At 53.8% G+C, this 251,369-nt stretch overlaps 6 protein-coding genes across 8 annotated transcripts; 2 read left to right on the top strand and 4 right to left on the bottom strand.

The window, feature by feature from the left end:
• Nucleotides 1-10,523: 10,523 nt before the first annotated feature.
• On the bottom strand, nt 10,524-25,417 carry TP53INP2 (tumor protein p53 inducible nuclear protein 2). The gene is made up of 4 exons (XM_080354644.1): nt 25,323-25,417; nt 16,099-16,437; nt 12,396-12,705; nt 10,524-10,981 (listed from the first exon to the last, which is right to left on the bottom strand). The coding sequence occupies exons 2-4, from the start codon at nt 16,220-16,222 to the stop codon at nt 10,729-10,731; spliced, it is 687 nt and encodes a 228-aa protein (XP_080210770.1). The 5' UTR covers nt 16,223-16,437; nt 25,323-25,417; the 3' UTR covers nt 10,524-10,728.
• Nucleotides 25,418-57,535: 32,118 nt separating this feature from the next.
• On the top strand, nt 57,536-77,398 carry PIGU (phosphatidylinositol glycan anchor biosynthesis class U; the record flags this gene model as incomplete). Of its 3 annotated transcripts, none has more annotated exons than XM_080354434.1 (12): nt 57,536-57,665; nt 59,420-59,484; nt 61,534-61,593; nt 62,498-62,560; nt 64,062-64,171; nt 65,785-65,885; nt 67,807-67,904; nt 70,604-70,758; nt 71,221-71,364; nt 72,119-72,243; nt 73,650-73,792; nt 75,852-77,398. In XM_080354434.1, 12 exons carry the CDS (start codon nt 57,536-57,538, stop codon nt 75,963-75,965), a joined length of 1,308 nt encoding a protein of 435 aa, XP_080210560.1. In that variant the 3' UTR covers nt 75,966-77,398. The 3 variants fall into 3 exon arrangements, with proteins under 3 accessions (XP_080210560.1, XP_080210561.1, XP_080210562.1); XM_080354435.1 differs by lacking the exon at nt 75,852-77,398 and adding an exon at nt 72,474-72,570 and having other exon boundaries at nt 73,650-73,678; XM_080354436.1 differs by lacking the exon at nt 57,536-57,665 and adding an exon at nt 57,808-58,041.
• A 2,101-nt stretch (nt 77,399-79,499) lies between these two features.
• TLDC2 (TBC/LysM-associated domain containing 2) lies at nt 79,500-82,439 on the top strand (the record flags this gene model as incomplete). The annotated part of the gene is made up of 6 exons (XM_080354666.1): nt 79,500-79,532; nt 80,198-80,356; nt 80,814-80,966; nt 81,142-81,237; nt 81,853-81,926; nt 82,304-82,439. 6 exons carry the CDS (start codon nt 79,500-79,502, stop codon nt 82,437-82,439), a joined length of 651 nt encoding a protein of 216 aa, XP_080210792.1.
• A 7,334-nt stretch (nt 82,440-89,773) lies between these two features.
• Nucleotides 89,774-114,689, bottom strand: SAMHD1 (SAM and HD domain containing deoxynucleoside triphosphate triphosphohydrolase 1; the record flags this gene model as incomplete). The annotated part of the gene is made up of 16 exons (XM_080354861.1): nt 89,774-89,893; nt 91,476-91,613; nt 91,962-92,066; nt 93,172-93,261; nt 95,750-95,889; nt 98,470-98,585; nt 99,905-99,996; nt 100,690-100,798; nt 100,904-101,004; nt 103,103-103,258; nt 103,912-103,982; nt 105,341-105,456; nt 107,058-107,218; nt 108,253-108,325; nt 114,369-114,435; nt 114,518-114,689. The coding sequence occupies 16 exons, from the start codon at nt 114,687-114,689 to the stop codon at nt 89,774-89,776; spliced, it is 1,827 nt and encodes a 608-aa protein (XP_080210987.1).
• A 6,928-nt stretch (nt 114,690-121,617) lies between these two features.
• RBL1 (RB transcriptional corepressor like 1) lies at nt 121,618-149,236 on the bottom strand (the record flags this gene model as incomplete). Its single annotated transcript, XM_080354746.1, has 21 exons — nt 149,108-149,236; nt 147,981-148,181; nt 146,531-146,595; nt 146,310-146,438; nt 146,034-146,194; nt 145,280-145,329; nt 143,467-143,653; nt 141,396-141,562; nt 137,330-137,442; nt 136,664-136,767; nt 135,438-135,575; nt 133,661-133,825; nt 133,331-133,466; nt 131,010-131,276; nt 129,921-130,081; nt 126,722-126,898; nt 125,211-125,282; nt 124,954-125,038; nt 122,650-122,816; nt 122,062-122,226; nt 121,618-121,788 (listed from the first exon to the last, which is right to left on the bottom strand). The coding sequence occupies exons 1-21, from the start codon at nt 149,158-149,160 to the stop codon at nt 121,618-121,620; spliced, it is 2,934 nt and encodes a 977-aa protein (XP_080210872.1). The 5' UTR covers nt 149,161-149,236.
• Nucleotides 149,237-156,760: 7,524 nt separating this feature from the next.
• On the bottom strand, nt 156,761-240,651 carry CHD6 (chromodomain helicase DNA binding protein 6; the record flags this gene model as incomplete). The annotated part of the gene is given in 39 exon segments (XM_080354745.1): nt 156,761-157,648; nt 159,569-159,673; nt 160,701-160,820; nt 162,554-162,745; nt 163,428-163,874; nt 164,531-164,737; nt 165,023-165,171; nt 166,009-167,565; nt 168,667-168,875; nt 170,870-171,089; nt 171,743-171,800; nt 172,467-172,527; nt 172,798-172,927; nt 173,566-173,669; nt 174,594-174,683; nt 175,369-175,528; nt 178,723-178,922; nt 179,276-179,478; nt 180,686-180,796; nt 182,003-182,182; nt 182,563-182,727; nt 183,226-183,421; nt 183,930-184,140; nt 184,628-184,883; nt 185,659-185,802; nt 187,415-187,591; nt 188,020-188,263; nt 188,842-188,963; nt 189,235-189,384; nt 189,611-189,697; nt 191,091-191,208; nt 191,535-191,593; nt 192,065-192,130; nt 193,602-193,751; nt 194,281-194,419; nt 198,148-198,647; nt 210,199-210,254; nt 240,537-240,588; nt 240,592-240,651. Coding segments are annotated over 39 exon segments (8,343 nt in total).
• Between the last annotated feature and the right edge of the window lie 10,718 nt (nt 240,652-251,369).

Raw genomic sequence — 251,369 nt, 5'->3', positions numbered from 1 at the left:
CTCTGGGGGACGCGGTGGCTGTGGCGAGTTTCTCTGATAACGGCGCTGCTGTCAGACGGGACGGGCTGGGTGTGCTGGATCACTGAACCCCAGGATGTCAGGGGTTGAAGGGCCCTGGAAAGCTCATCCAGTGCAATCCCCCCATGGAGCAGGAACACCCAGATGAGGTTACACAGGAAGGTGTCCAGGCGGGTTGGAATGTCTGCACAGAAGGAGACTCCACAACCCCCCTGGGCAGCCTGGGCCAGGCTCTGACACCCTCACCAGGAACAAGTTTCTTCTCATCTTTCAGTGGAACCTCCTGTGTTCCAGTTTGCACCCATTGCCCCTTGTCCTGTCCCTGGCTGTCACCAGAAGAGCCTGGCTCCATCCTCCTGACACTCCCCCTTTCCATACTGATCCCATGAATGAGTCCCCCCTCAGTGTCCTCTTGTCCAGCTCCAGAGCCCCAGCTCCCTCAGCCTTTCCTCACACGGGAGATGCTCCACTCCCTTAATCATCTTTGTTGCCCTGCGCTGGACTCCCTCCAGCAGTTCCCTGTCCTGCTGGAACTGAGGGGCCACAGCTGGACACAAGATTCCAGGTGTGGTCTCCCCAGGGCAGAGCAGAGGGGCAGGAGAACCTCTCTGACCTACTGACCACCCCCTTCTAACCCACCCCAGGGACCATTGGCTTCCTGGCCACAAGGGCCCAGTGCTGCCCAGCAAAGGGGTCATATCTGCTCCGGGAGACTTGCACAGGGAGAAACGGAGGAGCCAGGAGCTTCTGTTTGCTCGCTGCTTTGTGCACAAATAGACACTTTCACCTTTTTTTTTTGTTTCTTATGGCTTATTTTTAAAATGTATTTACATCTGTAGCAAAAGGCTGGTTGAACTGTCACCTTTTATAATGCCAGGAATGACCTATTTGCATGAGGTGACAAACCCTGAGCGAGGCGGACGTGTGGTCCTCCCTGCCGGGTTTGGGTGCTCGGTGCGGGTGTTGGATGGGGACCACTGCCCCCCGTTCTCCAAACACCTGCCCTCTGGCTGCTCATACTCCCCATACATCGGGGGGTAGTATATGAAGGTGGTTTCCACAAAAACTATCTACTCCTTTAGGATTATAGATCCATACATACACATTGATACATGCTTATGTGTATGTCTGTATGTGCTCCCACACATAAGTACAGTCACTAGGAAGCAGTCTCCGAAGTGACCCGTTTTACTGCTTCCATTCTCCATGTTGCATTTCTTAACCCTCGTTTTGTCCAGCTCACAAACACGGTTTCATTCCACCTGTCTGTTTGTGCTCAGGACAGGGCAGGATCGTCCCACGCCGGGCAGAGGCTGCGGTGGGGCAGGAGCAGCCCCATGGCGGGGCTGTGTCCATGTCCTGCCCGCTCAGCGCCCCAGGGCCCAGGCCGGACCCCACATCCGCCCTGCCCAGCGGACTCGCTGCTGCTGTCCTGGTCAGGCCAGCTGGGAAGTTTTGGAGAATAAGGAGCTGGATGAAGTCCACAAAACTAGAAGGTTGTCTTCACGCGTGAGGGCTGCGTACCAAGAAACTCAAGGACGAGAGAGAGTGCACTCGGGTTTGCCAAAAACACACTATGGGAAGCAGATGAGCTTGAGACTCAGTGTCTACAGGGACCTGGACCTTGGGAAAGGACAGATGCAAGATCCTACATCTGGGCAGAAGCCCCGGGGGGGAGTGGAGGACACAGGCACTGGTGCCCAACTGGTGCACTGGGCAGCGGCCGGCTGGGGAGTGCGGCAGTCAGAGCAAGCTAAGCCTGGCTTAAGGCAGTGAGGAGGGCGGCTGTGCCAGGCTGTGCCAGCGGGAGTGCAGCCAGTGGGTGAGGGTAGAGATTGTTCCCCTTCTTTTGGCACTTGTGAGACCACATCTGGAATATTATCCCCTGGTTTCCACACCACCACACACACATGGGAGATGTTGATGAGGTACAGGAGACACAGCAAAGGGCCACCAAGATGGCCAGGGACTGGGAACACCTGGCCAAAGGGGAGAGGTTGAGGGAGATGGGCTTCATCACCCTTTCAGGTACTGGAGGAGATGGAGCTGGGCTCTGCGGAGGTGGGTGCTGGGATGGGGGAACAGCCCCAGAATAAGTGGGAAGAGGAGGCTCCCCCAGGGGCAGCCGGACACCGCACCGGGGCGTGGAAGGGTCTCTCTCTTTGGAGATTTTCAAGAACTGGCTGTACAACACGGTCAGAACTCGGTGTGTACCCTGCGGCGAGCAGGAGCTTGGACCGAAGATCTCCTGAGGTCCCTCCCAGCCCCAGTCACCCTGTGCTTTGTCTCCTGCTGCGACTTCAGTTTTCCCATGAGCTTTATCTAAGCTCACTCTCGCCTATTTTTCCCTCCCCGATATCTAACCTGACGGCTCCTTGGCGTGCTTCTCCCAGCAGCTGCGGCATCACGGCAGCAACGCGGCACCCCCTTGGCTCCGCTCTGACCTGGGCCAGCCCCATCCCGCCCTGCCCAGAGCAGGTTGCTCATGGCTGTGTGCACTCATCATCTCCAAGGATGGAGACTCCTCATCCTCACTGGGCAGCCTGCTCCTGTGGTCAACCACCCTCCCAGCAAAAAGGCATTTTCTTATGTTTAAGTACAATTTCCTTTCTTTTTCAGCTCGGTTTGTGCCTCTCCTCCTGCCCCGGGCTGAGAACAGTCCGGCTGTGTCCTGCGCTCCCCCCCAGGCGTGTGCACCCATGGACAGGATCCCCGGAGCATCCCACTCGCTGCCTCTCCTCGTGTCAGATGCTCTGAGCCCCGAGTTGCCCCGAGGCAGCTGTGGCCTCAGCCAGGTGGACGGTAGGAACGTACCAGGCTGTTGTGTGCTCGGAGAAACAGCTGCTGCTGTGGACTTGGGCTGATGCAAACGCCCCTTTCTCAGGGCAATCGGCATCTGCTTTGGCCCTTGATCAGCTACTGAGTTTCAGGGTTTGGTAATGGGGAGAGAAAAAAAATCCCCTCAAAGGACCCAGCCAGCCCCATCCCCTCTCCTGTGCGCCCTTGTCTTCAAGGGCGACTTTTCCCTATTGACTTGACTCTGTTACTTAGCATTGACTTGTAAAAGCTTATTTAAAAAACCAAAGCTTTTTGCAACCCGGTTTACTCACAGACTTAAAGGAATACACATAAAATAGCATTTAAATAGTTTTTTTTTTTATTTCTTGTGTTCTTTCTTTATATTAGATTTTTTTTTCAGTCAAAAGACAGCTTTACAACCTAACGACCAAAGCCAGGTTACACACGCACAGGCACACTACGAACATACTCCAGGCAGTCGTGTCCTTCAGCCTGTTGACATGCGGCAAATGTTTCAACAGTGTCCTACAAGAAGCAGACGCCCTTCCTTTACTGACCTTGCTCACACCGATTTAACACGTAACACACAAAAAGGACGTTTTTTGTCAGCTTTGAGTTTCAGACGAGGTGTCGGCCCTACAGCACAGGTGACGGAGGAAAACAGGGGGCTTTTCTTTCCTCTTCTCAAAAGCGCGGTGCGGAGGGGTGACCGAGTGGCTGCGTGGGCAGCGGGGCCGTGGCGCCCGGGGCCTCCCCAGCGCCCCGGCTGCTCTGCCGGGCGGACGGTGACGTCCGCTGGTGCATCTTAGGGCAGGCTTAAGGCAACCTCTTCCAACCAACAGCACCTCCTTGGCCTTTCTCTTGCAAGAAAACAGCAGCTATGAACACGCCGTCCTGGAGAAGTGCTGGTGCTCGTGCTGCTGCTGCTGCTGGCGCTCCACACACTGAGGAACTGGGGTTTAGGCTGAGCTTCTCGAAGCTCCTTGGGAGACTGAGCGTCTGAAATGCTAAATGCTTTTTAACTAAAATGTTTAAAAATGCCTTTTAGGGCATTGTTTCTGTGAGGCTTCTCTGAAAATCCCAGTGTCTGCTTTTCAAACAACATAGAAACACAGACATACTGAAAACTGAGTCCCCAGTCGTCTCTTGCATAGGACTTTTAACTGTAGTTCACCATTTATTCAAGTTCTGCAGTTGTGTTAAGAAAAGAAGACAAACCATGAGAAAGGGTGAAAGGCACATGTACAGTCAGCCCCAATAGAGATGGACAAAGTGTGTGCATGAGTTTTAGAAGCAGAATACCTGGGGTTGATACATACAAATAAAATATTGCAGTGCTCAGAGGCTCTGTACAGATATATTTATGATACAGGAGAAAACATTACTATTAAATGTTACGGCTTGTGCTGTTCCCTCATCCCTGGGTTTCCCAAAGCATAACTGTGTCAATACAAAGCTGAGGATAAGGGGTCGGTGAGTCTGGGCAGAGCTGCTCCCTGACATGGATGCGCGAGGTGAACGTGGACAAGTGCTGGAACTTTGGGCTCCCTGTGCACACCCTTTCTAGGCTGCACTTATAATTCACTGTGCGGGTTTCCCCACCATCTGCAAGGAGCACACTCCTCCTCCTCGCACGCGGAGGGGAAGGCAGAGAGGTTGGGTGCTTGCTGTAGCACAGCCAAGGCTCCGCGCGGGCTCTCGCGCTCCCGCACGCGGTGCCGTCTCTAACCGAGCTTTGGGCTCGCACTGGGACAGCGACACCTCAGCCAGCCCAGGAGGCGTCAGCTCAGAGACACCTGTGCCACCCCTCTGGGAAAGAGAATTTAAGAAAGGACTACACGCTGGAGCCATCTTTGTTATTAAATGTGGCCGCTTGTCTTTGTCAAAGGAAGAGTTGAGGGGTTAGGTAGTGACGCAGATCTCTTTTAAGAAGCAAAAGGAAGGGCCATTTGCTGAAGCATGGCTGATGATGATGATGACGATGACACAGAACAGGGGGTGGTGGCGAGAGCTCTGCCTGGGGCTCCCTCCATGGGCACCCGTTGGAGGAGGCAGCGTCTCTGTGTCCAGTGGGCCTGGGGACACCTCTCGCCACAACAGGGACCTGCCCAGCAGGCAGAGCCTCCCGCACCCCCGCACCCAGCTCCTGCGGCCACGTTCACGTGACCCGCGACAGCCGCTCTGGCCGTGGCGGTGGGACAAGGACCGATCCCTTGAGGACACCAGGAAATTATTCACCACTTTGACATCGTATTGAGCAGAGCTGAGAGAAGCAGGTGGAGATGGAAAACTCTGCCCTGAAGAAGGCAAGCCCTGAGGTGATCGGCCCCATTTAAGGCCCTTTAATGTCCCCAGCTGGTGTGACGGTGGGAGTCCCGTGGGATGGAAGGGCTGTAGCGTGGGGTGTCCACCCCCGGGCTGTGGCCGCTGCGAGCAGCGGTGCCGGGGGCATCATCAGACAAGTCCTGTGCCGGGGAAGGACCTGGGGGATCTCAGAGGACCTGGGGGATACTGGGTGTCCCTCCCGCCTGCAGCAGCTGTTTCTGAGTGCAGACTCCAAGGCAGGTGCAGTGAACCGGGGGCACATCCGAGCCACCTGTGGAAATGGTGGCTGTTGACAATCCCCGGTGGCTACAGAGTCACCGTGGACACACGTGGCCTCTTGTTCTAAACCCGGACGCGCAGGGAAGACTCAGTGACGGGAGGAGGGAGCTGGTGCTGCTGTCTGCCAGGCAGCGACAGGCAGAGGCTGAGAACCATTTCTCTTGAGTTGTCCTACCACTTCTTACTGGCTGTTTTCTAATTATTATATGGCTTAATCTTTGGGGACTTGCTTGTTTTTCAATAAATTCACCTGAAAAAATAATTTCTACTTTACGCGGGGCACTGGAACTGAGCGCTTGCAAAGCTGTGTGATTCGAGTCTAAAACCTCACTGGAGTATTTTTTAATCTTTTGGGTTTTTTTTCATTTTGACCGGTATGACAAAACATCCAGTGGGATGTTTGTTATCTCTGCAGTGAGGCTGGATGGAAGAGGGAAACAGTATCAGTTAGATGTAAATGTGAAATTATCTAAGAAGGAAGATTGGCGCAGCGGTGATCTTTGGGGTGAGCCGTGTGTTCATGTTATCCATGATGAAAAAGAAACGCTGTCTCCCATGGAAAGAATCATTTTCCTTCCAGATCAAGGTTTACAGCAAAGCTGTTTGGAAAGCACATTTGTGAGCGCAAGTTTCAGAGCATCAGGTGACAAGGACATTCCCCCATCTCCCCTGGCAGGTCCCGCCAGCCTGGCAGTGCAGGCAAGAGCTGAAATTTGGCCACAGGACTTCGCTGTGGCTGACGAGTCGTCCTGCGTGTGCTGCGGCCACCGACCTGCCCCGGCGCCGTGCGGCGAGGAGCCCACGGGAGCTGCCGGGGGTACGTGTGTTTAGCTGTGATCTGGTGCTCGTCACAGGAGGTGACACTTGTGACGGCTGGGCCGCCTCGCCACTCGCTTTGGGGTTCACCCACCACGCTGGTGTGAGCCGAGCTGCCCTGCCCGAACCGAAGGAGGCAGCTGAGATGCACATCTCTGGTGCTCTGCGTAGAGAAGGTGCCCTGTGCCATGGGTCGTGAGCGCTGGAAAGGCCCAGCCCCAGTGTCCCCACATCCCCGTCTCTGCCCGTCCCCTCTGCCGCACCAGCGGGGGCTGCAAAGCTGCTGTGGGGCCAGGGCCAGCTGGTCCATCCCCCCCGGCCGGCACGGCTGCGGCACCGCCCGGCAAAGCTGGTGCTACTGAACCAGGATGTGCCCAGCTCTCTCCACCATGGAACTTTTCCTGCCTGTCACCTGCATCAGCATTTCTCCACGTTATTGCTCGTACAGCTCCCCCCGTCTCGGCGGCTCCTGACCCCTGGGATGTGGTGGGTGCCAGAGCATTTGCGGCACAATCACAGCTCCGCTCCACTTCCCAAATCCCCGGGGGCTCATTGCGTAAAATCCATACCTGGCTGTTCACAATGCAGCCCCAGGAGGGGCCGCCGCATCCTAGCAGCAGTAAAGTGAATTTCTGGGATGTGGGCAAACAAAGAGGGGCTGCTGCTCAGGGACGGCATCACCACAAGTGGCCGCAGCTCCTTTTCACAGAATCACAGAATGTCAGGGATTGGAAGAGACCTCAAAAGATGATCCAGTCCAATCCCCCCGCCAGAGCTGTGAGGGTGCCGTGTCAGAGCAGCAAACACGGAACCTGCAGCTCTCCCAGCGCGCAGCCGCCTGCGCAGCCTCTCACCGACACGCGGCCAAAGGCTCGGGCCACGTCCTGCAGCATCACAGACAGGAACAAACGCCACAGCCAAACGGAGAAGCCCGGAAAAAACCCACATTTTTAAAGATCCCAGCATATCTGTTTGTCCCTGAGTCCGTGCTGTAGTTTCCCCTTACGCAATTAAAGAAAAGCAAGCAAGCCTCCTCCTGGCCACTCACGCAGGACAGCAGCCCGAGGGCCCCCCGGCCAGCAGCGCCGTGTTTGCTTCACCTTCCCGTCGGGAGCTTCACACAGCTGGTCACAAATTGAAAATACTAGACGCAAGCAAAAAAACAACAAACCCCTAAAAAACTAAAACCCGCACCCCAAAACAGCCTACCGAACACCCACACCGTGTCGTGGAATATCTACACATGCACATGTGTGCACACACAGGAAAAGTTCTCAGTTTTTAAGCACCTTTCGTTTGTTTTAAGATTCGAGGAGACTTGCAACCTCAGTGTAAAGGCGTTTTCTTGCTCTGGCAACACTGGGCAGGAGATTTGGTATCAGGCCGGGTCTTGTGCTCGCCATCGGCAGGAGAGGAGCATTGCAGGGCTTCTGCAAAGCGCAGTCTGAACGCGCCTTTGCCGCAGCGTAAGAAGTGTTGGTCGAACTGGTAGATCACAGTCACTTTGCAGGGGGTTAACAGGTGGTTATTAGATGTTAATACAGGAGCAAGTGTGTAAAAAACAGAGGCGGGGATCGCAGGAGCCCATCTATGCTGCGATAAGTGGGCTCCATTGACCTGTGGGATGCTAGGACTCTGGATTAACCTCTTCATGAAAACATTATTAATAATTTATTAATCCTTTATAAACATACTCTTGATATAGTGTGATAACAGTTCTGCTTCATGCCCGTGGTGGCTGTCTCAGACTGGCACGGAAAGGAGAAAGGAAAACCATTTGCATTAGCTTCTGAAAACCAGGACGGAATAACAGGATCAGCCGTTTGAAACGGTGCTGGGAGCCGGCGATCAGTGACCATGGCTGCGGAAGCGCAGAAGGAGAATTTGCAATGGAGAGCGGGTTGGGAGGCAGGACGTTTCTTGGCTTGTCCGCTTCTTGACGTGTATTTGGGCTAGAGAGAAAACGCTTCCTCTAATGCTGTTGCCTGGTGGCCACAGAGCACGTCACCCAGCAACATGGGAACAGTGGGACGGGGGAGGCGTCGCACGTCCATTGCGCACCCGGGAGCTCGGGCTCAGCCCCGCTCGTCCTCACAAGTCCCTGTGCCAGCATCCCTGCAGACGCCACGCTCCCAGCTCGTACCGGGCATCTCTTCGGCGTAAAAAAAGGCATTTAATGGGAAGCCCAGGAAGCCAAAGGATGTAAACCTTCCCCTCGAGCCAAGGACCTGGCAGTCTCTTCACTGAGAGGACACCAGAGATGAATCAGGGTGATGTGCAGCGTGGCCGTCGGTTCAGCAGCGAGGGACGGTGACCACGGTGAGGCCCAAGGAGCAGCGGGGGATGCCAAGGGCTGGGGGTGACACTGGGTTCCTCAACCCACTCTTTCTCAGCGGATAAATCACTGCTGTGAAAAATCTGCTCCAGCGCCACTGTGCTGAGCAGGAAGGCTGAAAAAGCAGCTGAGCAAACCAATGTGGTGGGTGCAGAATAGGGCCCAGCACAGCAGCCGGAACAACAACCGGCACAACAACCGGCACAGCAGCCGGCACAGCAGCCGGCACCACGCTCGCCCCGGTGGCACCGGCTGCTGCAGCTGGAGGGGCAGGAGGCACCACATCACTGATGTGATGAGGGCACTGGGTCTCAGGGGGACCTGAAACACAAAACTGGCCTGGAGGAGTTGAAAGGGAAAGGCTGAAATATTTGAAATGGGCTTTTCATTCTTTCTGTACTTTTGGGAATGTTGTGTCATCAGAGCAAAAGGTAAATGCTGCAGGTGAGCATCACCAGCCGGCTCCTCCCAGGCAGAGCTGGGACCTTGTGCTCGTAAGAGGGTTCATTTTGGTTTTAATCTCATTTAAACAACAATAAGTATCAGCTGTCTGCGGTTGAGCTTACCGCAATTCCTCCGACCCAGGTCCCAGGCTGATATGAAGGGATGTAACGTGGTGAACATAAGAAACTTCTATGAAATCAGCATTTTTTGGGAGGGTGTGTGTGGGATCATTGTCTCAGAGGGTGGGAATCCAGGCTGAGCGCACAACTCAATGGTCAGAACTTGCCCAGGGCACAGGGTGCAAAGCCAGTCCCTGAAGGGAAAGAGCTGGAGGGGGAACCAGCAAATTCCTGCTGGGTTTGGAGCCATCTCAGCTGGTGCTAGAGGCAGTGAAAAGTCTGGACCGTGTCCTTCGGAAGGCAGAACGAGTCTGTCATGGGGAAGAGAAGGGTTTGCATTAAACATCAGTGTTGCCAACAACAGAATTTGGCCCTTCATGGGAAATGACACAATTTTTAGTGGAGGAAGAAGGCGTTCCCATTGCAGCGACCCTCTCATCCGGCCCTGCTGGGCCTGCCCCATCCTGTCCCTTCGCAGCCACTCCCAGCTCCATCTTTGCATTTACTTCAGCCTCTCCCCCAGCCTCCTCTTCATCATCCTTTCACCACCAGCTTCAACGTGCTTTTGCCACCTCGGGGAAGCTGCACAGGTCCCTTCCTCTGCTCCCCCAGGGGTTAATGCCAGGCACCCAATGCTCCTTGGCTTCGACGGTGCCTCTTCCAAATAAATGGACATATATATACGCACACATACATATGTATATATACATGTATATAGGTGCGGCTCGTGGGCAGACAAGTGGCTCCAGGGGGAGGGGGCAGCCAGCAGCTGGTGGGACCAGCAGCCGCAGTGACGTGATGGCGATGGTGACAGTGACGTGATGGCGATGGTGACGGTGCTGCTGGCCCGGGCTGGGCAGCCCCTCCAGGGGCTCTGGCGAGGTGCTGGGACGGTGCTTTGTTTCCTGAGATTGCTTTTAAGGTTGTCTTTAAAAAAAACACCAAGAGGCGCCACGAGCCGCCGGGCTGACCGTGCCACAAGGGCTTCCACCAGCTTTTCCCCACAACAAGCCCTTTTGGGACCAGCAGTTGGGTTTTTGTCTTATCAGGGTAAAAATGTAACTAAGAAATCAAGAAAGGAGGGGGATATTTGCTGGCTTTGGGGGGAGGAAGCATTATTTAGTGTCATTGATGAGATTTTTTCCTAAAATCTCAAATCTTCTTGCTTTGTTGCTCTTTTCGCTTGACTCGGTGTCTCTGCCTGTGACATCCCAGTCTGGCCACAGCAGGAGTCCTGACGCCATGAAGAAAGGCACTGATGTCCCGGGCTTGTCAGGACAAACAGGCTTCGCCGTGGATTTCGGAAACAGGTGGAGGGGGTGGCGCAGCCCCCCATGCCAGCGGTTCCGGGGGCTGCAGGCCCGGCGGCGTCGGGGGCGAGGGGAGTGGCGAGGGTCGGGGGAGGAAGATGAGGAGCAGGGCCCAGCGCGCAGGTGTGGGGATGTGGAGTGAAACTGCAGCCGGCGTCAGCGGTGGTTGCGGGGGCCGGTGCCCCCGGGGTGGCTGGTGTTGGGGCGGGGGGTGAAGTCTCCCTCGCCGGGGTGGCGGGGGAGCGGTGGCGCCGGGGCAGCGGTGGCGCGGGTCCCGGCGAGGTCAGTAGCTGCAGTGGCGCTGGCAGGGCTGGTGGATGAAGGTGCCGGCGTGCGGCCTGTCCCGGCGCAGCGGGCGCTGGCGGGCCCGGTTCTGCCGCTGCAGGGCCTTCTGGCTGAGCCAGGGCCTCTCCGCCCGCTGCCGGGCCCGCTGCACCCGCCGCGCCTGCCCCACTTTCTCCAGGATGGCAGCCTGCACCGCCAGGGACCCGCTGCGGTGCGGGACGTGCTGCTCCAGCCGCGGCTCCGGCTCCTCCCTGCGGAGAAAGGGGCGTCAGTGGCTGCCGGCACCCAGCCCTGACCCTCCCCGGCAAGAAGGGGACCAGGGTCCCCACCCTGCACCGTGACGCCGTGTCCCCAGGATGGACGCGGTCCCCTCCTGCCCCAGCAGCCTGCCGACGGTGGGGAGGCTCCAGCACAGGCGGCTCCAAGGCAGCAGGATAAATTCAGACACCACTAGGAATGTGGTTGTCCCCATGGTACCCAGGTCCCTTGAGCCCAGTGGAGGGAAGCCAAGCCCTGACCCATTTCCATCCTGTTTGTGACCCATCTGGTCCCCTGGCCCGGTTCTGGCTCCCTTTGGTCCCTTTCAGCACCCTTCAGTGCTGAGGTTCCTCTGAAGCTCTTGAGATCAAGCTGTGTCCCTCAGGAAGACTTCACTAAGACAGAAGCCCTGGAGGAAAGGCGTCCGCCAGCCTGGGTGGATGTTCACCCCAAATTCTTGTGCTATGGGTGAATCAACACGTGGCATGGGGGATGCGCTTCCTCCTCCCTCGCCCTGGTGAGGGGCTCCCGTGGGCTGTGCTGGAGGGCTGGGACTTGGGGGGCAGCAGGGACCCCAGGGCATGGCAGGGACTGGGGCTCCCCATGAGCATGGTCAATGATGTCCTATTGCCACGGGGCACCCATGGGGAGGGGGCAGAGCTCCCCAGGGGCTGCAGCGAGCCTCTGGGCCCAGGGAAGGAGGGTGGGGGCCTCCAGCCCACACCTCCTGGGGGAGGAGAGGACGGTGGGGCCATTTCTCTTTAACCTTTCTCACCACACTAAGCTGGACTTTGGGGCAGGAAGAAACACCTGCATCCATGGCCAGGGTGTCCTGGTCGCCTGCAGCTGTGGGACACCCATGTGCTGGGCCAGTACGGAGCCAGGAGGGGATCAGGGGCTGCAGCACCTCCTGCCTGGGGGAGCTGGGGGGAAACCACTGTGTCTAAAGGCCACCTCGTCCCATTGCGTTTGCTCTGCTTGGGCCATAACTGTGCAAGACCCCGTGTTTAAGCCCAGCCTGGCAAACCCTCCTGGCCTGGTGGTGGGGTGACAGGTGACACTGCTTGGGGTAGGGAAGGGGACACAGCCCACCCCCACTGCAGCCCAGTGGCAAGATCATGGTCCTGCGCCCATGGCTTTCAACATGGTTTTGAGATCACCTTAGCAGAATATTTTGGGACAGAGAGGCTGCCAGCTGGAGCACCTGCCAGGTGTGCAGGGTGCTCTCTGAGGTGGGACATGGGACCATGAGGTCCCGCACAGCCCTACTCCATCCACGGGCAGCATGAGTGAAGGTCCATTGGGCGTACACAGTGATTTAGGACACCAGGACTGACCATACACCCCAGTTCTACAGCGGGCACAGGGGCCAGCAGCCCCTGGTGAGCACCCCCCGGCCACACTCACCCGGCAGCATCATCGTCGGTGCCCTCCCCTTCCACCTCGAGAGTGCTGGTGACGTAGACGGACATGCTGGGGTGCTCAATGAGCAGGTCCTCCATGGGGCTGCTCCCCATGCCGTCGGGGCCGGGCCCCTCTGCAGTAAAACAGGGGGGTGGGGTGACAAACCAACTCTCGTCCATCAAGCAGGGACCGGCCGGAGCCGGGGAAGCGGTCGGGGGCGGTGGGGGACCAGGGGGTGCTGGGCGGGATCGTGCCAAGCGCCCGGTACCGCCAGCGCCTGCTCGCCGGGCTGCGCCAGGGCGGGCACGGCTGCCTGGGGTGGCGGGGGTGCAGAGCCATGCGGGGCACAGCAGGGACACACACATACCATGTACAGTAGGGAGGGAGGGGGGAGAGAAAGGGGCATCGTTAGTGCAAGAGACACCCCACCACCATCACCACCGCTAGAGACGGGCACGGCGTCGCCTCACGGGGAGGGAGACGCCAGCAGTGCCCCCACCGCGCCCCAACCAGTGCCCGCTGCACCAGAGCGGCTGCTGGCGCTGCAGGGTCCCGCTTTGCTAAGCCAGCAAGCAATGGAAATATTTCTGGTCAGGTAGTTTAACCAAAAGGTGGGAGAAACCACAGCAATTGTTTTTCCTTCTCAAAAAGGAAGGAAGAAATTCAGCTGGCAAAAAATGCTGCTTTTGCCTGTTGTTACGGCACCTGAGCCGTGCCAACCCCCTCCAGAGGAACGCCGGCCCACCTGTGCTTGCAAACACCACCCAGCAATTCGCAAACATTGAAATCAAGCACACATACAGGAAAAAAACAATTCACACCTTTTTTTTCCTGGAAGAAACGGGGGGGGGGGGGGGGAATAAAGTCTTCGGCAAAGGTTTTCACCACACCTTCAGCTTCAGTCCATTAGAGGCCGAGTTTTGGGTGGCTGATCCAGGAGCTGCACCCCACATCCCTCCAACACCCCAGCCTTCCTCGCCTTCCCGGCCTCACCTCCACCCGGCAAAAGCACTTGGGCTGGTGCTTTTCTGGGCTGCCTGTGCTCAGAATTACTGGTTGTGTTATGGGAAGGGAGCCTGCACCTGTGGGGCTCAGTGGAGTACCCAGACCCATTCCCGCTCTCACCACAGGGATTCAAAGGAACTGGTCTTGCAGGAGAATGTGGTGCAGTATCTATACAGCCATGTGTGACCCTGCGGTTGGGTGAGGGTGCAGGGGAAATCAGAGGTGAATGTGTTCTTGCGGTGGAGAAACAGAGTACACGAAACATGAGGCCGGTGTTTGCAACCCAGCGTGTCCCCAGCTCCTCACGCAGACCATGTCCCAGCCCGGGGCAGGCCACAATTAGCCTTGTGAACAGGAGAGCGTCTTTCTTCAGGTCAGTGGATATCAAGCTATTAATAGTTGTTGACATGCCAGGCTGGAGATTATTTGCCAGCCTGGAGAGCCCAGCCGAGCGCTCCGGTGCAGCAGCACTCCCGCTAGAGCGGGGCTGCGGCGTGGGGAGCAGCGCAGCTGAGCCCGGCCCCAGCCGTCCATGGCTACCTGTCCCACCCTTTGCCAAGGTGGGTTTTAACATCACAAGGAATATTTTGCAGTCTCCAAATTCCAGGGTGATTTGCAGCTGTATCACTAAGCACCGGGAGATTCTCTTTGCTCCCTCCCTGGGTGCTGAGCAGAGCCAGGCTGGGTGGTGGGCAAGAGAGGCATCTGAAACGCTCCTGGGAGAGATGGTTAATTTGGGTGCATTTTGCAACATGTGGGTCAAAGACCTGACTGAGAGGGAACGAATTCAGAGGCTTGTTCGGCTGCCCTGCTGTCGAAAGGAGCCAGGCTGTGAGATGGGAAAGGATGGACGCTGGAGCCAGTGGGTTTAGTTTTTAAAGTGCTTTGCATAACTCCAGCCTCACAAATGGGGCTGACATAAATCAGTCCCTCTCTGGTCAGGGAATGCTATGGGGAAAGGCAGCGGCAGGGCCAGTGGGGGTTAGCAGTGGGGCGGCAGGTCCCAGGCAGACGCGCTGCTGAAAGCCAGCTCTGCACTGAGAGCTGGGCCACGGGGTTGGAAAAAAATAGAGCCTTTGGTACCAAAGTCCTGCCCGGGTCCCTGTGGAGATGGCTGCAGTCTCGGATACAGGGGATGAGGGCCCAGGCCAGCGTTTCTCTGTCTGGGGGAACTCCTGGCTCCTTCTGGCACGCTTTGGGCATGCTGCAGCGCTGCCAGCTGGCCCTGACACGTGGCAGCTGTGTGCCCATTGCTCCAGGGACCTCCCTGCAACCAGCACCCTCCCATGTCACTGCTGTGACCCCTCTGGGACAGGGACCAGCGAGCCCAGGGGACAGGGAATCCTCCATGGCCGCCTGTGCCCACACCACCCACCCACCTCCAGCAGGTTCCCTTAGTGCTCCCACCGGGCTCAGGGCTGTCCCTGTTCCCCACCCACGTTCTGGTCCCCTCTCCAGCTCACTGCATGGGGCAAAAACCCTAATGAACAATTCACATCATGAAAACAAGCTCTGCTTTCTGCTCAGTGCATGGAGGACAGGCAGGGAGCATCTGCTTGAAGAACAAATACCTGCAAGAGGGAGGACAAAACCCTCCTGCTAAACCTGCAGGATGCATTTGTGATCCCCTGGGCTGCGGCGCCACAACTAACCAGAGGCTGCAAAAGCAGAGCATGGCCACCGAGCAGCTCCTGCGCAGGCAGGCTTGTTTGTCTAAGTTCACTGCTTGATTTGCAAGCAAAAGGTCATAAAATTATCATTGCAATTGGTTGAGTCATCAACCCTACAATAGCAACGCCAAGGTCTTAATGGAGCTGGAGAAGCTCTCGGCACACAAGGAATTTGACCCCCCTGGCTGGTGTCAAACAGGGCTCTGGATGGTTGTCGCTGTCCCCGGGAATGGGAACCCTGGAGGGATCTCTAGGTACAGGGACCTTGCACCAAACATCCCTTGTCTGCGTGCTATTGGCATGAGCACCGTGAGCACTGGGAATGACTTGGGAAGATAAGCCCTTTGGAACTGATTGTCCCCGATGGACTCAAATGACCCAAACGTGTCCAGATTGCTGGCGGCATGTCCCCAGCTGGGACAAGCAGGCACTGCCGCTGTGGGCCCTCGTGTGGGGAACACCCCAGCCCCCCACCAGCGCCCAGGACCAGGTTTCCCCAGGGGAACAGGCTCCCCGTTTGCTTTCTGTAAGGGCATCACGAGGAGTGGCCGAGCCCAGCTCCTCTGGGAAAGTGCTACCCACGGCACAGCTCGGCCGAGCCCACGGCACTGCCGCGGCTCGCAGGCAGACAGCCCACACAGACCGTGTCCCCCACCAAGCCCCCAGCACCAGCATCACCCCAAACCCTGGCTGAGGTCCCCAGGCTGGTGCTGTGCCAGAAGGCACCTGGGGGCTCCCATGCAGCCCCAGCTGGGGACACCGCTCCTGCTGCTGCTCCCGTGCTGGCAGAACATCGGGAACCACCGTGGGAAGAGGAGAGGGAAAGAGAAGGAGCAGGTCGGGACTGCTGTGGTGACCACAGCGCTGGGCATCAGGGGCAGGGCAGGGGAACCAGGGGAGGAGGGATGAAGGGCAGAGCTGATCACACATGGTGGAAGCTCATATGCTGTCACCTCTAGGGGTTTGCCCAGCTCCAAAGAGACAAGGTACAGCAGAGGCTGTAGGAAAGCAATCTCCCCTCCTTTTCTCACCTGCAAGATCAATTATGAGCCAGCCATCCTCCTCCTCCTCCTCCTCAACCAAGGGTTTGGGCTCCTCCAGGCCCTCCGGCGTGTTACTGTCACTGAAGAAGAGGCTGGTGAGGCGCTGAAACATGGTGGGAAGCAGTCCAGGGGATAGATGGTGAGTTAGAGCTACTGCTGAGTACTGGCTTCCAGGCACAGAGATGGGAGCGACAGGCAGGGAGGGCAAAAAACAGCACTCGAGGTCTCAGTGCTGGCAGAGATTCTTCGCTGCTAGCAAAATCGTAGCTGAGTTAAACAGCGTGTAGTGCAATTCTGAGGTTCTTCACTTGGCTTCAGTGCAAAGGCCTGTAAAAGGGAAAGAAAAAGGAATATTCCATTTGGACTGGTAGGCAGCGTGGCCCTCCTGCATCCCAAGGGCTCCAACAGGCCGGAGGGGAGAGTGGAAAGGTGGCTCCAGCACTGGTTTGTGCCATGGATTGTCCCAGCTCTACCCTCTCACGGGCAGTGTGCACACTGAGGCAGCAGCGAAGGGCTGGGTGCCTGCACCGTGTCCCCTTCCCCAGCGGTGGGTGTCCCGGGGGACCCATCCGCGGAGCTGGCAGGGCAGAGCCAAACACAGCCCCAAAGCCAGGCTGGGACCTGCCTCCCCTGGCACGGAACAGGCACCGAGCATGGCTGGTGGCAGAAACTTTGCTGGAAGAAGAGGGCAAATAGTAAGATGCTGCTGTCCTCTCTGAGAACCAATGGCACGAGCTGTCCCCAAAACCCACAGCCACACCAGTGTGGCCGCCCTCCCCTCCTCAAACTGCATCCCAAGAAGTCCTGACCAGCGTTTTGCTCCAGCTGCACCTGTGCCGATACCTGCTTGAGGCTGGTTTAGTTCTGAAAGTCGTCACTGCCGCGCTGTGTGTGTATCTGCAGGGATGCTCTCCAAATGCAGCTGTCACCCACCAGCCCCCAAAAGATGACACTGTCACATGTGTCATCACTGCTCCTTTACAAGGACCTTACAAGGAGCCACCAACCAAAGCACTTGGCTACGGGTGGTATCTCGGCCCCGAGCGCACAGGCAGCAGCGCAGGACCAGCGGGTCGCTCCCCTGCAGTGGGACAGCGTGGGGACGGCGCCATCCCAGCCCTGGGCGAGACTGCTCCATCTACGCTCATCACTGGTTTACTCCTGGGGAAACACATTCCCTGCAGCTCAGGGAGATTATGGGACTCATTAATTTTATTAATGACTGCAAAGCTCTCAGAGAAGCACAGACAGACAGCAGCCACAAGGTGCAGAGTGACATTCATGCAGGGAAAATGCTTTTTGGTCCAGAGACATCAAAGGGCATTAAAATACCACCCAGAGCTAGATGTGGAGCGAGAGGACAGCCGTGTTATGCCTTGCTTGGCACATTGCTGTGGGTGCATTTAGAGGGCAAACCCCCCATCCATGGCTCTGGCCAAGGTGACATAGAGCCTGCAAGAGGTTCTGGACGCTAGTGAAACCCCATCTGTTGTGGGTAACACAGACTGGGAAGGGTGGAGGGAGGCAGATGTGTCTGAGCTCTGGTCCATACACGTGCCAGTTCTCCAACGGCTCAAGTTCCAGCCCAGACCACCGCCCTGTTGAAGTGGCCTCTCCAGGCTCAGCGTTGCTGGGACGGCTGCCCAGCGCTTGCTTTGGATCTAGGGCTCAGGCACATTGGTGTTTACTCGCTGTGGGACTGTTGTGCCTTTTGCCTTCTCCTGGGTGCCTCAGGAGGTACAACATCTGCTCCACAAAGCAGAAAATGAAAAACCGATGGGGCCTTTCCCCACGAGTGGGATCCCCTGGGCTTCAGGGGCTCCTCTTGCACCTCTGCCCCGGGATGCAGAAGGGAGTGCCAGAGCATGAAGCAGCCTCACGACACCCGGCTCCCCCTCGCTGGCATGGCCGGGGCAGCAGCGTGACACCACCTGTCCCCTTGAGCAGGTCTCCAGTTCCAGGTGACTCCAGTTGCGTCAGAGGTGCAGAACAGACCAGGCGGCTGCAGCCATACCTGGCTCCAGACCCCAGTGCCCAGGGGTCCGTCCCCCTCGGTGCCGCTCCCGCTGGGATGGCAGCCGCCCCAATGTGCTTCATCCCTTCCACCTGCACCCAGATCCACCCAGCCGCAGACAAGCCAGCCGGGTCCTGGCTGGGACAGCATGTTCAAAAGGGACTTGGCTGGGACTCATGGAGCCTCTCACCACGGTGAATCAGAGTTTGGTGAGGATTCCCCACTCCATGTCCGAAGAGGGTTCTGGCCTCCCCTGGAAGCACTGAGTGAAGTGTTTTGGGGCACTGAGACACAACAGAGTTGTGTCCTCTGAGCGCAGCGAGAGCTGCAGGTTCAGCCAACACAGCCCTTACCTCCCAGCCCCCCATCAACGCCACAACTGCAGCAAAGCCACGGCATTTCCGTTATCCTCCAGTGCGCTCACAATTAAGTTGGCCAGACACCTCCCTTTCCTGGAGCATTAAAGTGTAATAATATGTTAGGCAAATAACATGAAGAGGGGCTGATATCCAGCTGGGTGATGAATGGAAATCAGCCCATTGCACTCTCTCATGTGCTCTGTTCTTTGCACAGTGGAGATTTCCCACCCGCAGGACCCACGTGCGCACCCGCTCGCCATGGGCCGGGCTGGCGAGGGGCAGCCATGGCAGCCCTGGAGGCTGCGGTGCACAGACCCATCTTCATTACATGCCTGTTCTCCCTGCCTGCAACCTGAAATCTGGCAGCTGCCTGCAGCGCTTGCCTATTTATTAAATATCTTTTAATATTACATTAATATTATTATTAATTAAATATATAATTGTGGCAGAAACCCCACTGCTCCCAGGTACCTGCTAGTGATGCCTCAGGCCTTCCCGCTGTTTGCTCCTCCCCAGGTCCCCATGCAGGAGGGAGAGGGGCAGGAGCACCCAGCAGCCCAGGGAGGCTCCGGTCCCCCGAGGCCACCATGGCCCTGGCCTGGAGCATGGCCAGCAGCGGGCTCACGCGCTTCCTGAGCTGGGGCAGCTCTGCCCGCAGCATTCCAGGCCAGCAGAAGTGCTGGGCCGAGGCTGACCCCAGCGTCACTGTGCAGCTTCTCAGGGTGACGCAGCAGGGCTGGAGGGGGCTGGGGACAGCAGCACCCCTGTGCTGCACCCTGAGCCTGCCGGGCTGGAGAGGACCCTGGAAATGCCCTTGGTCTGCCTTGGCCAGTGGCCTATGTGCAAATTTCAGTCTTTCCCCCTGACGTGCATGTCACACAACAGCAGAGAGCTGGGGACAAGAGCTGGCACACAGGGGAGGGGGGTCCAGTGGCCCCAGCCCAGCCACAAAGGGAAGGTCACCCAGAAGAGCACCCAAGCAGCCACCACAGGCCAAGGCCTGAGCCAGGCAGAGATGTTCCCTTTTTTCTCAGCACAGGTGGCCCAGAACGAGCTCACCGCTGGCCCGCGGCTGGCTCGGCACACACGGCCCTGCCAAAGCTCCTTGCCCGATGGCCCGGCATGCTCCCCTCGGCTCCGTGGGCTTGGCTTGGAGAGCCCTCAGCAAGGAGTTCATCCTCAAGTGTGTTTAAAGCCAAATGATAAATTACACAGTCAAAACAGTGAGCACAAAACCTCTTATTTTGTTGAAACTTGACAGCAGCTTTGCTGGACAGGAGCAATGCCAGTCTCACTCTCCACCAGTGCACTGATGGGAAAGCCAGGAGCTGAAGTGTCTGGACACCACAGGGGCCCACCCTAACCGGAAGATAATTTTCCTTTCCTGAAGACACAAGACGCAGCAGTTATTATTATTTTCAGTTGCCCTCTCTCCCAAACTTCATTTTCCTTACCTCTCTAATTAAAGGCCCTGGGATAGCCACAGTCCCACCACACACAGCCAGCCCTGTGTTAACAGGCTGCCAGGGGCCATCCTGCTCCAGAGCAAACCCCCAGCACAGTGGGATGGCTGGGGCAAGGGGCTGGCAGGCAGTGCCATAGCTCCAGGAGCAGCAGGAACGAGTTAAAAGCTCCCCCAAGAGCAAAAGATGAGATGGATCACTTTAAAGGCTCATTCCCCAAAGGATTTAGATAAGGCACCAGCTGTCCCCCTGTGTGTGCAGGGAGCATGGGGTGGCCTGAGCCAGTGCTGGGGTCTGTGGTGCACGGGTGGGCTATGCGGGGAGGGCAGAGCTCGCAGGAGCAGCGCCGTGGGTGAAGCAAACCTGCCTTGCTCCATGAGCTCCCACTGCCTGGAGGCACCACAATCCCAAACAAGAACCTGGGGAGGTTGGTTAACTGGTAAAATCTGCAAGAGCAACCATGGGTTGGTGGCAGTGTGGATGGTGGTGGCAAACACAGGTGCTGCACCATGCTGTGATCCTCAGGAGGGGCTGCCCTGGCTGCCTGTCCTGAGCAGGGCAGGAGCTGGGCAGAGGGACAGACAGCGTGACCAGATGGGCTTTGTGGGAAGAGCAAAGGCTTCCTGAGAGCCAGAGCTGGATCTTGGCAAGCAGGAACCAAAATGAGCCTCACCCTTGCTTTATTCTCCCTGCTCTGAAATCTTCAGCACCGCTGTGTTAAAGAAGCAGGATCAGGCTCTTTTATCACCGAGATGCACCCTCGGCACGTTTGCAGATGACACCCCCCGAGTGGTGCAGTTGACGTGCCAGAGGGACGGGATCCAGCAAGAGACCTTGTCAGGCTGGAGCGGTGGGCACATGGGAACCCCTGCAGTGCTGGTCCAGCTCTGGGTCCTCAGCACAGGACACACATGGAGCTGCTGGAGATGGACCAGAGGAGCCACAGGAATGATCCGAGGCTGGAACAGCTCTGCTGGGGACAGGCTGGGAGAGCTGGGCTGTTCAGCTGGAGAAGAGAAGCTCCGGGGAGACCTTAGTGCGGCCTTTCAGTGCTTAAAGGGACTTATAAAAAAGACAGAGAGAGACTTTTTGCCAAGGCCTGTGGTGACTAGACCAAGGGCAATGGTTTTAAACTGAAAGAGGGTAGGGTTAGGCTGGACATAAGGAAGAAATATTTTATGATAAAGGTGCTGAGACAGTGGCCCAAGTTACTCAGAGGAGCTGTGGATATCCTATCACTGGAAGTGTTTAAAGCCAGGTGGGATGGGGCTTTGAGCAACCTGATCTGGATGAAGATGTCCCTGCCCATAAGGGTTGGATTAGATGGGCTTTGAAGGTCACTTCCAACCCAAGCTGTTCTGTGAGTCTACAATCTCTCATCTGCCCCAGAAGGCAGCAGCTCCTGGCCAATGTGATCAGTGCATCATCCTTGAGTCACTCCAAATCCTCCCCACAAGCCACCAGGAACATCAGCTCCTCAGTGTCACCACCACAGAGAGTTGGGGGTGACTCTCTTGGCCCTTCACATAGCAAGAGGCTCCTTGGCCAGCTGCTACCAACCACCTCCAGATGGCCACATGCCACCTCAGTCCCTGCAGTTGCCACCAAGCCCTTTCCCACCTGGGACAGCCCACAGCCATCAGCAGATCAAGCTCCAGAGTTTCTCCAGGTTTTTGGAAAGCCAGCACTTTCCCTGAAGCAAACATTTGCCCCATTTACACCATGGAAACCGGAGCTGGCAACCTCAGGGGAGCTGCAGTGCAGGAGGGACCTGGAGTTGTCCCTGCAAAGGGATTTAATTCACTGCTGCCCAAGCAGTGCCCTGTCACCAGGCAGAGATGGTGCCCACAGAAGCAGTTTGGACCAGGTGGTGGCTTCTGTGTCCCTCCAGTGGCCAGGGCTGCTCAGAGCTCTGGTACCTTCTTTGAGGCCACCTGTACCTGGCATGGCCAGTGCTGGGGCACAGTGGCCCATGTGCCACATCCTTGGGGCTGAGCTGCCCCCACAGCCACACACCCACCCACACTGCTGTGACTGTCCCCTGTCCACTGCCAGAGCCGGTGTCACCACTGCAGGAAAGCTGCCACCCTTCCCAGGCTTCCACACACCCCCTCGCTCAGCATGTCAACCCCAGGCCACTGCCAGCACGAGGGGACAGCCCACGGGTGACACTCACCTGGGGACAGATGAATTTCTTAACCACTGAAGTTTATCAGAGTCCTTCCGGAAAGCCTTTTAAAACTAGCCCGAGGGTATTAAATATTAAAAGTTAAAGTAGGAGTAAGGAAACCATAATGTATAGAGTTGTTTTTTTCCTCCTTTAGAAACCTTGACACAATAATTAGTTTTCTGAGTCACTGTCACTGCAAATAACCCCGGAAGCCAAGAATAGGCAACAGGATGGGCAGCAAAGCCCTGGGGTGCGCCAGGAGCTCGCCAGGGCAGGAGCCGCAGCTTCGCAGGACCGGCAGCTCCCAAAGTCACAGGCTGCAAGAACAAGCAACTCCGCTTGGAAGTGGCAATAGGCTCCTCGAAACTTTCCATAAATACTCGGCGGCAGGAGGGATGCTGCTGACAAGCGGCAGAAGCGGTCCTTCCTCGGCAGAGCTAATAATACCCCACGCAGTCATCGCAGCAGGCATTGGAGGTATAAATCAGGTGCCTTCCTCCAGCCCACTTGGGACATGTTATTTTCAACTCATTTTACCTAAATTAGACAAGTGTTTCACAGGCTGCTCTCACCTCGCTGTATGTACCAAAATCCTAAACCTGGCATGGAAACACAAAGTGAAGGAGAAGGGGCTCTGGGAGTTGGGCAGGGGGCTGCACATCACAACAAAAGACCAGTGAAGCATCCCTGCACTGTCCTCTGTCCCTCCCCATCAAGAACGGGACCAGAGCTGGCAGGGGCCAAGACGGTTTGGCAGGGCTGGATTAATGCATTTGGTCACTTGGCAACTGCTCCTGCTGCTCCCTCCACTTCACCAGCTGCCTCATTTATGGGGTTCCCCTGGGGAGCACTGGCAGAGCTAGACCCTGAGGCTGCTGCTGGCACAGACTCCAGCAAACCAGAGGCTGATCCACAGCCAGAGCCTCTTCCACTGCAGATCAGGGAAGGGGTGGGGGGCGAAGGCAGAGAGTAGTTAGAAAAATTCTCCAAAACACTCTTAAAGAGATTCTTATTGACGGCAGCTGAAGCCAGCACCTGGACGTGCTTTCTCAGCCAGCCCAGGAGCTCAGCATGGACAATGTCCCCATGTGCTCCTCCAGATCCCATCTGAAGGAGGGGTTCTTGGGCTCGCAGAAAGGGGGTGTTTTTCCTGGAGCTGTTCTCCTCACCCGCACCGTCTCCCTTGCGTGAACTGCTGCAGGAAAGGTCCTTGTCCCAAGGACAAACCCGACCTGCTGCTATTTGATGGCATTGTACACAGCCCTGGAAAAATCTGTCGGTGGCTGGCGGGGTCTGAGCAAGCAAGACGCTTTTAGATTTGCCATGAGCCATCCTATGAAATTTCAGAAGATTCCTCTCTGGGGTGCAGTAGGTGAAGCGTCCCTGGGAGCGCACGTGTCAGGAGAGGAGCAGCCCCAACACCACACCCTCCATAAGTCGCAGGAGGCTGAATACTAGAACCGGCAAGTTGGCCTTTGATAGCGCAGGAGCCCCGAGCCCCCCAGCTCCGTCCCGCACCTGCCCAGGGCCACACGTGCGCTGGGCGAGACCTGCCTGTGCAGGGCCCGCTGTGCAATTAGCACTAAACAGCTCTTAGATAAGAGTTCACATCTCAAGTTTTTCCAGTCCTGCTACGAGCCGGTGATATCAGTTTATTCTCAAGGGGGAACACTTCCTTTATGTTTTTCCTTTTCAGTTCAGCCAGATAAGCACCAATTTGACACAACGGGTTCCTGACGGTGACAATGAGCTACAGCAGAAAACTATAAAAACTATACAATATAAAAACTATAACATACAAAAAGAGAGGAAAGATTTATTTTAAAGAAAAAAAAAATGTTCCTGGCACTTTTTAGACTAAGGCCAGTGGGAGAGAAGGTACAGTGCAGTCCTGTACCGGAGCCCAGCACCTGTTTCTGGGATGGTTTCCTACCCCAGCAAATTATCGACAGCGCTCGGCACCCGCCCAGCTCAGCCCTGGCTGGTGCTCTTGCTCAGGCTCCCTAAGCAGGGCTGTAGCTCTCCTGCATACAAGAGATATAAACGTATAGATATAGTATTAAAAAATTACAAATGCCCCTTTGAACATGTTTCTACAGTCACTCTCCAGAGAGTCCAAGTTTTCCAGCAGCTCAGCCCCTCAGATGGGAGCAGGTTTAGTGCCCAGGTTCAGCCAAGCTGCTGAGGCCCCTTGTTGACCTTTTAGCACTTAATGATATTTTTGAGCTGTTCCAAAGTAGGTGCATTTTAGAGCAGTAATTAGACAAGTAGCCACTACACATGACACCCAACATAACCAGGGCATGGTGGTGCTGCCAGCGTCCTTCACCCAATACGGCTCCTTCCCAGGCACCACAGTTAATAAAAATATGTAAGCACACACCCAAATCTCATTAAAATCACTTGGATTTACACAATAAATCAATATCTACAGACGGAGGCATTCAAAAGCACCAAGTATTTGCTGGAAAGCAGGTAGTTAAATAGAAAATACAGATGTAGCTGTTTCAATATTACATCTATTTCTATATTATATATTTATATTCTCTTTCCAAAAAGCCCCGTTTTTCACCCAAAACAGCCCCTCATGAAAACTGAGAGACATGTCCACGTTTGCGATATACCTGGGGAAAAACGCAGCAGAGACGGGCGGGCGCTGCCGGCCGCAGAGCTGCGGGACACGGGGACACCGCGAGGGGACCGGGACACGGGGGGGATGGGGACACCGCGGGGGGACCGGGACACAGGGTGGGCGAGATGGGGACACCGGGGGAAGGGGGACGGGGACACAAGGCCGGGGGGGTGGGGGACACGCCCAGGCGGCACCGCTGCCGCGACCCCCCCGCAGTAGCGGAAGCCCCCGGCAGGCCGGGGGGGCCGCGCTCCGCCGGGTCACCGCAGGACAACGCGCCCGGAACGCGGGGCAGGGGGGACAGCCGTATGACGTCTCAATGTCATATGCAAATGAGGCATACGTCACTACCGCGGAGCCAATAGGAGCGGAGACCAACCTCGAATCTTAATCCGCTGATGAAGAAACAAACAACAGGCGCGGGGGGGCCCCTCTGCCCCCCCCCCCCTCTGCCGACCCCCCCCACCGACCTCCCCCCCGCCCCGCAGGGGGCACCGGGAGCCCGCGCAGCCCCAGCCATCCCGCCGCCCCGGCCGCCCCGCAGCGCACAGCCCCGGTCACTGCCCACACTGACCTTGCCCGCAGGGGAGCGGCGGCGGAGGAGCGGCGGGAGCGCTGAGGTAGTGCCGGTGCGGGGCCGATCGCGCGGTTCTGCCGAGCGCCCGCCGCTCCCCCGCACAAATCGGGACCTTCCGACAGCTGATCGTGGCGTCACAAAGCGGCCCGCCCGCCGGCGGCCACAGCGGCCAATAGGAGGCGGCGCCGGGAAGGCGGGGACCGAGGGGTCGGGCACCGCCCACGTGAGCGCGGGGTCCCGAGTCGGGGAGTCCGGGTCCGGGAGGGCTCAGCGCGGGGGGCTCGGCCCCGCTCAGCCCCGAGCCGGGCGGCGGCACCGGGCACGGGAGCGGCTCCGCGCAGGGCGTCCCGCTCCGTGTGGGGCCGGTCCTGAGGGGACACGGTCGCCCGAAGCCGGGTCAGCCCGGGCCCCTTCCTTGCCCTGCGGGACGCGGCAGAAGCCCCGCGGGGAAGGGCGGGGCTGCAGCGAAGGGAGAGCGGCGGGCGGCTGGGAAAGCCGGGGCTGTGCTGGGGGAAAGGCGAGCTCCGGAGCCGGGACGCAGCGGAAATGGGGAGGAAATGCATGAAAAATAAAAGAAGAGCTGGAGGAACAAAGCTGCGGCCGGGCCCGGGGAAGCGGGGGGCGGGGAGGGAGCGGGCGAGAAGATGCGCTGGTCCCGCCGGCTGGAGGAACCGGCCGCGCCGCGGGTGGGGACGGGCAGGGGCTGAGGCTGACGGGGGAGCGGCCGCGGCCCCGCCGGACACCCGCTGCCTCCTCCCTGTGGCGCTGCCCAGGCCTCTTTCAAAGAGAAACCGTAATGGGACACGGATGAGGAGGCTGGAGGTGAGTGCGCATCTGAAAGCCCCGGCCGTGGCGCCCGGACACCCCCCTTCCAAACCAACGGGTGTGGGAGGGGGGGCTGGTACCTGCGGGCTGGTACCGGGAACATCCCATGGGCGCTACAGCCTCCAGGATGCTCAACAGCACCGGGTTCACCTTCGTCCTCAGCATGGGCTGACCATGGGACCAAAGTTTGGTTTGACATCGTGCCAAGCTTGTCACACGGCAGGAAATTGTCCCTATAAAGATAGAACACTTATTAAAACTGTCATTAATAGAGCAGTTTGTGTGTCTGTGTCATGCATGGTACAGTTAGGACTCATTTGGTACCACAGGTGAGAATTCCCCATCACAAATTCACAAGGGGCAAAATTTAATTGAGTCTTATTCAACCTACAGTCACAAATTAAAGAACATTTAGTCTTCTGTAATTGAAGGATCTTGCAGGAGGGCATAAACTACCTCAGGATGAGAGCCGCCACCTGGCAGAGCTCTCACCCTGTGTTGCCGGGCAGGGAGCAGAAGCCCATTAACATTGAAACATTTCTAAGCAAAAAATGCACTTGTTTGGGATGTCCCATGAAGGGCATTGCCATCTGGCAATAGCGGTTTCAGCTGATGCCACGAACAGCTGGAGCTGCTCAGCACCGCAGGTCAGAGCAGTGCAGGCGTCTGCAGGAGACACAGAAATTACAGCATAATGCAAGCTTGACCCTCAGTCTGGTCCCTGCTTGAAGACAACGGTTCATGCAGCCAGTGGGGTTCCATTTTGCTGCTTTTATTAGTACTTGTTTCACACAGAGTGATTACAACATGGCTCTTATTTGCTGCAGCAGGAGTGCAGAGCTTAACCTTTAATCCTGCTGCCATATAGGAGTAGATATAAATAAATGCATCAAAACAACTCTTGCTAGGGTTAAACTCCTCCCAAGGTAAATTGTCCCATTTGCACTGGCATGTCCCCTAAAGGGCTGATTTTATGCAATGACTCTCCCCATTGAGATGGGAGCTGCTTCAGTCTCTGCTGCACCATTCCCTGGTCTTTTACTGCAAGAAAAGGGAGGCAGCCCCCTTCTCACGGTGGTTGTTAGCCACAGTGATTTATTGCTGGGGAGAAGCTGTTGCAAATGCGATAAAGCAGAGGTGTGAGCTGCACACCAGCCTGGGGCAGTCGGCAGAGGCTGCTGGGCCTGGCCCTGGGTGCTGCGGTCCGTGGGCTCAAGCGCTGGTGGCAGCGGGAAATGGTGTCTTTAATCTTGCCAGCGCAGGGAACAGCATTCAGGAAGCCGCGGTCACCCAGCCCTCGCATGCATCCCAGCCTGCAGTGACAGAGCTGCCACCCTGCACTGGAGACTGTGTCATTCTGCTGACTGGCTGTGCTGCAGGGCTGGCAGCGAGAGCCTGCGGGTGTTGGAGTGGCTTTGCCTTTGGTCCCCGGGCTAAGCAGTGTCTGCTGATACTGAATATGGGAAAGAAAAACAGAGTTACTTCAGTAACTTCTCTGTGGCATGCTAGCGTGAGCTTCAGGGACACCCACCCCAGCCAAGGGGATGACCTGAGCCGGGCTCCAGGCCATGGGGTCACTGGGCAATGTCACGCTGCGGTGAGTCAGCCTGCAAGGCCCGAGCTGGCTGTGCCTGGAGAGGAGAGCAGGCAGCTGCCTGCACATCACCTGCCTGCAGGTAATGGAGAGTGAGCTGTAGCCTTGGCATGTCACCATGTCAGTCTGCGCCAGCAGGCGTCCGGGGCTCTGCTGCACAGATTCAGCCCTCTGAGTATTTGGGTGACTGTTGGAAATGGGACAGTGATCACATTGGCTTCTGCTTCACCCAAGAAGTTTTGGGAAGCAGCACTGAGAGCTCCTGGCAAAGTGCAGGGCTGGCATGGAATGCACGTGATTTGTTTCACCTAACAAATGGCATGCAAATCGGTCAGGGCTCTCATCATTTACCTGTCCTTGACTAAAAAAACACTGAGGTGTCCTGGGAGCTGCCATCAATAACCCACATCTCTGTCATCCCCGTGTCTGCCAGGCTTCAGCTCCTCAGGCTGCTGTTTCCATGCTGCCTGTCCCTTGGGATGGGTTTGCCTGGGAGCTCCTGCCTGAAGTTGGTTTTCTGTGTCCTAGATCAAGAAAAGGCAACATACACTGGTTTACATCATTTAAAAGCCTCCTTGCTCTCTTTGTGAGCAGCTCTGTCTCCTTGAGCAGTGGCACCGGGGACAGGAGGTGTTGGTGTCTGTTGGTGTCTCTTCTCCTCTTCTCCTCTTCTCCTCTTCTCCTCTTCTCCTCTTCTCCTCTTCTCCTCTTCTCCTCTTCTCCTCTTCTCCTCTTCTCCTCTCCACTGGCATCACAAGGACACTGCCAGGGAAATCCAGCCATGCTAGGCAGGGGTCCACAGGCGAAGGGTCCGGTTCAGTTCCTTCAGGGGCCAGGACTGTGTGGACACGTTGTGGCTCAGGTGGTCATTAAACTGGAGTTGTTATGACCATTGGTCACTTGCTGCCTGGTGGCCAGGACCCCACTGCTCCCAGCATGGGGCTCTGCGGCCTCATCCTGTCCTTGCTCCACTGCTGGCATCGGCTCCCAGCATAAACCAACCCTAAACCCTAACCCTAACCTTAACCCTAACCCACCCAGTGGGTGCAGAGACCTCTGCACACCCATCCAGCCTGTGCTGGAGAAGAGCTGTGAGGCTTCTTGGGCTCTGTGAGGAGCTGAGCATTCAGGGAACCCGTGATTAATTCAAGGCTGGGGGCAGATTCTCCCTTGGGGACACTGCATATGTCTATGGGACAGGGACAGCAAAGTGTTCTGCAGTGGGCAGCAGCTGCGCTGTGCTGCTGGAGCTGGATGAGAGACGCCAGCCTGAGTGAGGTGTGGAGGGGATTGAAGCTGATCATGCCTGTGGGGCAACCACAGCCCTCCAGCCCCAAGAAACCTCCTTGTGCCACCAATAGATGCCCACAGCCTGCGTGGCACCCAAAGGTGCAGGGCAGAGGTGGGGACCAGGCTTCCAGCCGTCCCCAGCTGCTCTGCCCACACAGCAGGCAGTGGGCAGGCTTCACACCGCACCTCCATCCCGAGGAACTGCCCATCGCGGGGGGACGGTCCATCACATGAAGAGCTGCAGCCGCAGGCCTGGGATTTGCTGGAGGCTCTGAGTGTGCCTCTCCAGCAGTGAAGGAGCTTGGAGGAGTTTACCTGGAGCAAGTAACTGTGAGAGCACTCTGAGAATGACCACTGCCAGGAGGTGACCTCACCTGAAAGAAATCTGGGTGTTACATTTACACTTCTCTGACAAAAAGACTTGTTTCCCAAAGATGAACGTGGTACAGATGTTTTGCTTTCGTTACGAAAAATGGATTTGCTTCTATGTTTAGAATTTGGGTCACCAGCAGCTTTCTGCCAGGAGACACCAAAACATCTTTTGAAACCAGGGATGCAAACTGGCTTTTGGCCAGGCAGCAGTGTCCCGTTGGGAAGGCTGCCCAGGGAGGCAGATACTTTGGGGGAGTCATCAGGGAGAAGTTGGCCACCTTCCACCTGCCAGGGGGGGTTGTCCCTCCCAGCTGGGGACACTGCAGAGAGCCCATTGCCACAAGCAGCCCTGCATGTCCCCAGCCCAGGAGCTCTCTGACTCAGTGCACCCTTTGACTGACACGTTCTTGTTTTCTACACGCTTCTCGCTTGGCTTTGGGACAGAAGGAAATAGCAGCTGGTGAGATGAGCCCAGTAATCTGACCCAGGGCGATTTTGGGGTGTGTGTCTCAGTGTGGACTAACCTTCCTGGCCTGGGTGCAGGCAGCCAGGGTCACTGCCCATGTGGCAAGTGGCTGGTGTGGGACTGGGCACAGCACAGCCCCGTCACCCCCTGCCACTGCAACTGCCACCTCCCCATCACCCCCTGCCACTGCCACCTCCTTGTCACCCCCTGCCACTGCCACCTGCCCATCACCCCCTGCCACTGCCACCTCCTTGTCACCCCCTGCCACTGCCACCTCCCCATCACCTCCTGCCACTGTCACCTCCTTGTCACCCCCTGCCACTGCCACCTGCCCATCACCCCCTGCCACTGCCACCTCCTTGTGACCCCCTGCCACTGCCACCTCCCTATCACCCCCTGCCACTGCCACTTCCCTGTCACCCCCTGGCAGAGGGAGCAGGCAGCTGTCATAGGCAAGGAGAGCAGGGGAGGGTCTGCCTGTTCCCTGCCTGCACTGTGGACAAAGGGAAGGGGAACCCAGCTGCTGCCCCATTAACAGCCACTGACCATGGGTCACATCACCCTTAGTGGTGTGTCGGTGATGGGTCCCCTCAGATGTGGCTGATACACAGCCTGCCCACCCTGCCGCCCCCGCCCCTCCGCTGCCGGGGATGGCTGGTCCTGTCTCCCCGTTATCAGTTCATCCTTGGCATCCCCGGGGCTCCCCTTCCCTGCCCTGGCTCTATGTGTGGTTTCCAGCAGCAGCAGTCACCCCTCAGGCCCCCGGCCTCACCCCTATAAGGGCTTGTACTGCAAACTGTAGGGGTGCTGTGTCCTCCATAGGAGTGGACTGGTCTCCAGAGGGTTGTTCTCCATAGGGGAGGGGTGTTCTCCAAAGAGGGGAGTGTGTGCTCCACAGTGTGAGTGTGCACCCGGGCTGGTGCCCCAGAGGGCACATCATGGTGCGGAGGTGAGGAATGGACCCTGGCTCAGGGCTTGCTCTGCGTATGGCCCTGCTGATTGCAACCAGTCTGGACAAGGACCCTGGAGGCCCTTGGGTACCTCAGGACTGTAGGGTCCCCCCAGACCTCTGACACCTCTTGAGTGGCTTCAGCAATGACATAGGCTTGTAGCTTTTATAAATCAGGGCAGCCTTTGCTCTTTCACCTGCTCCAGGGTTGGAAGTGACCCCCTCCAGACAGGTGTCATGATGTGGCCAGTGCTCTGCCCAGTGACACTGTACCGGAGGGTGCTCCAGGGTTGCCCTCAAGTCCTCGAGCTCAGCCATTTGTTCCTAAAGGAGGATGAGTATTTGAAGCAGAATCTAGGGCCTCTGTAAGGTCAGGGTTAAATCCTGCCTAAGCTGACCCTAGGCCAGTGGAAGTTCAAGCCTCAGTCGCTGGAGATGCTGCAGCCCATTGGGTCAGATGCCAGAATGCCGCTGGCACCGATGAGAGAGAACCAAGCAACTGAACCAAGCAACCTGCAAGCTGTCAGCTCTCACACGAGAGGCTTTCTGGCTCTTTTGACTCCTGCCACATATTTGTCTTGTGCAAGATGAGGTCCTGGCTGTCAGTCCTGCTGGAGAATGGTGCTGAGCCCCAGGGACCCATCCAGGCAGGGGAGCCTCAGCCCTCCTGTGGCAAGGGTGAAAAATGATGCTGGGCTGCAGCTGGATAAAAGAACAACCCCTTGATCATCCAGCCAGGCTGCCGTGCTGGTGTGGATTTGTGTATCGCTCGCCTGCCGGAGCTGGAGCCCGGGAGCACACACGCCTCCGCGTGGAGCCCAGCTGGGCCGAGGCACAGTGGTGGTGATCATGGTGAACGTGGCACGGCAGCCGCACCCTCACAGGCCTACAGCCTATGGTGGGCACGGCAGCATGCTGGCCTTCACCCTGGATCAGCTTCGTCTGCTCACCGTCCCATTTATTTGTATTCATTTATTTTAAACCTCTCCTTAGAACAAGAGGCAGGAACTTTCGACACTCAGATTCAAGCCAGGACAATTATAAGCAAATAAATGAAACCTGGGTCTTCTATTTCAGGGGACAGGAAGATTAGAGTGGAGAAAATCCCTCTTCCGTGGATGCCCAGCCTTGCTTGCCTAGCCAAGGCTTTTTGGAGCGTGGCCAGGATGGTAGCTCCCAGACGGACCAGTTCTCCTGCATTTCGTTGGTGCCATCCAGACATGTCCCTTCCCTTTGGTCCCTGTACCTCACAAAACAGAGTGACACCACACCTTCCCTAGTAGCTGGTGTTCACAGGGGACATTGTTACTGGCTACCACCATGGTGACACGGTGACATGGTGAACATGGTCTGATACCGGCATGGAGGCAGAACTGCTCCCTTGGGCTTTCCTCCAGATGCCCGTGCTCCCATCCAAAGTCCATGGTCAAAGCCTCATCCCGAGCATCCTCAACCCAGAAGGTCCAAGTAAAGTGAGGGGCAGTGAACCCATCAGCCCCTCCAGAGGAGCTTTCTGTCCTGCAGTTTGTTTTTGTTCGGATGTTGAGAGAAAGGGCTCCCCAGAGCACCCCAGGAAGGGGCCAGGGATCTTGTTCCAGCAGCAGCCGGCAGGAGCAGCTTTGGGATCCACGCTGCACTCAGCCACCCTGGCCAGGGCACCAGCACCAACTCTGCTCTACTTTATCTTTCCTCATTAGTTAGTTTTCCGCAATCTAAGGAGTTCGTGCTGGAGTCAGTTCCCTGGGACAAGGATGGGTTTGTCACTCATCGTGACCCTCAGCCTTAAATAACAGTCTTGGAGGATCTGCTCCAGGCAGTGTTGGCTGTGTTGATGGCTGTCCTTGCAGTGAGTCACCTCGGCTCTTTTTATGGAGCCTTCAGATTATGACGTACCAGCCAGGGAACAGGGCAGCCCCCACCACGGTGTCTCAGCCCCAAGACTCTTTGTCCCCGGGGGGTTAGGGGGCAGTCGGGGGGACCAGCTGCAGCTGCCCCAGGTGAGAAGGGACCTCACTGCAGCTGGAGCCCTGAGCCCTGGCCTGGCTCTTTCTGGGGGACAGGGACTGGCTGCCTGCAGCGTTTCCCTAGTGCTGCCCACGAACTGGTCCATGATGCCCATTTGGCTCAGTTTCTCCCTTGCTGTCGGGATCCTGTTGGGCAGCTCTTTATCTCCTTCTTGAAGCAAGATTGTAAAGCCAAGTGTGAAAAATGGAGAGAAGGGACCCAGGGAGCTGATGGAGAGCCTGAGGCAAGTTCACCAATGTACACACGGCACCTCTCCAAAGGAGGGACTTTCCTCCTTGTCAGGCTCCTGTGGCTGCAGTAAAGGCTACGGTAGCACTGAGCAAAGTCTTTGGAACCTTTTGACACAGGTACCAAGAGATGCAGTGTGACACCAGGCCAAGAGATGTCTCCCGTCTGCTGCTCAGAGAGAAATGCGGTGGCCCCAAGGAGCACCGATGGTGCTGCAGGGGTCCGGCACCATGGCTACCACTCCTAATTTGCACAACGGTGGCTCCCAGACCGCAGGGACACGGGGGCTGTGCAGCACATGCAGGGCAGGCAGACTCTGCAGCCTCCTCCCTGCAGCAGCACCAGAGCACAGCCCGGGTGTCACCCTGCAGTGAAACCCCAGAGAGCTCCTCATAAGGGAGGGCAGCTATAAATGTCCTGCCCTGTGCAGACTTCGCTATATGGAGGGAAGGGAACACTAAAGTCTTCTCTTAATCCACAGTCTGGTTTTGTGCTGAGATGACAGGAACAGATCCCCTGTTATCATACCTGGGGTGCCTCTCCCGAGTATCAGTGTCTGTGCAGGCACCCGTGTGCGCACAGCCCTGCACGCCCCATGCCCGTACATGCCCCTGCCCCGTCCTCCCCACCACCCACCCCCATGACCTGAAAAAATATAACACTGCCAAGGTTAAAATTAGCTTTAGGCTATTTTCAGGCAGGCCAGCAACACTGCTTAGCGGCAACACCAGCGGCATGGCCCCAGCCCAGAGACGGAGCACAGCTCCCACACAGGAGGCGTGCAACATTTGGGACCATGGCTCCAGACACCCAGCCATGGGACAGGCATCTGGAGAGAGGGGCTGTGAATGTCCATGCTCCATCTCCTGTGCTCCTGGGGATGTTCAGTGTCTCTGGTTACTCCCTTGGGCTGAGTTACAGCCACGTGCACAGGACTGGGGGAGGCAGCACCACGGTGCACAGCCACACCAGAGTCATCAGGGAGAAACTTCCCACCCCACTGATGTGCATCTGGTGCCCGATGCGAGATGAGCTGACAGGCATCGGGCTGCGGTGCCCAGAGGTCCCAGATGGACTGGGACAAGTGAAGGACGTTCAGGGCCAGCAGAATGGCTGATTCCTGCTCTCACCCTAGTCGTGGTTCTGGCTCTTCTCCTCCTGCACCTCTCCCATGGTCAGGCTGTGCCCAAGCACCAAACCACCAGCCATGCTGCCTGAGCACATGGTCAGGTTGTGCCCAAGCACCTGGGCTGGCCAGGAGTGAGCCCCCCATAGGGTTGGGCTGCAGAAGCAGCAGACTCCTCAAAGCCTGAGGACAAGCCACGTCCACTTGCCTGCAGTCATGTATGGGCAGCGCTAATGGCCACGTTTGCTCCAGGTGTTGCCAAGCATCTAGTCCTGCTGGCAGAGCACTCTCCAGCATCCCAGCACGGGGGCCAGAACGGGAGTTCTGCCACGGCTGGGTGCTGGGTGAGCTGGGCTGTGCCAGCGCTGGTTGGGTGCTGCAGGCTGGGACCAGGTCCCCCCAAGCAGGCGAGATACAGCAGCAATGCCCACCCATGGCCCGGGCTGACCCTGGGTGTGTGCAGCTGGTCTCACCACACACAGGCTGGAGTGCATATAAACACCGCAGAGCTCGGTGACAGAGGACTGGAAACTCCAAGGACTCTGTGGCATTTCAAAAGTCCTCTTCAGACGACTGACGCATGGCAGAGTCTCACTGTGTGTACCTTGGCTCCTCACTGAAGGGCCGTGCCACCCACCCCGGGAGCTGGGAGAGGAGGTCAGATCACAGTGTCATTGGAGATGGGACTCCAGATCTGAGGAGAGGAGAGGAAAGGACAAGGGGAAAGTTTTTCCTTTGCTCTTTGGGCACTATCCCAAGACCTCTGGCACTCACGAGGAGTTTTAAAATACATACAAACCTCGTGCCTCTGGGTCGCACTGTCTGCTCCTGGTTGCAGATCAAGCACAGAGCATGGTAGGAGACACAGCAATACGTGTCTCTGAAGCGTTCGTCCGTGCTGGATGAGGCATGGTGGTGGGACTGGTCTGGTTTGCCTTGCAGGAGCACTGCGCTGGCTGTGCCCAACCCCACATCAGTGTGGTGGCTCCGTGCCCCATGACCTCAGGAGCAGTAGCTGCTTCGGGAAACCTTAGAGACCTAACGGGGAGAGCACAGCAAACCCTTGAGGGGGTGAAGCTCCCGCAGCACTCGGGTTGATGCGCTGCTCTGGCTCATCACAGGCACGGGCAAGGGGCTGCTGGGGACACAAGAGCCAGGCAGCCTGCTCCTCGGACAGTGACCTGCCCAAGCACAGCGCTTTGCATGGAGTTGACCTTAAAAAGAGCAAAACACAGGCTGCTTGGAAAGTTTCTGCTCTCAGGTGTTTCTGTTGGGTGCTGGCAGGTGCCCTGGTCCTGCTGGCCAAGCTGTCCCACTGAGCCCGGCCACAGCAGCCTCAGGAGGACTGAAACCACCCTCGGGCCCCTCTGCTCTCTCCGGGATGCACACGGAGACGAAAACTTCAAAACCCACTCAAGGCAGATGATGCTCCCAGCACCCTCTCCACCTTTCTCACACATTAAGCCCAGCTTTCTGCTCCTCTGAAGGCCTTGTTGGGAGGAAGGAGAGATGGCAAATGGCCTTTCACGGTTTCTAGTATTCCATCAAAATGCCCTAAAAAAATAATTTTCTCGCCTTTTTTTGAATATTAATAAAGAAGACAAAATGTCCATTTGCTTGCCTTCTCCTCAAATCCCTTCCAAACATGTGGGTATCTGAGGATCCCGAAAACTGCAAGGATTTGAACCTGTGATACAGCCAAGCACAAGAGCAAAAAGGGGCCCTAAGTCAGCACATGGCCTAAAAATAGAATGAGAGGGTTATCTGGAAAACCCTCTAAATATAGGCAAAAAAGTTTCAGCCCTCAGTGGCAGCACTGGCCAGCCTGGCACACAGCTCATGGTCACTTGCAGACCTTTTGAAAGGTCCGTGTCTGTCCTGGCTGATGTGCTCAGCGTGTAGTCATGTCATACCTTGGCTGGATACAACCACACATTGCTCAGCCGCGGCTCTAAGGGCTCTCAGAAAGTGGGTGACCAAGATTATCATCCCTGCAGACGAGAGGCAGAGAATGTGGGGTCTGTACATCCCCGCTCACGGGGAACACATGCCCTGTGTGAGATATTCCACAGCGGATCTGCATAGGCTTTCTGAGGGCAGAGGTGTCGGGGATCCTGCTGGGAGCGACATCAGCTGGGCGCTGTTGCTGCCACCGCCGTGTGACAGCAGCTTGCACACAAATCATCTCCCCTGGACCCCAGTTTGCCCAAATCAACCCAAACTTCAGAAATGGCTTTGCTGTTGGTTTATCCCAGAGGGTAAGGTGTAGGCAGGGGCTCCTGTCATTGGGGGCTGGTCATTCTGCTCTGTTTGCAGCACAGAGTGGGAAACCTTCCAGTTTTCTGGCACTTTGCAGCAGTGTAAAGGCCTCACCCTGCCCCTCGCCCTGCATGGCGTGAACCAGCGACCTACTGCAGGAGCTTTCAGGGCGGGAGGGTCCCCGCAGCCCTGAGCCCGGCAGTGTCCGTCAGTCCGAGCAGTCACTGCTGCCTGTGGCACTTTGTGGTTGAGCCGCTCCCAGCGGGTCTTCACTTGCCCAGGCTGAGGCTTTAACACCAGGTCTGGGAGATGCTTTTCCCTCCTGCAGCCTGCCAGAGCCCACTGACATTCCGCCTGACAAATACACCGCTTCTCAGTGAGGGTGGCAGAGCCTGGCCCAGGCTGCCCAGGGAGGTTGTGGAGTCTCCTTCTGTGCAGACATTCCAACCCGCCTGGACACCTTCCTGTGTAACCTCATCTGGGTGTTCCTGCTCCGGCGGGGGGATTGCACTGGATGAGCTTTCCAGGTCCCTTCTAATCCCTGACATTCTGGGATTCTGTGATTCCCCATCCCCTGGTGCACTGAGGTGCAGGGGTGACCGAGCCATGTGGGCACACAGGCTGCCAGAGGGGACGAGCACAGCTGGGGGAAGCAGAGGGGACGGGTGGTAGGCGGGAGGGGAGGAAGGGAATCTCGCCCATGCAGGTGATTCCCAGATACCAGAGCACTGCTCCCCTGCGAGAAGATCTCCAGAGCTCTGGGCGGGCACCAAAGATCCAGCAGCTCTGTGTGTTTCTGAGATTCAGTGATTTTTGGTCACCAGCTTCTGGGATTACAAGAAACCTCCCCTGAGCATGAGGAGTGAGACAAAGGCAAGAAGGAAGTTCATAAAATGTGTCTGATAGGGCCAAGACTTGCTATCTTTTTGAAATGAGATAGGAGACTCTCCTTGAAAAAGGTCCAAGACTGTTGAAGTCCTTATGGCTCATCAACCGCAGCCTGAGCAAGCTGTCGCAGCCCGCTGTCTTCTCCCATCAGTGCCAGCGGCACATCCAGGCTGCCAAGAACCAGTCACACCTGCAGCTGCTTTGGGAACAAAGTCCCGCCTGGAGCACGAGGCTGGCTCCATCAGCTGATGCTTGCAGATGCACCTTATTCATGGATTTTTAGGTAAACACATACTTTGCCAGGCACGTCTGATGTAGCCAACTCCACGCAGGGGCAGGGAAAGGGGTGCTGCTCCCCACGTGTTGCCCTCAGGAGCTCAGGTGCTTCCCCAGCATTTCTGTTCCCAACTCCTACCTGCCCTTCCCGAGCTCCAGCCACAGCAGCCTGGTTTCGGTCACTGAGGAAGCTGGTTTTGCAACAGCAAAAACACAAACACACCTCCAAGATCTGTGACCAGACCTTCCCCAATGCCCCAGACCTTCTTAATCACTTCTTTCACAAAAACCGCCGTGGCGTGGTGCAGATAAGCCCTCACAAACAGTGTCAGGCGTTCCCATCCACACCTGTCCCTCACGGGACCGTGACACCCCATCATTACAGCTGAGACCAGGAAGGCGCTGGAGGGGCGAGGTCAGCGTGGGGAATCGCCCGTGGGTGTGCGGGGCGGGGTGCTGGCTGGTGGCTGAGGAGAACCCACCACAGGAGGAGGAACAGGACGGGGAACTGCTGCAGCCACACCAGCCGGTGTCCCTGGGGGCTCGTGACCCTGTGAGCCTCCCTCTTTGCTCTCCCGGGAGCGGGGCTGCTGCTGCTGGAAGTGCTGCTGGAGATGGACCAAGGAGAAAGGGCACTTTTCGCGATTCAGGGGCAGAGTGGCAGTGCCTCAGTGCCCACCCTGCCTGCCAGCTGGCACCTGGGCAGGCATGGGACCAGAACCCAGAGCTCTGCCTCCCATTCCTTGAGCCACCTGCTTCTCAAAGGTGTGGGGCTCAATTCTGCCTTACTGAGGGCTCTGTGAGCCTCATCCAGCAAAGCACACACACAGGCTGGTGTGCGGAGCCCGCTGGGTGGGAGCCGGGCAGCACTGGGAATAACTTCCCGTGACAGCGCTTCCCTCCTGCTCTGCCACCCGGGCAGCAGCACCAGTGCAGGGTGGTGCCCGTGGGCCCAGGGCAGGTTAACCTCAGGCAAACACTCCCCTGAGCGAGCAGAGACACCTGTGAGGTTGTTAGGGGCTGAGCCACAACAAGGGAGACCAAAGCATGGGTCCAGTGGGAGAAATCACCCTCATATCCTTCACCCCAGCTCCTGTCTCTGAATCAACAACCCCAAGTCCCTCCAGCAGTCCCTCCAGCTCTGCAGCATCCCTTCCCTTCCCTTCCCTTCCCTTCCCTTCCCTTCCCTTCCCTTCCCTTCCCTTCCCTTCCCTTCCCTTCCCTTCCCTTCCCTTCCCTTCCCTTCTCTTCCCTTCCCTTCCCAGGAGAGCCATAGACAGGAATTTTATTTCATAAGCTCTTTCCCTGGTCTCATCCGAATGACAGCAATGACACCAGTGCAGCAGCAGAAAGAGCATGTTTAGGGGTGCTACCGCTTTTCTGGCTACAAACCTCTTCACCTCTAAACCATCGCATACTTAGGTGCTCCTTCAGAACTGCTCCTCCTGCAAACCCCATTTTGCCCCAGTTGGATAATTAAAACCCTTTCACTTCCTGCTCTGCAGCTGAGGGCTGCCGGCGAGGTGATGCAAGAGCCGGCTGCGATTGCAGCCCGGGCAGGCACAGGCTCCAGCGCCAGCTCCACTCTCCTGCCCCGGGACGCGGGGTGTTGTGCAAGGGGGGATTTACCAAACTGGTGTGAAGTTAAGCTGGAGATGGAGACACCTGCCAGGCCCGGCCTCCCCTCTGGTCGGGGGAGGAAGTGGAAAAGCAACTGAGAGGACAGAAACCATGCTTTTGGTTGTGATGAAGTGTTTTAGATGTGGCTGGTTCATCATCCCAAACTCTACAGTTGAGATGGAGCCAGAATACTGTGATTCCACCATTGGGGCTGGCATCAGCGTGGCTGGTTCAAGAGGTTCCCATTACAGAGGAGCACTCATGGATGTGCTCCTCTTCCGAAGGTGGTGGGACTCCACCTGCCTATGGAGCTCCAACCTATAACCAGGAAGCTAAAGGTGGGGATTTCATCACCTTCTCTTTCCATCAGTGATCTGAAGAAAAAAAGCTGGAGGGGAATGAAGACAAACTATTTGACTGACACCCCAAGGAAGGCGATGCAGCCCTGGCCCTGCTTCCCTGCGGTCCAGCGGCAGCGGACATGAGTGAGCAGGTCAGCACCTAAGTCCAGATCCCCTCCGCACCCCCCACTATGAGCACAGCCGGGTGACACTGGCACTGCACGGCTGGGCTGTGCCAGGGACAGTGAGGACCATGTCCAGCCAGCCTTCCGCTGTCTCCTGCCACCCTGAGAGCAGGCAGCTGGGTCAAAACATCAGCGATCACCCTGGGGACAAAACCTGGGGAGAGCCAGTCTAAGCAATCCTTCTGGGCGAGTAGAACTGGGGGTGGCGAGAGCCAGAGAGACAGGTTTGGGGGAGAGACGGCACCTCCTCAGAGCTTCCTCCAAGCACCACGTGCAGCCTGGGCCGGTCCCTCTGCAGCCACATCACCTGGACCTGTGTTCCCACTGTGGCCATCAAACCCACTGGTGCCCTGCAGCTGCCCGGGGGGAGCAGCAAAGCAAGAGGTGCAGTGAGTGGGGAGCAGAGCAGGGTCTGTCCTGTCCTGTCCTGCTGTTTGCAGCAAGTGGGTAGAGTCCATCAGTGTGCAAGCGGGAGGATACACAGGTGCCAGGCTGGGGGGGCAGTGCCCAATTTGCACTCGCCCTCCCTTGGCCCCCTCAAACCATCATGGTTACTATGGCAGACGCACCTGTGGTCTCTGGAGCACGGTGCGGTGTGCCCGGCACACAGGCAGCGGAGCCGCCGGGTGGCACTGACACGGTCTGGAATGAGCCCCCACGCAGGCAGAGCTGCGAGCCCAGCCACGCAGGGCCTGGTGCTCTGCTCCACCCTACACTTGGGGCCCTGTGACAGTTGTGCTCAACCCTCCCGGCAGACAAACCAACAGCGGTTTGGTACCGGCTCCAGAGCACGTTTCCTCCATGCAGTGAGTAACAGCCACCCTTGCCATTGAGCACTGTTAAGTCACACTTGAAGTGATCTAAACACGGCTCTGCAGCAAGCAGGACCCTAAATCACTCTTCCGTGATACCTCCCCATGAGGACAGGAACAGCCATCACACGTAGGGGTGGACAGTGGGTCCACCCCAGAGGGACAGGGTGCATCCCGGTGCTCTCATCCTTCACCAAACAGGCCACCGGGTGGGGAGTCTGGTTGGGACAGGGCTGGGACATGGCAGCATCTGGTGATGAGGACACTTTTTTCCAAATGTTGTCCAGAAACTCCCCGTTGCTTCCCCAGAGCTCACAACTCAGGGAAGGGGAGTCCCCAGTGCGGTCAGAGACCCCCATCACTCCCTTCACCCCGTGCGCAATGGCAGGGCCCTGTCCTTAGGGGCACCACCCTCCTCTGAAGAGGCAGCAGCAAACCCTTCTGCCTTGCTGAGCACCTTGCCCTGCGCCCCCCGCCCGGCCGTGCGGTGGGAGAGCACGGGGCTGTGGTCAGCAGCTCAGCCAACGCGTGATGGGCACGAGGGAACGGACCTGGGGCGGCCAGCAGCCGAGTCACACACCACAGGACAGGCTGGGTGTGGACTTCAAAGAGCCAGAGCCCACAGGACTAAACAGACGAGAGGTGACTCTTCTCAGAGAGCCGGTCACAAGGCTGAGCACCCAGCAGCCATGCTGAGCATCCAGAGCATTGACAGAGTCATGGCCAGGCAAGTTACGCACCACATTGGCTTCATGCATGACTGTGAATGGCCCCAGGTCCAGCCCTGGGGAGGCAGGAGGAGCAGAGGTCACCGGTGAGTCACCCGCAGGCCTGAGCACCACGTTTCTCCGCACCTGCCGTGGGCTCCCCTCCAGCCCTGCTCCCCAAAGCATCGCCCAGTGCCTCCTGCAGTGCCATCACACCTTGACTGCTCAACTTCTGTCCCCCTCCCTGGGAATGCCTGTCTTTTCATCCTGACACCCCCAGTTTGTGACAGAGGCTCCATCCCCACCATGCTGGTGCCACAGCGAGACCAGGAGCGCTGAGGTTGGAGTGGCCCAACCCAGGCAGGATCCCCTCTGCCCTGCAAGGAGCCGCCCTGAGCCCTCCACAGCACCAGGAGCTGGGAGTCTCCTGCTCAGAGACCCCCTCACCCAGGCTGCTGCCCCCATCCCAGCTGGCACACGCAGCCGTGGCAGGGCTGCCACCTCCTGCCCCTGCTCAGCCAGCCGTACGGGCTATGCTGGGCACAACAGTCCCAAGGTGGTTCCCTGAGCTGCTTTGTTTGTGGTCACCAACCCGCACCAGGGCCAGAGGAGGGCAGAGATCTTTAATTTTAACCCTAAAAGCCTGAGAGCATCTGGATGAGGCCTTGGCATGAGGCGGGAATGTCCTGTGCTGCATCTGCTGCTGGGGAAGAAAACATGAGCAGGTGGCTCTGGCACTGCCCACAGGGTCTGGTGGGGTTTGTCATGCGAGATGGACGTTTGCCACCCTGCAGGTTGTGTGGTCACCCGGGCAGCCCAGGAGCACTGCACAGACCATGGTCCCAACGTTCCCAGGATCTCCCATCACCTGGAGGAGCTGGAGCCATGGGGGGCTCTGACATGTCAGGGTGGTGCGGGCAGAGGGAGGGACCGTCCCAGCCATACCTTCACCTTTACAATATTCAGCATATTTTCAAGCCAGGGTCAGCCCTTTCTCCATGTAGGAGAAGGAGGCAGCGTGGGCTAGGGAAATGTCTCCAGTGAAGGACCATTCATGTGGGAACGTGGTTTTGAGGAGACCCCTTTGCTCCTCATCCCGAGGAGAGAGAAACAGGGCAGAGGGTAGGGGCAGCTGCGGGCAGCACCGCTTCCGTGCAGGTTCACAGCAGGACGGCCATGCCTGGGGGGGCCTTCAAGAGCCAGGGCAGCTCAGGGGTCTTCGTGTCCATCTGGTGCCCCAGCTGACAGTCCCAGTAAGATGCTGGACATCCTGCACCCACCTGGGGTCACAGCAGTGTCCCCACTGCGGGTCAGGCTGCTGCACCCCCACCACGGGGCAGTGCGCAGCCCCTGCTCAACTCCCTGCAAACTCCAGCTTTAGCAGCAAGAGGAACAAATTAACTCAAATGTAAAGCAAACATTCAGTTTGCACCTGGCAGAGGCAAAGCGGCTCATGTAAGAAGGTGTCACTGCAGGGGTGTGAGTTCCAGCCCCAGCCAGGGTGGGGATGAGCCTGTCCCCGTCCCCTCCGCAGCACCCTGGGCAGCACAGGGCATCCCACAGCACCCCACTGCTGTGCTTGAGGTCACAAGAGCAAACCTCTATTTTAACCCAGCTTTTGTCCCCCAAACCCAGCAGTCACAAAAAGCAGAAAGTGGAGTACTAACCAGACTCGGACTCCCAAATCCCTCACACCTGATTTTCTATAGCAGGCTTTTCACAGTAATAGGTATGCAAATACAAACCAATTAGTGGTTTATAAGGTCTGACCTTAAGTGTTTGCTAGTAGGATACAGGTGTACTTGGGCTTCAGAACTAATATATAGAATGAATATATAGCATTAATAGCTTCAATATATGGGAGAGATGTAAAGTCCATCTTAGCCTACAAAATAAGATGCGTTAAGTGTTGTGACAAGCATGTAACCAGTGGAAATTTCAGCAAATCCAAGTGAAAGCAGGAGCGGTGGGGCTTGTAGAGAGACTTTGTGAAAGTGGAAAAACACACACTTTGGGCACTCTGAGTCTTCCTCAAGTCTCAAAAACAGAGGCATGCATCTTTAAAGCTAAACAGATCTGTAAATCAAAAGGTTTAATGCTGAAAACCAGCTGTTGGATGGGTAGGCAGAGATGTAACTTTGTGAGAGCTCTCTGACGTCTTTCCTTGATCTGGTTTCTACTACAGCAGAGCAACATCTGCCAGGATGGAAAACTGCCATGGATTTGGGTTTCCTATAAACCTCGCCTGATGTGAGGAGGTAGGTGGAAACAGCAAGTTTTTTTCTGGGCAAATGCCGGGGTTTCCCCAGGGTAACGTCAGCAGCTTTCCTGTGGCTGCTCAGGCGAACTCGACCACAAAGAAGGCGCTGGAGCAGACGGTCGCTACTTGACGGTGTCTGTCCTCACCGCCCACCAGCTGCTGGACCGAAACTGAGGTTCTGTGACCCCATTAGGGTTTTGGCAGCTGTGCCAAGGGCAGCCTGCCCTGCGGCCACCACGGCACACAGAGCTGCGCAGGGTCGGACCGCGGAGCTGGGCAGCCGCCGGGATGGGGCTGTGCCGGCTGCCTGGCCCTGGGCGCACAGCAGAGCTCTTCCTCTGTCTCACAGTGGGTACGTTCACGGTCCGTACCAGCGTGGCTCTGGGCACGTCCTCCCGCTTCACACCAGGAGGGAAAGCTGTGCTGCAAGGAGCCACCATGGTACCGAGGGGATGGGACCATGTAGGGATGACATGTACTGTCCCTGTGGTCCCCACAGTTTTCTTTCTATCTCCCACTCAGGCTCCCCTGCAAAGCACGGGCTGAGTGCTGGGTGCACCGAGAGCTGCTGGCAGGTCTCAGGGCTTTCATTTTCCAGTAACAGGCATGACTCAGTCACCCCGGTTTGGCTTGGTGGCCTTTCTTCTTCTACAACAATCTTCCACTCATCTCTCCAGTCTCCATAAAATGACACTCGTTTTTAATTACCAGGTCCCAAGCAAAGGGAACCAGGGATTAAGACAGTGGAGCTGGGCACAGGGTGTGACTACTCACTCCCAGCTGATTTGGGGCGAGTGGTTCCACCTCTCTCTGGTTTGCTATTTGGGAAAGAAAAACAGACCCTTCCTCTTGCCTGTTTCAAAAGGTAGTGTGTTAGTGCATTCCCTAACAGTGCTAAAAATTATTGTATTCATAAGGTAACAAAAACTGCGCAAAATTCTGGCTCAGACCCTGTAGTGCCCACTGAGGGGGAATGATGTCAGCAAGACATTTGGATTCACTGCAGTTGCAAGATTTGGCTAGGAAGGGCATGTCATTCCCCACCAGCTCCTTACAGAGAAAATCATAGAATCACAGAATGGTTTGGAGTGGAAAGGACCTTAGAGATCACCTTGTCTGACCCTCCTGTCATGGGCAGGGACACCTTCCACCAGACCAGGTTCCTCAAAGGCCCATCCAACCTGACCTTGAACATATCCAGGGATGGGGCATCCACAGCTTCTCCGGACAACCTGTTCCAGTCCCCCACAACCCTCGAGGCACCAAAATCCTTTTTGCAACAAGAGAAGTCCCTTCCCTGCAGGTGGATGTTACAGCCCTCGCCCCACTCCGCAGAGCAGGTGAGAGCAGCACAGAGGCATGTGGGGCTGTCCCGTCATGGCCGTGCCTGTCCCACCTCCAGCTCACAGCCCAGCAGCACAAGTGCCGTGCCACACACGTCCTCATATCCCTCCAACAGCTCAACCCATGGACATGGAAATACAACTGCAGAGTAAGCCGTGCTTTAGTTTTCCTTTAATCTGTTTTATACATTGTCTCTTCATTCCTCATGCTGGACTATCAGCAAGTTTGCTGGGAGGAGTGGCTGACACTGGAAGCTGTGCTGCCATCAGAGACCTGGACAGGCTGGAGAGCTGGGCAGGGAGAAATTTAATGAAATAGAACAAGGAAAAGTCTTGAATCTGGGCAGGAACAACCCCAAGTTCCAGTGTAAGTTGGGGAATGATCCATTAGAGAACAGTGTAGGGGAAAGGGACCTCGGGATCCTGGGGACAGCAGGGTGACCATGAGCCAGCACTGGGCCCTTGTGGCCAGGAAGCCAATGGTACCTGGGGTGGGTTAGAAGGGGGTGGTCAGTAGGTCACAGAGGTTCTCCTGCCCCTCTGCTCTGCCCTGGGGAGACCACACCTGGAATCTTGTGTCCAGCTGTGGCCCCTCAGTTCCAGCAGGACAGGGAACTGCTGCAGAGAGTCCAGCGCAGCCACCAAGATGCTGCAGGGAGTGGAGCATCTCCCGTGTGAGGAAAGGCTGAGGGAGCTGGGGCTCTGGAGCTGGACAAGAGGAGACTGAGGGGGGACTCATTCATGGGGATCAATATGGAAAGGGGCAGTGTCAGGAGGATGGAGCCAGGCTCTTCTGGTGACAACCAGTGACAGGACAAGGGGCGATGGGTGCAAACTGGAACACAGGAGGTTCCACTTAAATTTGAGAAGAAACTTGTTCCTGGTAAGGGTGGCAGAGCCTGGCCCAGGCTGCCCAGGGGGGTTGTGGAGTCTCCTTCTGTGCAGACATTCCAACCCGCCTGGACACCTTCCTGTGTAACCTCATCTGGGTGTTCCTGCTCCATGGGGGAATTGCACTGGATGAGCTTTCCAGGGCCCTTCCAATCTCTAACATGCTGGGATTCTGGGATTCTGTGACTTAAGCCCTGTGAGTGCAGCTGAAGCCCCAGGTAGCAATGTGACACTTTCCAGCAATCAGCCCTTAAATTGCCTTTCTGAGGGGAACTCCCAGGAACAAACAGTGTTTCTTCAAGACAAATGAATATCCACAGAATCAATGGAGCAGGAAGAGGAGAACTTTGAGGTGTCATCCAGAGTCACCAAATGATGGCAGAGACAATCCTGCGCTTCCCAGGGCTGGTGTTGGCTTTGCCTCATTGGTTTGGACCAGGATCGAGCTGCCCAAAAGTCTGGCAGATGTTTCGTGGAGGGGGCTGCAACTCCCCTGACTTTAAATCTTTTATGCTGTCACTTAGCCTGTTCCCTCCTGTCCCCTGTGAGAATCAGCTGGAAAAATACTGATCCAGACTCTTACCCGTTTCAGCTTAGCGCTGGCTTTCCAGGTGAGGGCTGCTCCCTGCAGCCAGGACAGCACCACCATCTTCTGCTACACAGCCGGGACAGCCAGAAAACTTGATACAGGATGAATTTGCAATTCCATGACTTCAAGCCAAGAAATTGGTTCCCTGTAACTAAAACTGTGCAGAAGAAAATGAATTGTGTATTCCTGCCACATTTATTTCCAAGGAATACAGAATCTAAATTCATACTTCAGTGGTTTAAAACAATGTTGAGCTTCTACAATGCAAAAAGATTGCAAGATTTGGCACAGGAGTGCCCGCAGGCTCTGCCAGCCTTGTTTCATGGCCCTGCAGCCACCCCACTGTCTGCAATAGGCTGCATAATAGGTGCAGCACTATATAACACCACATGAATTTCTTTCCACATTTCTGGTGAAAGAAAAAGGGAAAAACAGGACAAACCCTCAGACACCTCCTCTGCAGTGCCCTGGGGCTGGATGGGCTGTGAGAGGCAGACGCTGGGACAGGTCCTGATGCTCCAGGATTGTCCAGCAGCTGGGACAGGCAGCTCGGGTGCTCTGCAGGAGCAATACACTCCTGCATGAAGCCCTCCTGAGGCTGACGCCTCAGTGGCTGGGGGGCACAGGTTGGGATTTTTACCCCTCACAGAATCCCAGAATCCCAGCATGTTAGAGATTGGAAGGGCCCTGGAAAGCTCACCCAGTGCAATCCCCCCATGGAGCAGGAACACCCAGATGAGGTTACACAGGAAGGTGTCCAGGCGGGTTGGAATGTCTGCACAGAAGGAGACTCCACAACCCCCCTGGGCAGCCTGGGCCAGGCTCTGCCACCCTTACCAGGAACAAGTTTCTTCTCAAATTTAAGTGGAACCTCTTGTGTTCCAGTTTGCACCCATTGCCCCTTGTCCTGTCACTGGTTGTCACTGAGAAGAGCCTGGCTCCATCCTCCTGACACTGCCCCTTTCCATATTGATCCCCATGAATGAGTCCCCCCTCAGTGTCCTCTTGTCCAGCTCCAGAGCCCCAGCTCCCTCAGCCTTTCCTCACATGGGAGATGCTCCACTCTCTTCAGCATCTTGGTGGCTGCGCTGGACTCTCTCCAGCAGTTCCCTGTCCTGCTGGAACTGAGGGGCCACAACTGGACACAAGATTCCAGGTGTGGTCTCCCCAGGGCAGAGCAGAGGGGCAGGAGAACCTCTGTGACCTACTGACCACCCCCTTCTAACCCACCCCAGATACCATTGGCTTCCTGGCCACAAGGGCCCAGTGCTGGCTCATGGTCACCCTGCTGTCCCCAGGACCCCCAGGTCCCTTTCCCCTACACTGCTCTCTAATGGATCATTCCCCAACTTACACTGGAACCTGGGCTTGTTTCTGCCCAGATTTAAGACTCTACACTTTTCCTTGTTATATTTCATTAAATTTTTCCCTGCCCTCCTCTGGAGACTCTGGTGTGCAAGCGGGTCCCTGAGCCTGGAGAAAGTTTAGTGCTGACCAGTGCAGGGGTGGTGAAGGGGATGCAGGGTGCGGATGGAGTAGATGAAGTAGAAATGGGTTCTCAGTGCCTGGGCTGGAGCAAGGCCGCTCACAGGGCTTCTCTGCAACAGCTTTTTGCCTGAAAACACACACTTGCCTTGAAAATAAATAAATCTAATGGAATGGCTGAGGAAAACACACTCCACACCAGCAGTCCATGCAGCACACAAAGGCACAGTACAGTTCAGCAGCTGCCAGCCAAAAATCAGCTCCTGTGTAACCACGCAAGGAGAGGGAGCATCCATCACACAAAACAACTGCTCATTCACACCAGCCAAAAAGGCTGAAGTAAAAGGAACAAGCCACACCTGTCAAAACAACAGTGTGGGCCACCACCGTAGCTGCCTGTTGGCAAGAATTGTGCGAGGGCAGGAGAGGGGTGTGAGTGACGCCCAGGGACGGCACCGTCTGAGCAGCAGCATCTCCTGCACCCGCGGTCTTGCTCCCGGAGGCGGTGAGTGAGCGGCGGTCCCTGGGTGGCTGGGAGGAGCCCACTCGAGGAAGTGGGTGCTTTGATTTTCTCGGCTTTCCTTGCCCTGCTCTCACCAGCGGCTGCTCCTCGGCTGGGACGGTGCTGAGCTGGGTAATGTGCCCCTCGCTGTTCCTTGCAAAGGTGGGTGAGGCAGGTCCAAGCTGAACTCACAGATCTGTGTTCCTCCAAGACAGTGTTGTCCCAGTGGCCTCTCACAACACGGACAACAAAGGAGAGTATGATACACAGACCTGCTTTTCATAACCCACTTTGCCTTTCCAGTCTCTCCTTTGTCCAGCTGTTACACACCTGCCTGGTTTTCTTTTGCTGGAAGAGGAAGAAGGAAGCAGGGCTGCCAGCTGTGAATGTTCAGCCTGTGTCCTCAGGATCCTGGATCTGACCCAGCATTTGGGTATAATGGACTTGAAAGCCAATATTCTACTTCATCAGAATAAACCCCATGTGTTTGTTATAAATGAGTGAATCTAGAAGATCCACAAGTATATTCAGTTGTAAATATTGCATAAAATACTGCAGCTCTGTAAATTTGCTGCCACATTAAAATTGCTATTAGACTCTTTCATCACAGAGATATGCAGAGTCGAAGTGCTGAATCCACTTAGCAGAGCAGAGACACAGAGATTGCTCTCAGCAAGGAGAGGAGAGGGAATCGATAGCAACATGTTAATTACTGTTTCATTAGCCAGCTTAATCTGCTACCAGGATGCAACCGATGTTGTGTCCAAATGTGTGATCTCATTGTCCAGTAAAGCATTAACAGCTTCAGAGATTATCCAAACACAACAATTACAGCAGGAACCTAAAAAAATGTTAAAGTGATAATTAATCAAGAAATTTGTGAAGCCCAGAGAGCTCTGGAAAGGTCACTTGTTAACCAAGATCGGCTCAGTCCCTGTGGTGCCATGAGAGGGAGGGAGCGCTGGTGATGGGAAGGGGCAGGATGGCACTGCCCCCCCGGCTTTGCTGAAGCAGCCTCATTGCTGTCACCACAGTCACCACAGCAGTCACACTCCTTTCCTTCCTTTTAAAATCTCTTTTCTTCCCTCCTTTTTTTTTCTTTAACTACAATAAGATGTAGTGTATCTTCAGGAAACTCAGCTCCCCAGTCCTCTCTAAACAGGCAATTCTGGCCAGAATTTGTCTTAAATCTTGAAGGAAAGGGTTTGAGCTGTCCTTGGCTAGATTCTTGCTGCATTTGGGGCTCCTGACAACACGTGGTGGTTGCGTTTGGACTAACCCCTCTGCACTGAGTGCTTCAGTTGCTCTCAGCTCCGGGTTGTTATTATTGCAATGACATAAGCAACCCTTGTTCCAAATACAGCTTTGTCGAGACTGGATTATTAAATCTAAGTTGCTTTCATTTCTGGCTGCAGTCTGAGAACCTGGGAGAATTGGGAGCCCGAGCGTCTTCAGTCTGGTTTCTGTCAACAGTGAGTCTTTGAAGGAGTAATCAGTGAAGGTGGTTGTGTGGTTCTGATCTGTTGTGCAGTGAGTAGATGACTTGGACTTACATCAGTAACAGGTGGGCAGCTGGAGGTGGAAAAGCTTCGTACCATCTTCACTGACTTCTTAATCAGTGCCTCCATGCAAAGGAGAGGAGAGAGAAATAATTCCATTCTGCAGATGGGTTTCTCACTGCTAACCACAGTCCTCCAGCCTGGACAGTGTGAATGTCCTGGTACTGTGGTGTCTTGGCCCACTGAAATTCCCTGCTAGAGAAATATCCATTTTTTCCCTGGCCTGCAAGGTTCAGCGGGGAATGCTCCATGTCCCCATTGCTGGTTTAGCAGCCCTGCTCTCCCTCGTTACCTTCACCTAGACTTCAAGATTGAGGCAGAGGTTAAATGACAGATTTGAGAGGTGCTGTGTAAAACGGGCCCCTGCACAGCAAGATCCTTGCTAGCTAGGGAGACAAGAGAGGCAAGGTTTGCGGGCTCAGCACTTTAACTCTGGTTGTTTAAAATAATATCTTTAATTCCTGGGATTTCTGTGCATATGTAATTGTTTGAATGCCTTTGATTCGTGGTAACACAACTTCTGGAGCAGCAGTTGTACAGACTGTATCTAGACCAGTGCAGTCCAGGGCATCACCTATGGCTCAAGGCTTTGGGTGGCTCTGCACAAAACAGAGGATGTGATGCTGTTCTGGACCCGCAGCCTGGGGGCAGAGACCCAGCTGCTCCGGACCCCAGCACATTGCTTCCTGTAACGGCTCACACGCTGTCCCCCACCTCTGTGACAGTGAAGTACGTGGCTCTGGGGCAGCTTTCCCTGCAAACACCTCCCCAGGAAGGCAGAGCTCCAGCACTCCTGGCCAGAGCTGCCAGCCCCACTGGTTCACATTGCAGACAACCCATTTCAGTGAACAGCCACATTTTACACACTTGTGTTCTCTTTCCCAACACTTGATGATTTCCTTCTGGCTGGACTGTTCCCAAAGCTGCAAAGAGACAGAACAACTATAATTAATTCATGCAAGCCTTGCTGACAGCAGCAAACATCCTACCTGTACTCCACGTTGCAGTGGGGATGTTTGGGAGTTTACTGCAGCTGGAAAAGGTGAATGAGGTACCACAGCACAGGTCTGGCAGGGGAAAAGACACTGGTCCTGCAACGAGCAATGCATCCCGCAAATGATCGAGAGAGAAGAGAAAAGAAACACAGAGGAGGATGGAGGTCAAGGGCTGGCTTGCAAAGAGTCTTGGTAGCACACAGATCAATCCCTTTCCACCTCTTTCTCATCTGATTGTGTGGAGGATCCCAGGCAGAGGTAAACAAGTTGGGTTAGATCTACCTGGGAGAAGCTGACAAGCTCCCAGGTGCACAGCATGTTCTCCAAGTCCCCTCACCTGCCTGTTCCATTTCCTCAAGTCAAGTGAACAAGACAAAAGAACATCTCGTTTTACCAATTGCTTTTCCATCCATCACACTCTGTTGGCTTCAAATCTTTCACTGAGTTCCTCACAAATGGAGAAAACCGTGTTGATTTTGTAAATCTGTGTCGTCAGCATGGCCATGCACACATCCCATATCTTCCCTCCTCTCCTCTTTTCTGCTTCTCCTTTTCTCCAGCCCCCCTGGGGGATGCGTTTACCCAACAGTGGGGTCTCTGCACAAGGCCTGTGGCCTTGGTAAGCGCAGGAGGTGTAACAGGTTGTACCGCAGGTTGGTACAGGCTGTACATCACCCTCAGCTGCTCGGTCAGGGGTGTCACAGACCATCCTGAAACCCTCCGAATGAGCAACACTGTGGAACAGTAAAGCACTGCTGAAACGCTGGTACAGAAGTACTCTGAACCATCCAAACAGCAACCTACAAACTCGTCACACCTGAAGTGCTTCTCGTCGTATTAATAAAGACCTAAAACACCCACTGGTCTGCAAGACCATGTGAATCTCTGGTACTCCCTCAGATTTGCCAAGAAAGGTGCAAAGCAGGTGCGTCTGTCAGGCAGCTGCTGGGATGAGAAGTGAAACCAACAAGCAAACCCAAAAACCTTCACAAATGTGATATGAACGACCATCACTGCAGCCTAGGCTGGGATTTTAACCAGGGACCGTCCCAGCAGGCGGGTGGAGGGTCCAGCGTGACATTCCTGTCGGCAGCTGATCACACCCAGTCCTGAGTAGGCTGAGTGGAATGACAGCAACAGCACCAGTCGATGAGACAGCCCGTGGTTTAAGATGCTGCTGTCAAGGTGAGTGGCTTGTTATGCTCTGTTTAGACAAAGCCCAAAAGCCGAACAATGCTGTTTGTCAGACCCTTTGGGTTCATCTTGCCTAACGTCAGCTGCCCAGAGTTTCGGTGTTCAGTTCACCTGATCAGCTCGGCCCTTCCCCACCCAGGAGAGAGGGCTGGAGGCAGTTTTCAGCTCCCTGGACAAGCCCAGCTCTCCCTTGTGTAGATGATGAGCTTCCACTAGACAATTAGTTGGCTTAAATTAGCTGGCAGGAACTACATCTTTCCTCTTTGGGTATTTTTATGGAAAATGTTCAATGTGGCACAAGAAATATAATCTTTCCGGGGGCTGAGAAAAGCTGATGTTCTTTCTTACAAAGAGATCTGTCTTTCACACAGAGGAAGCTCCTGGCATATGAAGCCACTCAGAGAAATGTGAAGTGCAATTCATTCACCCCTCTCTCTGCAGCCGAAGAAGAAGAGCTGATCGCTCACACTCCATTTCTGACACAGCCGGCTGCAAATCTCCATGAAGGACCAAAGGGCTCATACTGTCTTCTACCAATCAGCAGCAGAAAGACTGGAAGATACCAACAGTGCTGCTATTCCAGCCTGCGAGGAAAATCTGCTGTTTCCCAAGCTAGTAAATTAAAGGCAAGCACCTTTCTCCCAGTGATCTACAAAAACAGCAATATGCTTCAGTTTAACAGCAGATTTTACCCAAGAATCCAAAGAAAAAATCATGAGAACTCGTGCACAAATTAAATGCATAGGAATTGAGAGGTGGTTGTCTTTTTTAATTGGCAAAGCCAAAGGCTGACAGATGTTTCAGCCCATAAACTCCAACAGGAGACAACTTGGAAAAGAAGAAGCAAAACCAACTGAAGTGTTTTGTCAATAAAGGGCCCTGGTATGTAAGACAGAATATCTAAAAATGGACTTCACAGGAAAACTAAAACCACCGAGGAACAGCAAAGACTACACTGCAACTATTGCTGTGCAAGGTCTGTGGCAGGAAAGGCAGGAGAACACGGTGTAGCACTGAAGTGGTTGACTGTGAGGAAATAAAACATGACAGCTTGGCCAAAATAAATGGTGGGTAAAAATCATCCCTCTGGGACATGGGGATGTGGTGGAACAGATCCCACAGGAAGACGAAGCATCTCCAAACTATGGACACCATTGCACAGAGTCCTGATGAGGTCTCAGGTAGAACAAAACATATAGTTGTGGTCTCCCAAGTGCAAAAAGATGGAATTAGATTGGAAGAGCCTCCAGGAAGGGCTGTAGGGTGCCTTAGGAATCAGAACACCTATTTTATATAGTGAAGCTAGAAAAGGAGTGGATTGTTTACCAAGAAAAATGTCACCATTGCACAATTCCAACAGGACACACAAAAAGTGCCCAAACCAGCATCTGTTTCCAGGAGAAAGATGAATCATCCTTGAATTGCCTCAGTCTTAAACACTGTTTTATGAAAGTTCTGTGATGCAACATCACCAGGTTGAATTCATCACCTAAACTATCAGCGTGGGTGCCCCATGTAGGCAAAGCAATTGATAGAGTGAAGAAGCTTCCAACAGCAGCTCTTATTTGCCTTTTTGAGTCCATCTAGACCTGCACTTTTTGTTAGGCAGCAAAAGCTGGAGGATTCGGGGCGGGCAGTGAGAGTAAGTCCTGTTCAGAGTGGCATTTGCCACTACCTGTGTGGGAAAACGACTCCACCGCCCCATCACAGTACTGCGGGTGGTACCACAGCAGGAGACAAATTTCAGATGGTTTAAGCGCTCACACCAAGCCCTCTGTGCATGTCAGTACCAGCTCGCTTGCATAGCAAGGAATTTCAGGAAGAAAGGATAGCGCATAAAACCCCCAACACTGCAAAAACTACCATCAGTTTGGGGTAAACACCAGGACACAGGGGATCAGGTTTATACCTCTGTTGAAAAAAACCCAAGCTAGCCCCTATTTCTCAGAGTTTTAAGGTTTGTCTCCTGTCGAGGGTTAGATTGTGGGGTGACAATAAAACCCTGGCAGATGTATTGTTAACCCCCTCTTCCCCCCCCCTCCTTCCCCTTTTGCCCCTCCCTCTCCCCCCTTCCCACTAAGGAGAGGCGATTGGGAGGAAAAAGAAGAACAGAGAGAAGAGAGTTGGAAAAAATTAAAGATGTTTTACTAATGCTACTAATAAGAATAGAGAAAATAATACAAAATATACAAAACCAATCTTGAAAGTCTCAGCAACTGCAGAGCCAGCACCCAAAGTCCTGGATTAGACTCCACAGCCAACCAGAGCTGGATTCTGTCTGTCACTGGCCTCAGTTCGCAGGGACGACTAGCAAGGTCCTCTCCTAATGTCGGCCATAAGAAGAAGGAAAAAGGGACGAGATCCTCGTGATCTCCCATTTTATATGAAGTATTCACGTGAATGGAATGTTATACACAGTTGGTCAGTTGTTTCTCATCGCCCCTCTCGCGAGATCTCCATCCATGCTTATCAATAAGTTTGCATTCCATTGCTAGGTTTTATCAAAACATGTGTCTGGTTCCCCAGGAAAATGCAGTTAATATGAAGGCTTTAGCTGACAAGCAAAATTCACTGAAAGAGAAACTTGTTTTTAACAAAACCAGGACATCTCCTTACAGCTCTTTGCCTCAAATCGCAGCACCCATCTCTGGTAATCCCTGAGCTCTCTATTGCTCCTGCCGCCGCTCGCTGCCTCCTCGCTGCACAGCACTGCCTGGTGCACAGCTCATGCTGCTGAGCAGTCTCAGACGTTTGCTGTTGCAAACCCGCACCAGTTTGGTCTCTTCAACCTCTTCCTGATATTCAGAAGCTTGTAGGAACCCTGAGGTTTTTACAGGTCTGCTCCTCTGTCTCATGTGGCTGAACATGGGTTCAAAAGCTCCAGCCACACAGTGCGTGTGCTTATCGCCACTCCTTACAGACCCAGGTGTGACCCCCAGTTAGTGTCGGTCTGCAGACAGATACCAAGGTTCCAGCACTTACCCCCCTCATATTTGCCTTATATATTTGATACTTTGAGGGGGATGAACATGTGAACTCAGCTTATGAACCTGACTTCATTGCTAGCCCAAGCATCTCCTACTGGAGGAACATTTGAGCAAACCTAAGCCCCAGACGTAATTGCTGCATCGTTCATGAATTATTCTTTTGACCTTTCTTTTCAGTCGGCTTTTGCACTCCAGTTAAAGTGTAGTGGCATGATTTCACATCTGATTCCTGGTGCTCTGGGAGGTTATCTGAATTTCCCCAGGGCTTCTGCTTCCCTTTGCTGCATTGATGATGCTGGAAAGTATATGGCCCAGATCAGACTAGGAAAATCAGCATGTCAGAGCAGTGCAGCTTTAACCACACAACCGTACCCCAACTGTGCAGCAAAGCAGCACTCTCGGGCAACTGCTGTCAATTAGCTTGGATGAGAACTGTCAGTTGGAGAGCAATCAGTGCTGGGAAAAGAGCATTTCTGATCAGCAAACTCAAGAGAGCATAGTTAACAACCGCGAAGAAGAATTTCTGCCTTCTTATTTACAGATGTCTGCACAAATAATTTAACTTGAACAAACCCACTCTGATTAACCTGAGGATGTGCCAAGCCCAGTCAGATCTGTGGCCAAGTCCCACAGCCAGCGAGTGCCCACGCTAACCGGTGCCCTCAGGCCAGCGCCCTGACAGCGAAAGAGCTGCCACATGATGGACAGAACACTGAAGATCCTGTTATTGCCTCAGGACCAGGTTTGTTGTCCTGTGGATAAGAACACATCTGAGGAAACCCCTGCAAAGGCAGCAGCTGAACGGATGTGCTGCCTCACCCTGGCAAGGGAGCAAGCACAGCAGGAAATGCTCCTTGGACCATCTGAAGCTTGTTCTGTAGCGTGAAGGCATTAGCGCTGTTCTAAGTAGCTATGGACTTGGTCCAGAAAGTGCATATGATTTACCAGCTAAATCCACGAGTCCCTCCAGTCCCAGGGAGGGTATGTGCTGCGTCCTATGGGCCTTCAGGGACCATGTCACAGAGACATTCAGCCTCTCTCCGTTCCTGCATGTGGATGCAAGCCTATACCATGGCTCTAAAGTTGCATAAGTCCAATGTACATTACCCATCTCTTTTAAATGGTAGCCCCAGCACTGTCAGCAAATCCCATCAGCTTCTTACATGAAAATAAGTGTTGCCTTCACATATCATGATATGACATGTGGGTTTTCATTCTGTTCATCAATTTTTTAAGAGACTACCGGGTCTTCCTTCCATTTATCTCCACTCCGAAGGAAGTGTTGCGAAGGCCACTTTTGTGAGAGTTTGAGTGAATGGGCTGTGGATGGAGAAACAGTTATTGGAAAAGCATCAGGAAAGCGTGTGCTGGGAAGGTATTGTGTGAAGGTCTCCCGAGAACTCACAAGCTCTGGCGTCTGGTGGTCCTGTTGAAACCACATAGGCTGACAATCTCAGTTCGCCAAGAACCTGCTGAAAGTGTCCACGGCCACCAGCACTCCCTGCCATCAACAGTTGTGTAACTGACCATGGCCACAAGGGTGGTGGCAGCTCCGTGCAGGAAAAGACTATGGGGGTATATACACCTGAGGAAATAAAGATGTGTCTTTATTTACCAAGAGGTAAATAGGTCTTTATTTACCCTCGCCGGTGAGCAGCCAGCCGAGCAGGAGCGAACGGAACGCGTGAGCAGCACGCAGCTCGCAGAGCTGGGACCCAGGGCACCCCGCCGGCTGGAGCAGGGGCGCAGAGGAGCCCGCTGAACGGCAGTGCCACGGGCGGCGTCCTGCACCGGGGAGCCCGTTCGGCAGCGCTGACCGAGGCCGCTGCGAGGCGGCGGCTGCTCCGCGCCGGCTCCGAGCGGCCGAGGCAGCGGCCCTGCGGGGCACAGCGCGGCTGCGTGGGCAGCAGAGCCGCCGCGGGCCCGCGAGGAGCCGGGGCCAGACCGGAGCCAGACCGAAGCCAGATCGCACAGACCGCACAGCGGCGGGGGCTCAGCGCCGGTGTGCGGGGCGGGGAGCCCTGACCGGCCCCATGGGGCGGCCCGGCCCGGCCCGCCCGGCGCTGGGACAGGCAGCACCGGCCGGCGAAGGGCAGCAAAGCTGACTGGAAAGGGGCGGGCGGCGGGGAGAAAGCGGGACACCCGCCCCGGGCCGCCCCGCAGCGCCGGCAGGACGCCCGGACACCGCCCCCGCCGGGCCCGCACTCCGGCCCGGCCGCTCCTGCCCCCGCCTGGCGGGCCGGGGGATGCAGCCCCACGCCTTCGCGCTCCGGCTAAGTTCGCCCCACGGCGCTCGCCGTAGCTCTCGGGCGGTGTCGGGAGGCGGCGGCGCGGGGTCTCCTGGGATATGTAGTCCGCCCGGCGCGGCCGGTCCATTGGCGCCGCGTTCTCCGGCGCCGCCCGCGAACTACAGGCGGCGGCGGCCGGTGTCTGCCCGTGAGGATGGCGGCTCCCTTGGTGCTGGTGGTCCTGGTGGCCGTGACGGTCCGGGCCGCGCTCTACCGCTCCAGCTTCGCCGCTTTCATCTCCGAGCGGGTGGAGGTGGCGTCCCCGTTAAACGCCTGGAAGCGAGGTGAGGCCCCGCTCCCCGCCGCGGCTGAATGGGCCGGGCCCGCGGGGTGGCGGTGACGGGGCCGGCGGCCGCCCGGGGCTGGGGACGCCCAGGGGCCGGGAGCGGGGGTGCCGGCGGGCCCGGGCCTGTCCCCGGCCCGGCTCCAGGCTGGGGCCCGGCCCCGCGGGGAGAGGCCCGGGCTTCGGTCCCGGGCTGGGGTCGGGCCGCTTCTCTCCCGGCCCCCACCGAACGCTGCATGAGGCAGCTGGTGGCAGTTGTCCCCGAGGAAAGAGCGAGTGCCCGGCGGCTGCAGGAGGACGGAGGGAACACGGGACCGCGGTGTAGGCACTGAGCGCAGCCGGCTTGGTTGTGCTTGTACAAGCGGATTGTGTCACAGGTGTGTGTAAAACGCAAAAACGACAAAATCTGGCACCGAATATGGAGCTTGAGGAGCTCCGCCGAGTCGCTGTCGTTACGCTTGAGCTGCACAACCGCTGCTTCGTGGGGTGAGCACACCGGCACGGTGCCCAGGTCCCGCAGAGCTTGTCACTGTTTTGCTTTCCTTGTTCAGTTTGTGGCCTCACATGTTGTTACCAACAAGATTCAGACTCTATTCAGAAGGCTGAGGTACAGTTTAAATAAGGCTTTTTGGTCTCATTCACGGCTATAGCATCTGATCCCATTAGGAACCTTTATTTTAACGGCAGCCCTTTAGGCAAATAATATCCAGTTATTATGCAGGTTAAATTATTTTCAATTTTGGGGTGGAAAACGGTGGCACAAAGTAAGAGAGGTTGAAAGCATGAAAGTGTTTGATGACCTCAGGCCTTTCCTCCACAGTGTGTAGCACTTTGTGCTGCACAGTATCTAAGTACAGCTTCCAAAAAATCCCTTGCAGCAATGGATCCTTTCTGAGTCTTACCTTGGAGCGTCAAGGCAGGAGTGAGTAAGGAGCACAGTTAGGATCACCTTGAAAAGTCTGGGCTGTTGTCATGTGGGGGCTTGGTCACAAAGACAGAATCTGCTTCTGCAGCACTTACCGCTGAACGGAGAACCTCTCGTTGCTCCCTGCAGTCTCCTCCCTCTGAACAAATGGGCCTGTTTCCCGTAGCTTCTTTCACTGCATATGCTGCTCCATCCCCAGGGAGTCCTTGTGCTCAGTAAGGTGGAATCCTATGGAAAAGCATGTGCATGCGTTGCAGTGCAAGGCGTAATTACATGATTGCAAAGGATCCGAATTAAGGCAGCAAAATATCAGGAATTTTCAACAACAGATAAAGCTTTTACCTTTGCCTGGTAATATGTGTTAATTTCTGCTCTTTTATTTTGCTTTTGTTTGTTTCCGGTCTCTCTGCATCTGTTTTAGTCAAAATAGTTCAAATTGTATATTATGTCATGATTTGTTCTCTTAGAATTAAGTATTTCTCCAGCATAGATGCCATGTATCACGTAATAGGTGACTTAAAATAGTAAATACCATACATGCGGTTTATATCTAGTTAAGAGCAAAACATTTCAGCTATAACATTTTTAGCTGAAACAAATAAATAGATTACAACTGATAATTTACTTACTAAAGACATTTGTGTGGCAGAAGTAACAATCAGTTCTAGCTGGTTGTTGGCTTTGTGAAATTTTGTGTCACCCATTCAGATAGTGGTTCAGTGTGAGGTTCTCATGAGCACCAGGTGCTTTAAAAACTGCAGTTGTACCATCATGAGATTTTTCTCTCCCTACGGTACTGGATTCTAATGCAGGTGTTCTGTTTGTTCCAGTGGTTGAAGGATTAGCTCTGCTGGATTTGGGGATCTCGCCATATTCTGGAGCTGTTTTCCATGAGGTCAGTATGCATGTTTCATTTTAAACATGATATTCAAATGGCACATGTCTTAGTCTTGCTGCTCACAGACTGGCAAAGGCTGGGGACCTGTCTTGTCCCAGCACTTCAGAGAACTTAGAGTTGTGTAGGTGTCTGTGCAATAGTTGTATACGTAGTGACACAATGAGAGAAGGCATTTTGTCATGGGATAACCCATTGCTGTGCAGATGATGAGCATCGTAATATTTTTTTCTGCACAAGGAGAGTCTGAAATAGGGGAGATCTGTAATAAGCACAAGACTCTGCTCAATGCAGATATTTCTGTCAGCAGAGGCCAGAGTTGGGAGAGATGGTGTCAGTGTGAGTCTGAACACAGTTTACTGGATAGCAGTGTCTTGACTTTCTGCATTTGCAGAAATACTGGCCTTAGCACAAGCATGCAATGCATTTATTCCTTGCAAACACCTTGTTCCTCCAGACGCTTAAGCACCTGGTGGGGTTTTTGTGCCCTGGAGAGGTCTGAGTGATCTGAAGGCACACTCGTACGTAGTGTCACCTGGAGATGAGGCAGATATCTTGTATACTTTGAAAACTTGTTTCTCTTCAATAAAATCTTCTTTAAATGCATTTTTCTCCCAGACTGTAATATTTTGCAATACTTATTTATACCATTGCATTATTTTTAAAGTATTTCAAAATAAATACATTTTCTGACAGTGAAGCCTGAAATTAGACCATTGTGGTGGTTTAACCCAGGTGGCAATCGAACCACCACAGCCACTTGCTCACTCCCCCGACAAGGAGGGGAGAGAATTGGAAGGGAGAAACCCGTGGATTGAGATTAAAACTGTTTAATAAAATAACAAAATAATACTAATGTACTGCTACTAATAATTATATATAGAAAAATTAAATATAAAATAAGTAATAGTCAATGCAATTTCCCATTAACTCCATCCATGCCAAGCAGCCGGTCCTATGAAGAGACACCCTGGTCCTGAACAGCTGATCCCAGGGAGAGAGAGAAAGGGTCAAAGGGTCAGAAAGACTCAGAGGCCACTGCAAAACAGCAGAATGGCAAAAGGCCGAACTAAAGAAACTCCCGAATTCCACCAGAACAGAGCAGAACGGGAACAGGTCAGGAAAACCCAGCTCTCATTAAATCTGAAGGCTGACACTAATGGTGTGGAATATTCTCGTTGCTCAGTGTGGGTGTCAGTCGAGGTCTGTCCCACCCCTGTCCCCCTTCCCAGCTGCCTCACACCCGTGGGCAGAGCTCAGTGTCCTTGGCTCCCAGACAACAACTAAGATAACAGTGAGCTCTGACATGGTTCCAGCTCAAAACTGCTGCAAAGGTACTTGGAGAAAAGTATTAATTGTGTCGCAGGGTGCTGTCTTATTCTGAAACTGAATCCAAACGATGACTGTGCTGTCTACGAAAGAGTTTCTAACTGCATGAAGAAAACTAGCTCTATTTCAGTTAAACCAGCACAACCATGTAAATATAGTACTTCCAGAATAAGCTTTTCTGCCAAGGAATTATTCAGAAACATGTTCTTCCTTTTACCATAGAAGGGAAAAGCTGTGGGATTAGGAGGACGACAGGACTGTAGTCCTACTGCTTTGTGGTTTTAACATGCTTTATTCTTTTTGCTTTATAAAAGACTCATCTAAACAGGCTAAACAATGCAACCAGCTATGTAGGAAATAGTTTCAAAAGTACCTGCAAACAACCTGAAAAAATAGATTCCATAGAAAAAAATATTTTCTAAAGCTGTTCTTTAAATGCTTTCTATTGTAACTCCACCACTATACTAGTGGAATTGAAAAGTTGGAATGGAATATAACTTTCAAAGTTGATGGTGGCTTTTATAAAAGGTAACAGAACTTTTCAAGGAAGAAGACCGGTAAGTGTGCTTTGTTTAGTCACTTTACTCTGAAGAAACAGCCTTGTAGAAGAGGCAAAAGAAAATTGCCGTTCGCAGCCCTCATAGTACTATTTCTCTTCAAATCGCCAGTTGTTTTATCTGGACAGTGTTTGACATGGGTTTCCCTTCTGCTCTCTTTTAGACCCCCCTGATAATATATCTCTTCCACTTCGTGATTGAATATGCTGAATTGGTGTTCATGGTGAGTGCTCCTGGAAAGCTCCTCTTCAAAGGTCCTGTTTTGTGAAATGCTGAATACGACTTTCCTTTTACTCCTGCAAGAATCAAAGACGTTTGGCCTCCCTGTAGTTCAGATTCCTGCTGAGCTCACAGTTCCATTAGAAAGGCAGCTTTGTCTGTACAAACCCACGCTCGGGCTCTTCCCTTGTACATATTCCTTCTTTTTTGTGAGTTCTTGGTTAGATAAGTATCCCTGCAGAGGGACAGGAAGTTGGCATTTGGTTTCCAATTTCAAGGTTACCTTTTGCGGGTCAGAATGTTTTGTCCCCTCAGCCTAATCCCGACATTGCGGTGGTTCTCATTAAAACCCGCTGCCAAACCCCAGTTCTGCAGAGGGAGCACAAACGAGTTAGTCCTCCAAATGTCCCTTGTTGTAAACGGTTCTCTGAGTCCTGCATAATTCAGGAGGACAGAAATCACCCAGCTGGCTGCACGTGGCAGCTGCTGAGGCCTCTCCTGGTCTCTGCAGAGCCAGCAGGGCTGGGGGCCCAGGTGACGGTGCTGCCTGTGTGCTGGGGACAGCTGGGCACTGTCACGCTGGGTTGGTGGGCAGATGGGTTTAGCCAGCTGGGTGCTGCCCCATGTTGCCTGTGCTCTGATTAGGTCACTGATTCTATTACCTTCACGTACTTCTTTCCCCATAATTCCCATTCTCTTGTAAATGTTAATATCTTTGGTACGGCTCATGACTTCAAGATTAAGCGGTGGCGTGTGAGCGCAGTGAACAAATCAGCAATCTAGTGGTTTTAAAGCTTGTTTTCTCTTCTTGTGAGCAGAGTCGGATCAAAGTCCATATTCAACATTGCAATACCTTTTTCTCCGTTTGTTTATTTTGTTTACAGTCTGTCTATGCCTTTCTTTTTTAGATAACTGATGTGCTGACTGCTATTGCCCTTTACTTGGCCATTCAGGACTTCAACAAAGTTGTGGTAAGTGTTGCTGATCCTCTTCTCCCAGCAACTGTAAATACATCTTGTACCAAAGAAAACACATGCCAGAGCATACAGTATCAACCTGTCCATGTTTCAGTAAATCTGGCCATTTCTGGATGAACAATAAACATGAGGACTGAATGTGGTAAACATAAAGGTTTGTTGTGGCAGTATTATGGTATGAAACACAGTGTCCGTAGCTGCCACACTGCACTGGAATGATGGTTACAGCAGTGTAGATTCTTTAATCCAAAGGGAGAATAAAGAATTTGAGAAGTTTGTGAGAATGTAGTAGCCAATGAAATGCAGACGAGTGTGGGGTCATGGTTCCCAAGGTGAGATGTGAGATTTTAGAATGTGTACTGAAAACCCATCTTCAGCTGTTGTGACAGTTTGCAGCATGTGGAATTTAATTACTGGACTATGGTTTTGGCAAGACTGTTGGCAAGACTTCTGCGCTACTTTTTCTCACCTCTGCTACAACTTCCGTAGCTGGAGCCTGAAATGTTTTACCCTGAACATGGTTTGTGTTTGCACATAGCCTGAGTTAATACACAGACTGGAAATGGATAAAAGAAGGAATAAACCTTCCAAGGATGCTGAGGTGACATAAATCATCCTACTGAGCCAGGTGAAAGTTTGACACCAAATATTACTTGTTCCCTTCAAATTTTAAATACACGTATTTCGAGGTGAGTGATTCCTGCCAGCTCTCCCTCATAGGCAGTGCTGAGAGCATTTAACGTAAGCAACGCTGCGCTCTCTGCAACCCCAGAGGGGCAACAAGTCAGTATCGACATGAGCAGGGAGGCTGCGTTTTCTACAGCATCTGTGTGGTCTCCCATCCAGCTACATACTGGCTCCGTGTGCTCTGACTTCGAGGCTGAAGAAAGGACTCATTATAGAACTGCGGATGTGTAAAAATCCTGTGTGTCAGTTACTGTGCTCATTGAGCATTTATTGCCACCATCTCTCTCCTTCTGTCTCACCATGACATAGTTCAGTAGGTTCATAATTCAGATTTCTCTTCTGTCTCCATACAGACCATTATAGAGCAAGATAGATTAAAGAGAGTGGTCCTGGGTCCCTAAAGGAGATTTGCTTCTCTGACTTGGTTTCTTAGGGGCTTGTATGTTGAACAGTGAATTTAGAAAGTCAACTTTCCATTGGAGATCCAGACAAGCTGTAGGAAGGTTGAAAGTATTAAACTCTAGCGTGGTGAATTCATTGCCAGCTGTGTCAAGCGTTAGACACAGATAATTAAGGAAGCTCAAATGAGTAGAGATTATCTGCTTTCTCATGACTTCTACTTCAGTTGTTAAGTATTTGGGAAAAGAGAGGGATTTTTTTTGTTGTGTTTGTACAACACCACACAAAACATGAGTTCTGGCTCACACCTGGGGCTTGGTTATAGTGTTCCACAGTCATGGAAGGCCTGAGTGATAAGAAATAATGGTTTTCCTCATCTGACAATCTTTGGTCACTTTCTCTTGTTCAGTTCAAAAAGCAAAAGCTCCTAATAGAACTGGATAAATATGCACCAGACGTGGCTGAGCTCATCCGGACGCCCATGGAGATGCACTACATCCCCCTCAAGGTAGCACTAGTGTAAGTATTGCTGCTTGGCGCTGCTTTGGTTCCCCAGCTCCCGTTGGGTTTTATTTCTCAGATTTGGGGCTTTAATAGTTGTTGGGCTTTTTTCCCCCAGAAATTCTGAATTTCCTGCTATACGACTCCCCCCCCAGCTCTGAACACTCAGTTTGAGGGTGAAAGGCAGATGCTTTTCCAAATGTTTGTTGCCAACAGGTAAATTCACTCAGGCCCTTTAAGACAGACTCAACGGTGTAACGTCACTAATTTGGTAGCAAGAATGTTGTGTCTGCACAGATCACCTTCCCATTAATTTGCCTGCATGCTAATGTCATCAAGGCTGATTTTATGCCTCCCAAATGTCTCAGGTGTCTTTAGAAAAGTTGGGAGAATCTTTGAGCAGTCGAACCAATTGTTTGCTGAATATCACAACTTAAATATCCCAGAATTGCTCGTAATGATTCAAAGATATTTTCAGATTGTCATCCTAATAATGTCCTGTCTTGGTTTTCCTCTGCGTACTAAACATTTTTTAATTTATTTCAGAAAGCTTCAAATAAAATAAGTAATATGGAAGCAAGGTACTTAATGTCAAATAAATTTTTAATTGGGATTTTGACATGAATAAATTATTATCTGAATTATTCTGCATCAGACAGAGTTTTCCGTTAGATAGGTTGTTATTTTTTCTTATTTTTGTATGTATTTTGTAGAATGATAAATTCTGCAGGGCAAGAGAGTCTGAATTGCAGGTTGTTTGTATCCACCACCGCTGCAGCAGCAGAGCTGGCGGTAGGTTGTCTCTCAGGGGCTCTCCCTCTGGAAACACAGCAAAAAGCCAGATTGGGACCCGGAGAAGTAGGAAAATGTTTACGTAAAGAGATAATTAGGAAATCATCAGTCCTGTCTGCTCACTCTGGTGATTGATTTAGTTACTAGCAAGGCTGATGGGTACGTTCTCTTGGTTAATCCTCCCAGACATTTTTTCTGTGCTTTTGGGGTTATTGTAATTCATATTTCCAAAAGAAGCTGGTGTCTTTACTAACACTTTACTAACACAACCTTACTAACTAAAGGTTTTCTTAGCTGGCAGGTTTTGTGCCCAGGTTGTGGCGTGGGCAGCACAAGTGGTTGCTCTGCCATAGGAGTGTGCAGGTGCGGTTGGGTTGGGGGAAACTCTGCCAGTGTCTCATGATTTGTTTCCATCTTGGTATCTTCTTATTTTTATTACTTTCTCAGAGTCAGTAAGTGTGAGTAGCAGAAAGACTTGACTTTGGATCCAGTATTCCTAGGTCTGACTGAATAAACACACAATGGTTCTGCAAAGCAAGGAACATTTTTCATAGTCATTTTCTAGGGTAGATCATGGATTTTAGGCATCTTCCCAACCATCTCCTTTTCTTCAGTGTGCTCCCTGTGGCCACTCTGTCCAAGGCCACAATTCAGGGATCTGTTCTTTGCCCCATACTAAGGGATCTGTTCAGCTGAATTAGTTTGATGAGAGGATCCCATCAAATGTCAATAAACAAAAAGAAATGGCAAATTGCATCAGCTTTTCCTTTGAATATCTCTTTGATTAGGTGGCGTCTCCTTTGAGTGGCGTGACTAACTCGAGCTTTGCTCTTTTTCAGGTATCTGCTAAACCCCTACACCGTGATGTCTTGTGTGGCAAAGTCCACCTGTGCCATCAACAACACTGTCCTTGCGTTCTTCATTTTAGCTACAATAAAAGGTAACGCAATGGAGAAAAAAAGGTTCATTATGTCTTTCTATAAAGATTAGAAAATTAGCAGAATTTCAATCAAGGTGGATGCTTGTGACACACATCTCAGGGAAACACATCAGAAACGAGGACTGCAGCAAGGTCCGAGTTCTACCTGAAATCACAGGAGAGCAAGTCAAAACTTGCTTTAATCTCAGTATACCTGGGAGTTTAATCTCTGAAAACTGACTCCTTTCCCTGCATGACTTTGAATAGTTTTCTGTTTATGAAGAAATGCGTGTCTGTGTGTAGGAGGACGTAATGCTCCTGCTGCTCTTTCTTTTGTACGTGAATATGCACTTAAAGTGTTGTATACAATTTATTTTCCAAGTGTGTCTTTGAACTTGTATTCAAAAGCAGGCAGTTGCCTGCAGCTATTATTTACCTTTCACTCATGGTTGTACCCTTGGTTTGAAATTAGTTAATTGAGCTTTGGGGAAGCCAAAACAGCAACCAAAAACCCACACCAGCACAGTTGGATAGATGATGACAGAACAGCTGTTTGGTTCACTTTGCACAATGCCAGCTCTCTGTCTCTTTTCTGCCTCCCCAGTGCTCAAGTCTCCTTGCATACGTGATTTGCACAGGTCACAGAAGTTTCAGCAGTTCTGTGCTGGATCAGAGGAAGGGTCTGTCTGATCTTGTCTCTGGCCGTGCCCAGACCAAGACACTGCAAAGAAAGCTGGTATAGATTGGTTTTGTTAGTGTTTCCAAAAGCAAGTTTTCCTCCAATTATCGACTAATTGAGGCAAGAGAGGTTTTGATTTAAAAGCATTTGCAAAAGCAAATGAGTGGGGTCTTTTTAGTTAAACTGTGTTCACTGATAGATGAATAGTTCAGTCACAAAGCTGTAGTGGCTGGCCCGTGTGTTTTCTCCCTGGCTGGGAGAGTGGCGGCCTCTCAGTTTTAAAGTGGGCAGAGAGGGTATTGGATTATGACTCTGATTTCTGGGTACCAGTTCTTTAGATGTGTGCAGAATTGAACACTCGATGAAATAGAGGACAGAGAGGTTTTTGTCTAAGAACATCACCAGGTCACCCTGTATTTTCTCTTTCAAAAGGTGGAAGCAGAGAGCAGCTCACCGAGTGTTCAATGGCAGTAGGCTGGCAATTAATCCAGTGCAGAGTCAGGATTCTTGCTGTCTAAGCTGTATTTTTACAGATGACTTCTATCAAATGACATAAGATGGAAAGCTATAAGCAAGCTACTGCACTCAGTGCTTGTATTGTAATTGTTTAACCTGGGACATTTTGTACTTGCTTTCTGGTGTTGGGCAGTAAGAGTACTCAGCCCTTAGCTCATCCTGAAACACCTCAAATACAGCTTCCTCAAGGAAGGCATTCATATTTTTAAGACCACTTGGAAAAGTTGTGCTAATCCTATTTATGCCTCAGTTTTGGTGTCTGTAAAGTAGGGCTAATGCCCCTTCATTCCCTCAGCCGCAGACTTGTGCTCACTCTTTTTCACAGAGCTTTGCTGGGGGCCCTGACACGTTCTGGTGAGCCGGTTATCCAGCGTGCCCAGTAGAACAGCTGTTTCATGCAGATGTGACATCAGGGAATGCATCCCCATGCATAAACAGCAACCAGCATGGTCTATATATAGTCTGAACTACATGAATCTCTTTATGTGAATGATGGGAGATATAAACCAGTCAGCAGTTCTTTCCTGTGGGAGAATCACCTTGGTATGAGTCATTCTCCGTTCAAAATGCAGTTAATAAAAGGACACTCTCCAGGACACATTCCACTAAAAATGCCTTTAAGTGATGTCCTGATATTTGTAAAGCCTCTGCAGAGGGTTGTGCATTTCTTCACGTTTGGACTGCCTGTCTGTAAGGCTGTTCATATTATACATTCATTACAAATAAAAGTGTTTTTTTTCTTTGCAGGTAGTGCCTTACTCAGTGCTGTATTTCTGGCCTTAGCAACATACCAGTCACTCTACCCGCTCACATTGTTTGCTCCGGCACTTCTTTACCTGCTACAGGTAGATGATTTCTGACTGTTGGTACCTGTTGTCTTGTAGCTGTGCAGGGACAGTCCTTAGCTATTGAGAGGGGAGGTGGGCAAGTCCCAAGTTTCAGAAAAAGTTGCTTTCCTCAAGCCATAGACGTTTGAATCGTTAATGGAGATGCCTGTGCATAGAGAGAAGGGAGCAGAAAGTCGTCTGCAGAACTGGCTTGCCCAATATAAGTGCTATTCTTTGTGTCGCATGAATAGCAAAGGGGATTGTGGACCTGGAGAGGAGGAATGAGGAGCTGTATGTTTGAATCACTCAAACTTGGAAGCGCTGATCTGGAGTTTAATGGCGAAAGGCAAGTGCTTACAGAAGCGGCTGGTTGCCCTTGTCCGTTCTCTTCCTACTCCAGGGGCCCGGGGTCCCCGCAGGGCTGCCCGTGCTCATTCGTGGGCACAGGCCCCACAGGCAGAGGCAGAAGCAGCCCAGCCGCGGGCTGGGAGGCACAGCTGCGGGCAGGGATGCTGCTCATTGCTAATGAGTGGATTCATCACCGGTTTGCCTGCGTGCTTCCCGCTGGGCTCTCTTTCAGCTCTTGTGCTGATGCTGCAAACAGTGACTTAACTGAGAGTCCAAATTATAGTGCATTTAATGAAAACTGATCAACTGCCAGTCCTGTTCTGGTATGGGAGCAAGAAGAGGCTGTGACCGCTAGCAGAGGGCTCTATACCTAATTCACAGATCACTTGGTGATCACTTGTATTACTTTCGCTGCTCTGGAAGTTCTGCTGTTGAGTGTTTCACCAGTCTTTCTTGATTGCTTCTGCCCTGTCTCCCTAGTGATTGTTATGGCTAATCTTAACGACAGGTTCGTTACAGTCTATTCTGAAATTTTGGAACTTCAAAAGACAATGGAGAGTCCCTTCTGGTCCATTTTCTTTCCATGACAATCTGACATGAATGTCTCTTACTTTTTACCAGAAATTTTATTATTATTACTCTTTGCAAGGCAAGATCATCTGCAGGGTCACTGTGGCTTTTTCAGTTTGATGGTTTTTTACGAGCATTTACCTTATATATTTTATATTTTGGTCTCATTTGTCCTGTTTTAACTTAAAGTGGCAGAAAAGTACCAGCATTGCTTTCACAAGCAACGAGTGCTTTGATATGTGAGTGCCTAATTTGAAGCTTTTAAAGGGGATCATGCTAGAGCGTGTTCGTTTACCGAGATTTGTAGATGTACTTTCTTTCATTCCCTGTACAGAATTAAATAGCTTTTCCTCAGCGCTTTCTAATCTGTCCTGCTGAAGCTCCTTGGTAAGCTTGCTTACGTTGTTCCAGCAAGTGTCGTTAAGCACACACTGACTGTGAGAACAGCGCGTGCTTTGCACACCAGCGGGAGCTGGCTCCCTGTGCACCTCCTGCCAGGGGAAAAGCTGCCTCACTGCTGGGGGTTCCTGCGCTGGAAATTGGGCAGCGGGACAATATATTCATCAATGATTTGGACGAAGGAATAGAGTGACTGTCAGCTAGTTTGCTGATGGCACCAAGCTGGGAGGAGTGGCTGACACTGGAAGCTGTGCTGCCATCAGAGACCTGGACAGGCTGGAGAGCTGATCGGGGAGAAAATTAATGAAATATAACAAGGGCAAGTGTAGAGTCTTGAATCTGGGCAGGAACAACCTCAGGGTCCAGTATAAGTTGGGGAGTGACCTGTTGGAGAGCAGTGTAGGGGAAAGGGACCTGGGGATCCTGGGGACAGCAGGGTGACCATGAGCCAGCACTGGGCCCTTGTGGCCAGGAAGCCAATGGGACCTGGGGTGGGTTAGAAGGGGGTGGTCAGCAGGTCAGAGAGGTTCTCCTGCCCCTCTGCTCTGCCCTGGGGAGACCACACCTGGAATCTTGTGTCCAGTTGTGGCCCCTCAGTTCCAGCAGGACAGGGAACTGCTGCAGAGAGTCCAGCGCAGCCACCAAGATGCTGCAGGGAGTGGAGCATCTCCCGTGTGAGGAAAGGCTGAGGGAGCTGGGGCTCTGGAGCTGGACAAGAGGACACTGAGGGGGGACTCATTCCTGGGGATCAAGATGGAAAGGGGCAGTGTCAGGAGGATGGAGCCAGGCTCTTCTGGTGACAACCAGTGACAGGACAAGGGGCAATGGGTGCAAACTGGAACACAAGAGGTTCCACTTAAATTTGAGAAGAAACTTGTTCCCGGTGAGGGTGGCAGAGCCTGGCCCAGGCTGCCCAGGGGGGTTGTGGAGTCTCCTTCTGTGCAGACATTCCAACCCGCCTGGACACCTTCCTGTGTAACCTCATCTGGGTGTTCCTTCTCCATGGGGGGATTGCACTGGATGAGCTTTCCAGGGCCCTTCCAACCCCTGACATCCTGGGATTCTGTGACAGTATTGCAGACATCGAAGGTGCAGGTGTAGCTGTGAGGGGGTGGGTGTAAATCCTACACTGGGTGCATGAGACTCGACTCACTGCAAGCAGAAATTACCAGCTTAGCTACGGTATTCTCAAGCACCATTCTGGAGATATGTGAAATGTGGGTGACTTAATTTGCCACAGTCAAGAATATAAAGCAAATTGTGCTTGAGAGCTGCTCCTTCCAATGCCATAGTGCCAGTATTTGATGCTTTCTTTCATTGATTTTAAAATGAACACTGGACACTCGGGCTTTCTTGTGGCTTTTGTCTGATGAGAGAAATCTGATTGCTTGTATTTTCAGCGTCAGTTCATACCAATAAAGCTGAAAAGCAAAAGCTTCTGGCTCTACACCATGCAGTACACAGCCCTGTACCTGTGCAGCCTGGTGGTGATCATCTGCCTCTCCTTCTTCCTCCTCAACTCCTGGGATTTTATCCCATCTGTTTACGGGTTTATGTAAGTATAAGTTGTTTCTGTATAGCCCCGTCTGTGTTGTTTCTTGTGCATCACACACACACCCGCCCCGCTCCCCATCCTGAGGAATGTGTGATCTGTGGTTAAACTGGCAATGTAATAAACGAGTGTGTGGAGGAGTGCGGGCATTACCCAGCTTCTGGTAATTAAGTATCAGTGAGAACTGGAGAAGACAGATGTTTTCCATTGAGTTTCATTGTTGAGCTACCATGACTCTGAAACACTAGAAATGTGTGTTTGGGAACAGTTTAAATCCTGCTGGGGCACAGGGGAGGATTAGTTTCTTTTCCCTCCAGATTTTTACCCCTTTGGTTTCATTTCCATTAATTTAAAATATAGGTTCTCCATCCAGTAGCACACAATTATTAATTAATGTAACAGAAGCAGGGCAGTGAAAAACAACCATTTAAAAATGTTACCTTTGCTTTTCTTTTCAAATTTCAGCCTTTCCGTTCCAGATCTGACACCCAATATTGGCCTTTTCTGGTACTTCTTTGCAGAGATGTTTGAACACTTTAGTCTTTTCTTCGTATGTGTATTTCAAATCAATGTGTTCTTCTACACCATCCCCTTGGCAATAAAGCTAAAGTAAGTATATATTTCTCCGCTAGTGTTTTTGCTCTTGGTTGTCTGGTGGAAGCTGATAAGGCATCAGATGTCTGGATGTACAAGCCTGAAACAGGGCCTGTACTCCTCATTTCCCAAAGTTTCAATCTTGGCTCCTCTTAAATAAAGTGAGTTGGGCTCTGCTGTGCAACAGATGTGTTGCAGACATCAAAAGAGCAGAAGTTTACGCTATAGAGGTGACTGCTCCCTGCCAGCACAAACCAGTGCAGTCAGGAAGCAAGGACTCATCTGGAACTACAAGGTTTTTATTGTCAGGAAAAAAAGTGGAAACTCCAGGACATTTCTCACATGCCTGGATTCTCAGTCAGCTTGTCTGTTGAGCTGGAATGGATACAGACCTCAGGACACACCAGAGGGAAAACTGTGGGCTTCTCCAAATCACTTTCAGAGGGAGGTGCTGGTTGCATTTTGGTGGATAAGACAGAGCTGGGGAAGCCCGGATGACCAACTGCATGGACGTATGTTGAGTTGAGCCGTGAAGAGGCACCAAGTTTTGCGTGAGGGCAGCAGGCAGATGTGCATCCCCTTATCCTACTTCTCTGCAGAGCGGCTCCATGTTCCCCACCCAGCACTCGGAGGCTGGTGTAGAGAGAACAAGGGTACAAGAGCCTCTTCGAGCCCATCCCCCAGTGTATTTGTGCCCTTGCTGCTATTTATATCCAGTTTCCAGGGACCCTACTGCATCCTCTTACCCTTTGTGTCTTTTCCCTTCTAGGGAGCACCCTGTGTTCTTCATGTTTGTCCAGCTCGCAATCATTTCTATCTTCAAATCGTATCCCACCGTGGGAGACATTGCACTGTACATGGCCTTCCTTCCAGTCTGGAGCCACCTTTACAGATGTAAGTTCTTTGTGTTTGTCTCTTCCCTGGAGTGGGAAAGGGCCTGTCCAATAATTGTCACCACTAAAGCAAACCAGGGCTGTCTGGAAGGAGGTTTGATTTTTCTGGTGATGATACAGTCTCTAACATGTCTGTAGGACTAGGGTTGAAATTGGTTGAGGAGGGAATTTTCGCTTGTACCTTATCTCCCCCCTTTCTCCAAGTTGTTCTGAAGATGAACTTTTTTACAGTCCTGCACAAGGGATGTGGCTTATTTAAAGTACATCCATCCTTCAAATGCTTCACTCTGTGTAAGGCTGTGTAATTTGAACACTGCTCCTGCAATTGGTGAGTCCCCCAGCCTTGAAATCCTGCACCTCGCAGTGGTTCTTTGTTTTGCATCTGCTTGTTTGCTCCGAGTGCAAATAACTGATTTATTCCAAGCAATTACCCAGTTTTTCTTAAATGCCTTGTAAAGAACCGCTTTAGCTTCTGAGAAATCCTGAGTCAGGGTGGTTCAGCTGCACATTCCGAACGTGCAGATAAGGCAGCTGGGAGCAGTGAGAGGGACAGCCATCTGTCACAGGCTGCCACCCCACAGCAAGTGAACAGACCTACTGAACAAGAAGTTCAAAAAGAGAGGTGTGAACAGGTCTGGATGTGACAATGCTCTTAAAATGTCAGGTAGCTCCCTTCAGCTGCAGAGTCATCCACGTACCTTCAGGGACATTGGCTGAGCTATAGCCAAGCACAGCAACACAACTGCCGGGATGAATTATAATAGTGCTGCCAAAGGACAGGCATAAATAGTTCACAGGAAGAAAATATCTTCTGGCCTAGTAGTTCCTAGCTCTTTTAGGCAAGGTTGTGCTTGGTTTTTGTCCATCTGACACATCGATGGATGCTGGCCACACTTGCACTGCCCCAGGTCGTATGTTTGTCAACACATTTGACCTAACATGAGTTTCCTCCTGGTACGGTGCTTTCATTTCCCTACCACCTCCTGAGAAAGTACCTCTTGTCTTATGGCCCACAGGTTCATTTGTTTCCTTTGTCGTCAGCTTGACGAGGTGTCCTCTCTGGACCGTGATGCTGGTGGAAAGGCCCTTCCCAAAACTGCTGGTTGCTGTAGTGTAGACACCAAAAAGCTGAAGTCCTCCAAGAGGGAGTGTTTGGAAGTAGAATCTAGAAGGAGAGAGCTACAAATGAGGATTTCACACTCAAGCAAAGGCAGAAGTATTTATTTTAAAGGGAAATATAGTGAATATATAAAAGCTTATTAAAGCAAACTGTGAAAGATTATTGGAGAGTAGTATTTGTTGACGAGTGCCTCTCCCTCACTACACATACCTTAGATACCATTGCTGGCTGCATGAGCATGGCTGCTCAGTAATGCATCATTTTAACAGCTTGGTTTTCTTTTGCAGTCCTCCGGAACATCTTCATCCTGTCATGTGTGCTCATTGCCTGCTCCTTCCTGTTCCCCGTCCTGTGGCACCTGTGGATTTATGCAGGAAGTGCCAACTCCAATTTTTATTATGCCATCACGTTGACTTTCAACATAGGGCAGGTTAGTAGAGCGGGGTAAACAAGGCTGCGCTTTGGGTCGGTCACCGGATTGGGGATTCTGACAGCAACAGTGAGTCCTGCAGGACGTGTCTGGCTCTTCGCATCCCGTGTGTCCTGCACAGCAGCTTCCAGCCTGTCCTTGCTTCAGCTGGACGCTGCCTCGTCCTCACCTTCTGGCACATTAATGGGCAAGGATTGCTGTAGGATTTGAGCTATAGCTTAACAATCCCGCTGGGCTGTACTGCAAGGTATGTGGGCTGGTGTTTGATAGCAGAGGAAGAGCATCTTGGTGGCAGGACTAGAGGCACACCTGAAGGGTGAGGGTGAGCAAAGAGGGGAAGTGGAAAAAACCACAGGGCAGCAGCAGCAGCAGGCTCAGACAGCAGGCAAATGAGAACTGCCCATACACGGGGACATGACACCAATCTTTCTGAGCGTGATATCTCACTAAAACACAGGGTTGTGGGGTTGTGCAGGTCCCAGTCATGGCAGGGCTTGCTCGCGCTGCTGCTCTCACAGCTGTTCTAGGTGCATGATGTCTACAGGCCTTAGGGAAAGCAGAGCTGGGCACTCCAGGAATATGGGGTTCAGTGTACACGGTTACTAGAACCTTTGCTGTGTCCCTTCTCTTCTTTCTGCTATTTCTCATGTCCCTGAGCCCTGAGAGAGTTTCACATTTGGGTGAGCAGAATGTTCATTTCACATTAAAACTGCCTTTATTTTGAATGTGCCCCAGCCATTTACATTTGTCTGCTTCTCCTAAAACCAGAGGAGTGGTTTTGTCAGGAGCTAAAAATCACCTGCTTGTACAGCCGCCACCCCCTTGGTAAATGGGCACAAGCCCATTCTGTAAAAGCAAAACGAGACTCGGAGCAGTGAGTGGGGTGAGAAGGAGTATAGAAATACTACTAAGAAATGCTTATAGGAAATTGGGAATGGTTCATTAGCTCTCTAACTACACATCTTGCCATGGAGTGAAAAGAATAGTAAAACTTTAATTACAGATAGCAGGTGTTGCTATTCTAGGAGGATTTTATTTCCTACCAGAGAAAGTCATTGCAGATCCTGCAAGGTCTTACACTATATGTAAACACAGAGCAAAAAATCTGCTTTCTGATTTCCTTGTGCGAAAGAACGAGCCCTCATCCCCACTAACCTCAGCGCTTTTAGTCGGGGGAGCTGTCACACTGCGCCGCCTCGGGACAGCCAGAGCGGGGCTGCGAAGGGACTGGTGATTCCCATGTCAGGTGTCCACGTTCACTGCAGTTCTCTGTGAGCACTTCCACTGTATTTCGCACTGCAGCGTGGCTGGTGGCGATACCAGCCTGACATTCGGCTGCCCTCGAGCAACACAGGACAGCGCCTGCACCGCTGTGTGTGGCAGCGCGCCCAACCTGGGCCGGGAGGATGCGGGGACAGCCAGCTCCGCTCGCCGCTTAAACGGAGACATGTGCAAGAGTGTGCATGGGGTTGGCTGCCTCATGGAGAGGGCAGGAAGGAGATGCAGGAGTGATGGGGGTGGGAGAAGTGCTTTTAGCTGGTGTTGTGCCTGGATGTTGGACTGGGAAACCACAGCCTTAGCATTTCAGCTCTTGACCCCTTAGCCAGGTATCATTTTGTTAAGCTGCTAAAGCTGCTGTTCGCCAAGGCCGACCTGGGGAGCTGTGGGCTTCTGCTGCCTGCAAGCTTCTTACCTTTTCTGATAGAAATAGCAGTTGAAAAACAATCACAATTGAAAAGTGCTTAATAGAGATGGTCCGTAAAGCTGTGGCACAGATGGACCTGCCGTTGTCTTATGTTTTGGTCAGTTTGTGGAGCTATTCTCTTTAGCAGAGATGTCTGTGAGAGCACACTGGCAGTGCGATAAATAGATTAGTTTAAGTCTCCCTTGGTTTAATGCTGCAAGGGGTGTTGACAAAAACACAGTGTCTCCTCTTGCAAAGCATAGTGAACAGCCTAGGAACTTCTGAAACCACTTCAGGGTCCGTCACAAGCACAAACTCCTTTTCATTCCTTGTTCTGAAACATCACTGATGTGTCTGAACATCTCACTTCTGCAGATCCTGCTCGTCTCGGATTATTTCTATGCCTTCCTCCGACGGGAGTACTACCTCACTCACGGACTGCACTTGACGAGGCAAGACGGGACAGAAGCCATGCTCGTTTTGAAATAAGGATTTGCCCACCATTCCCTGGGACATGGACCACTCTGAGGAACGTGCAAAGCTTGGTGTACGTGGGGTGGGAGGGGAGGTTCCCTGAATGAGGTCTGACTTTGGGAATGATACCTACTGAAAGGAAGGGCTGAGGTTCTTCTGGGAATACCCTCCTGGGCTCAGTGCAGAGACTAAGAACTACAAGTAGGAGCTGCAGTGCCTCCTCTGGAGCATCTCCCCTCTTCCCTCAGCTGTGCTTTGCACTGCAGCCTCAGCCATCAACTCTGGGCAGTCCAGCAGGAACTGGAGAAAGTGTCTGAACTAAAAGCAGGGCTGAATCTCTGGCCCAGAAAGAGCTCAGACCATAAACTGTTTCCTTTACTATCACTGCTTCTTGGGGATGTTTGCTTCCGGAAATTTCCCCGTCACTGCTTGATGCTCCTGCTCGGCACAAGGCGACCTCTGGGTACCTGGTGCTCAAGCATGGGACGCAAGGGCCATTTCTTGGATCTGCTGCTGTGGGATCTGGAAAAATCACATGCGCTCAGGCACAGGAGGTGCTTGTGAAACAAATGGTGACCAAGGATGAATGAATTGTCAGAAGGAGGTCAGCTGAAGCTGCCGCCACAGGTAACAGTCCTGGAGCTCAAACACCAGTAAGAACTGGCACTGGGGTGACAGCAGGAGCCAGGGGTGCCGGGTGGCTGCTGTATCCTGTCCAAGCTGCACCGGCACTTCGTGTCAGGAGCTGCACAGAGGCATTGTGGGGTCTCGGAAGAGGGAACACAACTGTGGAGACAACAGTCCTGTACTCCTTGTTTCTGTGGGTGGCAAAGCCTGGCGGTGCAGCGCTCGCTTGGAGCCTGGTGTGGAACAAGCAAGCTGCCTGCCTGGGGACCTGGCGGCGTCCAAATCCAGGAGGCTGAGCCACTGCTGGCGTGGAGTCGGGCTGCAGGTGTTCCGCAGCCAGCGAACACCCTCCCCCTGGTGCCCTCTGGCCAGCTCAGCGGTGGTACCGTGCGGCTGTGTGCGGGGCTCTGGTGCAGCACTCGCTCCCTCCACTGCCTCTGTGCCCAGGCCTGCTCTCCGTGGCGTGGCTGCTGACCCCTGAATGTCACGCACCGATTCCTCCAGGCTGGCTTCTTGCGGTGCTGGGTGTGTGGTGGCAGAGGAGCGGTGGCCCCAGCGTGGGAGCCTTCTGCTGGTGCCGGGCTGCAGGCAGCCAGCTTCCCGCTGCTCCCTAGAAAAACCCAAAGGGCTGGGAATGTCACAGCGTCAAACTGCACCTGGCACAGAGCAGCTGAGAGCCCGGCGTGCCCAGGCAGTGGTGTAAACAGCCCGTCTTTCTTTCTGGACAATTAAAACTTTTGCCTTACTGCACTGCTATTAGCGCTTTGGTGGGGGGTGTTGATCTGGCCCAGGCCCCGGCTGGGACAGGCCGTGCAGCCCTGGGCCGTGGCGGGGGCACACGGAGCCCGGGCTGCTCCCACCTGCGTGGCATGGCCAGAGCTTAATAAACTGCGCAAGTTTTAGAGAGCTCTTGTGTGCTCAGTGTATGGGAGGGGTGAGGGCTTGGGGTGACAAGAGGGTGAGGGGTGGTCTGGGAGGCACCAAGAGGCACAGGGAGGGCTGGTGACAGGACTTCAAACACGTCAGGAGGGAAAACAAGTGGCTCTGGGGCATGTCAAGATGCAAACGTGGCTCTGGGGCGCGCTGGTACCCACTCTGGTTTCAGGAGATGCCAGCCATGCACGGTTCAACCCGACAGCAGTGTGAAAAATCTCAATAAGAGGATGAGTAGTGGGGCTCTGTGGGGGCAGCCATGTTACAGCCCCCTCCTCCCCCACGGCAGAAAGTGATTCACCCATCAGGAGGGAGCTGATGCTGCCGGGAGGCGACAGGGCCAGGCTGAGGGGCAAAGGGGAACAGGTCCCACCTCGATCTGCAGCAGCTGAATTTGCTCCCGTGGCTGCCCAGGTCTCTGCTCTGGCCACCCACCCCCAGGCTGGCTCCATCGGGGAACACCCTCGGGGAGCAGGTCCCAAAGCTGCACTCAGAGTGGCTCTGAGAAGAGGTGCTGGAGTGAGCACAGGGGGCAGGAGCAGGGGATGGGGCAGGGGCAGGGGATGGGACAGGGGCAGGGGATGGGGCAGAGGCAGGAGGTGTTTGGGGAGGGGACAAGGACAGTGCAGAGGAGGGGGCAATGGGCAGGAACAAGACAGGGCAGGGGCTGGGATGGTCCAGGGCAGCGGGCAAGTGCACGGGCACGACCAGTGGAAAAGAAAGGACAGGAATGGGGAGCGGGCAAGGGCAGGGCAGGGGCGGTGACAGTGACAGAGACCAGGCAGGGACAGTGCAGTGGCAGGCGCGGTGTTGAGGACAGGGACAGTGACACAGACAGGGCAGGGCAGGAGCAGAGTCAAGGCCAAGGCAGGGGCAGGGGAAAGGACAGGGACTGACCCTGCTGGCACGGGTAGGGACGTGGAAGGGGCAGGGACAGGGAGAAAGCTGGGGCAGGGACACGCATGGCCACCTTGCGGCAGCTCAAGCAGGGACTGGGTGCCCCATCCTGGCTCCTGGACGGGAGGTGAGGCCCAGGGAGGTTTTTGGGGCCACTGGGACTACCTGAGCCACCCAGGACCCTGCCAGTGACCGAGTGCCAGGTGTGCCCAGCACCAGCCCCACCTCCCAGCACCAATCTGGGGCCACAGCTGCCATCAAAGCCAGTGGGGACCCCTCTCCAGTGGGCAGCCAGGACCAATATGCCATGGGGCCGAGGAGCAACCCCAAAATGCCTGCAGAGGGGCCAGAGCTTGGGACAGGCCTTTGTGGCCATCGTGCCACCATGCAGGGCACACAGAACTCCTACACTGGCATAAACGGGACGCTGTTACTGTTGGGCCCACAGGCTTACGGCCATTCTGGCTGTTTTGAGGGCCATCAGTGGGAAGGGGACACACGGGGCACGTCAGCCCCTCCCTGGTTTGCATGATTCTGGGGCAGTGGGTGCCTGGGCTGGGGTTCGCTCCCCCTGCCGCTGCAGAGTCCCCCGAGCCGGCTGTCCCAGGGCCCAGCTCACCCAACCGCGGGGCAGCATTCCCGGATATGCCTCCCGCAGCGAGGGGCTCATGTCGCCACGTCCCCAGGTGAGGTGTTGACAGTTGCTACAACCATTGCAACAATTGTGTTGCAAAGAGCCTCACAAGCATGAGCTGCTTGTTTATCCCAAAACAAGGACTCCACATGGCCTCAGGGTTCCCGCTTGGAGATCCAGAGCCTGGACCGGGGGGCAGTTGGGGTGCAACGGAGGTGACAGTCACCAGGTACCCCGCACCTGGCTGGAGGGGATGCCAGCCCACCCACCCCAGCCCCTGCAGGACCTGGCTCTGCAGGGGGCACGTCCTTGTCCCCCATGTGCTGGGGCAGGCTGCCGGCACCCCCCTCACCCTGGCACAGCCCAGCGGCCAGGGAGGGACCAGCGCGGGTGAACATTAACCTGGACGGTGTCGAGGGCTCCCCGGCAGTGCGGCTCCCAGCACCTGCGCACCTGCAATGAGGGGGCTCCGTACCCGCTACCACCTCCTGGTAGGTCCAGTGTGATGCCGTGGGTGCTGGGAACGAGCCTTGGGGCACCGGCTGGGCTGGACGCACCTGGCCGGACAGGCAGGGCTGCCCCGGGGCGAGCGAAGGGCTGGGCGGTGCGGGGGGTGATGGCGCAGTCAGGACTTGCCCCTTAGCCCCGCTGTCCCCTGAGGATTCAAGCACCCTGGGGACAGGAGATCTGCTGCTGCCTTGGGCTGCTCTTCTCTGTCCCTCGGGGTGTTTTCTACCTGTTCCTCACCAGCAGCAAGGAAATGCTGCCCAGCTGCCCTTGGGCAGCGGCTGCGCCCTGAGAAACTTGTCACCAGCTGCCACCAGGACCAAGGCACATCTCTGTCCCCACACACGCTGCAGCCCAGCTCTGGGCTCATGGCTGAGGTTGAGCTGAGCTTGTGGAAGCTTCCCCTGCCTCCTCTTCCTCTCTGCCTGCTCCTTGGGGTGCCCCACACCCTCGTGACTTCCGTATACAGCGGGGTCGTGGCCTGGCAGGGCGCCATGGCACGGCAGGGCTGCCACGAACGGCCGGGAGCTGGGCTGCAGGCTCAGCCAAGCGCCCATCACTGTGGCCTCTGGGCCCCTTTGCCCAGCCCCTGGGTGTGTGGGTTTGGGGACGCTGCTCCCTCGGGACGCTCACCTGCACCTGTCCCCAGCCTGACCAGGACGAGGAGCTGCCCGAGGGACGTGGGGACACAGCTGGAGAGGAGCAGCCGGGCTGGGAGGGAGCCCCAGCAGCCCCCGCGCCAGAGGAGCTGTGCAGACTGGTGCTGAGCACACCGAGCAGCATCCTGCAGGACAGCGAGATCCAGGAGGTGAGGGACCCTCCTGCCAGCACAGAGACCCCCACCCTCTCCATCACCTCCTCCACGCCATGTAGCCATGGCCACGGTCTTGCCAGGACATGGACCAGTGAGAGGCCAGATGGATGAAATGCACACGTCCTTGGGGACAGCCAGCTCAGCAGCGCTGCTTGCGGGGGGGTGCCAGAGCAGGGGAGGATGTTTGGGGAGACATTTCAGAAGGGTTGTCAGAGTGAAGATGCTTGAGGGGGCATCCTGGGAGGCTGCTGGGGAGCTGGGAGGATGAGAAGACCCCTGAGGAGGTCAGGGGAAGGATGCTTGAGGACACATTTCAGGAAGGCGCTCAGGTAGCAGGAGGTCTCTTGAGAAGACGCTTTGCTGGGAGGGTGCTCATGGAGATCTCTTGGGAGGCTACTCAGGGCTGGGCAGGATGCTCAGGAACAGCCCTACTGAGCCCCCTGTGCCCCAGCTGGGCCCCCACCTGCCCCCCCGGCTGACGCAGGAGCCCTGGCACCTGCTTTACTGCACCGGCCGGGACGGCTTCAGCCTGCGGAGCCTGTACCGCTGCGGGGGCCGCCCGGGCTCCCCGGCCCTGCTGCTCATCAGGGACACGGAGGCGCAGGTACAGCCGGGCCCTCCCCTGCACAGCTGCCCCTGGGGACAGCAAACCTGGTGTCACCGAGGCCTGGTCACGTCCTCGCTGCTGCCAGCGGGATGTGGGATACGTTCCAGCACTGGGGAGCCCCACTGAGCACCACAGCATGGGACACCCTCCCCCACTCTCTGTTCACTCCCAGGCCTTCGGTGCCTTCTCTGCCACCACCTTTCGCTGCAGCAATGGCTTCTATGGGACAGGAGAGACCTTCCTCTTCTCCTTCTCCCCGGAGCTGAAGGTGGGGGCCGCAGGCTGCAACCATGGGGTGTCATAGGCTGTTGGGGAGGCTGGTGATGCCCCTGTGACCTGGTCACACCAGGGGGGGTCCCCAAGGTGCTGGGGAGGGGTCTGGGGTGATGGTGTGGGGGACATGACCACACTTGGCCAGATGTGGGTGAAGCAAAGGGACCCTGCTGGGGTCTCTGCCCACTGTAGCCCTGGGGGTTCATCCAGGGCCGGGGGGAAGGCAAACTCCAGCCGGCCGTGCAGGGAGAGGGGCCCAGGAAGGGGACCCTCTGAATGCCAGTGTGATCACAGCCCTGTGTCAGTGGGACATGGAGGCAGCTCCACGTCCACCTCTACCAGCGGGGTCTGTGTGTGTAGTGGGGCTGGTGGCATCGGTGAGCGATGCTGCTGGGGCATCAGTGGGTGGCAGCCGCCCTCTGGGAGTACAGGCCAGCACCAAGACGGTGCCCACAGGCTCAGCCGGGTCTCCCTCTGGAAGAGCAGGACACAGCAGGGATGGGCAGAGCTGCCTTTGCTCAGCAGCCCCCAGCTGTCCCTTGCAGGATGGTGGCAGGGATGGAGACACTGTGCCCAGCCCGTGGTCCCAGCCAGCTGCTGTCCCATGCAGGTGTTCAGGTGGACGGGCAGGAACAATTTCTTCATGAAAGGGGATGTGGACCTGCTGATGCTCGGTGGGGGCAGGTAGGAGCCGCACTGGCAGCTTTGGCAGCCCAGGGAGTCCCCAGCCCTGATGGCTGTTGGGGCCACGATGTGAGCCCAGGCTGCCCTGTGGAGCTGGGTCTGGGCACACAGTGCTGATTTGAAGCCGAAAGCACCAGTGGAGGTTACCAGCAGCCCTGACCCTGCTGCCTGCGGCTGGGTGACAATTCTGGGGGCGGCTGCTTGTCATGCCCGTCCCCCTTCCGCCGGTCCTTTGTGCCTGGCGTCCTCGGCAGGAGGGCACCTGGGAGTGGGGACAGGGAGGTGGCTGGTCCCATGGGAGGTCTGGGGACATCTCCAGGCTCGGAGAAGGCAGGAGAGGGGACCATCAGCCCACTGTGCTGTTGGCACATTCCCAGCGGTCGATTTGGGCTGTGGCTGGACGGGGACCTGCACCACGGGGGCAGCCACCCCTGCGAGACCTTCGACAACGAGACTCTCTCGCCCCGGGAGCAGTTCTGCGTCCAGGACCTGGAGGTGTGGGGCCTGGCCTGACCCTGCAGCCCACACCCGGGACAAAGGTGGCATCGGGGGCTTTGGGATTGACGTCTGGTGCACAGCCAACACGCACTGACCCCCCGGAATGGTGCACAGCCTCGTCCCTGCCTCCCTCCACCCTGTCCCCACAATGTCCCTATTTCACGTGCCAACAGCCGGTGGGGGCAGCATGATGGGGACAGGCTGCAGTGGGATCTCGGCGCCCCCACAGTGCTGCTGTCACCGTGCTGGTGTCCCCAGGGTGGCTGCAGGACTGGCCCACTCCCTGCACCGAGCACCTGCCCACCGGGACGAGCAGTGTCCCCGGGAGGAGGGTGCGCGGCAGGGCCAGCCCCGCGGCGTCCCCAGGTGTGGCAGCGCCATGCCGGCAGCGCCGAGCGGGCACGGGCAGCCTCTGCCACAGCGGTGGTGCTGACAGGACATACGGTGACTTCTCATCAATAAACAGGCACAGCTGCACTCCGGCCTTGTCCTTGCCATGGGAACACAAAATGGCACAGCAAAGTCGTGCAGAGCAAGTGGTGGTGAGCAGGTCACGGCGCTGGCCATGCCCGTCCCAGCCCGGGGCTGTGCGCCCTCGGCAAGATGGGGGCAGCCCAGGGCGCTGCTCTGGGGTCTGTGGGGATCTGTCCCCCCCTCTGCCATAGTCCACACTCCCTGTCCACCCCATCACCTCCCCAGGACCACGGCTTCCTCCTCAAGGGTGTCCAGGCTGCCGTGGGCACCTCACCCACCCTGCTCCCCACAGGGAGGGGACAACAGGAGCCCCCAGGCCCCTTCCCTCCCACTGCCCCGTGACCGGCTGCCTCTTCGCTGGCCAACTGTCACAGAAGGACCCCGAAAGCCAATTGAGGCAGGCGATAAGCTCCAAACAGACTTTATTCTAAACAGAGCTGTTTAACAGGAAAACAACTACAAACAGAGTTTATCCAGAATTATTCAGCACTTTGAACATAATGCAATGACTACTGGTTAGGAGTTAGTTACTACACAGCCAAGTCAAACTCAAGGGAATCAGATCCCAAAACTCTAGAGCGATGATTCCAAAAGTGCATCGTCTCACTTGGTGTCAAAGTGAGGACTCTAAGGGTACCCAGATCACTTACCGGGTGGACAAGGTGTCTCAGTCCCCAGGGCATGTTCCTTAGGTGGCCAGTCTGAGAACGAGAGTCTCCACCTGTAGACCTGCTGCGCCGAGGAGACCAACTCCAGTTGGGGTCTCTGGCAGCTCCATTGATACCTGAGTTGAATCTGAGCTTTGATCACTATCAGGATGGTTCAGAAGCTTCTGAGATTCTCAGCCTGGGCACCTCCTTGGCTGAGGCTCCTGTCTGTTGACCATTTTCCCACCCCTTCTGCTCCCCCAGCCAGGGTGAGGTGAACACCAGGAGTCACCATGGCCAGGCAGGGGGGACATGATGGTCGGTACAGACCCAGGTGTGTACTTGAGGACAGGGACAGTGGGGCACAAAAGGTGCTGAAGATCCATTGGCTGGCCTATTGGAAAGCTCAGATCTCTCCAGGGGTGCGCAGCTGCCACACTGACACAGCCCAGCCTCTCGGCCCGGGACACTGGGCGGCTCTGCTCCTCCTGCACCAGTCGCTGCTCCTGTCCCAGCAGCAGGACCAGCCCCACCAGTGCGGTCCAAGGCAGGGGTGGTGGCCCAGGATTTCCACAGGAGGACAAGGGCCTGCCTGGCTTGGCTGCATTTGATTGATTTATTTTGGGAGTGTGACGGGGCACTGAGCTGAAGCATCACTCGTTGTCAGCTCCTACCCTAAACCTGCAGTTTGTGAAGCTTGGATCCCACTGAGCCGCTGGCTGCATCACTTTACACACCCCCCACCCTGTGCCTTTCCGCGTTTAACCTCACCAGCCATTCCCTGCTGATTCCATCTCCCACAGCCCCTTGGAGATGCTCCATGGCCGGCTCCTCTCTCCTCGTGCTAACTGACTACTCATCCCCTTTCCAAAGTCATTTACTGAGCTGCTGAGCAGCCCCAGCAATCACCCTCCATTGCAGGAGCTGACTCAGTCCTTCTGCCCCCACTCGCCCACCCACCCAGCAGGTGCTCCCTCCTGCCCGCTCCCCTCTCCAAGGCAGAGGCCGCCCTGCCCACGGCACCCAGCACAGGCCAGGGGAGCCTGACGGTGTCAAAGGACATCAGGAGCTGCCGCCTCCTCCTGCTGCTCCAGCCCAGGACCCTCCTGCCCGGCCGCTGAGCCCCACGTTCACCCAGGGGACGGGGCTGCCCACATCCCAGCCCTCTTACCCACCACAGCCCCCTCTGCGCCAGATGGTCCAGCCTAAAGTTTGCCTGTGAATCACACATCCGCCCTGTCTTGTCCCAACTGATGGGGTGAAGGACGAGTTAACTTTGAATGGCACACGCACCCTGATCAACAGGTGAGATCAGGTGTGAGTTAACTCTGGGTATTTCTGTGCAGTAACGCGGGGAATGACAGACAATCACTCCGGGGGTCCAATTCAATTAGGAATTTACTTAAAGCACATGGCGGAATACAAATTACAGCGATTAGTGAGTTGGCAAATGTATATTATAATATCATGAAACTTATCAATACATTGACAGCAAATGTCCTTCTAAAAATGGTGAATTGGCAACAATTAGTAACTATAACTTAACAAGACTTTAACAGCAGAACTTACAATGATATTATTTTCATATGTTCAAGAAAAAGAAAGAGAGAAGGAAAACAAAGATATAAGAGAGAGACAGTGTCAGCACTCCACAGGTGATCGGTCCAGCGACGATGTCCCATGGAGGTCACTATGGAGGTCACTTTGAAGAGCTCGGTCACGCCGCACAGCACACACACACGACACCTGAGCCACGCGCGGGGTCATTTTATAACCCAGCTCATTTACCTGTGGGTGGTTCATCTCCTCCCTTTGTTTGCTCCTCATGCTAATCAGGAAGATGGGTCTGGGGTCTTCAAACTAGGGGAAAGTTCACGGTACTGACCAGAAGTGAGTTGTTTTGCCCATCAGGGGTAGCTGTTGGTTCGTGGTTTCTTCTGATAATTGGTTGTCCACAGGTGGTTCACCTCTGTCATTCCAGTTATCACCCCAATTAGGCCATGGGGCCTCCACTGATTAAGGTGTCTGACACCACAGCCAAACACAAAACCTTGGGAAAGATGAGAGGAGATGTCTGCCTCCACAGCCACCCACCTAATCCTCCCACAGCAACAAAACCTAGATGTTTCAGGCATAACATGGTCCTTTGTTCTGCTAAGGATGGGAGGAGTGCTTCAAGGTTGTCACACCCCCGGACACCCGATGTGGGGACGACTCAGCCGCTGGCTCTCAGCAGTCAGCCCCGGCCAGGCCCCAAACCCACCCACACCCGTGTCTGCAGTGGGACAGTAACAGGACAGACAGACGACAAGACAGATGGGGCACAGGGCTCAGGCAAACAAGGCACTGACTGGCCCCATGTGACACACAAGCCTGTTACACCCTTTTTCAGCCCACCCCCCGCATATTCCCTACTGCTCCGCTTGCAGCGTCCCACTGAGCCCCTCCAGTGTTCTAGACCCCAGGGTTACACCCCAACCAGCTGCAAAGTCCTGGTCACCTGTAGCTTCTTCAGGGGCCATCAATTAGTGGGATGGAGGTTTGTCCCTCCCTCCCTTTCCATATCCTCCCAGATATGCTGTGTCCCAGCTGCTTTTGAGTATCTCCACATATGGAGACTCCACCACCTCCCCGGGCAACTTGTGCCAGTGCTTGGTCACCCTCACAGAGAAAAAGTGTTTCCTGACGTTCAGAGGGACTCTCCTGTGTTCTGGGCCTCTGGTCCTGTCCCTGGGCACCACTGGCAGGGCCTGGCTCTGTCCTGCCTGCACCCTCCCTCCAGTATCTCCACACCGACGGGATCTCCCTGAGCCTGCTCTGCTCCAGTGAACAGTCCCGGCTCTCTCAGCCTCTCACAGCAGAGACGCTCCAGTCCCTGCATCATCTCCATGGCCCTTCACAGGACTCTCTCCAGTATGTCCTGTCTCTCGTGTGCTGGGGAGCCCAGCACCCCAGGGCTGCCTCACCAGAGCTGAGCAGAGGAGCAGGATCCGCTCCCTGGCCCCGCTGGGACATTTCCAGTGCTGTCCATTAGGCCACCACCACTGGCCATTCTTTGCCTCAGGGGCACCTTGTTGGCTCATGGTCAACTTGTGTCCTCCAGGCCCCCAGGACCTTTCCTACCAAGCTGCTTCCCAGCTGGGCAGCCCCTGGCACATCCTGGTGCCTGGGACCGACCCTCCTGTGAGCAGGACTTTGCATTTCTCCTTGCTGAACTTCAGGAGGTTCCTGTCAGCTCATTTCTCCAGCCTGGTGAAGTCCCTCTGGGGTATCATCTGTTCCTCCCTGTCGAGGGTTTGATTGCTGGTGACAATAAACCCTGGCAGATGTATTGTTAACCTCCCCTCCCCTTCCTTCCCCCTTCAGCCCCTCCCTCTCCCCCCTTCCCACTCAGCACAGGCGATCGGGAGGGAAAGAAGGACAGAGAGAAGAGTTGGAAAAATTAACAATGTTTTACTAATGCTACTGACAAAATAGAGAAAATAATACAAAATATACAAAACCAATCTTGAAAGTCCCAGCAACTGCAGAGCCGGCACCCGAAGTCCTGGACTGGACTGTGCAGCCAACCGGAGCTGGATTCAGTCTGTCACTGGCCTCGGTTCGCAGGGACGACTCACAAGGTCCTCTCCTAATGTCGCCATAAGGAAAAGGGACGAGATCCTTGTGATCTCCCACTTTTATATGAAGTATTCACGTGAATGGAATGTTATACACAGTTGGTCAGTTTCTTGGTCACCAGTTTCTCTTTGCCCCTCCATCCATGCTTATCAATAACTTCACATTCCATTGCTGTGTTTACCAAAACATGTATCTGGTTCTCCAGGAAAATGCAGCTGATATGAAGCTTCAGCTGACAGGCACATTCACTAAAAGAGAAACTTGGTTTTAACAAAACCAGGACACTTCCCATTTGGTGCCATCTGCAAAGCTGCTGAGGGTGGACCCCATCCCATCATCCAGAGCAGTACTGAAGATCACTGGGACTGAGCCCAGTGCTGACCCCTGGGGTGCCCCACTGGACACTGGCCTCCAATTAGCCTATGTGGCACCGGCCCAGCCCTCTCTGGCCCAGCCCTGTGGGCAGTTTTCAGCCCACCCACCTCTCCGCTCATCCAGCCCGTGCCCTCTGCTCCCTGCAGCCACAGGCGGCTCCTGGGTCAGCCAGGCGCAGCCACGCTCCTCCTTTCACAGCCCCCCAGCCAGGCCAGCCGAGCTGCTCTGCAGGGCTGCGGTGGCACCAGCGCGGGCTGGATCCTCCGCTCGGCACAACGCCGCAAGCTGACCCCTCCAGCCCAGCCGGCCCTGCTGCAGGTTCACAGCAGAGCAAGCAGACATCATGAAACTGCCTCCTCCGGTGGGACGATCTGCAGCGCTTGCGGAATACACCGGGCTGTGCCGTGAAATTGCTTTTAATAAAGCTCACACAGTGCAATTCCTTAGAAGAGTCAAATCATTGTTTATAAATTTATTCTCAGCCTCAAGAGGCTCAGATTAACACGAGGAAAAGAAATACTCTGTCTCAGAATTTAACATTAAGTATGAATTTTTCCTTAAACACAAGCAAAAGATTCCCAAGTATAAAGTGCACCTTTTATAAGAGAATCAAAACAAACCCAAGCAACAGTAACATAATTACATTATTTTGAACAACACTTGATTTTATGCCCATAAGGGAGATAAATGCCTTTACTCTATGACGCTGTTTCTTGAAGCATAATAAGAAATTCTTTAAAAGAGATCACAACCCCTTCTAACAGTTATCTGGTACACCTGCAGATTGGAAATATTGTTAAAGATACGAACAGCAGAGGCCGCATCGTGTCACCTTTAGACAGACGGGTACGTGTACGTCAGAAAGCAGCAGAGTGCAAAGCAGCTCCTGGTTATTTCAACAAATGGACTCTGAGCAGGTGGAAGCTCATTCTCCTCCCCCTGCCTACCAGCCGTCAGTTCCCGTGATTAAAAGGGCAAAGGAAACGTAATCAGAGATGGAGAGAGCTCTGCAGTTCTCCCACGGAGACTGTGCAGTGGGTTAGTTTTCCGCAACTAACCAGTTACCCACACTGGGCTGCCCTCATGGAACGCTGAGTTCTTCTTCCCCCACTTCAGATATGAAAACCCAAAGCCTGTTCCAATTTCTGAGCGTTACTTAACCTTTTGCTTTGCATTTTCAGTTTTGAGGACAGGCTTTTTCAAGCTTTTAGGTTTTATTTACTGAAAGCAGCCTTCCTCTTGGACCTGAGTAAAACACGAGAGGAAAAGCTCTTCCTCGGGCACTCTTCCAACTGGACAGACATTCGGCAACACTCACGAGTCCTGCCAGTAAGGGAAAAACGTGAGAACCTTTATAGTTCTACAAGGGATAAAAAGATGTCACAGGAACAGCGATCAGAGGTCCAGGGATGCGAGGGAAGGGAGACAAGAGCGGAGGGTCCGCGCAGGGCCTGGCCGAGCGCGGTGCCGCGGAACAAGGCGCTGCGTCCTGGCAGCACCGGGGCCGCTCTGTCCTCTGCGAGCGCCCCAGCAACGGGCGGGTTTTCTCATTCAGTGTAACAGTAAAAATATAACATTCAATATAGCATTCGATGTAACAAAAATATACTATAAAACAACAAAAGGCTGCATGGCACTGCAATGCATTGTTATAGCAATAAAAACTGTAGTTGCACTTAGGGCAAGAGGCCTGGATCATCAGCAGCTTTTTGAATACCAGAAAAGCAATCTTTGGTACTTAAAATTCCCCTCTCGCCCCATTTTTGTAAATGAAATTCGTTCTGCTATTCTTGAAGATGCCATCTATGGTTATTTCAAAGCTCCATGTGTCAGAAGCTCACTCACTGCTCTCTTCCCTGAGCTGGAAGTTCTTCCACTAGTTCATGTCATCTCACAATCATCTGAGGAAGGGATCGGGACTAGAAAGAACAGTAATGTGTCTTCAGCACTTCTTGTAACAATGATGAATTGCAATTTGTAAAATGACTCTTGCTGCACAGTGCCCATACATTCAACAACGAGAACTCAGTTTGTCCTGCTGTAATAGGTGGTTAATTTTTTAGAACTCTGTTTGGGATATCCACTTTAAGTACCCACATTAAAACCTACTGTATCGTAAAATGCATTTCTGCATTGTTCCATAAATTCTTACAGTCCATCCAACCAGCTTTTAAAAGAATCGGGTTCACTCATCTTCTGAAGAAGCAGACTGAACAGTGCAAACGTGAAGTGTTACTTATCAAAAGAAAGCTTTTGTCTGCATGAGCGCTCAGGTGTCCTGTGCTCATCATTTCTCGTCTTATTCCAGCTTCTCTTCATTGGAGTCAGATGAGGGGCAACCACATCACCATCCTGTTATTAAAAGTCAGAAAACATTCATGATAATACATTTGCTTTCGCTTTCTATCCTAAAGTAGGGTCAAAAAACCCAGTATCAGACTTAACAGAAAAAAATAAATGCAAGGTCCTAGAAGCACTGTAAATGGACGAACATTGAAGACTGCGCATCGGGGGTGGAAAGTGCTGTAGGTCAGTGGCTGCATCTGGTGGGGAGGAAAGAAAATTCCCCGCGTATCTGAGAAGCCTTCAGCACTGGCAGCTCACTGCTCCCTGTACCACCACCAGCACATCCAGAACATCAGCAGGCTTGTACCTTGGGCATCAGTACACAAGGCAGAAACATCATGGAAGTGTTTCTCTGACTTTGCCACAGTATCTCATTTAAAACCGCTGCAGTTTCCCGGCTGCGGGTGCTGGGTTGTGCCTCTCACGCTCAAACACGTGCCCGGTGCAGAACCTGCTGTGGCCTGAGCCGGCCGCGCTCACCCTTGTCAGGTACGGACGTGGTTCTACTGCTCAGACACCGCACACAGACAAGAGAGCAATAACCTCTCTAAGCGCAGACATAAGCTGGTGAGATGCATTTCTACAACACGCCAGAGCCCGTCAGACGGATATGCCTGCATGGGAAGAACCTGGCTGTAGGACACAACCAGACTCCACAAGCTACAAGGAGAGAATGCTTGCTGTTTGACCCACTGGTGAAAAGCCCTTCTGAAATGAACAGCTCCCAAAAGATGAATGCTAGAAGACCTCAGAACAAGCCTCAAAAAAGTCGTTTGTGCCCACAGCTGCAGCTCCAGCACATGACAACACTCATCTACCGGGGATCTTTGATTTCAGAGGATGAAGCTCTTTCCCCAAATGAGACTTGCAGGTCTCTTTAGCAAAAAGAAAAAAGCAAAGTCAGGGATATTAACACACTTGATAAAAAAAAAAAATACACGGTTCACAGAATAAAACTGTTCACACTGCATTCCTTAAGCAACTTGGAGACTTTAATATAACTGTTCCCCACTGCTGGCACTGCCCCCTGTCCTGAGAACCTCATGTCCGTCTGTCCAGCCCTCCAGGGATGGTGACTCCAGCAGTGCCCTGGGCAGCCTGTTCAATGCCCCACAGCCCTTTGGGGAAGAAATTGTTCCCAGATCCAACCTCAACCTCCCCTGGTGCAACTTGAGGCCGTTTCCTCTGCTCCTGGCGCTTGTTCCTGGGGAGCAGAGCCCGACCCCCCTGGCTCCAAGCTCCTCTAACTCAGGGCAAATGGAGTGACCGTGAATCTCCAGTGTTGTTTTAAGCCTTTGTAGGAGGAAACCTGCATCTGTGAACTGGTCAGTGTCTGTGGATGCTAACGTTGTTATAAAAACATGACTTTTCAATCCACATAAGTTAAATGCATTCAAGTTCATCACTGTTTCAGTGAACCTAAAGCATGCTCAGATGCAAGCTGCAATAAAACCGGGAGCTAGGTTAGCGAGAAGCGGCTCTGCCACAAAGACAAGGCCTGAATGTCAAGTTTTTTAATGAAATAGGAAGCTTACGGACAAAGCTGAAATGCTCCAAGAACAAGAAAATTGACGTGTGAATTTGTTACCTGTGGTTTGGTGAAATTATTGTCTATACACCACTGAACAAAATACTGTTTCGCAGCCAAAAAAACATCTGGATCTTGATTTTTGCAATAAACACGGATAACCTGCTCTGAAAATGTCTTGGGTAAAATCCTTGAAACCTTTGGAATAAAAAAGAAATAAGCTTTAGTATTTCTTGGAATATAAAGTCCACTGACCTTCTATTTTTTTAATCTGAATATAAATGGCAAGCAGTAAAAAAATCCCACTACAATCCATGAGCTTTATCCAAACCAACTGTGTTATTCTGAGACTCCCAGGGTATCGAACACTGTTCACACGCCAAGGCTGTCATCGCTGCGGATTGCCACAGCACAGCGCACACTAAAGACCTGCAGGGACATGGATTCCACAACCTCTCCACAACTCCTGCAGGAACGGCTTCCATGGCAAGCTGTGGAGAAGATGCCCTTCAGAAGGCAGCTGAGGAAAAGACAAGACAAGACTACCTGATCTTCGTTGATCGTAATGGTCTCGGAAGAACGACCCTTGCAAAAGAAGCGAACTTTGTCAATGGGATTCTGGTCTTTCATTCCATAATCCATATTGATAACCTTGCATGCAAAACAGAGAAAATGGCATTTGTTCATGTTTGTCTTTCGTTTTCTCACAATAAATACAAAAGGATACACAGTATACTTCTGTAAATAACACTAATCAAATAGAACAGTAATTAACAAATTATTACCTAATAAAACAATCTGGGATTTGCCTTTTGTATCTTTTCTTCTACCACCATTTGTTCTGAAGCTGCCAGGTGAATATTCACATTAACACCAACCGGCTCCCAGTCATGCTCTGAAACGCTGCAGTTTCAAACAGGGAGCACGCTGGGCCCCTGCCAGCCTGTGTCCCCAAAACGCAACCCACAGAGGCAGCAGTAGAGCTTACAATTTTCAACAAGAGGTTTAGACAACATCATTTACATCTGCTCGGTACACCAGCAGTTTTGTGGTCAGCAGAGGGGAGCCCATCTCCCCATGACTTCCATTTGTAGGACCGGGAAAGCGCAGTCAACTGCTTTAAAGCTAAATAACCTGCAACAATCTCACCCAGCCTGGTGTGGATCTCCAGTGCAAGGGAGCTTTAGAAGCGGTTTGAGAAGCACTCTGTGCAAAGCCATTCGTTAGCTCTTCTCCAAGTTGCCCAAGAACAGGGTTAAGCTATTGAAAGCCTGCAGGCTGCTCAAGCTCCCTCCTGTCTCCGGGTCTCTCCCTCCCACCGGCGCTGGCTGGAGAGCGAGCTGGGGCAGCACGGTGCTTTACGCAGCAGACAGAACGCAGCGGTGACGGCCACCCAGCAGCAGGGCCTGGAAGTCACCGTGCCCGCGGTCTCCTTGCCCCACACCCTGCAGCAGTGTGGCCCCCCCTGCCAACTTTAAACCCTTTGCTGAACCCCAAATGTTCCCTGCTGCTCCTCTTCAGAGTGGGGACAGGCAGGGGAGGACATATTTGGCACCGGGAGCAGAGCCCAGCCACAGCCTGGTCTGTCCCCAGGCCCTCCCGCTCTGTCCCCAGCGCCTTGAGCTGAACGGCTGGGACAGCATTCATGAGGCGACCCCAGGGTTTTGGTTTTTCAGTTTGAAAATGTATTGAAACTTCTCTCCAGTTTTCACTATGGCATGCAATGCCCTCTGAACCCCCTCTAAGTGATATTTACATCAACTATGATGTCTTCGGCCTTTATCTCCACATCTGGAGGATTCACTTTTGGCTTGGATTTAGCAAAACTTTCCTTCAGTTCATTATTCTGAAAAAGAGACAGTAAACTCAGATTACATTTATGCACTATCATGTCTAGATCAAGGCAAAAAATACAGGATGGAACACGTTACTAAGCTGAAACTTTCATTTCTTCATGGCTTGACAGACTCTTCTTGCAGCAATCTGCTGGTCTGAATCCTTATATACCTTAGCTGTAAGTTTCCTATCCATTTTTAAAAAAAAACCCCAAGCTTATATAATTGAGAAGACCCAAATACCAGCAGCCTGTGCGGGAAGAGTTCCACATCCGATGACAGGAAGAGAGGGGGACAGGGGGGCAGAGAGAGTGAGAGTCCATCCAGAGTGCTGAAGTTTCCAAAAAGGATCTCGTCCTCTAATAAAGCTTTTATACCTATACAAACACCCAAGAGACAAACTACATCTATAATGTCATTGATCACTATAAAACCAGACAAACAGAAACACCCTTCTTTGGGAGGGATGGTGACCTACTTCAAAAGCTCACTTTGAAACCCACAAGGGGCTTTTGTCTGGTTTTGGACCTGACAGAATATTCCCTGCCGACTGCTCGGTTCAAGGCAGGCAGAGCAGCGCAGTATGGAGAGCAGCCTCCGTGGAAATGCAGAAATCCTCATGAAGAGCTGTGGCTGGGCAGCAGAGAGAAGGTCGCCTGTTCACCTTTTCCCAGGGCTGCAATGTCCCAGGGAAGATGCAAGATTCCATGAAGCAAGATTTCCTGGGACAAGCCAAGACTCCTGGAAGCAAAGCTTCAAACGCAGCACAGAGCAGCCAGGAGACAGGTGCACAAGGGAAGAATTCACCTGGCAGTATTTTCTTTGCTGATTTGTCCATTGCAAAGAGGAGCAGGGAATATCGCACGTTGCCAAGCCCGGCCACATGTGGTTTGTTGTGACTCAAGAAGCCAAGGCAAGATTTAGATTGAGAGCAAACCTAGAGGAAAGAATTGCCAGGAGGCAACTGGCAGCCTGTTTGTAAGCTCTTTCATTCCTGTGCTGTATCAGAATGTATACATGCTAACTTTCTCTTTTCTTGGTGGTGTTGTTCACTTGCCTTTTTTTTAAAGTTACCCCTTCCCGTTTTGCATTAACTGGAAACTCAGCTTTGTACTTCAGAACTCAAGCTGTTTGGGATGTTCTTGGCTCTGGCCAGCTTGAAGCTGACAAAACTGGACCGGGTTTTGAGCAGCTCGTTGCAGGGGGACGGACTAGATGACCCTTAGAGTCCTTTCCAACCCGAACTGCTCTGTGATTCTGAACACAAGGCCGCTGCAGCCTCCCGGGGAGCAGAACAGCCTGTCCAGCGCTCACCGGCAGCACGGCAGAGGCGGCTGAGCATCCAACACTCCTGCAGCACAGGAGGAAAAGCTCCCCAAGTCCCTCAGCTGAGCATCAGAAGCCACAAAGCATCGGCTGGACACGATCACGGAGCCTCAGCAACGCCGGCTGCCTCCAGCACAGTGCACGGGATGTACCGGGTAACTCACCCCCTGCCCATCTCCTTTTCGGCCAGGCTGTCTATCCTGAACTCCTCCTCTCACCCTGACAATCAACGTACAACCATCTCACGTTGTGCTGACCTTGGTCTGCAGACTTTTTCTTTCCTCCTACTTTTTAATACAGAATCTCTTAATGCTCCTTATTCTAAGCAAAGAACACAAGCAAATCTTCTCTTCAAACAAAGATGAACAGAGCAGTAAGACATCTAGTTGTCTTTCTCTAACCTTTTTCTTTAAAAGAGCTGAAATTATCTTTATTAAAGCTTCACAGATACAGCCAGCCATGTCTGGAAATTTGCCATGGAAAATTTTAAGCATCATGGCTGAAGTTTAGAGACAATTAACTGATGATCTGGTAATGTGGTATAGCACGTTACAAGAAAAGCTGAGCCATCTGAAGCAACATCTGCTCTAATATAGCACTATTCTGAAATAAGACAGCAGTTAAATCAATGCCTGCTGAGTGCTTTGAAAAGCAAACACTAGAAAAAGATGTGCCAAGTTACAATTTAATACCAATAAATATGGAAGTTATTCAGTTTGATGTTCTCAAAGTAAAGCACACAAATTATGATTCAAAGCAAAAGTGTTCCTTATTATTTTGACATTTTAATGACCAGAAGTTGATAGTAATAACTTTCTCAATCACTGGACTCTATCAGCTTTTTACGCAATTTTGTACTTTTCAGAAAACAGGTTTTTCTGGAAATATTTCTGCAATAATTGAGTTCAGCATTTCAACCTCGTGCCATTCCGCTGCCTGTTTGTACATAAAACTCTTCCCAAGTTCCTATAATATGTTTCATGGCTCAGCTACATAAGGACAGGACAACTTTTGACACTATTTTAGGAGTAGCAGTTAAGCAAAAAAAACCCAAACAACCCCAAACAAGCAAACAAACAAAAACCACAGAGAGACAGAGAAACGAAAGATGGCCAGCAACTTATAGATCATTTCTACAGGGACAGAATTCAGAATTCAACCAATGGACATTACCTTTGAAATGTCCTTCTTTGCTTCAGGTCGAGTCTCTCCTATAAACTTGTATAATTCACGTCGTTGTATTTTGTGCAGAATTTCTCGTGCCTCCTCCAGTTCTGGACTACTCGAGTGCAGAATTTCCAGGTAGATGTTATCTGCCAAAATTATACTGATTTTTGTTAAGTGGGTCAAAATCCAGCGTCACAGCAAAATGCACCAACGGGGACAAAGGTTAAAGCACCGAGAAAAACTGCCGGTTCAGGAAAGACACTTGAGCTCAGAACAACCGAACATACTAAATCTGACAACTGAGAAGCCACTCACAATACAATGCTCATTCTAAAACTCCTAACAGCTGTTGATGGAAAAACACTGTTCTCACCCTTGCAACAAATGTTATTGTTTCACTGTTAGTTGCTCCCTCTCCCTGTTCAGCAGAACATCCTGAACACAGCGCTGGCTCAGGGACAAGGGCACCCTGTACAAGAATAAAGTCCTTCCGTTAAACCACAGTTTCTCAGATTTTTGGATGCCAGCACCAAAGTCACTGCTCCTGTCCCCACATGACAGTGAACACACAGCGTGTTTCCCACCAGCAATAAGAGCAGAGAGACACAGGTTTCTTTTGATGTGGCTTTGGAGCAGAAAAGTTATTTCAAAGTCAGGAACTTCCCCACAAGGAACAAGACTAAGACTGAGGGACGAGATAATGCAGGTGGAACAAGCAGCTCATGAACACATCCATTGTAGCAAGAACAGTTTGCTGTCTCATCCTTTACTACAACTAAGATTTGCTGTCAAATTAGGAGGCAACAACTTAAGAACAGTGGTTCTTCACCCATCAAGGAAGAAAGCCAGGGAACTTTCTGCTGCACAACCTCACAGAGCTTTATTATTTGTGAGAGGCAACTGGACAGTTTCAAAGAAACACCACTCATCATGGACTGCTGAAAACAAGCCTGTGGTGCTCTCAGACGCCCCCAGGTTGCAACCACTGGAGGCACAGAAGGAAGGAAAGAAGGCACAGAAGGAAGGAAACCACCCTCATCCTTCACTGTTCATTGTTCCATCTGATGTTGGCACATTCCTCACACCACTACTGTCAGGAGGATGGAGCCAGAGTCTTCTGGTGACAACCAGTGACAGGACAAGGGGCAATGGGTACAAACTGGAACACAAAAGGTTGCATTTAAATTTGAGAAGAAACTTGTTCCCGGTGAGGGTGTCAGAGCCTGGCCCAGGCTGCCCAGAGGGGTTGTGGAGTCTCCTTCTCTGCAGACATTCCAACCCGCCTGGACACCTTCCTGTGTAACCTCATCTGGGTGTTCCTGCTCCATGGGGGGATTGCACTGGATGAGCTTTCCAGGGCCCTTCAACCCCTGACATCCTGGGATGCTGTGATCACTCTCCCTGCTGTTCAGCTCTCCTGGTTGAACAGGACAGCCCCAGCAAGCAGCTCCTTGCTGCAGCAGACCGCAGGAGGCAGGACAGCCCTGCTCTGCTTGCCCTGAGCTGTGCTCCTCTCCAGGGACCGCGGGCAGGACAGCGAGACCCTGCTGCTAACTCACCAGCACAGCAGAGAGTCCCCAGGGAACGGATCCCAGCCCACAAAGAACTTAACCTCAGTTCTTGCCTTTCTGCGCAGCCTTCCCCAGCCCAACACTGCAACTTATGCTCTCCAGCAGCTCCTGTCACTGGCAGGCAGCCCCTGCAGCCCCTGCTGCTCCCGGTGTGGAGGGGCCAGGCAGCTCCTCAGCCCAGCGCTCCCTGCAGCCCCCGCCATGCAGCTCTGGTCAGGCTGGATGTGGCAGGTGAAGGGTTGCCAGCAGAAGGCCTTTAGCATGACACAGGTCCAGATATATGGGATCCTCTGCAAGAGCACCCTCAGCCTCTGTCACCTTGTCCCTGGACCAAAGATAGACATTCTTGAGTCTCTCTGCTGCAGCAGACAAAACCAACACACCGCAGTGGTGGGAAGCCGTGGAACTATGTAACAGTGGACAAAACACAACTTGAGCTAGCCTCTGTGAATTCAGTAATTTCTCTGTGTTTCCTCTTCACAGCACTCAGCCAGACCTTGAGAAATGGGAAAACATCGCATGTCTCAGGTCTTGTTTGCTTCACTCTGTAATCAGGCTGGAGTTCTCCTGCACATCTTCAAGCAGGTGCTGCTCTGTGTACTTATTCTACGAGAATCTCTCTCACAAGCTCCTGTCTGAGCAACCAGAAACTTTTAGCAAAAAATTAAGTTGCTCATATATTCTGTTTTCTTTTGTTGTATTTGCAAGCAGGGTAGCAATGTCTGAAGCAAATCAAATCAGAGCCCTTTGAAACCTGCCTCAGGGCTCCACACCACACCACTCATACTCCTCTACCTGACGCAGCCAGATGTACCGCTCAGAGCCCACTGCCATCCGCTTGTAACAAGAGCAACAAAGCCGGGGCGTAGGCAGGACCTCCTGACAGCACTGCTTGCAATAATGTGAATTTGAACGTGTGTGGAATATAAGAAGCTGGTGCTTCTCTCTTTCAACACGAAGGTAATTAAAACTAGAAGGTCTTGCTCTCCCAGCAAGATCTTAGAGCGCGTAGATTGGACTCTCCGGGCCTTCCCCAACTGTGCGTAAAAGCAGCACTTGAGAAGCTGAGTCACAGGCAAGGACCCAGCTGGAAAACCAGCATTCTAACAGGTACTCATGTTCTTTTACTTTAAAAAGATTGCTGAGAGCTCATACCAGTTAGCTTAGTGTAGGCTTCCATGTCCTCCATTGCTGTAGAAATCTGGTACAATCTTCCTCCAGAGCCCTCTATTTTCCAGTATTTGTCTGCTTTTTGAAAGGCTTCTGTAATCCTGGTTTGAGACAAAATTAAGACTTAAGGAAAGCATCATTTTGAAATACCTTCTTGCTTAAGAGTCAAAAAGAAATGCATTAGTATGTTATAAACAGAAGACAACAACTGAAACTGTCTCCCAAGCGCAGCAGACCCTGATGGCACCGCCATGTCCTAAATTCACTGTCATTGGGCGTTTCAGCAGTCTTTCCATTTACTGAAAACAGTTTCGAATCAGACCTCAAGCTTATTTCAATGAATGAGCAAGTACACTTGGATCTGCTTCAGACTATGAGCTTAACATTACTTAGACAAGTGCAGAACCTGCAAGACAGTGCCACGCTCACTCAGTGCCCCACAGATGACCATATCCTTCTACAGACTCGTTGCTCCAGGAGTTAACTGAGAGAATACAAACCACTGTAAAGGTAGAGCATTATGAATATGTGGTATCTTCAGGTGGGAAAACCTGACGTTCTAAAGATCAAGTTCTTCCAGAGATCCCTGTACCTCTTCCCATGTCCAGCTCATACGCTCATGTGGAAAGGCTGCTATAATTATGGTAATCCAAGAACTAAATTTCTTGGCTGTTTTAGTCCAATGGTCAAACCTTAGTGTCTTCAGTCTGAGTTTTAGAGGGTCACTAAACCAGAAGCTGAAGTACATGAAATGAAACAATCACCCTTGTACCCTGTAATCCTCTGTGTCTCTTTTCCCCAAACTCAGCAGATGATTACTCAGCAACTAAGATCCTAATGAAAATATTTTTGGGGGTTACTACTATTTCTGCTTTTCAAGAACAGCAAAAAGAATAAAGCTATAGGGAAACTTCTATAGGCATCAACAGGAGAGGTACAAATGCAGGTAGCCAGCTGAACTGGTCCTGAACCATTCCTGCTGTGGCATTGCAAGAACACAGTCAGGCCCCAGCTGAGCTACACTAAGCTTGCCCGTCACTTTACTCTGTTAGTAACAGTAACCTCGCCCTGTTAACTGGCCCATTTGAACTAAGTGGCCTCTAACTTGTAGCTGAAAATTTGACTTCAGCTGTTAGCAGTTAAAACAGCATAAGCACACCCTGGTCCTATGCTTTTTCGGGGCTTTAGCAATTTTTCTCTAATTGAATTTCTCTTGGAAGGATGTTGTTGTCCTGCTCTCTCTTTTGTTAATCACAGCCTCTATGATACCCTGAGCCTTGACGTAAGAATTGGGTTATACAGCCCAGCGGCTTTTATTGCATGTCACACCTTATTGATTACCTGAACACTCAAAACGAATATACAGTTTCAATAATGTAAAAACAAATGGTATGCAAGAGAAGGAAAGTATAATACTTGCATTATTTCAATGACGTTGCCAACCTTGTGCTGGTACGCTCGCCGGTGCAGCAAATGCCGTGTGTTGAACATATCATACAAATTTTCAGCTTCCTGAATAAAAACAAACCAACCCAATCACCTTTTACTTTTGACATTGTCTGTCTCAGTTAGAAAACAAAAACAGTCAAGGAATCAGATGAGTTGTCTCCTCCCACTGGCAGCGCAGAGCAGACGGTTGTTTTTCACAGTTTACAGGTGCTGAAGCAGACTCAGGCTGCTGCAGGAGAGCAGACCCACACCGACCCAGCCAGAGCTGCTCCTTTAGCAGCCCCTTCCCAAAACCGCATTCCCCCTCACTCAGAACACCTGGAGCAGGATCACGCACAACTGGTGGTTTTGCAGACCCTCCCCTGGAAGGACCCACCACAAGCCCTTCCAAACAGAGACTTGTTCTGTGCCTCCTTTCCTTAAACCAGGTGCTTCTGAGAATGGCTCCCGGAGCAGCAGCTTGGGCTGAAGCAGCGTGGGGCGGGCAGCCCCAGCACCCCCTGCCAGCCAGAGCACAGCTGTGCCGGGCCTGTGGGCTACACTGCGCCCATGGGCTGTGCCGGGCCCGTGGGCTACACCGGGCCCGTGGGGCTGTGCCGGGCCCCGTGGGCTACACTGGGCCCATGGGGGCTGTGCCAGGCCTGTGGGTTACACTGGGCCCGTGGGGCTGTGCCGGGCCCATGGGGCTGTGCCGCGCCGCTGCCCCTCACACAGGCTGTGCCGCGGCGCGCCCCCCGGCTCACGCGCGTCGCTCACCTTGTCGCGGGTACAGATAACCTTCTGGTTTTCCGTTTCGCAGACCCGAATGAGTTTAAGTAATCGTTTATAATCAAAGTTATTCTGGATTCCTAGGTGATGGCAATCCCTGCAAATATTCCACAGAGTGTTTAACAATGAGATCATGCTTCTAAATTTAATGGCACTGTTTTGATAGGAATTATAATAAAAAGGAAAACTACAGGATTTGTACCTTGCGAAATAATCCCATTTGTCAACGTCAATGCCATTTTTTTTGTTAGCCACTATTTCATACAGGAAACCTTTCTCCTTCGGTCGCCCACGGTACGGCCACTGACAACAGGGGAGCCGAGAACAGGAAAAACAAACAAACCAGAAACAATAAGAAATTTAAGTGTGCAAACAATGTCAGAAACATATTTTAAAGACAGTGGGAATATACTGTGATTTTGTCTGTGATAAACATCCAACACTGAGGTAGCAAAGAACACAAAAGACGATAAAAGAGCTTTCAGAAGCTAAGTTGGGCATTAGAAACCCAGAACTCGGGCTTAAGCAGCTGATTTCCTAGAATATCAGGAAGAATAAAAACCATGTACATAAGTATTTTGTTTCCCAATCTACTAAAGCAAAGCCTGCAGCTTCAAAAGGCCAAAAGAAAATAAATGCACAATAAAGAGGGGAGAAGGTTGGAATCATTTAAGCCTCGGGGAGTTAGTTAAACACACAAACATGTCTTGCAGTCTCTGCAATCAACTGTACAACTTTGTAGAAGACTTTTAAAACAAACATTTAGATGTTTTAAACAAAAGTTGTTTCAACACCCAGCTACTTAAACTCCTAACACACAGCAGAGGAATAATTCAGCCATGAGGCAAACAGGAAATCAAAGCTAAACTAATAAGATACAAGTTGTTATATTCTTGAAAATGTAATGATTCTTCAGGTTAAAGAAAAAATGCCATAAAGTGGCCTTGAAATTCTGAGGGTGGAAAACACTGTATACAAACAGATAACGGCTTGGATGTTATCAGCATTACAGAAATATTACAATTCATATGAATAAGGATAGAAATGTTTGTAAGCAGCGGGAAGAGAGCACATCACAGATAAAAAGATCTTATGCTGATCACAAAGAGCTCTGCTGCTGGGACGGTGTTCAGGACACTGCTGTGTCCAATGCACAAACATCCTGTTGTTCTTGTCCGAACCAGCACCGCAGAGGAGCCAGCGCCCCAGTGGGACAGCGCGGCGTGAACCACTGCCAGCGGCACAACCAGCAGCATGGCAAGAACGGTGCCATGGGTCACCTACAACACCCTCCTCCTGTTGTCCTGCTGGAAAACAGGCACAGAATCCAAAGAAGGAGAAGCAGACCCAGGGGTAAGAACCCGGCACAAGACCAGTGGCAGCAGCAGGCAGCGAGATTTGTGTGCAAATGAGCACGAGTGGGTAAAAAATCGACTTCACAAATTAATATCCCCTTGCTATAAGATCTCAGAGTGAATTTTATTATGCTCAGCTCCCTGTGTCATCAGAGCGCTGGAGCACACACGGCAGCACCGCTCACTCCTACAGCAGAAAATAACGGGTAAGTGCCAGCATTTTGGTGACTTGTTTGGGACAATATAAAAATTCCAATTAGGACCAGACTGTCATGACAGACCTCCTGCTGACGAGTGCTTAATTCTGGTAGTAACTGAATGGGTGTTCTAGAAGAGATGACAGGAACTGTCGAGTGTAAGTAAGGAGGACTTAATTCTTTCAGAGTTGGAAGGATTAATAATCAGAACCTCTTCTTTGCCTCTTGAGGCAACACATTTCTTCAAGTCTTATCCCTGCCTCTGTGTATGTTACTGCAATAAATCCAGACATTTTGCTGCTGTCATCAAAGCTAATGTGGCTCTGGTACTCGGGCCACAGTTTTGCATTGCTCCTTGCATCATTTCTGCCAGTTCACAGTTTTGTCACCCTAAACTATCTTCATGTTTTCTCCCTGCAGCCACCTGAAAGCACAACTACCCATTGATCTGCCTTCAGGTGTCCAGTTAATAGGCTGCTATCCCAACCTGGTCATCTCAGGTTTCCATTAAAAATTCAGTTCTACCAATCTAGTTATGGTGAATTAGGTTTGCTAAATACAAATAACATTCTTAAGCTCTCCTCTGGTCTGAAGACTCTGAGGTAAGAACTTCTTGGGAAGACATAAGCACATAACATAGTGAAGGCACCGCGTCCTGCCGGCACCGCGTCCTGCCAGCACCGCGAGGAATAAACGCTACACCTCTCCAGCACCTCTTGTGCCAGGACTCTCAGAACTCCATGGGGCTACAAATAAATAACCAAACACAGCAGAAGCAAAATTATCTACTCCTTCAGTAAAATCGAAGACATTTATTGCGATAACCACAGCAGCAGAACAGTCACTCACCGGATTGTCAGAAGCAGTGTCATCTATAGGCCCTGCTATTTGTTCCTTGATGAAGATCATGTCTTCTTTCAGGACAAGATGATAGTCCTCCATGACTTCTTCTAGGTTATTGGAAGCGATCAGGTGCTCAAACATTTTAACAGAAGCAGTTTCATGCTTTGAAAAAAAGAAAAAAAAGCCTAAATGTTGCATTACGAAGTTTAGGCATCAGTGTCCAAGCTTCCCCCTAACAACACAGCACTGCTTGGCAGGGCACCTGGCCACCGTGGGGTCGAAATGCAACAGCTGGGGGATTCTCTGTTCATTTTGGATAGAAAGTCAGCCGCTTCACAGAGTTCAGAAACACCCTCTTCCACAGGGAGCTGCTAATTGTGTATTTTAACGAAGAGCAGTAAGAGAGTTACAGTGCTGAAAGACAAAATAACCACTTCTGCTGTGCCAAAGATTGACAAGTTTACTCAGCTGGTTTTGCTCAGTAATCACAAGCAGAGAGAGGCCTGAAAGGACTGTGTTACAATTCATTCGCCACAAACAGCCCTTGAAACTCTGTTCAAAGTTTCTGAAAGGCTGAATTCTGAACACTGTATAAAATATCCTGGACTCAACATATTAAACTGGAAAGGAAGCTCCCAATTGGTATTTTGCATAACCATGAGATTAGATAACAACACTCTGGGTTTTAATAATGCTATAAAAATGATGCAATAAGAAAAGGCTGGATGATTCCTATGTGGCAGTCTTTGAAGATGAATTATTCTCTCTTTAAAAATTACAGTTTTCTATTTGTACTTGAACTGTAAGAAGTCTACCTTCCATTTCAAATCCGGACGAGTGAGTGGAATAAATCTTCCATCGAACATGTGTGAAAATGGCCCATGACCTTAAAAATAAAGATTACACACGTTTAATCTGAGACATCACGGTTGTCAGTAAAAATATTTTGAGCAAGCTAAGGACCTGGATTCTTTTGTATTTGACTTGATTCAGCTATATCAAGTACTTTCCTAAGACATCTTAAGTACTACTGCACTTAACACAGCGAGTCCCATTACCTACCACAGGCAAGTACAGCATTAACACCCAGCACATTAATTACTCTGTGCCACCTCTGAAGAAAACAAGTAGTTATAAAATAATCGTAACAATTTGAAAGGGCCACTGATTTTCCCTCTGAAATGTTTTAAGAGACCTGAGGACAGCACAGAAGGAAGCAGACACTCTGGCCACTGACGGCAGAACTCCCAACACACACAGAAACAAGACAACAACCGGCTAAGAGCAGCTACAAATTCACCAAACGGAGCTACCTCTGCGGCTGCACTCCGGACCAAACAAGGACAGGTAAACCCTGTCTGGGAACACGGCCACGCACTGAGCAGCCCTAAGCAGCTCTGGTGTTGTGATGTCCCAGCCAGCTGTCCAGCCAGGTTGGCTTTCCGAAGCAACAAGACACCTCAAATATAACAAGGGCAAGTGTAGAGTCTTGTATCTGAGCAGGAACAACCCCAGGCTCCAGTATAAGCTGGGAACAATCTGTTGGAGAGCAGCGTAGGGGAAAGGGATTTGGGGGTCCTGGGGACAGCAGGGTGACCATGAGCCAGCACTGGGCCCTTGTGGCCAGGAAGCCAATGGGACCTGGGGTGGGTTAGAAGGGGGTGGTCAGTAGGTCAGAGAGGTTCTCCTGCCCCTCTGCTCTGCCCTGGGGAGACCACACCTGGAATCTTGTGTCCAGCTGCGGCCCCTCAGTTCCAGCAGGACAGGGAACTGCTGCAGAGAGTCCAGCGCAGCCACCAAGATGCTGCAGGGAGTGGAGCATCTCCCGTGTGAGGAAAGGCTGAGGGAGCTGGGGCTCTGGAGCTGGACAAGAGGACACTGAGGGGGGACTCATTGCTGGGGATCAAGATGGAAAGGGGCAGTGTCAGGAGGATGGAGCCAGGCTCTTCTGGTGACAACCAGTGACAGGACAAGGGGCAATGGGTGCAAACTGGAACACAGGAGGTTCCACTGAAAGATGAGAAGAAACTTGTTGGGGTGAGGGTGGCAGAGCCTGGCCCAGGCTGCCCAGGGGGGTTGTGGAGTCTCCTTCTGTGTAGACATTCCAGCCCGCCTGGACACCTTCCTGTGTAACCTCATCTGGGAGTTCCTGCTCCATGGGGGGATTGCGATTGCACTGGATGAGCTTTCCAGGTCCCTTCAACCCCTGACATCCTGGGATTCTGAGATTCAGGTGTTACTTACCCAAATCATGACAAAGCCCAGCAATTTCTACACAGAGGATGTCTCGCTGGGTTATATCCAGTTCTGGTTGTCTCTCCTTCAGCTCACGAACCAGGCATCCTGCCAGGTAACCTACCCTGTTGCAGGGGGAAAAATAAAGTGAATATAGTAGTGTTTCAGGCTGCACAGTCAAAGAGCAGATTACCTGTTCTATTTTGCCCCATTAAGTCACAGCCCTTGTCTGAGGGGTAACGCACAAATACTCAAACCCTAACCTGTAAGACAATCACAGGAACAAACTCTTTCCTGTAGTAGACTTTTAGTCATCAGCAACACATTTGAAAGCAGAAAAGCAGGAGACACCGTGCCCAAAACACAGAGACAGCAGCGAGCTGCAGCATCTCCCAATGCACCGGCCGGGGTAGCTGTGCGAGCAGGCAGCGACGCCTCGCTGACCGTGCGGCTTCTGAGCAGCCGCCGAGGTCACAGTCACCAAACCATCTTGTTCTTTCAAATTGCTACTTTAACAATAGTTTATGACAATTATTACCTCTTCCTTTCATTCATTTTAGTTTCGACATTTAATTTCACTGAATGGGATGCTCTGTTCTCATGATACAAAACAAGGAGGAACAAACACACGGCACATACTCCTTCAAGCTCTTTACGAGCTCTACACTGTCTTCTTTTCTATTTGCCTCAAGAGTCTCCATGCAGAACATCCCAAAGCAAGAGAAGGTCTTATGAGAAGCCAGCACCTTTTATTAGACCAAATTTTACTGTTTGGAGTTTTTTTTACTAGACCAATAAGCATACAAATTTCACTTCTTCTATTTTAATGCTATAACAATTCTCAAAATGATATGCAAGTTGAGAACAACTGTCCTAAGTTTAAATATATAGATCAACTGAACTGTTTAAAGGAGAAGGTTGTTGATACCACCGGTATTTTCTGAATCCTGTTGTGAAAGCTTTGTTTGTATTCCTCCTATTTTTGTCTTTTCCTGTTCACCAGACGCAAACAATCCCAGCTTGCCTCACTGATTTGACCATTTTTAATATCCATTTGCATCCTGTTAGTGTCACAAGGCTGGAGAAGAAGCCAAACTGAGTCCACAATATTTCAGCACTAACAAAAGCAACTTCAGACTGGCCAGATTACCTGAATAAAAACCACTGACTCATTTCTCTGCACCTTTAAAACAAGCTTAAATTTGTCATTAATCAGCTTCTCTGTGGACTGTGAACGACTCAGCAACACTGGAAAATCCTGGCGTCCATCACCTGCTTCTTGTTAACTTATTTTACAGCCAACAGCCTGACAATCTGCCACCGACTGCACACAGCACACCTAACTACAAATGCAAACATCACAGATAAAGTGCGGTTTAGCTGCCCCGACAGCACAAGGGGATTACAACTGTCTGGGAAGTCATTTATAGCAGCCCCAGTACCCTTGCCAGGTTTATGCTTTAAAACTCAAATTTTGATCAGAGAGAACATTAAAGCACAGAGTTTTTAATTAACATTATTAACAGAAGAATGGGTGGAAGAAGAAATGTAACATCAATCCATCTTGTAGGTTTCTTTATCTGTCTTTATGAAATCAAATTCAAGGGAACATCAGGTTATCCAGGAACAGTTCTAAGACCCAAAATGCCACCACAGTGGTTTTCCCCAACGTCCCTTGGCTGGAGCTGCACGTTAGCGGAACCAAACTCCAAATGCACCACCTTACCCTATGGAGTGTTCAAAGCGGTTGTGAGAGGCTCCTGGAAACACAAAGTAAGTGCCACCCAGCTGCTTAATGTATCGGAGGCGCTGAAACTGAGGTGTGTCGATGATGCGGACAAGAAGGGGATGTATCTCAATGTGCCCATGAATTGGATCGTTAAAAACCTACAAAAGCAAAACAACAGTGGAATTAACACTTGAAATTCAACATTGAAAGGCAACAGGCACCAAGGTAAAGGATATCTAGAAGAGTCACGTATCTGCTGGGAGAAGGGGGTTGTTTTGTTTTCTCCCGTAAAACAGCCATATCCTGCCTGTCCTACATCAAGATTTATCTTGGAGAACGACTTAAACATGACATCAAAAAAGAAAAGCCACATATTTCAGAAGGCGAGGGCATGAAAGTCAAAAGCTCTAAAAATGTTGTTTCTTAGTCTGCTACTCCAGTTAAAGCAGGATACTGCAATCCATGTCCCAGATATCCCGTAAGTGCTTAGTTCAACACTGTTCATGTTTTTTAAAACCAAGTGAAATTTTGCTGAGTGGAAATTATGGTTCTTACCTTTTCCATAAAACAGTGCCAAACTCAAGGGAAATAAGTACTCCCTGATCACCTCTAACATGCATTTTAGGAGACATCTGAGTAACTGCAGTGACTTAGTAGAGAAGATAAACGTGTGTTTAGTCCTTGCCTCACTACAGCAAATAAAACCACTTCATCACACACATCTTGCAGTAAAATAGTGAGGCAAATAAGGTTTCCCTGCGTTCTCTCTGCTCTCGGTCACTAAGCTGACAGGGCTCCAGCAGATGGGCACGATACTGAGGAATGAATGTGTGCAGCCCTGGAATTAAACCGGCGTGCACCGCTGGACACGGCAAACAGTGCGGTGAGAAGGACTCTGCTAAGCCAGGCCTGGAGCTAAACTAACACAAAACCCCAAAGGGGGCTCTGCACAAAGAGATGTGAAAGAGGAGCTTCTCCACACATTTCAAACAGCTCATCTGCTCCTTCGGTCTCTCACAACCGCCAGGTGCCCACATGAAGCTCTTAACTGACGATTTTGACAATTTTTCTGGTTCCTGTGGTTTTTCAAAGGCCACCACAACCGAGGAGGAGGGTGGGAGCTGCTGCTCGGCAACGGCAGCACCGCAGCTGGCACCAGCACGGGGGAGGGAGGCAGAGCCGGCGCTGGTACCTTCTTCTGGTCCATCAGCTGCTGGTGCAGGTTGTTCAGACACGCCAGCACCTTCAGTCTCTCCGCAGGGTGGCTAGGAAGGAAGAAAAGACATTGAGAGCAAAGTTTGCCACGCGATTCCCTTTACAATTTGCAGTTTGTATGGAATTACTTGTGCAAATTCATAGTAGTCTGACGTTTGTTGACTCTTCTACAGAAATATGTATTCCTGCAGCTTTTTCAGAAAAGTATTGAAAGCACTAATCTTTCTAAAGTAGAGAGGGAAGAGAACAAATAGCTACAGAAGTTGCCTGTAAAGCAGTTAAGTGCTTCTCCCACTTATACAGATCCAAGAAATAGAAACACCAGGGAATACACCATTTTTTCATCAATTCCTTTTAGGGAAAATCACATTTGGGGATAAGTCCTTTAAATTTATAGGAAAGACAATATGCAGTGCCTGAATAACTGACATTTTTTAAGGCTGATAAACTCCTTAAACTGTCAAAGTTGTAGTAAACCATTTTCATAGAACTTTCAGTTAGTCAACTCTGTATTAAAAGCAGCTTCATTTTGCCAAACTAACTTGGATTCTACACGAATTAATTTCAACTCGAACAGCAGAGCCACTGGAGCTTAAAACACAATTTGCTGCCTTTTGCACCCTCCAGCGGTTAACCATCCCAGGATCGGTTTTACAACAGTCTCTCAGTTTAAACAAAAAGTAATACCATTAATCCTAGCAATACTACAAATAATAAATAGCGAAATAGTAACGCTATTCATATAAAATGTCAACTATTAGCAAAAAATGAACCTAGATGCGCTACACATTTTCAGATGAATCATTCAATAATTCACAACCCATAAGATATTAAATGCACGTGATGTGTGAGCTGCTGGTGAGCACTTTTTGCCTCAACCGCTTGACTGTACCGGGAACTCTGGGCTGCGGCCTCTGCTGCTCCGTGTCACAGCCCAAACGGCACCACCTGCAGGGACCACGAACGCACCAAGTGACACCAGGAGGTGACGGTGGCTCAGACCAGCACGGGCAGCTCCATCTGCAGGAGTGGTCACAACCCCCAGATACCGACTTACAAGGGAGTTCCTGAAAGCTAACACTATTTACAGGGCAACAAAAGGCAAGAGAAGCACCACCGGCATCTGCCCGTCCTTCTCACTCTCTTTGGTGTGGTGAGATAGCCAAGGAAACCAGCCAGCAGACCAGATCCCTGTGCACACCTATCCTTACACCCCCAGGAAAAGCAACTGCAGCTACTCTTTGAGCTTTGTCCTGAAAATTGGAACAGGAACATTCAACTGCTGGTTATGGGAAACACGGAACTTTCCAAGCGCCGGCACAGCCAGCTCGGGCAGGACTAGCACTTGGGCAACACGTACCTCCACCACCACCTCAAAACCAGCTCAGGGACAGCAAGGTCAGAACCAGCCTGTTTCCAGCCATCTACAGTCATTTTACTTCTGTGGAGAGGTTCTCTCTCAAGACACTTAATATGCAGAACTACACCTGGACTAGAGCATCTTTGCTCCAGCAGGCTTCAAAAATTAATCACCCACACTTGATGTACAGAAATGGGCCTTACATTCTTAATGACAACAGAGGTCTTCTGTAGATATCACTTCAAAGCATGCTAATAACGGAGGTCAAACATCACAAGTGTGTTTTTGGACAAGCTGTTATGGTCATGCAATAGCCCTCAGGTAACAATTGTCCAAAGGACACTCTGGGTCACACACAGCACATGGGACAGGACTTGGTGAGGCCTTTGAGAAGGTGAAGCCGTGCAAACCATGCCCGGCGTTAAGTGAGGGACAGCCCTGCTGAGCACAGGACAGCCTGTTGGTCTGAACAACTTGACTACACCTTTAAATGCCACAAAAACTCAGGAGTGAGGCGAAAATTTAACGGGAAATAGCCAGGTGTGTAAGGAGGAAGGCATGCGGGCACCTTGCATTTTGAGAAATTACCAACGACGGCAACTACAGGAACGGCAAGAAGGGACAGCTTTGCCCTACTGCCAGGACAGTTTATTACACACCTACCTGTACAGACACGGGTCACAGAGCCCAGTGTGCCGCTCTGCTCCAGAAACTCCCCCAGCAGGGCCGAATGAAGCGGTGCTGGCACAGTACAGTGTGACACACCTGTGGAGTCACCTGGAACGGGCACAGCACGGTGTGACGCATCTGTGGAGTCACACACAACAGGCAGAGCACGGTGTGACACACCTGTGGAGTCACCTGGAACAGGCACAGCACAGTGTGACACACCTGCAGAGTCACACAGGACAGGCAGAGCACAGTGTGACACACCTGTGGAGTCACCTGGAACGGGCACAGCACAACATGACACACCTGCAGAGTCACACAGGACAGGCAGAGCACAGTGTGACACACCTGTGGAGTCACCTGGAACGGGCACAGCACAACATGACACACCTGCAGAGTCACACAGGACAGGCACAGCACGGTGTGACACACCTGTGGAGTCACCTGGAACGGGCACAGCACAACATGACACACCTGCAGAGTCACACAGGACAGGCAGAGCACGGTGTGACACACCTGTGGAGTCACCTGGAACAGGCACAGCACGGTGTGACACACCTGTGGAGTCACCTGGAACGGGCACAGCATGGGGTGACACACTTGTGGAGTCATCCGGACTGGCACAGCAGGGTGTGATACTCTTGTGGAGTCACACACAACAGGCACAGCATGGGGTGACACAGCTGTGGAGTCACCTGGAACCAGCCATGGCTGCACATGGGTGAGCAGCACAAGGGGAAGGCCCAGCCAGGGAGGCTGGTGTAGTCATTGCCAATTGAAGAATGAATCCTGTCAGCAATGCTGACCTAAGGATGTGTAAATCACTGAACCAGCTTGGGGTCAGTCTGCTCCTTTAGCAGAGATAAGAGTGATTTGTAGAACTCCTTATGAGGAGCTCTCGCCCTTGCAGTTTGAATATCCTGGAAGCTGCGCAATCAGCTGGGTTTATATCTTGAGACTGTCAGATAAAGTGTCTTTAAGACAAACTTTGCTCATTATAATACTAAAAATCACAGCTACAGGAGCAAAGACCCATGTGAAAACCCTGACCCACGAGCATGCATAGTCCAAGAAAACAATTGTGTAAATCATGTCTACGTTACTAACGAATGGGGGTGAAATCCTGGGGAGGTGCCAACCAAAAACGAAAGTATAAATGTGTACATGCTGTGAAGACGTGTGCTAGCCTTTTTCACCTAGCACTCGACATTGCACAATCTCGTCATAAAATGATACCTTGACCCTCTGTGTTTATTCAGCTGCTTGCACCCCGGATACAGAACTCTGCTTTTGGGACAACGCAGGGAATTCCCCGCCCGTGGCCCACGCGTGTTGTCCCCTTGCCCCGCATCCACAAACACTAACCCTGGGCTTGGGTTTGGCCTCCAGGTGACAAAGCTGCTGCCGGTGCAGTCCTGGGTGACTGATCACCTGCATGTCACCACAGACAGCTCTCTATCCTCCTGCAGACAGGAAACAACAGCAGGGGATTTTCCAGCTGGTGTCTACATGGTAAAACCGCCTCAACCAAGAGACTGCACACAAATCATGTGTTAGTGCTGTGGTTTTCCAGGGCCCTGCAGGCACAGTTCCTCAAGCAGCCATGCTGCCGGTTGTCTTTGAAAGAGAACTGACTCTCCCTATCCTTTCCCGTCTACCACTCCCTGCTTTGCCCACGCCCTCTCATGCCACAGGTGACAAGGATGAGAAAACCCCTTTCCTGCACCTACCATGAACTTAATAGTTCAGAGAGGTCAGCTGCACAGCCCGACTCACCCGCTGTATCTAACAGGCAGCACGCTGCACACAACAGAACACACAGCGCTGCCTGCAGGGCTGGCGTCCTGAGCTCTGCCCTCTCTGTCCCCAGGAACAGCAGGGAACTAAGGATACACATTCGTTACTGGCCATCACAGAGACGTTATGAAAGCTGCTGTAGAACACAGCGTGCATTGGAAAGACGCACGCAAGAGGATCGTTCTCTACTGCAAAGTTGAGATGCTTTTAAAAAAGCAGGCGGCTTTAGCAATCTCTCACCCAACTCACAACGTCTTCAGCTTAACAAAAACAAGATATCAGACCTCACTGAAGAAAACACCTTATAGAAGAAAAGCCACGAGCACATCAACTCACGCCCCAGCAGCAGCAGGGAGCTCTTTGCGGCCCGTGCTGGCTGCGGCTCTGCCGAGCTCACAGCACCACACGGGGCCGGTGCGTCCGACTGCCCGTATGGCCGCTTGGTGCTCAGACAGCGAGGTACTAAAAGCCATCAGCCTCGCGGCAGTCTCTAAACAGAAACTATAGACCTGCTCGTCATTTCAATTACACAATTACCTTATACTTCAGAAACAAATAAAGCCTTTAGATGCCTTCCTCGTGATACTACACGCTTTCTATCTGCACACTGCAAACAGCCGCTGTTAAAACCCTTCTTCCAAAGAAACCCCCAAAATACCGTAATGACTCCTGCCAACGTCTTACCTCGTCTGACGCGCAGCCACTCTGCCCTGACACCTGCAGTCACACCAGCTTTTATTCCTCTCCTGACGGCCACACACCCAGACACCTGATGCCCACACCCACACATTTCGACATGAGACACCTCATTCTGTCAACTTGTCCTTCACAAGCTGTGATGGCAGCCGGGATTTCTGGGTACAATGGACACGGGGCCCGCCAGCCTCAGCACGGTGTGGGCTTGGACAAGTCTTGAGCCAAGGAGCCAACCTGCGAAGCACAAAACGCCAGCAGACAAGCACAGCCCTGCGCTTGTGTTCACCGGCCAGGTAACCACGCTCCGAACTGCCTTATGTCCGCTAATGACGTTAGCAAATAGCTTGAGTGGAACAGACAGGTTTTGAGGGAAATTTGGAGGAAACAGCATAAACAACATCAGCAAAGGAGTACAGAAAAGACATTTAAAGATTAAAAAGTGCCAGGAGAGGTGAACAAAACCGATCCCAGTGGGGCAGCGAAGGGGCAGTGAGACCCTTCACGCAAAGGGTGACAGGACACGTTTATACTCTGTTTCAGAAGAACAAGAAAGCGCACTTCAGCGCCAGAAAAATGACAAGGTTTTGGGGACCAGTCCATTCCCTCACTGTTGGGAACAACCCTTCACATGCTTTCAGGTGACTGCTACCGAGCTGGGGGTCACGCTGCCCGCTCCCCACAGCCGAGTGCCGCGGCAGCTCACGGCGGCCACTTAACTGTGTCACCAGCCCACAGGACACACATCAGAACCTTTCTCTGTATGTCTGCCCTGTTGGAGCAGACACACCAACAGCAACGCCCCAGCAACTGTTGGAACATTAGAACTGCAACACTCAGCATTTGTCTCGGGGCGATGGGTGAAATCCAGCATCCAAAGCAGCACCTACTCGCTGTTTTCAAAACCGTTACTACTGTCGTTACTAGAATTAGAGCAGCATTAACTTTAGGCTGAGAAGAAAGTCCTCATCAGAACCCCTGGAGTTTATGCTGGAGTTCTCACAAACACTTAAGAGGTTATTGTGTGTGCTATGAACAGTATTTTCATTAAAGCTTTTAATAGACTGTTTTCACCTCTCACGGTTACTGGACACCCAGTTTCTACAGGCGGGATGGTGCTGGCTGTGCGGGCATCAGCAGAGGAGCAGAGAGCGGCCACACGGAGCCTGTTCCACCGCATACACCCGTTCTCACTGTCCTTACATCCAAGCTCTTGGGCACTTTGTGGCAGAAACGGGACAAATCCAGTCCTCTCAGGTCGGGAAACGCTTTTTGCAGGAGCTCCCTGTTGCGGACGGGGCCTCGCCCCGCACAGACCCGCCTGCAGCGGCCCCGGCTCCTCCCGCAGCCGGCGGGACCTGGGGCGGGGAGCCCCTCGGCTCAACGTCCCGCTCCTGCTGTAGAGGAGAAACTGCTCCCCAGGGCGGTGGGACCTGAGCGCGGCCACACCGGCACAGCCCGTCGGCACCGGCAGAGCCCGCGGGCTCACCCAGCCCGGGCTCACCCAGCCCGGGCTCACGCAGCCCGGCCGCCCCGCGGGGCCGAGCGCCGGTTTCCCCCGCCCCGGCTCTCACCAGACGCGGGCGATCTCGAGGGCGCAGGCCGGCAGGTCCAGCAGCATGCTCCCGGTCACTCCGCTCTCTGCGGGGGCAAGCACGGCGTGAGCGGCGGGGCCCGGCCGCCCCGAGGCGCTGCCCGGCCCCGGCCCCGGCCCCGCCGTTACCTCGGAAGCGGCGCAGCAGGCCGGGCTCGCCCAGGCCGCACTGCGAGAGGTGCTGGCAGAGCCGCTCGGTGTCCCAGCGCCGCGGGTCGCAGCGATCGTCCATGGCCGCGGCGCCGCGCTCGTACCGCGCGCGCTTGGCGGGAGGCGCGCGCCAGCCCGCCGGGCTGCCCATCCCGCCGCGCACGCGCAGCGCCCGCTCCGCTCTGGGGACACCGGCGCCGCGGTGACGTCACGGGCGGCGCTGCCCCCGGAGCGGCGGGAGCCACAGCAGCCGGGAGCCGGGGGGCAGCGCCGGGCGGGGCGCAGTTGGGAGGCAAACCCCCGGCAAAGCTCCCGGGAGCTGCGCCCTCCTGCCGGCACCCGCGACCACCGGCCCTCCCTGGCACCAGCCAGGACACCAGCGCTGCTGATCCCAGCGGCCCCTCGTCACGCTGCCCGGCCCTTCCCGGTGCCCTTCCCGGGGCGCTGCGGCACCCAGCGGTACCGGCACTGGAACACAGAGCAGCTCCGTGACCTGCTCTTGCAGGGGCCGCCTCTCCCACAGCCCACGCAGGAGGCTGCTGTCTGCAGCGAGCCATTTTCCACACTAAAGCGCCGATCACGCCAATGGGGCCGTGGAACAGGCAGCGCTGCTGCAGCGAGACGAGCGGCGCTCCACACAGCAGCAGGTTTCTGGGAGGGATTCGGACAAAACCAGCACCAGCAAGGCCCGTTCATCAGCCCAAATGCCAGCTCGGTCACAGACATCAGCTTCCATGAATGTGCTCCCAAAAGACACGATGCCACAACGCTATTGCACTCAAGCAATGCTGCCGGAGACACCCAAACCCAGCGTTTCCAAGATCTCGTTCCCAAGACATCACAGGCAGTGAAACCAGGCACATCCCAGGGGCCAGGCTTAGTTGCTCACAGCCACAGTGACCAGACACCACAGCTGTCACAGATGGAGACACATGTGCTGGTTTCCAGACGTTGTGTCCACAAGTAACACCCCAACATCCATGAAACCAGCTCTGCTCCAAAAGGCCTCTGTGTGCTGCAAAGGCCGCAGAAGGGGCCCGAGACTTTGCCTCCCAAATACAAACCCCAAAGAGCACAGCTGGCAAAATCCCCACTCAGTCCATCCCTGAGAATCTTCTCAGAGAGGCAGCTGCCCCATGTGGACCTCACCCCTCGGTGCCCCGATGACTGGATGTGTGCTGTGCTGCTGCACAGCTTTCCTGGGGAGCCCCCTCGCCCGCTCCCAGCTACACCCCCAGTGTCTCCTCCTTGGGGACAGCCCTCCTCTCCACTCCCATCCCCAGCACCAACAGGGACATCCCAGGGGATATGAACCTCTGGGCTCCCTCCATGCTCTGGCAGCTCTGCAGTGCCAGCACAAGCTGCACTTACAGCGATGGGGTCCCCAGGGGAATGTTACACGTCCAGGGACCGTCATCCCTCAGCAGAACACGCACGTGTGCGGGGTTCACGTGGCCAGGCTTTGGCAGCAGAGGGGCTGCAGGGGCGGCCTCTGTCACAAGACACCAGAAGCTGCCCCAGCCGGCTCCACAACAAACCTGCCACTGGCCAGACTGAGCCCATCGGCAACGCTGGTGGTGCCTCTGTGATAACATTGAAGAACGGGTAAAAAATGCTACACAGGAGCAGCTGGGAGAGAGAAGGGTGAGAAAAATGTGAGCGAAGCAGCCCTGCAGACACCAAGGTCAGAGAAGAAGAGGGAGGAGAAGCTCCAGGGACCAGAGATTCCCTGCAGCCCACACCAGGGCCGGCTCCTGGCAGAACGTCCGCCCGGGGGGACCCTGTGCTGGAGCACGGACAGAGCGAGAGGAGGAAGGAGCAGCAGAGACAAAGCGTGACCCAAGCCCTGTTCCCCATCGTCCTGCACCGCTCGTGCAGGTAGGAAAGTCAAGCGTGAAGTTGAGCCTAGGAAGAACGGGAGAGTGGGGGGAAGGTGGTTTTAGTTTTGGCTTTGTGTCTTGTCATCCTACTCTATTCTTAAGTGGCAAGAAATTAATCTTCCCCAGTTCCAGCCTTTTGCCCATTACAGTGATTGGTGTGTGGTCTCCTTGTCCTTGTCTCAACTCATGAGCTTTTTCATCGCACTTGCTCCCCCTGTCCTGCTGCGGAAGGGGAGCGAGGGCACAGCCGGCGAGCACCCATCACATTCTGAGAACTGCTGTGTTCTCCTCACAACTTCCCCACCGCAGTTCAGACACGCAGGAAAGAAAACGTCATTATCTTAATAACAAAAAGCCCCTTCTAGGCTCTCCTTGAGGTCTCCCTATGGAGCAGAGCTTACATATTCTACTGTCATGCTGCAGTAATTTGCTCTTGTAAGCAGATATTCTGCTTTCTCACTTCTCAGCTGCTGTTAGAAACGGGCACTCAAGGCTCCCTGCCTGCTTTTCGTTTGGCTGAGTGTCTCTCTCCATCCCCTTGGGGCTTTCCGAGGATTGCATCAGGGCTGTGCTCTGCACGGGGAAACGAAACTGGCTGGGAGCCGGTCCCACCCATTTAGAGGAAAACACTGCTCTTCTTGGAAGGGCTGTGAGGAGACAGGACCAGGCAGGACACCCGGAGTGGCTCCGTTTCCCCACTCCCACGAGTGACACCCAAATGGCACTGATGCTTGTCCTTTTATGGAATAATCCATGGCAGTCCATTGCACACCTCTACCAGTGTCAAAAGCTGCCCTGCACAGCTCAATACCCAGGCTGTACCCAAGAGCTTCTTGGGGAGGGGAAGGAGTTGAAGGACGTGCATCCTCTCCACAGGACAAATACACCTGGAGTGCTCATCTAAAATGAAATCAATTAAAAATTCAAGCGGGATCTCATTGCATTTGTGGCCTAAAAAGAGCAAGGGAGGAATACCCTGAAACAGCAGGACATCCTTCTTGGATCAGTGCAAAAGCTGATATTGCAACACCAGACCAACATGTGGCATAGCAACAGGACGGAGGTTGAACAGCGTCACTCTCACTAGCAGGACACAAAGGAAAAGGGAACAATGTGCAACGTGGGGTGTAGTCCTGAGCAGCACAGTCTCTAGTATCGAAACAAAGCCTGTGAAAAGGGGAAGGGAGGAAAAAGTGTTTGTTTTCCTTCCCCCTTGTTCGCCGCAGCAGGGGCAGCCCCAGCGCCCTCCAGCCCCCCCACGCTCAGCGAGCCCTGCTTTCATTCCTGGTGCAGAAACCCAAAATGAATCCTGCGGGACACCCCGTGATGACGATAAAAAATCAAGGCACATGTTACAAGTCGTGATGAAGGATTGTTCCTGTGTAGGGTCTCATTTTTCACCGTACATGTTTCTAGTGGCACGTTCCTGGTTTGGCCGGACTCTGAAGCAGCGCTACAAACTCGCTGCCGGGAGGTAGCACATCGAGGAATGGAAAAGTTGGCAGCAAAGCCATCCATGACTTGGCAGCAGTTCCTTCCACAACCTCATCTGCTCGAACCCCATATTTACATGTTAACTAGCTGAAATTCTTCTGACTAAACTCTCGCAGAGGTGTTTTTCTCTTAGCGGGAGCCCCGATGAACATGCAGGGGGAGGCAGAGGCATGCCTGCAGTGAAGCTGCTGCAGCCGGAGCTCTCAGGGCCTCAGCGGGGAGGCAGCCCCTGCTTTGGGGAGGCCGCCCCTGCTTTGGGGAGGCCGCCCCTGCTTTGGGGAGGCCGCCCCTGCCATGGGGAGGCCGCCCCTGCCATGGGGAGGCCGCCCCTGCCGTGGGGTGAAGTGGCCTGTAAAACAACAGTTCCCCGTTACCCAGGTGTGTCAACCTCCGTGCCCACCGGGTTTGTCACCAAGCTGGAGCGGGGCAGCCCTGGCTGCACAAGCCTGGGAACCGCACACGTAGCCCACCTCTGACTCACCTGCCCTGGAATACACTGCTGCTCACCCGAGGAAGCTGAAAAGGTTTATGGGTTTGGCACAATGTTTGTCTGCCACCTGTTTTTCAAGAACTGCTACTTGGGCGATGAGTTATGTGCTTATTGTAGACATTGAAGATTACAGTAAACTCAGTTTCTTTGGCCTGGAGACAGATTTCAACACTTTCAGCTGCTTCCATCTGAGATCCCAGCACTTGTTACAGAGTCACGGTTCCCTCCTAGCACCTTCTATTATGTCCCAAATTTTAGTTCTTGCTGCTCCTCAGGTATCGGGTAACAAAAACCCCTCCATGAGTCACAGGATGAGAACATAAGAGCATTTACTAAGAGGAAACCAAATAGAAAAATCAGTTTCAATTCACCGCACTGCTTAATTGTACTCTTAACCACAAATTGTCTCAAAGCCACATCTTAGCACAACACCTGGGGTGTGGCAACCCAGTAATAACAAGCTGCTTTTGTGGCGTGCTAGCAGATTTACGGCATTCCCCCCAGTGGTATTAATAACCTTTTAACTTCAGCTCTCTGAAAATATGACCTGTAGCAAACACTGAAGCTCCGAATCCACTTTGAGCAGCATTAAGGAGGCAGTATTTTCAGTTGGAGAATGAGTGAAAATCCACCTGGCTGGGGATACCCCTGTCTGGGTGGAGAGGGTGGAGTTTGCAAGGCTGGGGGCCGGTGGCCTCATGTCCTACATCCCGTTGCCCGTGACAACGTCCCCTCACTCCAGCGTCTCCTGCAAAGGAAAGGTCACAGGAGAAAAGCAGCGATGTTGTCTAGAGCGTGTCCAGAGCTGGTTCTGAGCTCCCGTGGCCGGAGGGGGCGGCAGGAGCGGCCGCGGCTCCACCAACAGCCCAGCACCTCCCGGGGCCCCTCACCCTCCGGCAGGATCCTCTCCTCTGCGCGCATTGCTCACCTTCTCCTCCCGGAAACCGCGGCTGACTCAGGTGCAGGCAGCACAGACACTTCAGACACGTCGCACGAACATGATGAATTCAAACTGAAAATACTCCGAAGAAATTCGAGGGAGTGTAAAAATGATCAAGGTCTTTGACATCACAGAAAAGGCAGAGAGAAGGCATTGTTTCATGAATTACCGCAGAAAATACAGCAACGCGGGTTAAAATACTTTAATTGTTTGTTATAAAATACATATTTACAGGTGAAGGCACTTTGAAACCGTTACAAAATTTTCATATAAACTTTAACTGTTCAGAAAGTCCAAAAATATATTTTCTATAAAAAGGTGAAAAAAATCTGCACTACGTCCAGTTGCAGTACGTCCATTTTTCTAGTGAAAACCCACTACACCTAACAACAATCAGGATTTTAGCACCATCCGTTTCCTACAGTTTCAGAGCAGGCAGTAACAGTGTGGTGAGGAGAGACCTGTGCGGGTTGTTGAATTAAACCCAATGAGCTAAACTCTGCTCAGACAATATTGCTGGACTGGGGCTGTGAAGCTGCGAGTACGATGCTGCAATTCGCCTCGCAAACAAACACTCTGCCCAGAGCTGCACCAAGATTCCCCATTTCCCCACCGCGCAGGAGCCTCTGAGGGACCGGAGCACACGCGCTGAACCGATATTTGTGACAGCACTGATGAACAGGACACAGAGGTTGTTCCTCCCGTGCCTTTCATCTCAAGATCTGAAGACAAATAGTAAAAATGGAATAAAATAAGAGGAAGCGAACAGCAGAATCTGCATGAAACCCAGCGCACCGCACGGCCGTCTCCTCACACCACAGCTCGCTGCAGTCGGGCCTTTCAGAAGTAACACCTTAAAAAATATATATATTTAAGTAGTTAATGATTCAAAACCAAATGCTCGAGTTTGTAAACTTTCTACTCACCGCTGAGTATGATCCCTGCATACGTGCACTTTGAAATCCGTATTTCCCCGTCGTCGCTGGCCAGGCCCATTCGCCGGGGCTGCCCGGAACCAGCGCAGCACTCCTCGCGGCCATGGGACAGCACATCCCGCAGCACACACCGAACGAACCAAACCGTGCACTCAACAGCCCCTTGAAACCGTTCAGACTCTGTTTTTCAGTTCAACGTACACATTAAACTGAAGAATACAGTGCGAGAAGTTTCTCTGTGCCTCTAATCTTAAATGCAATTATGAAATAAGACCAAGCTACTGAATTACAGTAATGAATAAACTTTTGACCCTACCAAATTCCTCAGCGCTAAAAACTTCATTACAAGAACTGCATGCTGGAATGTACACGTTTCCATTTCCTTTAACAGCTATAAAACCCCATATATATACAAACACGCCTTATCTGATGGGCTTACATTCAGTGTAGATACTACACAAGAGGCTAAGACCTTCGGGAAAAAATAAAATGAAGAGATACAACTTGTTCAATGGATTTGTGCGTGTGAAGAGCCGTCGGATGGCCGAAGTACCAGCTGGTTTTGAGCTGGAACCAGCTTGTTCTGGGTACGCGCGGCGTCCAGCGCGGGGCCGTCCTGCTGCGGCTCCCGGCGGCGGAAATGGGACTGGGACCCGCTGAGCGGAGCCTCAGGGCTTTATCAGACACGGGTGCAGTTTTAGTCCCTGCCATTTGTATTTTTGATTATTGACTTTGTTACTGCAAAAGCCGTCTGATCCACCTCGTAACATGCACTTTTAGGGGTTGTGACCAGAGACGGAGTGCGGCACAAATCACAGCGTTCTAAACCGCTCAGCTCTTCCCGAGGCAGAAGGAACAACTTGATCTCCACTCCAGTTACCCCACAGCAAAATAATACATAAAACTCCACATTCTTTTAAAATAAGGCACTTTCAAAGTTTCTTCCACAAATACCAAAAGCTTGAAGAAATGTCACTGGCTTCACTGATTTCCTTGTCATTCCTGTTATGAAAATAAAACCAGTATTACAAGAAGCTGAGTTACACTCAGAACTCACGATGCTCTAAATTAGGCTCAAGAACATCCAATATGGCTTTCTACAGGTCACTGTTTTGCTAAAACAGCTCAAACAGAGTAACCTGTAACACAGCAAGGCCTTTGGGAACACGGATCATCACCACTTCTCATCCTCCGGCATTTACTACTTAGCCCTTGCTTTCTGCGTCCTCAGGTGAGAGTTGTTAGAGAATCTTGGCAGTTGTCTGTAAAAGCAAGAAATAAATAGCACAACAGTTGTATCCAACTCCAGAGCTTTTAGACCCCACAGAAACCCAGTGGTTTTAATGATTTGCTCTTTCGCTGACAACATCCTGGAGACGTTTAAGTAGAACATCATCATTTTCCTGGCAGAGTCGCTTTGTAGGGGATTCAGTGTCACTATCAATCGTTATTGCTCGTTTCTTACTCCTGTGTTCACCTTGTTTGATCATGTTGTTGATGTCCTTCAAACTCTGCAATCAAGACAAAAATGAGTTACTACATTGAGTAACTCATAACAAATGAGGAACTCCATTTCAAACTTGCTTTGGTTTTCCATTGTTTGAGAACAAAAGGTTATTCTGAACCTCTTTGCTTAGTGAGTGATGGATTCTACACAAAGAATTCCACTCTTCACCGCAAACTGAAAGACTAGTTCAACGAAACCTCAGTGCATCAGAACACATCCTAATGAGATTAATTAACCCTACCTCAAATGGACCCCTCTCAACCCTTTTGCTTCCTACCTTGGAAGGGCTCCCGCTGAATTTATACATGAGCGCGGAGCGGGGCGTCAGGCAGGTGCCGTTCTTGTGGGGCGACACGTAGAGCGAGTGCTGCTGCGAGATGCGCCGAGGAGACCCCGCCTGCTGCCGGATGTGCGGGAACGGAGACAAGGGGGGCGCGTCCACCTGCAGCGGGGACACATCGGGATGGGAGCCCCATCAGAGGGAGTCTAAGAGCAGTGACTTCACAGAAGGAAACATTAATACATGGCCAGGTTTGCTTTAGAAGATTTAGTCCCGTAACAGTAAACAGATCAAGTATCCACCAAACAACAGCAAATTTACTTCCCAGGAGTGTTACATAGATGCTATGCGGGCATTTGGTGTTGCATTGATATAAAGGAAACAAACTGGGGTTGCGAACTGAACTGCATCAGCCTTTGTCCTTTTAAAGTCTGTTAAAGCGAGTCCTCACGCCATTACCTACAAATGTTTGACTTCTGTAACCACAGCAGGTGAATAACAGAACAAAACTATTGACATAGGTTTAGTGATCAGGAAAAAACAACGCTGTGTCGCTAGAGTAAAATTCCCAAATGCTTTACTTACTACGTGATCCTGGTTTGTGACATCGTACTTCAGGGCAAACGATTTTACTCTTGCTACATAGACCGCGTTGTAAAATTTAATCAGATCTCCTCTCTCCTCTGTTTCCGACCCACTCGAGCTCTCTGCTGCGGATCGTCCCGAGGAACCGCCGGTTTCCACAGGTGACTCTAACAGTAAGAGAGAGCTTCAGATTTCACATGGTTTCAGCAAACCAGGCGCTTCAGATTCAAACTTAAACACCTGACTGACAGGAACCATGAACTGACCAGTTAATGAGATGAATTAAAGAACTGCGCGTCAGACAGGAGCAGGGTGTGCTGCGGGTGGTCATGAACACCAGGAGGAGCTACAAATCGCTGTAGCAATCAATGGATTATGGCTAAACATAAATCTTTATTCCAAACCTGGAAATAGCTGTAGCAAAAAAACCTGTAGTGCATTTGCCCCCTCTTTCCACCCTTATTTTGGGCAGTGGTGACAAAGCCATTTGTTGCTCTGAAAACTCATTTTAAACAGCCTGACAAGCCGCAGCGTTTCACTTCTGTGCAAGTTGCTGTGATGAGCTGGCAAAGAACAGCTTCGTGCTCAACCTCCGCCTGCTGCAAGGAACCTGCGACACCATTTCTTCTGGCATAGTAGGAAACGGCTGCTCAGTGGAAATAACTGCAGCTACACAGCAGGATATTTCTGTTCATGTTCTCTCCCCCCTCGTTAAGCCAGATCGGTATCAAATACAACCCCCTGCGTTCCACGCTCTGTCCTGTTCACTGCCAGGCAACGCGGGGCAGCACGCAGTGAAGTCTCTTGCAACCAGCGCACAAACAGCAAACACTTCGGCCCGTCAGGGTCGCTGCCCAGCGTGCCCGCCCCGTGTCACAACACCAGCAGACGCTCCTGTCGCTGCCGTCAGGAGAGCGGGAGTTAATACCACATAAGGGAGACACGAGTCGATTAACTGGGGAAAAAGTCTGTCAGGAAAAGCAGCTGAAGAACTTGGTAACCAAGGACCTTTGTTTGACACAGCACCCCAGCCCAGCGCGGCTTCAGATGGTCCACGACATCTGAGAACTGCAGAGCTGCTGGACAGGATGCTGAACCTGCAGACCAGCACCTTCCTCGCAAAAAGCATTTTAAGAAGTGGCTGTAACGCTCACTCGAGCCGTTGAATCCCACCCGCAGGGGAATTACCATGTGGAACAGTCTCCTAATTCCTGTGTGTGTCCGGGCTGCAGATCGGCTCTGCTCTGTTCACACGGGGGCTTGTGCTCTCAGCTTCCTGACACGTCACTAAAAACGGGCACAGCACGATTTTCACGCTTTTCTCCAATATTACTCTTGTCCCTTTTCTCCTCTGCCCCATAGCAAAGAAAACAACTATTTAAAAGAAACCTGAATACAAGAAACTGGTGGTCCTAGAGACTCGCCATTTTTATGTTCTGAAACAAGTTCTCCCTATTTAAACCTTCAGGATTGGTGATATTAACAAAAAACCTGTCACACTATTGCAGGTGCTGCCCATCTCTGCTGGTTAACCAGTGCCACTGCCCATCTCTGCTGGTTGACCAGTGCCGCTGCCCATCTCTGCTGGTTAACCAGTGCCGCTGCCCATCTCTGCTGGTTAACCAGTGCCGCTGCCCATCTCTCCTGGTTAACCAGTGACGCTGCCCATCTCTGCTGGTTAACCAGTGCTGCTGCCCATCTCTCCTGGTTAACCAGTGCCGCTGCCCATCTCTGCTGGTTGACCAGTGCCGCTGCCCATCTCTGCTGGTTAACCAGTGCTGCTGCCCATCTCTGCTGGTTGACCAGTGCCGCTGCCCATCTCTGCTGGTTAACCAGTGCCGCTGCCCATCTCTGCTGGTTGACCAGTGCCGCTGCCCATCTCTGCTGGTTAACCAGTGCTGCTGTCCATCTCTGCTGGTTAACCAGTGCTGCTGTCCATCTCTCCTGGTTAACCAGTGACGCTGCCCATCTCTGCTGGTTAACCAGTGCTGCTGCCCATCTCTCCTGGTTAACCAGTGCTGCTACCCAAGAACTACAGTATCACTGATGCTAAGGAAACATTTCAACCTTGAGTAACCTCATTTAAGGAAACAAAATTAAACTCTTTTTTTCAGCCAGTTAAGCCTATTTTCCATATCTAACACACAGGATGGCTACTGGCTGCTTTTTTAGTAATACATTTAATTTTCTTTAATGCATTAGAAATGGTAAAACTTGCTTCACTTCTCCTTATTCCTTGACAGTTCACGTCTTCAAATCCCACAAGAACACTGTTAAAGCAGCGGGTGACTCTGCCGTACGTACCTTCTCTCATCTCCACATCTTGCTTTGCATTTTTGTCCAGCTGGGCATCCGCAGAAACATTTCTCAACAAGACACTCCTGTAAACCTACCAGGGAAAATACTCTTGTCAAGGAAAAGTTAGAAGAGTAGATGAAATCCATCTGAATGAGAACAAATATAACACTGAAGAGGATTTGACTTTCCTTAATCAGCATAAACATCTGAAAAGCCGCGTCTGTCAGAGGTGACGGAAAGGAAGGGCAATGCTGTTTACTCACGTGGCTGTTGGCTTGTGGCTGATTTCTGTAACTTTTCATTATGTCCTGAAATGTTCTTTCCTCTTTGGTCACCTGGAAAAGAAAAGCCTGGTGATGACCAAGTACAAGCAGCACGTGTCCAGCCTATTCAATTCGCTTCCCTCTATCCAGCTTTTTAATGAGTATTATTAGGAATACATAATTTTAAAACTTAGTTCTGGTGATGCAAGTATGAACAAACGAGCATTTTTCTTGGCCTGGCATTCCCTGTTTCTTGGCTACTAAAGCTTTTTGTTGCTTGTGATGCTGAGGAGTTATTCCTCTTCCACCTTTTCTTCTAGTGACACCAAAAATTAAAGGAGGAAAATATTAAGTCAAAAATGTATTTGTAAACTTGAAAACTGAATCCTTTAACTTTTCTGAACAGAAAGTGAATAAATCCTGAACAAAATACTAGGCAGGTATATACACACATGCAATTTGTTTTTTTTTTCATACTTCAAAATATCTCATTTGTTAAAGGACTTTGTTTTCCAGCCATGCATCTGTAATTTTTATAGCAGATAAGCAACAACTCCTGTAGTAGGAGCCAGGAGAGAAGATGATTGTCTCTGGCTGAGCTGCCGGGTCTCACTCCGCACCGGGGACAGCGCTGCCTTAAAAACAAAGCAAAGCACAAAACCACAACATGGACAACCGACAGACCTCATGGTAAAATACACAGCGCTGACTACTCAATGGTTTGGCTTTTCTACACCTCTCAGTATCGATGGCAAATGAGCCTGAGCTCTGCTACAGTTATTAAGAGCACAGGTAATCCCAGCTGGAACAGCAGTTTCCCTCCACAGCTCATGCTCCTCTTCCTCTCCTTCCTCCCCAAGGAAGGCTCATCCATCCCCAGTGCTCGAGGGAGCCCGGGCTCAGCTTTGCTCTCCTGAATTCGGTTCTGAATCAGACTCCATGGCCATTGCAACCACCAGCTCTCAACTTTGAGCAAAACCAATATTCCAGTTTCATAATTCAACTTAACACCTTAAATCAATGCTGGCAAGTTGAATAAGAAATACAAGTAACAGCTCGACTCCTCAGCCTGAATCTTCAAAAGCTGAGAGGGTTTTTGTGGACTAGAAACTTTCCCTCTATACATAGGGCTGTGAGCTCCTGCAGATTGTTGCACCTGCATAATTCTGTGATTGTAGCGGTGGTTTTACTTCATGGAGATGAGGAACAGGATAGAAAATAGAGATACGGGGCAATGAGAGCACGCACAGCTTGGGCTACGCTGAGCAGGACTCATCGGAAATGCATTCGGGAAGAGAAGAGAAATCCCCTCTTCACCTTGTTGATAGGGGGTTTTAAGATTATGCAAAACAAGGAAGAAACATACTGGGATTTCATCCACTCCTTGAACAGACTTTTCCCTTCCCTCCAGCAATATGACATGAATAAAGCAATCAAACTGTAAACTTTGAGCACAATTTATGTTTTCAATGGACATAAAATTCCCTGAACTCCTTAAAACTACCCATTACCTTTGCCATGATATAAAAGGCGCAGAGGAGAAGCTGGTCCAAATGCCTGTCCTTCATTAGATCAGCACAGTGAACCAGCGTGAATTCAAAGCACGTCCATATCTTCCTGCGCAAGTCATTGGAAACGTCCAGTTTCAAGCACAGGTCACGCAGGCGCACACTGGCCAGATGATAGACCTGCAAGGGAGAGACACACGGTAAAGACTCAAGCCAACACCAACCAACCAACCCACCAACACCAACCAACCAACACCCCAACACCAACCAACCAACACCAACCACAACCACTTTTGTTTTGCAAAAACAAAAGTCCTCAAAGTAGAGCTATTCTAGAGTTGAATAGTTCATTTCTGCCCTAGACAATGTCTTCAATGTCTAAGCTGCCAACTCCGTTTAGCTGTTGGGTTTTCAATGCTTATAGAACATCCCATTAAAAACATTGTCACTATAGCTTCTATACCATATCACACACTCACTAGAATGGAACTCTTCCAACAAGCAAAAAGAAGGGACATACTTTAATTATGATTAAATATAATCTCAGATTAGCAACCTGATGGATGTTTTTCCTTTTTGATTACCAAAAATCTGTCTCAAAACCTGAAATAAATGGAAGAAGGCCGATGTTGCACTTGATAGTTATTTCACAAGTTCTAGCTTCATGGAGAGTAATTAGGGACACTCTTTATGCTGGAAAGCAGAAAGAGTTAATTTCATTTTTACTTACTCTATGCAATAGAAACAGGAAAGTAGGCGAAAATTATGATTTTCAATATAACTGTAAAGAGACGGTAAAAATCTCAAGCCAAATTTAAGTGAGGATTTTAGTTCTTCATGACTTAGAGGAATATGTTGCCTACCACACGGTTTGCCAAACACAGGGCTACAGCTGAAGTGAGAATAAAGCTCCCAAACCGCAGCCCGAGTTCGGGCCCGGCAGCCGGTTCATCGGCTCTTAACCCACGCTCATGGACACGCCAGAACTACTGAAATTATGGAACCACCAATTCAGGTGCAGGATGTGGGTACAAGTGTTGCCAGGAGTTAGTGTCTGTATTAAGATTAACTTTAAAGACCATTCAATGTAGAATTCTCTAGGTTTACAATAAAGATAGCCTGAAAGGGGAAAATCTCTGAAAATAACTTCTTGAGTAAGAAAATAATGGCAAAAAGATCTTTCAATATTTTGAGAGATTAATTTAGGCATTTAGGCAAGTTACGGCCGCCTCCTCCAGAGCCCCCTCACACGTTCCACGTTGGAAATGAAAGCACCCAGAAACAAGTAATTGGAAGTTTCTCTGAAGCACATGCAAGTTCTTAACTTATTTCTGGAATCCCTCAATATTTCAATAAGTTCCTTCTTTCTAGAAACTTCTAAACAGCCTTTTATGAGAATGTAACAAGGTGGATGGATGATGGCAGAGCGGTGGATGTGGTCACCTTGACTTCAGTAAAGCCTTTGACACAGTCTCCACAGCATCCTCACAGCTAAGCTGAGGAGGTGTGGTCTAGACAATAGAGTAGTGAGGTGGGTTGCAAACTGGCTTAAGAAGAGAAGCCAGAGAGTGGTAGTCAATGGTGCGGAGTCTAGTTGGAGGCCAGTATCTAGTGCAGTGCCTCAGGGGGCAGTACTGGGGCCAATATTGTTCAATATATTCATTAACAATTTGGAGGAGGGAATAGAGTGACTGTCAGCAAGTTTGCTGCTGACACCAAGCTGGGAGGAGCGGCTGACACTGGAAGCTGTGCTGCCATCAGAGACCTGGACAGGCTGGAGAGCTGGGCAGGGAATAACCTGATGAAGTTTAACAAGGGCAAGTGTAGAGTCCTGCACCTGGGCAGGAACAGCCCCAGGTTCCAGTATAGGTTGGGAAATTACATATTAGAGAGCAGTGTAGGGGAAAGGGACCTGGGGGTCCTGGTGGACAACAGGATGACCATGAGCCAGCACTGGGCCCTTGTGGCCAGGAAGCCAATGGTACCTGGGGTGTATTACAAGGGGGGTGGTCAGTAGGTCCAGAGAGGTCCTCCTGCCCCTCTACTCCACCCTGGTGAGACCACACCTGGAATATTGTGTCCAGTTCTAGGCCCCTCAGTTCCAGAAGGACAGGGAACTGCTGGAGAGAGTCCAGCGTAGGGCATCGAAGATGATTAAGGGAGTGGAGCATCTCCCGTGTGAGGAAAGGCTGAGGGAGCTGGGGCTCTTTAGTTTGGAGAAGAGGAGACTGAGGGGTGACCTTATTAATGTTTATAAATATATAAAGGGTGAGTGCCACGAGGATGGAGCCAGGCTCTTCTCGGTGGCAAACAATGATAGGACAAGGGCTAATGGGATCAAGCTGGAACACAAGAGGTTCCACTTAAATTTGAGAAGAAACTTCTTCTCAGTAAGGGTGGCAGAGCCTGGCCCAGGCTGCCCAGGGGGGTTGTGGAGTCTCCTTCTCTGGAGACATTCAAAACCCGCCTGGACATGTTCCTATGCGACCTCACCTGGGTGTTCCTGCTCCAGCAGGGGGATTGGACTGGATGAGCTTTTGAGGTCCCTTCCAATCCCAAACATACTGTGATACTGTGTTATGTGCCAGTGCTTTCTGAGGCCCCGTACCAGCAGGGTCAGCACTACTGGGCAGACCTCAGGAAACTGCAGACGAGAATCTCCAGCTGCAGGATCCCAGACAGTGCAGTTTGGATGAGCAAGACACAGGAGAATCAGCTCATTTCTGAGATGTCCAACCCTTGCAAATGTGGGAAGCAGTAAAAATAGACAAGAGAAGGAAAAACTACCAATATTTCTTAGGTAGTTATTTACAAGGTGTTTCAAAAAGATCGACCCAATTTGAAATGAAACTCTTAGCACTGCAAAGGGCACGGAGTTCCAAACAATTCCCGCTAAATGGCTCTCCCAGCCTCAGGCATTCACAGGATGGTCACCCTGCAACGGGTTTGAAACTGGGCCCACCTTTTGAAACACCCTGTATAGAAGCTGCTGATTAGAAGAAAATAAACATGAAATATCTCATGGGGAGGGGAAGGTGGAAAATTGGATTCTCTGCAACACTTGACAAGTCTTTCCCCTTCTCCTCCCAGGTATGTAAGAACCGCTCACACCAAATGAAAGGTCTCTGAAGACTGACAGGTCAGGAAAACTGCACAGGAGGCAAACTTCAGCATGGCCTGACTTGCCAGGAAAGACACTTACCTTTCTGTAGAACAGTGCCAGGGATCCTGTTCTCCTTGGCTTGCTTGCTGCTGACAGGTGCAGTTCTGGTGCCTGGTTCACCTGCGCCTCCACCTTACAGGGCTGACCGAAGTTCATGGAGATGGGGATCAGTGTGATCCCCCCCATGTCACTGGCAATACCTGGAGACCACATACACATCCAGAAATGAACCCTTTGCTCTCCTCAAGCTGCAGAGTTAAAGTGCAAATCAAATTCATCCATAAACGTTTCATGCTAAAGACATCTCATCCTTCTGCATTGGATGCTAAGAAGACTTTGTCCCTCAGAGTCTTCAGGAATGATTAAAAACTACATTTCCAGTAATGCTTAAAAGAAGAACATGAATGGGAACAAGCATTTCTAAGACTATCTGAAAGTACAACGTCTACAAGAAATCCCCATTTCTGCAGCCAGTGTTCTGCTCTTTTGGGGGAGGTTGGCATTATCTATTATTTTTGCATTGTTTGCAAACCTGGCAGCACATTGCATATAGCTCTCATTACTTCTCTCAGAAGTCAAATTCTCTTGCTGAATATCTCCTTGAACATGAGAAGTGGAGATATTTTTCTTTCCATCTTTATCTATAGACCCGGATTTTAAATGTAAAAAGCCTACAGAACTCATCACGTGTCATTTTCAGAAATATACAAGCATCACTCAACCTCAAAAACCCAAAACTTTCCCACTAGTTTGCTAATGTTAACATGGAGCCCTTATCCAGCAACTCCAGAGCGTTTTAACATTATAACAGATCAAAGTTCAGACAAGCCGTAGTAAATCGTCATTGGAGCCAACAATCGCTTAACCTGTGGTGAGGTGTAACTGGAAGACACCAGAACTCCACAACTCTGTTTGCAAGGAGGAATCCTCAGGATGCTTGTCAGACACCAGGTGTCTCCATGGAAGGAGACACCTGTAAACTTAAGCTTTTTTGGTTTTTGGATAAAGTGATACCTGTTCTCTCAAGAAAGGAAGAGCAATACATGTTCACGATGCATGGTTGGCCTAAGCATATCCTAAGAGCAAGCAAAACACCTAGTAGAGAAGAAAGATGGGAAGAATTCGTACCATGTAGCGGGATAGTGACCTTCTGTCCCATTTTTCCTGGTACCGTAGCTGTTGTCATGGTCAGTACTGTCTGGCCAGGAGAAACGGACACATTTTCAGCAGCGACGCTTGATGCCGGAGAAATTGTCAACTTTGTTCCTTCAGTTAGGATTTTTTCCATCTGCATTTCCCTGGGGCTGTCGTCCCCAAAGAGCCTCCTCTTCGCACTTCCAGCAGTAGGAGAACTGTAGCGCTCGTGAACGGAGATGGGTGACAACGGCTGCATGTCTAGTATGCAAAGGAGAAAACACCCAAACCTTCAGAGGAGCAGCTTAATAGACTATAATCCCCAGGCAGGGAAAAGGCTACTGCCAGACTACAAAACCAGAGAACAAGAACGAGCTTCTAGTTAAGAACTTATCTCACTGTTCACTGCTCCTGGACAAGATGAACAAGCCCTCTAGTCTGTCTCCTTTTATTCTCTGCTCATCCCAGACAGCTCAGTTTCACAACCAGGTACCACGTTGAAGACAAGTGTAACCAAGCTAATTAGCAGAGACTGAGGAACATGCAGGATTACAGATACTTACTCCAGTCTGCTTAGTGGATCAATGATATCTGCAAGTGCAGTTCCTCTGAACACAATCCTCCACAGGAGCACCGACCACACACCCTGGATGTGATGTCTTCTGTACATTCTGGCTTTGACGTGCCCAGAAACCTTCTGGGTAAACAGCCAGCTGAGCTTGACTGGAGATCGATGTCCTAACTCTGCCAGGATGGTTTTCTTGCTACCAGGGGCAAACAAACATTTCCAACCCCCACCACTTTTCCATCTGAAGTTCAGAGGAGCATTTGGTACCAGATTCTCAGATACAGGAAAAGGTCTCATACAGCTCGATTTACATGTAAGACACCATCTGGCAGTTGCTTTCCTTCCCATCAAACAACTAACCGTAACACATACAGCAACTGCTTACACATCTCCTTCCTAATGAGTATTTCAAACACAAAACCCAAACAGTCTTGTAATGCAATTTGTCAGACAAACACAAAAGGGGACAACATCACACCACCAACAGTCCATAGCGCAAAGAACCTATGGATGATTGTTCAGGGTACAAGGAAAGCAGCAATTCCTAACTAGGGACCCAGTGCTGCTGCTGCCTCTTCAGCCTCCTGTCAAGAGACAGTCCTGTGTGACACCTGGGAACCCGCAAAGAGCAAAGCTGTTCTTAGAGGAAAGAATACTGCAAAGCATTGTCCTCCCTCCTGCAAAACAGAGCAGTTCTCTAGGAAGAAGGAATAAATGGAGCTCTGTCATTCCATTTAAATAAAGTCACCTAAAATCCAGTCAAACTCGCTGAAGAAAAAAAAACAAACCAAAACACAACCACGCAACTGGAAACAGCAAAGGACAGTAAGCCATCAGCTGACAGCCCACCCGACAGTGAAGGTAACTCTTGAATCAAAAGAGCAGCAAGACCTGCTCCAGTTCAGAAGTGAAGCACGATCCCCAGCGTCTGCTGGCCAGTACAACTCAGCAATGGTTTGATCAGATGTATCTTGACTTTCCCTTGATCAAAGAAAAGGCTTCACAATTCAGAATGCTTAATTATGATTAAAGATTGCTTTTTGCAATTATATTTAAGAAGTCTAAACCCCCTCTCCCTAAATTCACACATTCAAATCACAGAATCATAGAAGCAACTGGGTTGGAAAAGCCCTCAGAGATCATCCAGTCCAACCCTTGGTCCAACTCCAGTCCATTGACTAGATCATGGCACTAAGTGCCATGTCCAATCTCAGTTTAAAAACCTCCAGGGCCGGTGAGTCCAGCACCTCCCTGGGCAGCCATTCCAATGCCTGACCACTCTCTGCACAGAATTGCTTTCTAATCTCCAGCCTCAATTTCCCCTGGCAGAGTTGAAGCCCATGGCCCCTTGTCCTATTGCTGATGCCTGGGAGAAGAGACCAATCCCCCCCTGGCTAGAACTGCCCTTCAGGTAGTTCTAGAGAGTGCTGAGCTCAGCTCTAAGCCTCCTCTTCTCCAGACTAAACAAGCCCAGCTCCCTCAGCCTCTCCCCATAGGGCTTGTATTTAAGTCCCTTCCCCAGTCTTGTTGCTCTTGTCTGGACCCTCCAGCACTTCAATCTCTTTCCTGAGCTGAGGGGCCCAGAACTGAACACAACACTCCAGGTGTGGCCTCCCCAGTGCAGAGCACAGGGGAAGGGTCACTGCCCTTGTCCTGCTGACCACGCTGGTTTGGATACAGGACAGGACACCATTGGCCTTCTTGGCCACCTGGACACACTGTTTCACATGAGAAACCTTGAACTTACCCCGCCTTAAACTCCCACCGAGATCTGTCCGAACCTCTTTTACTCGAGGATGAATTATAGGAGATATTGGCATCATAGGCAAATGCCCAAGCCCAACTCCTCCATTGCTTGCTTCAAAATTACTGGGAAATATCACCTGAGAAATAAGAAATGTCAGTTAAGGTAAGAAATGGATTTCCCTTCTTTGTGGAAGAAACAGATTTCCCTTCTTTCCCTTCTATTAATAGAATTTTTTCTGCAAAAATTGTCTCACTTGAACCGTTTTCTGTATAAAACAACAGTAAGAAAAAGAGCATTGATTTCCTAATAGAAGGAAAATAGGTAACATACTTCTTCACAGGTTGGCACCTTGTTTTCCGAGGCCTGGAGCGCACTCCAGAGGGCCGAGTCCCGCGTCCAGGCAAGACTCTCGAGAATTTGTTCCTCGATGCTGTTGAGGTGCTTCACCATGTCTCTGGAGAGTCCTTCCTCAGACCGAATCAGGACTTCAATGACCTAACGGTAACAAGAGACAACCACAAGCAAAGTCATATCGCTCATGCTTGACACTATCAAATCACTATTTGTTTCAAAGTCCTGTTCAACACTTCAACATAGAATGCTCCAGCCTGCCTGCATCTTCATCTTCCCAAACCCTCTTCTGATCCTTCTCTTTTTTCATCTCCTTTCCTAAAGCAACCCCTGAGTTGGAAAGGACAGCAGACGGCCCAGCCATGCACAACAACAGACTCCCACATTTGGTTTTGGTGTTTTCTGGTTTGTTTAAGGCCCCCTCTCACCATCGCTCAGCACGTACCCAGCAGGAGCCCTGAGCACACCCAGGCCGGCACTCGAGCTTTCCTTCCTCTCAGACAAGCAGCCCATAATGAAAAGGGCTGAAAGCCACTGGTTTAAAGTTTCATTTAAGAAAAGGTTTGAATCCTTAACATGTGCAAACTGGGGTAGAAAAGGGTTGAAGGAGCCTTGAAATATCGCACTCCACCCCTATACTCCAATGTAAGATCCACTTTATTTCTGTTATTTCTGACAGAGGAACATTCAGCCTGTTCTTCTAAAGCTCCAGAGATGGAAATGCCATAAAACTACTCTGGAGGACTTACTGATACATTTCCTTATTTATACTACAGAAACTAAGCACAGAGAGTTACAAATGGTACAAATGGAATAATAAATACTGTGTCTCTCGGGTGGAGTCTCTGAGATGGCAATTTTTGCAAGTAAGAGTGCCACAAAAACCTACACGGAAAGCAGAGAAGATTCAGTCGTGTGTAAATCTGTTCTACGAGCTGGAGCTGCAGCAGCGCACCTGCTATTGCTGTAGCCGACCAACACTAATATTGACAGATTCGTTTCAGTTTCACTCCTGCCCTACATCTGAGGATTAAAGAAGGGAGAGCAGAATATAAACAGCCTTCCCAGAGGGTAAAATTGTTTTGGCTGTTACCACCTGAACAGAACTGCTTTTAATTTATTCAGGACTCAGTGCACTAAGCTGTTTGGCGTCTGGTGAAAACAGGAGGTATATGGGTTGATAATAAAAGGATCAAACAAGTCAAAGAGCAGAAATGACCTTGGAGGCAGGGGGACTGAGGTTAAAAAACAAAGAGTAAGAATAGAGAACACCCAGGAAAAGAAAATTTATGTTCTATGACACAAAACAGAGAATAAAATAAAATATAGCTAAGCAAGTCCATGATAAATAGCAGCTGCCAACGGCAAAGAATATTATTGCTATGTTTTCACTAATACGCAGAACTACAGCTTGCAATCAATAAATAGGAATATCATAAAACCGTATGCTTGAATGCTTCAGTTGACTAAAATTGTACATACATTAAGAGCTAAAAGTTGATCAACAGCACGTCACAGTTAAGTACCATTTACAACATGGTTTTCTTGCTTTAAACTTCAGCTTCAACGGCAGCATTACACGTTCCAGGTAATACATTTAAGGACAGTCAGAATTTAGAATAGGCATGTTACGCATTAACACCAGTCCTTCTCCTACTTGACTGCCTAGGAAGGAAAAGCATCACCCTCTCCAACTGTGAATCCAGTAATGTGCCATTCTGAACACAGCTCCAGTCCTAATGCAGGACGGATTTACCTTATAGAAATGGAACGGCCTGAGGTTGAGAACTTCGATGATCCAGGGGAAGGTGCGCGGGGAGCTGTATGCGAAGAGCACGATCTCCAGGCAGCACGCCATGAGGGAGCGGTGGAAGACGTCCTGCTCCAGCAGCGCCTCGAGAGAGCACACAGCACATCAACGGCCTGACCTTTGGGACAGGAAAACCGGAATTCTGCGGCACTGATACTCCATAGCTTATTGCTGGAGAGAAGAGCTGCTGCTTTTTCCTCCCCTTCCACAATCTTCTCTTTTTAGAGGGAAGTTTTGAATGGTAAAGACTATAAGCAGACTAACGGTACAACCATCGCATTTTCCATACTGTGGTCAAATGAACCGGCCTCCTAATTGTGAATCAAAAAGCAGATTAAAAGCATTGCTGTCTAACATGAAGTACTGATGTCATTAATTGGATAAAGAAGAGAATACAAGTTATCTGTCCATAAAGTTCTGACTCTGGAAGGCAACACAAATTAATATGGTTAGTTATGTCAGAATTATACCAGATCACAGAATCCCAGAATGTCAGGGGTTGGAAGGGACCTGGAAAGCTCATCCAGTGCAATCCTCCCATGGAGCAGGAACACCCAGATGAGGTTACACAGGAAGGTGTCCAGGCGGGTTGGAATGTCTGCACAGAAGGAGACTCCACAACCCCCTGGGCAGCCTGGGCCAGGCTCTGCCACCCTCACCCCAACAAGTTTCTTCTCATCTTTAAGTGGAACCTCCTGTGTTCCAGTTTGTACCCATTGCCCCTTGTCCTATCACTGGTTGTCACCAGCAGAGCCTGGCTCCATCCTCCTGACACTGCCCCTTTCCATCTTGATCCCCAGGAATGAGTCCCCTCTCAGTGTCCTCTTGTCCAGCTCCAGAGCCCCAGCTCCCTCAGCCTTTCCTCATACGGGAGATGCTCCACTCCCTGCAGCATCTTGGTGGCTGCGCTGGACTCTCTGCAGCAGTTCCCTGTCCTGCTGGAACTGAGGGGCCACAACTGGACACAAGATTCCAGGTGTGGTCTCACCAGGGCAGATGTAATAGCAGAAAAACCCTGCATTTAGGCATCTCCTATACATTCTCTCTTTTTTAATGTTAACAATGTACCCAAACTGCTTTACTGCAGACTGTTCTGTTCTGGAATCACCTGCAGATAACCCCCTAGAGAGGGTCACAAACGCGCTGTCTGCATCTGCCAGTTCTTTACTCACAGTCAGATCCTTCCCGTGTAGTCTTCGTGTTTCTTGCACCATTATAGTCTCCAGGATTTTATAGTACAGGATCTCCGCCAGCTTAAATCTGTTTACAGCAAAATCTGAAATTTAAAACCAGAAATGAAGCCCAATGCCATCTGCATAAACCACTTCAGACTAAACTGACCAGTGCTTGTCCTTCTCTAGGAAACAGCGCATGAGTGTGTACGTATGGACATTACAAATCAAAAAAGTGCATTCATAAATCCACTAGTCACAAGAACAGCCCGAAACTCTAGAAATGTTTTAAAGGGTTATGTATTTTAATATTTCTGATGTAATTTTGCAGACAGTTGCAATAATAATTTTCCTATTTGTACTCTGTTTCCTTTAAATTTTGAATCTAAGAAGAACTCAAGTTCACCATTTTTAGGAGCTGCTGTAGTTTTAATACGCTCTTGGTTATCCCATTTTGAACTGCAACCTTGGTTTTACTCTGTTTACTGTTTTATTACAAAGTCTTATTATTTGCAGTGTTCTGTTTTGACAGTAACAGTTTACCCTTTGGCTACGTCCTGGGTTAAAACAGCTCCACTGTATTAAATACTCAGATGACAGTATATGTATAAGTTTCACTTGTCCGCTTTAATATCGTGCAGCATCCCGTGTGTTTCATGTCCATACCGATGTGAGATCCTGGCTGCTCAGCTGTTGACTGGGTGTAGCTGCGACAGAACGTCTCGCCTATTTCTTTCACTCTGCTCATGACGCTTTCCACAGGGCTGCGGGCACACGACCTGCAGCAGGACGCAAAGAGAGAGCCTTGGCTGTATGAAATATCCAGTTTCCAAAAAATCCACAGAAAAATCCCCACCCACATAAAAAGAAGAGAGGCCTGCTATACTGAGCGCTCCTCGTCAGGCAATAACCTGTATTACCACAGAGAACAGAGGAAAACATAAAACATACAGAAACATCGCTTCCTTTTTTCCTTTCCCAACAGCGTTATGGAGGCTATGTAGATTTTGAAACAAATGTAGGACAACGCAAGAGCTACAGGAGTGCTCTTGGGAGAAAAGCCCATCTGCTAGAGCAGGAAGGGTGTTACAGCAGGTAACCAACCAACCTACCACATCACGAGAGCACCCAAACCAGGCACGGTGTGCAGGAGGGCAGGAAAGCTTTCCAAGTCAGCATCTTCCCAAAAATACCTGGTTTACTAACAAGGCAGAGCAGAACTGATGCGATGCAAGCAGTCACTGCCAGAAAAAGGGGCCAGAGAATCACAGAATCAACTGGGTTGGAAAAGCCCTCAGAGATCATTCAGTCCAACCCTTGGTCCAACCCCAGTCCATTCACTAGATCATGGCACTAAGTGTCATGTCCAATCTCAGTTTCAAAACCTCCAGGGCCGGTGAGTCCAGCACCTCCCTGGGCAGCCATTCCAATGCCTGACCACTCTCTGCACAGAATTGCTTTCTAATCTCCAGCCTCAATTTCCCCTGGCAGAGTTGGAGCCCATGGCCCCTTGTCCTATTGCTGATGCCTGGGAGAAGAGACCAAGCCCCACCTGGCTAGAACTGCCCTTCAGGTAGTTCTAGAGAGTGCTGAGCTCAGCTCTGAGCCTCCTCTTCTCCAGACTAAACAAGCCCAGCTCCCTCAGCCTCTCCCCATGGGGCTTGTGCTCAAGTCCCTTCCCCAGTCTTGTTGCTCTTGTCTGGACCCTCCAGCACTTCAATCTCTTTCCTGAGCTGAGGGCCCAGAACTGAACACAACACTCCAGGTGTGGCCTCCCCAATGCAGAGCACAGGGGAAGGATCACTGCCCTTGTCCTGCTGACCACGCTGGTTTGGATACAGGACAGGACACCATTGGCCTTCTTGGCCACCTGGGCACACTGTTGGCTCATGTTGAGCTTCCTGTCCATTAGTCCCCCCAGGTCCCTTTCTGCCTGGCTGCTCTCCAGCCACTCTGTGCCAGCCTGGAGCTGCAGGGGGTTGTTGTGGCCAAAGTGCAGCACCCGGCACTTGGCCTTGTTGAACTTCATCCCACTGGAATTGGCCCATTTTTCCAGTCTCTCCAGATCCCTCTGCAGAGCCTCCTGCCTTCCAGCAGCTCCACACTCCCTCCCAACTTGGTGTCAGCAGCAAATTTGTTGATGATGGTCTCAATCCCCTCATCTAAATCATCAATAAAGATGTTAAACAGGACTGGACCCAACAGTGACCCCTGGGGACACCACTGGTGACTGGCCGCCAGCTGGATGCAGCCCCGTTCACCAGCACCCTCTGGGCCCGGCCCTCCAGCCAGTTCTTAGCCCAGCAGAGAGTGCACTTGTCCAAGCCACGGGCTACCAGCTTTTGCAGGAACCTTGTCTGGAGATGCTCTTTCTCAACACTTCCAGATTTTCCAGCAACTCTCTATTAGAGGACAGTGGCTCGTGATCAGATTAAGACACTAAACTATTCTGAAAGCTAGCACTGAAATAAATGAAGGTTTCATTGAACAAATCCTCCTAATTAACTTCAAAGTTATGTTTCCAAGGAATTTCAGTTTGAAAGAGAAAAGAGGCAAAAGCACAGAACAGTCCACGCGGTCCCAAGCACAGTTCTTCTCACATACGCTTTTTTCACTAGAGATTACAGACCTGTTAATGTTTTAATTGTATAATATAAATAATACCAAACAGTCCTTAAAAAAAAAGAAACATTAAAAATAGAAATAGATCTTGCTGAGCATTTCTAAACTTCAGAAGTGCTAGGAAAATTGTCAAGATACGCATAGCTCCAAAGATGAGAACTAAAAGTAATATTTTTCACGTAGTTATGAAGGTTGCTTTAAAAAAAACACATCACTTTTGCACTTTTGACTAATACTAAATGTCCATTCTGATTAAAAACTATCTGGAGACCTTACACCATAATATAGCAAGGTCTTAATTTGCATAGGTTAGGCAAACACCCAACAGCTTTACAGGCATTTACTATTAAATTATTGCTTTATGAGCTATAAAGCAACACTGATCTCCCTTTTGCCGATAAACCATTTTGTTTAGACTCATCTGCTTATGCACCAACATTTTCAGGTGCATTTCACTCCAGCCAGCACAGTCATGCACCCAGGGGTTAAAAAGAGAGGTGGATTGATATAACTGGGACTCTCCTAGAAAGGGTGATCAGGAAAGAGCAGGGTTGTGTTCAGTGGTCACTTGTTGTGATTTCCCAGTATGGCACAGCAGCTGTAGGGGCTGAGCGAGAGGCCCCTGACCAGGAATGCTCCAACTCCAGCCCCAGGACAGACATCGGGCCTCAGGGAGGGCACTGAAAAGCCAAAGCATGTTCAGGGAACGGCCACCAGAACAACCAGAGAGGTGGAAAACACGGCTGCTGCTACACCAGAGATCAGCATCCTGGTAATTATTGTCTCTGCTGGGCTTATATATATGCTGTAAAGTTAGATAAAGATCACAGAATCACAGAACGTTAGGGATTGGAAGGGACATCAAAAGATCATCTACTCCAAGGCCCCTGCTGAAGCAGGAACAAAACATCCTGAGGAAGTATGAAGGACGAATGGGCAGCCTTTAGTCTTATCTTCCTAACTCTTTAAGGCAAAGATTATCGCTTGTTGACATTTCCAAAACCTCTGCTGACATCATAGTTATCATATCTTTCACTTGCACCATATTTGTTTGGGTTGTTTGTTTGTTTGTTTTGTTGGTTTGGGTTGGTTTTTTTTGTGAAGTATCTGGTTTTCAAGCAGACAAACAGCTAAATTAACATCAGCAAAAACTGAAGCTACACTGGTTGTGACAAGCTGGGGGGGTCGTGTGTTCAGCTATCCTTCTCCACGATGAGATCATTGTCCTGGTTTTGTTAAACTGCCACAACAGCTGAAGATGGGGTTTCAGTACACGTTCTAAAATCTCACATCTCACCTTGGTGTCCTGGTTTTGTTAAAAATCAAGTTTCTCTTTTAATGAATTTGCCTGTCAGCTGAAGCTTCATATCAGCTGCATTTTCCTAGAGAACCAGATACATGTTTTGGTAAACACAGCAATGGAATGTGAAGTTATTGATAAGCATGGATGGACATCTCAAGAGAGGGGCAACGAGAAATAGGTGACCAAGAAACTGACCAACTGTGTGTAACATTCCATTCACGTGAATACTTCATATAAAAGTGGGAGATCACGAGGATCTCATTCCTTTTTTCCCTTTTGCTTATGGCGACATTAGGAGAGGACCTTGTGAGTCGTCCCTGTGAACTGAGGCCAGTGACAGACTGAATCCAGCTCCGGTTGGCTGCAGAGTCCAGTCCAGGACTTCGGGTGCCGGCTCTGCAGTTGCTGGGACTTTCAAGATTGGTTTTGTATATTTTCTATTATTTTCTCTATTTTATCAGTAGCATTAGTAAAACATTGTTAATTTTTCCAACTCTCTTCTCTCTGTCCTTCTTTCCCTCCCGATCGCCTGTGCTGAGTGGGAAGGGGGAGAGGGAGGGGCTGAAGGGGGAAGGAGGGGCGGAGAGTAAGTTAACAACACATCTGCCAGGGTTTTATTGTCACCCCGCAATCAAAACCCTCCACAATCATCTAGAAAACAGAAGATCTTTCAACTAGAAATAATATAGAAACAGACAAAAATATTCTGCACCAAACAGCAAAGTCAAATATGAGCAGGAAAGCAGTCGTAAGCGTGAAAAGATGAGTCTCCACTTCCAGGAGAGCAGCTGCAGTGGACACACTTACTCAAAAATAGCGATAAGTTGTTCACTCGGTGCATTTTTCAATCCGGCCACGATGTTCTGCAGCCGGCTCACGCTTTGTGTTGCTGAGGCGACAGGAGTGATGACGGCTTCCTTCTCTCGGAGGTATCTCCTGCCCGTCAGTGGGGTTGAAGGTGCAAACGACCTTTTCTGTCAAGATGGACAAAAACAATAAACGAGATCTGTCAATGGAACTGCTGCAAAAATCTTTCGAATGCGCATCTCCTGCAAATCACTCCAAAGGTTAAAACGACACCGTGGGTGCGCGACCGGCGGGCTGCCAGCAAACCTGCGACCGCAGAACCCACTGAAAACGACTTCAAGTTTCCCCAGGACTCCATAAGTACAAAACACAACAAATCTTCACACTAAAATTAACCCAAAGGTGGTTCATTTTTAATAAAATATAGTAAAACAAACCACCAAATCATAAAGCCTACATATCTTTAAGCTTACTGGAACATGGAAAAATACAGGGCAAGAATGAGAAAGCAGATGCTTCCACTAACAGTTCCTGTGAGTTCATAGGACAGAGTACGGTTTGCAGATACAAGGCAAATGATGCTGACAGGTTAAGCCTGCGGTCAGTGCGCACAAACAGCCACGAGCTCGTGATTATACTGCAGAAACTGAACATCAAAACTGATAACTCATTCCAACCTCCTTTCTCTAATTTACCTGAATATGAAACTCAGTTATATTTGGGAGAAAAAGCTAAGCTGTATGATTCAATTAAGCCAGCACTGGCAACTTGTAATAAATATTCTTATATTTTAATTGACATGTGGACCAAACAGCACGTGGTTCTTTCACAGCCAGCACCACTTTTTCCCCTTATCTAACTCAAAAGTCAGCAACCGAGTGTTTTGCCACAAGGCACCGTCATTAAACACATTTTACACTTTTAAAAGTAGTGAAACATTCACTCTGTTTACAGGTTACTTTTTATAATGAAGAGTTAGACTTCGGTGGGTTTTATGTCTTGAGTGTTGTCTTCCATAGAATAGTACACACGTGACTTTTCCTGTACTAAAAAAATTAAAAAAGGAAATACCAGGAAAGCAAGTCAATTAATCCAGTATGAAGGTTTCATGGTGTTCTTATTGCGTATAAATGAAATTTGAAGAAAACCATAAGATCTATATACTTAGGTATTAACTACTTTTTGATTTTTCTTGGCCAAAACCAAACTACACTCATGACAATGTTCTCATCCGGGTTAAGGAAGAGTTGGTTACTAAATTCCACAGGAAAGATGACACCACCACTTCTCCTTCCCTGAAGCCTGCAATTGCATTCGCCATCTTCCTCTTGGGAAGAAGTTCAAGAAATTCAAAGTCATCTCAGTGATTCAAAGAGCGTGCAAGGATGGATTGTCCTGGGCTTGTTAAAACCAGGTTGCTCTTTTAGTGAATGTGCCTGTCAGCTGAAGCTTCATATCAGCTGCATTTTCCTGGAGAACCAGATACATGTTTTGGTAAACAAAGCAATGGAATGTGAAGTTATTGATAAGAATGGATGCACCCCTCGCGAGAGGGGCAACGAGAAACAGGTGACCAAGAAACTGACCAACTGTGTATAACATCCCATTCACGTGAATACTTCATATAAAAGTGGGAGATCACAAGGATCTCGTCCCTTTCCTTATGGCGACATTAGGAGAGGACCTTGCGAGTCGTCCCTGCGAACTGAGGCCAGTGACAGACTGAATCCAGCTCCGGTTGGCTGCAGAGTCCAGTCCAGGACTTCAGGTGCCGGCTCTGCAGTTGCTGGGACTTTCAAGATTGGTTTTGTATATTTTCTATTATTTTCTCTATTTTGTCAGTAGCATTAGTAAAACATTGTTAATTTTTCCAACTCTCTTCTCTCTGTCCTTCTTTCCCTCCCAATCACCTGTGCTGAGTGGGAAGGGGTGAGGGAGGGGCTGAAGGGGGAAGCAGGGGGAGAGGAGGTTAACAATATATCTGCCAGGGTTTATTGTCACCCCGCAATCAAAACCTCCACAATGGAGAAATTTGAAGTAGTATGTGAGATCAATGTGTTCAGTTAATCACCTTTTCGAAGTGCTGCTGCAGATGACACTCCACGTGAGCCCTGCCTGCCGCCTTCCCTACCGGCACGTCTGCAGGGAATTTCCGAGGAGTGCCAATTTCTTCCTCAGCATCAGCTCCCAGGAAAACTCGCTCGTCGAAGTCACCCACTGTGAGAACGTACTCCTCATACTCTTTATTCAGTGCTTTGCTGCAAGAGAAGCCCACGTTACATATCAAAGCTTAAACTGCTCATGAACAAAACCTCAGTGCTGCGAGCAACCCACGTGTCCCTGGTCGTCCTGCCAACCCCCGGGACCCGCTGCAGGGACCCCTCTGCCTCCTCACCTGCCACAAACATGTGGCTCTCAAGTAAGAGGAGGAAAACCCAACTTTGATACACAACTGGGATGGAAGCAAACAGTTTGGAAGCACTCAACTGACCAGAGGGTAAACCTTCGTATACACAGAGCACATTAACAGCAGTTGCATTAAACCATCTACATTCGATTTCTATTTTTGCCATTTTGTAGCACCTAACTTTCACAATGGTACAGAGGAAGGGCAATTTAAGAGCTACCCGTCTGGATTCAACTTCTAATATCACCACTGACATATTATACCAAAAATAGCTTTCATTTTCCTTATTCCAGCTGTAAAACAGGAATGTTTAGTCTCACAAAGGTTGCAAAGCTTTCAACTTATACCTGGGAAGCAGAATGAAACTTCTGGATAAAAATTAGAAACAGCTCACATCAATAAATCCTGCCTGGAGGTTTTTCATGATACATGAACACCATATGAAGTATCTTTTGCCTGCAAAGTGCCTTAGAAATTCAAGCTACTACTTAAGCATGTATATTAATGGAACATAACGATGTATTGAGGATGCAAGTGATCCTGTGATCCCGCAGGACACTGGACCACGCGACAGGTTCACCCTCCCCGTGCCTTTCAGAAGAGGTAAAGGGCTATGAGAAGTCTGGACAGAGACACAGAGAGGCTTCCAGGTTCCCTTGAGATGTCGAGGCGCTTTCAGAGAACAGGGGCTGCTGTATCATTCCATATGACCGTGTTATTAAAGTAATACGATATAATTTTAAAATACAAATACAAAGGAAAGTTCACTGCTTCAAATGGATCACAGCAATACCATTTTATATATTAAATTTGAGTGTTATCTACATTGCTAAAACAATTGAGCCTTTGCTTAAAATTCTCACCTTGCATAAACAAACTATCGGGTATTTTGGAAGAGGAAAACAAACCCTCGAAGGCATGCAGAACAAAGCAGCTGCTGTTCATATTTTGCATTTAAATTAGCTTTCTGAAGTGCATTTTAAGTTTCTGAAACAACTGTACTTGCCACAGAAAACGCTCTACCTCTTTTTCGTGGTTTTGCGATTGTTGCTCCTGTTTCTTTCGAGTACTTCTGATGCATTCACAGATTCAGACACTCAACTGGAGACTGATAAATGAACCTAAGGACTTCCTTACTCAGGTCTAATATTGAGGAATGTATAGAAACACACCCGTGAACTTCAGAGTGAAGGTTTTGATTTGCATTCGATTGCTCAAAGGTTACAGCTGCCAGAAAATAAGGGCAAGCGCCACAAAACCCAACACTAAGGAAGAGCCTCTGCCGCTGCCCCTGACATTTGACACACCGCAGACCCAGAAAGCATTTCAGCCACATAGCAGCTCTGATTGTCAAATAATCAAAACCCATCAGTTATGCTAAAATAAAGGAAGAGGAAAACTGGAGAGTTAGCATTCAAAAGCTGTATTTTAAAAATTAAACCAAACCCCAGGATTAGAAACATAAGCTGTAACTTACTTATTTTCTGTAAAATTGCAAAGATCCAACAGACATTCTCCTTTTAAGATCTAAGAATAAAAGCAGAAATATCTTACATAATAAAATTAAAACTGTTCCAGCTCTATCAGTGTAAGGGCACGATGGTTGGAGGCAAAAAGGAAATGAGATTTAGGAACATAACTGTAGACCAAAGGGCTACAACACCTCGAGCAGGACAAAGAGAGGAGGACACGGCCCTGCTCTATCCAAACTCTAGACAAACTCACTCCTCAGAACCAGCACTGCTGTGTAACATCTGCCCCAGTGACCTGTGAGCAACTACACAGAAATTCCAGAGCTTGGCAAACATTTCCAGTATCAAACCGGACAGAAGCATTTGGACACCGGGACACCCTCTTCCTTCCCAAAGCATTTTGCTCAACTCCAAGACGAGCAGCAGGACTCACACTATCATGACAGTTATCAAGTTATTTCACAGTGAAATTATTGCCTGAAGAAATAATTATTGTCCACACCTGAGTTTCCCACTGCCAAGAAAGGAAAGCAAAGATTCTCCACTGACATAAAAGTCAAACCAAGAAGGGACCTTACAGCATACGATTAAAAGCGAGAGTAAATTCTGCTCATGCTAAAATACACACAAAGAAAACTTGACTCAGCCCAAGTTCACGTCCCTGTGAGTAACCCTTCCTGCAGAACCCGCGGGATTTGAACGGTCTCCAGATCATTCACTCGAGCAGTACCATGAATTCTTACTAGTTTTAAGATGTACCTTCCTATCAAATAGTTTTGCAATGTATGGTTTAAAGTAGTGCTCCTTTATTCCTTTTGCTTCTACTAAAAGCCCGTCGTGCAGCTCGCACAGCGCCGCAATGATGCAAGGAGCGTCTGCGGAGGCTTTGACCTCTGTGGCGTGGAAATCCACTGGTAATCCTGAGAACGAGGAGAGGGAGGAAGAGAAAAAACCCACAATCAACATTCAACTTCATTTAAAAAGAAATAAGAGAACAAAGCATATTTGATTTTAAATAATCTGTCCCCACCGTACCTTTAAATGATGGATTTAGCAAATCTCTTCTATTTGGACACAAAAGGGCATTTGCAAAAATCAGGTCCAAGCAGCACAGAAGCAAATGATAGGAATTTACTAAATCATCTCCAATCATACGGAAATTACCTTTAAGAGACAGCACAGCATGTCAAGCAACACAAAAGAAGTTCATAACTCAGAACATATACAAACCACGCAGCTAAAACCGGCCAGCCTACCCTTAGTGTACACAAAGAGCGTCCAGCAGAAGTTGAAGAGATCTTTAGCACCGCAGGGCACCCGCCTGGCAGAGAGGAAAAGGAACGAGAAGTCAGGCTTCAGTCCCAGGAAGCTGAAGCTTGTTTTACAATAAGAATTTCTTTCCATTTGCTTGCTTAAAATAACAGTCAGCGCCATCATCTATTTTAATTTCACACTAAGGCACAATCTAGGCTGCATGTCCTAATTTCAGCTTTCACTATCTCCTGCGTCACTCCACAGAGCGTTTTGCAGCATCCCCAACCTCCTGATGTTATCCGAGCTACCGGTGCCTTTGGCTCGTGACCCTGGAGATGCGGTTTTGCTGGTGTCACACCTCCAGCAGGATCCTCCCGCGGCTGCAGGAGGGGAGATGTCCAGGGCTATATACATTCCAGCAGTGTTTTTTCCTAAGTATTTCACTAAAGCATCAGCCATCCCTTCAAAATATGCAACTACAGCTTGTACTACAGCTCACCTGCTAAATCGTGTTTGGAGTGGAAATCATCCAAAACCACGGAGCTGGAAGACCGGGGAAGACATGCAAGACAGCCCACAGAGAAGCTAAAGCTGCAGTGACATTACCCAACGCTGCCCCAATGAAGGAACATTAATTAACAGAGAGCACACTGACAAAATGTCTCCCGACATGCAGCAAAGCTCTGTGCCATGCGGGAAGAGCTGAAGCAGCAGCAGTGCCCTTTCCACCTGCAGACACGGAGCCATGCGGGAGTGTTTCATCAGAACATTATCCCCCACGCATCCAGAGGACACATCGGATGCGGCACAAATACCCTGCACAGACCCAGCTCAGCTCCCCCATCACCGAGGTTAAGCTCTCACCATAAGCCATCCCAGAGCCGGCTGCGCAGGCACGGGCAGTACGGACACACTGCTCTCATTACGGCAGCAGCTCCGTGTGCGTCTGGACGGCCACACCACCCGTTACCAAGTTCATCATAAGCTGCAAATGCACCAGCTGGAACTTTCTTCCATATGTTGCTACCACTCATCTGACAATCACGTTAAAAATCCAGTAAGGTGGAGGTGGCTGTGGATGTAACGTGCTTTGCATGGAGTGATCACGTCACGAGACCAATTGCCTCAGCAAGACAAAACAAGCCTGTGCGACTTCAGTTGTTGCTGCTAAACATTTCCAAGTGTCAGTCTGGCTGCGCCTCAGCAAACCCACCTCCCTGCGCCTCTCCCACCACAGACATTGTCACCAGGGGCCAGGGAACAGCGTCACCAGGAGCTGCACCCCACGAGACTGAGGACATTTCTGTGTTCACTGCTTTTCAGAATCAAGGCCACAAGAGGCCCTTAAACTTCTGAACTTTACGTAAAGCATGAATAATAATCTTACTTTACATACATCTATATGAGGTCCAGCCCTTTCCATGGAAAAGTCACATTACATCTCAGAAATACCTCTGTTTCCTGCTTCGCAGTGGTTTAGAAGCTTCTTCGTAAGGGTTTTGAAATATATCCAAAAATATTGGTTCAAACTTTTTGAAAATCACAGTCGACACTTCAAAATTTCTCTCCAGCCTCTCCACTCGCTCTCGGAATTCCTGTGGTAGATTTGACATGTCCATCCACTTCTTCATTTTGCTAAAAAACTGAATTAAACTAAAAAGAAAAAAGAAAAGTGTACTTTATTTTGAGCTTTAACTAACTTCTTTCATTCTGAATTTTTCAAAAAGCCAAAATGCAACGCATTTACTCCTTATCAACTAATTTGATTAATATACAGGTTTACCATTTCTTTTTACATACTCCTAGACTGCACATGTTGTAAGCTTCCTGCCTTTTATCACTTGGGTTTTTCTCCTCCACTCTCTTTAAGGCACAGGCATGGAAACACACATTTTATGTAAGGGCTGCCAGCATAGCCCTGAGGGGCAGAAAAAGAGCGCACAGCTCTGCACGTGTTGAGGGGAGGCAGGAGAGGCAACAAAACCACAAACCAGAGTCTATGCCTATCCAAGTTACCCACACAAAAACTCATTAACTGTACGTGTAATTATACTGGCAACACCCCCTCTGGCAGTTCGGCTGAGAACAGGTCCGTCAGTGGAACAGAAACATTCTGGCTTCTGTCACGTTGGGTCAGCGGCCGGCTCGGCCGGAGCCCTGCAGGGTGTCAGCTCCTCTGTGACCGCGGTTGTGTCCCCAGAACCACGCAGCATTGAGTGATTTGGCCTAAATCCCAACTCAGATGAGTCTTATCTGGATCGCTAACAGAACAGAGTCTTGCTTGTGGTTCAATTAACTACAAAGAGAAAAATAACTGGCGTAGGTGGAACAATTGTTGGTTTGATGAGGGATGTTTTTCAAAGGCTTAAAGTTGAAAATAATGTATTTGCATCTTATTTCCATTTTTAACAAAAGAGGATTTATTACTTCTATACTATTACCTCAAGACATGTATTTTGCAGTGCTTGGAGCCACGAGAAAAGGAGTGGGTGCCTGAATTAGCAGGACAGCAGAGCACTGCTTTAGCACCGGAGCAGCCGGTAATTAGCCAGGGCAATTAGCAACCAGGGAGAGTTCACCTGAGTCTGGCGGAGCGCAGGATCCTGGTGAGGGACACGCCGTTCCCCTCCATCAGCCCGCTGCCCACCGTGGGCACCCGGCTCTTGCGGCAGGCGACATACAGGGCACAGGCCAGCCAGTGCAGCGCCTCGCCCTGCGGAGGGACGGGACAGCAGAGTCACAGTGTCAGGGGTTGAAGGGCCCTGGAAAGCTCATCCAGTGCAATCCCCCCATGGAGCAGGAACACCCAGATGAGGTTACACAGGAAGGTGTCCAGGCAGGTTGGAATGTCTGCACAGAAGGAGACTCCACAGCCCCCTGGGCAGCCTGGGCCAGGCTCTGACACCCTCACCGGGAACAAGTTTCTTCTCAAATTTAAGTGGAACCTCCTGTGTTCCAGTTTGTACCCATTGCCCCTTGTCCTGTCACTGGTTGTCACCAGCAGAGCCTGGCTCCATCCTCCTGACACTGCCCCTTTCCATATTGATCCCCAAGAATGAGTCCCCCCTCAGTGTCCTCTTGTCCAGCTCCAGAGCCCCAGCTCCCTCAGCCTTTCCTCACACGGGAGATGCTCCACTCCCTGCAGCATGTCCGTGGATATGCACAGTCACGCACAGCGCGGCGCTCGCTGCGGGCTGAGGCCGCCCCGGTGCAGCCGCCCCTCGCCCGCCTCTCCGGCACGTCCCGCGGCGCTCGCTGCTCCCGCTCCGCCCCTGACACGGCCCCGCCCGGCCCGGCCCCCTCACCTCCAGGCTGTACGTGCCCCGCAGCGCCGTGAAGTCCCGCAGCGCCTCGGCGGCGCTGACCGCGTCCAGGTTGAGGTCCTGGCAGAGCCGCTCGATGGCGGCGCCGGGCTCGGCGGGCGGCGGCGCCGGGCGGGACATGGCGGGACCGGCCCGCCCGGCCTGCGGCTCCGCGCGCCAAAACGCCTCCGCCGGAAGGGAGCGGCGGCTTCCGCCCTGCGCGGCCGGGCCAGGGAGAGGGGCGGGGCCTGGAGAGAGTGGGGCGGAGCCTCAGGAAACGGGGCGGGGCCAGGGAGAGTGGGGCGGGGCGAGCGGGGCCGCGCGGCCCCACGCGTGTGTGCCCTCGGTGGGTCCGGCCGGGGGTCGTGGGGTCTCTCCGGCGGGAGCGGCACTGGCTGCCCCCGCAGCGGCTCCTGACCTGTGTGCTCCTGCAGGCGCTGGGTTAATGTCTGTTGAAGCCCAGGGATGGCTTGGCCGGCAGACACAGGCCGGGGGGGTTGGTCCCTCACCCAGCGCCTTCCTAAATGTTCCTTCCCCTAAAAGCCAGCCTCGGGCCAAGCTAATCCATCCACATGGGCCTGTAAAACGATTGCTGTAAGAGCAAGGAAAACAGACTGCCGTGAAAAGCCAGGAAATGCGTGTAATTGCTGATAATTAGGCTGCACCGAGTCCCACAGTCACATTTATTCCTTCAGCAACAAAGCTGTGCCTTCCTCGGAGGGACCTGAGCTTTGCTTTTTGTGCATTTGTTCCTCTATTAGAAAGTCGTGCCCTTTGTCTGAAAAAAAAAGTCGCTTACCTTGGGGTTTTCCCTCAAAAATCTGTTTTGTCCTTCTAAGTGGTACAGGCTGTTCCTGTAAAAGGTCTTGGTTTGCTACCACATACCCAGCTGAAAAATTAACAGCAAAGTGCATGGCAGGAGCGAGAGAGAGGAGCAGATCGCGGCAGAGCACCCGCAGCCGCCCCGCGGCTCTCGCTGTCTCTTCCACAGCCGCTGCTGTTCCCCGATGCCCCGAGGGCCGGTTCTGGTCCTGCACCAACTGGTGCTTCCAGCAAGACTGGGGTTGAATTCCAGGCTAAACCGTGAACGTCACATCCCCAACCGGATCGCTGGCGAACGGCAGCCAAGTAACGGTGCCGAACCCCCGTTCCTCTGGGGAAAATCCCATTGGAGGGGTAACGGGTTGAGACGGGGCAGTGGGACTGAGTTTGTACCGGGCTGGGGATCTTGCATTGTTTCATGCTTTTTGAGGCGAAATCTGGGTTCTTCAGGAATTAACGCTGCCTGTGCTGCACCGACAGCCTCGAGCCACCCGTGGGTGCACTGTGAAACGGCAAATACCCCCAAAACTGCAGCAGGAGGCTGAGGAGGATGCTCATACAAGCCACGAAGGGCATGTCGTGCAGGTAGCTGGGAAGGGAAACGAGAGATAAGCTGGATTTCTCTTACTGCTGATTTTCCAGCGCTGGGCTGCGGCGCTGGGAGATGTGCTGCGAGGCACTCGGGGACCACCACCGGTGCTTTTACCCATCTGGTAAAGTGCTCAATACTGCTTTGAGGCTGTAAAAAGTGAGGAGAATTAGTGGTTGTGACTCAGCCTGTGCTCCACAGCTCTGGAGCTCAAGTGGCTCCTGAAGAGGTGGAAAAGATAAATGCACTGAAAAGCTTGAGTTTTATTCAATATAAGCCAAATGTCATTAGAGAAGTTGCCCTCTGCTCTCTGCCAGCTGAGATTTTGGACCCCAAATCCCTGCTTGTAATTTGGTCAGGACACCAGAGCTGCAATGTCTGCCACATCCACAACCACAGCCACAGCCACAACCACAACCACAACCACAGCCACAGCCACAGCCACATCCACATCCACAACCACAGCCACAGCCACAACCACAACCACAGCCACAGCCACAGCCACATCCACATCCACAGCCACATCCACAGCCACAGCCACAGCCACATCCACAACCACAGCCACAGCCACAACTACAGCCACATCCACACAGCCACAGCCACATCCACAGCCACAACCATTGCAACAACCACAGCCACATCCACATCCACATCCACATCCACAACCACAGCCACATCCACACAGCCACATCCACACAGCCACAACCACATCCACAGCCACATCCACAGCCACAGCCATAGCCACAACCACAGCCACAACCACAGCCACAGCCACAGCCACAACCACAACCACAGCCATAGCCACAACCACAGCCACAGCCACAGCCACAGCCACATCCACAGCCACAGCCACATCCACAGCCACATCCACAGCCACAGCCATAGCCACAACCACAGCCACAACCACAACCACAGCCACAGCCACAGCCACAACCACAACCACAGCCACAGCCACAGCCACAGCCACAACCACAACCACAGCCATAGCGACAACCACAGCCACATCCACAGCCACATCCACAGCCACATCCACAGCCACAACCACAGCCACAGCCACAACCACAACCACAGTCACAGCCACAACCACAACCACAGTCACAGCCACATCCACAGCCACAACCACAGCCACAACCACAACCACAACCACAGTCACAGCCACAACCACAACCACAGTCACAGCCACATCCACAACAACCACAGCCACTACAACCACATCCACAGCCACTCACCCCTTGCCAGCAGGTGACTCGCTCACCTCACCTGATGAGACAGAGCAGATGCCAGGATTCACAGTGTAAACAGCAGCACAAACGCTTCACGTCTGCGAACTGGGCGCCACTTGTTTCCCGCAGGCCCTGGAGCGAACATTCCGCGTTGGCGATGCCGGGTGGAAGCCGCAGTGTGTGTGCCCGGGGTTCAAAGCAAGACTCGGGGAGTTCACACCATCGTGTTCTCCTCTGCCTTGTCCAGGCAACACCCCAAACCCGCTCTGCCCGCTGCTTTCCTGCTTCTCTCCACAAATAAACACAGCGACAAAATGCCAGGACGAGGTGCTTATACGAGGGCAGGGGGAACCAGCAAAAACTCTTGGGTTACTCTGTGCCTTCTTCCCTTGACCTTAAAGAAACTGTTCGGCCTTTCCTGTGCATCTGTTTATTCATCTCAAAAACTGAAGTAGTTCCTACTTTTCTAAAGCATGAGATCCTTACATTGGGATTTATGACAAGTATTTATTGGGCACCTATCAGCATTTTACAAGGCTTAGATGGAGACGCTGAATTTCTCAGTAGGAGGAACCGAACTCCTCCTGCTGGGAACTGGTGTAGGTGTGAAGGGCTGTAGCTGGTGCGGAGGTTCCTGACTGTCCCTCTGGGTGACACGGGTCGGCAGAGGCCACGTGTTTAACCTGCCATGGAGCCCGGGCTGCCCCAGCCATCCCAAAACGCAAGTTAACTCACACGGCATGGTGAGTTAACCCACCCAGCACAGCGAGTTAACCCACCCAGCATGGTGAGTTAATCCCCATGGCACAGCAAGTTAACGTACCCAGCACGGTGAGTTAACCCCCATGGCACAGTGAGTTAACCCACCCAGCATGGCAAGTTAACACCCATAGCATGGCAAGTTAACCCCCATGGCATGGCGAGTTAACCCACCCAGCATGGTGAGTTAACTCACATGACACGGCAAGTTAACCCACACAGCATGGTAATATAACCCACTCGGAACAGCGAGTTAACCAACATGGCAGAGAAGGTTAACCCACCCAGCACAGCGAGTTAACCCCCATGGCACAGCAAGTTAACCCACACGACACGGCAAGTTAACCCCCATGGAACAGTGAGTTAACCCCCACAGCATGGTGAGTTAACCCACTCCGCACGGCAAGTTAACCCCCATGGCACAGCAAGTTAACACACTCAGAATGGTGAGTTAACCCCCATTGCACAGTGAGTTAACCCACATGGCATGGCAAATTAACCCACTCAGCACAGCAAGTTAATCCCTGTGGAACAGTGAGTTAACTCCCACGGCACAGCAAGTTAACCCCACGGCACAGCGAGTTAACCCACCCAGCATGGCGAGTTAACCCCCGTGGAACAGTGAGTTAACTCCCACAACACAGCGAGTTAACCCACCTGGCATGGCGAGTTAAACCCCCATGGCAAAGCAAGTTAACCCACCCCGCATGGTGAGTTAACCCCCTGGCATGGCGAGTTAACCCCCCAGCACGGCGAGTTAACCCCCCGGCATGGTGAGTTAACCCACCCAGCATGGCGAGTTAACCCCCCGGCATGGCGAGTTACCCCCCCGGCACGGCGAGTTAACCCCCTCGGCACGGCGCTGGTGCAAGAGCCGCTGGCGCAGCGGGGCCGAGCGCGGTCACTGCAGCTTCTCCACGGGTCGTGCTGGAAAAAGGCAAGTAACGGTTATCACTGAGTCAGGTGAATTCAACATTCACATATATTTGCTGAAAAAGATTATATACATCTGTAGCAAGGCTCTGCCCAGTTCAAAAGATAAGCATCTAGTCACTAAATTAAAAAAATAAAAATCTGACCTTTAAATCTCTTTCTTTAAATCCATGTTCGAGAGCACAGACAGTTTATTTTGTTAGCACATTTGGTGAAGAATGTATGTTTGTGTGAGCAGCCATGAAAACCGGTGGAAATCTGGCGTTTGGTTTGGATATGATGGAAAAGAAGAAGGAGCCGCTTAGGCCTTACAGTCTAAATGATCCACAGAGTATATCGGGTTGCAAAAGGGTCACAAAGTAGCAGCCAAAGAGAAGCCTAAACACCCAGAGACACAGCATACATGTCTGATAAGGAAGAACAAGGTATAGAGCATGCTGGCTAATGAAATCAGTTTAACTTGAAACCCTGTTCCTTACGCGTGTAACCCTGGAACAACCGTCCCGCGACATGAAGAAGAGGTTTCTGTATCCATTCACAGTAAGGCGTTGAAGATAAATGAAGTTTTATAGCATTTGTATTTTAAGGTTTTAGGGCAAGTACATGTTCTACTGAATAAAAAGAAAGTTAGTACTTAAAAGGTTCAAAAATATATCAATCGTGATTTTTTTTTTTTTACATAAATAAATTATATTGATTTTGGATTTAACAGCTGAAAAACCCTTTCTGCTTCCACTGGAGGCAAAACGGAACCAAAGGTTAGTTAAATAGCGATAGCAGCATTTCTAAGAAATCTGTCGATAGTGATACAGTATCTATGCTACAAGGATGTTATTAAATAGAACACATTTAATTATTGGGGGGGGTGTGTGTATTATGATTGGTTACATACTTAAAAAACAAACTCATCCAATCCAGTAAACTGGGAAAATATTCCGTGCGAATAGAAACCAAATGCTTTTTAGCCCATGGGTAACAGACTTCTTTGAGATGCTAATTTTAACATGTACATCATTTATAACCCCAAATGTATAAAAGACAATGACAAAATAGCATCATAAATAAATAACGCAAACTGAAATAGTTACGTCAAAACATTTGGACCATCCGATAAATTAGCACAACTGTAACAGAAAATAAGTAAAAAATACAGTAAATTGTGACAACCCAAAGTGGAACCGATGACTAGCACGCTGCCAGCCCCCCCAGCCTGCCCCCATCTCCCTGCGGGGTTATTTCAAGTCTCAAACCATGAGCTGCGAGTAAGAACAAGCCCAAGTGGAAGAAAAGCGAGAGGAGGAGCGCGGGAAGGAGCCTGCGCTGGAGCCTCAGCACCCGGAGCGGCGGGGCCGGCGCCACTGAACCCTGTCCGTGGGAAACGCAGACGTCAGAATCGTTTGCCAACGGGGGTGGGACTGGGAAACACTGCTCAACAGTAAAAGGAATGGAAAGAAGCAGCCAAGGTTGTCTCTTCACAGTCTAACGCTAGAAAAGAAGAAACCCGGGCTCTGAAAGTCTCCACGGTCCATCTTGGAGGACTCGCCAAGCTGGGCACAGCCTGGCCCTGGTTTGCTGAAAGGACGTTGCGTCTGGGGTAAGGAGTGGAAAACGTAACTCAAAAAGCCTCAGTGTTCATACAACAGCATTAAAATCAATGTGGCCTGTTCATGGCTGGAAAAACAATACCTTTACAGCACTTCTAATGCCATAGATGAGAACTAACGCCATAGAGAACTGAAGACCAGCAGAACAATGAAGAGACTGGTAGCTACGGGTACAGCAATCCCAAAAAAGTCATGCAAGATGTGCAAAACCTTTCCAGCTCAAGCCGAAAAGTTCTCGTAACTATCGAGGAAAGGGCAACTAAACTCCACGTAACGTAAAACCAAACTTTGGTTTTAAAAAATACAAAAGAATGTCTATGTCATATTTTCGCTCGCTGCGGTTTGTGTCCGGACCTTTGAGGTGGGGGTGATAAAGAAATTATATCACTACCAGTTATGTTTTTTTCCTTTCAAAGAAATGAATATATGCATTTTCAATCATTAGTTATATACTTCTGTCTATACTACTACTCTAGTAACCATGATAAAATAGGGAAATACTTTAAATCAAAAATACACATTAGCACTTACTATAGCTGTGCTTTTTACCCCCAAATACAGGCTTTTCGCGCAGTGTCGCTGTAGACAGAAAGACCCTTGTCTGCGTGTAGACCAAGAGGCAAAGACTTTTCTTTTGCTCTTGTGTTTCTGCTGCTTTTTCTTCTCAAAGGAGTGAGCAATTTGCGGGGGTGACCGAGTACTGGATTTGCTATCGTCGGCTGGGATGAACGGCTGGAAAAACAGAACAAGAATTCGGTGCCTCCCATACTAGCTAGACAACACTGTTTATCTAATAAAGTGGCAAGACCCTGCAACTATTAACATGTAGTATGTCACCAGAGTTTTTTCTGACAGGGAATTAGGTAGATAATATTACTCATGGAAACACAGGTTTATGAAGGCGGAGTGGGGCAGGAGGGTAAGTAACAAAGAGTTTATGGGATAAGAAACTCACAAGCCACAATCTTTTTGTGTTTTTTTTTTCAATGAAACAGAAGTTCTAATCGGTATCGCGAGCCGCTTCGCGCCCCTCCTCCGCTGCTCCATCCTGCTCCTTCTCTGCCGACGGAGGCGGCGGTTGCTCTGCACAGTTCTGACCGTTCGCGGCTTCCTTCTCGGGCAGCGGGACAGTTTCTGGCTCTGGCTGTGCCGATTCCCCCTTCGTCTTCTTCCTCTTGCGCTTCTGGCTCTCCAGGGCGGGCTCGGCGTGCCGGCTCTGCTGCATGCCGGGCAGCGCCATGCCGATGCCGGGGGACAGAAACATGGAGGGATAGATCAGTCCAGGAGACATCCCTGGGATGAGAAACGGGTTAAAAGCTACAGGACTACTGGTAGTTATTGCGGATTCTGTCTGATTAGAAAACGAACTAGGACCAGGCTTATCTTCTGAGAGAGTTTCTTTTTTCACGTCCTGGCTGCTCTGCTTGTCCTCAGTAGCTTTCTCTGCGCCGGCTGTACCGCTTTTCGTTGTGCTTGTTAACGAAGTCGGAGCAGTCGCAGTACAGGTCGTTGTCATGGGGGGGTTGAGAAGTCCTCCAACGCCAAACATCTGGGGTACGGTGGCCATGCTCGGCAGCATCATGGGCAACATACTGAGGGTGCTTTTCACATCCTCGCCGGCAGGCACTGCGGCGAACCCAGCGGGAAAGCCAACCAGCCCGGTCAGAGGGATCCCTTGCATGTTTCTCATGTTCTGAAGTCCCACTAGATCCATCCCAGCAATCAGTCCATTCATGAACAATGGTCCCATTCCAGAAGAAGAATCTGCAACAACACCAGGGCCTTTAACGAGTTCGCTTCGGGGCCTTCTCCCCCTGCGGCGGGGCCCCACGTCTCGGAGCACGGGCTCGGTTAGGATGCGATTGAATTTGCTTTCCGGTAAGTAGCCCTGAAAATGAAACACACACAACAGAAAACACCCGACAGTTATTACTGCAGCAAAGGAAATCTGGCTTTTCTGTGCTCGCATCTGCATCCCAGATGTTGCCAGCACAGAAATATTTCCCTACATGATACGGAATTTGAGAGGCACACACAACATTTCCCCAAGGGATGCTGACAAATGCAAAAAACCCTCTCTCTACCCTGGCATGATACTGCAGTGGCAAAACGCGCCAAGAGGAAAGGAGGACACACACGTTCACCCCGTGTTTTCACCCAGGCCCTCAGCGTCGGCCGTTCACAACTCCAGAAGCACCGGGGCAGCTCGTGCCGATGCCAGCTTAGCTCCCTTCCCACCTTTAATCGCTGCTTCAGCGACTGGTAAAGAATCATGTATTTTAGATGGAAACAGCCAAATTTTCAATGCTCTGCAGGACAGCAAGGCGGTGTGGGATGGCACATAGACAGAGGACATGCTGTCTGAGGAGCTCCTGCTTAGAGCTTCACTGAGACACCAGGAAGGTTCTTCTGAGCATTGAGATACGGGATTGGAACCCAGCGGCCACAACTGGGTGAGACTGTCCGGTTACGCAGGGGGGTCCATAGTGTGGTTTAAAACGAAATTTTTCAGCAACCTCACCACAGACACTTAAGCATTTTCTTTGTGGCATCACCGCTCTTTCAAACCTTTTCAAGTAACAGATTTAGGTAAGAAAAGCATTTCCCATTGACACCTGCAGTGCAGAAACTTGAATCAAGTGGCTCTGCACAGCACGGCTACTGCCCGGAGAGGAGGCTCTTCTGCTCTGCTCGCCTGGCACAAGGGACACCTGCATGGGACTGGGGCGGCGGTGGTGCCCACGCTCCCGCCCGGCCCAGCACCCGCACAGCGGACACCCCTCCGCACGCCGGGGCCAGGACGGGCACACAATGGCCAAAAGCAAAGTGCCAATGGGGCTGGGGTGCGAATGCTAACGGGCACACAGCCGCCGAACACGAGCAGGTGCCGGGCTGGCGGGCAGGTACACGGCCGTTCTACCGGCACAGGTGCCGTCCCCTGCAAGCGAAGGTGAGGAAGAGCTGCCAGCTCTAGGTGCTGGGCACCTAGAACAGGCGCTGATGACAGGCTGGACGGGGAGCTGTTTCCCGGGCAGTGGGACAGACCATGTCAAATCCCCAGCGCTAATTAAAAGCAAATTTGAGAGCGGTACAAACCTCTAAGCCAATTGCCTCTCCCTCCAGCCCGCTGCAAGGGTGTCACACAAAGCACGGCACCCCCAAAACCCGGGAGCAGCAAGAGGGAGGCAGGAGAAGCCTGGAGAGGCTGGGGAGGGGTGGTCGGCAGTGCCTGTGTGCCCGGGAGCGCTCCTCTTCCTCCTCCTCCTCCTCCTGGGACTGGTGTGACAAACAGGGTGAGTGGCCGGGGCGGGTGACGCTCCGTCCTGGCCCTGGCCTGTCTGAGCCCTGGGACCTCCGGGGCCGTTCCCGGGCCCAGAGCCGCACAGGCAGGGTTTGCAGGAGTCAATGAAAAGCCTTGGCTGAGGGTATTTTTGAAAATTTGCCCCACAAGGATGTGTTTTGTCCACTCTCAGCCATCCAGCACCTGAGGTGCACTACAGCTCCTAGGACGTTTCTCTTGGCCCTGCTCTTTTTAAGTATCCCGAGGCTTTCCGGACAGTCACCCTGAGCTGCCGAGCCCCGTTCCCAGGGCGCTGAGCCCCTCCTGTCCTTCCCCGGCCGCGGTGCCGCGCTGTGGCACGCACCCAACCTCCCGCTGCCCCGCGCGCTCCCGGTGCCGCCAGCTCTGCCGCCATCCCCCCCAGCGCCTGCCCACAGCGCCCGCATCCTCACTGGAGAAAAGTTGTGGGGATGGGGACGGGAAAGAAAAGATGACATGATACAGATTTCTCCAAAAGCTCTAACTTACTGAAAGCTTAACAATGTCAGCCCAGTCAGCTGCAACAGCATACTCCAAGTTTGCATCAAGCCACCTTGGCAATTCCTTCAATGCTGGTGCTGTGGCTCCCCCTAACTATAAAACACAGCAGAAGGATGACCTCTATTGCAGAAAGAGTTATGAAAAGAATACAAGAAATATGATTACACTTCCCCTAACTCCTTGCTTTGGGCTGCAATTTGGCTGGGGCAGAGGCTCCTCCCTCACTACCCATCTTTGCAGGACTCGGTAGCGCCTGCTGCCTCCAGACACACCGTTCAGGGGGAAAGGCAAGTTCAGCCTCTGTGGCCCATCCCGTCACCCTCCCCACGAACAAGCGATGGGGCCAGGACGCCCATGAAGGCCACCAACTCACCCAGGTCTCCAATGGCCATTGTGGGTGTCACAGAGGGAAACACAAATGTGGCTGAAACAGCCTCTTTCTGCCTCACTCTTTAGTTTCAGTTTTAGATGCGATTAATGTCACATCCCCTTCTGCCCTAGTGCAGTCCTAAGTGTCCCTAAGAATCTGGGTGGAAAGTATCCCTGAACATCCCTTCTCACTCCGAGAGGTGAACATCAGTGCACCAGAGACTAAACTGCAGACAAGTAAATCCACACTCCTTGCTCAGTAAGCAAGAAAAAGCCCTTCAAACCCTCCACTTCCCGCATACCCAGCACTTGGATGGGTATTAGTGTGCTCTGCCTGCACCTCGTAAGGAGGAAGAAAACAAAGGTATTTGCAAGGCAGTACTACAGTTTGTGGCATATTTTAGTGAATTCAAGGGGAGCGATTCAATCCGGGAGGGGAAGCACCAGCCAGGGCTGTGCTGATGGTGGCTTTAAAACCAAAGGCTGAAGCCCTCAGCCATTGCGGGGTCTGTGTACCCTGGCAGGGCCAAACGCTCAGACTTCCCTTATTTCACATAGAAAGTCACTTATATCGCAGGTCTGTGTCCCCTCGGGCAGACATGTATCACAGGATAGTGTAGATCAGTGACGTGTTCCAGACTTTTGTCCCATCCACAGGCTTCTCTGGATTAAATCTCCCCCCAGGTGAGCTCAGGGTCTGCTCAGCGTTTCAGGACACCAAGGGCAGAGCACAGAACGGGCCTTCACTCACCCGCCGTCCGGTACCCTTATGTACCACAGGCACCCGCTCCTCTCCTGAGAGTGAGCTAATGTCCAGTTTGCTGGGGTCCTTGCAGCGTTGCCTCCTCTGCTTGGGCTTGTCTGAAAAACTCTGGAGTGCAAACAAGACAATGTTAATGAGACCAGACAGCTTAATGAGCCTGGATGGCTACAAGCGCTGCAGGAGAGCGGCACAGATGAGCTCCAAAGGGACAGCGTGTCCCTGCAGACTGGGCTGGGAGCACAGGCTGGGCCCTGCCACAGGGCCAGCCCTCAAATGAGCACAAGGGTTTTTGTAGGTGTAAAGGGGTTTTCAGTGTACCCCACTTAGACTGCTCCAGCCCTTCCTAATTCCCTTCCAATCCTAAAACTGCAACCCGCTGCCAATTCATGTATGTGCATCTGTAAACGGGGCATTTGCTACATCTAGAAAGAGAGAACAGGTCTGTGTGCACCATCTCCTGTCACTCTGATACAGCTACTGCTTTTCACCAGCTCATCTGTGCTTTGTTTCACTCCTACTTCAGCTGTTCCCACTGCAGAGCTGCCGCACCTCCTTTCTTTGCAATCAGAGCTTTCAGGACTGCAACCTAGAGCGTTACAGCTGAGTTGCTGTACTCCCACCACCGGCACCGAGTCCTGGTGACAACGCGCCCGCAAGGATGTGGCATTACAATGAACTACTACAGGCTCTGATTCCTGAGAGCTTGGTCTGTCCTTCAACAAGCAGAGCTGCCGCAGTACCCCAAGCAGCTTCCAATCCATCCCAACTGGAGAGAGGACACCCGCCCTGACCGGGAGACCCTGCGGGGCTGGCCCAGGGTGCTGGGGCTCACTGGAGGTTCACCAGCGGCATGGCCAGGCTGGGCAAGCTCCAGTCAGCCCCAGGGAAGGCAGGGGCGATGGAAAGGAGAGAGAAGGCACCTCCATGCCTGCTCCACCATCTGCCTGCTCCTCTCAGTGCTCCTGGGAGCCTGGCCTTGTGCAGAGAGCTGCACCTGCCTTTGGACTTTGAAAAGCCAGGGCCATCCTCCTTGAGCAAACCCTGGACTCCTCAGCCCTCGTGAGCTCCTGAACACAGCTTGCCTGAGCTCCCAGCTCCAGGGGATCCTTGTGTGCCTTGGGAACACCAGTCTCTAGGACCAAGATGCACAGACTACCATATCTCTTCCTATTGTGTTCTACAGCCTGTGCTCCACCTACCACATGGTCTAACAGCTAAAGCTCAGACCTGGAGCAAAGCAAACTATGAAACCAAGAGGTAGACGCTTATAAGACAGCAAGAAGAATCAGACAGACTCTGCACCCCGCTCTCTGCCATTCTGCTTTCTGACGGCACCCACAGTCACGCACCCGCAGCCTTTGCAGCCTGTGCAGCTGCTTCATCCAGTTATTAAAGCGAGGAGGTTTCCCCTTATCTGGGAATCTTATGTAATACAACGGCACTGCCTAGAATGGCCCCAGGTGAAAGGGAGCAACACAGACAAACCTTGAGCATCCCAGATCCCTTTTCCCATTTCTTTCCCCATCCCTGATGCCTCTGCAAGACGTTGGACTAACTGTGCACCGGGCAGATGGATGCACTGAGGCTGCAGAACGGACCTTGGGGAGGGAGGACACAGCTCAGCAAGCGCCTTTCACTGTGCCCGCCTCCCAGACATGTGATGAACCTCCCAGATAGCCCTGGTGAACACCACAAGCCACGGTACGGGAAAAAAGGCTGCATTTGAGACACTTGTGGAAGCCCTGAGCTCCAGAGCAATTGCAGAAAACCTAACACAAAGGGCAACACACAAAGCAGGCACACAGACAGACAGACAGACGTGCCACCGCGGCCACCCTTACTGTGCCAAAGCTGGGAACGTCGAGCGTGTAGTCGGACTGCTGCCGGAGCCAGTCGAGGAGACTCTTATTGGGGACGGCCTTCTCTGCTTGGCCGCCTGCAGCTGGGACCGGCTGTGGGGTTGAGGTAGCAGCAACCGGCCCATCGGGGAGGGGGCTGTTGTGGGGGGGCTGCGGCTGATCCTCCTGAACATCCTGGTGTGGAGGGAGCAGCAGGGAGAGCCCGTCAGCAGCGTGTGGTGATGCACGTGCACGCACAAGGCAGAGCTCCCAAAGCAGGGCATCTGCTCCCACCACGCAGATTCATCCACAGACTCCCAGTGCCTGTTCCTTAAACCACCACCCCACCATGGCATTACGTGTCTGCTCAGTCCCCGGCATGGGTGGCGCGGGAGGGCAGAGAGGGCTGGGAGATGTTTCTGAACTCCCCTGGAAACACCCCATTCACCAGAAGGACCAACTTGCCCCCAGATGACTCCTAAAAGTGGTCTAGACAGACTGGTCTTGCTCCCAGAGCCCCATTCATCTTTGGGTGGATCCCGGGGTAGAAGGAGAAAGGGGGCAGGAGGCTCTTGGCCAGTGGTCCAAGGCAGTCAAGGACCTTTCCTCATGTTCTCTAACCCCAGACACCCGTGAAGTGGGACAGCTGCTTTTGATAACACCCTGACACTCCAAGTGGAATGCTGCAGGCCAGAGGGAAAACCTCCCTCCCTCTCTAGAGCAGGATTTGCTCCTGCCTGCTCCCGCACAAGGAAGCTGTCCTGGAGGAGGTCCCACATTGTCACGGACAGCAGAGCTTATAGGGGACAGCTGGACCATGAGACAAATCATGCCAACTCCATCAGGGCCATGTGAAATGGGGGGAGCATCAACCTACCTGCAGCCTGGTAGGAAGAGGCCTCTCCTTCAAGAAGATGAGGTCCATCCCTTCTACATTTTTTCTCCTGCCCCGTCTCCTCCTCATGGCAGCATCGTCTCTTCGGAGGCTGCCGTTTACAATTTGTCCCGTGACAGGATGGATTAACCCTGCCTGCAGGATGCCAGACAAGTCCATGCCCAGGGAGCCCTGGAGGGTGTTGACAGTCCCCAGTTTGGCCATGTTGGTGGTCAGGGGGAAAGGAGAGGAGTTCCCTGGGGAACCATCAGAGGCTCTGGACAAGTCCACCGCTGCATCGCGCCAGCCGTTGAGCACAATGGGTGGATGAATGTGGGCTGCTGCCAGCTGCTCCAGGCTCCTCTGTGTGGCATCTCTCTCTGTCTCAAACTCATAGGGCCTCCTGTGCTTCCGCTCATCCTTTGCGAAGGCTGGGGCCAGGAAACCTTCCTGTGTGGATCAAAGCCATGGAGAGGGTCACAGCTGGTCACACACAGCCCAGGGACCACAGCTCTTCAAAGCAACAGAACTAATGGTCAGGCTCTTCTGCCTCTCCACAGCAGCCCCGAGGGATGCCCCTTCCCGGAGCACACCTCGGCTCTCTGTCGCTGTGCAGGGCTGGTGCAGGAGCACCCTCACACACACTGTGATCCTCCAGGGGCTGTACCCTGGGTGCTCCGCCAGCTGCTGGGCAGCCAGGCTTCAGTCCCAGGCCGTCAGCTTCTGTGTGCGCTGTGTCCAGCAGTGAGAGGGGGTGAGACTGCTGGTGAATGACGGGCACTGCAGTGTCCCCTGCACCACAGTGTCCCCTTCCCCCCCTGAACATGTCGGGTGCTTCCAGTGCTGACTCTGGAAGTGCCTGCAGAGCTGCTGCTGAGCAGCCACCTTCCCAAGAGGGGAGCAGGGCTGGCAGGGGCTGAGGGCGCAGTGGGACACCAGGAGCTCTCAGCAGAAAGGACCCAGTGGCTCAGGCCATGTGTTACACACCACAAGCGGCACCAAGAGGCCGTGAAAACCCCAGCCCTGCTTGGGAAACTCCTGAGCACTTCTGGGCAACGGTTCACCCCCGAGTCCCAAACCTGTCCCTGCCCCAGGGCCCCCCTCACCTTCTGTACCTGTGAGATTAACACCCCGTTACTGAAGCTGGGATCAGGGGCTTCTGACTCGGCAAAGCTGTTCCTGCTGCTGGCATTGCTGGCCACTGCCGGGGCCGTCAGCAGGCTCTGTGTCTCGAACTGCTGGCTGGAGGAAGGCCACTTGCCTTTCAGGATGGCGTGGCAGATGTTGTCAATGCGGCTGATGATCACACGGTCCTGCAAACAGAATTGGATGGTGCCAGGCTGGGACTCAAATGACTGACTTGTGTGTCATCTCAGGACTAAAGACAAAGCCAGGCCCGGTGAGCTCAGCTGGGCAGGGAGCTGCTTTGGGGCAGGCGTGTCCATGGCCCCGGTGCTTGGGAAGAGCAGGCCCATTGCAGCACCAGTGGGCAGCCCTGTGTGGAGGAGCAAGAGGCAGAGCTGGGGCTGCGTGAGCCACTGCTGGTCATGGCTACGCTGTAACACTTGCAGTACCAGCAGTGTTCATTTTAAACTCACCTTAGGCCACTCAGAGAAGGAGTAAAGCGTCTTCTCCTGCAGCAGCTGGGCTATGGTCGGTGCGCGGGCATCCTGAAGGTCGTCCATCTCTCCAGGCAGGACAGAAGCAGAACTCTTGCTCTCTTCCTCCAAGAACTTCTCCGGACCATCTGAGAAAGCAACAGAGGACAGAGCCCATCACTGCCCTGCCTGTCTTACTGTCTTGGAGATGGAGCAACTCCTCGCACCTTCCCATCCCAGGGCCCAGCTGCCTCGCAAGGGTCCTGCTCCCCCACCAGCCACCAAGAGCTGCAGCAGCTCCGGGTCACGGCAGGTGGCCCACGCTGCTCAAGAAGGGCCACGGCTCTACTGGGCTGAGTCTGGGAGGCTTGTACTGCAGTGGCCCCCACCCTGACCATCCTCATACCACTTCCACTTCCATCCTCATTCCACTTAAATCTGAGAAAACACTTCTTCTCAGTAAGGGTGACAGAGCACTGGAACAGGCTGCCCAGGGGGGTTGTGGAGTCTCCTTCTCTGGAGACATTCAAGACCCACCTGGACATGTTCCTGTGCAACCTCACTTAGGCGTTCCTGCTCCAGCAGGGGGATTGGACTAGATGATCTTTTGAGGTCCCTTCCAATCCAGAACATACTGTGATACTGTGATACTGTGATACCCCAGGCAGGAGAGGAGGAGGGCACAGGCCGTTCCAGAAGGAGCTGCTCACCAGGCAGCACGCTGTGCCAGGCAGGTGGTCTGTGTTCCACAGGCTGCTCATGGCAGAGGGGCTGCCTGGGCTCAGGACAGGGGTTCTGGCCAGCCCTGCTGGCAAATGTAGCCACCAACCCTTTGTCCCCCAAGGACACCAGCGAGGGGGACCCCAGCTCCTGCAGAGGGGAGGCTGCTCCAGGGGCTTGGCAGCCCCAAGGCTTTGGGAGCACAGCAGGTACCTCCACCCCCGTTGGAGGTGACTGTCAACCAGAGGGAGCTCTCAGGACTGTACCTTGGCTCTGGCTGCCGCAGGCTTTTTCCCCCTTGTCTCTGTCCTCACGCTCTTCTTGCTTTGCCCCTTGGGGCTGAGGGTGCAGGGTCTCTCTGCAGCCGGCCAGCCCCTCGGCCCCTCGGCCCCAGGCCTCCCCTGAGGCATGGGGGGGCCCTGCCCCGGGGGCCCCCAGCAGCGGTGTGGGCAGGCTGAGAGCCTGGCTCTGAGCTGGGCCTGGTGAGTGCTGCAGGCTGCTCTCCTCATCCAGGCCATGGTCCTCCCTGCCCCCCGGCCCGGGCTCCCCCAGTGCTGCGGGTGTCCCCAGCCCCAACGACTCTGTCTCGCCATTCACATCTTCTGGGCAAGTGTCCTCAGGTGTGGGGAGGCCAGAGTTCTGCTCCTCACCCCCCAGTTCATTAGCATCGGGGCCACAACCGGCACTGGTCCTGGGACCACTCAAGCCTCCCACAACATCTGCTGCTGCCTCAGAGTTATCATCATCCTCTTCTTCCTCCTCATCTTCCTCGCTGTGGCTCTGGCTTGGCCCTGACTTTGCCTCCATTCCTTTCTCCTGCAGCAAACTGATGAACCTCTGCTCAGGAGGAACCTTTATGTCATAGTTATGAAGACCGGGACTGTAGAGCCCCACGCCCATGACCTCTTCCATGGCCCCACGCGCAGGCAGCGCTGGCGCGGGGCTGGCGAGGTCTCCCTTCCGCGGCAAGGCTTCGCACAGCTCCGCGGGGGCAGGACCGCTGTCGGGGGTGGCCGGGGAAGGCTCAGCGTCCTCATTCTGACTGTCCATGCGCTCACAGCCCACCTGCAAAACCCCTAGGAAGGGAGTCTCTCTCATGGCATCTGCATCACAGCTGGATGGATCCTCGTCCCCCTCCAGTTTGCCCTCAGAGTGCTTAGCAACGCTGCTTCCAACATCTGTGCAACTCGGGCTGTCTCGGGCAAGGGAGCTCTGCTCACTGTTACAGGCCTTCTCGTCGTACATCATGCACACCAGCGAGTCCGGCAGAGAGCTCTCATCGTAGTTACTGGAAATGATGTCCCGGACTTTAGACATGAAAGTTTCACAGTTTGCATGCGGGGGACTGTGCCCAGCCTGGGACATGGCGTTGTCTACAGTTTCTAGCTTGATGTGACTCTCAGCTTCATTCTCCAGGGATTCACAAGTCCGGTCCACCTGGCTGTACAGAGGGGAACTGTAGAGCTTGGAGTTAGTCGGGTAAAGGCAGCACAGGGTTTCTGGGCCTGGGAGCCCCGTTCTTTTATGCTGGGCATAGTTCCTGTATGCATCTAAAAAAGACAGCTGGGGGTCATTCATGATGTAGTAGTCAGTGCGATTCAGGCCGTGCTTGGCGGTGCCGATCAGCAGGTCCCGGTCATGTTTGCCACACTCCCACCACACCGGCAGGTAGAGGCTCGGCCGGCACAGCTTGAGCCGCTCGTGGAGCTGCGGACACTTGAGCACCTGCTCGCGCACCTTTCGCAGAAGCTCGATACGGTAGAGGGTTCTGGCAGCACGTTCCTCCGTGATGGGCTCCACATAGATGTCAGGGTCGGGGGGACCTGCAGCAGGGACAGTAAAGCCAAGGCCCCGTTACACAGACTGATGAGTTACTCAGAGCAGTGGTGAGCAAGGTGAGCGTGAACTCTGGCTCAGACTGCAGGTGAGGTGGGGCAGTGCTTGTAGACACCACTGAGGCTTCTTTTCCCAGTCTCACCACCCTCCATTCATTTGGCACTGAACGGACTCACAGGAGTGAACTCTCTTGACTCTGGCAGCTGCACCAAGAGCGGCAGAGGATTTCAGAGTCAGTCTGAGCTCTGCTCCATCAGCGCCAGCAGTGCTGGAGCTGCCTGGACCTGCCTCTGGCAGCCTGTCAGCAGGTTCTCAGGGAAGGGAGTCCCTCAACTCCTGCAGCTCTTTCGCCGAGGAACGCCTACCTAAGGCATCAACACACACACACAAGGAACTGCACCTGAGACCAGACCTCCTGACAGCTCTGAGACAAAATCCTTCCCGCTGTTGTTAAAAGCAAATTGCTTTGTGTTTAAATAGCCCCCAGGCAGCTTTTCATCTGCCATGTCCTGCACGGTGACAGTTGACGGGGGCTCTGCAGGGCACCCCGAGCTGACGGCTGCCCCATGTGCTGGCCAGGCTGCCCGAGCCTCCTGCGGCGGGTTCAGCCTCCCCCTGCCCTGTGGCAGAGCTCTCTGGTCAGCTACGCCACAGCACGGGCTCTGTGCAGGCACTGACAGCGCCGGCAGAGAGATGCTCGGAAAGAAAGCAGCAATGCAGATCGCCCACACAACCCTCAGCGTCAGTGTGGAGAAGACGTGATCTGCTGCTTCTCTCCTTCTCCTCCCTCACATCTAGAGCTTGCTGTCTTGGATAAAATTGGTTGTGATTTCATGGGCGAGCTCTGTGAGACCTGGGAGAGCAGGGGCTGAGCCCTCAGGGCTGTCCTGCCTTTGCACTGCACCAGGGTAGTGGCACATGGTGGTGACAAGGCAGCCAGAAATGCACGTGGCTTCTGCAAGCCACAGCCTGCCCAGCGTCTCACTGCCACCAGCTGTCCCCAAAACTCCTCCCTTTCTCTCCATTTCTAACCTATGGATACCTGGACCTACCATTACACCCCCACAGGCTACGCAATTTCCACTCACCATCCTCCTTCCACAGTGGGAGACCACAGACATTCTTGCACATGGCCACGAAGCTGTAGAAGTACTTCTCCAGGCTCTCATCTGTCTTCTTCTCCAGTCGAGAGATAGCTCGGAACTGGGCCCAGTCAAAGATCTTTTTCTCCTGGTCATAGATAACCCCAAAGGAGGAGACGGTGCGGTAGAAATCTGCCTGCTCCCTCCTGGTCCACCTGTGGGGCAGGGAGGAGACACGGACAGCACTGAGAGACATTCTGGTCCCAGCATGGGCACAGCACCAGGTGCGGGGTCACACAGGACTATCTAGTTACTGCCCAATGGTTTTGGGGGAGCTGCCAGGAGGAGCACACTGGGGAGACCACCACAACCTTATGGTGCACAGCAAGGAGAGGCAAAGGCCACGGGCCCTCTGGCTCTCGGTTCGTTGTTGAAAAACCACTCTGGGCTGTTTGAAAAGCCACAAAGTGCAGCTCCTGGCTGTGCTGCCAACGGGGCGCTGGCTCCAGCAGTTCTGGGGAGGCACAACCCTGTCTTCCCCACTTGCTTCCTGCCACATCGAGTTGTGTCATCACACCCATGGAAAGGCCAAGTCTCTGCTCCAGGAATCAGAGAAGAAGGTCCTGCAGACCTGCTCTCATCCAGCCTCTGCCAGAGGGAAACAGGGACTGGGGTTCATTGCTGTAAGAGTCCCAGTAACAAACACTCTGCTGAGTCCTGGGACCCCGCGTGTCACCCCCTCCCCGCTGATGGTGACGTGGTTCTGTTACAGCACTGTTAGAGCACAACTTTCACTCTGAGCTTTCACCTCGTGGGGATCTCTCAAAGGAACAATTGAGGAATGAGATAGTGAAGAGCATCCTGGGCAAATACAGCACAGAGAAACAGGCCCCAGAGAACAGCCCAGGGTGCAAACTGCAGGAGTGCAGGAGCAGGTCAGGCAGAGCAAGGTGGGTGGTGATAGGTGAAGAAAGTCAAAATTCAGCTCCTCTGAAGTGCAGCTCTGAGCCAGCACCAGCAGCTGGGACATGTCAAGGGAGAACAGACGGGGTAACAGCACCCACAGCACCCCCCAGTTGACCAAAATACACCTGGACCAGAATTTCCACAGCTGGTCCCAGGGGTTGTGAGCCCTCTGCAGTGATTTTTCATCCCAAAAAGGAGAATAACAAGAAGTTAATAAAAAAATCAATGATGAAAACAAGGAGCCCAAAGGGGAGTTTGCTGAAAGGCCTCCAATTAAAGGCTGGTGGGAAACTGCCTAGGACACTCCTGTAAGGAGACCCACAAAAAGAAAAGCCCACAGAATTAAAGAGTAGGAAATACCAGGCAGCTGTGGTGTCCCCAGCACAACCACTGATGGCCCCACTTTGAAAAGGGGGTGGTATAACTGCAAGTCATCCAGAGGAAGGGGAGAGGAAAGGGGGAGGGAAGGTCAGTGGGCTGGAGTGGCTTCCAAACAAGGAACACAGAGCACAGGGCAGCACAGACACTGAGCGCTTACATGGGTCCCTGCCACCGGGACAAGTTCACAGAAGACAAAGCCATTGAGGGCTGCTGAGCACAGAGAGTCCCTGTGTCAGGAGGTCCCAGGCCTGTGCACTGAGGACCAGCAGCAATGGAGACACCACCTGCTGCACAGCCTCCCTGGGCTCTGCAGAGTCACTCAGGGTGCCAGGATGGCACCACAGTCCTTCCACTTACTGGGATGCAAACAGAATGGGAGCACAGCCCAGGCTATGTCACCACCGGGTTCCTGAGGCCACGAGCAGGAGGTTAATGCAGTGGCATGAGAGCCACGGGGCTCAGAAGGGCTGCGCATGTGCGCTGTGACAGTGCTCACCCCTCACCTGCGGTGTGTCCCCAGTACAGCGCTGCTCAGCAGCACCCGCTCTGCGAGGGCTGGGGTGATCCTGCCCCACAGATGCTGGATTTGACCATGATGTGCTGTCCCCTCACTCCCTTTCACCGTGTCACCAGCTGCTGCCCGCAAACTGCAGTGGAAGCAGCTTCCCGGCCAGGCCGGCTGCTGGAGCCACACGGCTCCCCTGTGGCCGGGAGCAGCATTCCCTGCCCAGCAAGGACCCACGTGCCTGTGTCCCACGGGCAGCTGCCTGCACGGACAGCGTAGTGACATTTACCTGGGTGAATCCAGGGGGGCAAGGATTCCAACTAAATCAGCTCTGGAAAGGACCCTTCACTGCGTTACCTTTTCTGCATTTCTTTGTTCACCGAGTCCATCTCAGAGGCTCTCCTGAACATCTCGTCCTGCAGCCAGTATCCATGGTTACCGGGCACCAGCATGTCGGCACGGGGAGGCAGCTCTTTGCGGTTGCAGCGCTGGTAGACGGTGACGAGCCTCCGCAGTCTGGCTGTGAGGGCAGATGACACAGGCCAGCAGGATCTGTCTGAGTCGGAGCCATCCTGGGCTTCAAACATCAGCAAGGACATTAGTATTTAATGCACTCAAAGCCACAGGTTCCCACATTGCTCTGGCTGGTTCCGAGAGCTGCCTCGCCCCTTTCCCATCCCATGGGGGACACCAGATATCACAGTCATGAGTGGGGGCTCTGGCGACTATCCCTGGGTCTCCACACCCCAAAAGCTGCTGGCTCACAGCCTCATCATGTCCGAGTTTCCTTCAGAGAGGGCCCAGAGGCAGAGATGAGGGTAGAAATGCCGGCCCCAGGACAGGCCATGCATGGGAGAGGGCTGCAGCTCCCTGCTCCGCAGCAGGACCAGCCAGCCCACGGCACTGCCACTGCAGAGACCCCGCTCGCTCATCGCAAGCAGGCGGCTGCACAGGCAAGGGCAGACTAACGGTTCTAGTCAGCCCTGGTTGCCTTTGCCTGGAAACACTCTCTTTTGAGACCCACAAGGTCCATCCCTGGGTCACTTGTGACTCTGCATGGAGGGCCCCTGACCCGCCTGACGCACCAACACCCAGCTGTACGTCCCCAGCCCAGCAGCATGTCCCGGAGCCCAGCAACGTGTCCCTCCCACCAGGAGTACCAGCCTCAGCATTCTGGCTGTGCCGTGCCAGCCCCTGCGCAGCCACACACTGCAGGAGATCCGGCCTCACCTGCCGCTGGCTCGTCCCGCTTCTCACTGGCTTCGCCCACCCCAGCAGCCACGACGTCCTGCAGAAGGAAACCATCAGAGAGGGCTCTCCAGCCCCGCACAGAACCCCCGCACCTGCTGGCCCTGGCAGGCTACGGGGTGGCAGGATGGGCAGGGCTGCGTGTCCTGTGCCCTCAGCACACGAGGTCAGAGCAGCGTGGACAGGGGAGGTGACAGGCCTGAGGGACAGTGCTGTCCATTCCAGGCCTGGAGGGGATGTTCACCACAGGGACACAACTGCGCAGGATGTCACAGTGTGACAGCCTCCGCTGCTCAGACGAACCCTGCACCCTCCCGTGCTGCCCTGTTCACTGCTCTTCCACTCTCCTGAAGCCAATTCTTTTGAGACGCCCCTGACTCCTTTGCCAGGGCCCCAAGTGGTTCCCAAAGCCGCACGCGATCGCCAGCGCCCTTGGCTGTTCCCAGCCTTCAGTCCCTTCCAGCTCCCATGGCGCAGATGCCACCCAGGGCTGCAGGGAACACCCAGAGGCAACAGCAGAAGACGTGCTCCAGCAAGCAGAGACCACGCAGACAGCGCGGCACAGAGCTGGCACAGAGCAGGGTCACCAGCAGCGCTGGCTTCTCGGTGCCTGTGGCAGAGCTGAGGCAGCCAAGCCCACAGCGCAGGCCGGGACAGCCAGCCCGGCACCAGCAGACATGCATCCATCACTGGGAATCCCACTCACCTCCTGCTTTGGCAGCCCCTCCAGCTTTTCTCCAGTGCTCTCTTCCTTTTCCACGCTGCCCCTGGGTAAGAGAGTGAATTAGCCCCTGGTAGCAGCAGCACAGCGCCTGGGCTGTGCCAGCTGTCAGCAGGAGGGAGCGGAGGATGGTGCTCATGCCACCCCTCTGCCTCGGACTGGGGAGCCAGGACCCCCCATCTCCCCCTGCCCGCTGTGAAGTTTGCTTCCCTCCTCCTCCCCGCACACAGCTCAGCCCACGTCACTGCCCACCGGTAACGCGGACCCAGCAATGAGCCAGCCAGCCCCCGAGAGCCTGGCTCTATCCCCTGCCCACCTTTCAGCAGCATCCTGGGCCCCGTCGCTGATGCCCTGCTCTGCAGAGAGCAGCTTCTCGTCCGGCATGCCCACCTTCTCCAGAAAGCACAATGCCGGGTCCGCCCGCATGGCGTTGTACCTCTCGTAACCTGCCAGCCGCCACCGGCCATCAAAAAGGAGAAAGATGGCACAAAGCTAGGCCTAAGCCTGGTTCAGGCAAACCTCCTGCTCCGTGGGACCCAGCTCCCCACCTGGCTCTCACTCTCTGAGCTGCCGTGACAGCAATTCTCACCCCCAGAAATTCAGCACACTTTCCCAAAAGCTGCTAACTGCCCTGCAGCCCCTGGACAGAACGCAAAGAGAAAGGTCAGGCTTTCCATCACACAGCCCTGCCCGGGATGCAGCGCACACCTGGAGCTGTGCCCAGCACCTGCAGTGGGTGCAGCTGGGAGCAAAGAGCCCCGTGGCTCCTGGAAGCCCCAGGGAGACATCACAGCAAGGCTAGGGATGCCAGGAGAGGCTCTGGGCCTTCCTTCTCGCCTTCACGTGGTGACTGCAGGCTGCTCCTGGCAAACCAGAGTCTGCCAGGAGACCAGTCACGGCTATGGACACCACAGTGTGTCCGCCACACCACTGGAACAAGCCAGCAGCGCCGCAGCTGCCGGCACCTGGGAGAACTGCCTGGCCCTGTGTGGCTGTGGTGCATGGCCAGAGCTCCGGTACCCGGCTGGGTGCTCCACTTGGGTCCCTCATGCACCAGCAGCCACCAGACAAGCTGGGTACACACCGTGCTTGAAGACGCCGATGAGCAGGGATTTATCAGCTTCAGCATTCCACCAGTCCACTGGGATCTCCACGTAGTCGATGTCTGGCAGCAGCACGTCCAGCTCCCTGTGGCACACAAGGGGTGAATGCCCCTCTCCCAGCACCACCAAACACCGGAGGGCACTGAGCGCTGCTGGGCAGGGGCTGGCGCAGACAGGAGCCATCACTGGCTGGCTTGGGGACAGCTAACGAACATAAGGCTGGCCCGGGGCCATGCCACGGCCTGGTGCACGTCTGTAGAGATGGAGGGGCTGCACAGCCCTTCTCCGCTCCGACCACAGCAACACCACAGGACTGGAGATCCCATCTGATCTGAGCAGCGTCTCTTGGGGGAAAACACTGCAAACTCACCAGCCCCAAAAGAACAGCATGTCTGGCGGGGTGGGCTGCAATGTCCCCTCCCGCATAGACTCATGCTGGTGGAGCTGTGCTGGGGAAGGTGGCAGCCCCTTCCTCTAGGAAACTGAACTCAGCATGTCACACCATGAGCTGAGTCTTTGCAGGAAGGCCAGGAGCTGGCAGGCTGCAGGCTGAGCAGCATCGAGCCTGTTGGCCCCCTTGTCTTCAGCGCTGGGAAGGGACTGCAGCCCAGAGCCACAGGGCATGCCCTGCTCTGAGGCCTGGTCCTGGGAACCGGGCACAGTGTCTGTGGGCTCCCACTTTGGATCAAAGGCCAATTTGTCAAGCAGCATGTGTCGACATTTTCCTGCAGGCTGCAGGGTGTCCCCAAATGTCCTCACCCACCCCGGGTTGGTGCTGCAGCCTCAAAGCTGCCTCGACAAGGCTGCCATGGCCACGGCCCTGCCCAGGCAGAGCTGCTGTCCAAGGATGAAGTTTCACCTGAGCAAGATGTGAGGATGTGACCCCAGGGTCTGACCCACGCGGCGCTGTGGTGAGCCCAGCCATGGCTGCGCTGATGGCTGTGGCAGAGCGTGGGTGCTGCCACCACCTCCCCAAGAGGCATCACAGGGATCACCATAAGGTCCCTACCTGGCAGGGGTCCCCTCAAAGGCTTTGTCCGCAGCCTCCCCAAGCACTTCAGCCTTCAGGTAGTAAAGCATTCGCACCCGCAGCAGAACCCTGTCCCAGGGCAGCAAAGAGGGACATGTTAACACACAGATGCCCAGGCACCAGTCCAGGCTCTGGCCGGAACGCCCTCACAGAGCGTTTGCAGGGGGATGCTCCAAGGGCCAGTGAGGCCGGGGAACCCTGCTCAGCACCGTGTTTCCCCACATGGGAGGACCCACTTTCTCAAAGCAGGATAGGCACCAGCCATGGGGTGCTTCACCCTCTGATCACAGAATTGTAGAATGTCCTGAGTTGGAAGGGATCCCCAAGGCTCACGGAGTCCAACTCCTGCCCCTGCACAGGACACCACGCAGGTCGCACCATGTGTCTGAGGACGTTGTCCAGTCTCTTGAACACTGTCAGGTTGGGGCCGTGACACCTCCCTGGGGAGCCTATTCAGTGTCCAGCACCTCTGGGTGAAGAACCTTTTCCTCATGGCCAACTGACCCTCCCTGGCACATCTCCTGCCATTCCCTGGGTTCTGTCGTTGGTCACTAAAGAACTGCTGGGGCCCAGCAGCTAGGGGTTTGCTGCTTGGGACACAGCTCCCATTAGCTGGAGGAGCACCCAAGAGCAGTCCAGCCGCCGGAGCTGGTGATCCTGCGTGGGCCGGGAGCCCTTCGCAGCTCCTCCCGCCTCCCTGCGCTAAGGCCAGCAGCCCCTGTCCCCACGAGCCGGTGTGGGCCCCCGCACTCACTTATTGCAGTGCTGCTTGAGGTGCTTCTTGTAGCTGTCGTCATGCAGGACAACCTCGGGGTTGCAGGTGGCGAGCCAGTCCGCGTTCTTTATCTCGGGAAGCAGCATCTGGTTCTTTGTCTTCTTCCCTTTCCTGCCTCTGGGCACCGGTGCTGACAAGCCTGTAACAGCAAGTGGCAGCCGGTCAGCACCGCGGGCACCGTGGGCACCCGGGCGCTGCTGCGAGGCACCTTGTCCCGCGGTGCCGGGCAGGGCCGCGAGCTGCAGGCCGTGCAGAGCTCCTGGCCACGGGTCGGCGAGCCAGGCTGGGAAGTGCACGGGGTGCACAGAGCATGGGAGGCTCCATCCCCAAGAAACACTTGGGGATCACCACAGAAATGGAATTGCTGCGAGTTCTCAGTGCAATACTGAGCCCAAAGGATAACATGGCCCCTTGGTGCATCAAAACAGCACAGAGCATAGAAGGGACCTTGTGTCTGCGCACAGCCTTACCTAGATGCTACAGCCAGCTCTGAAGCTCACCCTACGGGGACAACACGGTGATTTGGGACACGATTTCAGACAAGAGGCTCCCAAATGATCAAAGACCAGAAGACAACCCTGATGACCTGATCTGTAAGGGTTATTTCCTACTCAGTGCATGAAGAGGAGGGTTGTGTGGGAACAAGTTCACTGCAGGGGGCATTTACACTTGCCAAAGATACCAAAAGGAACAGGAATGCAATCCCATCTGGCTGACAAAAGATAAAATGAGATCCAGTGGCTGGAGCTGAAAATTGAACACATTTTCGACTTTGAAATAAGATGTGAGTTCACAGCAGAACATGGAAACAACTCCCGGTGCGGTCACCATTGTTTGGAGTCTTCTGAGAGGGAGGAGCTGACTCCCCGGGCAGTCGTTTCTGAGTGAGGGTCCTGCACATCTCCTCTCCTGCCTCTGTGTGAAGGGGAAAGAAGCATCTTGGCAGTTCCATCCCACCTGTTGGGTCTTGTGGCACCAGGGAAGAAGAGAGAGAGTTGCCATGTCCTCAACACCTGCATAAAGTTTGCAGCTCCACGACAGGACAAGGGCTCCAGCCCAGGTGGCACCAGGACTCTTGTCCCCAGGCTGGCCTGACGAACTCTGGGCAAACGCCGATTCCTCAGCAGCTCGGCGTCTCCTGAGAGGGAGGGCAGGACACAGGATGGGGCAGAGCAGAGCTCTGAGCTGTGTTGCCTGCATGCTGTGCTCACGCCTCGCAGTCACACGGATACAGGATTGAGCAGGAACAGCCCCGGGACGCTGATGCTCCCTGCACATCAAGGAGGCCCAGAGTACGAATCGCCTGGCCAGCTCTCCATGAACACAAGTGGCACCGCAGGTCCTTGGCGAGCCAGGGCTGCTCTGCACCAGAGGGTTCTGCTCCACTCCAGCTCCCAAGGTCAGGCAAGATGGTTTTGTTGTTCCCCTGGCCAAGACCACATGGAGGTTTCACAGGCGGGAGAAGCCATTCTGAAGGGCTGACAGAGAAGCTCTGGTTGCTTTTCTCTCCTAAATATCCCGTTTTAGTGCTGCTCTGGCACCAAAGCATTCCCTGACTCTCCACTGACACCACGGCTTGTTCGTTACGTGGCATTATCTAAATGAAGCCCATTCACATCAACCAATTTTTTTCTATCTCTTGCACTGCTCCTTGCAGGGCTCGAGTGCCGTCCCAGCACTCCAGGCAGGGCTGTGTGACAACGGCAGGAGGTGACACTGCCAGAGTGTAGGAGGTGATCAGAGTAACTTCAGGAAACCACTTGAAGGCCACGCTGACCTCACACTGTGAACCAGTCAGACACTTCCAGACAGAAGAAATGGTGATGCTGGGTTTTAAGCACCAAGTAACAGGCAGTGCTCTCGGGCTCAGCAACAGCACGACTCCAGACCAGCTTTCCCGGTGCTCCACCACCTCAAAACAGGAGCCCCGGGTTTCAGCCTGGTTCCGATGCCAAAAGCAGGCTGGAGCATCCCAGCCTCCTCGCTACTCACCTTGTGCCACAGACCCACGTGCACAACAGCAGCACCCAGCCGGGGCTCTGGCTACCCCAAGGGAGCGTCGTGGCCTCCTCTGCCGGCTCTCCCAGCCCAGCTCACCTGTCCTGGAGCCGCAGGGTGCGGGCACTGTGCTGTTTGGTCAGCACAGAGTCCCCTGACACAGCATGGGACGACATGTCCCAGGCCACAGCTGATGCAAGGAGCTGGCACTGGCTCTGTCTTCATATTGTTAAAGACAAAAGTGGCTGCATGATGCTGTTTGCATGGCAGGCTCTACGCTGTGATGCTCCAGCCCCACGGGACACTGCAGGGAGCAGCCGCGGCACTGTGGGCAGGGGGATCTGCACTGCTCGTGGCCGGGAGAGTCAGCGGGACAGCAGGGCTGGGGACGGTGCTGGTGGCCCCTGCCTGAAGCTGAGCATACCCTGGAAACCTCCACTCAACAGCACGTGGATGCAAATGGGCACGTGGTGTGATACATGGACCTCACACACACCGGGAAACAAGCACATGAGTCCTCTGAACAGCCAGACCTGAGGTCAAGGGTCTTGCTAGAAGGAGTGAGAGGAGGCAGCACCACCCAGGTAGGTCTCTGCATCACAGAGGTCTCGGGATGACCCAGCGCTGCCCCTGCACCCGTCAGGGCATGCACTGCAGACCAGTATGTCTGGGACAAGGACCACGATGAGGAGACACAAGCTGGTGACCTGGGGTGAGGTGGCTGCACAGGCAGCTTCCCAGTGCAACTGCGGGTGCTGGACGTGGTGCCACAGCCGCTGTCACTGGGGCTGACAGCAGGCACAGCAGAGTCCCTGCACAATGAACCGTGCCCTGTCCTGCGATGCTGAGAAACAGCCGGGCACATTTGTGCTCCAAGTGGAGTAAGCACGCTCACACCGATCACACTGAACGTCTTCATTCCATCACCAGCATCCCACCAGTGCCCTGTGCAGGGACACCCTGTCCCCAGACACCCTGGCAGTATTCACAGGCCTGAGAAAAATTAGCAGTGCCCATGTGAGAGCCAGATGGCATTCCTGTGCCCACCACAAGGCTCTTTCTGCACCAGCCACGGCACTGGGAGACAGGAAACAGCCTCCCCACCCAGCCAGCCCTGCCGGCTCTGAGGGGCAGTGCGGGGGTCAGTCCCACGGCAGCCGCTTTCTCTGTGCAGACAGTCACGGTGCTCGAGCACACCCAGTCGCTGCCTGTTGCAGTCAGCTCTGCTCTCACTGCCTGTTGCAGTCAGCTCTGCTCTGCCTCCTGAGCCGCGGTACCACAGGCTGGCACAGCGGCAGCAGGTACAGGTGCAATGGCAGAGAGAACACGCAATACCTGAGTGATTTTGCAGAGCCTGGTTCTGGCCGTCCTTGGTCGGCGTGATGAGATCCCAGATAAAACTCTTGATCTTCTCATCCCCCTTGTAGTGTTTGACGCAATAGACCAGCAAGGCCCGACAGATCATCTCCATGTCCTTCTCATTCAGGTGCCACTTGAACCGCCCATGGGTCAGGATATCTTTCCAGCGTCCCCAGCTGGAACAGCAGGAACATAGACAGAATTAACACTCCTGTGCAAGTAGAGACCTCACCAGTGCCTCCCTCCAGGAGCTCCCTGCCAGCTCCCCGGACAGGGATGTTCTGCCCCCACACCATGGGGGAGATGTTTGCTGAGGACTGAATAGGGTAGAAGCAGGAGCAGCCTCTGGGAGTGCCACCTGGCAGCTCAAGCTTTGAATTCTCCTTCCATCCCAAATGGTCACTCAGAGCCCAGGTCCCACCAGGGAGGTCACTGCTGCAAGGAGGGACAGAAGGTGGCTGGGGCAGCCAGTGGCCTGTGTGTGCTGGGGAGGCTGTGGCCATGTTCTCTGGGAGGGGGCGAGACTCACCCAAATATGAGCAGGTTCTTCTCCACGCGGAAGCACTCAGCCCGCAGGTACCGCCGTGTCTTCTCGTTGAAGCGCCGCGAGCGTGTGGGTCGCTCATCTGAGTCACTGTCCAGCTCGGAGAACTCCATCAGCTCGTCCTCTTCGAAAGAGTTGTAGTGTTTGGTTTGCTTCCGCACCCGGGGCCTGTCGATGACCAGGCTCTCCTACAAAAGACAGAGAGGGGGATGTGATCAGTTATGGGTAGGAACACCAGAACCACCTGCCTTCCCTCAGGGCACAGCGCGTCCTCTCCACCCTCCACGCCACGCCTGGCTCACCAGCCCCGTGCCTGCCCATCAGCTTCCCACTGGGATACCTGCTCCAAATTACCTGTGTGCAGATCTGCCCACACACACAATTCCTGGCCAGCACAAAACCCAGCCAGCCTGAACCACGTCAGGCTGAAAATCAGGGCCTCTGGGTTCAAACTGCTGAGAACCAGCAGCTGATTCAGCTCTGAATCATTCTCCCGGCCCTCCCAGTGCTGCCTGCACTCAGCGCAGCGCTGGAGGCAGCGGAATTTCTGTGTCATGGGGACAGGGCTGGGCTGGAATGGGAAAGGCAGCTTACAAGAAGGTGCAGGAGGGAGCCATAAGAAATTAAACAGCATGTACCTGCCTCCTCTCCTTCCCCACACCCTGTCAAATGAATCCATGTCATCTAAGTCTGCCTGGATTTCAAGCACGTGGGACAGACACACACACCCCCCCTCCTCCCATTCTCCATGCTGGAGAGGTGAGCTCTGCAGCGCTGCAGGGCCTCTCTCCCGGTGCCAACACCATCTCTACCGCGGTGCTGCCTTAGCTGGAATTCCAGCAGGCCCCGGGGCCACACTGCAGCTCAATGGAGGAGCTGGGAGGAGAGGCCCAGGCTGCGGCTGACCCCCGGAGCTCAGCGGGGCCCGTACTGGGGGCGCTGTGCTGGCTGGAAGGCAGCACCTCTGGGCAGAAGAAAAATCTCTTTCTGGTGAACATGGCAATGCTGGGAGGTGCTGTGCTGCTCTCCCGCCTTGTTTGCACTCCCAGATGAAGGCAGGTTGCGGGGATGTATGTTGAATGCTGTGGCACTGGGTTTGTCAGACCACTGTTGTGTGTGAGTGCTATGGTTTGGGTCTCAGCTCTGTCCTAGGTTAGAGGGGGCTGGGGAAGGAGCTGGGAGCACAGCCTGCACCCCCTGAAATGCCAGGCAGACACAGCCCAGCATGGGGCTAAAGCAACTGGGGCTAAAGCCAGCACTCACGCGTCAGTCTTCCCATGCAGTAATTCCTGGTGCCCAACACACATCCCTTCACGAGCCCAGCAGAAGCACACAGCTCCTGCCTGGAGACCACACCGCGTGGGGTCAGCTCACAGGTCACAAGCTGGATACTACCTTTTCATTCTTGGCGTCTGTATCGAGCTCTGCTATCTTGGCCCACTTTTGCCAGAAGTTGGGGTCATCTAAGGAAATGTCAGTTCTGTTTCCTGATGCTACGAAGCTGGCCTGGGAGTGAAAGAAGAGGAGTGAACGGGGTGCAATCCACTGCCCAGAGGCACCTTTCCCCATACAGAGATCCCTCCCCACATCTGTCTGCAGGGCACAGTCTCGCTGCCATGGGGTTACACCCCATGCTGACATGCACCAGACGGCTCTTCGTAGGCCTAAGGGAGCTGAACCCCTCTCTTCTGCCGTCCTGCCTGACCCGTTGGACACGGAGCCTGGGCTGTGACACTGCAAGAGGAGGAGGCACAGATGGCCCTTGATGCCCCCAGCAGACACCAGCCTCAAGCACAACACAGAGCTGGCCCCTCAGGCTCTCTCCTGTGTGGACATCACCGCCCTTTCTTGCACAGCAGCACCCAGAGCACCCAGCCTTGGGAATCGTGCAGGCCTGCAGCCGGTCCCACCAGCCCAGGGTCTCCTGCAGAGCCAGGTCCCACGGCAGCAGGAGTGAGGGTGGAGGCAGAGATGGGCTGCGCTGTGGAAAGGCTGTGCTGAAGGTACCACAGCTCCTCCCCGCAACACCAGCCCAGGTCTCCACCTGCATTTCTGCTCAGCAAAGCACTGCACCAAGGCAGTACCAGTGTCTGGAAGCTCAGGGAAGGCGACAGAGCCTGGATCAAATAAGCTCAGGCCATGCTCAGGACTGGATCTCACCCAGGCTTTGAACTCATCCATCTCCCCAAGGAGAGGCCTGACCCTGCCCACACCAGCCCTGGGCAGAGGGTCTCGTTTCAGGCACGGCCGGCGGCCATAGCAAGGAGTCCTGAGCCCCTGAGCAGAGCCAGCCCCCCATCCTGCAGCGCCCCGACTGGGACACAGGAGCAGCTCTGCATGCGTCCACACAGCCACCGGTGACAGAGCGCACCCTGGCACTGCCCGGCACGTGGACAACAGCCCCTGCTCTGCCTCCGCACCAGCTTGAGTCACCTTCAAAAGCAGAGTGGAAGCTGCCGAGCTGAACCATCCTGGGCAGCCCCACATTACCTGCCCAGGCTGGGGTCCCCTCCTTGCTGCTCTGTTGACTCCAGCGATATAGGAGATCCTGCTGCTGCTGTGCCCCAGCAACATCTCACTCCTGGCGCAGGACAGGTGGGAGAGCTTGGCCTCCATGCAGACGTGTCTCCACACACAGAAGAGCTCAGCCCACCACTGCTGCCCTGCGCGCTCCCAGCGTGTCCCCTTCCCTCCCGAGGAAGCACAGCGCACCTTGGCAAAGGTGGAGCCCTTCCCCTCAGACTGGATCGTGATGGTCTGCGTCCTGCGCTGGAGGATCTGATCAATGTCTTCCTCGCAGAACTTCGATCCTTCATCCTCCTCATCCATGAGAGCACCGTAGGCACCCTTCCGCAGCAGGTCCTCCACCTCCATCTTTGAGAGCTGCTGAACCTGCCCATAACACGGGCACATCACCAACCTGGCCAGCCGCCCTGGGCATGGCACAGCAGGAGAATGCTCTTCCCTCTGCCCCAGGAATGAGGCCAGAGATGCCCAAGCCAACCCCGACCTGCCACTGCTACAGCAAAGAGGTGACTTCAAAACGGTGCCTGAGGCACTGTCAGGAATTTCGGTTCACGTCACCCAGCCCTGTGTCAGTGCAGGGACAGCCTGCCAGGGCACACAGCGGCAATGTGAGTGTGCGGGACCAGGCTCTCCATCCCCAGCAGCCTGCCCAGGTCTCTGCTCCGAGCTGGCACTGACTTGCAGGGGAAGGAGCAGAGCTCTCCTGCCAGGCTGCCCACCCAGCCCCACTCTGACAGCCAACCTACCCCGTTGGTGCTGCCCTTGCGGTTGATGTCCTGCAGCACAGCCTTATCCAGGCCCAGCTTCAGGCTGGCCTTGTCGAACATCTCCCGCTCGTAGGAGTTCCTGGTGATGAGGCGATAGACCTTCACCGCCTTGCTCTGCCCGATCCGGTGGCAGCGAGCTTGAGCCTGGGAGTGCAGAAGGCACGGCGTCAAGCACGGGGAGCCCAGCAGGACTGCAACATGTGGCTTGTGGCACCTGCACCAGCACCCACCACACACTCGAGCACCGTCACCTGGTGCCCGTGCCTGAGCTGGCAAGGCTCTGGTTAGGGCTGGTTAATGCCGGGTTTGTGCGGTGGTAGAGCAGGAATCGGACACCCCTGCACGCTGAGTAAGGACAGGAGACTCAGGCTGGAGCCCTGGCTCTCTGCAGGTGAGGGCACCCAATACTTCACCTGCTCCAGCACCAGGTATGGACAAGGTGTTGCCTGTTCCACGGCCTGCCCTTGCTTTTAGAGCCAGACCGTGATCCCTCCTGTGACGTGCCCCCTCTGCTCGCTCCTGCTGGGGCTTCCAGCACAGCTCCCCACGCCAGCACAGCTGGGTGCTGCTGCCTGTCCCTCCCTGGCTGGCATGGGGGACAGAGGCCATGCTGCAGCACCTCCTGGCAGCCCAGCCCGTTACCTGGAGATCATTCTGTGGGTTCCAGTCCGAATCAAAGATGATGCAGGTGTCAGCAGCAGTCAGGTTGATGCCCAGCCCGCCTGCCCGCGTGCACAGGAGAAAGACGAAGCGATCCGAGTCGGGCTTGCAGAAGCGGTCGATGGCAGCCTGGCGCAGGTTCCCGCGCACGCGCCCGTCGATGCGCTCATAGGTGTACCTGCTCCGCGAGGGGAAGAGGCGAGAGCAGCGTCACAGCACGGCCTGAACTGGCTGCGGCTCACAAACCCCTTCGTGCCCCTTCCCTGCATTGTGTGTGGGGCAGCTGGGACTTACTGGTAGGACCTGCGCACAGGTGGAGGCTCAGGCCACAACAGCCTCTGTGCAATGTGGTTGTTCTCAAAACTCATTCTTCTTATGATGGCAAAATCATCACGACCTCATGCATGGTGCGTGGATATGGGGCTTGTGAGAACCAGGCCCAAGGGAAGGGCCTATTTCCATTTGGTCACTCCCAGGACTAGCCCTGGGCAGTGCAGAAAGGACAGGTCAGAGCTGCCCAGCTTTGGGGTCCCTGCACCCACCAGCAGTAGCCTGCAACTCGGATGCTTTGGTACGTGGGCACAGAACGGCCAAACCCCCACCCTGGGCTGTTTCCACTCTATGTCTACAGCACGGGACACAGGAGATGTGGAGGAGCTGTGGTGAATGCTGAAGCCTGTACTAACCGCCTCTGGATGAGATAGTCTTCCAGGATGTCGAGGCAGCGCACCATCTGGGAGAAGATGAGCACCTTGTGCCCACCAGCGATCAGCTTGGGAAGCAGTTTATCGATGAGCACCAGCTTCCCTGCCGCCTGGATCATCGCCTGCAGCTGGAAGTCCGGTGCCTCTGGGCTGTGTGTTTTACGGAAATCTTCCAGGATCTTCTCCTCCGCCCCTGCCAGGTGAGAAGGGACATGAGCTCTTGGTGAGGCTGTCAGTGCAGCTGCCACAGCCTCCCGCCCAGGGCAACAGCAAGCCCCCACCACGCGAGGAACAGAACCCACAAAGTCAATCAGATCTAGGGAGGTTAGCTAGAGACCTCCAGCAGCCCCTCCACTCCCGGGATGCTGCTTCTTTGGGGCTTGCACCAGCTCTTGTCAAAACACACCAGGCTGGGAGATGGCCTTGCACCAGAACACCCCAAACACAGCGAGCCTCACAAGACCCTGAGGTGCCCAGCAGCCAGCAGCACTTGCGGGGAGCTGGGCTGCCCATGAGGGCAGCAAGGCAGGTCACTGCATCCCATGCTGGCCCTGGATGCACAACCACACCAGCAGCTGGTGGCATGATGCCCTGAGCTGGTTGCCAAGCCAGGTGAGTGCAGTGACCAGTGCACGTTGCACTGACACCATCCCCACACGCCTCCTGCGCACAGCCCTCACCATTGATCAGGTATGGGTGGTTGCAGCACTTTCGCAGCTCCATCATGGTGTTGATGAGGTTGGGCATATTATGCTGGTTAGCACCCTTGGAGAGGAAGGAGAAGTTCTTCTCCAGGATGGCCCGGTAGTATTTCTTCTGGATATTGGTCAGCTCCACCTCAATGATGGTCTCCTGCTTGGGTGCCAGATTCTTCTCTACGTCATCCTTCAGCCGTCGCAGCATCATGGGCTTCAGGATGGACTGCAGCTTCTTCACCTGCCAGAGTAAGCACAGAGATTCAGTGCTCTCCCTGCGTGGCAAGCACACAGTGACAACAGCAGAGGGACCTGCAATGCTAGAGCCTCCCCAGGCTGGAAACCCACAACAAATGACCCTGAAGCAGCTGCTCTGCTGACAGCCAGGATACCTTCAGGGTCTGGCTTCCTTGGGTGACCAGCCCTAGGCCACCAGCTTCACACTCTTCTGCTGCCGGCAGCCTTGGGCACGAGTCTGCTCAAGAGGAGAGCTGAGAGCTTTGGCAGCAGCTGAGGTGATGGTTGCTCCATACGCCCATCCCTGCTCCCTCAGAATGACCATCTTCGTGCAATCTCCACTTTCGCCAGACATTCAAACGGCAGCGAGACAGCCCAGGGGACAGAGCTGCTCTCTATGGCCCAGGCTCAAGGGCAACTTTGGAGGAGGGCTGCCCAGAGGAACCTGCCAAGGGCAACCGACACCTGGACTTACCAGTCTCCTCCCTCCCCCTGCACTCCTGTTGGTCTCAGGACAGTTCGGGTGGGACTGCTGGGGTGGCTGTGCTGCCCAGCCATGCAAGGGGCAGCAGGGAGTGAGGGGGCAGCAGACCCCACCCTGCTGTAGGCTGGTTTCATCTCTCCTGAGCAGCGTTGGGGGCTCCATCACAACTTTGCTTCTCCCGGCATGAGGAGTCCTATTCGCTTCCATGAGGCACGTTTCAGCGTGCATGCCTGGCTTGGTCACCATCTGTCCCAGTGGCCTGTGCTACAGTCACCACTGTCACTCTCCCAGGTACCTGCTCCTCTGTCTTCAGGTCTCCAAACTCCTCCAGGAAGGCCGTCTCCGAGGGGAACTGCTGTGGCTCCAGGAAATTCAGGAGGCTGAAGAGCTCCTCCACCGAGTTCTGCAGGGGGGTCCCTGTCAGCAGCACCTTGTGCTCCTGTGTATACACAGAAAACAGGTTGGGGGCTCAGACCCACTGGCTGGGTCCGAGTGGTCCTAGAAGCACAATGCTTCTTGTCCTCCAGCCTCAGGAGCACTCCGGGTGGCCTGGGGGCACACACGCTCCCTGAAAGTCTCCCCTGGCCATGGTGCCAGCCCTGACCCAGCCACTGCCACGCACAATCTTGTGGCTCTCAGGACGTCCCCTGGACGTGGCGCAGTCCAGCTCTGTGCAGCAACAGCCAAACCCGAGAACCCCACCTGCCCCCAGGCCTCAGCCCTGCCCTGGCACAGCCCCTCAGGCTGTGCTGGTGCCGGATGGGGACAATGGCACAGCCCGAGCCCCCTGTGCTCGGTGCTGGGATGTCCCTCCCCAGGGCTCGGGCAGAACAAGGGGAAACACAGCCCAGAGCCATGTGACAACAAGTGGCATTGGGGATCTGCTGCTAGCGCCAGCGTGAGCAGCATGCTCCACAATCAGCAGGGGCACGTATGACTGTGTCAAATGTACACTGGGAACGAGCAGGAGCTTTTAGTAGAGGTTCACCATGTAGATGAGACAAGGGTCCATGTAGGGGTCCAGACAACCCCGCAAGACCTGAGGGTGTGAGGAGCAATGGCCCCTCAAGGACAAAGTGCTTCCTTCCCACACCGACACCATGGGCTCTGGCTTCAGGCACCCCTGGGTGCTGCCTCTCGGGGTGCAGCAGCCGCTCTATGCCAGCAGTGCCAGAGGCCTGGGTGCTCACTCACTGCTTGGTCTAATCCTCCTGCCCAAGCGAATGCAGGGAATGTCCCCAGAAGTCACAGCCATGAAGGAAGGGCAGTTGTAGGGTGGGAGGCTCCCACAGGGTTTGTACAAAGGGAGGTGATGGTTACAAAGTGGGGCCAGCAGCAATCCTGCTTTGCCCTGGACTACTCACAACCCAGCAGGGACCTGCACAAGAGAAACAGCTGGGTCTTTGGGAATTGGAGACCTGAGACTAATAATTTTCAGAGGCCTCACCCAGCTACAGGTGAGTGTGGTGGAAACTGGGTAGATCCAATAGGTCTAATGGCCCTCGGTCCAGCAAACAGCAGTGCCGCCTTTCCCAGGGCTGGAAAGGAGCTGGACATCCAAATTCATTTTTCAGAGCAGCCCACTGATCCCTTTTTCACCACACACAGTCCTGCACCCTCATCCCTGGCAGGGACTGGTCCCATGTTTGCAGAGCAGTAAGAAACTAGCCTGCACCCTGCAGCCCTGCTCACCGCAGGGCAGGAGGCACAGCACGGCCAGAGGATGCCAGGCACGGCCAGGCAGCGACTGCCCCCGTCTGCTGCAGCAGCCTAAGCTGCACTGCACGGTCAGGAGTGCACGTGGACGGGAAGGCATGGGGGGCTGTGGGTTATCATTCCCCTTCAACATAAAGGAGTCTGTGACGGCTGCAGGGCACCAGTGCCCCAGCCATCCAAGGGTGCCCCATCACCAGCACTGCTTCAGCGACTGATGGGTCCTGGACGGTTTACACTCTGACGGGAGCTCTCAGCCCTGGCAGTGGCACCTGACCGCTAGGCACGGCCAGCTCTGGCCCCCTGATCTCATGTGAACCTGGGCAGAACGTGCTCACCAGGGCCATGAGCTTCAGCCCCTCCAGGAGTTTGCAGTTCCTGTTCTTCAGGCGATGAGCCTCATCAATGACCACACAGCGCCACTGGATCTTTTTCAGCTCCGGGCAGTCGGCAAGAATCATCTCAAAGGTGGTGATAACCACCTGGAACTTGAAGATCCCAGGGAGAGGGTTACCCTAGGGAGACACAAATCACACGCAGCGCTTGACTCTTGCAGGGTGGCAGACACTGTCAGACATCAGTGTTAGCATCTGGGTCCTAGCTGGGATCTCCCCATCTCCCTCAAGCAGCGGGCAGGCTCCTGCAGGCCTCCTTGCTGGCTGCAGGCTGTGTCTCTCCAAAGCAGACGCTGCTTCAGGACAGACAAACAGGCCTGGATAAGAACCACAGCTGGGGCTCTGCTGCATTGTCCCCTTTCTGCATGAGTTGGGCCTGTTCTCCACTCCCACACAGTGCACCCTGAGCCCACGCCAGCAAAGAGGTCTTAAAACATCACTTTTCCCTCTCCAGGTGAACCACGAGCTCCACGCGCAGCTCAGAGCCTCCCAAGTAAAGGAAGCCAGGGCGGGGGCTGCACCCCGGGAGTGCTGTGTGTGTCAGTCACCTGTGCGTCCCTGTACACCATCTCGTACTGCTGGATCATCTGCCGGCTGATCTGGCTGCCGTGGTACACGATGGCGTTCATCTCCGTCCAGGTGCGGAACTCCCTCTCCCAGTTGGTGATGGTGGAGAGAGGTGCGATGATGAGGAAGGGGCCGTGGATGCCCATCAGGAATATTTCTGAGAGGAAGGTGATTGACTGTATTGTCTTCCCCAGCCCCATCTCATCAGCCAGGATGCAGTTCTTCCTGCAGAGATGGACAGGGGCAGGTGAACGGGGCTCTCGGGGGCAGGAAACACGCTGTTGCCAGCTCCTCAATGGGATGTCAGGCACACCACCTCCACCCACACCTCTCTGACCCTGCAGCATGGAGGAACGTTGGTACAGTGGCCCAAACCAGTCTGGGTAAGCCAGACCATCCAACTTCGTGCAAGATGACGGACTCAGTGTGAACGATGTTGTCCTCTGGGCGCACACTAGCCAGTGGGAGATGTGTCTGATGGCCTGCGGCAGCTGAGAACACGCAGATTCCTGCACTCCTGCCACAGGAATGGGGCACCAGCAGCCTGGCCAACACCATAGCTAAGCCCCACTATCTCCAAGACTCATCGGCATTTACCAGGGAGAAACAGCCCTGAAGACTCAGTTGCAAAGCTAAAACTAACACCGTTTTTCTGGCAGCTGCCTGCCAGCTCCTGCACTGGAAGGTCTCAGCAGCTGCTCTATCAGGCCCATTTGTCAGCTCTGCTCCCCCAGCACTGCTGCTCCTGTGACTGCACACAGCAGGACTCCTCGTGGGAGCACAGCGCTCCAGCCCCTTCTCACCTGTTATACCAGTTAAAGAGCAGCCAGTTCATTCCCTCCAGCTGATACTCCCGCAGCTGGTTGCTGTTCTTATACTCCCGGGACTTCTCCAGCTTCTGCCAGGAGTCAGATGCTGGGCGCTCCTAGGAGGAGAGAGCAGGAGCAAGGTCCGTGGCGGGGAAGAGGCTGATGCTCAGCGAGGGCAGGCCCTGCTTCTGGGGCTGCGCATCGGGACAACCCTTCACAACAGTCACTGACAGCTGATTCACAGCAAGGTCTGGGCCACCAGATCCCACCCTCAGGTCCTGCTAACTAACCCATCTGGAGGGGAGGATACGGGGCTTGCACTGCAGCAGTGGGGACAAGAAGGCCCCTGCCTGCCCAGGGCAGCGAGCTGCCAGCCGGGTACGTTACCTCTGGGTACGTTACCATGTGCTTGATTTCTGGAGGGATTTGGAGGGCTTCGAACTCTTTGATCTTCCCTGGGTCGACATCCTCCTCCAGCTCCCAGGTGCTCTCCTCGTAGGGCAGCGAGCACCACTTCACTAGGTAGTGAGTCACCTCCTGCAGCACCGAGAGAGGCTGGGGGTCAGCACAGGGCTCCGGCCGCTCAGCCCCTGCGTCTGGGCGCAGTCCTCCATTTACTCCTGTGCCAAGGGGTCCCTGGGGATGTGCAGGGCTGGGAAGGCCTCAGGGTGCTCAGAGATGACACGCAACGCAGGTTGTGGGTCTGGGCCGTCTGCCCAGCCTCTTTCCCTCCCTCCATGGAGCAAATGACACAGCCACGTACCTCCCCGGTGTCGGGGTCCTTCGTGTGAGCCACCTCCAGAATTCGATCTACCTCCACATAGTCTGGGTTGAACAAATCCTCATCAGGCTGCGATAGCAAAAAGTAAAAAGAGAGGTAAGTTCAAGGTGATTCCAGGGTTAACCAGATGGCAAGCATGAGCAAACAGCTGCAGGACACCTGTCCCCAGGACGCTGCTCACTGTGTGCAGCACACTAAGTGCCCTGGGCACAGGTACGTGACATCTGTCTCTGGGCAAGGAGGACGCAGGAGCCCTGCAGAACACAAAGCTCTTGCTTTAGAGCAGCTGCGGGCTCCATGCTGACCTTGCTGGGAGGCAGAAATGTCCTCAGCAGCCCATCTGGCCCCAAGGTACAAAGCCCTGAGCTGCACGCTCCAGCTTACATGCAGCACCCAGAGCTGTAACTGCTACAGCAGAGCCACACACAGCACCCGCTGAACTCCTCTGCAAGGGACAACACTGTGTTCTCTGTTTCTGCCTCTCCTCCCCACCTTCAGCTCGGCTGCCACCAGCAGCAACTGCTCCTGAGGCTCATCTTCCTGCCAGGAATCCCTGGGGAGCAGCAGGCTCTAGACCAGCAGTTGTCCTCGAGAGACACATTGTCTAGGGCTTGGGCAGGAGAAAAACCAGGATTCTGTGTTCACAGCTCCTCAAGTCCCAGTTAGTCACAGGAAAAAGCATTTGCTCCTTGCTAAATTGTTAGTGGTACAGTGCATTCCAACACATGCTTTTTCTCTGCATCCTGGGAAAGACCCCAAACAGACTCAGGAGTCAGAAATGTGTCACACACCCCCAGCATTCCAACTACATTCATGGAGAAATTTTCATAGCCTACTGGCCTGATTTATACTTGTAAGGGCAGTTTGAGGAGTTCCAACAACTATCTCCGAAGCAGCAAGATAAATTATAGAACACCTTTCATATTAAACAAGATTAATCTGCTTACAGAGCAGAGCAGGCAGGAGCTGCCCTAAGCCCAAGTATTTATAGCTCACTCTCTCCCACAGCATCTCTGCTCCACCATGAAAGCACCTCCAGCACTGCACGCTGCCCTCCCTCGCACTGAGCAGAGCTTCCAGGGTTGGCGGCGCCTTGCAAGTGACATTTGTCACCCTGCCCACACCTCTGCCAGTGACACTGCGGGCTCCAGCACCCCCACCCGCTCACCCTCCTCTGCTGTGCCCTGGTTCAAACCAGCCTGGAAGCTCAGGGTGCCAGGCTGCTGCCCGGGCACTGTGACGGTGCCAGTGAGGGGGCACGGGCAGGGCTCTGGGCAGCACCCCGACACTGCTGAGCTATGGCACAGTGTGCCCTGCCTGCCCATCCCCAGCCTGGAATTTTGGCGCTGGAGGCGCCAGAGGCAGCGCGCAGCTCTTGGCCCGCTCAGCCCCACACCGGGCCCTGGAGGGAGCTCCCAGCTCCCGGGGGTGGGCACAGCTGGTTGTCACGCTCAACTCTCACCTCTGTAAAAATATGTTTCATCTGAGCCTGCTTGTTCCGGAAGCGCTTTATCTTCTGGGAGATCCTGGGGTCCTTCTCCAGCTCCTCCAGCGTTGCCCACTTACAGTGGAGGTAGGAGCTGTGGAGGAAAACAAAATCAACAAAACACGACCAAAGAGCCTTTGGACCCAATCCCATCACCACACAGACCAGCAGGGACCTCGCAGCAGCCTGGAGAACACCCAGCCTGCGCCTCGCCATGTGAAACCCCAACCTGGGGGAAGATGTGGCCCAGGTACCGGCCAAAACTGAGCACTGGGGCTGCAGCAGCTTTTCTGCTTCCCACTGCCGGGGCTGGCTCATGAGGACAGGGGCAGCAAGACGGGGAGCTGGGAGCGCACAGCCCTCGCTCCTGCATGCACAGGGCCCCCTGCGCGGCACAGAGCACCACAACGCTGCACGTACAAGTTCCTGTACTTGACGTAGAACTCCTCCATCTCAAATGCCAGGCCTCCGGGATGAGCCTGCAACCAAGGGAAGGAGAGTTAGTGAGAGTCAGAGCCTGTGCAGAACCATGGGGGCATCCTCTGTGGCCTGGGCAGACAGTGTCCCCTGTCCGGCCATGGGCTGAGCCCCATGGCCAGGGAGGGTGGCCGGGCACTCAGCACATTGCCAGCCCCAGAGGCTCAGTGGCCCCAGGGAACATGGTGTGAGACCACTCTTGCACAAGGGGGACTCAAACACCTCCTGGGCATCAGGCTCATCTCCAGGGGCTTTCTGGTGTCCACGGCAGGAGAGGCACCACTTTGATCCCCCACCCAGAACGGTGCCAGTCTGGGCACACTGCAGCAGCACCCTGCGATGAGCGAGCACAAGGAACAGCACAGCAGCACCAATGCTGCTACGTCTCATGTCCCTGCTGCACAAGGCAGCCAGATCCCATCTCCTCCCTCTGCCCAGGGACTTCCAGCCCCACTGACACCTCTGCCACTCACCTCCTTCTGCACCATCCTGGAGGCAAGGATCTTCTCAATGATGTTGGCATCATCCTCAGGAGGCTCCTGGGGACAGGAGAGCACAGCGCTGTTTCACGGGCTCATGGTGTGGCTTGGCTCTGGCACCCTCCAGCACAGAACAGCGTGGGCTCCTCTCCCAGCCCACAAGCCAGCGAAGCCGGCACTGAGGGAGCAGGACAGCTCATGCAGCGCTCATTTCCAACACCTGGGCATCCACCCTGGTGCTACCGGGCTCCAACCTGACCCTGGCCACAAAGGCTGGTGTGAGCACGGCCGGGGCACAGCGCTGCCACCGCAGCCGCATCCAGCGCTCCGTGCTGGGAGCTCCCACGCTGACCCGCAGCCCAGCCGGCTCACACAGGACCGTGGCTCAGTGCTGGCTGCCAGAGGAGCCCTGTGCCACCCCAGAGAGCTGCTGAGGAACATGGCCGGGATCCAGCGGGGAAGCCTGCAAGTCCAAGCCATGGGGGAGCAGCCTTGAGGCCTCAGCACACCCACCTTGCGCTGCCAGGTCAGCCCTGACCCGGGAGCAGCCTTGTGAAGAGGGAACTAGAGAGGGACACGGGAACACTATGAAAACAATTAGTGACCATTATTAGTATCTGGCAGCTTTGTTAGAAACCAAAGGGAGGGAATGAGCTGCAGGATCCAAAACACTGACCAGCAGGAAGGAGCTGCCAGCACCCACTGGGAGCCAGCGCTGAACCAGCAGGCAAAGGCAGCAGGGCAGCAAGACCTGACCTGTAGTGACACCGGCTGGTCCCTGCCACACTGCCCAGAGCTCTGCCACGCTGTCCAGAGCCCTGCCACGCTGTCCAGAGCTCTGCCACGCTGCCCAGAGCTCTGCCACGCTGTCCAGAGCCCTGCCACACTATCCAGAGCTCTGCCACACTGTCCAGAGCCCTGCCACGCTGCCCAGAGCCCTGCCACGCTGTCCAGAGCCCTGCCACACTATCCAGAGCTCTGCCACACTGTCCAGAGCTCTGCCACGCTGTCCAGAGCCCTGCCACGCTGCCCAGAGTCCTGCCACACTGTCCAGAGCCCTGCCACACTGTCCAGCACACCAGCTTGGCTGGCAGGTGTCAGGTTGGGCATCTCTACACTTTGAGGCACTGATGGAGAGCAGCAGTGTGGGCAGAAAATGATGACCTGGCACCTACAAAACCCTCGGCTGGCAGAGACAAAATAATAGACCAACCTCACAGACAGGAGCTACAGAGACAGGAGCCAAACGTGGGCATGGGCAATGGTGGGTCATGCCTTCAGGGACATGTCCAGCTACACGGCATGTTCCAGAGGCCTTAGTCTCCAAGCAGGAGAGGGACAACTGGACCTGGACGCCTTTTGCCCATCCCTTTGTGCACTCACAGTCCCTGCACAGCCTCCCAGGCAGGCACGCTCTCACCCCATCCTTGTGCTGGGATCCCCCACTTTCTTGACCCTCAGCACTGACACCCTCGGGACGCTCTGTGTGGGGCAGGCGGCCCTGTCACCCCAGTCCCACATCCAGCCCTACCTCTGCCTGCCATGCCAGGGTAGAGGCGGAGAGTGCGGAGGTTCGCCCAGCTCCCAGCACAGCTATTGTCTCGCCATCATCATCCACCACCTTGAAATCCAGGTCCTCGTTGTATTTCCTCCTCTTCACTTGCCGTCCTGAGCGGCGTTTCTATGTACGGGATGAAAAAGGCATTCATGGGCGGTGGGCAGACCAGGCACCTCCTCCTTGCTTGAGCAGAGGAGAGAAAACCCCAGGGCTGCCTGATGTCCAGCCCAACCCCTGCCCCAGTGGGATGGAGGTGGTGGGAAGAACAGGCAGCCCTTGGGGGCAAACTGATGTCTCCAGCATGTCTGACCCACACAGCTCCACCAGCCCCCGAGCCCCGAGGCAGAGGAGCCCTGTGGGGACACGTGCAGCTCCCCAGCCCTGCAGGGCTGACCTGCCTCTCTGCGCTGTGGCGGCAAAGAGCAGCTGCCCGGAGCCACGGAGGAGAGGGAAACTCCAGGCTGAGGGACAAGCAGCACCCAGGGCAGCAGTGCGCACCCAACCCAAGGCCGCCAGCTGCCATTAAGCAGTGTGGCCGGTAGATCTCTGGGTCCAGGGTCTACCAGCCCTGCTGCTGAATGTGCTCTCTGATTGCTGCACCCCAGGACCCAGATCTCCCCCACTCAGAGCCAGCCGAGGCCTCCGGACGTACCTGGCTGTCAGCTGACTCTGCAGACTCCTCTGGGCTCTGCACGGATGGGCTCAGGAGATCCTGATCCAAATCCAAACTGTCCACTGGTATCTCATTTTTCCTCTTCCCTTTCTTCTTCTTCTCCACAGGGGTGTCCTTGCTGCCAAGACAGACTAACAGTTAGATCTTGTCCTAGGGATCCCAGGGACAGCCAGCAGGCACCCACACAGGGCTCTGCTCCCACGGGATCAACCAGAGGCCGCTCAAGGCTCCTGGGGCGCCCTCAGCACTGGGATCCCCAATCAGCGATGCTCATTCATCACCATCAAGTATTTCTGCATCCAGCTCCAGTGCACTGGGATGAAAGTGTCCACTTGGCCATCCCTGGTGTGGGGCAGGAAGGGGCTGGGGGTTCCCCTCAGCCAGGGGAACAGCCCCACAGGGCTACATGAGATGGGGTCCAGCTCATGGCCAGCTCCTTTGGCATGGGCAGCCCAGATGTGTGAGAGCAGGACACTCTGGACAGTGTCTCAGGTGATGAGGAACCAGGCCAGCTCCTCCCGTCCAGGCAGGGTGGCCCCTTCTGCGACCACCAAGCCTCTAGAGCAAAGGCAGGTCCTGCACAGAGCACGGCAGCATCTGCCCCAGCTGGAGACCGAGACGGGGACCTGTGTCCAGCGCGGGTGCGAAGAGGTTCTCCCCACCAGCAACCCCAGCAGGCCAGGGCAACAAGGCACCCACAGACACATCCCGCTCCAATGAAATCAGGGATACAGCTCAGCGGCTCCAGGGGCAACGTGTGTCCTGGCACCCCCGAGACAAACCTTCTAGCCCAGTTTGAGAAGGACTGGCCATCCTGCCGGCAACCTCCCAAGTGTGCTGCCCAGCCCTGCCAGACCTCGGTAAACGCTTACAGCAGCGTTGAGGCAGAAGCTGCTCCAGTTCCTCGTTTGTCTTCCCTGACCCACAGCACCGAGTCCCCTCCCGGGATGGCAGCTGAGCAGCCGCTGGCCTGTGCCTTCAGCCGGAGGGAGTTAAGGCCCATGATCACTATGAACACGGGGAGGATGCAGGTCCCAGAGTCCCACTGGTGCAATGGCCAAGACGTTGGTCACCACCACCTCCAAGGGCTGCCTGGGAGGCTCCGTCCCACCAGGAAACTGTCCTCCATGCTCCAGTTGTGGAGGAGATTTGGGCCCTGCTCCCTGTGCATCCCACCCCCTTCCTGGGAATACAAAATATGCAGACGCACCCAGCCCCGTGGCACGCTCTGGGGTCAGGGCCGCCTGTCCCCGCGTGGCACCTACCACCCACCGCAACCTGCCCACGCAAGGGAAAGTGCCCAGGAAGCACCAGCGTAAAACAGCGTCTCTCAACGTGCCCGTCCACCCTCACTCTCTGCAGGGAACTCAGTTAAGGGAAAGATCTCAAAGAGCTGGTGCCTGTCCACAGGCTGAGCAATGTCCCCTTCCTCACTCATGGCCACACCATCTGTCTGCTCCACAGCCCAGACCGGCACAGCGGCAGAGGAACAGTTTCTTACAAAGACGTGTCGAGGTTTTACCCACATCACATGAGAAAAATCACTGCTTGCCTGGGGCCAGCAAAAAACAAGCACTTAAAAATCTGCTGTTCAGGCCAAAAACGCCCCGGCCATGCACTCACACTTCAATTAGAGGCCCTGAAAATGCACTGTGAGCATTGCTGCCACCCGAGCAATAACTCCCGAGATATTGATTTGTAAGTCACAATTAACAACTGCTTCATTCATGAACCAGTAGTTGGCTATGATTAGAAATAATTTAGAAGAAATTATGCCACCATTATCTGCCACTTAGAGGACTCCCAGCAATCATTCCATCTGCGCCGAGGCTTCCCCCCCCTGCCGCTCGCCTCTCCCTCCCTGTGCTGCCGGGCCCAGCCAGCGGGCACAGGGGGACACGGCGCTGTCCCGGCAGAGCTGACACACATGGGTGCCTCTGCCCCACAGCCGTGCCTCCCGTGGGCGGTTTGCTGGTGGCTGAGCCAGAGCCGAGGTGACAGTCCCACAGGAAGCTGGCAGAGCGGCTGCGGAGGGGGAAGCTGCCAGGAGGACCCATGGGCTGGACTTTCCAAGCGGCAGGGTGGGCCTGATCCTCCTGGAAGGTGGGGGTGAGTGGGACGAAGCTCCACAGGCCCAGGCTCCACTGGGACAGGGCATCAGGAAAGCACAGAGCTCTGTGGCACCCCCAGACTCCCACATCTGGCTGCACGATATGTTATGGAGTTATATTAATTGACACCCAGCATAGCAAGTGGATCCCCCCTCATCCCCCTCCTGGTACCCCCAAACCCCGCCATGCCTTTGCAGGAGGGACCAGGGTGTCCAGCTCTGCAGCTGGGGTTCCACTGCCACAAGCCCCACGTCCAGCAGCAGGACCTGCCCCCCAGCTCCCCACGGCAGGTCATACTGTAACCCTCCCCACCCCAAGCCTTCCCTCGCCCTCCCGGCACTGTCCGCGTATCTGTCCATTCCCATCTGCTCTGGCTCACTGGCCCACAACCGCTCATGGTTCCCTCACGTGCAGAGCCCCAGGCTGAAGGGACACCAGCAGTGACAGTGCTGCACAGCCCAGGGACCCGCTGGGGACACGGCACCCAGCCCTCGCCCCGCGGAGCTCTGTGCCAGCCTGGCACGGGAGTGATGCTGCCCCACCCCTCCCCTTCCCCACAGCTTCTCTTCCCCACAGCTTCTCTTCCCCACCAGCCCACACCGATGGCACTACCAGCTCCCCCGGCGCCAGCTCCACATCCGCGGTCAGCAAGCTCCAAAGGAGCCGGGCTGTGGAAGACCCCGGCTCGGTCCTCGTGCTGCACACGTGTCCCGCGGGCAGGCAGACGGGAGTGAGGTGGGCAGATCCCGCTGACCTTGGGACGCCCATTCTGGTGACACTTCCAGGAAAGTGCCCTCGAAAAGCTCAACCAAACTGGTGTTTTCCAAGAAAGGCAGGTTTTGCTGAAAAATTCCCAGCTGGCTCCTACACTAATCCCATTTACAGCAGAAATATATCCACCCTATGGATTATTCACAGTACAGGAGGAGGGCCCAGCTCCAATCGATAGGCCTGCTTTGCACAGGCCTCTCCAAAAACACTTATTCTCACCAGTCCACAACAGGAAACCAAATGATGCTGGTGCTGCTGAGACCTGCTCTGCTATCGGCACACATTCCCAATTAAAAAGCAGCCAGAGCTAAGAAATAAGAGCTTCTGGCCAATCAGCCCATTAATTAAAAGGATGAGGAATTACCGGAGGCAGTGGCGCTGGGCTGTGCAGTACAAGGGAGTCCTCAGGCCTCCCCCGGCTGTCAACCTGGTCTGCCAGCACAGCTCCGCAGCGTGAGGGAAGGACAGGTCCTGCCGGCCAGGATGGGGAGAACAGACAGGATGAGCTCCAGCATCCCCAAAGCTGAGCCGAGGGAAGGCCAGGCTGCCGGGCCCCGGGCGAGCGGGGACCCCCGCCTGCGCAGACAGCCCAGGGTCAGGTTCGGCTCACTCACATACCCTCTGCCCGCACCCCAAAACAGGCGTGACAGGCACCATGTACCTCGCTGGCCTGGTGACACCTCCCTGCGGTTCCTCTGCCCCCCAGGACACTCGGCACAAGGGCCAGGCCAAGGAGGGGCCAAGACTCTTTGGTCTCTTCTGGATCTGGGGTCTTGTCCCCCAAAAGGGCACTCACATGTCCTGTCTCTGTGTGGCCAGAGGGCTCATTCTGGCCTCCCGACCACCACATCCAGCCCGCGCACCTGCAACGTGGTGGCCCAGCGCAGCTCTCTTGGCCAAAGCTCATGCAAGCCCACAGCCCCATCCACACCCGGCACAGCGACCAAGTCACACCACTACTCACCTGCTCTTCCTGGATCTTGCTCTGGGGGCAGGCTCAGAGCCGTTCTTCTTGTCTTTAGGCTCCTTGGGGGCTTTGGGTTCCCGAGGTTTACGGGGCTTCTTGGCCACCTCCCTCTGCTTGGGCTCCTTGGGCTTCTTGGGCTCCTTGGCCTTTTTAGGCTCTTTTGGTTCTTTAGGCTCTCTTCTCCTCTTTGGTTTCACCTCCACAGACGCTTTTTCTCCCCCTTCCTGCTCTCCCAGATCCTTTTTCTTCCGTTTCTTCTTCACCCCTGTGCCCCCACCCCCACTGTCCTGCATCCCGTTCTGGGTGCTCGTCCGCTTCTGCGGAGTCTCGTCAGGCTCCTCCTCTGGGCACTGGCACTGGCCACCCGTGTCCATGGCTGTCACCGTCACCTGGCTGGGCACCTCGTCCTGCTCCTTGCTGCTGCCAAAGGGGTCCTGCGCCTCGCACTCCCAGGCATCCGACATCGGGGAGCAGCTCAGTGCTTTGAAGTTTGGCGGCTGCAGAGAGAACAGAAAAGTGGCGTGTGAAGCAAATGCCACATATAGAAATAGCAAGTGCTTTAGGGGGACCTGCAGCCCCAAACAGGCTCTAATCACCTGGGTGAAGCGTGAGCAACATCCCTCAACCTACGGGGTCTATGGCTAATGGCCACCGCACACAGAGGCAGCTCACGGCGGAGGACACATCTTACCTGCCCGACAGGGGCTCACAGGCTGGAAAGGCCTTTCGGTTCCCCCCAGCCCATGCAGCTCCAGCACTGGCCCCTCTGCTGTGCCTCCCGGCACCATCCTGCCTTTGATTGATAGCACCCTCACACCCCACCTGCTGAGCCCCAGAGCAACCTACATGCCCAGGCCACCTCCTGCCCATTGCACAGAGCCAGGGACTGTCCCAGTAGGGCACGAGAGGGCATTAAGGACGCTGTGTGGCCTCTGCAACAAGAAACAGGCCCCCAGGTCCATTCAGGGAGTTAGACCTGCGCCTTTCCTGAGAGCTGCTGGGTGCTTGGGAGCCAAAGCTGCTCTTCCTGCTCCAGCTCTTCCTTCACGTCCCACAAACTTTCCAATGCTGGACACTGACGGGAATTCAGCTGCCTCTTGGCGCGCTCCACCATGGCAGCCCACCCAGAAACAGCCTGAAAAGGCCCAGGTGTGCTCAAGCAGCAGCAGGAGTGTCTGCCACCAGGAGCCCGGGGCTGTCAGCAGCGATCCCGGCTCCCCAGGAGCAGCCCGGGCCGCGGGGCAGGCAGGGGACAGCTGCAGGAAGGGACCTGTGGGTGAGGGTTCACAGCGGGGACCAGAGACATCCCTTCCAGCAGCTGCCAGAGGGGCAGAGACAAGGGCTGCACAAAGGGCCGGGCAGAAGTGTAGCTGTGCACAAGGATGGGGAAAGGAACACGTCAGTCTCCAGCCCAGCTGCTGTGCAGTGAGTTCCCATCCCCAGCGCCCTGGCACAGGCAGCGCCTGGCCCTGCCTGCACGCTCAGCCGGCCCACGGCTCCCGCTGCTCTCTGCCTGCGGCCAGGGCCACGGCCAGCACCCCTGCACCCCTCCCTGGGGCACGGCTGAGTCTGGCCCTGCGCTCTGCCCCGGCAGCACCAGTACGGAGCCCAGCGGGAGAGCCAACCCCACATCCTCCACAGGAGAGAGCAAACTTCTCACCCACAGCCACACAATCCACTCCTTCTAACTGGTGCCCAGCCACATCCCAGGGGAGCTGCAGACACCCCTGCCTGGCTCAGCGCCGCAGGGCTGCAGGTCAGCACCAGCCCAGGCCTGGCAGCGTGACCGGGGCTGGAAGCTGGTCCTGCAGGTGGGTGTTTGGTGACTGTCCTGTGAGGCTGAGGCCCTGTCAGGCCTGTCCTGCCAGCCTGGGGGTGGCAGCCCCTCGCAGGGAAGCTGTGGGGCTGTGGTGAGCGGCCCAGGTGGCGCTGGGCAGTGTTGTGCCCGCGGGGACAGTGGCAGCGCTGGCCCCCGGCACCCTGCGCCCACAGCTGCCCTGGGCCAGGGGTGCGGATTCCTTCATGAGCCACTTCCCTGGTGCTGAGGTGCAGGTGCCTGTGGCAGCAATGCCCGGCCCCACGGAGCCCAGCACCATCCAGCTCTTCAGACATCCCCAAGCTGCGGGAGAGAACCTAAATGTCGACATCCCATGGCTGAGAACTAGAGCCCATTAGCCCCCAATCAGACTGGTCTAGGCACAGGGCACTGTGTATGCTCAGATTTCTGATTTCCATTAGAGGGAAGCATTAAATGAAACAGGCTGCAAAGGGGAAAAGCCACCCGAGGCACCTCCAGCCCCCCAGGCACCTGCAGGTATCCACAAGCGGGGCTGCCGGCACATCTGGCACCAGCCGGGCCGGCTGCACTGGCACCTGCCCGCACGCGGCCACCCTCGGCCCTCTGCCCTGGCCGCGGCTGCTCCTGTGACCTGCGACGGGGAGATCAGCCATCCTGTCACACGGACAAGTCATCAAAGTGCACCCAAGCAACTGAGGGGGGAACCTATTCTGGACTGGGAAAAAATCAGCACTAGAGATGCTGCCTCTGAGCCCATAGGCTGAGCAACAGGATCAGTCCCAGCCTTTGCATTCCTCAGATCTTGCAAGCTCGGGATCAGCTGGAACAATTCACTGGATTAGCTACAAAGCTCGCAGACCCCCAAGAGCCTGGATCTCCTTCTGCTCCTGCAGTAAACAGCAGCCAAGTGCAGACACCAGACAGAAAGCAAATCTTCAGCATCGCTGCACAGCAGGAGGGTGAACTACTTCTTTCCAGCCACAGCTTGTAGCCCTGAGTCTCGCAAGGAGCTGCCGGCTTCCAGGCAGACCCCCCAACGGGCAACGGTCTGGCTACTGCAATGCAACAATCCTTCTGCTCCTCCTGCATCACCTCCAGGCTGCCAACGGCCCCCCAGCCTCTGGGTGAGCACACCACCGTGGCAGCACAGACGTGTTGGTACAGGGAACTAACTAACTAACACTTCAAGAACTAACCCTTAAAGAGCTAACCCTTAACCCACATAGAATTGCCTAGCTTAGGGTTTTGTGTAACTTATTGTATGAGAAACAGGAGATCGAAGATGACTTCACAAGCCTTGCAAAGATAAAAAACCCTTAGCTGCATCCTTGGGTGAACTAGATAACAGAATCCTGGGCACAGGACAGGAGATAAGCCAGTTCTAACCAACTCATCAGTCTGAGTCCCAGCCAACTCAGCACGCCAGGCCAGGGTAAGAGCGTACAGCCGAGGAGACCCGGGCCCACCATCACTGCACAGGCGCAGCCAGGAGGGACTGGAGGTGGAGACTATGGAAATGATTTCCCGGATCTCATTGTAATAAGAAACCCCTTCTCGGGGACAGGTTATGAATATGTATAGGCATTCCTAGAACTTTCATGAATATGTAATACTTTACAGCATTTAACCAAGCTCACAGCTGCTGGAAATTTACACGTCTTGGGCAGAGCTGCCCCGTGTGTCCAGTGCTGAATAAACATACCTCTTTATAACCTCACAGGTTGTAAAGTAATTTCCGTGCCTCGGTGTCCACCTCGGCCACCTCCCAGGCAGCTCTGCCGCCCCAGCGCCAGCAGTGCCGGCACTGTGCCACGGGATGTCCCGTGGGCATCACCGTCACAGCTGCTGTGGCACGGGGCAGCAGCACCTGCCTCCAGCTGGAGCAGCCACAAGGTCTGGTGCATGTCCTGCCATGGAAGGGCCACCAAACACCAGCCTGTGGGACCAAGCCAGGGCTTGAGCAGGCACCGGGACACCAGGCAAGGTACTGCCAGCCCCAGAAACCCTCCAGCACCCAATGCTGCTTCGTTTCTCTTGAGGGCAAAAGGCTCCATGTCATGTTCTTACAAGTCCATGACAAGCTCCCGCCATCCACATAAGCACAAAGCGGCAGCCAGAGCTCAGCACACTGCTGTGAGCCAGGAATGGGCTTTTCCTACTTCCCTTGCTGAGGTTCAGTTTATCCTGGCTTCTCGTCAACAGGAAGAGCCTGAGAACGCAGTGCCAGCGTTATCTGTGCTCCTGCGTGGCTCCAAAGCACACTCACAGCCGCAGGAGCACTGTCCCCGACCAGCCGTGGCCCCGTTGCCACCGGGAACCACCACCTTTGCTTCCACAGGGCCGTGTCACACCGATGAGGACACAGCATCGCAGGGAGCTCTGCTGCAGCACGCTGAGTGGCCTGAGACACACATCCCCATGAGCCATCAGGCTGCCCACGGCTTTGCCTGGGCTACCGGCCACCATGTCTGCAGGAACAGCCAGCAGTGACACGCCAACACGTCCCTTCGCAGGGCAGAAACACGAGCTTCATGAGCCTAAATCTGGCACATCGCAGCCCCAGGATGCTTGCTGCAGCAGGTGGGCAGCGCAGGCGGTGTGGGCAGTGCAGGCAGGGTGGGCAGTGCAGGCAGGGTGGGCAGGATGGGCAGTGTGGGCAGTACAGGCAGGATGGGCAGGACAGGCAGTGTGGGCAGGTCAGGCAGTGTGGGCAGTGCAGGCAGGGTGGGCAGTGTAGGCAGGGTGGGCAGCACAGGCAGTGTGGGCAGTACAGGCAGGGTGAGCAGTGCAGGCAGTGCGGGCAGGGTGGGCAGGATGGGCAGTGTGGGCAGCACAGGCAGGGTGGGCAGGACAGGCAAGGTGGGCAGCATGGGCAGCGAGCTCTGCCACCCCATCTGCCCAGCCTGACTGCAGCCCGGAGCTCCAGTGGCAGGACGGCATCCAGACCATGGCAGCTAAGGGCTGCTAGAACCCAACTGTGTAACCACGAGCACCAAAGCAGCTGGTGACATTCCGCACTACAAGCTGACAAGGTATGGGAAAAACCTGCTAATGTTGTTTAAATCATGCTGCCCTCCTAAGTGGCTTTTAGTTCTCAAGTTGTGAGAGCACCTTGTCATCTGCTCTGTTCCGTTCCCTGTTCTGCTGTTCCCCATCACATGCTCCCCCTGCAGAGCTCTCAGCCCAGCTAAGGGACAGGTGACAAGTCCCCTTCTCCTCGGGCCAGGCCAGCTCTCAGACATCATTCTGACTCATTGTTCTCCATTTCCCAAACACTAGATGTGCCTCTGGGACAACCTGCAGGCAGATCACACACTCTCTGCCAGCGTTTTATAGACCCCTCCAGAACCCTGAACAAAGACACACAAGGCTGGTTCTCCCATGTGCATTACTTGGCACATTCTTCTTCAACTCTTCAGACTCCATTTCAGCACCTCTGATGACCGCAGGAATCAGCCGGTACCTTGTCCCCTGCTCTGCACCATGAAAACAGAGACATTCTTCCTCTGATTTGCTTCCTGTTCTTTAACCAGTCGCTAATTTACAGGATTACCTCTGATTAGGACAATGCTTTAACTTCTTTAAAAGCATTTGGTGAGGAACTTTCCCGGCAGTGGTTTGGGAGGCCCTGAGCACTGTGCAGCCCAGACCAATCTCAGCCCGCGATGTGGCTATCTCCAACGTCCCGGGCAGACCGCAAGGACTAACTTTGATTTACAAAAGCCATGCTGACTATTCACCAGTGTAGTAGTTTCATAGACAAAGTGTTTATTCTAGTTCCTAATGATTTATCCAATACCCAACTAAACCTACTGTCCTTTAGTTTCACAATTGCTGCACCGCCCCTTCCATGGACGTGGCCCTGATGGGTGACGGCCCCCAACACTATTTGTTAGTGATTCCCAACATCTCATCAGGCTCCTTCACAATTCTAGAGCAAACACCATCAGAGCCAGGTGGCCTGTGTTACTTTGCTACAAATGTCTTTATCAAAGCCTTTAATTTACGGGTGACTCCGATGGGTCTGGCACTGGCGACGGATCTGGGCTGGGAGCCGTTCTGCCAACACCGCGTTTTCATGAGCACTCACTTGACACCGCAATGCTTATTTACCCTCTGACTCCTCTTCAAGGCTTTTTAGTCCTAAGATATTTGGAAAAAAAAAACTATTATTAAACTCTGGGTCTTTAGCAAGTGGTTCCTAAAAATCTTTTTAGTCCCGCCTTGTTTTACTGTTAAATTCCCTGAATATGTGTCCTTTTTCTTACTACAACATTTTTTAACTAAAGCAAACCAGTATTTTAAATTGAACAGCCTCTTCTACATGTCTCTTACGTGCCTGTCTAACCATGCAGGGTTGTTGTTTCTGGGGTATTTTGGAGGCAGGGGAAGCGAAAGCCCGACCTCCAGGTTTTGGGAGGTGATGCCCACCTCTGGTACCCAGGCAGCCTCCACACGTCCAGCGCCACTTTTATCAGTAAAGCTGTGCCTCTGCGCTCTCTCTCAACTGGCATTTTTTTGGTGACATTGTAATGATTTTACATTTTTGGAATAAGCTTTTCTGTAACTTTTGTACATTTTTTTATTCCCCGAGGAATCTTCTATAAATTACATTTAATACAGGAAAACAAGCCCCTCGGCAGCAGCTGGAGCACAAAGTCTTGTCCCATGCGTGTAACTACTATCAAAGAGAAGGTCAGAGGGACAAAAATGTTTGAAACCTCCCCAGAGAGCCGGGAAGGCTAACAGAGAGCACTTGTAATTGCACGACCCCATTAGGGGGCAAAGCCAAGGTTAGGGTGGGCTTTAACGGTGTGTTTCCTTGTTTCACTTCATTTAGAGTCCCCATTTGACTCGGCTTCCCAGTTTTCATTCGGGATGCAGGGGAACACAGCACCAGACAGAGGCGCGGCAGCTCCTGGCCCGGCCGGGCTCCCTCCCCTCTCCCAACCCGAGACGCAGCAGCCGCCCCAGCGCTCCCCGAGCCCCCAGCAAAGAGCAGAGCTGGGCTCACCGGGACCCGAGGGAACAGTTAAAAACTCCCTCTGGCACGTGTGCAGGGTGCTCAGAGCCGTGAAGTTCGGCAGCGATTTCCCCGCAAGCGCCCAGGGCACACAGCAGCCCGGGGCCTGCGGAATGGGCTGAGCCGGCCCCAAACCCCAGGTACCTGCGCAGGGAACCACGGAGAAGAGGAACGAGGGGGAACAGTAACTGCGAAGAGAAGGTGGAGAGGGAACGGGGGACAGGGAGGGGGCAGCTATGACAGGAGGTCAGGATGGCACTAAGATGTTACAGGATGAGGGTCCTACCGAGCAAGTGAGAATGGAGAACAGCAGGCAGTTTCAGGTGAAGAAAAGAGAAAATCAGGCCCAAGCACCTGGGAGAGGTTCAGCAGGAGGGGTCAGGCTTGGCTGGATGGGGCAGAAGATCCTGCAGCTTCTGCCCAGCCAGAGCCCCGTCCCCTCCACGGCCCACGAGACCACATCACCCTCCCTGCGTCCAGCACTCCTGGGCTCCCACCTCGTGCGCGGGCAGCCCAGCGTCACCCCGTGGCCTGTAAAGGGGGCACCGATTACACAGCTTGCACACTTGCCATGTGACATCCAGAAGGGCAGGAGCAGGGAGGCCCCCCTGGACCCACGCGCAGCAGGGACAGGCCAGCACTGCTGGAGGTGTGATGGGGATGAAGCGGACATTGCACGGGCGTCGCTCCCGATCCGTACCCAAATCCTGCAGTACCACATGAGTCTGGGGCTGGGAGGGGAAAAGAAGCAACAACTCGATGTCCACCTCGCTGCCCATCCTGCACCTCAGGGCCTTGGCCTGAGCCTCTCCCCATAAAAGCACCGCATTCCCAGCAGGGCAGAGCTCTGCCACAGCCTCAGGGTCTCAACAGCAGCTCCATCCTGCGAGGAGGCCACAGCTGAGCCCTTTTCACAGTCATCGCCAAGAGCAAAGCCAGCTCCCCCGGCTGCTGGGCTCAGACAACATCCACACAACACGTTCTTGCTGGGCAGTGTGACCAGAGCCAGCAGCAGCGGCCACCCCACGTGCCATCTTGCACATGAGTGCCAGCGTCATTCAATCCCCGCTCACTGCAGGCTGGGCCAGGCCTTCCTGCAGCCCCCCGGGAGAAGCAGGACTCCCCCAGAGAAGCCCTGCATTTGGGTCTAGGGCACAGCTCACTGCACACAGAGATCTGTCCTATATGTGGAGTGTCCATGGGGACCCTGACTGCAGGGCTCACCAAAGGTTTCCATGCTCTTCACACAGAGGCCGACTTCCAGGGCCTGCTCGGCTTCCCCCAGGGCACTGACCGAAGCCACCAGCAGCTGGAGGTGGCACCACCACACAGCTCTGCCGTCCCCAGATGGTCACACTGGCCGCCACCGGCCCAGTCTGTCTGCACAGCCGGCTGCAGAGCCCCATGACAGAAGTGGAAAAGGCAGCTCCTTCCACACACAGCGTTTCAGCAGGCTGCTGAGCCGGCCTCTCTGGTGTGCACAGCATGGGCTGGTGTATTCTAGTCGCTGGGTGTCCACACCCCTCATTTCCAGCTCTTAATGCAATGCAGCAGAAGCTAAAAATACACAAGTGCCACCCTCCGTCATGTCTCCGAGCAGGCTCTGCAGTCGCCATGGGATGTGCGTGATGGAGGTGGGGCCTGGCTCCATTCCCGAAACACTCCACTGAGACACAGCCCTCAGCAACTACAGCCGGGAAGCTCCGTCCTGTGGCCGAGCCAGCCCTGGCGCGCATGTCCTCACCGCCCTGGCACAGGGCACGGCAGGGGCAGCGGGAACCGGGGCTGCCCAGGGCTGGCCAGGCCGTCCTCCCCGCTCAGTCCTCTCTGGTCAGGGGGGAAGGCAGGAAAGGGCATGGAAAGAGGAGGGTCTGTGCAGCAGCAGGGTGAGAAGCCCTCGGGACCACGGGGCGGGACCAGGACCAGTGCTCCTGGCTGTGGGTGGAGGAGCAGGGCACCCCGGCAGCTCACCGCTCCCCTTTGTCCTTACAGCCACAGGTGCCCGCATGCTGCTCAGCAGAGCAAAACTCCTCCGTGCACCAAGAGTCATCACACCTGACAGTCTCATCGTGACAAAAAAGCCCAGGATGGGCCAGGAGCCCATGGACACAGCCTGGGACAGAGCCCCAGGTGCCCCCAGGCTGGGGAGCCCCGTTCCCTGCACCGGCTCCCACTGCTGCCCACGCTCTGCTCCAGCCCCAGCGGCTCCAGTAACAGTCCTGGGCAGCATATGCAGCAGGCAAGACAACCAAGTTTACGTTTCACTTAAACAGACCCACAAAATTCAGGAAAAGCTTTCATTTTATGCAGTGAGTGCCTGAAGCAAAGGCAAGCAGAGCTCCCACAGACGCTCCTGGAGGCCCGCACGCCCTGACACGTTCCTGCTGCAAGCACTGCTCCTGCTGCCGCCCCACGCTGCCGCTGCACACCCCTGGGGAGCAGGACATCCCCACCACCTCCACGCCCCAGCTGGAAATCAGAAGAGCCCTCGAGGAGAAGGCAGGAGCCGGGGGTCACAGGGCTTCCCATCCCCTCCCTCTCCAAGAGGCAATCAGTGCTGCTCTGCTCCGACAGTCTGAGCGGACGGGAGCACTTCCATGGGTCTAGAACAAGGGCATTTACAGGCTCTAGGGGATAACTGCATTTATATTAGTTCAATATTTCTCAGGTTATTCAACAAGCCAGAGCTTGGCAGAAATATGCAGAAGACCCTTCAGTGCCCAGAGAGGAGCAGGACACAGATGGGAGAGGCAGCCCAGGGGCAATGGTGCTGCTGAAGCCCCCAAAGAAAATCCATGGCTTGCTGTTGCTCTCCGAGGCAGCGGGAAACCCCTGTCCCACCTCTGCCAGCAGATGAGGCACTCTGGCATGAAGCCTCGTAAGTCACGAGGGAAGTGACAGGTTTCATGAGTTAGTCACAGCTTGGTGACAAATCCACCAGATTTTCATGCATTACTAAGACGAGTCGTGCAAACACAGACCCTGTCTGCGCTAACAACAGCCCCTCATCTGGTGCACCAGCTGGCAATGCCCTGCGTGCCAAGCCATCCTAACGCATGCAGGAAGGGCGGCACTGCTGCGGGGGACACCAAGGGGACACAGACAGGAGCTCCTCGCAGGACAGCTCCCTGCGACACCCCAGCTCTCCAGCCCAGGCTTCACAATCCACTGGCGGTGGCCATGGCCAGGACAAGGCACTTGCTCAGCGCAGCCGGGGGCACGGCAAAGGAGAGAGCACATCCAGAACCCATTCCCAAAGGAAGCTGGCAGCTCTCCTGCCATCCCTGGCCCGTGTGAAGGGTGCCGGCATTTTGCCAGCCGTTGTACCCACAGGCCTGAACCTACACCTACCTCACGACCAAGGCGGAGCTTCTGCAGGTGAGAGGCTGGCAGGGAGACACGTATGGAAACGCGTGGCCCTTCAGAGCCCTGGGAAGCACACAAGCATCTTGTCTTCTCCAGAGAGACTGCTCAATGGATTTGTGAAGGCAACAGCCTTGGTGCCATGAGGAGTCTGTTTATAAGGTGTGGGAGGTCCTGCGCTCAGGTGTCTGGGGGGATGTGGAATGGCACCTCTTGCTTGTTTTGCCTCCAAGGCCGCTCAGCAGGCTCTGCAGAGCAGGGCAGGGACCCAGCCAGCCCCTCCACCACATCCATCGGGAACACAGAGCACCCCCAGGAGCCCTGCTTAGCCAGTTCATCCAAGCACTGAACTCACAGCAGCACTTCTGACTGCTGCCCAGACCCTTCTGGGGACAGCCCAGCACAGCCCCTGCAGAGCTGGTGACCCCAGGAACGCTGCTGCTCACTCTGTGACATGCTGCAAGAATTGTCCTATGCTGCCACCAGTTCAGAGAGCTCAGGGGATGAGCAGCTCCACCCCTACCCCTCCTGGTTCACACCGGCATGCCTTTATCTCCATCCCAGACTTTATCTGCCAGGGCAATCACACAAAACCCTTTGGCAGCTGAGCCCTCTAAAATCTCCAGATGCTGAGGGAGGATGGTTTTGCTGTGCTGTGAAATCACCCACGTGATTTCAGCAATCCCATTTCCAGAGCGGATAACCCACTACACTAGTCCAAAGGAGTGGTGGGAATTCCTTACCTGGGTTTGGCTCCCGGAGGAGAGAGCTGCCTGGCCCATGCCCCGGGTGCCCAGCAGGGCCGACCGGCAGGGCTGGCACGCAGGACCTGCCGCGCTCCCCTCCTCCTCGCCTGAGCCTGGCTCTGCTCCTTCACAGCATCTTTAGGACACACTGACAAACTCCCACAGCATTGGTGCTCCGTACACACACCTTCCTGTATCCACAGCAGCTGGCTTGCTGCAAGCTCACAACAGCACACTCGGCTTTTCCAAACCTTTCCTCCCCTTTCTCCTCGCCACGAACCTGCCCTGACGGTGCCATCTGCAGCTGCCCTGAGCAGCACGAAAATGCTGCTTCAAGGCTGGCCAGAAATGGCAGCAGCTCGTGCTCTCCAGCAGATTTATCCCTTAGCTCAGTGTGCAATTTAATGGTTTCCTATTAAAAGCAGCACAGACACAAATCAGCGCAGGGTGGACTGGTTTGTTTTATACCTCCAGCCGTATTTCACCCAGGCACGCAGAGCAACTCTCCACGCACGTAACAGGTCCTTTCCCTTGATCAGAGTGCCGACGCTCAGGTTCTTCCTCGGCACACAGTTAATACCACTGGCTCATAAACCTCCTCCAGGAGCAGCAGGTAGATATGATCCAATGCGGCAATTCAGAAATGGCAGCTTGGTGGGTCGGGATTATTTCTGAGCAAGGGAAGATTCCCTGGCCAAGCTCTCACAGCCCCGCAGCCACGGCCTTCCCAGCCTCCCGCCCGTGTCAGTCCTGGAGCATCATGTTATCAGCAGCAAACACAGCAAACATGCAGTTTTGTAAGATTATTGTGATGAGATTCAAACAAGAACCAATGCTAGGGACACTGAGGGAATGAAGGGTTGCTCCTCCACAGGGAACAGAACCGAATCAAGAGCATTTCCATTACTGAAGGTAACCCGCACCTTGTTCAATTGCCCACAGCAGACTCATCTGCTCTAGGCTGCAGCTCAGATCAAATTTTGACCTGCTCAGCTGCAGCCTCGTCTGGAAGTGCAGCCCCCCCGCTTCCACCACACATCATCTGCAACAATTCACACACAGGACAAGGTCCTCAGGCCTTGCCAGCTTAGTTGGGAGAAGGAGAGAGGGTCACAAACCTGCTTTTCTTTTTTCTGTATTTTCATTGTCATCAAATCTGGGATGAATGTTATTTCTGCAAGACACAATACAAAAAAAATTCACAATAAAGAGACTGGTGAACCTGAGGTGCTCCATCCTTCCACATCACCCCTCCAAGCGGCTGAGCCAACCCCAGTGCCACTCAGAGCAACAGAGCTGCAGGACTGAAACGCTCTCGGGGACAAGCTTGGGGACACCTGCTCTGCTGAGCCATGGCAAGGAGCCCGACCACACATCTCTGCAGCTCGGTGCTAACTGAACCCCGCCGGGCAGGACCCACCTCACAGTCACAGTCCCAGCATGAAGTGGCGCAGCCAGGGCCAGTGGAGATGCACGTCACCTCTCCAGAGCCCCAAAGCCACCCCAGCACCCCTGAGAGGTGTGTCGGCTGCTGCCAGCCCCGCTGCAGCAGAGGAACGCAGTAAACAAACCAGGCTCTGCCAAGCAGCTAAGACAGCAGGGAGAGACACGGAGAGGATGCAGGAGCTTGGGGCGGACTGCGAGCCCTCCTGCCAAGGAAGAGCTGCCAGGGGACGAGGACAGGGCGAGGAGGGGGCAGAGCTGTGCTGGCAGACACCATCTCCCCAGAAGCCGCAGCAGCCCTGGAGCAGCGCCGGGGCAGGGCCAGGGGCCGGCTGTCCCGCAGCCTGTGTCCTCAGCGCAGGACGGGGAGCTGCAGGTGGGGTGATTCCCAAGCAGCAGCCCCACCAGCCTGCCCAAGTCCAGCTCTGAGCAGCACCTTAGTGCCAGAGGCAGAACTGCCTGTGCAAACAGGTCCCCACACTGTCCCCGACTAGCAGAGGGGACCAAGGAGGGATCTATGGTGACGCAGCAATCCGAGAGCTCTCTGGGGCGAAGACTGTTCCGCAAGTTCCCTGCTCCACGGCTCAGCACCCTGCCCCCCGTGGCACCTTTTGGCTGGTCTCTCCCCATGGCCACAGCTCCCTGCAGGTGCTGCCCCAGCAGCTGCACCCACACAACACCCAGCACCTCTGTGCCCTGACACCCACCCCAGCATGTGGCCGGCGGGCGAGTGGACACTCAGCTGCCCAGGCCCGATTCCTCTGGACTGGGCGTAGGTTGGACCCTGCCAGACGCAGGAGAACGCCGGGCCCAGCACTCCCCTCCTGCCGCTGCTGTGTCGGTAGGAAGGCCATGAGCAGCCCCGCCACACACGGGCCGATCAGCACCGATCCCGGGTGGATGGGGGTTGCTGCAGTTCCCCAGGATGAACACACTCACCAGCCACAGTCAAGGTGACACAGTGAGGTGACAGCCCCATGTGCTCCCCACAACAGGCCCAGCCACAGTACACTTGACGGAGCTGCTGGGGTTTGCCCAGAGCACCCTGCTCTAGGCAATAGAGTTTTTTTGGGGAGCCGACCCCAAGCAGTTGTCTGCTCCCACAGTGCGAGCAACGGGCACTAAAGAGCCCAGAGCATTTTACAAGGGATTTAGATACAAATCCCACAAACACTTGCCTCTTGCTCCCCTCCCATACCACACAAACCCCACACCACAAGCCACAGCAACACAGGAGCCTCCCACGCAGCTGCTGGATGAATTCTGTGTGTCAGTGCTGGTCCATGGCTCATGCCCACCACACCACGGAGAAGAGGCAAAGCCTTCTTACTCTGATCCCAGCTACATGGCACAGGCCAGCCCAGCGTGTCTCACATATAGGTCAAGCTTGGTGGCAGTAAGGCAAGGCACCCAGTGCCACCAGCTGACTGGGGAGGAGTTTGATGGCATCTGTGGACAGGATGACACAGAATTTCTTTCTCATGACTGCTCCTGCCAGCCCCTCCTGTACCCCCAAAACGTGCCCCAGAAGGGCTGCAGGACACAGGGCTGCTGCAGCTCACAATCCTGCCGGGCTCCAGCAGAGAGCAGCCCCATCCCAAGGGTTTGCTTGGAATCAGAAGCATTGGAGATCTGGGTTTGGTCCAGCTTTCACAGAGGCCTCTGGGTTGCAGGAGACTCCAAGGTGCTCACTCACCCTCCCCACCAGCAGCACGGGAGCACACTGGCCTTGGCTCACCAGCCCCTCCTGCACCCAGCAGGTCCTGCCAGGGCCCAGCCAGCCCTCGGCTCCCAGGGCGGGAGATGTTCTTGCCCTGCCTCTGCTTCCCAGCCTTTCACTCACGGATTTTCTTCTGGAGTAACCCAGAGAATGGATCCTGGGAAGGAGAAAGGACTTCTGGCAAGTAAAAGCAACATTAAATCCCTTGTAACAAGTCCCTCGGTACCAGGCTAGCCCGGGCTAGAAGTCTTATCCCATGGCTTACAAGGGCTTGCTTCTGTCACTCAGCTCTGGGTTTTCAGGGCTTTTTTTTTGTCAAAATGAAACAAACCTCAGACATTGTGGATCACACCCATTTAGTGGCCTAGGTCCCACACACTCCCCACCTGTGCACGGTGGTAGCACAGCAGCTGAGCAAGAGGGCTGAGGGGTGCCAGGAAGCCCAATGTGACAGTGAGCAAGTGGCCCAGCCCTGCGGCCTTTGCAGAGCCCAGGCAAGGGCTGGGGGCCCGCTGCCATCAGCCTTGGTGGCTCAGCCCCACAGCCCCGGCATCCGCTGCTGCACCTCCTGGCACTGCGCAGGCACCATCCTGCCTGGCACTGCGCCGGCACCCAGCCCTCGGGCGAAGGTGGGTTCAGAGCAGGCACTGGGCAGGATGGTGCCTGCAGGCAGGGAAGGGCAGCCAGTGCCACCAGCAAGTTGCGCAGGGAAGGAGCTTCAGACCTTGCTTCATGAACAGCAAGAAGGAAGGCAGGCAGAGGCAGGCTGTGCATGGACAGGAGCCGACAGCAGGTTTGTGCCGCAGGCCCGGTGCTCCGTGGAGCGGCTGCACAGAGCTGGGATGTTCCTGGGCTCCCCAGAGGAAGGAGAGCCGGGTGCTGCTGCCCCAGAGCCCTCTCCTGCAGCCTGCTGTTCTCCTTCCCGGGCACCCCTCACCAGGCTGCGGTGGGCTAGGCTGCAAGTTCCTAAAATCTGTTTTTCCCAGGGAGCACACAAGGACTCACCTGCACACACATGGCTCGTGAACAACTCTGCCCAGGTTCAAGTTAGTACTGGGGAAGGGCTGCCGCAGTTCCCGGAGCACGTGGGCGGCAGAGACCCTGGCTCCAGCGCTGTGCAAGAGGCACAGCAGCGCAGCTACCGGGCTGGCCAAGCCACGGCTGGCAGCGCCGGCACACAGCAACCGAGAAGGAGCTGCTGGCCAGCCCACTGGCACGCTCCGAATGAGCACTGGGGCAACAGGGGACAAGGGCACAGGTTCAAGAGAGGACACAGGAGAGCAGAGCACGAGGCTTCTCTGTGACCGAAGCAGAGCGGTCACTTCTCAGCACACACCTCTGCTTCTACTCAGGTTCACACCCACGGGTGAAGGGTGGGAGGCCAGAGCTGGGCTGGGGAGGTGTCCCACACAGCGCCCGCCCCGCTGCCCGCAGCAGGCAGCAAACCGGCTGTGTCCCCTCTCCTCTAGGCAGCAAGGGCTGCCCGCAGCTGCAAACGGAGCCACTCCAGCCCCTGGCAGGGAAAGGGTGCAGGACACCTCAGCACAGGCCACAGCCCAGGACAGGCTGTGCCCTGACAGCGCTCAGCATCAGCCACAGCCCAGGACAGACAGGAACAGAGCGGGCAGACACTCACCCAGCTCCCCACCAAAGCGCCAAGAGTAAACATGTACAGGTTCTCCTTCTGTCTGTCCTCACATACAGCAGCCTGAACATGCCAAGCTCTACGCAGGCATCACCGGCTCTGTTCACGTCCCACCACTGGAGCCCAGGTGCCAGCCCAGCGGTGCCAGGGCCAGGCCAGCCCCAAGGCAGGGCCGTCCCTCGCTCAGCCACGGCCCGAACCACCAGCAGACAGGTCTCCTCTACGCCCCGTCCTCTGTTGCAGCTGGCAACAGCCACACAACAGTATCACCCCACCATACACCCATGTATTTCCATAGCACTGAGGCCAGTGTGTGCATCTGTTGTGATAAAACAAGGCTGGGATACCAGTTAGACCCAGAGGACGTGGTTTAACAGAGTCACCTACTCTGACCATGTGCCAAGTCACTGAGTGCAAGGAGAGGCCCAGCACAGCCCGTGCGGGTGTCAGGAGCTGGTCTCCCCGCACACAGAGGACACAGCACCCGAGTCCCCAGTGGCCCCTGCAGCTCCTGGGGTGAGGTGCCATCCTGGGGTGTACAAGGCAGCACGAGACTCTGTGCTGGCCAGGGAGCAGAGCCCCTGCGGCCAGTTGTGAATCCAGGGAACCCGGGGCATTTAATACATCCCATTGTTGAAAATCCTGGTGGAGCAAGGATGTCCTGCCATCCCCTCTTAGGGGACAAGCTGGAGAGGAGGAAAGAAACACATTCATGGCTGCATGTGCTGTGGTCTGTCTGCTGCATCCAGAGCATCTCTCCTGGCCTCAGAGCCAGGAACTTGTCCAGCATCCTGAAGGGAAACACCACCTGCCAGGGAGCACCACCACACTGCCATGTGGATATATACATTGAGAACTCCATTTAACTAGCCATTTCCATGCTAATTAAGTATTTGCAGATTAAAGAGAAACTCTAATCTCAAATGAGACAGCCCAATTTTCTAAATGAGCTTATGGTTTTCATATGGAGATCAACATGTTCTCACTAGCACATCATGCAAGCGCTCCAGGCTGCTAGATTCAGCTTCATTGCCACTGTCACAAGTGGGGAGTTTTTATTCTCCATGCTCAAGTTTTTATGCCTTTTTAACCCAAGATAATTGATGCACATCCCACACCAGCACTGCCAGCCGGCAACACTCCCAGCACCAGGCGCTCATGCCTAACAGCGAGTCACAGAATGTTAGGGATTGGAAGGGACCTCAAAAGATCATCTCATCTAGTCCAATCCCCCAAGTCCTCCCCGCTGAGGCTGTGGCGCTGTGTCCCCCACACCGTGCACAGCCGAGCACAGGGACCCGCACCCCGCGTGGCCAGGCTGGCCGTGCGCTCGCGAGCTGTCTTGTTGCATTTGAGGAGAGGAGCGAAGCAGTCTGAAAGCTGTGTTTTGTCCCTCCACATGAGCAGAGCAGCTCACTGTGGCACAGCCTCTACCAAGCATCTGCTGCTAGCAATGACGTTTTCAGTTACGCAATTTGGGGCACATCAGGTTACTACCCTCCTCCCTTGGATTTATTTTTATTGTTCTGAAAGCACAAGACATCCCAACGACAGACCGAGCCCACATCATGCCAGAATTTCCTGTGGCTCCTGCCTTGGCTCCTCCAGGAGCTGCAGCATCTCTGCACAAGTCAAAAACATCATCAGAAATTCCACATCTGAGCCAACACCAGCCCAAGCCCAAGCCGTGACCGTGCGCTCTTCCCCTCTACCAGCCTTCCCACACGCATGGCCAAGCTCTCCGCTGCAGCTGGAGGACAGATTTTCCCAGTTCAGAGGCTGAGGGTCATTGACATGTGGCTCATGTGCCACCAGAACCCTGCAGACATGCACCGCACTCCCGCCACACAGCCCTGGACACTGGTCCTGCAGCACAAACACATACAAGCACCCTGTGAGAGCAACCACAGCTAATTGGGGGGGGGCAATCATCTACCCATCAGCACACATCCCCAGGGAGTGGTTCACCCCTGTTTTCCCTCAGAAATGGGAGATGATCTCAAGATGATCTTCAAGTGGAGGGGTGCTGAAAATGAGCTGAGAGCAAAGAGAAAGAGAAGCTGCAGTAACCTGTAAAGTGACAGATCTTCTCTAGGGCTAGAGGAGAACTTTTAACACGTGTTCCAGAAACACCTTTCGGGGAGGAGGTCAACGTGTGAAGGAAAACCAATAAAGCAGTCACAGGGATATACCCAAAGGCACGTGTGAGCTTGGCCTGGATCAGCCCCAGCACTCGCAGGGCTGGAGCCGTGGCCACCCTGAGCCTCCCAGCACCCATGTGGCACGTTAACTCATTCATGTTAGCAGAGACGAAGGAAAACAACATTTTGAGAGCGCAGCCCTCAGGAGAGGCTGTGTGCTCGGGCTGCATTCAGCACTGCCACAGACAGCCCTGAGCAGCCCAGGACACAGCCGGCACAGCCGGGCCGCCGCTCTGGATGGTTTTCAAGATTGTACCTGATGGAAAGACAGACTGTGGATTCCTACACACTGTTCCACGTCAGAAGGACAGGAGGGTCCTGGAACAAAAGTCAAAGAGCCTTTCCAAACCTTCCACCATACAACATGTCTCCACACCAAAGCATCCGGTTTCTTGCTTGCTCAACACCATCTGCTGAAAATACAGCTCCGAGCAAATAAAACGTACACTTGTGTACTCACCCTCAAGTGCAATCTGTGACTGATGCACGAGCCGGGCAACGTAAGCAGAACACTGAGGACTCCATTTGTACATGCAGCTGCTGCAGCACCATCAGACCAGGAACACGCACCCCTGCACCCGGCCTGCAGAGAGACCCTGAGAAGCATGAGAAGCACCTGGATGAAGCAGAGCCAGGAGGTGTTCTGAGCAGCAGGTACACCCCTCTGTACGTGGTGGGAGCAGGTACCAAGTGTACAGCACCCAAAGAGTAGCTGGATCCACCCCTGAGCCCAGCAGAAAAGGTACGAATGCAAAGACCAAGCGCAGGATCCTGGTGCGCAGGACTCGGGGCCAGCAGGACCAGCTCGCTCCAGACAGCCATCCCCACCAGCTCCCCAGGGCTCACGCTGCCCAGCCGCCTGCAGCACCTCCCTGTTCCTCTCTGGGCACCCCACAGGTTCCTCCCAGCACCCCATGGTTGAGAGCACTTCTGCAAACACAGTGGCGAGCTGAGGCTGTTCAGAGCACCCTCAGCAGAGCCCCCCACGTGCCAGGCAAGGATTTTACAGCTACACAGGCAACACATCCTTCCCGGCTCATACAAAGCTCTGAAGCGGAGCAGTAGGTACTCAGACAGGACCAAACCACCTTGGAGAGGTAAGTTCACATGGGCCGCAGTTCTCCCCGCACCTTCCTCCATTGTTTTAAACCACCATGTTCCCTTAAAATTCACTGCTCAGTTGACGGCCCAGCCTGGCTGCGCGTTCCCTCTCCCCAGGCAAGTTCCAACAGCCAAGCTACAGCACCGTTCAGCAGCAAAGCTGCTGTCAGGGCCATCCATATGTCACACAGCATGTCCCTGCTCCCGTGTGCTTCGGAGAGCCTCCTCTCGCAGCTCTCCCCAGAGCTCCTGCCAGGGCCAGTGCTGGAAAAGGACGCTTGGCTTTCTGCACCTGTCTTGCTTGTCTCTTCCTATTATTTACTATATTTATATCCTGTACAGGGGACTAAAAAGAGCATACAGGCAGCCTCACACTGTAAAACCAGAAGGAATGCCGTGCACGGCTGGAGCCCGCTCCCTGCCGCTGCTCCACATGCCTGGGGCTGTGCTTTGAGGAAGGCCGGCCTGAAGTCAGAGAGGACTGAAGCTGAAAATAACGCGCCACTCGCCCTTTCTGCACTCAACCCCCAGGAAAATCCAAGACACAGCTCAGCCTGGAGTCATCAGCAATTTCACCGCACAGCCGATGCTCCCAAGAGCTGGCGTGACTGGGAACCACTGGGGCTGGGGAAGGCTCGGAGAGGCCTGTGCCAGACAGATGGCAAGGCGCAGCTCCTCCCCAGCCCAGGGGACGCCGAGACCCTGTCCTGTGTGCCACCACATCTCGCTTCAGAGCGCGCTGCCCACGGAAGGTCCCCTGCAGCCAGCCCCACCAAGAATAGCCCTTTTTTTCTCCAACTGTGCTGAGCCATCCCCCGGCGAGACAGCATCCCAGCATTTCACTGAGCCTCTGGAAGCGCCTCCCCGGCCACGCTGCTGCCCAGGGCAGGGGCCAGCCCAGGAGCACATGTCACAGCCCCTCCGCGAGTCTGACCCACCTGCAGTTACTGCAAGGTCAGGCTGACCTGCTCAGCTCCACATCTGTCCAAAGAGCTGAACACATCCTACATATCACTGTGACCATCCAGTCTGAGAAGTCCTCGGGCCAACAGCAGGGCTGGGTGCCCCGAGCGTGCCCCCGCATCCCCACGGGCATCCACCCGCAGCGTCCGGGCACGGCCATCGCGGTGCATTGCGAGGCCCTTACAGAAACGCTGCGACATGCGGGGTCTGCACGGCTGTAAGAAATGTTGCAAGTCACAGCTGAAAGCAGGAAATCCAGAAGACAAACTGCCACAGGACACCAAAGAATTCCTAGTATGTGGTTTGCAAAAATAGCCACAATGTTAGCAACCAGTAAGCAGTGTTACAAGCAGCAGCTCTTCAGAGTCCTCGTTTACCCACCAATTAGGTCTCTCATAACCTCAGACATATCCCATCACAGTCTCAAATCATGACCCAAAGGAGTCCACAATTTAATGGGATTAACCAGGTTTTGAAACGTTAAAGACAACAAAGTTTCAGACATAGTTCTGTAACATTAATTTCATTTACATAGCGCATAGCCAGTGGTCTTGTAACCACAGCAAGCAGCATTGTTCTGCTGCTTCTGTCCGTCTGGAAGATGGTTGCTGCAACACCCACCTCCCTCCGAAGAGTGGCCAGGAGGACAAACCAGCGACCAGGAGGGCAAACCAGCGGCCAGGAGGACAAACAATGCAGCGGCCAGGGGTGCACAAAGCTCCCAGACAGCCACAAACTGTGCGTCAGCCCCCACTGACCTTGCTTCCAAAACTGATGGTGTTTAATACTACCGCAGAAGAATACATCATTTCTAATACTCCTCTCATCACCCTGTGTGACAGCGAGCTCTGTGTGAAGTTCGCTCATACATCCAGCTCACTTTGGGGACCGCGGGTCTTCACGCAGCAGGGACAAGGCTGCGCTGGTGGGGACGTGCAGCAGGAGAGCCCCGCGGCACCAGCACCCCCGGCTGCTCACGGGACCCACGGGGGCAGCTCACAGCCCTGGCTCCTGCCTGGTCCCTCCAGAACCCACTCCCGGTCCTGGGGGTGCTCAGCCCCCAACCCAGGACCTGGCCCAGGGCAGCTGTTAGCTCTGAGAATAGCTCAGATCAGCTGCAGAGGATCAAATAATTGCCCCAGGGATGGGAAGCACCAACTATTTCCAGCTTCCTGGGAGCGCTGCTGGGCTGGGCGAGCAGGCAGGGGTGCGGCGGAGTGCTGGCCACCCACCCCGCCAGGACAGCTGGCAACTTGTTACGCTCTTTCAAGGTCTTGTATTACCCAAAAAAAGGAAAGGGTTTCCGAGAGGGTTTAACCCTCAGGCTCGCTTTCTTGAAACAATTTTCCAGACTCGGAGGCTGCAGTTTCACATCAGGAAAACATAAAATATGCAAATTTTCCAGCAGAGGCACAATCCTGACACCTCCACCTGCCCTCCCAGAGCAGCAGAGAGCGGCACCGGGGAGAAAGGGGCAGGCAGAGGGGCAGGCAGTGGGGCAGGCAGCAGAGGGGCAGGCAGGCAGAGGGGCAGTGTGATGGGCAGGCAGTGTGATGGGCAGGCAGCAGGGCAGGCAGAGGGGCAGGCAGGCAGAGGGGCAGTGTGAAGGGCAGGCAGTGTGAAGGGCAGGCAGCAGGGCAGGCAGAGGGGCAGGCAGGCAGAGGGGCAGTGTGATGGGCAGGCAGTGTGATGGGCAGGCAGCAGGGCAGGCAGAGGGGCAGGCAGGCAGAGGGGCAGTGTGAAGGGCAGGCAGTGTGAAGGGCAGGCAGCAGGGCAGGCAGAGGGGCAGGCAGGCAGAGGGGCAGTGTGAAGGGCAGGCAGTGTGATGGGCAGGCAGCAGGGCAGGCAGAGGGGCAGGCAGGCAGAGGGGCAGTGTGAAGGGCGGGCAGTGTGATGGGCAGGCAGCAGGGCAGGCAGAGGGGCAGGCAGGCAGAGGGGCAGTGTGATGGGCGGGCAGCACTGCTCACCACACGCCGAGGGGCCAGCCGGGGTCAGAGCCTGTACCCCCATCACAGGCACTCAGCAACCTGCTGGTGGCTCCTTTTCCGTGAAATCTTTGCAGGTCACCTTTAGAAGCCAAACGAGAGCCCTGGAACTTCTTTAAAGGCTGCAAACTGAGCTGTGCCCATAAAGCTGCTCTCTGCGGCAGGGAGCGATGCCAGCACTGCTGCTGCCACCCCGTAGGCCAGCACCTCTCCCCGCTCCAGGATCCCGCGGTCCGGGATGCTCACGGGCCTGGGCTGCATCTCAACCACACCTCCTCACGTCTCAAGAGGATATTTAAAGGACAGCAGTGGAAGCACTCAAAAGCACAAGCACTATTAATTGAACTCCTGTAGGCGGCTGTTCCATGGGAAAAGCCTTGCCCACCGATGCTGCATGGCAGCAGCAATATCAGCAGCCAAACCAAAGCCAGATCCAACGCCGCGCAGGAGCAGCCTGTGTGTGCCGGCAGCCGCATCCCCAACCAGCCTGGCAGGAGAGGAAGGGGAAAGGGAAGCAAGCAAATGTTGCACAATCCCTGTCCAACCGCTCGACTTTGAGATAGCAGTTTTCTGACTTTAAAAAAAAAAAATTTCAGAAATCTGCACATAAAATCTTAAGGAACCCCATTACCAGCAAGCCTGGGGAAGGGGAGCTCCGGGTACACAGGCCAGGCAGGGGAGTGGGGCTGCACAAGCACTGCCAAAGCAAAGTGAGAGCTGCCAAAACACCTGGTCCAGGCGAAGGCTCATCTGACAGCCCTTGTCTGGGGTTCAGATGTAAAATTAAAGTTAGAGTCAAGAGAAAGATAAAAGCTGCAGTTCGAGAGGGGCTGGGGGGGACGATGAGATGAAAGTGGCAGCTGCTAAAAGACCTGGGCTTGCAGAAACCTTCCCCAAGGATGATTTTGTGCAGCATTCAGCCATAAGGTTAGGGCTGGGAGAATGCTGAGACAAAGTGCAGAGCTGCAGCTGGAATGGGGCAAGAAAGGGGTTGCAAAAGTACTTGGCAGCTGCCAAGAGGCCTGGGCTGGGAGGAATCACTGGTCCAGGTAATCAGTAGGAGACTTCTCTACAGCTTACCAGGAGAATCAGGGTTCTGGCTCAGAAAAAGCAAAGCCAGAGGTGCAGTGACAGGGGGTGAGGGAGGGCTTGCCCGAGCAAAGTGGGGCTGCGAGAGGCCTCACCTGGGAGAAAGTTTTCATGGGGGAAACTGCTGGGGCTTGGCTTAGGCTCAGAGAAAGGCCGGAGCTCAGGTGGGGATGGCCAAGGACTGCCAGGGGGACTGCCAAGGGCTCTGGGCTGGGAAATGGCTCAGGGGCCTTCCCTAGAGCCCAGCTGGAAACAGCTCCCCAGGCCTGAACCGAGAGAGGGGACACTGACAGCTGGGCTGAGGCTGGAAAGGGCATGAGGACCTGGGGTGGGAGACACCTTGCACCAGGACAGGGCTGGGAGGACCTTCTGACAGCCCAGCAGGAGAAGCAGAAAGCCTGGTCTGGCTGCTGGAGCCCAGCTGGAAAGGTGCTGTCAAGAGTCCTGGGCTGAGAGGAAGCTTTGGAGTGAGCCATGGGTTAGGGGTCTTCCCAACAGTTCCTCACACAAAACAGGAGACAGGGTTGAGTGGAGAGCTTAGAGCTGAGCCTGGCTGGGCTCAGCAGCCGAGCAGGGGCTACCGAGAGAGCTGGGCTGGGTGAAGTTCCCATCTGGGAAAGGCTGTGGGGCCTTTTCTTTTGTTCCACGGGAAAATGAGAGCTAGAGCCAGGGTTAGGGCTGGCAGAAATCTTTCTGCTGGGTTTCCATGTCTCAGGATCAGATGAGAACTAGGGTTAAGGCTGACAGAAAGCAAAAGCCTAGGGTTTCAGTTGGAACAAGCTTAGCAATGGGCTGCCAAAGATTGGTTTAGGTTGCCCACAGACCTTGGCTGGGAATCATCTCCTGTACAGCATCTCTTGTCAAAAGGTTCAGCTGCAAATCAGGGTAACACTGAAGAGAAAGCCTAGAGAAGCAACTGGAGCAGGGATGGAAACGGGCCAGGGTGAGGAGAAACCCTCAGTCTGGAAATCAGCTCAGCAGCTTCTCTACAGCTCCCCCTGGAAAGGGAGAGTCGGGGCTGAGAGAAAGGCCGGAGCTGCAGAGAGCGGGCTGGGAAGGGGCTGCCGAACGGAACGGCCAGGAGAGCAGCGCTAGGAGGTCCGGTCTGCAGCACAGCGCCAGGGCCAGCGAGGCCGGGGCTGCAGCACGGAGCTCCCGCGGCGGGCGGGAACCGGCGGCCAGGACACTTGGCATGGGAGAAACGTTTACCTGTACAGCACCCGGGGGTTCCTGCCTAAGGCTCAGCAGAAGGATGAGGACCAGGTGAGAGAGAAAGAGGATTTATCCTTTTAAGGTAACACAAAGTCAGGGTAACAGGCTTCTGCCCTCCGTCATTCAGGTGCAAAGGGAATGGAGCAAAGCGACAAACGGCATTTTAAAAAATCAAGTGATTATTTTCGGAGGTTGGTGCTTTGCTGAGGCTGGCTGAATTTTTACAAGGACAGGTAAAAGATCAAATTTTGCCTTTTTCTGTAACCTCTTCATCAAAAACAACATCCGTTCTTGTTGAAACCTTACAAAAAAGGCCGCCCGAGGCACTGCAAAGATTTGCACTGCAAAGCAGTGAGAGCCAGACAAGGATTATTCTGACTGCGCAGAGGAGCTGCATCGCAGAGAGCACCACTGCCTAGGAGTGAATTACATTAAAACGTATCTTGCGGGAACGAGCTGTAATTAGACTGGCCCACAAGTCTGAAGGTCTCCACAGCCAACGAGCTGCAAACAGGGCATGTGTTAACAAGCAGAAGAGGACTGTGCATACAGGTCATGTATTCCGAGAGCAGGCAGTGGGATGAGTCTGCGCCATCCAAGTCGCTCTCAGCTGACCTCCCCTGTGCCTTTTAGGAGGCTGCTGGTGGGCTCTCACATCTGAAACTCCAGTAGATTTTGCAGTGCATCCTCCAAAAAGGCTGGGCTAAGAGAAGTTCATTAGTCACCAAAACACCTGGCAACAACGTGCCCTGCATGTAATATAATACATACACAGGAGAGGATCAGCCAAACAGGGCCAGTTCTTGGGGTCCCAACAAGACAAGTGCTTTGGTGGAACAGTGCAGGGGGTGAAGCTTTGGTTCAGTTGTGGGCCCCTCACGCCAAGAAAGACCTTGAAGTGCTGGAGCAAGTTCAGAGACGGGAACGGAGCTGGTGAGGGGCTGGAGCACAAGTGTGATGGAGCAGCTGAGGGACCTGGGGGTTCAGCTGGAGAACAGGAGCTGAGGGGAGACCTTCTGATCTCTGAACTGCCTGAAAGGAGCTTGGAGCCAGGGGGGTCGGGCTCTGCTCCCCAGGAACAAGCGCCAGGAGCAGAGGAAACGGCCTCAAGTTGCGCCAGGGGAGGTTGAGGCTGGATGTGGGGAACAATTTCTTCCCCAAAGGGCTGTGGGGCATTGGAACAGGCTGCCCAGGGCAGAGCTGGAGTCACCATCCCTGGAGTGGGTCAAGATGTGTAGGTGTGGTACTTAGGGACATTATTTTGTGGTGGACTTGGCAGTGCTGGGTTAACAGCTGGACTCAATGATCTTAAGGGTCTTTTCTAAGGTAATATGTTTCTATGGTTCACAAAAACTGGGAACAATTCCCAAAACCAGTAAGGCACATCCAGAGTCAGGGGTTGCCCCTGTATTTCCCCTGGGGACACATTCAGCCTTGCCTCAGCCCTTCCCTCTCCCCAGCTCCTGCATGTGTTCCCAAGATGACTTTAGACGTGCAAGCACAATCCCCGCGGGCAGGCTGGCATTCCCCCGTGCAGACCTGACACCCCTTCACGTGTTCTGCACCTCAACAGGGGCAGATGCTCCAACAGCCCCTCAGTCACAGACACACCAATGCACTTCAGAAACTTTTATTCATAGCCTTTATCCAAAGAGCAACTTTCATTTCCTGCAGGGAAATCACATCTGCAGCAGTGAGGAGGGTGGGAGTCAGCAGCTTTGAACACAGTCCTGCTTCTGCTCTCTGCCTTTGCTTCCCAGCTCCGGTCCCCAGGCCCTGTCCCCAGACTTGTCACCAACAAGCAAAACAGCTACAAACTCAGACAAAGCAGAGGCCTCAGCATCTGCAGAAACTGATGGCATTTGCCCAAGAAAGCTCCTTATTCAGCACGGCAGCACTGACAAGGTTTTTTTTGCTTTATTAGAGCACATCCCTGCAGCACAGCGCCATGATCAGCCGCCTGCAAGAGGCAGGTGGCTTCCTTCTTAAAAGGGAAAAAGAACAGATTTTATCTGTAGAAATAAGCTGCAGCCAGGAAACAACGCGTGCAGTTAAAACAAAAATCAACACCCAGCCATCAGGTCCTTAGAGATTATGGATCCTCTTCAGAAGGCTGAACAAAAGGGGCATGTGGCCTTCTCCAAGGGTGAAGCACAACAGGAGCCAGGACTCAAAGAGCAACTGGGGCTCACAAGTCACCTCTTGAAGGTCAAGGGGCACCCACAGACACAAGTGGGCCATCCACCTATGTGCCAGGAACGCTGGGGATAATAGACTCAGAAAACCTGCACCCTTCCTTGTCGCTTTCTAAGCAGGAATTCTGCACTGAAGCCCCTCCAAAGCTGCCACAGCAAAGAGCAGAAACAGGCAGGAGCCTTGGGCTGCAGCCACAGGCACCATCAACAGTCACTTCTAAGGTGACATGGAACAGGCTGCCCAGGGCAGTGGTGGAGTCACCATCCCTGGAGGCCTTTAAAAGGCGTTTAGACGAGGTTCGCAGGGACATAGGTTAGTGCCAGATTTGGGTTGGGTTATGGTTGGACTCGATGATCCTGAGGGTCTCTGCCAACTGCAATAATTCTATGTGCCACCACACAATATATTTCAATTCTGATTTTCAGACCACAGCTGTAGCAAACATTCACTGAGACAACCCAGCTACTCAGCACCCTGCACACGCATGCCACACCTCAATGAAGTGAGAAAAACCCAGCAAAGACATTGCATTTGCGTCTCAGCAGGTCTCTGGGATACTCAGGTCCCAGGCCAGAAGTGAGAGCCCCTGACACCTGCTCCTGAAGCAAAGCAAACTGGGGCCGGTGGGGTCACAGCCAGCCTTGCACCATGGCCAAGGCAAGGACCACCCCCAGCACCTACTTTTGGTCCAACCAGGAGCACATGGTGACACTGTAGGCTCACAACACTACCTTAAATGGCTCTGAAAACACCAGTTGGGGTCCATGCTTCAGCTGCCCACCCTCACCAGGAGCTAAAAGCCAGCATTAAGAGATTAGCAGCTTTCCCAGCTGCTTCTCCCCCATGGCAGACTGGAAGACGAACTCATTCTGTGGTTCATCAAAGACATTCAAGGGGAACAGGAGCCCCACACTTCAGGCTGGAGGCCCCTCTGCTTATTACAAACCAGGAGTACCCTAGAACAGTATACCCAGCTCCACATACCCTCACTCATCTCCTGGACTGGGTGGCACTGGTGTCACCGGCCATGCCCCCTCCCCGGGCTGGCCCCGTGTGCCAACCCTGCTCCCTGCAGCCCAGGGTCCCCTTCCCAGGGCCGGATCACACCCACAGCACCGCGGGCTCAGGCTCCGGGAGGCAGCAAGGACGAGGTCTCGCTGCAAGCAGCTCCTTTGAGATGGAGGCATCAAGAAGTGTCCAACCTCCATCTGTCTGCAGACTTCTGGTGATGCTTCCTTCCAGATTAGAGGTGCAAGCCTCGCTCACCTCCTCCACATCAGGTGGCCTTGCTCTCTCCTCCCTCCTATAGTTTTGATTACAGAAAGGATCCCTAGAACACAAAGATCCCAAGCAGACACAGCACTTTGCATGCAGCCCCCAAGGCCAAGCAGGGAGATAAAGCGGAGAGAACTGCACAGCCATGCCATGAAATGACTGATTTTCAGACAAGCAGGTCTGCTCTGCTGAAGAGCCTCAGGAAGTGTTTGGGCACAGCTTGAAGGGAAAGAGATGAGTCAGGGGTGCTGGGTCCAAACGTGCTGCCCAGGCCCACGGGCCAGCAGCGAGCCAGGCTCAGAGCGCAGCTGGTGGAGCTGGGGAGGCTCAGCACACCCCTGCTCTGGTACCAGATGTGCCAGCCTGCCCTGAGAAAGGCTGGCTGACGTCAGAGTGGAAGATTCAGGCCTCTCCAGAGCAGGAGCCAGTGCTCCCAGCAGCAAAGAGCTGGGGCAGCTCCCTCAGCCACAGCAAAGGGCCCTGCTCAGCCCTTCCAAACACAGGGCAGCAACAAAGGGCATCAGGCAACGGGGCAACAAAGAGCTTTCACAAGACTGTCGCACAAGTAAAGGGTCCTGGTCTTTCTGTTGCCCCACACCAACCCCTGTGCCAGTGTCGGCAGTTGTGCTTGTGTGCACACACCGTTCTGGGGCGGCAGGGACATCCCCACTGCCTCACAGAAGCTGCAGAAGCAGCTCTTCGGGGGAAGAGGTGCTGCCCCAGTCCTGGGAGCCTGAGAGCTGCTCTGCTCCCACTGCCTCCTGTCATCACAGCAGCAGCGCCTCATGCCTGACAACGAACCTTACAGCCTTGAGGAAAGAGGAGAGTAGTCAGCACCCAATCCCTACCGTGCAGAGATGACCTCCAGCCATGTCATTTTTCTATCAGGGTCAGGCATCACGTGAAGCTTTTGAGGCGTTTGCAGAGCTGAGGCATTAATACTGCTGCTCCAGCAGAACTCCCGGAGTCCTGGTACTTGGCATGGTCGGAGCCACAGGAAAGCACCAGCATCTCCATTCCACAGCCTGGAACGCCCCTCGCACCAGCACACAGACCAGAAGTGTGTGGGGCCAAGCTGGACCAGTGTGCTGGAGGCAAGGGACCAGTCTTGGAAAACAAACACAAATCACTCCCAAAGGAGCAAGGGCGCCTGCGTCTGCCTGAAGACAACTGCAGGAAAACAGCACTGGCCATTGCTTGCCAAGAGGTTTGCTGCATTGCCCGGCTACTCCTGTCCTCTTCATTAGGAGCACTACGGAGTAGCCAATGCCAGGCCAGGACTGACGGGCTCTGGCACCTGCCCATCAGAGGGGCCCCTGGAGCTCTTCACTCTCAGTGGCTCTGCTGCTGGCAAGCCTGAGGACAACCGAGCATGGCCCAGGAAGCAGCCACCCTCCCTACCTGATGCATCCACACCACCCGTGAAAAGCAGGAAAGGACCCACAGGTCCAGCTGGGACAGAGCGAGAGCAGAACTCAGGGCCTGCACTGTCTTTCATCCACTTGGCTCAACCAACACCCTTCTCTGACGCACCAAACAGCTGGAAGAGAGATGCCTGCAGTCCCCTTCTTGCTATCTTATCAGTTCCCGTTCCCAAGCAGGGCTGCACAGACACGTCTCAGCCGGCAGAGCTACCGGAGCTTGAAGCCGGAGCATCTGTGGTGCAATCCGGGGGGACTCAGGCAGCTACATTCCTGTGGGCTGCACGGAGAAGGGGCTCTGCGGAGACACTGCCCTGCCACCAGGTTTAGAGACACACTCCTGCTCACTCGGGGAAATCTGAGCAGGGGAGAGGAGCACTGACAAGACAACCGCCTGCAAAACACTGAAGGGGCAGAGCTATGGGAGGGGGAAAGAAATATGGCGCAAGAGTGACACTTCCCTCCCTGGCTCCTCCCAAGCAGCACTCAGCAAGCTGAGCTAGGGAGGGCTGCGCGGCCCAGCAAAGCCTCCTCCGCTGGGCAAAACAGCAACCCAGCCGGCTGCCCCTCCCCAACACGCTCAGTCACCCGAGAGCCGCTCTGTGGGACACTCTTTGAAGGAGGTATCCAGCCCCTGACAGAAGTCACCCGTCCGCAGGCTGTCACGCAAGCAGCCTGGCAGCACAGAGCCTCTCTCTCCACACAGCCTGCTGCGGCAGGAGTTGTTTATGTGTCTGCAGCTGCTCCGTGCTTTCGCCATGGGAATCCAGGCTGAAACTCCAGCCACGTCGAGCGGAGAAGCGGCCTGTCCCCCTGCCCGCCCCCTGCGCAGCCTCGCAGCTGGGCAAGCACGCAGGGCCCGGCAGGGCGAGCGCTGCAGGGGCAGGAGCCGCTGGGCAGGGGCTGCCAGAGCGCTGAGCCGCATTCTGAGCCCTCCGCATAGCCTCCCCCACATCCTCCCTCCAGCCCTCCGCTGGGGGTACAGCATGCAAATCTTGGGTTGTGATTTTTCCAAGTTAAAAATAACCCAGTCATTTAGTAAGAGAAGCAGCAGCAGCAGCGAGGCAGGGGGCTGGGGAGCCTGTGAGCTTGCTGCGAGGCAGCTAGAGCACACATTTTTCCTTCCCAAGCAGAGGCTGTGGAGAGGCAGCCTCCCAGCTCAACACACACAGATACAGACAGCAAGACCCATTCAGCATCCCAACTGCAAAGGCTTCACTGAGCAGCCAAATGCTCTTCGTTTCAGAGCCACCCCAACGCTCCCTCAACTGCTGTCTTGCCCCAATGGGAAGGGGCTCAGTCCCCTGAGCAGGACACATGCAGGATGAAGGAGAGAGAAAGGGGAGAAAGGAGCATACAAAAGGTCCAAATAATCCAAAGTCAGGGAGCAAACAGCTCTGAGGTGGCTCCAGGGCAGGCCGGGCTGAGCATCGCACCAGTGGCCAGCCCCAGGAGACTCACAGCTGTGCTCCAAGCAACCTTCTGGTCTTAAAATATTTTGATCTTTAAAAAAAGGGGAGGGAGGGAATTATCTATGTTCCCTGTGGGGCCAGGGGAGCTGAGAGATCTGCTGATAATGACACCCAGTGTGTGTGGTAATACTGCAAGCACCTTCCCAGGACACCCAACTCGGCCACCCCAGAGGACAACAGGTAACACGACACTGATGGGCAGGCACAAAGTAGCTGCAACTGCCTTGCTGCTTGCTCCATGGGACAAGGAATGCTGCACAGCATTCCCCCTCCAAGAAGCCTGCTCAGTACCAACACCTCTGCTCCAAGCCCCCCCAGGCAAGCTCCTAGCCCTAAAGCTACAGCCACGTCAGAGACCCTGGGGAGACACTTGGGACAGTGCCACTGCCTGTGCATACGGGATGACGCTCGACAAGCAAGAGAGCACACACAGGCTGGATGCAGCCCCTGGTAATGAGCTTCAGTCAGCTGTGCTTCATGACTCTCATGACAAGCTCACGTGGCAAACACTGCAATAGCTCCTTTTTGGGGAGTTTTCAAACGCAGCTTCTAACCCAAGCCCATAACCACAATGACCTTCAGCAGTTATTTCCAAGCTGCACAGCGCCACAGGGCTGAGAACCAAGGGCCCGCTTAGACTCCAGGGAGCACAGCAGCAAGCAGGCACCAACAGCACAAGGGGGAGAAAGCCACAGAACAGCTGGAAACACCTTCGGTTTTGTCCAGCGATGGCACATCACGAAACACAAAGCCATGCCTGGCCAGCCAGCACGTGCATGAAGACACGGTACTCCAGCTTGTTGCTAAAGGGAGGGAAACCAGGTCTGAACTCATCCTAGAGATGTGTTTTTCTCACCACCTAATGGACAGCTCAACACAAGGGGACATGTCACTCCCCAGCAGCACTGGGGGTTGAGAAGTGGCTGTCTACAGAGTGGGGACACACCCAGCATCAGCTGTACCCCTTTCCCACCATGGGGACGCACCCAGCGCTACCTGTACCCCTTTTGCACCAAAGGGACGCACCCAGCGTTACCTGTACCCCTTTCCCACACCACAGCCCTGCAGCCTGCTATGCAGGAGCTGCCAGGAGCAAGGCAGGTTTCTCAAGCCTGCGTCTGTTGTCTTCTGATCCGCAGGCCAAGAGTCTCACTCCAAACAGTGAGATGAGCACTGGATGAGCTTTCCAGGTCCCTTCAACCCCTGACATTCTGGGATTCCGTGATTCTGTGAATGGGGTGTCCAGGGAACAGACTGTGCCAGTGGCCATAAAGCCTTCCCACTTCTCCCATCACAGTCTCAGCACTTAATCTCCTATCTTAAATCAAGGGAAAGCACACTATCTGCACCCATGTGCTGCAGGAGCGTTCCGCGCTGCACAGGCCAATAAAGCCAATGGCAGACCACCACCGGCACGGCCTCGGCATGGCTCTGAACCGCTGCGCCAGGAGCCCGGTGGCTCGCAGCCCCTGCCCTTGCCTGCCGGGAGCCACAGCGCACTCCTCACAACGGCACTGCTACACAGCTGCAGGACCAGCTTGCTGGCAAACAGAAAGGTGCCTGGTGGACAACTCCTCTTCCTCAGCTTGGGACTGTGCACCGCTCTGCTCCTTCGCAGGCAGGGAACCTCGTGTACCAAGGGGAGGATGTGCCAAGGCTTCCTCAGGTCAGAGTGACAATACAACCCTCACTACAGTTTAGATGGCAACAGGCAACGTAGGTCTGAGACACACTCTTGGCGACACACAGGCTCCCTTCTCTGAAGTGCCTGGCTGTTACCCCTGGGCAGACATGGGATGGCGGGCTCAGCTCCTGCTGGCTTCCCGCACCAGTGCTCAAGGGGAACCAGACTTCCCAGCAGCGTAAGAAAAGCCTCTGCCCAATCACTGGGCACATGGGAGCACGGAGGTTACTGCCAGCTGCTTCGGAGCCTTCCTGCGGCACGGCAAACCACCCAGCTGCTCTCCAGCTATCGGGAGGAATACAGAGGTTTCAGCAGAAACCAGAGCTCTGCATACTCTGCAGATTTTCCTACTGCTTTTTATTTCTCATGCACAAGCACTCAGAACTTCACTTAGCTGCCCAAGTCCATCCTCAAGGTCACAGCCCTGTAAAGATGCCACCAGGCACATAATTTAGCCCACAGCACCTTTATTAGTACAAAAGGTATACAAAAGCCAGCTCAACCGGTAGACCTTGACAGCTGGCCAATGCAAAGAACCTTTTGTAAGGTTACTGCTTGACAGCTACACACCGAACAGCACCAAACTCAAGCTATCCCAAGGCAGAGAGCTGAAAAATGCGATGGCCTTCCTAAAAGCACAGATCTTCCCCTCTTGCTGTTGTTAATATTCTCCACAGCAAACTTCAGTTGTCAGAAAACAACTTTGCCACACCGCAGACAGCTCCTCAAAGGCAACCAGAGCCCTTTGTGCCTCTATTTTCCAACTGCAGAATGGGGATAAAAATCAGCCTTCCCCGCAGGGCCACTGAGAGGATCAACAAGCACTTGCCATGCACCTCAAGGCTTGGCTGGAGACACATAGGAAGAGCACACCTGACACCCAGAGCAGATTTCTGCTGGGATGGCACAGCAACACCAGCCCCAGCTCCAAAAGGTGACGGAGACCTCACTGCAGAGCCCGGTCCTGCTGAAAATCACCCCTTCAGGAGCTTCTGTCACTCTTCTCCAGTTGAATTCCCTGCCCTAGACCATAGAGCTCCATGGTGGATCATCCCTGCCAGCCATCCAGCTGGTGTCCCCACACCTGTTTGCTGTTACCTTCCAGCTTTACGTTATTCCCTGTTGCCCTCTTGCTAAAACCACAGTAAAGCAAAAGGGTAAACCAGGCTTTGCACCCTGCTGCCAACCTGCCCCTGCTTCACCTAGAGAACGGCCCATGGGAATGGGCCATAGGAAACACATCCAAGCCAGGAGCTGAACAGAACATGGCCAGGCCACCAGCAGGTGGGCCACAGGAGCACAGTTAGCATTTTAAACATTTCCAGGGCCTCGCAAGCAGGACAGACAGCTCTGCTTTGCCAAGTGCCTTGTCTACATACGGGCAAGGGGGACAGTGCACGAAGGGAGCTTGGGGCCAGCTGCGCTTCACCCACCATGGCTGCATCCCACACACAGTTCTCAAGCACAGGCACTGAAGGCCAATCCCAACCTATGTCTTAGCGTGTGACAAGTGAGCCAACACTGCCATCCTCGTCCCAGGGGGCTCAAAACCCAGGTGACAAAGGCAGCTCAGCTCAGTCTCTGCTCTCACACACAGTGAAGCCTGGAGGGGGAGCAGAAGGGACCTCCAGGGGTAAAGGACATTTTGCTACACTGCTGAAACCCCAAGTACAGGGCACATCCACCACCAGCTTACAGAGGTCACTTGCTGGATGCTGTTGTGTTGGAGAGGAGCTTCTGCACCAGCAAAGGCTGCAGCTGCCGTGCCAGCACTGCGAAGCCAGGCCGCCCACCCCCGGAAAGGGCAGAAAGGTTGGCTGGCAAGACCCCTCATTGTGGCAGTGCCAGGCACTGGGGGAGCCAAACTGCTCCTCGGCATCCAGGAAAGCAACACCCCAAACAACCACAGCCTGAGAGTTTGCTCTGTGCTGTGCTGAGGTCCCACGGCTCATGGCATCTGTTCTGCCTGTAGATCCTAAGAGAAACTAGCAGACCTGGGCCCAAAATACCAACAGACCGAAATCTGCTGTTCTCCAGGCCTGAGAACTTGTATATGGAAGCATCAGACCTATTTCCCAAGTACCTAAAGAACAGGGAGAGAAAGCAAAACATAGCAAACCCTCGTGATGCAACACAGAGCAAGAACTCGACTCACCAGCAGCACAGCTACTCCACAGCCCTCAGGTCCACATTCACCCACATCTCCACTTCAAGTGCTCTGCACTGCGAGGTCTGTAACCCCCTGACATTTACCCCCAAGGGCTTCCAGTTTATTCTGAATTTAACTCTCTGGGATACAAGTTCTCCACAATCGCAGCTGAAACTACTTCGAAGAACAGTCTCCAGAGTTCAGATGCCATCTGTAAGTAGATATTCCTCTCAATCATCTCAATGCTTCCTTACATTTGTGTCTTTTACACCATCCCAAGAGACACTCCAGAATAAGAGGGAGAGAGAAGTGCCAAAATGAAATTCTTTGATTCCTCAAGTGCAAATGTTTGGAGTTCAGCAATGCCAGCTTTGGTTCCCTCCTCAGCTACTGGCAATTCTTTAATGCACTTGGGCAGCCTTTTTAACCTGCAAGCACCAAAGGTCTTGCCCTGACATGTTGCAGGTTAAGTGCTACCGAAAGCACATACGGAGAGTAGCCCCTTCTTGTCGCAGCTCATAAAGTCATCCAGCCAGACATGAGCTCAGGGAGCAGTGGAGAAAGCACCGGCCCGGCCAGGCTGGAGCTCCACGCTTGCAGAGGGAGGGGGATCTTGTCAGAGCACACCCAAACTGCCACCACTAACACTGACTGCAGAGCAACGTCTTGGCAGAGCCCTTTTCTCAGCAGAGCTGGGACGTCAGAGCACACCTGCCCCTTCAGACAGCACACAGGCAGAGCTGCGATGGGTCTCTCCTGGCATCAAGCTGCGCTTGTTCGGGGCACAGACACAGAAGACATGCACCGTGTCCTGGACTCTCCTGGCCAACCAGCACCATCTTCATGCGGTCAGCTAGCCAGCGGGCAAGCACATGGCATCGGCTGCACACAGCTACCAAGAGACTCTTGGCCCTGGCAGCCCACAGACTTGAGTGTCCTTTGACATGTAGCAACATGAAGACCAGGCAAGCAAGCTCTGGACACAACAGCAGGGCACAGGTCCCACAGACCCATGTCTTAGCCCACTCTTCCTGCATGTATCTGTCAGAAGTCCATGCCAACATACTTTCCACATCTCCTCTCCCTCCATACCTGGTAAGCCACTCATTTTCTGACCCCTTCCTTCAGCAGACATCTCTGGAGGAACTAGTGTGCAACAAGGGCCACAAATGCCCTTCTGCTCTGCAGCAGGCATCCCTGCTCCCAGCTCCCTGAGACGCTGCTCTCACTGAAATCACAACTACTAAAGCTTCCAAGAGCCTGTGCCCATAGTGACCCACTCCTTCCTTTGCCTTCCAGATTCAGGACCCTGGTCCTCACTCTCAAAGCACAATAGTGGACTGGCACAACTCCAAAACACAGATGTTATTCTCACCCTTTGGGGCAAGGACGTGGAGCACCCACTGTGACTGACCCACAGATCTGTAACCGCTTCTCTGAGAAATCAGGGTAACCACAAACCCCAGCACTTTCCCAGTAAGCGTAAGCCTTGCTTCAGGCACTCTCCCACAGCATCACCGCACAGCGAACAAACAGAGCACAGTCTCCGCTGTCTGCGGTGGAGGAGGGAATCCTGCCTTTATGCATGCACACAAGTGCATGCCGGGAGAAGCTCCGATACCCTGGTGAGGGGCACCCTATGGGGACCAGGAAAGATCACTGAGAAAAAGGGCTTTACCTGCGCTAAAGCGACAAGCGGAGGAGCATACAAATGAGAGCAGCGCGCTGTGCGCTCCCCCGCCCAGGCCCAGCAGCACAGGGTACAGCGGGGATGTACCACATGTGTGTACAGAACTCATCATGAGAACAGCGCTCTCTCCTCTGATCCTCAATTAACGGACACCTAACTCTTAAAACATACTTAAATAAAAATGAAGCTTAAGTTTAACCGAAGTGGATGAGACATTTAGGGTTAAAGGTGCTCTGCACACACGAGCTAGAGAAGTCAAGGCAGCAGCTCACACAAAAATAGCAGCTTTCACAGCACATCTATAGCAGAGCACTAATGTTTATTCTTGTATCTAGGACTGACTTTAATTCTGCCCCGACGCACACATATAACAAAGCATTAATGTTTCTTAAAGAACCAATACTTCACCTACCTATATGTCAAAAAAGTGGAAGTCCCTAAAAACTTTGCATCATCCTTGTTCCCGCGCAGAGCTCACTAGCACATTGCTAACGCTGGAGTTCAAAGGCAGCCACTGAGCATACGTTACCTGCAAAATGAAAACCAGAAAGCATATAAAGCAACTTAGATATCTAACTATCTTCATGACTTTGGAAAAGAGGTTTAATAAGTGGATGTTTCTTGAATGAAACTCAACTAAGTCCACATAACAAATGTCTAATTCTACTCCAATACAGAGGGACCAAAGTTCTCAGCAGTGGCTGTTAATGTGGAGGGCCTGGTAGCTGAAGTCAGTCAATTAGCTAAAGTCCTGCCTCTGCCTTCAAAGAAACGCAGATGAGATCCCTCTGGGAGAAGGGGTGGGGGTCTCCCATCCCAGGGAGGCAGTGAGAGCTGCAGTTCTGTCCCCACAGCACTGTCAGCAGGTCGGCTGCAGGGACACCGGCACCTGCACCGGCTTTTGGTCCCTCACAGCTCGTGCCCTCCCCACCTTTGCTCCTGTGCTAGAGCTCCCAGGCTGCAATTTAAACACACACTTTAGCACCGTATATGATACTGAATGAAACAACCCTGCCCCTTCACTGGTCACCTGTCCCTCCCTCGCAACAACATGCACCTTATTAAGGACATGCAGTTCACAGGGCTGGGTTGACACCAGCCTGACCCCAGGTATTGTCTCCTTTTACTCTTATGCAAAGCAGGGCTCCATAGTTCCCACGCTTTCATGGAAACATTTAGGAAACAAAATTGTTCCACAAATTGACTCTGACGAGTGTAATTTTCCCCTGCTTTTGGCACAGTCACCTCAAGAGGAAGCAATGAGTTACCTGCATCTCAACCCAGACTTCCCACAACAACAGATCCAAACAGCAGAAAGAGCCAGATAAGTGTCAGAAAGCTTCACCAGAAGAGATCTAAACTTAATCTCACCAGTTATAACACCATTAAAAAACAAAGCACAAAAAACCCCTAAACCAACCAACCAGCTGACACTACCTATACTAGTGCAACATTAGGGCTGCATAAAGTGAAGGAAAGGCGGGACTGCAGAAGATGTGCTGTACCTCCTAGGACAGACGTTAATACCATCACCGTCAGACTGTGACTGAGCAGCGTCCCTCACAGGGAAACCGGGGCTAGAAGTGTGATGTGCACCCCACGGCCAAGCTGACATCTCATCGTCGTGATAACACCTGCACTCGATCCACACCCAAGGCACCCCTGCAAGTGCATGTCCAGCGCCCACATGAAAACAAAGAGGGACTGGGACTCAGTTCCCACACTTCTCACATTCATTTCTGGACTGAAGAGAGTGTTTTGCTCCTGTTAGAGCAGGATTTATACTTCCTACAGGCTGGGAATCCCCTGGAGGCAACAGGCTGCAGTACGGAACAGTGCACACCCCTTACCCTCCACCGACCCTCCGCAGGGGGAAGGTCCTGCACAAAGGACGGGCCGAGTGCTCCAGCGACACAGCCATGGTCCCCAGGTCCCCTCTGCGCACCGGGCTGAGGGCAGCGCAGGGGAGGAGCTCCACACCCGGCCAACAAACTCACCCAGCTTTGAGCTGCCTGCCCGAGGAGCCGGGTGTGCTCAGGCGCTCCCAGGGCACAGCCACAACCTTTCCCCAGACACCGGTCAGGGACCTGCCTCAAACATCAAAGCCCAGCCACAGCATCCCAGGTGTTTTCTACTTCTTAGGCTGACTGGACACATCCAGCACAGCAATGCTAAAAAGTAATAGCCACGTATTGGCAGATTGTTAGGCTGCATACCAGATTTTCCCATATAAGGGAAAGTTGAAGGCATTGTCGTATCACACGGAAAACATCTCGCACCAGCCCGGGATATTAGAAAGCAAAATGAGTCTCCTCATGTCACAAGCTGACACCCACAGCACCACGTTTTTCCCCTTCTGCTGGTGGTTTGGTCAGCTCGCTTTCCCCAGCTGTTACACTCCTGTCCCCGAGGATGCCGGGGTTGCTGGGACAGGCACGGCCAGCATGGCATTGGCAGCACAGGGGCTGCTGCGCGGGGCCTGTGCCTCCTCAGAGGGTCCTGGTCCCAACGCCACCACACTGGCAATGAGGCATTGACATTGCCACCGTTCCCTCTGTGAAGTGTAACCTTGTTTCTGTGCTTTTTTAGGGTGCTGAGAACCCACCATACAAACCTTGCATGCTGTCACCAACCCTCTGCTCCCAGCAAACATTGTCACTCGACTACACCCAGACCATTCACTCTGACCATCTCCTGCCCCTTCACACAGCCTGTTGGCCCCACAACAGCTCTGCCTCTGCTTCCACAGAGCAGGGCGAAGTCACCAAAAACACAGGCTGACTCCACTGTCCCAAGCGGGAAACTGGGGATGAGCGAGGAGAAACACTTCCAGTGCTACTTACAGGAGACATGACAACAAGCCCTCTCGGCTCCCCTGAAGCCCAGTGAGAATCCAAGCACTGTGCTTGTCAGTGTCTCTTTAAGACAAGTTCAGAGAAGCCTCCCTACGCACGCCTGCTTCCCAGCCCCAACACAGCCAGTCCGCATTCCTGCACCAAGGGCTCATTCGCAGTGCAAGGCTGATCAACCCTCTCCCCTCCTTCGCAAGGGGAAGCTTCTCCTGCACGCTGATGCACATGATAGCAGCTCTTATCTCCACAAACCCCAGACAGGCCAGGATGCCGCCTCATGCAAAAAACAAAGGGCTGCTCCAGCAGCCAAGCTCTCAGCCTTGCCATCTCACAAAAACAAGTTCACTTGCTTGTGCGAACTCCTCTTGAAATAACACAACCCGATAAAGTGAGACACTTTATATTATCCACCTGTAAAAGTTTATGTCTTTGCAGAATCTCTTGAGAAAATATTCAAGATCTCTCAAGGAAGAGTAGATCTTAAAAATTATTGAGATACTTCTAGAGAGGGAGAGGCAGAGTTCTGCTTCCTGTTAAAGAAAGATGGTAAAAAGCAGTTGGGAAAATGAAACATTCCTCTGAGAGCCTCCTCCACCAAGCCACTAGAAATCAACAGACCCCAAAAACACCCACAGCACTGACCCTCAGAGTTAACGCTGCAACGTCAGGGGCCAGCTGCTTGAAGACCAGCAGCTCAGACACCGCCGCTCTCCCCTAATGCCAACACCCGGGGCAACAGAGGTGAACTCAAGACATATGCTACCAAACCAGACAGAGCGCTCAGAACAGGGTAATGAGGGACCCTGACAGCACCTTCCGCAAGAGATGCACATTATTCACATGCTGCTAGCCTTGAGAAACAGCACAAGAGCTGCCTTGGCTTCACAGATTCACATAGGCAAGGTTTTAACACAGCCGTACTGGCCCACAGCCTTCGCAGCAACAGGGCAACCAACGTTTCTGCTCAAAGAATGAGACAAGAGGCAGAAACAAATAGCCACGGCTGCAGGATGGGCTTCAGACTCAATGGAAGTGAAAATGAACCAAGACCAGTCTTTCTCCAAGCCCTCTCGTTGACTTTGGCTTCTATGTGAAGAAGAATAATACATACTTCCAGTTCTGCTGCACAAGGCACAGGCAGACATTTTGATGGGATGCAAGTCTACAGGTTGTCATGCTTTACAGCTTGAAGCACTCGAGGGGCAACATTCCACCAGCTTCACCCACCGCGGCTGCGCTTCCATCTCTGCAGCGAAGGAAACTCAGCAGCATGTCCAACGCTCCCAAAGGACCTGCAAGTTTAGGCAACTGTACAAATTCGGAGACGATGGGCAGAATTAGCTTTTCAAAAGCAAACGGATAACAACATTAAGCTTTTTAGCGGCAGAGGAATCAATTTTCCACGGAACAAGTGGGAAAGGAACCCAGTGGCAGCCCTGAACAAAACCAACCCAGTTGCAGGCCAGAAGCCTCAAGAGAAACAACCTATTTACTCCAGGAAGAATTTACTCCCAGAACAAAAATATGCTGTTATTGCTTCATACTTCAACAGCGTTTCCAAAACAACAATTTCTGTGCAAAGCAGCACAGCAGAGCTCCCACGTGAATGAGGTAAACAAAGGGCAAGGAGCGGTAAGGCAGCACCTACTCCTGTGCCATCACCAGAACGGGCCCAAAAGCAACAGCAACACTTCCTGGCAGGGCAAATAGTCACAGAGCCCAGTGTTCTCTCCTCCGGCAACACCCTAATCCAACTGACCCTATATGAGTTACAAAGATACAGGCAGCACCAGCTACCAAATATCTGTAGCCCTGTAAGCGCAGGGGTCAGGGATAAACACCTGGCAACTCCAGCCACATCTGTCTGCCCCTCGGAGCCTCTGCCAGGGACTGCAGAGGGGTGCGGAGACTTCTGCACGGGCCTACAGGACACTTTGCACAACCACAGCGAACCATCTCTGCCCTTCTCCCCTCATTCTCCAACCCCAAAAGCATTGGTTGCATTTCCCAAGCAGGAGGAAAACAACAAAAAAGCGCAAGCTTTTTGCAAAAAGCATCCCAACTCACTGAAGAAGTACAGCAAGCACTTGGCACAGCAAAATCACGGGAAAGCTCTAGCGCAACAGAGGCCGGCAGCAGACCAAGCAGAACCAGCTCTCCATGTCCCGAGCAGTCCGCCTGGCCTCCGAGGTCCCCGACTTTACTGTGAGTTTAGCGCAGTTGTCAGGAAGGCAAATCGATAAACAGAAACCGTTAGCTGCTCCAAGACGGGTGTGCACACCAGGCAGCAACACCGGCAGGCTATTCCTCTTCCTCTTTCCGTATTCTGTTTGCATGCATTTCTCTCATTTACCCTACAAACCTCATTGACCCAGACTAAAATCCACCTCGATCGCCAGCAAAACCCACTGCTAAGAACAGGGAGAACTGCACAACGCAGCCACCAAAACACAGCGGCCGTGCGGCTGCGTGGGGCGACTCCAGCGCGATGACTGCGGCGAACGCGCCGCGACTCCGGCGTGACTGCGATGCCGCTGCCGAGACGCGGCTGCGATGGCACCCCGAGCCGCGGCAGCGCAGCGGGACAGGCGGGACGGACCCGCCGACCACCGGGACGAGCCGCCCGGAGCGGAGGGAACGGCGCTTTAAGCGGATCCCCCCCCTCACGCCCCGGGTGCCCTTGCTCGGCGGGCGCCGGGCAGCGGCAAACCCGCGCCCCGGGGCCTCCAGCCCGCAAAGGGACCCGCTTCTGCCCCGCCCGCGAAGTTTAAAGACTTCATTATCGATTCTCTGGAGCACCGCGGCCGGCCCGGCGGCGGGAAGCTGCGCCCCGCGGGCAGGCTCCCGGCGGGCGGGCTCCCGGCGGGCGGGCTCCCGGCACGCCGCATCCCGCCGCGCAGCTCGGTGGGGGCCGGGGCCTCACCCCCCCACCCCAGCCGGGAGGAGCCTCCGCGCAGCGCCGGGGGGAGCCCGCCCCGCCTCCGCCCCCGGCCTCCGCACCGCCGCGGCTGCGGGGGGCGCCGGGCCTCGAGCTGCCGGCCAGGCCCGGCCTTCCCCGGGCCGGGGGCGAGCGGCGGACAGGGCCGGCGAGAGGGGCCGCGGACTCTCCGCTGCCGGCGGCCCCGGGGGCCGGGGGAGGGGCGGCGAGGAGGAACCGCGGGGGCGCCGCCGCCCCTCCCCCGCGGCCGGAGCCATGACAGGGCCGGCGGCCGCCCCGGCCCCGCCGCCCGCCCCGCGGCCCGCGCCGCCGAGTTCATTCATAGCGCCGCCCCGGCGCGGCCCCGCCGTCGCCCCCCGCCCCGCCGCCGCCCCCGGCCGCGCCGGGCGGGCGAACCCAAAAGTTCGGGGCAGAACTTACCTAAAATGGCTCCTCGGCCGCCCAAATACAAACAGCTATTATTTGGTGAAGTTTAGACCAGCACCCTGCAAGGACACCCTAACCTCGCCCGGGCACGCCCCCGCCCCGCGCCCATTGGCTGTCGGCCGCCAGCCGCCGGCGCCCATTGGCAGGCCGGCCCGTCAGCCGCGCGGCGCCCGCGGCAGGCTTGGCTGCAGCGCGCCCGCCGCTCGCTCCATTGTGCTCCTGTTTGCACCGATGAGAGCGCGGTGGCGATTGGCCGCGCCGCCGCCCCCGCGCGCCGCCCCCCGCCGCCGCCCCGCCCGCGCCCTCCACGTCTGCGCCCGCCGCTCGTTCCCGGATGTGAACGGCCCCGCCGGGGCCTGTGGCGGCGTCGCCCGTCCGCCGCCCCCAGCGGGTGTCCCCGGCCGGCCTCAGCCCGCGCCTCGCTGCCCGCAGGCGCTGGCGCCCGGCGTCGCCTGAGGCCCCGAGAGGTGCGAAGGCGCCCGGGGGCGGCCCCGCTGAGGAGGGGTTTCTGCGGGAGTTCTCCCGGCCGGGGCTGCTCGGGGGCCGGTGCGTGGTCGCACGGCCCCCGGGGGCTTTGCACGGCACCGTGGTCCCTGCGGCTCAGCGCCTCGGCAGCCAGACCGGCAGCACCCTTGCCGTGGTGCCTGAGGAGGCGTGGGCCGTGTCCCTGCTCCGGGGGACAGGGCTGGCAGTGAGGAGTCGCTGCCTCCTCCCCTTGGGGAGCTGCTCGGGCGAGTCAGCTCCAGCACCAGAAGGAAGCTCTGCTGGAGCTAATTAGCTCTGCCGAGACTCAGGGCTGATTAACCCAGGGCAGCGCAGCCCTCGTGCAGCCGTCCCGCTTGCCCCGGGGATGCTGGCACCTCACCGCGCCGCGGGAGCCCTGGCTGGTTCAGCAGCAGCCGCTGCCGCTGTCCTGTGCTGTCCGGCTGCCACGTCCCCTCGACGCCTCCCGGCCCTCCCCAGGTGCTGCTCCCTTGGCCGTGCAGCTCTTCGGCTCCTGGGCAGCACCACCGGGCAGTGCAGGTGTGCTCTGGAGGTACCTGTCGCTGCACTCGTGTAGGTCAAACAGAGGGTACAGCCAAGGGACACAGATCTGTCACGGAGCTGCTCCCACCTCATTCCACGCCTCCTCCAGGTCCCCTGCACAGACCAGTACAGCGCTGTCCTCTTCCCAGTAAGGCAGGGCTTCCTTCCCTGCTGCATTCCCCTTTCTCCTTTCTCGCTTGCTCCAACCACATTTTCACCCTTCACCCTTCTTCCTCTCTCAGCCTCGCTCCGTGCCCGGGGACGGCACCGCTAGATGCTGCTGAGATCTCATGTGCATGTTTTGTCTCTCCTGGCCCCCAGGGTCAGATTCTTTTTCCGCTTATAGAAGGTCAACATGCATGAATTATTCCTGTCCAGTGCCTTCCTCTTTCCCTAGTCCTGCCTGCTCCTCTAGCCACATGAGCTTTTTGTTTTCATCTTGCGCTGGTCAACCTTCGGCCAACCTTTACCCTCCCCCTGCCTCCAGAGCAGCACCTTGGCCTCTGTGTGAAGAATGCCTGTAAGGTGGCATTAATTGGTACTTTATGACCAGAAAATCAAAGCAGCTTATTTTCAAATTAACTACTTTTTGGTCAGTTGGTCTTAAAAGAACACTCAAGGGTGGTTAAGTGACTCATTGCTGTACATGCAAAATAGGTGGCCCAGTCACTAGGAAATGGCGAAGCAAGACACAAATCCCTCCCCTCCATGAGAATTCATCTGGTAAATATAATTTGGGAAGGCATTTTAACACCTTTGTTATAGACTTGCAGAAGTGTTGGTGGGAAGGGACCACAGCAGATTATGTTAGAGATTTCCAGAGGTCCGTCCTCAGCATCACATTGGTGACCAACACAAGATGAGATCAGATGTGGTTCTGCCTACCTGACCCTTAATGCCCTCCGTGGCCAGTGATTGTCCCACCTTTGTGGTGACCTGTGCCAAGGCTGCACCATCCTCCCAAGAAAAGGGTTTTCTTGACATCCCACCTGAGCCTTTCAGGACTTGGATTGTGGTTCTTGCTCTGTAATGTAGCACCAGGCACTACCAAGGAGGATTTGACTGCATCATCCCTGTAACCGCCCTTCCTGTGCTCGTAGCCTGCTGTGCCACCAGCTCCTCAGCATCTCCACACCAGAGGAAACCGACCCAGCTCCTCCACTTGTATTCAGGGCCCTGTGCTCGTCTTGTTCTTCCATCGCTGATGCCTCTCTGGCTTCTCAGTATTGGAGGCCCAAAAACTGGATGCAGTAAAGACAGAATGTATGATTTTGTAATAGAAACTCATCTACCAATCCAGTCTCAATCCAGGCCACATCTGTTATATTATTTACAGAGTAGGATTGCTGTATTTTGGACAAGGTGACTTGGAGACTTGTCCCAGTGTCAGTCTTTGACTGTGCTAGTGGCACCCTAACAGGACTGAATGGTGCACCCAAACTGGGACCATTCCCACCTGGTCCCCTCACAAAGGCAGCATGAACTCTGTTGCTGGGTGGCCCTAGCACTTGTTGATGCCAGTACTGGACTCCCTCAGCCTCTCTGGAAAGCAGAATTGAGTCCTGAGCTTGGTTATTCCCAAATCCCCCTGGGCACAGGATGTGTGCGCAGAGTGCTCAACCGAACAGAGCTGGGGTCAAGTGTCACCTGGAGCACAACCTTGCTGCCAGCTGCCATCGTTGTACACCATCTTTGGGATCAGCGCATATAATAATAATAATAATAATAATTAATAATAATAATAATTTGGCCTCTACAAAGAGGGATTGTGACAGTCCCCCTGGGCAAACTCCTCTGGGCTCAGGACACCCCCATACTTCACTGGCCAGGGGGTTCTGCCTCCTCTCAGGGAGCGGGGCCAGCTCCGTATGGGGATGCATGGAAGGGCCATCAATACCTGCATCGTTACCTGCAACGTGCTGCAGACCGCTCTGCTGCCCTCATGCATGAACATCCACCGTGGCCCTGATTTACAGATGTGTCCCACCCTGATGAGGAACGTGTTACTGTTACGTACTTACCTTGAATCCAATGATAACTGGAATCAGGAAAAGCAAAACGCGAATGATGGTGGTTACTCACAACATCTCAGCTGTGCAACACTAAGAAATGCAAAAGAAAGCAATGAGAAAATTATAGCAATAATACACTTTGTTGGCTTTCACAGATGTCAGTGGGAAAGGCAGAGTCTGACCTGCAGGTGACCCACCTGCCAGGACATTGGCTCTTTGGGTGCCTGTGCCTTTCTCCTGGCCAGTGTCCATGAAGTGGGACAAGTGTCATTATTTGGGGCCTCGCGGTACCCGGGATGTGCTCCTGCTTACAGAGAGCTCCTGAAGACTCCCAGTGTCTGCAGGGAGCTGGGCACAGGCTCCTGAGCTATGTCCCAAGGTTGCTGGTTGTGACCTGACCCATGTCCACTGTGTGACTGGGGCAGTGACTTTGCTCCAGCAGCAGCTGCACACCAGCAGCCTGGCTGCGGGGCTGCCTGCGGCCACTGCCTGCAGCTCTGCGCCTGGGTGCAGGAACAGCAGTGATGGCTGAGCTTGTCACCAGGGATGGAGACCTCTGACGTTGCATGCTACTCTTGCAGATGTCACTGGTTTATCCAAGATGCAAACTTTGCAGCAGAAAGGTGCTGCCTCCACAGCCAGGAGCGCCCAGGCCGAGCGGCAGCGCCATGCCTACAGACTCATACAACCACGCTGCTTCTCCTGGACAGGAGCCCCGGAGATTTCCAATACCTGCTTAATATTCAGTGGCAGTACGGATTTCCCAGGCACACCTCAGTGCCGCAGCACATCCGGCTGGGAGGGTGCCTGTGCCGGCACACTGCAGGTCTGTGCAGCCTCGGGCAGCCCCATCGCTGCGCTGGGCACGCTGCCACCGCAGGGACAGGCGCTGGCTGCCCTGGGGACACCTTCGGCAGCGGAAGGGAAGGAGTCCCTTGAGGCTGAAGAAATGCCAAGTGTTTCCAGGCTGAACTCATCCTCTTGCAGAGAGGGACACTCCCGTGCTGCCTGCAAGACGTGCCGGCCCGGGCGCTGCCGAGCCCCGGGTGCCGGGGTTCCTGCCCATCGCGCAGGGAGATACAGACTTTTCTCCATGGTGGCAGCCCTCACCCAGGAACAGGGCAGCCACTCCACAGGTTTTGGAAGCAGTCTGAAAAGGTGATTAAAGGAGCAATTAACTGCTGTTAGCCATGGGGTTTTTGGGGTACAGGGACTCAGGGCTTTGTCCACTCCAGTGAATTAGTCTCAAGTGTGATGTAGCGGTCCTTTGCTTGTTGTGGCCATCTGAGCATTTGCACATCTCAGAGGGCTGACTTGCCTGTTTCTGGGGAGGTTGGCATGTCTCCCATGGTTATCTGTGTCCTCCTTACAAGGTCAAGCTTTGCTGGGGCTCTTGGAGCTTTGTGTAAAAACCAGAGCAGTTCTCCTGGCCTGTCGTGGATGTTTGTCTCAGCACAAGGTGAGTGAAGGATCCCTCAGCTCCTTTCTGCTGTGCATCGTCCCATGCCCAGGGCTTGACCACACAGCGCCAGGTGCAGGAAGCTCGGCTCTCGTCATCACCAGGTTGCACTGTCCTCCTCCATCCAGGCTGTCCAAATGGAGATCGGCAGGAAGGACCAGGAGCCTCAGTTCTCTCATCCCTCTTTGATGATCCATTTGAAAAGCGAGGCAGAGGGGTACATTTGTCTAGAAGCTGTCCTGCAGATTTTGTATTGGACACACAAGACTGTTTCCAAGTTTGGACCTTAGTTAGACTCTGAGATACATAAACCCCTGTCAGATGCACATCAACAGACAGTTCTAATTTTACTGCATCCTTTTTCTCTGGAAACAAATTTTAAGACAGATTGCCCATGCTGCTACAAACCTGGACAAACCCACTGGAGTTATTGCGCTGGAGTAACTGGTGTGGATGGACCGTGTTCTGGCCATAGCGAGGGGTCACAGCCAGCCCGGTCGTGCTGCTCCTGGCAGTCAGGACAGCTCGAGCATCCTCAAGCATCCTCTCCCCACACGTGCCACAAGTGCAACCGGAGCATGCCGGTGTCACTTCAGGCCAGAGTCTGGGTGTGATGGGGCTGTTGGGCTGCTCGGCCTCTGCTCTTCTTCTGCCCCCAAAGGTTCAGACATAGACAGAGGCTCAATGTGAGCCACAGGGTTTGTAGTTGTACCCCAGTACATGAGCCCTGTGTCTGTGAGCAGACACTGTGCAGAACCATCCTGGGGCTGGAGACCCCCTTCATCTCTGGCCTGGGATTCAGAGCAGGGTTTGAGGAGCAGTTGCCAGAGGTCATATAAAATCACATCTTCTAGAGCAAAACTCAGTATGTCTGTCTCTGCAGTAGAACAAACCTCCTTACATTGATTCAGGATTGTCACAGAAGTGATTTTGATTTTGCAAAGATTTTTGCTGCCTAAAGCAAAGATCAGTTGCTTTGGGAAAAATGTTGGCTAAACCCGTCTCTGTCCGCATCAACCATCTCATGCCCTACAATCTCTAATGCTGAGCATCTGAAGGTTGGAGCGCCGGGGACGGTGCTCCAAAGTTGTGCTCTGGCACCAGAGATGGGAGGTGACATCTGTGGGACCATGGAAAGATTTGCCAGCAGCAGGTTCCCAGTGCTCTCAGTGAAATCCCTGGGATGCTTCCTGCTCAAGTTTCATGGCTCCTGTTGCTGAGAGCTGCCAGCTCACAGGTGCTTCTAATCACTTCTCCAATTACCAAGAGTGAAAGGTGTTTAACAGGCAGCTCATCATGAGCCAGTCCCTGAGCACCCATCACCTGCCTCCCACGTGAGCTCTACTCATCCTGTGCGTGAAACTAAAGCAGAGCCACGACCGCCCCTGGACAGACACAGCAGAAATCATGTCACAAATCACACAGCCCTCACTCTTAAAGCACTGTTTCTCTCTCAGCACACTTTCCTCTTGCTGACTCAAACTGATTTTGGCTCCAGGCAGGTTCCTCACCAGGCTGCTCCTTCTCCAGGCTCCTATTGAGCACCCAGCGTGATGTGCGGTTTGGTGCCCATGGGAGCCTCACCTGCTTTGCTTTACTCCAAAAGTTAATTCCTGTGACTTCTCCAGCCCTGGCTTCACTGTCAGTTCCTGGGGAAGCTGGTTTGACATCTGAGCCCCTGTGTGGCTCTGGGGGATGATGCTGGTGTCGCCACCATGGTCCCTGCAGACCATTTCATCCCTTGGGGTCTCTAGGGGCTATTCTCAAGGCTTGCCCAGTTTTTCTACCTCTCCTTCTCTGCAGGCCCTCAAGCCAGCCAGGCCTGTACTTTAAGGGTTTTCCGTATGCTTGCAGCCAGAAATGGTGGAATCCTAGAAACGAGGAGCCTTTGGGAGCAGCTGATGCCAATGCCAGCTAACACCGCACTGCCTGGCCGGCTCTCCCGGAAACCTCGGCAATGGAGACTCCAGCCCCAAACCCCTCATGACTGGCAAGATTTCTCCCATTGCCTACCTTGAATTTCCCTGCGATAATGTAACCCTGCTTCTCCATGCGTTATCCAGCACGAGCAGATTAATCTCTTCCTCATTGCAGGAATCATTTACATTCCTCAGACTGCTGCTGCAGCCCCCTGTGCTCTCTCCTACCAATTAAGCAGTCCCACGGCTTGCTGGTTTTTCTTGCCAATCATGTTTTCCAGGTCTCTGACATCCTTCCCTGCATCCTGTTCAGCCAGCCCAAAGGGCAATGTCCAGCGTTAGCCGCCTTCTCCAGCCACAGCTTCCCAGTGCCACGGAGAAATCAGAGCCGTATCCAGCATCTCCGAAGCCCTCCTGGTTACACATCCCAGCATTGTGTTTGCCCCTTTTTTGCTGTTAACTCCCCGCTCTGCTGTGATTTATTAGAGTGTCAGATCCTTCTCCCGAAAATCACTCTCTTGCTTCTTGCTCCCCATTTCTTGTTTACACAATGGCCTGGTTGTGCTGGGATGCTGCCGGCACTGGGCTGTGCAGTGTGTTGTGTGCTGTCCTGCTCCCCAAGCCTCTTTATCCAATTTGTCAGTGAGGGTGGTGTGGAGGAAGAGTTTGGGGGAATGAATCTGCCTTCCAGCATAATTCCCACTCTTCCTATCTTCCTATTTTGTCTGCAAGTCCTGTATCCCGTTATCTCACCTGCTGGCAGCCCAGAGGTAGTTACTCGAGCTGTGACCAGCACTCATTTTATAGCAGAGTTAGGCTGAATAGGATTTACAACTTGCTTCTGAGCTTCTTTATGAGCCTGAGTCAAAAGCATTGCAAACATCAAGATCTGGACACTGTGTTTCCCATTCTCCTGGCAAAGCTTGGGTTTGCCACGGTTTGCCCGTGAGAAGTCGATGCTGGCGGCTGCTCCTCCAGGTGCTGTCCTGTGGGTCCTGGGGTCCTGGCATTTCCCAGGGGACTGAAGCTGTGCTGAGTACCCGGTTGTCTTCTTTTTAAAAGGCCTCACAGCGTTGCCCTTCTGCTGCCGCAGCCCCATTGACTTTGGCTACATCCCTCCCGCTTCGGGCTCTCCTGCTGCCAGCTCCACCTGCATCTGCAGAGATGGCAGCCAGGCCTGGCCTGCCTGCACCACTGGGTCTCTCCAACCTCCCCAGCCCTGTTCAGAGCTGTTGCACTTTTGCTGGTGCTAATTGCACCCCCCAGCTGATCCAGGCACTGGGGCAGTGAACACCCCCGGCACCGCAGCATCCCAGGCACGGGCTCCCCCTCGCTGCCCTGCAGCATCCGCCCCGGCTCTGCCTGTCCCCCTCCTCCCCACGCACCCTCATTGCCTTGCTCATCAAATGCTTTTGCTTTTCCCTTTGGCCTTCTCGGTTTTGCGTTCCAAGCTGATACATTTGTATTCAAGCCTGCCTACCTGCTTCCCAGCTGCTCCCCAGCCAGCTGGTCCAAGGATGGTAGTTTGGAGGGAGCCCGGGATTCTGGCCCTTGGTGTGGCCCTTGGCCCTTGGCGTGGCCCTTGGTGTGGCCCTTGGCGTGGGCTCCCGCAGGCTCCCTGCAGCCAGGCTGCTCGCAGCAGGTGGCAGAAACAGCCAAAAATAGGAGGTAGCAGAGGGCTGGACCGTGGGGCACTTGGGGCACACAGAGGCAGGACAGGACCCAGCAGGCTCAGGGAAACTTGATGTAAGGACATGACTTTTCCCATGAGGGCGGTCAGCCCCTGGCCCAGGTCTCACAGAGGTCTGGGCTCTCTGTTTGTGAAGATTATTTGAACTACCCCTGTACAAAGCCCTGAGCACCTTGGTCTGACTGGCCCTGCTCAGAGCAGCGTGCTGGACCCAGTATCCCCAGATGTCCCTTTTCTCAGTATCAAGCTCTGACTCTTTCCGTCTGCAAGAGACAGAACTCCTTCATGTCTTGGCTGCATTCATCCCACTTATTTCCCCCTGCCCTCTGCATCCATGCCCTCAAGGCCAGACACGAAGCCAGAGCCTTTGTCATCTACTCGCCTCTTCCCCCAAAAAATCACTTTTAATGCTTTGGGAGTGTCTGCTGTACAGTCTGTCCCTGTTGTCCTGATCCCACACCAGTCACTTGGGTAGGGACATTCTCCGTCACCACGATGTCCCGGGCTTCGGGTCAGCCTGGCGATTGCTCATGAAAGCCGCTCACCGCACAGGGGTGGCAGCCAGGTTCTCCCTGGATTGCAAACCAAACATATCCAGCCTTCGTATACAAAGCAACACATTCCTCCTTAATCCCCTGCCTGTCTTTCCAGAACAAGCTGCATCCTTTCATATTAATATTCCAGTCACGTGGCTGAGCCCACCGAGCCTTTGTTATGCCAATTAAATCATAAACTTGATCACGCATTAAGACTTCCAGGTCCTTTTGTTTATCCCTCCCAAGCACCAGACGGGGCAGGTGTGCAGTGGGCTGACCCCTTGTCATCGTCTGTGCTGGAAATGCCACCTCCGGTGTCACCTGCGTCTCCTCCAAGCTGTGGTTGTGGGGCTGCAGAGCCAGCTGTGCCCCAGAGCCGGTGCTGGGCTGGGGCTGGTGAGGCTGGTGCCACTTCTGCTTCCATCGCTGGTGCCAGGAGAGGCAGAGAGGGGGGTGGGGGGACACAGGAGGGTGAGCAGCGGGCAGCCAGGCTGCGGTCTGAACATCGTCTGCCCCAGCGTTGCTGGAGGCAGCTGTTGGGCAGGGGTGACACTGCCTGGGGACAGCCTGTCCCCCGCTGGAGTCACAGCAAGGGGCCAGTGGGAGGGATAGGATGCCCAGGGCCCCTTTGGTCTGCAGGGTCAGTGGTGGCACAAGTAAAAGGCTCTGTGTGTGTGTGTGTGTGCACATGTACGGGTGTGTGTGTGTGCATACCTGTGTGCATGGCCGCTGCGTCCATCCCGCTCTGCAGCAGCTTCCCAGTACAGCACTGGAGCTGGGAAAAGCCAGGCTTGGGTTATTCCAGCTGCAAGGCAATATGTGGGCATTTCAAAAGTCTGTTGCAAATCCAAGCTCTGGAGATGCATGAGAGTCTTCTCCCGGAGCTTCCTGCTTTTTGCATCAACACCAGCTTGGAGAAAGGAGCCCCCTCCAGTCCCACTCAGAGCAGCCCCGGGCGGTGGGATGCTCCCTGCCCCGCCGTGCCAGCAGGTCCTGTGGATTTAAGTCAGGACTCCACTTGGAGCGGCCAAGTCTTCATTACCTAGAAGCAAGCCGTCTTGCAGCAGAGCCCAGGGAAATCAATATTGCAAAGGAAAATTAGCTCATTAAACAGCCATCAATGCAAATGCGAGGAGCGCTTGCATCCTCCCACTGTGTCCATGTGGTTGTTTGCTGGATCTGGCCGGAGAGGAACCCAGCTTGCTGGGCTCTCAGTGTGCCCGGCACGCGTGTGGGTGCTGGACACCCCTGGCCTGGCAGTGGGGAGCAGAGAAGCTTTCAGGAGCGCTGGGCTGGAGCGGCCCAGCCGATGGTCGGGGCTGGGCAGCAGCAGGATGTGCCCCCAGCACCGACAGCACCTTCCTGCCCTGGGGACCTCCCACTGCCAACACCTCCCTTTTTGCAGCACCTTGCACAGAAGCAAAAGCCCGTTGGGACACACTGACCCTGTGGGAGAGGAGCCCGGTCCCTGAGCGCCACCCTGGGCCTGGCTGTTCCCACAACTTTCCAGGGAGGTTTTTCCCGTGGTCCTAGGGGACACAAGCTGGTGTGAGTCTGTGGGGTGTCCTGGGTGGGGGGGACCAGCAGCATGGGGGCTGCAGGAGCGGAGCAGACCCAGGCTCCTCGCTGTGAGCTGGGGCGGCTGCTGGGACAGGAGGGCTGAGACGGGGCTGGAGTCCTCCAAAGGCCCCGTGGCCACCCCACAGCACCGAGCCGGGGACTCTGCTGCAGATGAACAGGAAAGAAAAGGATCAGGGAATTTTTTAAGATGTCGTGTTTTAGGGTAGCAATGCTGTGCTGGAGCCAAATGCCGTGTGATGGGGAAGTTTCCTCGCTGAAAGCAAAACTCATTTTCCTTCTCCTTGATGCAATGGACAATTTGCTCCTCTTGAAGACATCACAACAATTCTTAGGGAATTAAAGCAATTATGATTCCGTATGATTTTGTTACAAACCCTGGCGAACCAGCACAATTATTTAGTGGTATTAATGGCAATGAACATTTCCAGTTCTCCATGTGGGCAGATGGTTGAGCTGTAAATCCCTCACCGTGCACCCCTTACCTGCCGAAATGCCGCCTTTCAAGCAGCTGCCTGTCCCCACCATCAGGCAAGGCGTTGGTTTGGTACCTGTGGTCACTGATGCCCGTCCCGGTGCAAGCAGCACCTCGGAGCGGCAGCCAGGA

The sequence above is a fragment of the Nesoenas mayeri genome (assembly GCF_963082525.1).
Source record: "Nesoenas mayeri genome assembly, chromosome: 16".
Lineage (NCBI taxonomy): Eukaryota > Metazoa > Chordata > Aves > Columbiformes > Columbidae > Nesoenas > Nesoenas mayeri.
Note: the sequence above shows the minus strand (reverse complement) of the source record. Positions and strands in the feature narration are given on the sequence as shown.

Excerpts from the sequence above, each read along its gene's own strand:
- TP53INP2 (XM_080354644.1), bottom strand. The coding sequence starts at position 16,222 with ATGTTTCAGCGCCTCACCAGCCTCTTCTTCAGTGACAGTAACACGCCG. Across the intron at positions 12,706-16,098 it reads GCTCATAATTGATCTTGCAG|GCAGCCGTGCCCGCCCTGGC; the intron begins GTGAGAAAAGGA and ends CCGCCACCCCAG. Across the intron at positions 10,982-12,395 it reads ACCGACGATGATGCTGCCGG|GGAGGAGCCGGAGCCGCGGC; the intron begins GTGAGTGTGGCC and ends CTTTCTCCGCAG.